The sequence below is a fragment of the Chamaea fasciata genome, unplaced genomic scaffold (assembly GCF_029207755.1).
Source record: "Chamaea fasciata isolate MVZ Bird 193981 ecotype frontalis unplaced genomic scaffold, bChaFas1.0.hap1 SCAF_6, whole genome shotgun sequence".
In the NCBI taxonomy this organism is placed as follows: Eukaryota; Metazoa; Chordata; class Aves; order Passeriformes; family Sylviidae; genus Chamaea; species Chamaea fasciata.
The window spans coordinates 47,717,229-47,995,126 of record NW_027094091.1 but is presented as its reverse complement, the minus strand read 5'-3'; the positions used below and the strand labels follow the sequence as shown (position 1 = coordinate 47,995,126).

Here is a 277,898-nt window from a genome sequence, read left to right as displayed (position 1 = left end):
GTCTGCAGTCAGCCCTGCCTCCTGTGCACTGTGGTGCCTTGAGGAGAGTGTCCCCTGCCCATCCACTCCTTCTCTGTGGCTTCGTTTTCCCATGCTGGAGGAAACCAGAGCAGCACCCAGCTCAGCATCCCTACCCATGCCCAGCACTCAGCTCAACTCTCCCACTGTCCCAATGGAAAACTCCTGCTCCAGTGTTGGCCTGAAGTAACCCATTTGTCTCCTTCCTATTTAATAATAAGACGAAGGACATATTCCCTGATTGAAGGGCACTTGTGATGTTGAAAGTCTTGCCATACATCCCTGGAAGGAGAGCTGAACTCTGCCCATTTTCCATCTGAATTGCATTCATCAGAGCCAGCTCTGTTGCCTCGGAGGTGGGGATGAGAGGTACCACTTCTTTGTTTCTTCTTGGTGTCAGTGAAAAGAAAATTCTCACACAAAAAAAGAACATTTCCCCATGTACAAATAAAGACTTGGCTGAAGTCTCTGGGTAAGGTACCTCCTTGGAATTCTTTCCAGTGGATGTAGAAATTTATTAAACATTTCCATCTGCTGAGGAGTCTGGCCATCAACTGGTCCTTCTAAATTCTTAAGTGGCATTGGTTTTCCAACATTGAAAAATGGGAAATTTTATTTGTGGGAATATTCAAACCAAAAAATATTGCAGACATGGGCACGCGCACACAGGCGGAAAAAAGGGTACAGGCTTGCTCTTGCCAATTAGTATGAGGGGTTTAGGAGTACTCACAAACTCTTCATGAAAATGGCCTTTTAGGCAGGCTGACATCACCCAGATGTTTTTAATTACAATGACTCTGGGACTAATTTCTCTTCTTATCTGTTACTGCCCTCCAGCACTGGTTCCTGTTGATTATATCTGCCTCGGTAACAGAGTACAGCTTTGGCTGGAGATACTCAGCTTCCTGGTGATTGGGTGTTAAGGTTTCACTGCCTTTTCACATAAATTAACAGAAACAAGGGAGAGCAGATCCATAGGATTTTACCTCCTTTGCCCTGACATAGGTTCAGAGTGTGTTCTTATCTCTCCACAAAAGTAGCCCTATGTGTCCTCACAACCCCGCAGGTGGCCAGTTCCCAGAGGGGACCAAGAGCCACAGATTCATGAAGGGCAAGAAGATCATCTTTGAACTCAAGGTCCTCTGCCCTTAGTGGTAGAAATAGTTCATCCCACAAGTGCAAGCCCTTCTACAGATGGAAACCTCACAGGGATGTGTGAGATTCCACAGTCTGAGAACCAAGCATGTCATGCTACTGAAGCCAGTGAAGGCGTCGCCATTGGACTCCACGGGGCGAGAGAAAGTTTATGAACTGAGGCCCCAGCTCCAAACTGGAACAAAGCAGCTGTACCAATACAGCCTGGTAAGAAAGCAAAGGCAATATGAATCACTGGAAGCCCAGTGTCCCAGCAGCAGCCAACAAGCAGTAGTTTTTCTTCTAAACCCTGAGTGATTCTCCAAGTTTCAGAGCACTTTAAAAAGCCCTTTTGAGTGTGGAGAGGGATTTGGGCTTATTAAATTAAGTGCAATTTACTTTTTGTAAATCTCTGGGAGGACTTTACATCAAAGCCTGGTCTTGAGAGATATTTTCAGTCATTAATTTTCATTGGCTTCACTGGGGAGGTGTATATTACATACAGCTTGAACTGTTTCTCTGAGCCACTTTAAGAAAGCTACAGGGAATAAAAGCCTCTTCTGGCCACAAGTGATCCCTCATTTGATGCCCCTATTACATGGGACCTGGGGTAGTCTGTATCTCTGTTTTGGTCCAAGAAGCCCCCTTTTAGGGCAACACTATTAGCTTTTATGAACTTCCCTTTACATATTTAAAGTGACTGTAGTTCCACTAATGGCTATAATTGTTCCAGACACCCATTAATTTTGATTTATTAACTTATTCAATTTCCCGTATTGTAGTCTTGCCCACTCTGTAAGTAATTTACTGTTTTAATATTGTGGGTCAATACTAATCATATCATCTTTAAGTTGTTTAATTAATAACAATTAGCACCTCCCATCAAGAGCTCATTTTCCTGAATGCGCGCTGTTAATGTGATTTTTCAGAATCATTACCTGTACCCACTCCCAGCTGACTATTCAACATGTTTCACCAGTAAAGATGCTTTAAGCGGCTACAGTAGCTTGTCATCTCCCATGATTTTATCAAGAACCTTGTCATATTTACTTTTCTTAAAGCCTTAGCCCTCCAGCTGAGTAATATCATGTGCACCTCATTTTCAATGTAATAAAAAGTATTGATACAGCATGTGAGAGTAGGAAAAGAGCTTGCCAGCATAAACAGCAGCTCAAAAACCAAAGGGTAAATAAGAACTAAAATAGTCTCTCTATGGACATGTGCGAGTATATACTTCTTTCCTTCTTATGATTTTAAGCTGACTTCTGTTTTTCTGAGCCCACCATTATTTTTAATATCAGCCACTGGCATTACTGTGGTGTTTAACAAGGAATGCATGGGTATAACAGTATTCAAGTCCCTCTCATAAAGATCTCTCCAACCCCTCCGTGATGTAGCCACTTAGTCTTTCATGTCAGCAATAAACACAGACATTAATATTCAAATTAGTCAATATCTATTTGCAAACCAAATACTCATCTTCTTTCAGTTTTCCAACAGAAAAAAAATTTAAATCTAGTTTCTGAATTTAAACTGAAATTAACCCCCCAAAAGCTTCACATTAATATGCAGTGACTTGCCCAGTGACATAGCAAAGACAATGAGCTGTTATGCATCAACAGACATGGATTGATCACACTCATTTTAACATAGAAGCTAAGCAGCAATGGAAAAGAACTAGCAGGCAGTGTGTTGGAGATGGGAAAGCAACTCATCTGCACACTGGTTGGCCAATCCTGGCAGCACATCCTCCTGGGTGCTGAAAGCTTACATGGGTTTGAAAGAGGCTTAGATGAGCTCCTATGAAAGAAATCCCTCCAGAGCCATTATGGAGCACCTTTAATGGGGAAGTTTTTGCTGGAAAACCCTCCCCTCATAGCTCTGCTTTCCCCTGGGTACCCACCAGTGCTTTGGCCAGAGGACAAAGCAGAGCCAGAGGGTGCTATACCCCCACCTATTGCTGGGTGTGATTCCCATCAGCGGTCTTTCCCTGCACAGCTTTTAAATCCAGAAGTGAAAGCAAGGGATCAAAAATCCTGCCAGAGGGTGCTACCTGAAGGGCTCAAAAAAGCACTGCTAGCACAAAGCCCCCCAGCACCACTAGGGGAAGCAAAATAAAAGATTAAACATACGCATAGCAAACTTATACAACATGATTATAACCCAAGTGATTGCTTCTCATCCAACTTCCTACTCGATTTCACAATGAGGAAAGTGTCTGCTAGGTGTGACCAGCTTAAGTCACTCACAAACCACACATCGCTTTTGTTGTCACATTAGCATAAACCCAGACTTTCCATGTGGTCAACAGAAATGCACGCAGGACAGCAGCTCTCGCGCTCTCACTGCCTCCTGAATCACCCCAGGAAATGCGGTTAAACCCACACGAAGTACAGCAATGCTAGCAGTGACAGAGCAAACAACATGACATGGAAAAAAAAGATCAATCTGCCTACTATTTTTACACAGATAAAGTGATGCAAAGAGAGGTGAATGAAGAGCTTGAGTACAATGGAGAACCCCAGAACAGACCTGAGCCAGGTCCCTCATCCATCCTTCTTCCTTGTGGTCCCTGGCATGGGATGGTCACCAGTCTTCACCACATCCTCACCTTTCCTCCCCTGAAACTGGCTCTGCTGTGGCAGGTGCCCATTCCAAGTTTGCTCTTTCCCAAAGGAAAGTAAGGCAAGGGAGCAATTAATACAAATACAAAGTTTCAGAAAAATACTAGACATGGGGGTTAACATGTCAAATGCTGACAAAAAGATATTTACCCCAACATAGCTGGAAAAGGTGTTATAATGCAATCCTTGACAGTCACTTTATCTTAATCTTCTATGTTAAAAATTAAAGACTGTATTAATACAATGTCAGACTAACTTAATAGTACTCTTTTATCAAGTTGATATGATGGTAGCTAATTATTAAATGAGTTAATGTATGTCTTGTTATTTAATCTACCATGACTGATAGCAAACTGTGGCAAATACTTATTAGACACTCATTCCCTCTACACCTGGCTGACACTAGCACGACCCACAATTAAACACCCATGCTCCCTCATTGCCAGGCACAATCACACTGCCCAATATGAGCCACTAGATATGCCTTGATCCAAAATGGGAGCCTCATTCTCCATTTTCCTTATACTGACATTTCTTCATCCAGTTCAACATCAGCTTTTTCATTAAGTTGGTGGCAGTAATTCAAATACAGACAAGATGCTTAAGAAACTCTAGGGCTTACCAGGCTCTAGAAACTCAGTTGAAACATCTTTGAAGCTCCATTGCAAGAAGCTGAGCTGGAATCCATTCAGACATGGCTTTTGATCACAGCACTGCCAAGGGGGATGTTTCCTTTGACCACAGGAGGTCTTGCACTGCCAAAGTCAGGAGGCAACTGCCACAAGGCCACAAGGTACTGCTCAGAGACATCAAATTTCTTCCCCATTTCTGGAAGTGTTCAGGTTCATGTGGGACAGGGTGTTGAGCAGCCTGGTTGAGTGGAAGGTGTCTTTGCCCATGGCAGCAGGGTTGGAACTGGGAGGTCTTTATATTCATTTCCAACCCAGACCATTCTATGATTCTATGATTGTTGGGCCACACTCTCCTTGCCTTTCTGCACCGCCATTCAGTCCACCCAGCATCAGCACTCGTCTGGACACAAAAAACCCAAAAGGAAGACACCCACCTACTCTCTTCTTCAGCCAGACCCACTGGCCACTCCTTTTGGGGTTGCTGTTAGGGTCAAACTGAGCCTCGAGGTAGGAGTGGTGAATGCTGTTGCACTGGAGCAAGGCTACTGCTCTTGGGACCAGAAAGCGTGGAGAAGAGGAGGAGGAGCAAGATGCAAAGCTCAACATATGTAGTTTGCTTTGGGTCTTCTCAAACTGCTGCTCTTTCACCACCAAAAGAGCAACTGGCAGTCAAACTGACAAGCAACATAATGTTGCATTCACTCCAGACATCAAAAAATTATCCTTCCTTACCAGAAACTTTTCACAGTCACCTAAAGCCACCAACAGAGTGGGGCAATTGCAGACAGGCAAGTGCTTTCTAAACACCCATGTGAGCCATCCTGACTGCTCCATCACTTTGGCTTTGTTTCAGGGAGCTGAAGGTTGGCTTGGCTTCATCACTCCGTTATGGAGCTGGCTTCAGCTCATGTCTGCTTTTGAACCTCCTGGCCAGGGGAATGCATCTGCAAGCAACCCTGAAGTTCTGACTGCGTGTGAGTGTGCAAAGGGGATTTAGCAAAGCGCCTCTGTGTCTGTTTATACCTCTGGAAAACATCCCAGTGGGGTTTCAGAGGAATCTGAAGGCTAGGAAAATGAATGCCTTGAGTTATTCACACACCACTCTCACTTCTCTGGAGAAGTTTTTATAACTTCTAGCAGGCTTGGGACAAATCTTCACCAGGGCTTTTGGCTTCTGTATTGTAAGGTGGCTTTGCAACATGCCAGGGCATTTTGAAGTTCTTTCTACTGGAAAAAATCAAGAGTGAAGCAATTGGGTATTTTATTTTATTATATTTTATTTTATTATATTTTATTTTATTTTTATTTGTTGATTTACTTGGAGAAAAGGGCAGAAGTCAGAAAGTATAATATTAAAAACCTGTCATAACTTCAGCTCATATACAGTTTCAGGAAAAGGCTTAGTCCTAAAAATGGAAGAAAGTTGTTTGTCTGCTCATAAAGAAGTAAATTGAAAATAGATTAAAATATAGACTGTATATGAACAGCTTCCCATCTGCCTATAAACACCTAAGGGAAATGACCTGAAAATACAGAAATTGTTATACAGATCAAAAAAAGCACTTATCTATAATTACTGGACTTGTCTGTTTGTCTTGGGACTAGCAGCAACAGCTCCCATCGTCAGGGATAAATATGGTGCTGTGATTTGTATTCTCTTCTTCTATCTCCTCCACCAAGATCACTCAGGAAGGACTCAGTTTATTAAAAAAAAAATGTTTCTTTAAGTTCACTAAATAAAGGCAGATTGAAGAGATTTGGCCAGATATATGAGGGGGGGAAAGAGAGCAAGAAGAATAGCCAAAAGCTCTTTAGAGAGGATTTTCTTTCCTTTTAATAACTTTAGAGCTGGACCTGCTAGTATCTCAAAGACTTTGGAAAGTCACCTGGGAAACTCCTCACATTTCTGCTATGTCCTGGCTCTCATACTACTTATTCAATAAATTGTTATTAAAGTTTTAAGTATTCACAGAGGAAACTTCCTGTTGCTTAGACTGAACAGGCTCCTGCCAACTTGACAAGCCAACACTGCACTGATGATACCAAAGCCAAAGGATAATTATCCGGTTTATATGAAGCTGAAGGAAGTGAGTGCCCTGCTGGTTTGTAATCATTCACTGTTGGCCAGTGGCCATAGGGACTTGCCTCCATCACACGCCCTCAAGTTTACAGCTTTCTTCTGGGAAAAGATGTGCCTGTGCAGCTCCCACTCAAAGGTGAAAGTGGTTAATCCTGCTCTACTATGAGTGTTAAGGAGGCACTTCTAAATACAATAGATTAGAATACCAGAAATATGCCTGTTATGTCCTAGGCCTGCCCAAAATTGACATCCAGATGATCTGTGTCACATGTGGCCCTGCACACAGATGGAGATGCCGTGAGCAGTCACACCTCCAGCTGCAAATGCTCATAACCCTATGGCTGCTGAGAGGACAAGTCACTCCTGCCTGAGCCAATGCCCAGCACCACTGTGTCCCCAGTGTCACCAAATGCTGAGGTTCCAGGTGAGAAACGAGATGCCTGTGCCCCAATTCCTGCACTCTGCAGCCACCCCTGCACCTGCCAACACCTCCCTTCCTGCCTGCTTCAGCGCCCAACGAGAGACCAGCCACAGCGCTTGTGCTGTTTGCCATCTCTCTCACATTTACAGTGTTGCAATGAGGTTCTCATGTGCAAGTGGGCAGCACAGAGGACAGAGCGTGGGGCTCAAGTTGTGGGGACAGATGAAGCTGAGAGGGATGAAGTGGGAGTGCCCCAGGGACGTAAACTGTACAGGCTCAGTGATCAGAGCAGCTCCCAGTAACTTCTAAGCCATGAAACTGTCATTTCAGAGAGAATGTAATTGCTAGAGGAATTACTTAGTTAATCATCAGGGGACAGATCCATTATAAAAAAAAGAGAAGCTCTATCCGCAGGGCTCCCAAAAAATCAATTACTGGAAATGATCTGCTGGGGCTCCCTGTAACCACTATTGGTTTAACTGATTATTTCTAATTTAATACAAATCACACACTCCCCCTCATACTTTCATCCACCCACTTCCTGGAAGCCAACCTGATGCCTGTGCCTGGATAAAATATTTGATGAATCCCAAACGAGTGTTTCTGCAGCCATTTAGAGATGAGAATTTAGCTGTTAGATATTGTTGAGGACTTGACTGTGCCTTTAGGTGCAGCACTGAGCTCCTCCTGCAGCCCTCCAGACAAGAGCAGGTCCCAGAAAATGCTGAGCCCGTGATCCATTTCCAAGGATAGCTCCTCCATCTTTCTTTCTTTTTCTCCAACTATGATAGAAAGTTGGTACTAAGGTGCACCAACAGCAAACTGTGGTGCTCTTCCATGGAGAAAAATCCAAACTCTGATCATCTTCCTGCCACTTTCTTAGAGGAAAGGTGTAAGCAGATAAAAACATGCCTAGGCACGTCTTCAGGCAAGGGTTAGAATGAATTTCTGAATCAAACACCCTTTTAGGATAAAATTAGATTTCCCACAGAGCAACTTTTTGCAAACCTTTGGCAAGCTTGCTTTTTCAGACCACCAAAAATCAGAATCCTTGGATGAGGAGGAGGGAGAAAGTGAGAAATTTTGGTTATAAAGGTTTATATTTTAAATCTCTCTCTCCCAGGAGTCCATCTCATGCTCCCTGGACAGATTTTCCATCACAAACTGTCCCACACATCCCACCAATAACCCCAGAGGTGGTGCACGTGCTCAGCACTGCAGCGCTGTACTACCTATGTATGTACTACACAAGAGCCAGTGGAGAGAGGGAGATGAACCCCACAGGCCCCTCTAAGGAACCCCAGTTTCCCAGGCTGCAGCCACCATCTCCTCCTGCCTCCACCAGCTCAGAGCCCAGACTTGGCTCCTAAGAAGGAACATTTCATCATGCATCACAGTCAGGGAGCTGACAGGGGAAAAAAAAAACATATGGGAAGAAAACCTGGACCTTGATAGCTCTGGAGACTTTCTAAGCAAGTATTTCTGTATTTGTAAGGAAACCAGCTTCTGCCTGCAGCAGCTGTAATGGGTATTTGGGCCAAGTTGTGGCAGATGTAAAAACCATCAGTTTGCCTCTGCACTCTCCCATCCTATGGGTCTCAGCCACTCACCCCTCAGCCTTCTCACCTTGCTTTCTCCAGCCTCACTGCAGTCCCTTACAAAACAAAGCGCTGAACACTCTGAGACAAATTATCAAAATTTAGCCTTTTCAGGTTTGGTTTGTTTGTGGGGTTTTTTTGGTGGTATTTTTTTTTGTTTGGTTTTGTTTTGTTTTTAAACAATGGCTGCACTAAGAGGCCAGGTGTATTTATTTGGTGAGAGTGCAGTAGGCTGTATGATGTCAATGTTTTCTCTTCCAAAAGCAAGTGATACTGAAACTAGCCTCTTCTTAACTTCATCTATTTTTTAGTAGCTTTGGGGTTTTCTTAATATGCAGTAGGGAGTCTTTTAGGAAATGTGTTCTCTTCACAGCTTTTTTTTTTTTTTTTTTGTCCTACAGTAACCCTTTTTAAAATGCTGAGTATATGCTTGCTCAGATAAATATGTATCTGAACACACAAGCAATTATCCTATTTTCATATAATTAATTTTTTTCAAGCTTCTATATGCATTTCCTGCTCATTTGACCATGCAATAATTAATTAGCATAATTATCTTAGATTACACCTTCTCCATCTACACACAAATTCAATTAGAAAGGCAGGCTTTTTACAGCCCACTTCAGAGGGAACACCACAAGCAGTGAAAACATATCTGTGGTGAGGACATATTTCACACCTGCCAGAGTATTCTGAGAAACTATTACTATTTTTTAAGAAACACTAAAATCAAAATCAAAGCTAGAAACCCATGTGGTCTCTGCTGTATCCATGCCAGAGACTGGACCTTCCCTTTTCTTCTTCATCGTCCCTCTCTTCCACATTCATGGGGATATTTTATTCCTGGAAGAAAGGGTATTTCCTTCCTCTGGATATATCTGTACTTTGAATGTTCTCTCGCTGCTTGGACCAATCTCATAACTCTTTGATGTCCTCTTGTCCATCTCCAGCTGGTGCTTGCAAACACCCAATTTAAAGCCATCACGCCCCCAACTCTGATTACCTCCAGCAGCTCTTTCTCTCCACTTCAGGAGCCAGCAATTACAACTGAGGACCAATGTCTAACATTGCTGGCAGATGAAAGGGTTTCACCTCTGCACTGCTAAAAGCTGAATATATGTTCTTCCATCCTGGGTGAGCGTTTTGGTTTCCTTCAGGAGGGGCATGTCCACTCAATCCAGGGAGAGGCAGCTGGGGAGACTTCTCTGGTAGTGTAAGACATTTTCAGCCAAACCATTTCACCACCTTTAGACCAAGTCCTGAAGGAGTGAGATTGGAGGATGTTGTGGTAATCGCTGCCCTACTAAATTATTAGGGATGAGGTGGGAGGGAAAATTATCACTCCTGGATAGCTAATGCTATCCGGATGCTACAAAAACCCAACCATAAGTCAACATGAAAGGAAGGAGAGAAGTGCAAGAAACCAGACAACACAGCTTAGCACAGAGGAAGGGAAGTGGTAGCACAGTTTTCTTTAGAAGACCAACCACATAAGACAGTGCCCCTGGGACTGAAGCTTTTCAAGTACCAGCACAAGGAGATTAATCATCTTCCCATTGAAAAAAAAAAAAAGAAGAAAAATATAGAAAAAACCACCTCTAACCTGAGACTGTGCAGATGAGCATCATACTGATGCAGGAGATGAATCATCTGCCTGTGCTGACTCACAGCAGCACCACTTGAAGCAGTTGGTGCCAAAGGCTCTGCTGCTGAGCCCCTGCACCCACACCCCAGAGGAGACCCCCCTAAAGCCCCCAGGAGGGAGGGAGGGAGCCAGGGATGGTGGGGAACATGTGACATGATGTGACATCTCTGTGCCACTGAGTCAGACCCTGTTCACTGATAAAAGCTTTGGGTGCACATGCCATACACATGCATATGTGTGTGCATATAAATCTGCATATATATGCACATATATGCTTGGCTGCCAATGCAGTCATACTTACACCCAGAGATGTACACATAATTTGACAGCTATTCGCACTGAGGGATGTTTGTGACTTCTGAGAAACTGAGCATTCTTCAGTCACATGTCATAAATCTGTCACCTGGAAAAGGAGTTTCCCCTCAGGGCATGTAAGTAGCCTTATCCCAGCCTTACCAGCAAGGCTTTGTCCAGTCACTGTCTTCTGCCCCATCTCTGAGTAGGGGATTAAGTTCCCTGGAAGTGTTTGGTGGTGCTTCTGAGATCTCTTCTTCCTCAGAGGGGAGATGACAATGACATAATGCCTCTTTGCCCCTTCCTTATGAAGTCCCTTTCTGTGGCAGGAGCCATTTCCTCCCCAACAGATGCTGCAAGGGACAAACCTGGCCTCTAGGTACAGTGGCAGGTGTGCAGTCCCCACACCTGCCCACGCAGCTGGAGGCTCAGCTGTGGCAGGGAGAGCACAACCAGCACCCCTCTTTCCCAACAAAGCTAAAAGGAGATGGGAAGGGAGGTGGGAGAGACGTGCAGTAGCCACGTTTCCATTGTTTTGGTTTGGTCCCTTGCAGAGCTGGGTGAGGAAGCAAGAGATTTGTGGGCTGCCTGAAGAGAGCATGCTGAGGCTGTGTTTTGGAGTCATGAGCCTGCTGTTCAACTGGTGGTCCTAACTTCGTTCCTGGAGCACTTCAGAGCATCTGCCAAAGTGTCCTTTGGTTCTCCTTGGCTTCCTACATTTGGCTGAGGATTTTTAGCATGCGTCTCCCAGCAGTGCAGCCACTAGGCAAGCCTGGCATTCCTTTGTCTCCTCAGACTCCCTTGAGATTGTTTTTGGCAGATGAGATTAAACCAAACTGCCCCAACCACCCAGCAGTTCTCCTTCCCACCACGCGCATGGGGACCAGCCCCTAGGCCAAGCCTACCCCCGTGCACAGAACTGAAGGGATGAGGGAGGATGGTTTTTGGTGTTGGTGGAAAGCAGGTCAAAGGATGTACCATCAGCTGGGATGTATCTGCACCTCGTGTCTTCCCAGCCCCCTCCAAAAAAGTGTCTTCCATGGAGGAAATATGCTCACCAAACATCCCTCAAATCCTCGAGCACGGCTTAGGCACACGTGATGGTGCTCCTCAACTGGGGATGTGTGCAGCCCTCTCTCAGGAGGCAGTCAACAGGACAGCTGTGGTTCATTACAGACAAAAATGAGGTGGTCAGGTTTTGTTTGCTTATAGAATGTAGTTGTGTAAAGCAGCACCAAGGAGCTAAACTTTGCTGGGCAAATTATTTTCCTCTCACTGGGTTAATGATTTGTGCACAGACAGATATGCCAGGACATGGTTTCAGTTCATTATCTCATGGAGCCACGACCAAAATTTAGAAAATACTCCCTCAGGACAAAGTCTCCCAAATACAGCAGCTGGGCAGACAGTGTTTGTGTGAAGGTTGCCAACATCTAAAGATCCTTCCCACACAGCAGACCTAAGGATGCAAAAGCTGCCCTCAGGGTTGGCATCCCAGCCAAATCCTACAGGAAACCTCCTGACACCTTCACCGTTATGCAAATGAGAGACTTACACATGAGCATTCAGGAGAGGGAATTCGTGTCCCTGCACATTTCAAATCCTCGGGAAATGCCTTTCCTGTAGTTAAATGGAGTAAATGAATTAGTGTTTAATGCCACCACAGGCTGTGTCAGTAGCTGGCATCCCCGGTGGTGCCTCACGCCTGTGGATGCCGAAATTGCAGGCAGTGCCGCTGGCAGCAGCAGCTTCTCACCTCGGGCAGTCTGCAGAGGGAAATCTTCCACGAGACTGAAAGGCGACTGCAGGGGCCAGTGCTGCCAGGTGTCTCCAGCAAAGAGCCTTTCATTCAGGCAAGGCAGAGGAGATGGGGAGGAGGGTGGGAGGCTCGGGAGGAGCCCTGTTCATCACTCCCGCAGCGCTGGGATGTGGCCCCGAGGGTCAGGATTGCACGGCTGCAGGAGGGTATGATGGGAAGAGGGGGCTCTCCCTGTTCTCACTGGGTTTTGTGTCAGGAGAAGGAGAGCAATAGTTTGAGGAGGAGGAACCTCCCTGTTCATGTTAGAAGAACAACTTCTCTTCCCCTCAGCGTCCCAAGGAAGACTTGAGGTTTTCCTTGTGCCTAGCCCAAACCCCAGCTCCATGAGACCTAGCTCCCCCCATGTCCCTCATGCTGTCTCCTGTGCCACAAAATCCCGCAAAAAGGCTTACGCCTCTCTGGGCTGCAGAATGCTGGCATCTCCTTCTCTGTCTCCTTGGAAAATAAATCTGATAAGGGACAGGGACAGAGATTGAGGTGGAGGTGGGAGCAGCACACTGATGTCTCCCACACATAACAAGGCTCACCCTTCCTCTCAGCTGTCCCTGCTGCGGACTACACCAGCCCGAAAGCAAGCTGTTGGGAGATCAAGCCTTTCCCCAGGCTTCCCTCTGGGAACCATAGCATTTTGTCAGAACAAGAAAAAAAGCCAGAGAAAACCCCAAAATGTCCCAAACCAAGCGCTCTCAGATTTTTCTAAATGAGAATTTAAACATCTGCCAGCCTATCTGCCGATAGCAGAAAGCAGATTGCAAGCATAACAGGATGCAATCGAGACAGACAATTCCATGGAGAGCACCAGAAGGCTTAATATTAGGACTATTGGCATGCACAGCCTTTGCTAATGCTTAACGATTGTTTGTGCTGATTTGGGTTGGCTTTGCAGCGCAGAGAACAACACTTTCTGTGCAAAGCTGAGAGACCATCAAGGCTTTTACTGACTATCTTGGTGGCTGCTTTCTTGTAGATATATCTTTTCCGCACCTTGATGCTAAATAAATACATCAACAAAATTAACAAACAGAAGTCAACTCCCCAGATTGTACTCTCAAAGGATGGACATTTTGTAGGCAATCTTCCGCCCAAGAGCATTACCTCAGGAGAAAAAGCACACCTGCAGGACTCAGAGGGATTTAATGCCACTGAAATACTGCAAAAAGCACCAAAAGAATACAAGCGGTTTTTGCTGCCTAGGGCTACCTCTGTCTTCGGAGAAATCCCTCTCTAAATTGCCCCTGTTGCAACTGGGAGCTGTGCTGCCCTCTTCAATTTGTTGTGTTAAAGCCCAGGCAGGCTGGGTCACACTGTCACTCTCTGAGATTGCTCCCCTTACTTTAAAGTGCCTGTGTATTTAAATTAAAAGCATTTCTCCATGCTTTGAAGGTGAGTTTGGCTGCTCGCTGAGCCGCACCAGTTGGTGCCCATCCTTCCTCAGGATGCTCTGCCCTTAAGGTTCAACCTGTACCAGGCCAGAGGTACTTTGGAAAGAACTCCTAAGCACTCACCTCTGGGGAAGGGGCACCAAACAGAGCAGGCATGCGGGGATGGCCACCACAACTCCCAGCCACACATGTGAGAGTAATCAGCACATGCAGGGCAAGTATGGACAGTTCAGTGCCTATTGCTTAGCACCTAACAGCAGGAAGAGTGTCAGCACCTTTTTGGTGGCTTGGAAATAGAGGTTAGTCATTAAATCTCATTTAGTGCTTCCCATGGGATGAGGCCTGGCATACTACGAGGTTTTTTTACTAAATCCAGTGGCAGAAGGAAAGTCCAACAGTTAAGGGGGATTTTTTTTTTTTTTAAACCTGAATAACCTTGAAAGGCACATGACAATCAACTAATCTATTAGGAGGAACAGCCCCAGGCCCTCAGCAGCCTGCAACATCCCAGCCAGAGCAAATCAAGGTTTGCTTCTCCCTTCATTGGGCAGTAGCACTGACAGCATCCTGCATCCTGCTTTCCCCACAATCAGGCCAGCCAAAATTTGTGATACCTTAAAACATGGCTGGTTTTACAGCAGGAGGAAAAGGAGATGAATGCAGGCCCCCTGGTTTCTCAACTGCCCTATGCAGAGGGAGGATGTACCCTAAAAAGAAGCTTTCCATGGCTGCATTCTGTGGATGCTGCTACAGCCATGGTGACAGGGATGTCAACCAGTCCCCTGCAGAAAGAAAAGACTGTTGCTTTTCTGTGGGACCACCAGGTAGACTGGAAAGGTGACTGGGAAAGAGGATGAGAAGGAGGAAGGATGAGAGAAAGATGAACCCAGGACAAGCCCTTTACCTGGCAGGTTTCATTACACATCACATTTCATACTCAGCTCAGTGCTCTGCTGAGGGGCAGCTCCCTGCCTTCACCACTGCCATACCTAAAGACAGAAAACAAACCAGGAAAGCAAGATGGGGGGCAGGTAATGAGGGCATTGCAAAAAAATGCAAGCTCCTTGCAGCTGCTGGATCAACAGAATATGCATACAAGGTCTCTGCACTCCCATGCTGCTCTTCTCCACGCTTCCCCACCCACAGATATCACCACAGGTGTGCATGAGCCAAAAGGGCTTGAAGGCATCACTAAAACAAACTGTCCCCTCCATGGACAGGTGACCCACGTCAGGTACAGCAATGCCATGAGGAGGCTTTAGATGGGGATATTTACCTCCCCATTGCTGCTGATTTGCATGTAGCAAAACCATGGAGTTAGGAGAAATACATTGAGGAGTTTAAATGGACTGAAATGCCAAAAAACATCACTTCTAGGTGACGTTCAGCTCCCAGACCAGATCTTGCCCACCTTGCCTCAAAAAAGTTCTTAGTGAGACTCAGACTCTGACCTGCTCTGAAGCCTCAATGACAAAATTCATTGCTCAAAAGCTTTGCCAGAGAAGAACAGTCTGTAAGAACCAACACACTGTGGGGGACAGGATAAATGTTATCTGCTGGAAAAACATCACATTCAAAGCACAAGAGGAGCAAATGAGGAATTAAGAGCTTGTTTTTCAACATGCAAAGTGTGGGTCTCACCTAAGTTTGGAGTGAGGGGGTATTATATTCATCAAACTTCTAAGCTGTCTTTCCCGAGAGCATTAATGCATACATATGTTTACATCCCTGTCACTAATCTAGTACAGACACATGTACACATGTACAGGCAGTGTCTGCCTTCACTTGGGATCGGCATCTTTGCCCTCAGTGCAGCTGCCCTGGTGAAATCCTCCAGCAGATGCCCAGAGCTGTTACAAACATCAGCCTCAGCAAACATCAGCTCCGCTGCCTGTTTGTTCTTTCTAATGCAATTAGGACAGATTAACATGGGTGACTAGATGTGAAAGACAACTGCACCTCACCATCTCCATCCCACCCACATTTATTAATTTGAGTCCTGCCCTTTTCATAAAGTTGTTGCTCTCTTGACCTCCCTCAGATGGAGAGGTTTTTCTTGCTCAAAAAATTAAGAAGAGTTCTGGCAAGGAAAGACAGCCAGCTGAAACAGTCAAAGCCACAGGAGCCCCACAGCAACGGCCCACGAAGTTTTTTTGATAACCAGGACACATGTGGGAGCTCCATGAGTTCTCTAGTGGGCTAGCAGCCACCTCTTTTGACTCCTCTGTCAATCCCTGGTTTCAAAAGCCCTGAAAGGACTGTGAAATTAGCACCATTACAATTCTTTTGCATGGGACATCTTGATTGTTCACTTTGGATTGCCAAGTGTCTGCCCTCTGCATAGATCTCCAGCAGCAGGGCAGACATCTTCAAGTTTGTGTCATGCTTTAGTCACAGCAACAGCACAAATGGCTTTAAAGTGTGATCCACTGACTAAACTGGACCACACAATCACACAGCACACCCTTTAGGTAACTAGCTAAAGCACCATGACATGTCTTTTAGACAAACCCTTGATGGAAAGGTTCTGGCACTTCCCCTGCTAAATTATTCCACAATTTAAGAAAAAAATGCCACTTGCTCTTGAAAATGAGAACCTTTCAGGCTGAATTTATCTAGCTTTAGCCCTCATCTACTGTGTTTTGTTTTGTCTTTGTCTGATTCTAGGTTCAGTCCACTCCCTGGCATCCTAGCAAAGAGCAGTGTATGCAAAGTGTGCTCCCTCCTTCACTTGTGACAATGTGTTCTATAACTCCCTAAGTGTGGAAAGCCTAGCATATGGCACATCTCCACTATTTTTCTTACTCTAAGCACACAGATTTTAATTTCTGCATGGTCTCTAACTATTGTTCTTCCCGAGGCTCTTAAAAAGGTCTATCATTTTCTTGTCATGATGGAAGCATGGGTCTGTGAAGAACTGTAGGTGGTTTCTGGTCCATCCTTGGCCTGTGTGGATGTTTCCTGACAGGTCTTACCCTGCTGAGCCTCTGGTGTAATATCTTCTCCAGGCAACTTCTTTAAGTGCAGATCAATCTTTACAGTCAGAAATTACTGTCCTGGCAATAGATGTGCATTGCTGCCAATTAGCCCAGGTTTTTCTTGCTTTATTTCCAGAGGATGTGAAGGGCAGTTGATGCTCAGCATTTTAACAGAATTTAACATGGAGCAGATGACTTACCATGTCCTCACAGCTGCAAAAATCCCAATTCAGCAACTCCAAACCCTTCTGTTCGGGGGAGAGCTTTGCTGTATAAGCTGTCATTCCTGCAGACCACCTCTGAACTCCCTCACCTAATATATTACCAGAAGCACAGCTCTCCAGCTGGCTGCATTTCTCCATCCAAAGCTTCACCAAGCTGTGAATACCAGAGGATACTTCCCTGTGGGGCACACTTTGCCCTTGGACAGCTCCATTGGGCTGCTGGCTCCAGAGCAGCCTGTTCTGCTAATGCCAAGCCTGTGGCCCTCCTGGGGACCTGTGGGCAGGGGGCGGGTGCCCTTCATTGCCAGTGGGTGACTGCTCAGCAGCTGCTTGTGCAGCACCCTCCTAAACATCTCCCTTCCCACCAAGTGGGCTGTTACAGCCCTCCTCTTGACACCCTCCTCTCTTTCCTCTTTATCTGTCTCCAAAGCAATTCAATAAATCTTCCTCTTGCTTCCTCGCGAATGTCAGATGAAGAACAGCCTTTCCTGGTATTTGTCGCAAAATTTAACCCCCGTTTTCCCTGCTCAGTTTTCCTAAATCAGCCGTGCCCTTCCATATCCGTCTTCCAAGCAGTAATCTGTCCCCCAGAGTCTCTGTGGTGCCTGTTAAATCCTGGTTTGCTTCTGAGCTAAGTACCCAAATACTTCCTGTTTATTTTCTGTACTTCTGGCAAGATTTCTGAAGGAATTAAAACCAAATCTGTTTATCTTTGCTAAATCCCTCTGCTGATAAGGGTATTAGTGTTCTTATTTACAAATGGAAGAGCAAGGCAAAGTAGGACTGGAAGTAAAAATCTCACAAAGCGAGTCCCTAATTTGAGATGTCCTGAAAACATCCAGCAGTTGAATTTTCTGAAAATGCAAGAAAAATATCCCCTAAAATCCATGCCCCTTGAGGTGCTTCAGTTTAGAGACCTCCAATCAGTGGTATCCCCACTCCCTTAGTACTGAAGAAAATTGAGGATCCTGCACAGAGGTGGGGAGCTCATCCACAGCTTTTCAGTGGAAAGAAATCAGGCAAGTACATCGAAGGCTATGTGGCAGTCACAGCCCTTGGTCACAGACAACCTTCTTCTATCAGAGCAATTACTTTTTAATATGTCTCCTAACTTTTCAGAGGTGGAATTAACAAGGCAGACACCATCCCAACAGCTATAATTTTTTTTTTTCAAACTTTTTACAAACTTCATAAAATTATTCTTTTCCTTGTCTCTCAGCACCTTATTAAGGGAAGCAGAAGACAGGGAAGATTGTCACCACCAAGAAGCACTATAGCTATTTTTCATTTTGACAGTGGCATAATACATTGGAGGCAGTGGCTGCATGCAAAGGTGCATGTTGCCAGTTTAAGGCTGACCACTGAACATGCTTTGGATTCCAGCCCTTAGCCCTGCCCAAAGTCCCTGCTGATGCCAGTGACCAAAAGCAAATCCCACCTGCATCACCCCGCTGCCAGCCAGAAAGGGGCACATGTTGGTACATTTTGATGACAGAGGAAACCTTGTGATAGTGAAAGCTGCCCCAATGAGCCGGGAAGGCAGCTGCCTTTTCCTGAAAGAAGAGAGAATTTTGGGGGTTTTTAAGTTGCTCAAGGTGACCAGGCCTTCTGCTTATAGCTTCTGCCTTATAGCTGCTGAGCCCTGACAGCCTACTCTTCTCACTTCTCAAATCCTGAGATAAAAATGTACCTTTTAATATAATGCAGTGACTGTGACTCTGTATGTTTGCATCTTTCAGCAGAGCTTCTCAACAACTTTTTGAAGAAGGGCAGAAGGGCAACTGTATATAACATCCCCACATTGACCCCAAGAAAAAGGATTGAATGCACAGCTCCTTCCTCGAGCTGCAAAACCCCAGGCTGCTGCCTGTTCATGTCCAACCAGGAGATTCCTCAGGTGTCTAGCCCCTGTGGAGATATGGTGCTGACTCCCTGACTAAATCAGTAGCAGGCATGTAAGAAAAAAATCAAAGCAAGCTGACAGCTCAGCTAGGACCACAGACAAACTGCTCTGCCAGAGAAGGAAATCAAAAGAGACAAAGAAAGCTACATTTATCTTCTTTATACATTGCTTCTAGATTAGACAATCCACACTAAAGAGATCACCGGCACACACGCATTTACATAACTTTTGAACACTATTTAGCTTTTTTAATGCATGCTGCAAAGCAGTTAGCTTTGCATATAGCTTTCATTTACAGGGTAAAATTGATTTAAGCAGAACTTAACTCAATATAATTGTGCCTGCACTAAGGGTATGAACAAACGTGACACTTCTGCTCAAGGGCTAAGAATTTCTGAGTCACAGGGCAATAGCAACCCCGTTATAACGCTTGGGTTTCTCATCTGGATGCACTGGGAGAACAGCAACCAACAAGTAAAGTCCTACCGAGCTTGTTAAAAAGACTAATGATTAAAAATGAAAAAGCTCTTTGAGTCTTGCAGCCCCTGCCTTTCCCAGCTCCTGCCCAGGCACACAGCTAAGGCTCCTTCCAAAGACTGGCATTTGCTGTATCACATCCCAGGTGTCCGTATATCAGCCTGTTTAACTGCTTCATCAGTCTCTTCTGGTTTTCCTTTGGCACTTTTCCCTTTGCAAGACTTTCTTAGGAGACAGCTTCATTATATGGCAGGAAATCACAGGCTGCACTGCAAAAAGTGGCACATACCCTTGACTTCTCTCAGTTAACAGCAAAACCTCTTCCTTCCCAGTTGAGAGATGAACTGTAGAAAATGACCAAATTCCAGATACATAAAGCTGTATGTTTAAATACATACATCGGAAAATATCCAACTGAAAGGGACCAGTACTGATTACTGAGACTGTCACTTGTGTCACCAGCGGACATCAAGCTCACCTGGAACAGAGACACCTTTCCTCAGTGCTACAGACATGGGAAGCCAGTTTTCAGACACCTAATTTGAAAATGTGGTTTCAGGAGATCAGTGCTCAGTCACTCCTTCATTTTCTACCATGATGTTCTGAGGAATGTGAAGTCAGTTTCCAGGGAGAAAAGACATGGAGCTTCTCCCAGGGCCCAGCAGCTGTAGGAATTTAGCCTTCTATCCATCCTGTTCAATTTGTAGTCCAGCAAAAGTCATGTTCAGGGACAGAGGAGAGAGAGTCCCTTGAAAAAAAGCCACTGCTCAAACTGGGACACTTTTTGGTAAAGCTGAGAAGGCAGACTGATTTCCAGAAACAGAAGCACCAAACTCCTGCAAAAGCCTCCTGCACTCATCCCTGCTTCACACAGGTTCTGCTCACGCTGCTGAGGGATCATATGCAAAGGATCATATGCAAGGGATCCCCCTCCATCCCTGTCACCAGCAGAGACCAGGAGGAGCACACAGGAGACTCCACAACCTCATCCACCTGCCTGCTCCCTTAAGGCTGCTGCAAAGCTGCAGGGTAAGAGCTGTCAGCAAGCGAGGTGATGCCCAGCAGTGCAGCAGACCCCATAGGCAGCACGTAAGGATCCACGCCAGGATGCCACCCACAAGGCTGTGGAAGGATTTGAAGATAAGGGGAAAACCAAACATCAGTAGAGAAGGCAGGGGGGAAAAAAATCAGTAAAGGATTTGGCAGCTGTAGCCTGGCTTTCCTGCCTGGTCCACCTGAGCCCTAAGCTATTCATGCAGCTGCAAAATGCTCACAGCTCAGGGGTTATCAAAGAATTTTAATTCCTCCAACAATCAGCGAATGGATGGATACAGCTACCAAATGTTGCTCTAGCCCAGAAATACAGTGAGATATGCACATTGTCACATACAGAACTTGACACGAGTGCAGTAGTCCTGGTCGCACGTCATTGCTCAGCAATTCTGAGGAGGGTTAAAAGCAGTCTTCCTCCCCAGAGTTGGACTGATTGATGGCATAGCTTCGAGCCACCTGATGGCTGTGTAATGCACTTGACAGAAACACAGCACAGCTCACCACACTTTGCTGTGACAGGCATTTGCCTGTGGGACAACATTCAGCCACAGCAAGCCTGACTGATGGAGTGAGACTGGTTGCCCTCTCCTCTCACAGGGAGGTGTTTTGGGGAAGGGCAACCATGCACTCTGCTCCTGTCCCCCTGTGTATGTTGGTCTGTGGTACTCGGTTGATGCACTTGTTTTCCCAGCTTTGCTGTCTTCCCCAAAGGTCCAGGAGTGAACACAAATGAGCAATGCTGGCAAGACGGGGAGTGGGATGAGCATAGCAAGAAGAATTCATTTTGATCCTGAAATGTCACCAACTCAGTTGCATCTAGGATTTATGCACACTGCTGAGCTCTCTTCATTTGCAGGTCAGCTTCTGGCCCCTTCTTGGAAGGTTATTACCAGAAGTCAACAAAGTAAAGTGCCACTCCTCAGGAGTAACCACAGACCTGGTGTCCTCTGCTCAGCCCAGACCTTCCCCTACATCCTGTGAGTAGAGCTTCTGTTTCTCTTGCATGGAGGATTCAAGATTTTACTCCTACAACCATGAAAAAGCAAGTTTAGGATCCCAAAAGGACAAGCTGTACCGTCAGAAAGGGTCCTCCTGCTTCACCTCTGTTTAAGCCTCCCTTACCCCTTCTCCTCTGCCAGGGGCTTCCGTCCCCCAGGGCATTCATCCCAACCATGATCCTGGGGGCAGGAATTGCCTAGCAGATGTCTAGCGTGCCAAAATTCAGACTTTCCAGCCATAAATGCCTGAGCAATCACAAGACTACAGTCACCTTAGAGCCGTAAACACTGAAGAGCAGCACAAAGACATCTCCACCCACTGGAAAACGCCAAGGGTTTAAAAGTTGAGCCATCTACAGCTCTTAGGAAACACACGTCTTCCACCAACAGAATGACAGCACTGGGCAGACAACACATCACAGCATCCCTGCAGGCATGCCAGCCACTGGGCACCTTGCTCCCAAACAGACAAACAAAACTCCTACATGTTTACTCTGCAACAACTCATTTGTGCAGTCCTGGAAAAGCCTCTTCCTGTCCAGGGTAGGAATACAAAGAAATGACCAATAGTGATCTTTGATTTGGGGAAAAAAGTGAGGTGGGGTTCAGTCATCAATATGAGTCTGGCAGAGCCACCTCCTGCTGCCTGCTGGTGTGGCTGCAGCCCCAGCATCAGTGTGATCCCTCAGCTCTGAGGCTGGACTCTAAAGCTCATGGATGAGCAGATGTCTCAGGACTTGAAAAAGCCCTGCTGAAAGTATAAACCAAAGCAAAATAACAGCTCACTGAACTGGTCCTGCTGCCTTTCCCTTACCTTGCCCCTCTAGGGCTTCTGGTGGATGCTGCTCTGATCCAGACATGGGCCCATGAGAAATCAGTGTCCCTCGTGACAAAGACAAATGTCTTCTGTGTGGAGAAAGGACATGAGAGATTTTCTGCAGGCCCATCATGTTACAGCAGACAGTCCTCTGAGCTCCAGAGGTTTGCTCCAGGAGGTGAAATGGGGTGTCTAGAAAATTTCTTTCACCTCACAAAGCTGTTCACACTTTATTATGGGGGCAAGACAACATGAATAAAAACAACATGAAAAGTTGAAGTCTCAGTAGTAACAATTGAATTATGGTTCTGAACTGGTTATTGCACAGAAATTCAAAGCCAGAGTTCAGTTTGTCCCTGCAAGCTATGTGAAGTGGGTGGCTAATACAAACCCATTTATTCTGCAATGCGGGGTACAGGATGAAATATTATCTGCACTGTACACCTCTCTGGATGTTTCATTTGGGGCTTTGAGGAGGCCAAGTACATTACATTCCTTCAGTAAGTCAGTCAGGTTTGCTCACTGCAGCTTTAGGAGGAACCTGGCTGCAACTCTCATCCTGGCCACCCTGACATCCTTCACAGTGAGCAAGTTTTCCTCTAGCAGAGGGGCAAGGCCCACACTCTTTGAAAACGCTGGATTAATTGTGCGCAATTACACGCTGTCCACACAAATGCCCTAATAGCAGGATGCTTTTTACCTGACATTTTGCCCATGAAAAATGGTGTGGCTCGGATAGCTCTGAAAACAGCTCCAGAACATTGAGCTAAGTGCATCTCAGCACATTTCCAAAGAAGCTGAATATCTGTTTTTTACAGCAGATACTTGCTTTGAGGAATGCATACAACTTAAGTCAGGGAGCAGCATGTTTGAGAGACAAAAGACTTTCTGCCCCCAATTATTTAAGGGTGAAAAAGTGTGTGTGTGGGGGTTTATGTCACTTCTCACTGTGGTCATGTTCAGTCACTTTTCTCCCCTTTTGACAGATAAGGCAAAGCAAAATGGGTCAAAATGCCTCTCTCATTCAATAAATACATTGAAACAAACAGAACTACTCCAAGGGAGCATTTAGGTTCATGTCCCTCCCATCAGGCTGCTAACAGATACCAAGTAAGCACGCATTGTAGAGCACACTACATTTGACAGGGGTATACACAACAGAAAGCCATTGTCTTGGAAGCCAAAAGATCCTGGTTTGTAAAGATGTTGCAGGATTGCACCGGGACACTTAGGAGGTTTGTAGGTCGAGATAGCTGAGCACAAGCTGGCGGTGCAGGGGAGGCTCCGGTAAATGTGCCTTGTGCTCCTGGAGGCAAGACAGTACTGCTGGTTCAGCAGGACTGCTCCTGAGTTTATTGAGCCTGGTGATTACAACAGGCTGTCATTAGGGCAGTAAAGTTTAGAGAGAGAGACAGTGAGAGAGAGCAAAGAATAGGGAAGGGAACCACACCTAAGTAAGGAAGCATTTAAAAAATGCACACGTTTCTCACATTCATATGTGCAGGTAACACATGCATGAGTGGTCCCTTATCTTCAGCACAGGAAGACAGTCAGAAAACAAAAGAATCCCAGCTCAGTTTCAAACTCCTGCTTGTGGATTTTGGGTTTGGTGGTTGTTGGAGAGTTTTTCTTTTTTTTTTTTTTTTTTTTCTGTTTTACCCACTCCATCAGTTACCCAGGTTTGCAGCTGCTTGCTCATGCAAAGGGGAGATAGGTCTTTGCTCCAATGCAGCAGCGTCCTGCCAAAACCAGCCACCTGCCTTTTCCAGCCACAAAGGGAACACGGGCACGGGAGGGATCTGAGCCATGCAAAGGAGGGTCACCTCTCCCAGTGCAATGCAAATTGCTGAAGAAAAGCACAGAGAGAGGCCCTGCCAAACCCTGTCAGCGTCGAGCCCTGGCTGGGCACAACAAGACAGTGCAAAGGATGGAGATGCTGTAAGAGAAGCTTAGGGAAGAGACAGCGCTTTGAACCCACTGAGAGACTGAGCGTGTTTGTTCCTTTTCACGTCATCTGGATGTGCCAAACCAGGAGATAAAGATAAAGCAATCCCAGGATTTCATAAAACAGGCAAACTTAAAGGAGTTTTAAATACTGATTAAAGCCTGCTGGAAATCAAGCAAGTGCTGTGAAAGCACAAAGGAAAAAAAAAAAAAAAGGCAAAATTGAGGCAGACATTGACCATTTTTTTGCATTATTTACTTTTCTGAAAAGAGAGAGACCTGAGTCTGTTTACATAGATTTAGGCTGCATGAAATTCTGCTGGAGTCAGCTCTGCAGAAGTAAACACAAAGGTCTTTGTCAGAAACCCCATGCATTTTCCTACAGGATCGGGCCAGCCAGCCCAGCACCTTTCCAAGGGCTGGGGAGAACGAGCCGTCTTGCAAAGGTATAGAAGTGACACCCTGCCACCATCACAGAGCTATTTCAGCAAGTTTTAAAGGCAAGATCTCTAGTGTACTTTTGAAATGTTTCACAGAAATTAAAGTAAAACCAATACTCAGACAACAACCTGTGACATGAAAACCAAATTACTCAGTGATGACCTGAACTTCCTAGAAATCACTGTGACCTGCATCAAATGCTACGGGATTTGTCATCTTGTTGAAGCCCTTTTTCACCAGCTTGCCTTTGCCAGGCAGGGGACACGTGGAGATTCAACATCTCTTGGGCAACACTGAGGAACGCAGCACTTGTAGACCTTCTCCTGGCACCCCATGGGATGAAGGACACGACGGAGAGGGGGAGAGGGTCTGGTCGGAAAGCTAATGCTCTTCTAAAATCCTCCCGGGCCCCGCACGCGTCCCGGACAGGCCAGAGGACAGCAGCCTGGAGGCTGCTCTCCTTGGCGCAGTGGGAAGTACGGACCCGCTGAAGGGGAGGCCCCGGGGTCCCTCCGGCGCTCGGGACTCCGGGCGGTGTTTCGGCGTAGTGAAAGCCCAGCGCCGGTTACCAGAGAGGCGATTTCGCATACTTTTATTTCTGCTCCTCACAGCTGCCCAGCTGGAAGGGCTCCAGCTCCGCCGGTGAAAGGCGGCGAGCGGCGCACGGAGGGGATGGCAGCGGGGACCCGTCCCCCGCCAGTGGGGGCTGGCAGGTTCGGGGGCACCACCACCCTCCGCTCCTGGGGCAGCGGGGCTGGGACCGCAGCCAGACCTCCTGCGGCTGCAACTGTAGCGGGCACGGCTCCGCGTTTCTCCCACGAGCCCATAGTTGGGGAACGGTGCCGCTAGTCCCGCTCGTCACCCACCGAGCCGCGGGGCTGCGGGCGCGCCCGGGAATGAGTGTCCAGCTCACATCGGGGGAGCAATCCCCGCTGGCAGCCCGGCGTCTGCGGGCACAGGGCTTCATTCTGGGGAAGCCTGAGGAGATTTTGTCGATTTCCCCTCCTCCCTTGGGGGGAGGGGAAATCTTTTTTGGCTTTTTTTTACGCTGTCAGCCGGCCACCGAGCGCTACCAGGCTGCACCCCCAAGCCTCTCACCGCAGCCGGGGGAGAGCAGCCCGAGCACAGCAGACGGGCTCCCGGGGCCGTGGGAACGCGCCGCCGGGGGACGCGAGGGATGCGGACAGCGGTGTCCCAGGGGGGCTGGCGGGGACTGGCGTTGGAGGGCGGTACCCTCCGCCCCACCGTGTCCCTAGGACCCACCGCCGAAAGCAGAAAGGGCGGGGGGGGGCAAGAGGGCGGGGGTGGGAATCCCCAAAAGGCCGAAAGAGCGTCAGCAGCCGGGAAAAAAGCCCCGCGCGGTCGGGAACGGGGACGGCGCCGGTGACGGTGCTGGGGGCGCCCCCGCGCCGCGCGCTGGTGGGGGGGCCGGGGGGAGCCGCGCCGCGCGCGCGGGGCGGTGCGCGGGGCGGGCGCCGACGTCAGGGCGCCGCGCGCATATTGGTGCGGGGGCCCGGCCGCGCTCGCCAAGGAGCAGAAGGAAGCAAGATGGCGGCGCTGTAGGAGCGGGGAGCGCGGCGCCCGGGCTGTGCGTGCTGGATGTCGGCGAGGCTGAGGGACGCGGCAGAGGTCAGAGCGGGATCCCCGCGCCGGCCACCTTCCCCGCCCGGCACCGCCGGGAGGTGTCGCGGGGCAGCGCCGCGCCGCGCCGCCGGGGGTCGGCGAGGAGGGGGCGCCGCCGTGGGTCCCCCAACGTGGCTGATTGACAGGGGCGGCGGGGGCGCCGCCGCCCCCTCTCCACGGAGCCGGACCCGGGCTTCGCCTCGCCGCCCCTCCCCGCGCCTTTGTCTGCGGCCGGGGGACGGCGGCCGGAGGCGCCCCGGCTTTGTGCCGCTCCCCAGCCCCGGGCGGACACAAAGGCGGGCGCAGCCCGGGGAGAGGGGAGAGAGGCGGGGGGCCGGCGGGGCCTGGGGAGGGCGAGGGGTGGCGAGCGGAGCGCGGTGCCGGCGTCTCGGGAGGGAGAAGTGCGTGCGGGTGAGACGGGGGTCGGAGCGAGGCCTCCCTTTTTCCGTGCGACGATCCACACGCGTGTTTTGCCCGCGTTGCTAAACCCCGCCGTCGGGGCACAATGTGGCTACGGGATGAAAAGGAGAATCACTTTCCCGAGCGTGTTCTCCTGAAATAACGCTTTCGGCGAGGTCAGGCTCGTTCCCCGCCAGATGACAGACAAGAGCAGCAACCTCTCCACGCCGGAGTCGGACGCGCGGCAGTGTGCGCTCGCTCGCTCCGCGGCGTTTGTCGGCGTTAAATCACCCCCTTAGACACCAGCACTCCTTCTCGTGCCCAGAGTTAAAAGGGGGCTTTGCGGCTCGCGGTCGGAGTGTTGGAAATTCAGCAGACTCTTTTCTACTAAGTAATTTTCCTTTTCGGAGTGAGGTGAAGGGAAAAGTGATGTGGTCTAGCGTGCTTTCATCGAAACGCTGCAGCCAAAGATCTCATCACAAGACTTGCTTTCCATGATGAGCGGCATGCGAATGTGCAGGCTTTGAGCAGTGATCGGCAGCTCTGAATATATGTTCAGAATAATTTTCTTTTCTTCTTCCTTTCGATGTGAAGTTTAAGAGTTTCGGAGATGAGGAGATAACACTGTCCCTAGTGAAAGGAGGTCAGTGGGTGTTGTTCGTGGGCTAATGCGGCCGTTCTATTCGCGTGTTAATGGCAGGTTGACTTACTGCAGCAGGGGGTGAGTGCAGTCACACATTCACTTGTGTATCTGCATGTGTATTCCACTATGGCACTTTGGAGGTTGTAAAGTGCAAAATAGGACGTGGTTGCCGAAGATACTCAACAGGGAGATGTCAGTGGTCAATAGTAATGTCTGAAGTCGAGTTACAGGGGGATCTGACGGCTGCTGTTAACTCTTTGAAACAATGTACCCATCCTGGATTTTATCCCGCAGAAAACCCTTAGAACCATTTGGAACCAATGAAAAAAAATTTCTGTCGGGGAGTATTTTGTCTCTCTCACGAAAAGTTTAGTATGAGCCCTGCCAGTGAAGTCAGAAAACAGCTGAATCTAGAAGGCAGGGAAAGGAGAGGAGGGGAAAAAGGGAAGCCAAAGATGTGGAAAACAACAGTGTTTTGGTGGTGGGACTAAACTGCTGTTAACGTGAGATTGAAGAACTCAAAACTCATCTTTCAGTGGAAAGAAATGTTACATTTTGGAAAGTGACATTAAAAAACCCTATGTGAATGCATCCAGGGAGCCTCAGAAAGTGTTTTTGTCTCGCCCATTCCAAACAAAATCTTCCAAAGGAGACACTGAGGCACCTGAATCTACCGAATTATCACAGTTGGTAGTAGGGTTTTTAATGAGAAATTTGGCATTGTGGTGATTCATTGTGGTGGCTTTTAGCCAGGAAAACTGGTATTGTTTTGATATAGTACACGTGATCTTAGACTTTGGCATGTCAGCATTGTATAAAGAGCAAGAAACGTGTGCTTGTTGTGGAGTTAATTGAATTATTATGATGAACAGATTTCCAAGGTCTTTTGTCGGTACCAGTGCTGCACTGGGTAGCAGAAATAGGTTGTAAATGTTTTAGGGTTTACATGCAGAATCGGAAGAACCTGTAGTTGCTGCTGGAATGGACATTTCAGCTGCCAAAGTTGGATGGGACTGTTCCTTCTTGCCCAAGCACTTCAGATGTTGTTGGCCTGTGTCTTCCACAATGTTCCTTTAAATAGTAACAACAGCCAGACAGCCCTGAAGAAAAAGAGGGGAAAGAACCCTCATCATATTTTGGAACAAATCTGCTGCTTGAAAAAACATGAAGGTCAGGTTGGATTAATGTTATACTGACCCTGGTCAGGTTTACAGGGAGTGCCTCACTCCTAAGTTACTTGCATTGACAGTAGTGATTTTATCAGAGTGTGCCTAAGCAGTGACTTTAAATCCCTTGTTCCTTTTTGTTCCAAGTGGAAGATGTATTTTGCGTTTCTACAGGGGCCACGTAAGGTCCTTTTTAAAAAGCTGACAATTTGTCAAGGTGGAATTCCAGAAGAGCTGTCAAATTTGGCTTGTCACGGCAAGTGACCTCTCTACCTCTCTCACTGGGCTGCCGCACAGTAGCTCTAGGCATGGTAGCAGCATCTGTAAGCCAGCTTCACAACTGGAGCTTGAAAGTGGTAGAACAAAGTTGCCAAGTTTCAAGTAGAGTCGGTGGTTATCTTGGAAACTGCGCTGGAGAACACAACCACAAATTATTTTGGCAAATAATATAGAGTATTTATTTAGTCCAGCTCTCTGATTGCTGTTAAGGCAGTCAGCCAGCAGCATTAAGTGTTGTGACATCATTTTGAAAGGCAATGTGCTGGTTCTGAAATGGAGTGGGATGTACTATGATTCATTATTAAAAAAAAAAAAAAAAAAAAAAGCTGTAGTCTGAACAGAGATGAAGCATATGACTGCATCATGGCTGAAAGCCAAAAAGAGAATAGTATGAATCAATCACACTTGCAGCATTATTCCCATCCCTTACTTCATAAGGCAGTGAGTACCATCTTACTCATTTAGTGATGTTCTGCAGCAGAAATATGCTTTTGAACACTGAACAAGTAGCTACTAACAAGTTGCCATAGTTCTGGTTGTTACTTTATCATCACTGCTTACATGCTCAATTTGCATACCTTGTCCCAATAATCCTAGATAATAAAACCCTACAAATGGAAAGTACTGTGAGTAATCATCCCCTCTGTCACCCACTGAAAAGAAATCACTTTTGCCTTACCTTAGGGTAGGTAAATTTGCTTAAAAAAATCTATATGTGTTATATATATATATATATATATATATGGAAACGCACCAATTTTGCCAAGGAACTGCTCAGTGGGTGGATGCAGTGATGGTGAGATTAAGGAGTAAAATTCTGACCTTTCAGCATCAGCTGGACTAATCCCAAAGACAGCTGATGACTGACCCAAAAAGGTTGTTTGGATTAAAATACTGGGAATGTGCCTTGCATTACATAGCAGGGAGGAAGAAGGTAAGAGAAAAACAAGGTCTGAGATACAGAAAGATCAGCTAACTAATTTTACCCATGTATCTCACACTGTTCTTGAAATGAAGAAAAAAATGTCCTAACTTATAGGTGGATCAGGAAGAGTTTTCTACTAGTTTTTCACAGTAAAGAATTTTAAATCTGAGGTCACTTTGAATTGCCATGCTTTGAAAAACACTTTAACAAATAAAAGCCGTAAAGATTTAGATTCCTGTCTGTCTTTTCAAGCAGGCTTGTTCACCTCTGTAAAACACCTTCCAGAACCCTGAATCATCACAGTAACCTGAACAAAGTTGAGGCTGTCTTTAAAAAGAGAAGTTTTCTGTGGAGGTGGGGATTCCAAGTTGGAGTGTTGTTGCCTCATAGTATACATATGGCAAAAAATCCCAGGAGGATTATTCTTACAGATAAATAAAGGCTTGTAGTATTTGACCTAATTCCTTGTGTGTGTGTTTTTCCTCTAACTAAAACAAAAATAAAAAATTAAATACAGGAGGTATTTCTGTTGCAGTGTGGAAAGAAATAGCCTTGTTCTATGCTCAAGTTCAGCAAGAAAGGATAATTCAGCATTTTAAGCCTGATCAAGCACAAAGTTTTGTTAAGCCACAACAGACAGTTTCAAAGAAGTGAGCAGGTGAGTGTTTAGATAGCTAAGATAACCAGCTCAAGAACCAAATACCCCTTGGAAGTGTCTTCCCCAGGTCGAGGCCAGTACCATCCGCACTCTGATTAAATACTATGATGCAATTTAGACAACGTGAAATAATCTTTACATGTTCTACCATTCTAGCATTACCTCTAACCTCAAATATATACCACGTTTTCCCAGAATACGAATGTTGGTTTTACCAGGTGTATGCGTGGGGGAGGGGAAGTTTCCAGGTTTCAGCTGAATTTTTGCAGGTAAATAAAGAACATCATCTGCATTCTTTACTCTATATACGCTACCCTGTCCTTAAACTCACATTTCAATAACTGAAGTTTAAACAACTCTTCTGTCTAATCTCCTTGCCAATAATGCATCAGCAGTCCAAGTTTGTGTTCCAGTGTCCTGGCGTGAGCTACTCTAAGTCCCATCGTGTTGGGAAAGGATTTGGCTCCATTGCAGCGAAAGCCCGGCTTACCAAGTGGGCAGGTTTAGGTCACGATGATGACTCTCCATGTGGTTGCGTGCACGTGGTTTGAGTGTTTACAAACAGTGTCCCAGCATCCTCGGCAGCTGCCTTGACGCAGCCAGTGAGGACAGAGTTCTAGGAATGTCCCTAGTCCTCACGGACAGCAGAGGAGGGGGAAAGAAAGAAAAAAATGCAGAGTTTTAAGAACACATATCATAGTTTGGGTTTTGGCTGAGCTTTCTCATCTGTCTTGCATTCTAGACCGCTGGATCCTTTGTCGAACCCAGTTGTTTTTTTCCTCGGCGCTTGAGCGCAGTCTGGGCTGTATTGACGGGTTTGTCTGGAACAGACTGACCCGAAGTATGAGATGGGGGTTAAGGAAATTGTTGCAAAGGTTTCAAATTATTTTTGTGCCACTCCTCCCCTTTTAAAAATGTATAATTAATTCAAGTCCCAAAAGTTTTTATAACAAAACAGCTCTTTACAATATAAGAATCCCACTGTAAATGGTTATATATTTTTTCCTTAATTAAGCACGATTCACTGCCTGTTAGGATACTAGAGCAATTTCCTTTTTAAAGAACAAGAAAGAAATCAGGAATCCTACTAACTTTATGAGTAAAATCAAATAGCTGAAAGCCTTTATTACTTAATGAGACATGTGGACACAAAGAGGCGTTGCTGTTATGAAAGCTTATACCACTGCAAGGCAAATTTTAGATCTCCATTAGATGTAAGAAGCTTGGAAATTTCTGCATTTACCCAACCAAGTGAATAATGCCACAAATCTGTTGCTCAAAACAAAAAGAAAGAAAAAGAAAAGCAAAAAAAGGGGGGGAAAAAAGGAGTGGGGAGAAGTGGTGTTAATTATTGGGGATGCCTTGCAGAGATGAAAATTTTGTGATTCTGTGAAAATGCTGGTCTGACTGTAGCTGGTCAGAAGCACCCAGCTGACAATGTGTTTCAAGCTCACCCCTGTGGACTTAAACCAAACCTATCAGGCCAGTTCTGGTCTTCAGAGACACTTGAAGTCTATGCCCTGCATGTGCACTCAGAACATTGTACAGAGCACATCACTTGTTTTACAAAATGAATCCTAAGATCTGTTTTCTCCTCTTAGGGAGGAAGCAGTTGGTACAAATGCCTCTTCCATGTTCTGAATTTGTCTGGATGAATCATGGTATTCACTGTCATGCAACAGAGTAGGAAGGCTGATCACAGATCTTGTTATACACACGGCTTCTGCTAGCAGTTGTATGTTCGCATTGGTTGCTCCCATTTTATGTTGATGTCTATTACAACACTGTAACTTTGTAATTACACTGCAGCGGTGTCTTCTCATTTGCAGGACAAAATGATTTGTGTCCTATCCAGAATGTGCTTCTGTTTCAGTAAACTCTTTACCACCTTTCATTTTCTTTTCTGGCCTTTTTTTTACCTACCATTCCCATTACTCTTGCACTAGCTGGGTAACAGAAGGTAGCAAGAAAGAGTAAAGCATGTGAGAGAATATGTGACAAAGGCATTCCTGAGTTTGTGCTATTCCTTCTCTTGCCACTTCTAGTGCTGTTAGAGAGATCAAAGGGTAAACATTAACCCTGGGCCTTATTCTGGCGGGAGAGTTTTGCCCTCATCTTCTGTGTCCTTTAGGATCTTTCCAGATTTGTCCCTTCGAATGAAAGACAACTGTTCATGCAACACTCAGCCCCATTTCATGCCCCTGATGCTTTTTTTCATCTTTGTTTAATCTCTTAGTTCTTTCAGTGCTACTTCACTTGTGTTTGAAGTCACATTCTTTGAAGTTATAAAATTTTTATACTTGCCAAAGGACACAAAACTCTTTCAGCTCTTATGTAAGCAAAAAGAAGAAAAGAATGATTGCGTATTTTCTCTTGTGTGCAAGTAGCATTAGTCTCCTGCTCAAGGTAAAATGAGGAAAAGGAATAGTTGCAGTAAAACAGGAGTTTCTACTGTTTTCCCAAAGTTAAAGACCACAGAAGTGAGGTATTTCCATGAAGCTTCAAGTGCATGTACAGCTTAATAAAAGGAATGCCTTTTATCCCTAAAAGATAACATATGAAAGCTGGCAAATACATGGGACTCACCTCTCCCTGAGATATGGAGCTGTGGTGGTATGTGTGCGCACACATTATAGATTTTAACAGACTTTCTTTTCAGAAAGTATGTTTCCTCTGCACTCCTTTGCTTGCTTTTCTATTTCATTTCAAGATTGTTTGCCCAAAAAAAGCTCTGAAGTATTACTTAAATAGCAACACTAAAAATCAAAACCATGAAAGCTGAACAACTGGATAGGGCCAGATTTAACACTTACTTAATTTTGTGTATCTAGTAGATATTTTGTGGGAAGGAAAATGTATGCTAGTGTGTTTCCTATTCCATGATTCCATGCACAGGTAGTTGCAAATGTACACATCACATACCTAGGAGCAAGTGAAAATACAGACTAAATAGGGAAAAACACTCTTGATATTCAGAAAGATGAAAATTGCACGAAGAAGAAGAATACAGCCTTTCAGTTCTCTGTTGTTTCTATGGTGCTTTCCATACTTTACATGGAACATTTGTTTTCTTTAAATATGTTTAGACCTGTACTTTTCTGCTTCCCTGTAATCCTTAATGCAGAGAGGCTTCTGTAGGTGTGAGAAAGCAGTAAGAAAACCAAGAATGGTGCTGATCTGTTTTCTTTCTCACTGTGTGTAGTGTCTGAGAAGTGAGAAACCAGGTAGGAAAAGCAGATTTCTATCTATTTTTCCACTGTGTCTATGTTGTACAGTTGACAATTCATTAAGTATAGGTGGATATTTTTTTTCCCCAGTGTCAGCTGACTTGTGATCCTGCAAACTGCCATTTTCAGAAAGCCCTATTCATTTTTCTTGGGCTTGCCGAGCTATACCAGAGACACTTGGAGCAGTGAAGCATCTAATCAGTCATATACTTTGTAGCACTGAAAAAAGAAAAGTAGTTTTGGGCCTTTTTTTTTGGGGGGGGGGGGGAGGGGGTGGTGGGATGGTACAGGGAAAAGAAATGGATGGAAAGACTACAGGTATAGAAGTTAAAAAACTAAGTTTTACTCAGAAACCCCAATTTTTCAAAGCAGTTGCAAGTTAACGTGAATTTTGCTATAAAATGTAGACTCTAGCTGATGAATAAGAAGTTATGCTTCTGGAAGAGTGGGTCTGACTACTAACAGAATACCTGTTTTTTCTTGAAACAACGAGCTGGTTGGAGATACTTTGTTGGACAAGCTGGAGCATGAGTCTAATTCAGGATGGCAACTCTGATGCTTCTAAAGACTGGATAGAGTGAAATTAATTATTGCACATTAGGAGGCACCTCATATCCCAGCCACGAAACAGAATCCTACTGTGCTTGGGGCTGTACAGACATAAGCCATTTTTGTTCTGTCTTACTATTTAATTCAGTAAAAGAGGCAGAGAAAAAGGGTCTGGCAGCACACAAGAGGCCAGAGTGTTAGTAACTCTTGTTTATAGCAGAGGCAGGCAGCTCCCTTTCAAAAAACTAAATATTTGCAGTAAATAAAGCAAAGCTGCTATTAGTGCCTGCTCTGTGTGTGTGTGTGTGTGTGTGTGTGTCAGAGGAGTTCCTAAGCAGCACTGCTGCAGTCTTTTCCCCAGGGTGCTGATGTTAATGAGCAGGCAAAACATGCAAAGAAGGAGAGAAAGGGTATAAAATTAATAAGCAACAACTGAGAGCCAAAGCACACAGAGATCATGCAATGTGGTACAAACTCTGCTGGAGTCATTCATTTCTGTGCCTTTTTTTTTCTTAACCCTAGAAGATCTACAGGAAAGCTGTGGTGTAGCTGGAAACTGAACCCATATCTCCTAAACCCCAGTGCTTTACCCATGATACCCTCTTCCTGCTCATTCAGAAGTTTACTGATCGTTTTCTCTGCTTACTAAGATAACAGAAGTATCAATTTTAAGAAACAGAAACTAGATGCTTTTCACTTTTTTTTAGAATTTGGTTTTCAGTAGCATTTTCTGTTGACTGACAACATGTTCTGTTTTTGCTGCACTAACTTTCAGACCTCTAAATCAGTAGTGGTTATCCAAAACAACCCAGCAAATTAAAATTAAATAAAGCTCCTCAGGGAAAAGGATGACTTTGTTCAGTGCTTTGTGGCACTGTTTAAACCCTGCACTGCAAGTGAGAAAGGATGCAGGGAAGAAGGTTATCTCCATTTTACTGGCACTGTAGATGTCTCCATGTACCTTCAAACAAATAATTAAAATAACAATAATTAAAAGTAGTAGGTTGTGTCAGTTAATCACAGTGTGTGAAACAGGACATTTCTAAAGTGCTCCAGTTAACTCCCTTTAATACCCTTGATCCTCCTATTCATTCAGGCAATATTTCCCATAGTCTGCAAGCCGTTCATATACATCAGCTCCAATCTACCACACAATTCCCATTTGATCTGTTTTATCAAAGGTTTGTCAGGGACCACGAACCTTCATGTTGACATCACACTTGGTAGCAGAGCTCAAAGGAGGGAAAAATACCAAAATAAAACCAGTTTTAATTTGTTGTCAGAAATCTCTCTGCTGGAGATGGGATGCACAAACATGCATTAACCTGCCATTAACCATAGCAGCAGTCATACCTTTCTATTCAAGAGCTCGCCTTCATCTCCTAGACCTGAATTGGAGATGGTAAGCTTTAGTGTCTCTGGCCTTTAAAAATTCCTTTGCTGTGGGTCATAGTCATAGCTCAGCCTGCCTAGTTACATAGTGCATTTAATCAAGTGCCCACCCTATTTAACTTCAGCACATTCACAGGCTTGTGATAAAATCCATGATGAACTGCATTTGGAAATAAAATCCAATAGGTAATTTAGCTCGTGCAGCATCTCTGGACGCTGGCGGATGCAGCTGACTGTGAAGGACAGATGGATTTTTCCCTGCCATGTTTAAAGATACAATACCACTGCAAACTGCTTTGGAAAAAGATGGAGCAGAGCATTCGGACTTGCCTCCCACAGTTGCTCCTCTCCCCACCGCAGTTTGGAGGTTCAGCCAGCCAAGCCCCACGTGGCTCATGTGCACGTGCCCATGCTGCTTACAAACACGCTCTAGGTGTCCCCAGGCACCACTGGGTGCCACACTGCAGCTTGTGAGAGCTCCCGTTTTTCACCCACGGTCTTGGCTGCTTGTAGCACTCGTGGCTAAAGGCAGGGCTATGATGGGGTGTGGAGTCTGCTAGCTTGTTCAGGTTTGCTCATTTTACATTTAAGCAATATTCAGGCCAGGGGTTCAGAGCGAGATCGTCCACAGTGAGTCAAAAATAGAAACTTCATTGCTCGATAGCGTAGTAGCACTGGAGAGCGCTAGCTAAATGTACACACGAGTGAGGAAGGGACTTTTCTGCTTTCCAGAAACACTGCTAAGGAATTGGGTAACGTTTACAGTAGGGCAGGATTTCAAAAAGCCTGTGGAAATGAATGGACGCTTTTAATTTTTTCATTTCCCACTAACAAACCCGGGACGACTTCTTATCCAGGTTTAAGAGACGGAGCTCAACAAAATACAAGTAATTTGGAGCAGCTAGTATTTAAAACCAGAGTTGCGTTATCACTCAGAGAAGACTGCCTTAGTTCTGCTTTGTTTTAGCAGGCCACTGGGGTACACTAAGAAAGAGGTTTGAACAGCTGTGTGTTGCAGCGTTAAATGGCCTCCCATAGCTGAGGCACAAAAAGACAAAGCCCGTTTCTTTCCAGCTGCTCAGCTAAAATTGTATTCACTTACTTTTGCTACTCTCCTCACCAGTTCAGAGTTCAAGGACTCATATATCTACCGTACCTTGAGTTCAGATAACAAGATATAACTACATGGAGGGAAACAAATAGAAAAGTTCCTGTTCCTCAAAGATGAGCACTTTTTCTGTACTCACTCCCCTGTTTTGTTTCGGGGTGTGCGCAGTTTATTTTTCTCCTTTTGTTTTACTCTCCCTCCCCGCACGCCCTCCTGCTCACCCTCTGCTGCGTGCACACCCTCCTCTTCCAGCCGCCTCTCTGATTTGCCTGGCTGAGAAGTGCAGACTCAGCAGAGACTGGTAACACTTTAACTCTTTGTCCTATTCTCAGCTCTCCCAGGAAAGGTCAAAGCAAATGAGACTTAGAGCTGCGTGTGAAACAGAGCCGCTATAATGGAGAGGAACACTGACCACAGACTGTTCCCCCTGTCACGTTTTGTTTTGTTTTGTTTTTTTTTTTCCTTGAAGCATATAAAGTGTGTGGTCAGCATGAAATGCAACTTTGCATAGGTTTGGGTGGCCGGATCTGCTTGTTTCTCCTTGGGAGGAAATGAAAGGCTTGTGACTTTTGTTTGTACTGGCCATATCATGCAACTTCTACTGATAAACAGAAATCATTTAGGAGCTACTTCCTCAAATGCCTGAAACGTGGTCTTAATTTCATCAGTGCAAAGCCAGCAAAAAGCTATTGCAGACACGAAGTCTCTTATATGTCTTTGAAGTAATTTTGGAAACTTTGGCAATGTGCCCTTATACAGTTCTTTTCCCTGAGAGCCACAGTTTTGCATTGTGTTCTGGGACCATGTGGGCTCCAATTTTAGTGACTTAGGGCAGAAAGGAGTTCCATTTTTCTTAAGAACAATTCGGCACTACCATTTGCTTACACTGACAGACAAACCTGCGGGGCCACCATCAACATTAGCACAGGTCCACGTGTGCCACTTACAGGAAAAAGGTTCCCAGTTGCCCTTCAAACACCCCGCCGCGGTGTCTCACAGAGCTGCAGGGGGTGTGCTCCAACCAGGACGCTGGTGCTGGTTGGCTTAGCGACATCACACTGGCGGCCAAGCTTTACCTCTGGGCTTTGGCACTCCAGGTCATGCTGGTGTCTCGCCACGTGCTTATGCGCACATGGCAGCAGTGTTTACAAACATGACCCCAGAACTCTTACGGGCAGTTATGAAAGAGGCAGCGAATGCCACATCCCGCGCGCCAGGCTGACCCAGATCGCCAGCACTGGGAACGAATAGCGAGGCGCTCGTACCAGCACAGGCTCCAAGAGATGTTCAAAGCAGATGATTTTGCTCCCAAACTGTTTTGAAGTATCATTGCCATCATGAGAGCGTTTTCCACCATAAACTAAAAATAGCTACTATTAACTAGCAGGAGCGGTGGGTAAGTGATTCAGCAACTCAGGGATAGAAGTGACTGTATTCTTCAGCACTCTAAGTCTGTTTCTGCATCGAACTAACTCAGTACATAAAATTTTCACAACGGGAAGAAAATGCAGAGCTGGCTTACTTTGGCTAAAAGAAAAGAACAGAACACTGCATGATCATGTAGTTCCTGACTGACAGTTCCTTTTTTGTTCCTTTATTAACACTCACACTCAGGCACTAATGAAAGCTTTGTAGTTAGGCTGTGACCATCCATTTAGGAAAAAGATGCCTTAGTAATTTCAAATGAAACACTTCCATCTACAAAATATGAATACCACTATATGGCTGATTTGGTTTTTTGATGTGGGCCTTAAGAAAAAAAACACAGCTGAAACACTGTTTCAGCAAACCAAGCACTGAATGCTCAACCGTCAAATGTCCATGTTCTATCTTCACACGCATATTTTTTACAGTACACATCTACTGAAAAAAAGAAAGTATCCCTTCCTCACCCTTGAAGCTCTTGAAATGAGTTTGTATTGTATGCTAAATAACTCCAAAGCTGTTTGCTTTCTAGAAGTAAGCAGTTTCTAGTAAAGTGGAGTACATGATCCAACAATTAGTTTTTGACAGATTCTAGCATTCTTGAAGTTGTCTCAAAAATATGGAGGAAGACAGGTACTATAACTGAATGATTGCCTAAGATAATTAGAGTTTTCTTGGAAAAAGCTGCTAAAGGAGCAAAAAATAACCCATCCTTGTTAAAAATCACTTCCAGTTTTCACTTCTGGAATTGAAGAATTTAATCTCAGCTTTGCAAAAGCCTCCTAAATGATGAAATTCTTTTTCCACTCCCAAATAGAAAGTTTGACTTTTCAGGAGCAGATGAGATGGCAGAAAGATGGTAGTTCTATTTTATATTATAATAATCTCAGTGTTTGTAAATATCATAATGATAAAGCCTGTAGGAAAGACATAGAATGAGCTTCTCCATGCCTCTTCTGCAACACAGTTCAATCCCACTACTAAATAAAATTTTTCTAAGTATAGATGTCATCTTTTCCAACCATACCATGGCAGCTCTACATTAGGACTGTCAAAATTCCTGCAAAGTTTCTTCGCTATGTAAACAAAATGAAACAAGGAAGCATGACATGTTCAGTCTGGCTTGGTCACTAGCTCATTTCATGTGGTCTCTGATAGCTCTTACCTGAGCTGGGGAACTGCTCTGTGCGTCAGCCCTTAACCCATAGCCAGTTTTTTCCAGTCTCCTAACTATTTTTAATCTTGTATTTAGAATGTGGGCAAATGTACTTGGTCAGTTATTGATGTCTTTTCACTGCTGAATGTTCATTACAATGTTCATTACACTGTATATAATGGACCTAGAAATAAGAATGGAAGTACTGAAAATAGGTCACTGCTGTGTTCCTATTTTAAGAGCTCTTTGTAGCATTTCTCCTGCCTAAGGAAAGCAAATCCACCTTACTGTGAAACTGTACAAGTATGGGCAGAGTGGGAGAAAGGAGAATTAGAGCCTTAGTGTAAAATCATCCCTTAATGTATATAACTTTCCTCTTGGGTATATCATTGTGCATTCTCTGGAGTCTTTCTTCAGAAACCCTGAAGCACTTTTTAAATTGTCCTGAATTAGAAAGTACCGATGCTTTCAAAGACTAGATTATTAGTATTTATGATGTCTGTGGGCTTTACCAGCACATTTAACTTAACTGGTGTAATGACTATACAGATACACAAATTCTGTCTGGTGAATCTTTGACTCAGAGAATGTTCTTATTGTTTATAATAACTTTCTTACATTATATGAAGAGCTTCTTTTAGTCACCCAGTGAAGAGAATATAAGGGAAGAAGTGCTGCTTATGATGAAGTTTATTTTATTCAATGCTTTTAGTTGGGGGCAGGAGGTAAGGTAAGAGTGTGAGATTACCATTGTGTGCTACAGGGTAAATACTGCCGTTGTGTCAGTTTAGATGAGTATCTCAGACTCTGTCATGGGTTTCTCCTCTAGGTAAAAAAGCAGTGGAAATCTTGTTTAACAAGTTCAGCAAAAGGCACACCTAAAGTTTAATTATGTCTTCAGATGCATGGGTGCAAGTCTTACTAAAGAGTTTTACTCAACTCTCAGAGAACAGACTTAGGACTTTTGATTTTTCTTATACTTAGATGGATTGATCTACAGTCATGACAGTGCATAGTTTGGGGAAGAAAATCCCTAGGCATAATAAACAACTATTTCCAGCCACAGTTCTCTCTGCCACCTAGGTGTGTGGGAGAGAGCAAGTGATTATTCACCAGTTCATATTTTTCAGTCAGTACTCCCTCACCACTCTGAAAAGCCAATCTACCCAAAAATCAGGGGAAGATGGAGAAGAGATGAAACAGTACTTCTGGTATTTACCTGAGGGTTTTGTATTAATGTCTCTTGGAGCTGGGAATCTTGGACAGGATCTGAGTTGCACATCAATTGTGCTCCAAAAGTTGAAGCACTGAATGAGGCAGTGAGAGGACTTCCTGACCTAGGAGGTAGACAGGCAGGGGTCAAATTGTTCCTCTGTCTCTCTTACTCATTGTTTTCTCAGCAGAAGATGGTTCCTTAACAGGCCAACTGCTTAATGGTTTTGTGCACAGAGAAAAAAATGCACAGAACACCTGCTGGACAGTATATTAAGTTACACTAACAACTGCCCACAGCACTCAAAGGCAAGGTGGGAACATGCAATGGGCCTCTGAAATACATGTTCAGCATCAACCACTGGCAGAAAATATTTCCCATCACCCTACTTAATAACATAACAAGTCCTGTAAATTCAAGAGTCACAAGAACCACGTGAATAAGAGAACAAAAATGGTGAAAGGAACAAGGAGCATTTCAGATTTTTACAGTGCTGGGTGAAAATGCCTGAAGATGTTCTTAGAAAAATGAGAAAATCTACCTTACAGAGTGAGTTTAGAAAAACAATAAATGGCTGAGCCATACCAGGAATGGCTCTTCTTCATATTCACAGGATTAAACCAGTGAGGTGCTGAGGTTTCTTCCCATGTCTTTCAGTCCTACAAGAAACACTACTTTGCTTTGCCCACCAGCCTGACTTTGGCCATGGCCAACCTCCAAAGCTTCAAAATATGACAAAAACCCTATTTCTAGTAGTCAAGTTATATATCAATGAAAGAAAGCAGCTGCATATATTTAACAGCCAAGCTGCAGAAACCCTGATTCATGAATTCTACAGAGATATACCAGAAGCAGCAAAATCAGACCTTCTACTCATGTTTCACTATCCTGGCAACCTTTTTTTTCTTTTTTTTTTTCCTGATTTTTTTATCCTTGCTGTAGGTCTACAAATGTAGAATATGGGCAGAATTGTCTCAAGAATGGCAATTTCCATGAAACTCCACGCAAAAGAATGTCATGCTTCAGTGTAAAGTTTTGATGTGGAAAGTTTGGGTTAGCTGAATTTTGAGAGGAAGAGTAGCCAGTATCTTTCCTTCGTGAACTCCTTTTTAGCCTATTCAAACTTACTTGCACCCTTATCCAGGAAAATTCTCATCAGGATATACTAACTGTACCAGTGCACAGCAGTAAGAAAGATGGACAAGCTGTTCCTAAAAGCTGTATGAAATTGTAATGGAAGAGACCATTTGTTCCATATTCTTCTCTAAAGTCAGCCAAGTCATAAAACTGGCACTTTTGATAAATAGGTGGATAATCTGCTCTAGAAGACCTCTGCTAATAGAGATTCTGTATTCTTCCAAGGCTTCTCATTTTGATGAATATTTTTGCCTTTTGGACAGATAAAGCATTCCAGTTGAAGCCCTGCCAAGACTTAAGAAGAAAAGTAACTGAATGCCTGACAAAGACACAAAAAGAGCCTGTGCAAAAATTGGGGTTTTTTTCTCAAAAAGGTTGACATAACTGCTCAGCTTGATGTTCACTCTTAACTCCAGGAACTCCTGTTCCTCATTCAGTGTTTTTGCCCATGATTGTTCCTGCCTTGAGACATTGCCCTTGGGCTACCAATACAAGAAACTAAGAACTTCAGGAAAAAAGCGAATGTGTGAAACAGAGAAGTTGGTGTCATCAAGAAGGAGGAAATGCGTAGTGAGGAGATCTTAAGTAATTACACATTATTGTGAGGGTCTGATCCATTAGAATGTTCATTTCTTGGCCAGGGACCATGCCTGTGTTGTCTGGGCACACTGCTGCTTTTCTGTGCATAATGCAAAGTGTTCATGCATGGAGATCTGGACAATAAAATGAACAGCTTAACTGTAGGCACTTGCTCAATGTGGCAGTAAAGAGAAGTGGGGAAAACAGATGCAACACAGTACTTAATCTTAGCAGTATGTATGGCTTTGTTAAGCTGTAGTGAATGAAGACAGAAACATGTTTCAGAGAATGCAAAACACTAGAAAATATTTCTCTTGAGCTGTAGTGCCAGAGGTGTATGGTTTGTCCATGGGAAGATCTGAACTCTCCTCCTCTTTCTTGTTCCAGTGGCATTTTCAGATGAAATTTGCAAATTATGAGTGTTCCCATATATTCTGACTCCAAATACAATAGTTTATGGTGGATCAGGGCCTCAAAACAGGCAGCACAGAATGAGGGGGTAGGAAGGAAAGCACACTGGAGTGCTTTAAGTAAAGCACACTGGAGTGTGAGCTAGGTAACATACACTGAAGACAGAGAAGGGCTTTGAGGAGCTACCTTTGGCTTTCTAGCACAATTTGAAGAAAGACAGTATTTCAAGAAGATAGCAGCCAACCTCTTTCAAATTGATGAAAGGAAACAAAGACAGTAGGTGTGCTTAATCTAAAGACCTTGCCATCACAGGCTGTCACTTAAGCAGGTTCCTTTGTAAGTAGCAGACATTTTTGTGAATTAGGACCATGTCTAGGCTCCTGCTCCTTAAGGATACAATCTATAGAGGGTTTAAGTCTCCTGGTTTTGGCTAGAAGCTGGTGGTGGCTGAATGTATTACTGAGTGATTACACATTTCTCTGAGGCATATGCCCTTTAGCAGACCATGATAAAAACGGACAGTTGTTTGTTTCAGTGTGGAACTTCTCAGCTGCTGCTGGCTGTTTCCCTGTGTGCTCCTTCCTCTATAGACTTCACCACAGTATGCCTGAGAGTACTGCTGCAACAACAGGGTCCAGAAAATCTCTTGTCAGGAACATGTACAGACTGACCATCTACCCCAAGAAGCTATTTTCCTCATTTGTTCATTTTTGCAACATCCCAGAAAGTTGTAAATTTTATTCCACCAGTAGTAAGTGTGGCCACTTCCACAGTTCTTTGTAAAGCAGTGGCACAAACTGTTAAATTATCTAAAAAGAGCAAACAAGTATTTGGGCTTTCTAAAAGATTAGGTTGAAGGAACAGGAAAAAGCTGTCTTCTTTAGTTCTTTCCTTTTGTTTCCAGTTTTAATATTTAATGAACATGTGATATTGTTTTAAGCTAGTCCTGATGGTGAAGTTAGTATTTAAAGCAGATGGCTGCAGTGCTTTAATAAGGTGGTTACTATAGAAACACAGCACTGTGAAAGCAAGAGTTTCTGTAATGCATGGTTCCTTCACTGAACATTTTAAAGACTCCTGATCTACATGTAGCAGGCCCAAAGAATACTAACCAAGAAAGGGAAAAGAGAGATAATATGCCTGGAGTATTTACTTCAGCTGGGGTCCACTTAAACCTAGCTGGATAGCTAACATTTTTGTGGCTTGCTAAAAAGCTGCTTGAAGCAACATGAAACATGAGAAGAGAGATAAGCAAAAATATTGACGGAGGAGATGACTGTGGGCAGGAGACAGATCATTTCAGTTATCTTTTTTTAGAAGGCAAGTTGGACTCAAACATTAACACAAACAAGTTTAAAAACGCAAAACACCCCCAAACAGCTAGTTAATACACCCAAATATTTACTTCATCATCCTTGGGCTTTTTGTTTACTTCATCCTTGCATATCTAATGTTGCCTATCAACACAATTGTTGAAGCCTAATGCATGGGGAAGGACACATCATGTGCTTTCAAGGATTTGGACTTTTTATTACTGCCTCTGGTTTTCTTTATATTGCCAAAACTGTTTTAACCTGAGAGTACATAAATTTCTCTTCATGTGCCAAAGCATTTTACAGGCTATGACACAGACTTTAGAAATCCTTTTAAAATGTTAATTATATATACGAATATGATTTGAACTAAATCAGGACATTCAAGTGGGTAAATGACAGTCTTTTTGGAAGGGTTACAGGCTCTGTGTGCAGAACTGAGCAGGAAAGCGGTACTTCATCTAATTGTGTCCTTCCGTCCAGGGAATTTAGAAGTAGTTTTCAGCAGCCTCACAGGGTGAGTACATGGAGATATTTGTTGTAGAACTGTAGAAACCATGAAGCAAAGAAGGTTTCAAAGCAACACTGGATGTAAAGATAGCACTTGAGAGAAGTAAACATCCTGTCATACAATCTGGGCATCCTGCAGAAACTCCTGTCTTGCACTACAGTCAGCAACAGTGCTGACCTGGACTAGGTTCAGAGGGAACTGGAGACAACCAAGGCCTTTTCTTTGTTTTATCCTTTCTTTTGTTTCTTTCTGTTCACCTAAACTCAGCAGGTTGTGCTTGCATGTGTTTTGCTTCCCTCTGTACCTTAAAACACGTAAAGTGGGCAGGTTCAGTAGCAGGGTTTGCCTCTGTTAGGGAGCTGAACATAATAATTTTAAAAGCAAGAAGGCAAAAAAAAAAAACAACCCTGTGAGAAACATTCAACTAATAAGGTTTTCCTCTACACTGAGACTTAAATTCTTTCATCACTTCCTGTTTCTGTATGGTCATATCTGATTCCTTTATGGGCTTTTTCTATGACTTAAAACTTTCAGAGAAGGAAAACCACACGTGATCTAATACACCACCTGCTTTTCTGCCTTGTCACTGTGATCCTCACCACTGTCATCCTCTATGCACCAGTCAAGGTACATCTTACCTACTTTGCTGTGTCATTTAGTTTCTTTCCTTCCAGACTTCCCTATTTTGTACCCCATCTCATTTATGAGGCTTAGCCTGACTCATTGCTTTTTGTATTTCTCTCATGCCTGTGAAGTATTACTGAGAGGAGCACTGCCCACACCTTTGCAAGTTTAGCAAGTCTAGAAGTCAGAGGTACTCCCTGCTCTGCTTTACATACTGTCTGCTTTGGTTTTGATGTATTTACAGTGCAGCAATAGAGCTGCACTAGACAGATACTCTGCAATAGACAGATACTCTGAAACAGGTATGAAGCCCTTATCATGATGCACACTGTTTTAAGTAATTCTTCAGTACAGCATTCACTCCTGGAGGATGAGGGAGCTCACGCTCAGACTATCTCCACATGCACTTACAGGTACATTAAACACACAGGCACAGCACACAAAAACAGACATCTCTTTCTCTGTTTTCATAACAGGAATATTTTTAGGCATGACAGATACTACGAAGGAACTCTGCCCGGCTGCACTCAGGATAGATGGGGCAGGCTATTTTAGGTTATTACATAGCAGTTCTTAAAAAAGAAAGCTTTGTAACTTGCAGGAAAAAGCTGAGGGAAATCTGTCTCTCAGACACCAACAAAAGGAGCCCTAGGGGAATGGGTAGCCCTGTGGTCTGTAAGTAGATTTAGCCCTGGACCCATTCAGTGGCCTCAGGAGAACGTGTGTGATCCATGAGCACCTGTTTCCAGTCCTGGTCTTTGACTGCTTCTCCATGTAGGATTGTAGTCCCTGTACTGAAAAGCTTTTTCCCCTTTTTCTTCCATTAAAAAGAACATGAACATGAGTGCTTTTCCACAATGGTGATTAATTAATCTCACAAATAATGTCACTGACTGCAGTGAGATCACATGTGAGAATTTACATGCATCCATGGAAGAACTCACTCTAGAGCCCTTTGGGAAGAAACATATAACAGTGAGGGGAGTCAAAAGGACATTTTATATCCTTCCAGTGTCTAACAGCAGACCCCCTAGCTCAGCAGATGCCTGAAGACATGCCTGTGGTACATAAATAGCACATAAATATTATTTCTGTATAATCTGTTAATTATTTTTAAGTGTAAATACTGGGTAGAAGTGCAAAGCTTGGAAGGGCAGTGAGTGAGATGGTGTGAAGTTGGGAAAATCATTGCACCCTACACCTTAAAGTTCTGCTTTTATGGTAGAATGTAAGAGAAGAGGCAGAAAGCTCTTTATAGGAAGATAAACATAGAAAAAAAAAAAACCCAAACCTATGCTTAGTATGGGTTGCAATAAGAACATTCTGTCACTTGTCTGTGATGGCAGTGGTTTATCCTTCACACAAGCAGAAGTAGAAAAAAAGTCTGGTGATCACAGCCTCTGGGAGATTATCTCATAGCACTATCTGGGTTAGTCCTAAAGGGCTGGAAACCTTTCATGTTGATGCAGTCATAATTAAATGTGATCCAACTGCATTTGTGGAATTAACTAATCACTGGTATGAGTAAGGGGCTCACAAGTCAGCCAGAAGTTACTGTGGGAAAACCTCTGTGGGTAAAACTGAAATCTGTTGAGAAATGTTGATATTTAAATGGCAAACACAGTAACTCAAGAACACGGGGAATAAGCAACTCTGCTTCTAACATTTCCTGGCATATGACAGCTTTGATAAGGGGATTACTCTAAACAAAATTCTCAGTCTCACGTATGTTCATAGCTTTAATTAGACCAAGCGTAGATGGAAATTCACAGTCTGCTTAACCTATTTAAATCTCTCTGATATGTTCCCTTTGCACACCTGTTTGAAATAAAGTGTGAGTGGAAAGAATAACCTCGTGGTGCTCTTTCAGGCTTTTATTGTACAAGATAGGTGGCTTAGTCTGCCCGAGTTGCCTTAGTTCCTTAATATTTAGAGTAGTTTTTAGTAGACAACTGGGATCTGTGTGTGGGGGAATGCTTGTTTGTGGATGCAGCAGGAAACTGCAAGGAGCAGGCTACAAAGAGGATACTGTAACCTAAGTAGTGTGAAGACTCCACTAGCTGAATCTCATAAATGGCCATGATCATGTGCAACTAATACATAACCCTGTCCCAGTTCTGCCTGTGAATTATAGTTTCTTCAGTGAAACTATACTGTTCACTCTTTCAAAACCAGAAATTTGAATGTAACAAGCTGAGGGAGGGGGTCACTGCTGGTCAGCAGGAACTATCCTCATAGGTTAAAGTGTGAATATCAAGTCTCTATATGTGATTTACATTAGCTTTTAAAATATTCTGTGTTTACTAAAGGAGGTGTTAGGTCTGTTTAATTTTGGAAAAAAAAAAACATATGGAAAGGGGCTGAAGATCATTACTACAAAATAAAAAATCACTATTGTGTGGTAAAATTAAAGTGGCAGCTGACAGATGCCGCATCACAAGGATTACACAGCTGTACCCACCACACCTATCAGCCTGACTGAGGAGACCACAACCCGCAAGCTATGTTCTGAATTACAGGGGCTGTGTATGTGCTGACACTCTTTTTAACCCAAAATTCTAAAAAGACCTTCTCACAAGAAGATGTAACCACATGAGAAGACTCTTGATTTATTAAAAAAAAAAAAAAAAGAGTATGCTCTGTGAAAGTCCCTGCCACACCTCCATTAAAATGGTGCTTTTTTGAACTTCATTCTAAACTCACTGAAATGAGTGAAATAATTTCGGTGATCTTGGGATCATATCTATAAGTTTGATTAAGCAAATGCTGACCAAGTGCCCAGGTGTAAGGCTATGAAGAACTACATCAAAGCTTTCATTAAATTCCCACCTGATTTGTATTTCTAATGAGCCCATCAACCTTTGGGATCAAAGTTTCTAATGATTTATATTTTAGCAGCAAGCTTGTCTGAACACTTGAGTATTCTGGGGTTTTTGCCTGCTGACTTCTCCCCTTCTCCCTCCCCCTTATTTACTCTGTTCTTTTCCTATCAGTATGTGCCACTGTACCGTCCATGGTGCAGTTACATTAGCATTTATCTGATGGAGCTGAAAGCCTAGATCTTTCTCTAACTTTTGTGAGCCAAACTTTAAAAGCTTCTCCTTCTCCTCCCCCTCCCAGATCCCTTCAGGGAAGAAGCAATATGAACAAGAACATGCACAGATCTCTCAAGAATACAAATTATGTTCTGAACAGAAAGTTGGCTCGTGCATGTCAATTACTTGTTATAAAGAATAAAACACTCACCTATAGTTAACCTTTAGAAGGAATGGAAAACACAAAGTTATTGCTTGCTATATGCTTTTTACTTAAGTGGCAACTGGCAGGGTGAACTGTAAAGGGGGAAAAAAGTTGCTCTAGAGGATTCTGGGAGAATAATTTTAAGCCAGCAGAGAGAAAGTCTTGCAGCAAAGGACAAAATTGATTTGTTGCCAGGGTGTGCAACATGGGAAGAAGAGACATGCTCAGCAGTGGTGCTTAATTGTCCTTTTTATACTACTGTACTGTGTGTAGTCAGGAAAAAAAAAAAAAAAAGCCTACTCCTGGATCAAATAATGGAAATGCAGAGGAGTTTGACGTACCTGATCCAATGGACCTTCTTAAGCTCCTTGCTTATGTGTGTTACTAAAACACCTGTGGTTTTGGTCACTAGAAGTTGTGCCATAAATTATTTACCATGCTTGTTTCTAGTGTATCTATTAGTAGGTGCCTTTTCAAAATGCTTTTGCTTTTTCATTTTTGCCCTCTATTGCATGTTCTCAAAGCAGTAGTGTCTTCAGGAGAAGACTGACCTGTAGTGGCACAGTTTTTAGCCCGTCACTCTCATTAGACAGGATCAGCATATGCCATGACTTATTAATGCAAATATATGGAAAACTATAATTAGGAGGGCAGGAGGAATAGAAATTCCTTGGCCAGAGTGAAAGCATCAGAGCTGATGGACAAGACAGTGAAACAACCTACTGAAATCAGATCAGCATTTTTTATGAAGATGCAAAACCACATTTAGTGTACCTAAGATTGACTCTTTTTTTTGTCCTCCAATATTAATAATAAACTGGACCTCACTCACTTCTACCCTTGCCTCAAGTCCATGTTGCTCCACACTGTTAGGGAGAACAGACTCACACCCTTCACACTGAAGTGTTGTGCTATAGACTTCTTCATACATTGCAAGGACCAAAATATCCACTACAGTTTAGTGGATAAAATAAACTTTTTAGGCCACTCTAGAAGCTACAGATGAATACTATTTTTTTTAAATAATAGAAGTATGTTTTGGGGATCTCTCTGGTGCCTGTGTGTGGGTATAAAGTCTGGTTTCATAACAGAAGCTGAAGGCTTGTCTGTTCACAGTTCAGACCCAAGTGTGAAGTTGACGTGTGAGGTAATTTAGTAGTCTAGATCCTGACCTGATGATGTGTACCTCAAAAGCCACGAGGTTCATCTCCACACTCGCTCCAGACACTCACATTCCTGACAGAGAGAGGCTAGTGCATAACTGTAATACTATCCATGGTGACAGTCAGGTGATGGGGTTGTGGCTGGGAGTGCTCAGGTCTTTATATTACTCTTGACTTACGGTCACCTTCTGGAGGTGAAAGCAGAGCACTCGAGCCAGGCATCCAACTAGACCATTGGGATGTAAAGGGGTACAGGAACTACATTAAGTCATTCCTGGTTTGTTTTGGGTGGAAGGTGTTAAACAAGGGCATTTCCTTCTTTGGGAAATGGGTACTTGCAATAGAAAGTTATTTTTAGTCACTCTGTGCTCCAGGATTTGATACACAGAGCCTTGACCTGTCTGCTGATAACACATCACCTCATTTGCAGCTTCACTGTTGACGTGTGCTCCACTATGTCCTTGCTTGAACCTGGCAGGCACCGTGTGATACAGTTGTCATGGCATTGTCTGAAGGATTAAGCTGCAGCAAGGAGGTTGCTACCTTTCAAACCAATGCAGAAACCCCAAATAAATTCTCAGTAGCAACATATCTTAACAGCTTGAGGGACAGGCTGACATCTGTGTTGTACCTGGAATATCTGGAACAGTACCATTTTAGGTGAGTGCAGTAACAGCCTCACTGTTAATGTCACTGCTCAGGCCTGAGCCCACTGTGTTACTCCATTTCTCAGACCTTGAACCAAAACTCAACCACTATGACTCTGCTGAAATCAGGGGAGCTACCCTGACCCACAGCAGTGCAACACCTGCCCTCCTCCTCTACTATTTCTTGCAAAATTATCAGATATTTTTGGGCAAAGCTAACAGGGCATCCTCGGCAAGTGTCAATCTCCTTATAAAGCTTGTCACAAACAGTGACTGGCTACCCTACAGATTCCCTTCCTCCTCTCTGCCAGGTTTCACTGCTACCAGCACAAGGCACATCCATCTGGACAGGCAGACAAGTCACACTCCCTTTGGAGGCAGCCTGGCTGTCTTTCCACGAATTGGCGCAGGGATGGCATGGCGGCGTGCCGATGGACTGGAAGCCTTCCACTGGGAGTATGCGCGTCACCTCTGTGGCACGCTCAACATCCCTTGGCCTGAGGCCCATGGCCTGCAATCCTGAGTCAATGCTCACACTGGGTTTGACACCCAGCTGACAGTGTAGTGACCTTACTCCAGGACACAGATTTGGTTCCATGTGCAGGAAAGATATCGTATAAGCCATTTGATAATTTTGAATGGGGCATTCACAGCACATCGTATGAACTAACTAGTAAATTCATTCTGTATTTTGCCACACCAGAGACCTTTTTCTCATCATGTCCACCACCGTTACCACTTGGTCACACCACGCTAGCTCTTAGAAGGAAAGAAGAAGAACAACTGTGATTCACAGAAAGCTGAAGTTCACAATTTTGTTAGATTTGTTTTAAAAGAAAACAGAAAATCCTACTTCTTACCTCATAAACTCTTTTTCACCTCTCACTTGCTCTGTTCACTTTCTGCAAGTTGATATTTTTCAACTTTATTAATGCTTTATTTCAAAACATGCTTTTGTAAGCTTTTTCTTCCACTATCCAGAACCTCTTTTTTCATATCTAGCTTTCTCCATATCACATTCTCATTCCTCCCTTCTTGCCCTCCTTTAGGATCCTTCCTTTGATCTCACTGCTGTTTTTCCCAAAGAAGGCCAGACATCTGAATAATCTAACAAAGGTCTGCATCTGTATCTGGATATATACAGCACTCTCCTTACTCAGTTCTTGGCAGCTGCATGCTCCCAAAGCACCTACACATTTTCTGCCTGTGTGACTACCCTGCCTCCCTTCACATCCTTCAAACTTCTCTCTTCAGTTCCTGCAACCAAACTTTGCAACTATCTTCAACTGTTTCCAAAACAGTTCCCTTCCCAAATTAAAAATTAGGAAGGAACTTCTAGCACATTCCTGGTTTTCTGTCCCTTTTCGTTCTGAGGCTCTCCAGCCTTTCACGTGTGTGTCACTTTACCATGTGTGAAATGTTCTCTGGGAAAACTTGTTGACTGGCACAAAATTCCTGCCCTGCAGTTGCGTGACTTAACATGCATTAAAACAACACAGAATTTTTCTAAACTGTACCATCTACCCTACCCCCTTCTGAAGCATTGCTTTGGGCTTTACTTCTAATTTGCCTTCCCCAAAACATTACTTATCAAGCCTCTCTCCATAGAAGACAAGAAAGCTGTAAATCCAAAGTACTGTCCTCTAGTCAATCCAATTACAGTAAGTCTGTTGCTTCAAAAAGGCCTGCTCAGTTTTACTTCTTACCTTCTCACCTCTCTCTGTGATCCCAAACAGGGAGTGTCTTCCATGAACCTGTTCCACTTGCCTCCCAAGGAGCTCCTTGCATAACCCCCTCTGGGGATTGCAAGGTCCAGGACTTGACTCTGTGCAGACTTTTTAAAAATTGCCCTTCTCTGTTGTCTCCTCGCTACTTCCAGTTCTTATAGATAGTGTTCCCTGATGTCCTCTGACTTGTGGTTAAAGTTGTGTCTGACAGCTTTCTGCTGTTTGGTTTGAACATATTTCCCTTATCCATGCATACCAGCAACTATTCTGCTCACTACCACAAGCTATTGCAGTCATATATCCCTCCTGTGACTCGAAAATATATATTAAGCTAGTTTCCCAGCAAAGGGAATAACACGGGATGATACTGTGCATATGCACGTCCATCTCCCACAGAGGAAGTCTGATTCAACTGTCTGCTTTCAGCCATATATGACAAATTTAGTACTCCAACTGTTGTGAAGATCAGAAGCTGAGAAAAAGACCCTGTAAATATCCCAGTGAGAGAACAACCAATTTACCTTCACATGTTACATGTTGCACTAGAGAACTGTCATGGGTGAAAGCCCTTAAACATGTTCCAGCCACAGGAAAAGCGTCCTGTGAAGCAGGGGAGTTTCACTGCTGAAACTCTCAGTCACCCAAGAAAAGCAAACCCGGGGTAATCTTAGTCTTCCTGAGGCTTAGTGCTCCTGAAACTACCTGCTTGGGAAAGCATGCCGTGGGTCCCAAACCAGGAACAGTTCTCACTCCGGCCAGAATAATTAGCATTTGCATTTCAGTTCAGGAGTACCAAATACCAGTTCACAGCATGTATTCTTCATGCTCAGAATAGTAACAGTAACGGTACTGAAACCCCTGGAAAAGACCTTACCTCTTAGTTTCACACTTGGTTCTAAAAAGCTCTGTAAGTAACTCAGGATAATTACAGATATGTACCGATTCTGAAGGAATCATCAGCCTGTTGGGGTTACTGATCTTCATGTTATAGCACTTCTGCTTCTTCAGCAATGAGGTTTCTGTATAACCTGCTCACTGCAGAATAATCTACTTCAATGGGATAGTGGTACAGCTTTACAGGATCCTAACAGAAGTGTTTATTCAGGGGAAACTTCAAGACATAATGGGAGGTTTTGAGGAAGTCTCAGACTACAGAGTATTCATACTGAAATAACTACCATAAAAGGCAAGAAAAAATTCTTTTACATAGCACAAAAGTGATTTAGAATAACCTATGCAAGGCTACAGGGAAGAAAGAAAGCATATGGCTGAAAACACTCAGGAGTTTTCTGGCTTGCACACACTGTCATGCTCACTAATATAGTTATTCACATTTCTATATATAGCTGTGTGTATCCCCAGGAATGTCAAGGTGTTCTGGATAGTTTACATAAATAAAAATCCGACATGTAAAGATCACTCTTTTCAGTTCCTGCCCTTTCTTTACTCTGAACAAAAATGTAGTTAACTGTTTCAGAGGAAGACAGGTTTTTGTGTCTGTAACTCAGGATACTTCATCTCTCTATGTTGAGGGTTTGGAGCTAACATAAAGGGAAGGTGGATTTACACGTGGAAACATGAATCGTACTTCCTGTAGCATTTGGCTTTTCCTTGTAACTAAGTTTATTTACCTGCTTTGCAAGGGAGGTCCAGTATCAAGGTAAAATTGCTACTGCACTTTGTTTGTTTGTTTTATTTTCATAACAGCTTCATAAGGCTGATTCTGGCAACTGTCCACATATTGGCAGGATCTTGTGGAGGTCAGGAGCAGTTCCACAAACTACATATAGGGCTGCTAACTGAATGGCACAGGCTGGTGTTATGGAGAGTGGGCTACCAAAACACCAGCAGTCCACAGCAGAGCTCAGGTATCCTGTGGGACCGTTGTGTTCACAAGCATCTGACCTGTGCATTCTGTGGTCACCAAACCTGCATACCAGGCCCTAAGGACCAGCAGCATTCAGTTGTTTAGAGAGTCAGACTGGTGCTTCTGTAATTCCGTAGAGTTTCTATTTATGTTTGTAAATCCCCGTGACAAGTCCATCTGCATGTCTATGTGCTTAAACACCACTGCACGTTCTGGCCCATCTTTCGCTCATTTCTTCAGTCTCGCAGTCAAGTTTTGCTGAGTGCCACACTGCAATCCCTTTGTGGCCTCAGCAGGAATAACCATGGCTTCCCCTCCGTGTCCCTGTGCACTGCAGGCACTCAGCCAGCAGTCTGGCTGTGCGTGGAGAGCTGCTTCCTCAGCAGCTGGCTCACACCCAGCAAGGAGCCTGCCTCCAAAGCACGTGGATGTGCATGCAGCTTTTTCCAGCACAGCAAAGCTGTCCCTCTCCAAGTCTGGATATCAAGGTCCTCAGAAAGAGCCAGCTTGTTTATCCCTTAGGAGTTTGTCCATTCTGCTAACAGGAAAACTCTTATGTGCTTGAAAGTTTCAAAGCAATTATTCCCAAGTTTAGACAACAATAAACACACATGCAGTGGAGCAGCAGTGAAAGCAGTTCTCCGCTTTTCACGTACGCACAGAGCTGATGTTAGTCACGCACAGCAGCCAGATAAAAATCCAGCCTGTTGCTTCATGATCTCTGATCGCTGTGGAAATCATTCTGTTGCCTGCTTTGCAGCAGTCACCTCACCGCTGTGTTCTCCTCCTGCATTTGCTGGTTTTCCCCATTACACAACCCACTTAGCTGTTCTTCCTGAATTAAAGTTACTCCCATTCCTTGCATGTTTCCATGATTACTCTTTGATTATCTATGATGTAATTAAGATCTCTGCCCATTTGGCATGGTGTATGCCTTCTGGAGTAATGCAGCACTCTGCACTCCTATTTGGCGCCTTCCGGTTTCCAAGCAAGGCCGTGGAGGGGACAGATGTTCAGCTGAGCAGGACAACCCAAAGGGTTTCTCACTGAGACCTAACATTCTTGGCTTCATGGAAAATCTGTGTATTCTCCTTGCAAATACACAAAATACTTTTGGAATAACAGAAACAGAATTCTTCAGCTTAAGCATATTTCCTTCTTTTTCACTATAATTAGGAATTGCCTGCAGTGACTCACCTTTCCCCATACACTCTTGACGACTTCCTCCTGGACTGTACCCTCCCAGCAATGCTGGCAGCTGTCGAAGTGTGAGAGAAGGAAGGGACAACCACCCTTGGTATTTTCTTCAGACAAAACTGTTCCTGCAGTGTTCTTTCTTTGGTGTGTTCATTATTGTTGTCCATAAAATAATGAAAGGAAAAACGTGCCTATGCTAGTCTGTCAAGGGAAGGAAGCAGGGCAAGAGGCTTGTTTTTAATTTGTCATTTTGTGGACATTTGTGCAAGGACAGAGTCTGCTGCCAAGCAGCATCTCAATTAATACGTCCCTGTGGGCAGACCTTGCTTGGATTGATCTGTGACTTACAAAGGTGACAGAGAGAAGATGCAGAAAGGATTAATTTGCTTTTTTATTACCTCCCTCTTTTTGTGTTGCTAGGAGAGGAGACTGGTACAGTGGGTGGTGTCCAACTGGAAGCAGCGACCCAGTTCAGTAAACCTGGCTTGGCTCCTGTGGGACTGGAGTGCAGAAGAGCAGGCTGGGACCACGTTAGGCACAGAGCAAGAAGCTTTCTAGTGCCTTGTTAGGGAAGGGAGGTGAAACATGAAGAAGTAAGGCAAGGCTGAGGAAGGATTTGAGAAAGTAAAAGTACACTGAGCAAAGACTCAAACCCACAGAGCAAGTTTTGTCTATGGTTGGTAATTCTTTGCAAAGCATTTATCCAAGTTCTCCAAACTTGGAGAGGATTTTGGGGAGGGCTGGAGAGGAATTGAAGGAAAAGAATATGTTTTCCTTCAGAAAAAGGTATTGAAGAGTATTTTTTCCTACTGAAAACAAGGTGTGCATCCAGGCTTAGAAAACCTGTAATATTTCACCAGAGAGATATTTTAAAGGTTTTGGTGTTCTTGCCACACAGCAGAACAGTGTTCTGCATCACTGAAACTCCCTGAGGAGTGCAGTAGCATTTCTCAGCATGTTAATTGTCACATAGTGCAGCAAGTAGCTTCTGCTCAGGAGAGGGGGGTGGCAGTGAAGAGATTAAAATGATGATTTAATCAGGAGACTCTCAGAAGTCTGCCTAGTGATAATTTTTTTTTTTTTTGAAGACTCAGGCTCTGTGGCATAGTTACAAAGGAGAAGTCTTAATTAAAATTAGCAGGCAGATGAAGCATTTGAATGGGCATCTTTCAATTCTTTTTCCCTTCAGCTCACAGTAAACTCTCTTCTCCTTTTCTGTCTTTTTTCACAACAGCTTAAGTTTGCTTGAACAGTTTTGCTTGTCCATTTTCTTTCCATCACAAAAAGAAATCCTTTAAACTGTACTCTCTCTAGAGTGCCATGCAAATAACTCACATTTCTATGATTCCTTTCAGCCCAGAACAATTTAGAGTCAGTTCTGCTTATCAGCCTGTTAGTCTGTATATTACTCACTATTCCGTTGTAGTTTGTGAAACAGGCACAGAAATTAACTTAGGGTCTGCATCACCATTAGCTTTTGTTGGGTATCCATAAAACAGAAGCTGAACATGATTTATTTGCAAGTTTATCAGATCAGAACAGAAATGTTGTTCAACTCTGGCTCCAGCTGCTTCTGTTTCTGACACCTGTTGACAGTTAGGGATAAAATTTTATGCACTAGGACAGACAAGAAGAAACTCCAACTGTGGAGATCCTAAAGCTAACATGAGCTCTTGAGTATAGATAGATAGATAGATAGATAGATAGATAGATAGATAGATAGATAGATATATGCACATATACATATACATACGTTTTTTATATATTTATATATGTATATATATATATATAAACACCACATAAGAATTCACTGCTAGTGACAGTGAATTTATATAGCAGTAAAGTCATATCATACTACATGAATTCAGATATAGGTGTTATAAATGATGGTAATCAACAATTTAATTTGCACCTCCTGTTTCACTACCCTTTCATCATGCAGGAAAAGCAGGCAAAGCTCCATTGCATGCTTTCACCAGAGAAAGGAAAACCCAAACCAATTTCATATCCTTAAATCAAATTTTCCTGACTGAGCAGATAGGAAAGAAAGCACGTACTCTTGAGTAAGTGACATTTAAAGGACAGACAAATTAAATCTACTTTTGATTATCATTATCATATGGTTAAAAAGAGCAAAAGGCCAGGTAACTGGGCTTTTAAGTTTGTTACATTCCTAGATTTTGGAACAGCTTTCAGCTCAGCAACTTGCTATGTGTGTACTTCGCCAGGCAGAACTAGCCAGCTTGCTGTATTTCTTACTAGGGTTTGGAATTAAAATGTAGATTCAAAGCAGATGGGGATGTTTCTGCAGACGCTGAATAGAAATACACAGAAAATGAGAAAACTCGTCCCTCCCCCTCCCAAACAAAGTCAGCTATCATCTCTTTCTGACAAAGGCCTATTCTTCTGCAGACCCCATAAAATTATTTATCTGGTGAAGATCTGAATTTATGTACTATCGGGGCCCTTTGTGAAGTGCTGGCGAGCCCTTGGGCCAGCAGAGCCTCATTGCTCTCAAGCCTGCTCTTCAAGAGGAGCAGGGCGACCTCTGTTCAGGAACTCCTTCAATGCTTGTTTTACATACAAAGGGAAGGGAAAACAAAACAACGAGAACCAAAAGCAGCGAAACAGAAAATGATTTCCTAGATGGCTGGTACCTCATCGGCGTTCAGTCTAACCTGCTCTGTATTGGAGCAGCACAACAAAGCCATCCTCCTGGATTAGAGGTTAGTAAGCACAGACAGCTGGTCTCCCCCTGGATCTCTCCCCTACACTGACCTTGCACAGGGAATCCCTCCCTCCTTTATCCTCAGATAAACTCCCGTTGTCCCTGAAACTGGAATAACTGTGCCACCTCACAGTCACATTGCCTCTGCATCTGTCATGCATCATTGTGAATCACCTTTGTTTTCAGCAGGGAGTTTCAAGTCATTACCTACCTAAAACAGGATTCAATCAATGTGTTAGTGACTCTGAGAGTTTTCTTTATCGTGGAACAGGAAGATTTCTTATATTTGGATTTTTCTTTTCTTGGCTATTAATTAAGCATTTCATCAGACGATGACTTAAATCAAAAAAGAACAAACCCCAAAAAACCATCCACCCTCTTTTTTTCTCTAGAAAGTAAGCAAATCAATTCAGTTTCAAATCTGAATGCTAATCTCTGCCATTCTACCCTTGGTGGGTGCATTTTACTTCTACAAGCTTTGGATTCCCTCTTCACTGTTGCGGTTTCTTTTTCTTAGTCTTTTCAGTGTAATTAGTCTCAGCTGTGATACTACATATTTTCTTCATCCCCTGAGCAAAATATACCCCCAGACAGTTTCTCTGTTCTTCCCCTCCCTCTTTAAATAGTGATTTACCTTTTAAGAACAACTTCCTCCCTCTGTGATACTGTCCTTATCACTTCCATGCACAGCAAGAACAAGAATTTCTACTTGTTGAGAAAACAGCCATAAGCTCAGAGAGAGAAAAGGTCAGCTGTGACAAGGATTATGCATTTCTGAAACTCCTATCTAAAAAGATTCCTACTTTATGTCTGAACTACAGAACTAGGGCTTACTCTCACAGAACCAAAAATCTTGCTATACCACACGTATCACCTTCTACAAGGTGATGACACTGTTTTCATTATGACAGAAGCTTGTTTTTCTGAATTGCTAGAATGCCATTTAAAGCTAGGAAATAATCCCTTTCCTTCACCCCTAAAGATAGACAAGGAAATTCTTAGCTTGTTTTTACAATTGGAAGAAAGAAAAAGGAATATAGAACTTTTTCTGTGAGAGAAGAAGTGTAAGCACAAGATTCTCCTAGATTTTGTTTCTTCCTCAGCAGCTCTCAAATACAGTTAAAGTTGAAATTAAGACAATAAAAGCAACCAGCTCTGAGGACTGTAGAACTGAGGAAAGAAAGATTTCTGCCTATCCACCACTGATTCAGTTTTCCACTGTAAAGCATTTTTCAATTCTGCTTGTAAGACAGACACTGAACATGGACCAAAGTCAGATGGGGTATGAATTTACATACCTTCCTGGGTATGGGGAATCATTCAAGAATATCCCTCTTATCTAAGACCTTGTGCTGTCATTTTGACTTTCCAGGGCTCTGCCTCAAATGCTCAGATGTTAAATATGCATTCAGGATCAACATCATACAGGGCAGGAAACTAATGCACCTACTTTGTGTATTTTAAAATCACCAAAGATTTTAAGTGAAGTAGCATAGTTTCTCATTTTTCATCTGGGGTGACTTGACTTTAACTAAGCTTTGTGTCACGAGATAACAAGTGAGAGAACTGTGTAAATCTTCCCAGCAGATGATCTATTTGACAGCCTAACGTTGTCAAATGCACTAACTATAACACTGAAAGAGAAAGCTGATGATCTCTGCTCTTTTGAGGTGTCAGGTACTTAATATTATCTGTCTTCTTTATTCAGATACTATAAATCTATTTTTTCCCTTTGAGAAGAGAAGATTAGAATGAGAAGACGAAAAATACAGAAACTAGAGTTTAAAAATAACGGGGATTTTTTGTTATTTTTTAAAAAAGACTTACAGAAGAGCTTTCCTTCAAGCAAAAAACACAAAGAATGCAAATAAACATTGTCAAGCCACGAAACACTCAGCATTACAACAGAAGAGCACTGTGGGAGTTACTGAGACATGACCAATACACAAAATACCACCAGTACTTTTCCTGTAATCGATGGTAGTGCCTTTAAGTTACTACAATCTGTAATGTTTCTGTGTAAAAATCTGATCTCTGGCCTAGTCAACATCAGTTTTTCCATCCATTGCAGTGGAAGCAAGTTTATGGTCCTCTTTTCCATGTACAGTCCATGGAAATGAAAGTATTAATAAAGTAACAAATAATTTTGCAGTTATGTAAGTTGTTGTACCTAAAACTAAATCTAAATTATGATAAGGCCACAAATGAGAACAAAAGTTAATAACAGGTTGTTACAGCTCCTCCTTTTTTCAGTCAGCTTATTGAAAACCCACTAAGTCTCAAGTCAAGCAAGTTAATTTAAAAGTTAAAAGCTGTTTGTTTTACAATGCCTATGAATAGTTCACCCCTGATCTTCTGGTCAGAAAAAAACACCTGATATCCTGTCCTTTGTGCTCAACATTTTGTCATGCCACACTGTACACAGTTCATGGCCTGTGGCCACTGTTTTACAGCGTCTGGCCACCCTGAATCTTTCAAGGAGAGTTACTCAGTTATGCTCAGCATAACCTGCAGTAGTTACTGTTCATGTCTTCACGTGTGAAGTGCAAATCTACTCCTGAAAGATAATGTTGGCAGCACTTGCCTTAATTAACCTGGTTCTGTGTATTATAAATACATATCTGCGGCTTTAACAGAAAGAGGCAACAATGATGCTCAAATTATTTACAAAATGTGTTTCCTGCATTTTGTGCATTGTTATGTATTGGTTACTGCAGTTCCCTGTGAGTCTGTATTTGTGGTTGTGACCTATTTGAGCAAAATAACTGGCAAAGGCTGCTGGCTGTTCCAGCTGGAGACTAAAGGAAGTGGTGTCATGTGCAAGCCCCAGCATCATTCAGTAACTCCCTGTGGAGAGTGAGAGGGCCCTCCAGAGACAGCCTCAAAGAAGTGGCTTCACAAATCCTACAGGTGGGATCTCAGGTCAAATGAGTGTGTGTGCTGGTGCCAGCCTAGATGGGAGGAGAGTACTACAGTGCAAGTCAGCAGAACTGGGAAGGCATTTGGAGCCACTCCGCACTGTGAAGGGTCAAACATTCATATGGGCCAGTTCCTATAAAGACTGATTTGAACCAAAGTTACTGCATTTACTTGGAAACGAGTGCCATAGTTGCAAAGCATGAGCTTAAGCTTTCAAATAAGTCAGTGCAAATTCTGCAGTAGGTTCCTAGTGAGCCAGATCAAGGGGGAAGCCTCTGTAATTAAGACCCAACAAAGGTCACTGCCTGCCAATTCCAGGGTTCACAGGCCAATCCCCACAGGTGTTGCAGGGGCATCCCAACAATGGAGACTTGAAGACTGTTGGTTGGCAGTCCTTGGTAATTTCATCTCTAAAAACTACTGTCAGTGCTTTTAGTCATCAACACTTTTAGCCTCAGTCTCTAGCTGCTGCACTGCCTTCCTCCAGCTTCAGCTTCCTGCAGTTCCGTGGAGCACATTCCCTCATCCCCATCCACTTCCTCTTGTTAACCTTGTAATGGAAAATCTCTCTCAAAATCTCTCTCTCTCTTCCTTGTTGCTATCTGAAGTGTACCAATCTTTCCTCCAACACAAATATAATCTGACACAACAAACAGAGGGAGAGTTATTACTGCTGACCACATATTTAATCTTTTATAGCAATTTCCTTTGGAATCCCGATTGAGCTTTTCAGTATTCAGTAGACACATGCGGCTCCCAATGTGTTTCTTGTAAAGGGGACTGCAAATCCTTGAGCTTTGTATTTGCCTCCTTTAATTTGCAGCAACAGCAGTGCTTACCAGCATCTAGTTATTTCCATGATAGCCCATTTGACCAAGTCAGGATTTAAAACCGAACATCAAAGAAGCATCTTCTATATCATGGAGGTTTGATTCATTTACAAGGCTGTGCACGTTTTTAGAAAGCAGTTCCTCAGCCATTAGCCCACAACACCAGATTTGTTTTAGCATAATCTCAGGATCTTCTCTCTAACTTACTGGCAGCAGCACTACTAGAGTTAAAATGTTTTGGTGTTCTGTTTTAGCTCGAACATCTTTTTGCTGATTTCCGAGTATCTTGTTTTACAATAGCCTCCTTCAGGCAATAGAGTCCAGAGCAAAATTTAATCTTCAGAGAGCATAACAAAAGGAATCAGCCTTAGTTACCAAAAGATCATTAAGTAGTACCAGCTGTTTTCAAGACATTGAATTTTTTCAATGAAGACAGTAAAGCTGAAGCGCAGACTAAGACTTTTGTGCTGCCTGGTTATATTGCAGTATATAAGAAAACATCTAACAGCTCTGAAGTCATCTCTGCCTCCACAGCTCCAGGAACAAAGGCTGGGGCAGGGAGCTCAGGCAGGGGGAGGTTGGGAGCTGCTGGGATCCCCATCAATTTCCTGAATGGGACTGGGGCCCTGCTGGGTGATGCTGACACATGCCCTGTATACACTGCACGCTTGGCTGGCCCCTCTGCTTGAAGAGAGGAGCATGGTTTTGTTGGGGTCTATCAGTGACAGGACTTTGAAAGTGCTGGAGGGAAAAGGTAGGAAATAGAACGGCCTTGGAGCCATCAGCACCCTGAACATAGAGTCCAAACAGCTTCATGACATAATTTCTCTCTGTCATGCTGCACAGCAGTATGGGGACATGGTCTGTCTCTAGCATTCATCTGATTTTGCTTAAGTCCTCCACATGCTTTTTTAAAGGTTAACTGCAGGTACTCCAGTTTCCTCAGAAAGCTTCTGTGAGCTAGATGAGGCTGTTATGAAGTTGTTTGCTGGGGAGTGTAATAAGCAAACAAACTTTGACATTCATCCTTGTCCCCCACCCTTCCCACAGTAAAATTATTAGCTCATTTTCTTATAATCAACCTGGCTGACCCTCAAAGGTTTAACAAAAGATAAACTGCCCCACATGCATTTGACAGTGATATGCATATTAACTTAACTGACTGCATTAGACATTAAGTATCCTGATAGATGTCTCCTCTCTTCTCCCAGCTCCCCCTGCCTTTTTTCTTTTTAAGAAAAAGCAGCTGGTCATTGCCCCGAGAGACTGTATAGAAGTAACACTACCAATCACAGACTGTGCTGTATTTCTTCTGAGTAAAACCAGTTGCATATATCAGAGCTTAATGCCTGCCATCCTTGCTTTGCCCCCAAAACTGTTCTCTCCCTGATGTGTTTTGGGGGAGCAAGGGTGACAAAGGGACCACAGGTTTGTGTTGGCAAGAAAAGCAGCGCTGTGCAACCCACTTGGCATACGAGGACATGCACACACTTAGGGGAACTCAAGCACACAGTGCAGGGCGTTCGCTTCCTACACCTGCCTTCCTGAGCTCAAGACCACCACAGCTATGAGGCTGCTGGCTGAAGGACTAGCCTGGCAAACACTCTGCATAACCTTGCCAGGTAGGAGCAGTTCTGCAGGGCTTGTGGGATTAAGTCCTCATTGCTGGAGGTGTGGATTTAAAGAATGAAAAGTCACCTGACCCTTTTGAGGAGAGCTCACCTGCTTAGGTTCCCTTAGGAAGACTAAAGAGAGGCATTCAAAAGGCTTCCATTAACTTTCATTGTCTGTAGGAAAGATGTTTACTTAAGCTGAAAAATGTCTCAGCTATGATTTATGAGTTTCATTCTAAGTCGTCTCATATCTTAGATTTGTCTGTAGTTCCCAGCTTTCTAAATCCAGTTGAGTGTCTGCTTTACAATGGTGAGCTTTTCATCCACACTGCTTCTTTGTGCACTAAGAGCATGGCTGTGCTGTGGACAGACAATAATCAATTAGTGAAACAGTATCTCGTGACTGAGAATATGAAGTGGGCTTTGCAGAGGCTGACAACAGCTCTTTTAAATCACCCCTTTCTGTATGTCTCTTAAATATCCCAAAATATCAAAGGTCTTTCATTAGAGCTTCAAACTCTCTCAAATCCATGCAGGCCACTAGATACCTCAGAAGACTATGAACTGATGTGAGCCGGCAGCAAGTGGCGAGTTGCCAGAACGAAGAACAACCGACTGTTTTCAAAGCTTTGAAAATATTTGAAAAGAAAGGACAGAGAGAGAAGTGTTGCACTTCCCTTCAGGACTGCTCAAATGCCGCTCTTACAAGTCAGCTGTGGGAGTCTGAAAGTCTTAGTGAGAGTTAAATCACAATCTGCCAGTTCCCCTGGCTCCTTTTAGTTGGCAGCAGTGAATTTTCTGCCTCTTCATGTTGCATCCCGCCACAAAGGGAAAAATTTAAACAGGAGAAACAATGTTCCTTTGAATTACTGGAAATTAAAGGAAATCAGGAATGCCAGCTCGTTCTGGGGACCCAACTGTTTCTCAGCACAGCAATTCCAAGTTTTTATCCAGTCTTTTAATTTGGTTAAAGGGGAAAACTTTCTTGCTAGAGCTGTGTTTTTAAGCAATCATCCCATTCACAAAATCTAGACTTGTTACCAGTTTCCAGTTTCCCTGGAATACCGAAGTGATATTCCACAGAAAGGAAAAAGCCTGTATCCTTGTAATAATCTTTTTTTCTCTAGTGGTTTTCTTAAATGTTTCTTGTCACAAAATACATAGAACTCCCTATATACTACCCATTTATTTTTAAATACTAAGAAGTTTTAAATGGCTGTACATAAACCCCACATCCTTCGTAAGTGAGGATAGAACAAGGTAAGAAGTAACTGAGAAATGGCCTCAGTTGTGTGGAAGCACGAACTGGAACCTATCACTTGATCCTCAGAACAATATTGACAGTCACCTTCTAAAGAAAAACCGAAAAACTCTTGGCAAGGGATATAAAACTAAAATTAGAAAGGGAAGAAAAATACTATAGCCAAGATGGTAACTACAGGAAATACGTTTTTCAAGCCAGGCTTCAGAAGTTAGGCTGTAACTACTCAATAAATGCTGCCATGATGTGAAGTTAGTGTCTCTTGACTGACAATTTGTTTGGATCCTAAGCCCGTTTATCTAAGAAGATCAATGACCAAGTTCTTCCCAAACTTGTATATTGAGTATTCAAAATTAAAACAAAGTCCCACATCTTCATCTCAAACCTAAAGCTGGAGGGGATGGCAACAGTACCCATTCTGAGCTATTTTGGGTGCTTGGAACTGTGGTACAGCAGCACCAGCTCACATTTTGTTTCTCTCCCAGAGTTTTGCCTTTATCAGGATTAGATCTCGACTGTTTTTAGGTCATCAGCTGGCTCTGGTCATCAAAATCCCTTGTCTTTCATCTGTGGTACATCAAGAGAAGTATCTTAACTGTTTTCTCAGATCTGGATTTCAGCCCAATAATCCGTGCCATTGTTCCGTGTAGATTGCAATAACCCACATGAAAACTGCTCCTGAAGACCACACACAAATGCAGAAAAGCTGAATGGCAACCATTAGCTCCAGGGAGCATCTTCTTATAGACCTCTAAAAATGCATTCGATTCTTATCTTCTTTGGTGCCTTAACAACAGTGGAAGTCAGAAGAGTTGCTTGCATGAGTAGCTTGAAGACTTAAGCACACTGAAAGGTTTTAAGGAAACAACCTTTTCTATAAAGCTCTGCTAGAAGTAACAAGCCTGTTCTGTTGATTTCAGTGTGGTTTATACAGTGAGGGAATAAAACTGCTTAGTTACTGAGGGGAAAGTCAAGATAATTAATACATGTTTTTGGAAGATTATACAGATACGTGTTATATGCTTGTATATCAAGCATCTGAATTTGGAGAAAATCTAGCGGAGTGTAGCATATGCATTATGTCTCCAGAGAACAGACTGTGGATTTGCTATTTGACCTCCATGTATTTGGTCAGGGAACAAATGGTATGCATATAGATCCACCCAGGGAGGAGACTGGATGTCATGAACTGGGTTGTTTATTCTGTCTAAGGGGGGAGCAATAATGACAGACTTCAGTTACATGGGGAGAAAGAAGCCATAGCACAGAGGAAAAAAAAAAACCTGCTCTGCATGTCTGTGCATCATCAGATGGGATGAGCTGATCTAAGGTTATGTTTCAAATGGTAGAAGCTTTCTAATAGGTTAGATTCATTACTGCATGTAGCTGTGGGTTATTATGCAATCCTCATCACCAGAGACTTTGGAAAACAGGTTGGATTGGACTGGTACAGGTCTGACTGGCATTACCCTGAAGCCGAGGAACAGGACACCAACAAGCCTATTTTTCCTGTGTTTATGAGCAACTGGTCTGGTTTGTAAGTCACAAAAGGCACAAATTGGGAGAAATAAAACTAAATCACAAGTGGGAATGAAAATACATTTTTTAATCATATCATGCAACAATTAAAACTGTGTAAGTTGTTTCCTCAACTTCTCCAGCTCCACTGTATGGAAGTGAACCCCCAGCAGGACATGCAGGGGCAGGCAGCATCTCTCACAGGGACACAGGGCATCTCATGGCTCACTGCCCCTGGCAGGGATCCCCAGAACCTGCCCCTTGGCTATATCGGCACACACAGTGTACACTGTGTAGTGTGGGAGCTGCCTCTTTGGCTGTCTCTCATTTCTCAAAACACAGCAGCCAAAAGTTGAGTTCACTACAACATCCCAGCCTAGGTGTGGCAGAGCCATGAGGAAAACAGAGGAGGAATGTGTGGAAGGGTATAAAGGCTACTGTAGTTAGGCCAGTGAAGGGGCTGAAAGCTCTGCTTTACCATCTGGACAAGCAGGAGCACCAATCAGAGTACACCTTGGAGCCATCAACTTTCTCTTTACATTCTCCCCACTGTCCTCTCAGTATGACCTCCAGCTTTTAAAAAGAAATTTAAGAAAACTGCATTTTGTAAAAGATTCTGTTTTTAACAGAAGTGTTAGACCAACAGGATTTCCTATTTGAAGTTCAGAGGATAATGGAAACCAGACCAATGTAAACAGGTTTTCTGAGGACACTGCAGCCCACAAGGTTTTATTCTCTTCTATCAGTTCTTCCGGTCATATGTTTATTTTCTAATGTTACTGTCCCAACGCGATGAAACCTTCAAATTTTTGGCTTGCCAGTGGGTTTTTTTTTTCCATCCAGTGGTCTTTCACTCTGCCAAAAGCTGTGATGAAATCATCATGGATAACTGACCTCTGACCGGCGCTAGGAAGTCATCAACCCAAGAAATCCATGATATATCCAGGTCTGAAGCCAAATGGACAAAGATCACAGAAACTGGAAGATGATGACAGTAACCTCTTGGTAACCCTCCTTAAACAGCAGGTTGATAACATCAAGTGTGCCTTGAGGAATGGTTCAGCCACCAACACTTGCTTATCCTGGCGGACTCACAAGAGGCTGCACTGCAGGGCTTGGCCAGAACAGCAAAACAAGTCAGCTGTTGCTCTTGGGGAGCTGATTTTAATCAGCAGTCCATATCACCACTGCCATTTGACATAAGGGGTAGCTGAAGTACTGAGAGGAAAATCATCCCTCAAATCACATCCTTTCTCCAGACATCAAAAACATGTCAAAGCACCAGTTGTGCACCTGATTGACACTGCTTAACACACGTAGCCTTGCATAATGGACTGAGATGAAGAAAAAGAGACTGTTCTGTTTTCCAACCCCAACTTCTTTGCCAGTGTTGAATTCACAGGCACTGGGGAATTACCGAATGATGTCCTGTGCGGGTCACAATTTGAAATAATTTTGCTGGTCCAGACTTCACAGAGAAGTTTCTCATTATGTAAAAGCATCTCACTCAACACACAGTTCTTTGAGCACCCCTGAGATTTAAGGCTATAGCTCCCATTCCTGCAGCCTTCCTATTATAATTATTGGATACAAAGATTCTCAAGAAACCAGCAAAGATGAAAGGGTGCTTTAGTTCAGCTTCCTTGTATTTGTTAAAGATATCTAATAGTCAGGGTGGTGCTCAAGAAATTGAGCAATACTGGTCTTAGAGTACGTTGGCATCCCAGCGCCCAAGGTAGTACCAAACAAGCTAACCAGGGGAGCAGTGCAGCTCTGTGGAACAGCCGGTCCATACAAACCACCTGGATTCCACCATACTCCAAACCTAATCTATGGAAAAAAGCTCGCAACTGGCAAGAACAGACATGGATGCCAACCTTATCTTGAATGATCTGGTTATTGCAACAGGAGGGTCCTTACATTTCTTAAATTCAACCTGGTTCTGCAGTTTGACCTTTCAGGAAACATTTCTAATCTGGTCATACCATGGTGGCATTTAAAGCAACTCTTTAAGGAGCTGTGGTGTTTTACTAGAAGTGCTTCACAGTACAAGTAGGTACAAAGTTTGTATGGAACATAAATCACAAAAAATGAGAACTGGAGAGCTGTGTGATGCGACATTATGATTTCTGTTTATTCACATTTTATAATCCTGAATTAATTTCCTTTGCATAATTGGCCATATTGTAGAGGCATTTAATTTTTACTTCCCTTGGTTTTATGCAGTTGTTAAAATAGTACAATTTTTCACATCTGGGTAGAAATTACGCAGTATCCAGTCTTGTTGATGGTTATATAATGTAGGAGGGGAAATCACTGTTTAGCTTTACTATCATGCCCTCTGTATTAAGGTCAAAAATCAAACTGATTCAAGTGCTTTTGCAATTAGACCACTGTATCACTGAAATGCAGGAACTGGTGTCAGTAAATTGAGGGGGGTTTAGCACTAGTTGATTTTAAAAATGCATTAATTTCGAAGCATCTAGCTTGGATAAGATTTAATGAATTATTAATCCTCATATGTCACAAATCCCATGCTCTTCATTCCTGCATGTCTGCTTATATCTATATTCACTAGTCACCATTTTCCCTGTAAATTAAGGATAAATTAGCTATAAATTAGGTAACAAATTTTATCATCTACATTTTCTTTTGTTTGACACAGATTATCGTAGATCTAAATGCCATAGAAGACAATTATATTCGTGTAATATGACCTTCTTCAGAATACAGTCACAGTGTCATTGAGGAGTTTCTAGATTAACCCCTTAACTGCTCTTTAAAACTACAATAAGAAAGCAGTATCAGTATTTTAGAAAGAAATATAGTTTTAACTAAAAAACTTCAAGGGACAGGCAAGATATGACATCCTTACTCAATTTTTTTTCCAAAGCAGTGCTAATGCCCTAAATAAATGAACTATCCAAATGAAGAGCGAGTTGAATGTAGTGTGAAGGGACTCTATTGTAAGCCACAGAGCCCAGGGTCCTTGTCATTCTGAGGCCTCCTTTACATCTGCTTTGGAGTTTCACTGTGCTTTCCTCAGCCACCACAAATGCAGTGGGTCAGCAGTGAAGCCAGTAAGGAGCAGAGCAAATCCTTAGAGGATGTTGTGGGGTTTTGAGCCTCAGTTCATCTTGGGTATGAATGCAATCTCTCTTGAATCTGTCCTGGTCTTGCCCCACCTCTAAGCTCACATTGTTTCTCTGTGTATAAACTACAGTACACTAAGTGCAAAACATATAGGAAATCCTTAAACTATACCACATGTGTTCAACTTTTTATCCCAGCAATAATAGAAATGTCTCACCAATAAGGAGCTTTGATGTGTTACATCACCTCTAGCCATCTGAGTTCATTGCACATCTTTTCTCCTCTAGGGACACTGGCAGTTGCTTACAGGCGTTTACCCAGGGCACAGCTGCAGCCACTGGTCTTTAGCTAGGCCAGGGAATCACATCCCATAATATCAAATCCTGGTATTAAGCACCATTGTAACTGCTTACACATCTTGTTCCAATGTTAAAGAAGAGAAAGCTTTGTCATAGGGTTAATCAGAAACAATTTTGCATGTATGCAGGTCCAGAAGATTTAAGGTTTTAGAACAGAAATTGAGCTTTCTGACAATGTCATGTATGAGTGTCCTTACCTAAGTAATAACCACTCATGCCTCTCCTTAAATTTTCATTTGTTAGTGAAATAGGAAAAAACCCCAAACCTCTAACTTCAGGAGCTTTTTCACATGTTGGAAGTTCAGTATTTAGACCTCTTTGCCAGATGCAGGAGCTTCAGATGAGAGATGCAACTGCACAACAGCACATTATGATATGTAGCCAGCTAGTGAAGCCAGCTCGGAGCAGGGGAGTGTACGCAGAAAGTACAGTTTACGAAACTGGAGTTTGGCAAGACATGAGCAAATTCACCTCCTGTCGAGAAAGTGCTAGAGGGGTTTCTTGTCTGGGAGCCATTTAGACCTCTGTGTCATCTGGCAGTGGCAGAAGGGTGTCAGCAGGATGGAGGCTGTGGCAACACTCCAGGGACAACCCAGTGAGCCATCAACAAGCTTCTGGGTATCTAACTTCTGCTTCCCTGAGTCTCATACTAATAATCAGTTGAGCACAAGTCAGCTGAGACTTTGATCTGAGGATGTGTATTTCTGCTGGGGAAAAAACCCATCGGACATCCCACCTTTTGGTCCCTTTAGGTCCATGAGTGCTCTACCACAGTTTTTTCCCCACCTACTTTTTCTCCTGGGAATCTTTCCCAGTTTTGCAGAAGATTGTACTCCCCGGCAGTGGGTGTATTTATCCATTCATTCATCTGAGCTGCTTTGCATTCACAAACTCCCCAGATACAGGTGCTATAGAAAATAAGCTATGAACCTCCAGAACTGGCTAAAACTAAAGAAAGATTTTGTGTGAAAGAAAATGACACAACTTCTTTTGCTGCAGAAATGTCTGTTGTGCTTGTAACAACACCTTTCACAGTATACTGGTAAGAGGTGGTAGGAATATGCCAAACTTGTCCATAAAACAAACAACAAAAAAGATCTCAGGCTCTCATTCAGTGGCTTGTTTCCAGTTTGTGCCTTGTGTGCGGCAAGAAATAAATGTACATACATCGATTGCATCTGAAAATGTGAAAGAGTGGTAGTCTGAATTATAACTTGAATGCATATTGATGGGATGAGATGCTGATCCATTTGCACAGTAATGTGCTATATTTAAGTCACGCATCGTGGCACCTTCAAAGAGGCCAGTCATAATTATGATGGATTAGACTGCAGAGTCAGTCCTAGATGCAGTAATTGTTTCACAGATGCTGATGATGTGACTCGAATTTCTAATGAATTATAGCTGAAGAAAAGTATGTGTAGCTTCTAAATGGTCTGGATAAAATACAGCGATGGGAAAGACTACAAAGACTAACTGCTGCACTTGGGGGAAGGTAGATTTACTTTGAGAGGTACAGAGATCACCCCACAATGATTGTAAGGACAACCACAAAGACATTTTAAGGTGCAAGCAAGTAGGAGTACTACTTCATGGTCTTCCAGTTAAAACCAAAAATAAAGATATTGTGGCCATTTATTTTTTGCCAGTTCTACATTACAAATTACATTACTGTACATTTGCTGTTATTTGTAGTTGTGAGGAAGATTTTTACTCAGGTGTGACTTGAGGATAGTGAATAACTTGAGTGTAGACAGAGAGAAAGAAGTATAATGCAAAGTCACCCCATCCTAGATGCATTTCAAAGAATGCAAATCTGGCACTTTTAATGCATGAATTAACTTTGTATTTTGAAGAACCAAATGATTCCCATGTTCTCTGCAATGTCTAGCACCAGTACCTTTTATGCTGAAAGTGGTCAGAATTTGGGGGAACATACCATGAGATCCTTGAGAATACCATTAACAATAATTCATCTCACAAGATAACCTTGTGGGGTTTGAGAACAGCATGAACCTAAGACTCTTTTCTGACCACAGATGTGCTCCTTTGAGGGGTTTGCAAGCTAAGTTTAGAGAAATCAGGGAGCCCTTACTTCTGAAGAAAGTGGTGGTTTATCTGATAGATAGTAAGGGGTTGAGAAGAAAGATAGCCTGGGAATTCTCAGAAGGAATTTGGTTGCAACCCACAGGGTATACCAGAAAAAAAACTGCAGTGCAGACTTTGAGGGCCAGACAAAATTTCTCACAGCTTAGTTGAACAGACCAAAACTTTTTTTTAGAAGCAGCTAGACAGCACGGTGTTAATTACTATGGTGCCCTTTATTTCAATTCATACTTGTGAAATGCAGCAGCCTACACACTTATGTCTGAGATTCACCTGTAGTTTTTAGGAATTAAAGGTGTGAAGGCAAAGAATGGCTTCCAAATTAGTCTGGCATTTTCTTTTTGAGACACTTTGGGAGCATCGTTCTGCTGCCTGGCCTAGAATGACACATCAGAGGAATTCTTTTCACAGAGCTTTCTGCTAAGCATGGAACATCATCTCCCTGGGAAAGCTGCAAAGGCTCATGTCTTGTGGTACTATAAAGTTAGGGTGGGAAATACTTCTAGAAGGGAATAAGCCTACCTACTGCCATGTCAAAAAAGCCCAGGCAAGACTGACAAACATTTTTCCATGTCCCTGTTCTTACCTCTCCCTGCAGAAATTCTCTTTTAAAGTACTCTTACTTGCAGCAAGAACTTCTCTACTTCTGAAATAAAAAAACATAAATTGAGCAAAGGAAGAAAAAACGCGCCAAACTTCTGGAGGTCAAAAGTAAATCTAAAAACAAGTTTGGCATTTGGAGGACATTAATGCACGTTATCATATAGGTACTTGCTGGTCAAAATGTGCATTTGAATTGTCCTGCTACTGAAATCAGAGATGCAAGTAGAGAGAATTCTGCTGGATGCAATGTATTTAATGAATTAATGTTACTTATAAAAGCATTTTAGAATCATATTACTAAACTGAGTAAGGAAATACTGCACTGAAAACTATAAAAATTACATATAAATAACATTTAAAATTACATTTTTATAACATAAAAATATTAATGTAGGATAAATACATAAGCAGAGCAACCATGATGGGAGAATTTTTTCGGTATAATAGTTCTTCCTGTGTAGTGGCAATACCAGCCACATATAATGCTTCTCCTGACACTGCAGTCCAAGCAGAGCTGACCTGGTAATGGACAACCCTTCAGATTCTCCCTTATGCAAACCAAAAATAAAAGCATCAGAACAGATTTGCATGTGTCCAAATTTTCTCTGTGCAACTTCAAATCCGTAAGACCCACTGTCAGTCTGCCTTCTGTCATTTGTGACTGGTTGAGAACCATGAAACAACAAAGAATAAATTACAAGCAGAGTCAAACAAGGGCTTTATCTATGTTAACTGAGTCTGTGAATTCTGGGAAGATGCATGTGAACAGGATTAGCTTGTGATTGTATGGAATTTGCTCACTGCACATTGTCAGTACTTTTATCCAGCTAAAAACTTCACTTTGTAAATAAAGAGTATATGAGAAAATGGGATTTCCCATCCCCACAAAGAAGAAAAAAATCCTAGCTCCACGGCTACAGAGCTCAATTCAAAACCCAAAGCACAGTTTAAGCCATGCTTGATGTCTGTATGAACGTTTGAAAGGATATTGATACCTGAATAAAAGTATTTCCATCAAACCTTTCAAAAATCACTATTTCTGTCAATGTTACCGATCTGTTGGTGAACTGTAAGAGTTCCTGTGGACAGCAGTGAAGTATGTCTTTGTCTTGTGTACTGTGCCACTTGCATGGTCTTTAGGAATGCCAGTTTTAAAAGAGCCTGTCAGACAGCTGAGGACAGAAAAAAAAGCTTTCCCCTCTAATTGGAAACTTGATGGCAATACTCCAAGTCAGACAAAAGAGGTTTGGCACACTTAACCAAATTACAGGATTAGCACCAAGTCTGGGAACCATGGTTTCAACATGACTTTCTGCCTTACCAAGGGCAAAATATGATGACAGAGGAGTCTGTGCAGATCATTCAAAAGCAGAGAATATTTTTTGCACCACTACGAGAGATTTCTTCTGGTAAAACATCTTCTTGTGTGTTAAATGGGGGTAAAGGAAGTCACTCCGTATTTTCACTCTTTTCATCTTGAAGAACAAACCTTTAAGGAAAAGGGAGACCTGGGCGTGCAAGATGTACTAGGATAGTGAAACACTCCTCGGGTGTGCTTGCAGGCTCACGCTATGTGTGGGAGCTGGTCAGGGCATGGGGTGCTTAAGCATTGCTGGAATTGTCAGTAACTGGCTGTCCTTCAATGGAGACTAAAACTGACTTAGATTCTCTCCTGTTTCTTTTCTCTTTCAGATACGTTCAGAGGGTAGCCTTGTGGATGGCCCCGGAGCAGGCCAGATGGAACAGGATAGAACCAACCATGTTGACAGCAATAGATTGAGTCCATTTCTAATACCACAGTCTTCTCACGTTTGCCAGGCAGAGCCTTCTGCAGTGAAGCTACAGAATGGGAGTCCAGCAACAGAGAGGCCTGAAGTGGAAGTAAATGGAGACCACAAGCCGCTATTCAGTAAAAGCAACTTTGGAGTGCCCCACCCGAAGGGAAGTCCAAACAATCGTGTTAGCCCTGACCTTTTACAAGAAAAGAAAGTATACTCCAAATATATGCAAAATGGTGGGATCAAACGCACTTTTAGTGAGCCCTCTCTGTATGGACTTCATGAGAGCAAGAAAGTGAAACAAGACAAAGAGGTAAATGGAGAAAAAGCTGAGCCAGAGGACAATAGTGAAAAACCAAGTGTCTCCAGTTGTTACAGTGAGAAGACATCTGAGAGTTTTACAAGACAAGAAAACGAAGCTTCAGATTTGATACCGTCTACAAGATACAACAGTGTTGGTTCAGAAAACCCTCATGACCTTCTGATTCAGGATGAGCAGGAGTGGGAAAATATTCATTGCCATAACAGGGACATTGTCTTACTACTTAAGAACAAGGCAGTGCCAATGCCTAATGGTGCTACAGTTTCTGCCTCTTCCATGGAAAGCATGCATGGTGAACTCCTGGAGAAAACACTGTCTCAATATTATCCAGAACATGTTTCCATAGCAATGCAGAAGAACACATCTCATATCAATGCCATTACCAGTCAGGCTACTAATGAGTTGTCCTATGAGACAACGCATTCATCCCATACCTCAGGGCAGATCACTTCCCCACAGACCTCAAACTCTGAGCTGCCTCAAGTGCCAGCTGTAGTGGTTACTGAGGTCTACAACACAAAAGACTCCAGTAAACCACCTGTATTGCCAGGTAGCTGTTCACTTCAGAAACCAGATCTACAGCTACAGCAACAGATTCCAGGCTATGATCCTCACCAGTTACCTGTAGGAAACAGTAATATTCATGGAAGCATAGGGCAGGTTCCCAACCAAGACCTCTCTTTAAGTTCCAGCAGTAACCTGCAAGCTCAGAGCACTGCTCTGGAAAGGTACTCTGAGCAAGCAGAAAATAATGGTGCTTTCTTTACACAGAACTCAATGTTTCACAAAGATTCCTCCACCGCTCCTGCTCCAGAAATGAACAGTGCACTGTCTGCCGCGGTGCAAGAAGGACGCCATTCCTATGACAACAGATGTGATGAAACTCTTTCTGGGGAGACAAAAAATGAAGGGCAACAGGAGGGACCAATGTCAGAAAGTCCCAGCCTCAGCCAACAACAACTTCACCCTCAGCAGAGCCTTCTGCAACAGGCACAAACGTCACAACAAGACGTCAGTGAAAGCAACCCACAAGCTGCTGTGGCCGCCTCGATTCCGCAGCGCCCCGAAGAAGTGACGCTGGCGTCAGAATCTCCCCTCCAAAACCTGCACGCACACAGAAGCGAGGGTGAGTTGCAACAACACTATCAGCATTTCCCAGGACAGAGAGAACCTCAGACTCCTCCTGACAAAGAAAAGGACCAAGTGAAAGAGCCTGTACAACAGGCTCAACGTTATTCAAAACCAGCCTGGATAGAACTGGTTTCCACCCAGTTCCACCAAGGAGAGCCTCCCCAGAAGCCCAGCGAAGCATTATTGCGGTCAATTCTTCAGTACCAGGCAAGCACAGCCCAAACAGTCTATACAAAACAGTATGCTGGAAGTCCTGATTCATTAAAAGGGCCTTCAGGACAGGCCCAGAGCCAGAAGATAATGCAACAGGAACAATTTCCTCCACTGTACAAAAGCGAGAGCTCCCAGCTGCAGTCGCATCCCCCAGCTGACCAGCAGCTGCCATTCCAGAAACGCTCACCGCAGCCACAGCTCGCAAAGGTGGATTCCCTTCTCAAGTCCCAAGTGCAGCAACACCCTCCACAGCAGCTCCATTTCCAGCCAAGATCAGAACTACAAGCTGAGCAGCCTTTAGGGGCCCCCTTGAAACAGCAGCACTTGAAGCCCCAGCCGGGGGAAAACGGGCAGTTCTTGCATTCACATATCTTGCAACAGATGCTGCAAAAACAGGCACATCCAGTGCAACTGCCATGCAGTCCACAGCTAACCCCAAACCAGCAGCAGGCTCCACAAATGAAAACTAAAGACCCGCCCCAAGCTGTAGCCCACCCCCAAAGCAATGCTGAGCAGCCTCTAGACAGGAAGTCCTTCAATCAATTTAAAGTAGATGAATGTTTCCAAACTGGGAGTAAGTATGCTAAATCAGCTGCATTCCCACTGCCTAAGCCTCACCTAGGCCTAGAGCAGGAACAGACCTTGAACAACAAAGCTCCCCTTTACACTCAGAAGGCAAATGCCAGTCTCCAGCACCCTTGCCCAAACAACAGGCACCTGATTTCTGAGAAGAAAGGGAATGCTGCAAATATGGAACGCTTTGGAGCCAACAAAACGCAGGACTTGCAGCATGTGCAGTGTTTTTCAAATAACTTGACCGCAAAGCAAGACGTGAATCACTGTTTTCAAGAACAAGAGCAACAGATACAACAAGCCTCAGTTCTACAGTTGCCACCTCTCCAGCCCTCACAGGGCTATGGTGCTAGTCTGAACCAAGACCTCCCAAGCAAACAAGCTCCACAGATCCCTCAGCAGTACTTACCACACAGCCAAACTGCCCCCCACACCCAAGACCAGAGAGGCTGTCATTTGCAGTCCCAGACGCCTAAGGATTTTCAAAAGCATGCTGCTCTGAGGTGGCATCTTTTGCAAAAACAGGAGCAACAAGCATACCAGCAACCTAAAACTGAGATTGGTCCTAGTGCAGCACGCAAGCCTATAAAAACTGAGGCTGGCACAAAGTCTAATGTCTGCATGCGCCCATCAGCTGGACAGCTGGAAAACAAAATGTGGAAAAAAACAATTAAACAAGAGAATCAGCACTTCAGCTGCGAGAACATGCAACAGAAGAGCATCATTGAGACAATGGAGCAGCAGCTAAAACAGATACAGGTCAAATCACTGTTTGATCATAAGACTTTTACTCTCAAATCACCCAAACATGTGAAGGTTGAAACAGCAGGCCCTATTACCATCCTATCACGAAATACCAGTGCTGCAGATTTTAACACTCAAACCCCAATCTTAGATCAGCAAGCAAACTTGTCTGCTGAGAAAACCCCGACCAAAAGAACAGCTGGAACTGTTCTCAATAATTTTTTAGACTCACCTTCCAAGTTATTGGATACTCCTGTAAAAAATTTATTGGACACACCTGCCAAAACCCAGTATGATTTCCCATCTTGCAGCTGTGTTGGTAAGTGCTGAGATGTACTAAAAACATAACAGTTCACAGGAAGGAAATGAGCCTTCAAGTTGGGATCACAGGGTTAGTTGGATGTTTTTGTTGGAAAATTGTTTTGGGGTTTTTAAGAACAGTAATTAGTGAAGACTTATAAAACTGGGATTTTACCCACTTATGCCTACTCTAATTACCAACCCTACATATGGGCCCTTTCTCATTATTTCATAAAGCAATTACCTATTTAATTTTTCAGTCAGAATGCTTATGGCCTCACATCCATTCTCCTTGAGCAGCAGATATGTGTCAACAACATACTGATAAAAAGTAGGTCATAACTTTATAACCTAATTTATATGTCAAGGTTAGATACAGCTTTAAAAAAAAAAACGAAAAACAAAAAAACAACAACAACAATTCTGGTCCAAAAATTCAGAGCCTTATGGCCATTTTTTGCTCTAACAATGAAATTGTTGAAGTTTCTCTCAGTAAAGTCTAAGCAAAAACAGATGTCAGATTAGTCCTCACTTGTTTGCAATAGTTTATCCTCCTCTTCAGGCATTTGTCTCCTGTAAGAGATCTATAGAGATCCAAAGTTGTGTAGAGAAGCTAGACAAGCAGCACCAAAAAAGCAGTGGGGGGGACTCTTGTTGCTTGATGGCAAACTCTGCCTCCAAGAGCTGGAAAAGTAGAGGAGAGTGGCAGGCATGGTCCCCTACCCCAAGCTTTCATACGGTACTGGCACTGCACGTAGCCAAGTGTGACAGGCACTTTTAGACTCTACTGGATAAACTATTCAGGCTGAGACACAAGGTTCAGCATCAAAAATGAGAAGAAGAAAATAAAAATCCTTGTTACAGTTTCACTTACTAGGATTTTGTTATCAACTGTAAAAGGGGAAAGTTGAATCAATGCTCCTCCAAAATGCAAAACGGACCTTTTTCCCTTTTTTGAATGTTGGGGCTATGTCTCAGAGATGATATGTGGGAACAAAAACAGGAAGTAGTGTATTTCTAGAGCTCCCAGGAAGAACTCTGGAAGCCAATTCCTTGCTGTTCCTTGTTTTATAAGAAACAACCTTCAAAATGTAGGTTTTTTTGAAAACACAGTTGTCATTTGTTGTTGGTTTTGTTGGTTTTTTGGGGGTTTTTAAAATATTTTTTTTCCATATAGTTGGCACAAGTTTTTCTGGCAGTTATTTCCTTATCCTCACTTTTTTTTTTTTTTTTTTTTAATACGGAAACCACTAAGCAAACTTAAGAACTTTTCCTCCATTTGCATTTTAATTCTTCAGTCCTAGCAGACACTAGGAAATACAGGAGTATGAAACTCTCTCTGAAGAGCCCAGTGCCACAGCATAATCTATAGGTTTATTGCTCTTTCTTATCAATATTGTCCTTAAGAAGATTAAATTAAGCCATTCCCCACTGACACGTTCATCTTTACACCATGCCTTCATCGTGCTTCCAGAGGCTGTCTCTCAAGAGCAGCACCACCCACCCAGCCCTTGGAGTTAGCATGGCAGAAAGCATCAAGTCAGCATGCAGACATCAGCCAGCACAGCTCCACCAGCCCCTGAACCCTGGCCATTTCTTTCACACAGCTGGAGCCTGCTTCCTGGTATCAAACCAAACATACAGCATGTATTGTGACTGCTGATATGGTCCTACCTACACACAGAAAACTGAGGCCACATTCTTGGCATAGAAGGGTTTTGACTAGGCCTTGTTGCATGATTTTTTTCAGCAAACTTGGGGGTTTTTTTTTTTCATTTCACAATCTTTGCGTGGGTGGCAGGAATTCTCTGTGCAACCTTAGTGGCCAGTTTTTCAAGCTGTAAGTTCCTGCACTGTAACATGTCTGCTGAAAAACAAGTACAGTACAGCTCCCTAACATCAATATTTACCACTGTTATCCCATTTATCCTCCTTTCTATATACTGGGAGAGGAGGAAGTGGGAGAAGGAGAAACAATTGTTTGCTGATAACAGGAAAACGCCAGTTTGAACGTCAGCGTGGAGCCTGAGATGTGGAATAAGTGTTTGTGCTAGGAAAAGGCACACAGTTCCTATCACAGCTATTTGCAGGATTAGCCATTGCTTTGCATGTGTTGTACAAACTGTGAGGCCAAATACCTTAGACATAAGTGCTTGAAAACTGACCCCAGGCCCATACAACAGTCTTCTAATAAGCAAGAGGTAAGCTTTGCAATGTGACATTTTACAAGAAAGAATTAAGCTTCAAAATAATAACATTTATTTTGTTTTAAACAGAGCAAATTATTGAAAAAGATGAAGGTCCCTTCTATACCCATCTAGGAGCCGGTCCTAATGTGGCAGCTATTAGAGAAATCATGGAAGAAAGGTAATTAGTGCAAAGGCACAGAGCAGATTAACATTTATCCTTTTGTGGATGTCAGAATTTTTCCAGCTTTTGCACATAAAGAAATAAACAACTGCAAATCAAGTAATTACTTGTAAGCTTAGCTACTCCAGTGTTGCCAACATTACGCACCCTGCTATTCACCAGAGAGTCACAATATTTGACAGGGCTAATAGTCTGCTGGCTGGCACGGGCTGTGCCCTGGGAGACACATGCCAGCAAACCCAAGCCGGAACAAGTTCTCACCAGCCTGCCAAGCAAGGCTGCTGGCAGTGGCTGCAAAGGCAGGCATGGAGCTGGTGTTCCCTCTGGCTAGGAGAATGCCAGCGGAGAAGGAGGATGAAGAGCAGAATACCAAATTTCAACATTAGTTGCCCCTTACCAAATTACTAAATGTCTAAATCTCTTTTATTCATGTCCAGAGTAGTGCCACAAAATTGCTGGGCGGGATTTCAGCCCAAGAATCAATAAGTAGGGTTGTGAGAAAACATTCCCCTGCCTTGGAGTATTGCACAAATCCAGTCTTATCTTGATTATGGACAATCCCTGTTATCATGTTGCATCCTGTGGTATATTTATTACATCAACACCAACCAAACCAGGAATTTTTAAAGGCACAGAAGAAATACATGATATGTGCTGTTTAAAAATACGTGTAAGCACAAAGCCTACCAGCCTAAGATACAGAAATTAAAAGCTGTCACAAAAGTGACTTCTGCACTGTGAATTCTGCATTACTTGTAGCCAATAATGATCAGATTTTTAGAGGTAGCTGGGAATTCAGTTCCCCCCGAATAAAGAAGCAAACAAAAAACTCTTCAGTTAAGTCAGAGACAGATGGGAATTTGACTTGTTAGTACCTTAAAAATCTGGATCCAGAATAGCAGTGAAGCTCCAGCTAGTTGCAGAACCAAAAGCAAGTGGGCATTATTGCAGTGCTGGGTCTGAGCTAAGGAGCACCATTTCTTAGCAAGGTCTGTTAGCTTGTGCTCATCACTGCACAGCCACGGGGCACTTGTAGCCTATTAAACCCTTAAGATTAAATCCTAAGGTCCTTTCTCTTTCTTAGCACCTCCTTCCTTGTGACTCTCGTGCACACCTTGCCCCAGTAATTTTCAGCTTTAAAAGCAGCTCAAGTGCATGTAAACTATATAAATCACCTTCCTTCTGGGAAGGGAGAGTGAACACTGACTCTCTGAAGAAATTCTTTACCATCTGTTACCTCCAGAGCTCTCATCAACTGGTTCTTTAGTATTTACAAATAATAAATAAAAGAGGAAAGTCATTCATGCTGTAATGTCAGTTATAGAGATGAATTTTTTTCAGTTTTTTTACTTTGGAAAGTAAGTTTTCATTCTTAATATTGACCTTACCTTTTTTCTTTTCCTTTTGAATTTAATTTCATTTCATGTTGGCAGAAGGAAATCATGAGATATCAGAGGTAACATGTAACTAATCAGCCAGGTTCAGCAGAGTATAGCAGCAGCCACTTGAACAATAGCTAGTGTTCAACTATATGGTATGAACTATGAAATTCTCTGACTGAAGAACTCCAGAACTCATTAGTTGATTTTGTATCCCTAAGTAAAAAACCCAAACCCTTCACTATAAAGATACTCTCAAGCATACATGTGCAGTTGGTGACATTAATCACAACTCAAGCACTTTTAACCTGGCTTCCCATGCACATGGATTGACTGTTAAGGTTTCAGCACTGCTAAAGAAGCCAGGATTTGGATTTAGACTTACAATTAATATTTTAACTATACAAGAACTAATTTCTTGCAGATTCCACAGTGGATATAGACATTTTACCTCTTCCTTTTCCCAATTCTTGCTTCATGCTCAGTGAGATTTGCTCTAGTTTTAAAGCAAATCAGCTTTGGCCTGAAAGCAAGCATGACAAACATCAGGCACAAATTCCTTTCTGACAGCTGAAAAAACTTGGGATGAAGTCCATTTCGTTTCCAGTGTGTAATGTGCAACATATTTCTATAGAGGCATCCACACAGTCTTTCTGCAATCCAGATTAGAAAACTGATAGAAAATGTTAAGATTTTAAAATGGGGTTTTTTTATGTGGTTAATTAAAGAAACAAATATATACTAACATCATGAGCAGGAAAAAGTGACCTAACAGTTGCCTGCAGAACATGTGTAGTACAACTTGATTTTGTTTGTATAATTTCCTGTGACACTGAAACTTCACAATGAGATCACATCTAAAAATAAGCATTTTTCATTTCCTTTACAGGACAAATGTTTAAATACAGATACTGGTCCTTAAACATGTCACCAAGATTTTAGTGTAAAAACAAGAGGAAAACGGGTCAAAAGTTCTTAAGGCATCACTAAGTGGCTGCATAACATGAATACACCTTGATTGCTCTGTAGGTGAAGGCAAAGAACAAGGAGAGTGATTTAGTTAGTCCCCACACTTGACTATTAAAAGTGAACACCAGTGAGAGTGGCAGAATTCCAGAAATGGTGATGCAAGTGCCGTTTGCCCAGTGCCCAAGGAGCAGCCGAGTGGCCAGGGTGGCTCCGTCTGTAACACTGCGTTTTCTGCCCCTGACCTCCCCTGAGCCCTGGTGTGCTCCTGGGCTCAGCATCCCAGAGAAATGCCTGGAAATGACTCAACACATCCAGCACTTTTAATTGAGTCAAGATACCCTTCACGTGGCATTTGCCACGTATTTCCACCTGGAAAATGGATCCTCTTTGCTCTGGCAACAGCACTGCTTGCACATGGAGCTATAGCCTGCCTTGAGAGCAAAATCCTCTTGTTTAAATGCTTCAGCAAGAGCTGAGCCTGCCCACCTTGGCTGCAAAAAGACACACAAGTGGTGTTATTTGAGGGCACCTTGTGATCCTAACTGGAGTATAGAAGTTGAGTAGAACTAAATAAGTAATAATTTATGAGTGGATGAGGAAGTTAAAAAAATAGATATGATGCAAATTATTCCTGACTTAACTGATTCACACTAAGACAAACAAGCACAAAAAATTAACAGAGTGACACATGCCAGCTGTTCTGTGACAACTTAATTACGTACAATTCACAGAAACACCTTCAACCCAGAAATTAAAAGAAAAATGTAAAATTCTTCACCAAAATAAAGAGACTTCTTTTTTTTTTTAATGTCCACTTTTCAAAATGTCACCTATAACAAATACACTAAAGAAATGGTTAAAATATTTGGTAATATTAATGCTATTGATATTTTTTACCCATGTATTAAAGACATTTGCCTCTCTTAATATATCAGTCCACCACTGTAATTAAATCATCAAGACAAACCACATTGCACATCTTTCCCTGCAATTCACAGTGTTTATTTTTCTAAGATAAGAATGGCAAATGTGCTCCATCTTTTCAGTGTTCACACAGAACCAAATGAATCTGCTTATTGTACATATTTTTGTTTTGTTTAAGATTTGGACAGAAGGGTAAAGCTATAAGGATTGAGAGGGTTGTCTACACTGGGAAAGAAGGCAAAAGTTCTCAAGGATGTCCAATAGCTAAATGGGTAAGTGATGTAAACAAATTAATCTAGTCTAGTATGATGGTTCATGTAGCTGACAGCAGTGACATGTCTTGTTAACTGACACTAAGAAACTCAGAATAGCTCAACAGCAGCAGAAATATGGGGTGCCTGTAGTCTGCTCCCACCCATCTCTCACTTCATTGACTTGCTGCATGGAGAACAGCAAGAATAAAATTTAATTTAAAGGTATGAAAACCTAAACAGAAGGGCATGTTTGCTTAGATTTAAGTCTCGCACCACCTGACATTTTCATGGCTGTTTAATTTTAGCCTACCAGTCCAGTAAGTGTACCACTGTGATGTCTTTAAAATACCATCCCAGTTGGAGAGAGGTGTTATGACACCCTCTTCGCAAACACTGTCGTACTTTGGAACAAATTACTGAGTGGTTTGGATTGCTGGGGAAAGACAGGATGAGCAAAAACTAATACATTATAGTTTCTATGCATGCCAGACTGCACCCTTTTTAGTAAATGCTTCTCAGTACTTATGCTACTGGAAGGATACTGTTTTATTTGAAAAACATCTACTGATTTTCTTCCAACACTGTAATGTTTGTATGTAATAAGAGCAGGTCACAAAACTGCAAAGCTGGTTATGAGTATAGCTGCTTAAGTTTGGAAGGGAAGGGGAGAGAGCTCCTGTGTCCAGTTATTTAGGCCCTTCCTTATTGCCTGCCTTTCCCTGCTTGCTTCCTACCCTAAGACAGGTGTCCACTACCCAGCTCTGTGTTGGGAGACACCTCACTGCTCACTTCCTCTTGCTCACCAATCAATCTGGGCCACAACCATAACACAGATTCAGGAGAGGATTCCTGCTGCATCAGAGCATGGAGGGTACTTTACAAAGCTGGTTTCTACCATCATGGCTTTGCATGCCATCAGTCAACCTCTCAGAGTCAGCTTCATTCAACACAAAGGGTAGCCCTGCCTTATCACAGTGAGACAGACTGAACTGTCAGAAGCAAAGAGGAGGATACAAGTAGAAGTAATCTCCCCACACGCACAGTACTGCTGAGGTTTGTTATTCTCTTGCTCTTCACATTTAGAGTGGCATCATTTGTGTTGGGGCTCTGGGGTGTGTGTTGCTGTACATGCAGGTAGTCCGCAGAAGCAGTCAGGAGGAGAAGCTGCTCTGCTTGGTGCGCGAGCGGGCAGGACACACGTGTGAGACGGCCGTCATCGTGATTCTCATCCTGGTCTGGGAGGGAATCCCAACCAGCCTGGCTGATAAGCTCTACTCTGAACTCACTGACACCCTGAGGAAGTACGGCACGCTCACGAACAGGCGCTGCGCCCTGAATGAAGAGTAAGTGGAATAAAGGCTGTGCTCACCAAACCTGCAGCCCCATCTTCAGACCCAGCACCTCCACTCCTACTGTTACCCTGAAACATCTACAACCTTCCCAGCTATTTCAGGTTGTTTGAAAACACACAAACTTTGTAGGAAACCCAAAGTAAACACACTTAGAAATAGGGAAAAACATTTTCTCAGAGTTGTGAAGCATCTCAGTACATTTAAAAGAAGGGATCTCAGCAGGGACCAGGATAGCTGATACCTCAACCTTGAAATAAAAGCTGGGTGCACTAAATCATACTTGTGTAAGCTGACACAGACTAGCCTCAATCTAAAGAAAATGCACTGTGTCTTTTTCTCATGCCTTTCTGAGACACAAGAATATTTAGACCAAAATTACCACAGCTATCACTGTATGTTACTTTGGCTTCATGGGTAGAGTCATATTTCAGGAATTATTGCTTAGCCCCTGCCAGAGGGCTCCCACATTCTTGCAGTGCTGTCAGCTCAAGCCCCTGAGGCACTATGAATATCAACACCTAACAGGCACCACACAAACATACCCTCATCTGAGCAAAACTGGGTTTCTCACACACATGTAGGACCCCCAAAGACTCTGCTTTGTAACCATGAAATTATTCACTCTGATAAATTCTTCTGTTATGATGTGTATGTGTCTCTCATGCATTTCTTCCTTATTTACTGGTGGAAGATGATCCACTTCGCTAATTCCCTGGAGCACTGGCAGAACGCTGATGGCCAATGCTGGAGCACCACAGGGGAACCTGCCTGCTGCTAACAGCTGTGTTCTCTTATGTTTTAGACGGACTTGTGCATGCCAAGGGCTGGACCCTGAAACTTGTGGTGCTTCATTTTCCTTTGGTTGCTCCTGGAGCATGTACTACAATGGTTGTAAGTTTGCCAGAAGCAAGATTCCAAGAAAGTTTAAGCTGATGGGGGATGACCCAAAAGAGGTTGGTGTCCATTTCTGAAATGAGCTTAATCTGCAAAGAAATGTTTTCTGTTGCTCTGTAAATAGAGATACAGTGCAAGAGAGCAGAGCCCGAGGCCCCTGAGTGCTGTACATGTAGGGTAATTAAATAACTGCCAGTCAAAACCGATTGATTCCAGTCACTGAGCCAGCTGAATTGACTGTCCAAATTCTGACAGCTGGTAAAAGACCTGAGACTTGAAACCATGTTTGCAGGCTTTCACAATTAGAGGAGAGGCCATGGCCTGAATAATTCTGGCTGTATTAGGCCTGCAATTGAGCATTCCCCAGTGGCACAGTGGAAGGTTTACCAGCTAATGGCACATAATACTGCAACTGGGAACCAGAGCAGACTGGTTCAATGGAGACAAACATGATGAAATTCTGAGATGACAATAGGAAGAAGAGGACAGGAAGACTCATTCTACATAAAGTCCTGCTCCACTGAATGTTTCCAGACCGGACTCTGTGTTACAACAAACTGGCAAATGTTTAAAACAAGCCACAGTAATAAACATTGACCTTAGCCTGGACATGAGATACCCTGAAGCTATGACTGCAGTGACTCCTGGACACCTCCAGCAAGTCATGTGAAACTCCAGTGGCCCAGTCTGCTTTCTGCCAAGGATGTGCAGATTTAGTCCCCTGCATGTGTACTGGCACGTTAGTGCACAGTTTCACTGTATTCTGATGTCTTACACAAATCCAAGCATTACTGTCTCATGATCAGAGAGACAGGTACTTCTGCATCCTACAGCCTGTGCTGAAAAGAGTGCACTGTTCAGAATATGATCGTAACTAACATACAGGTTTTCCTGCCCACTACTCTTCTACAGCACCAAGAACCACAGAATAGCTCTCCTCCAAACATGCTGTGGCACAAAGCCTTCTTTATCACAGCCTGCAGTCCTAAACTACCTACATTTGTAAGATGGATACCTGGCCAGAGCATACCAGGGCACTCTTCCAACTTGCATTCTTGGATTTACTTCCTATGGAAGCCAGATTTAGGCAGGAAAGAGGGTTTTACCCTCCAGTCCTGGTCCCAAAGTTGGGGGCAGCCGAAGCATGCCTTGGAACAATAAAATTAAAAGGAGATTCACAATAGTCACTGTCTAAACACCAGTAATATTGGTTTATGCCTTTACACAGCTGTCAGTGTAAACATGATTGTGTAAAGACCCTAACTTGTTGTATCCCAGATGCACAGTATGGAAATGTCATTGAACCCTGTTTCATCTCTAACAGGAAGAAAAACTAGAATCCCATTTGCAGAATCTGTCAACCCTGATGGCACCTACCTACAAGAAGCTTGCACCCGATGCATATAACAACCAGGTATGATGAAGAAAAAAAGGAATACAAGCAGTCATGGAAGTAACCTGATTTTTAACATACTTCCCAATGCTTCAGCCTTGCACCAAACAATTATATACATTGTGTGCTAACATTTCTTTGATATCAGCATGAAGACAAATAGAAATGAACAATTCCACTTAAAATGCTCTCACAAGTAAAACTAGCAGGATTTGGTCCACTCAACAGAATTAATCTTTTCACCTACATCAACATGAAAAAATTATTTCACTCCTCAGCTCCAAAATACAAATTTCTTGATTTAGCATGACTTACCATCCAAACCAGCAAAGGTGCCATGAATATGGTGTGAGACTAACAACAGTTTGAACTCAAGTCCTGAAGCCACAGTTTCAGTTCTGCTCTCTCAAGCAGCAGGTGAATTTAGTTTTCACCAAAACAGCCTTTGTAAACATGATTTTAAAGTGGAGTTTTATATTTGAATACACTCAGCCCTCTGTATGCACAGAAGTGCCTGCACCAGACTTCTTGCTTGAGGGGCTTGGTGGTCTTGGACACCAGAACGTTCAGAGCTCTGATGAGGTTCCCAGTGTGGCTGTGTCTCATCTACATTTCATTACAAAATGTCTTTCAGATAGTTGCATTGAAATTTGACAGCACACCACCTGCAGACATGTGACTGTTGACCTTCATTTTCATTGCTCAGGTTCACTACTGTTATGAACATTCACAGAACTTACAGTCCCAAACTTTCAGCACCTACTGCAAATGACATCACCCTGCTTTCCTATTGACAGCACTGTACAACTTAGCACAAGACAAATTCTCAGCTTTAACAGAAACAGTAAACTAACACAAAAGGGTCCATTATTATCTGCTGTAAAATTCACTCCTTTACTGTGTATTTAGTAGCAGCTAGACAGGGTAAGCAGACTCAGTGCAGACTTACCAAGTTTCACTTACCTGATCAGGAGATTGGAGACTCATTATGGAGAAAACTGTGCCTATGTGCCCACTAGTTGTGGTTATCTGTCCAAATATCTGAGAGACATTTTGTAAGAGAAAATAGGAAGAGGAAAAAAAAAAAAAGAGGCGGTGAACAATACATTGTTTCTTTGCTTGGGCTGCTTTTCTTTTCCACACAAAAATTCACTGAAGAACTTTTCTCCAAGTAAGCTGTGGTACTGTCCAATATTGGTTGAAAATAAATGCTTTTACAAGTTTCAGTTTTTTACCTTATGTAATAAAGCATGTGTATAGCTTGGCTTATTTCAGCAGTTTCATGTAGACCTTCTATTTGTGGGGAAAGGGTACTCGAGCTACTGTCAGTGGTTTTAAAGAGAGATGATTGAGTTCTAATTTGTATGATATTGTAAAAGGCTCTAAAACCAAAAAACCACTAAAACCACATTTCAAATTCCCAGATTTATTCTAATCCAAATCTAGACTACTTCTGGATTAGAACCAAGGACTGGAAAGGGTCTGTTTCCCAACTGGACCGAACAGAACATTTCAGAGAGTAGCTGCACCCGTATAGTTTGATCAGACAGTTATAGTCTGGCTAACATTTCAAACTGCTCACCTTTAATTCCAAAGAAGTTTACACCATTTTCAAGTTTTGTTCTGCTTTTATTTGCATATTCTAGGGAAGGAAATAATCCAGATTTGAAAAATAAATGTCTGTGAGCAAACTGACATATATTTCTCAGTGATTTTGAATGAAGACTTGGAAAAGCTGCTAATTTGACCTCAACTTAAAAAGGGATCCATTAAGTGTAGATGTTCTGTGCATTCACTTAAAAGGTTCTGGAATTTCAGCAATGCATTTTAAATATGTGGTTTCATTTTTAATTTTCTAAATGAAATATGAAACCATCACTTTTCTAAGGCTTTATCTTCCATTACAAAATCCTTTCTTTTTGTGTAAGGTCTGTTGTTGCATTATGAGTTCTTTGTAAAGTTCCTTAGTAATGACTGCATGGGTACAAAGTACTGTCTTGACTGAATTCTCTCTCTTTTTAGGCAGGGGTTAGATCTGTACTTAAGCTAATTAAATACATGTTTAGCATGCCAAAATATTACAAATCAAAAAGCAAATTATTATTTTTCATTAAGTCATTCTGAAGTCAGTTTTCTAAAGCCATTTTCCCTTAATAGCTTGATATACTTCCAGTCTACACAAACATATCACTCTCAGAGTGCCAGTCACGGAAACCATGCACTGCATTTGTCACAAAAAAAACAACCCCTGGCAGAAAATCAGGAGTAACACAAGGAGAAGTATTATTGACCAATTTCACAATCACACCAGAGACTGACAGTACCAGGGAAAAAAGTAGCAAGGAATGAAGCATGGATACAAACCGGCCATCAAATTGCTGTAGTGTATTTGCTTTCAAGATGTGTTTGTTGTCACCTCCAAGACATGAGGGAGACCTGCCCTTTGTCACAGCAGAGCATTCCTTGTGCACTCGGTGTCCTGGAGCACCCAGTGAAACCTGTCCTGTCTCCGCAGATCGAGTACGAACACAGAGCCCCCGAGTGTCGCCTGGGTTTGAAGGAAGGTCGCCCATTCTCAGGGGTCACTGCCTGCCTCGACTTCTGTGCTCATGCTCACAGAGACTTGCACAATATGCAAAACGGGAGTACCCTGGTAAGTCTGGGATGTGTAACAGTCTCCTCACTCCAGCACTCAGCTCGTGGCACTGATTCACTATCTCCTCTCTATTAAAATTTATATTGCATAATGTCGATTAATTTTTAAAAAAAGGCAGTAACTAAGATAACTTATTACCCCCTACACATTTTTCTTTTAAATGAATGAGACCTACAGTGTATTAAAGAAAGGTTTAACAGAGACTTGGTAAAAGAGGAACTGTGGAGAGAATGGAAAGAAGGTCCTAGCAGAGCTGAAACGCCTGTTTCAGTATTCCTGGCACAAAAGGTTCATATTTATCCTCTTGAAACCCTTCTTTTACTAACAACTTTGGATTATATCTTCTAGTACAATAGAGATAGAAACAAATAACTCCTTTCTGAGATAGTTTTGGAAATTTTTGGTTTTATTCCTGCTTTGGATGAGCAGAAAGTCTGCAAGTCCATGTACCCTTTACTCTCCTCAGTTCTGATTTCTGGCAGGTACAGCAGAAGTTCTGTAGAAGATACTAGAAAAGCAAGCTGGTTTTCAGTGTGTATTGGATTATCTCTGTGACAAAACAGTTAAGCCAAACATAGGAAAGAATACTCTTCAGTTCTGAATAATCATAAAGGCTGTAGTTTGAAGCAGCTGCCTAGATTCACAGTGCAGCTCTTATTACAACCAAAGAGGGTATCTGCCTTTTTAATTCGAACTGAATTTTTCCTGTTTCCAGGGTCTAACTTAATTCACAAGTTACTAACCACCAATACAACGTACATTTCCAGCTGAGCTTTCTTCCCAAAGCTGGGACAATAATTTTACTGTAGAATATGTCCCTATCAGCATCTTTTTCCACAAAGATCCTCCCAATACCTGTTCTAGCTAGAACTAATGCAACAGGCTTGCTGCATGACAACAGTAGCTCCCCTAAATCTTATTATTAACATTACAGTTACACTGTAAGGGGGTGTGAAGTACAACACTTACATTGTATAACTTGAGCGTGTTATATTGCACACTCTAATAGGCAGCTACCTCATGTATTGTAATGAAAGAATCTTCAGGTGAGTAAAAGTCACAGATTCCACTGCTTTAGCTCTCTGGCCACAGTACAATGGATCACAGAATTTATTTCACATGAGGGTAATCCCTAACTATACTGTTCATTTCAGCACAAGTAAAAGAAATAGATATCTATAGATCTTCTGTTTCTTTTAACACTGTCCAACAAAGTAATGGAAGAAATTACATTTGCAGGCTTGTTGTGATATGCAAAAATTGCACAGAAACTTACAGTTTACAAAGAGCTTGCCAGATGCCAGCACTGACAGTATCAGGGCAAGGCACAATGCAGAGGTAGAGTTTCAGAACTCTAATACACTTTTCTAACAGGTTTGCACACTGACTAGAGAAGACAATCGTGAAATTGGCCAAACACCAGAAGATGAGCAGCTCCACGTGCTCCCATTATACAAAGTCTCTGATGTGGATGAGTTTGGAAGCACTGAGGGCCAGGAGGAGAAGAAGAGGAATGGCAGCATCCAGGTCCTTACCTCCTTTAGACGAAAAGTAAGGATGTTAGCAGAGCCTGTTAAGACCTGTCGGCAAAGGAAGCTAGAAGCAAAGAAAGCAGCTGCAGAAAAGCTTTCCTCCTTGGAAAACGGGTCTAGCAAAGCTGAGAGAGAGAAGTCTGCTGCAGCACGCAACAAGCAAGGCACCTCTGAAGCATCAGGTCACGCAAAGCAGCTGGCAGGTAAACACAAGAATCTGAGTGGGGTCAGCAGTGGTAAGCATCCTACAGATCAGGGCCAGTTAAAATCAGCCTCAAGAAAATCATTATTTTCAGCCCAAGAATGTATTGAACTAAAAAGGCAAGAGATTTATTTAAAGTGAATATCAATATTATATAAATACCAGAGTGCCAAAATTGGTACAACTCCAGAGAAGAAAAAATAAAGAAAAGTTGCAATGAGAAACCTTTTCCTGTTGGATAGTAAACACTTGTAGAAATCTAGAAACAAACTCTGCTTGCCATCCATTGTATTGTAAAGTATCTTTAAAAGGACTAGTAGTGCTAGAAGCCATGAAGAGAAGTGTGTGGTGCTGCTGCCAAAGAATGACCTACACATCCCTCAGATGCCTCCCACTGTTACAGAGAACCTTCTTATTTCAGGAGATGCGAGCATAACCTCTTTATCACAATTATACTCTCTGCCTCAAGACCAAAAGCAAAGCAGGTTTTCCGTAGTGGAGTAAGTTTATGTCAGTTCTCAGCAGCAGATTTGAGAGTCCTGAGCAAAGCAGTTATCACTATTATAACTAAAAGGAGTTATATATTATTTTATTGTTGCAGCAGTTTCCCCAGAGAGGAAAAAAGCATGCAGGGCCATGCAGGGCCACCCAGAAGGTCACTGAAATACCTATGAATAGAAGTCAGCTGTCCCATGACCAAGGCAAGGGTTGTGACCATTAAATGATGCCATTGCACTTTAATGAATGGTATTTTTGCTCTTATGTCTTCAGTTAATGTCACTTATTACTGCACTGTTCTGTCTATCAGTGACTGTTGGTTTTAACATACTGCTAGGGACATTGCTTGCAGTCAGTTTTATTCATGTAGATGAGAAGAATTATTTATTCTTGGGGAAATGAAAGTCACTTTGTGCACGGCTGTTTGGGAGCACTTTGATGCTCCATTTCATGGGCTACTTAAAAGATGATTCAACTCTTTGGATTTTGTGCATGTGACTCTGAACAGACTGCACTGTCCTTTTTTCCCCCCATGTCCACTAGCATCTGATCTCATTGGATACAGGCCAAAAAGGAAGAGTAGCCTTAGTATTTATTCAGCTTCTTAAAGGATGGTGTTTGAGATATCAGAAAGGGAGAGTCTGTTAATGAATCTACTTTTCTTAGAAATTTCATAATAAAGTATTTAATTTGTTGGGTGGGTGGTTGGTTGGTTTGGGGCTTTTTTTTTTTTAAGCCTATTTGTTGTGTGGTTGTTTGTTTTTCCTTTTTACATCTACAGATCTTTTACGTCTTTCAGGACCAGCCACACAACAGCAGCAGCAGCAACATCCACAGCGCTCTCTCCCTAACAACCCTCAGTCAAATTCCATTAATTCTTACTCGGGTTCAGGTTCTGCAAATCTCTATGGAAGGTTGCCTAATCCAGCCAATGCTTATCCAAACTCTTCGTACACTTCAGATCCATATGGAGGGTCCAATCCCATGAACCTCTATACAACCTCATCACAGTCTGCGGGGTCTTATTTGAATTCTTCCAGTCCCATGAACCCTTATTCAGGATCTTTATGTCAAAATAACCAATATCCCCCTTACCACTGCAATGGAAACATAGCTATGGACAACTGCCCCTCTTACTTGGGCTCCTACTCTTCCCAGCATCAACACATGGACTTGTATAGTTGCCAGAGCCAAGACCATATGTCTAAACTAAGTCTACCACCCATTCAAACATTATACCAGCATAGGTTTGGGAATAACCAGAGTTTTAGTCCCAAGTACTTGAATTATGGAAACCAAAATATGCAGGTAGACTCCTTCAGTAATTGCACCATTAGACCAAATTTACACCATGTAGGGCCATTTTCCTCTTACTCAACCCATGAGGCCAATGGCCATTTTATGGAGGTTGCCTCAAGGTTAAAATCTAATCTGGGTAATCCAAGTATAGATTATGCCTCCATGAGTAAAACAGGTGAACATCATCACATGCAACCCCCTCCACATTTATCACATGACTACCATTCTGCTCCAAGTATGTTTAGTGGACCTCCTAATTCACTGCATCTCCAAAATAAGGATAATGAAATGATTTCACATGCAGTTAATGGTTTGTCTAACATGCTTCCAGGTCAAAACCATGACAGGACTACTCCTCAGGGTGGTTTAGATAAAACTGATGTGCTGAATCCAGAAAAAGCAGAGGATCCCGATGAAGTCTGGTCAGATAGCGAGCAGAACTTTCTGGATCCAGATATTGGAGGAGTGGCAGTTGCTCCATCTCATGGGTCAATTCTCATAGAGTGTGCAAAACGCGAGCTCCATGCAACGACTCCCTTAAAAAATCCCAACAGGAACCATCCCACCAGAATATCCCTTGTATTTTACCAGCACAAGAGCATGAATGAGCCAAAACATGGTCTGGCTCTGTGGGAGGCAAAAATGGCTGAGAAGGCAAGAGAGAAAGAAGAGGAATGTGAGAAGTACGGCCCAGACTACGTGCCTCAGAAAACCTACGGCAAAAAAGCCAAGCGGGAGCCTGCAGAGCCCCACGAGCCCTCTGAGCCAACGTACCTGCGCTTCATCAAGTCCCTGGCACAAAGGACACTGTCAGTCACCACAGACTCCACCGTAACCACATCTCCATATGCCTTTACACGGGTTACAGGGCCTTACAACCGATATATCTGACTTCACACCTTTGTTGGTTACCTCATTTGAAAAAACACCTTGTCACTAGGGTAATAGGTGCTTTAGGTTTCATGGAAGGCAAGGGTGGAGAGGAAAACAGTGTTTTTATGGAACTCATTGGTGAAAGAAGCCTCAGCACACCAGCAAAAAGAGGTAAATCTCACTAGAGCACTTGTTTTCCACTGATTTTTAAGTGGTCACAGATGGCATGTAGGAAACAAGACCAAAGCATCCTATGCAAAAAAAAAAAAAAAAAAAAAAAAAAAAAATTAAAAAAGCAGAAGAAGAAAATAAAAGGAGCGAAAAAAGGAGAGAACACAACAAAGTGTTTCACAATTTACATTGGTAAACACTGCCTCTATTACTGAAAGAGATAATCTGCAAATGGAATTTTTTTTTCCTTAGAGTTTTGCACATCTGTGGCCACTTTTAATGTCATCAAGTTTGCATAGTCATGGAACAGGAGCAAAAAAACCCCTAAAAAAATACTGTAGTATTACAACTGCAGGAATCTTAAAATAACATCTGGTGCTGAATCTATGATGTACTGAAATACTGGAATTATGGCTTTTTAACATGCAGTTTTTACTGTAATCTTAATAGTATTTTGATTTTATTTAACAAAATAGATAAGTATAAGACAAATAGACAGCAAAACACTGAATTTGTTTGAATATTCTAAAACCATGGTGCTATCTAAAAGAATGGTGTCTTTATTTTATCAGTCAAACAGTTAATGCCTTTATAACAAAATGTCAATGATGTAGTCAAATGTTCTTCAGCAACAGGGAGGACCTTTTCATTCATGTATGTATTGAATTTACCTGGTGTTAAAATAAGCTTACTTTTTAACATATGGGAATTACAAAGACCTCTGGATTTTGCTCATCCAGTCAAGTCCTAGAAAAGGACAATAAAATAGAGAGAGAGATATTTTTTTTAAAATAGTGTTTCAAAAGCACTTTGTCTACCTAAGCTTAGCAACTTGAACAATGCTAAGGTACTAAGACATTAAAAAAAAAGAGTTTACTTTGATTTTAAAATGCAAAGATAATTTTTTTAAACTAAAAAAGCTTTTAAATACTTTTGGTTTAGCCATGCATCAGCTAGTGGGCTACATATCCATTTTTAATACAGTCAGTTATGGTAAAAATGGGGCTTACTGGATATAAGGGAATACTTTAGTACACAAAACACATTTTTTTCTGGTGCTCATCTCACACAGCTATACTGTAAACTGTTTTCTACAATTATTATGACAAGTTCATTGCTCAAATATGTACAGTTTTAAGGAAAGAATTTTATATTAACCACAGGTAATAATTAGCAGCATGCAACAAACTACACCTAGTTAGCTTGGGCTTCTGCTGTTTCTAGAGATCTGTGCGCTCCCACTGTGGAATGGCAGAACTGCTTTTGTGTTGATAATTATGTACATTGTGGTGCAAGTCATTTCTTGGTGCAAGTGGCCTCTTTTCCAGGAAGACTGAGCAGACCGATGCCTACACAAGATGAATGAAACAGGGTTAGTTCTGTACGATTCCGTGGATTAATAGGAAAAAAAAAATAGGCAGCTGGCTTGCTGTGGTGGTTTTAAATCATTAATTTCTATTAAAAAAAAGCAGGAGAGTTGTATAGTAAATTAAATTGTAAACAAGACTTTTTTAACGCAATGCTTTAGTATTTTAGTACTGTAAAAATATTAAATCTATATATATTTGGGTTTTGAGCTGAATTCACATCATGGTGCTACTCAGCCTGCTACAAATATATCATAATGTGAGCTAAAAATACATTAAAAGGTTTGAGTGATGTTCCTACTTGTCATATACCTCAACACTAGTTTGGCAATAGGATATTGAACTGAGTGTGAAAGTTTATATATTGTATACCATCTTTTTCCCCCCAATAGCCTTTGAAAAAAAACAAAAAACAAAAAACTAAACAAAAAAACTCTCAATACTTGACATTTTAGCAAGTATAACTTGAACTTCAACTTGTTGGGGTTTTTTTTCTTTTTTTTTTGGTTCTAAAAATTCAGGGATATTTCAGCTCATGTTCTCCTATGCCAACGTGTCACCTGTGTGTATGTAAAGCTGTTGTAGGTTAAATATATTATTCTTGGGGTTTTTGTTTTTGTTTTGTTTTGGTTTTTTTCAGGGATTTAATGTTTTTCTTTTGAATCCCTTCTCTTATTTTTCTTGTACATGTATTGTGTAACTAAAACTAATTTTGTAAATTTGTTAGCTCTTTATTGTAACAGAAGTGTTTAAGAGATTTAGAATGTTTTGACTGTTTCAGATGATTAAACAAAAAGAAAGTAGAATGCACTGAGCTGATTAAAGGGAAAAATGTAAGGCAGGGGTTTGGCAAGTGACTGTTTGCTAGAGTTGTTCAAGTCACTCTCTAAACAAGGTTTCTTGAATACTGTAATGAATAAAATAAAATATTAAAAGGTACAGTCTGTACAAGGGCTTCCCTAAACATGCAAATCTCCATGTCCCAGCTATATCTTGTGCAATATACTGTAAGATTAAGTTTGGTCAAAAGAAATTCTACCCAACAGAATCACAACCTAACTCAAGTAAATCAAAGGAGGCCTTTGGGTTTAATGGTCAAATATTTATTATGGTAATTCTGTTTTTTCTCAGTCTGTGACTTTATCCACTCATTGAAACAAAAGTTTTGCCTTTTTGAAAAAAAAAAAAAAAGATTATATGTCAGATTAAGTAAATCATTATGTATCTTCATCTTTTGGTGATTTTTTTAAAATCCTATATAATTCATGTAATCCATAGTAGATGTTTGGTTAATATGCCGTGCACTGTCATTTGCCAAACTGCTGGCAACAGGAGCAGGAAACTTAGTTGGTGAATCAGTTTTGTATTGTAAATACCTGAGCTGTAATTTTTGGTGTACAGAACCCTGCCTCAGTTGGAATGAATGACAAAGCAGACAGAGTTGCTTGTATAGGATTATCAGGTTGACTATAGCCATACTTGAAGATGTTTCTGAGAGTTGTCAACTTTACTTGAATGAATTTTTCATCTTGATTGACGCACAGCAGTACAAAGTTCACTTCTAAAGCTAGTGGTTAACTTGTGTAGGAAACTTTAGCAGTTTGACACTAAGGTAATGAACTTCTGTGTGCATTTTCTATGCTTATGTTCTACTTTTTTTTTTACTTTAGTTTCATTCATTTTCATGAGATGTTTGGTATGTCTATAAAAAGAATCTGAGGATGGTTATAAATACTGTAAGTATTGTAATGTAATGCAGGTTATTTGAAAGCTGTTTATTATTATATCATTCCTGATAACGCTGAGATGTGGGTGTTTTTAATAAAATTTATATTTATTTAATGCACTCTAAGTCTGTCTTGCAGAAACTTGTCCTTCCTTGTCATTTTTACCAGCTAACAACAAAGCAGGCATCACACTCAAACGAAGTGCATCACTGGGGACTTCAAAACAGGAAGCCTAGGCATCACATTTATTCCTAGTTCTGCTTTGACTCTTACCTCTAACAGGTTGGGACACAGGCTGCTGAGCCCAGGCTACTGCTCCATAGAAGTTGTGTTTATAGGGAAGGAAGGAGGCATTTTTATGGGCAGGAAGAGACGGTAGAGCTTAATTGCTGGTTTTCCATTGGTGTTTGTGTACACAAATGAATATGGCATATTCACTGTTCCAGTGCCCCCACTGCTGAAGTAACAGCCACAAATGCACACCTAGCAGAGGCAGGACAAGGGGGAGACTAAGCTTTCACTGTTTTGTTTAGGATGTTTAGGTGTACCTACTTTATTTGAAATCACTCCCAAATGATGGGATGCACCAACAAATAGTATTGTGCCGGGGAGGGTTAGACTGGATGTTAGGAAAAATTTCATCACCAAGAGGGTTGTAAGATTGGAAAAGGCTGTCCGGGGAAGTGGTTGAGTAACCATCCCTGGAGCTATTCAAAAGAGTTGTACACGTGGCACCTGGGGACATGGTTTAGTGATGGACTTGGCAGAGTAAGTTTACAGTTGGACTTAATGACATTAACTGTCTTTTCCAACCTAAATTATTCTGTGACCAAGAAAAACCCCAAAACTATAAAAGCCGAAAACCTTAGGTATAATCTAAATCACTCACAAGCTAGGGAAAAGCAGAAGCAGTAAGAAAGTCTGTCTGAATCAATACCAGGACATACATTCATGGAGGCATCAGACAAAAGCTTCATCTCCTGGTCCCTTTGTTTAGCGTCAGGGGGTATCAGGACTGAATTCTTAAATAGCCTGTTCTGTGGAAAAGACAGAAATTGCTCTCTCCACAGTTGCAAAATGTTTCTGTGACAATTGCAAGAATTCTCAAGTTTCCTTTTTTAAGAGCCTGAGGTTGTTGTCAGCACTGGTCATGCCATCCATCAATGCCACACACCTTGTAAAGCCTCCCTGCTATGCCATTCAGATCACTCAGTGTCTTGGGAATGTGGCGATTTAAAATTCAGCAATCTGTAATGTTCTCCCCTAGCTCTCAGTATATTCCCAGATGGGAATGTCTTTAGGCAGGCTAGCACCCTGCAGCAGCCAAGTGTTGCTCTTTTCTGTGCACAGGTGCACTTTGCTGCATCAGCCAGCTGAACAGACGGAGGCACGGGCTTTAACAGAGCTCTTGCAGCCCTTTAGCCTTCCTTGGAAAAGAATCCTGCCATTAACGAACATCCCCACTGGCTGCCTTTCAGCATAATTTCTTAAGTGCACTTCCTGAGATCTCATTCCGGAGGTGCTAACACGGCACAATGTGTTCATAGCCAAGACCACAGAGAAGTCAAACCAGACCTTCCCATGGCACTTGTCCCAGGAAAAAAGGCTCTTCCTGACACTTGGGCAGTCTGCTCCTGTGCCTCGGGGGACCACAACAAGGCACCGCTGACTGTCACCACCCAAACCACTGGCTGTAGCAGCCGTGCAGTGGTAACAACTGGGAATGCCCAGCTGAGCATACAAGTAACTTCTGCCCCACCTTTTGTCTTCACTTCCCCATCTGCTCTGTCATTTCCCACCTTTTGACATCTCACAGAGAGGACAATACAGCTTTTTTAATGGGAACGACTGGAAAGCCTGTGGTGACAAGCCAAACCAAGGTGAACAAACCCCAAGCAAAAATTAAGAGCAACAGGTGATGATGCTCAGAGATATGGAAAAGCATCCAACACAAAAAGGATGAAAGAAAAACCCAACATATTTCTCTTGGAGAAGCAAAGCAACTTACAGAAGACAGGGATTAAGTCGTGGGCAATGGTGGTTTCTCCAAATGCACATTTTCAACACACTTTCAAACGGGAAATATTCAAGAAAAGCTCAAATCTTTTCACTCAAGTAGAGCTCCAAGCAGAGGAACAAGACCATGGGTTCAAACATGAACCCTGTGGTTTACCCTGTCTGCAAAACAAAGCCTATAGAAACGCACATTCTCTTGCCCTTAGGCTGTTCCCAAGAGCAAGGCCCTGCCAGCAGAGCTCTCTGTTACTTCTACACTTGCGTGACGAGTGCCAGGCCAAACCTGCAAAGGCTTGCTGGTAATCCAGCAGCACTGATACTAGAACTGGCACATATCATTTCAGCAGCCCATTAATACTCTGTTATTTAATGGACACTGAAACATTTCTTTTTCCTGAAAAGATGCATCTGTCAGGTTCCTGTTATACCAAATTCTGTTTACCTAATGCAGACACAACTAATAATTTTGAGGCACATTTTGTCTCAGAGGACTGACAGTTCCACCCCCACTAACCCATGAGCCACAATGACTGCTCTCCATGTATTACTCTGTGAGACACTGCTTTCCAACTATGTTTATGCATTGAGTCCATTTACTGTGACCTGCAAATGATTCCCTAAGTTAGTTTAATTAGGGAAAATACTGTGCTAGGAGAGATTCTTGCAGAACTTGGGAGATAAGTCAGCTCTATGTTTTACTTGCCCCACCTCTAACCAGCAAAGGGAGTATCTGTCATCAGCACAGAAAGTGCTGATGATTTAAAGAAACAAAAAATGGTCATTTTTAGAGGGAAGCAAAATCTCGCACTGTGGGCAAGAACGTGAGAAAGAAGGAAGAGGTCTGTTAAAGATCTACTGCTGTCCTTTCTGATGGGAGAACACTGAAGCTGGAAGCTGCTTACTTGACTTGGATGTTGCAACATGGGGCACTTAAGCCCCAGACAAACACCATTGTCACTGCAGCAGAGTAGGAGCCAGGGGCCCCTGTCCATGCAGGGGGACACAAAGGAGGGATCCTCAGATGCTAGGCCATGGAGAAGGGAATGACATACTTCCAACAACACGCTGTAAAAACATCTCCAAAATTTTTCTGTTTAAAAATCTCTTTATTCTTGACTTCAGAAGGTCTCCTTCCTTGCAAGTTTGTGAGAACAAGGCACCATTCTTTCTCCCCCAAAACCATTTTGTCATTAGTTCAGGTGTTTGGAGTACTCACAACCTTGGCACTCGGGTCCTCCATATCTGAACAGATTCTGATCATCATCATTCTAAAAGACTTGAAGTACTTGGGGTACACACAAGCACACTCCATCAACCCCCTCCATCCCACATCACAAAGAAATGCCTCCCACCATTATATGAAGGAGTGAGGGAAGCCTGCTGTTCTACTTCCTTTTAAGATGGGGTTTAATAATCATCTTGAAACCAGTGCCACCCTCTTGTTTCATAGCTCCAGCAGAAGCAGAACATCACTGCTGGAAGCAGCCACAGGAAGGTTTCCAGGGATTTTTCTTTTACAACCCAAACAAGCCAATCTAGGTTAACCCATTTCTCCCACTCAAGATTTGCTTCAACTACCACATTAAATACTTGGTCTTCATAGTATTTTACATAAGGAAAACCATCCCAGGCTAGGTACATTTCCTCCTAATGTCATGGCAACACAGCTGTACACTCCTAAATCACAGCAGAAAAGCCAGCCTGGCAGGAACAGCTTGGGATTGTGGTTCAGCTTCCTTTTAGTTTCCACTAAAACTAAACTTCCTTTTAGTTTCCAGTTGCAGTAGCAACTGGAACCTCATTGCATTTTCAGGCGTAATCATCCTCTTATTTTTCTGCTCCCATTGTGATTATTTGTAAAAATGACAGCACCATTATCTTCTTCTTTGTAAGGCTTCATGCAGACCACTTTGTTAAAGAGATTTAACTGGAGGGGATGGCTAAAGTGCAGTCTGCTCTGAAAAGGGCTGGGTAAAGTGGCATCCTGGGGCTCCCAGTCTGCATTTCAATTATTGTTGTAGGCCAATGTACCCGATTTGGAAATGGGGGGGTGGCATCCCCCCCCCCACCCCCGCATCTATCCCTCCCCTAACAGATGCAACAGATGTCCTCTGACTGGCCCTTCTCCCCACCTGTGTAGTCTTGGCTCTGTTAACATTTGTACAGGCACAAAGCTGGTCAGATGGCAGCAATCCAGTTCTAATTAATGGGAGCAAATGGTTTGTTATAAACAGAGGAAGGGTTGGCATGGGGGAAGGTGACAGATGTCAAGCAAAGGGAAAACATCTATTAGCTGTTCTGTCCTCCACTGCCACCCCAGAGCATTTGTTTTGCATGACAGCCCTTCAGTTGAGGCCATGGTTTAAAACATCCAGACTCCAAATATTGGATCTGTATTCGAACATTTGCAGCATGCACACAGCCTTCCTAAGACAGGATACTGGGAGAGACTGTATAAGGCAGAATTTTAAAACTTCAGGCTTGCTCTCCAGGAATTTATACAGTCTTATAATCAGTAACCCTGGCAAATCTCCCCTCTATCTCTTCTGTGAACACTCTCCATACCAGAAGCAAGCAAGCATTTTGTCAGAGGGCTGCACTTTGCAGGCATTTATTCTCCCAGGTCTTAAGATGAAAATCACAGCTCATTTGCACAAAAGAATTCCAGTACCTCTGGCACAGGATGCAGCCAAGAGCAGCTGTTTCCACCTTCACCCAGCTCCTGCAGGAGCCTTAGGCGAGCTGCACAAACTCCTCAGCTGAGCTGCTCCAGGGAAGACAGGGACCAAGTCCATGGCACAGTGTACATGCATCACACAGGACACTCTGGGCTACTCTTGTCCACAATGCCAGGCAAGAAATTCTAACTAGCACAGAGGAAAGTCACATATAGTAAGACAATGCTGCTGTGAGAGGATGCCAGGTGATAGCAGCCAAACCAAAGCAGTAGAGGGAGAAGGGAGTCTGACAGTTCCTGGGGCACTCAAATTGCCAGGCACAAATCCCAGCCACATAATGTGACAAGGCAAAGGTAAGCCGCTCTCATAGGACTACCAAGACAACATTTAGAACTGCTCTCTTGGTAATTTTCTGAGCAGCAACACACTGGCATTTTTCAGAAGGATTTGCATCGCAGGACTCCTAGCCCCAGCACAGGCAGACCATAGTTTCCAAGTTAAATCAAATTGAAAACCAGATGTACTTTTGACAAGGAAACCAGGTCAAGTGTAGCCACAAGGTTTCAGATCTCCTGCAGCTGTGCCTGTTACATGAAGAAAGCAGTGCTGCCTCCTCCTCCACCACATTCTCTGTAGCTGCACAGCAGCAGCTGCTTCCTTGGGAAAGCCAGGCAAGCAGTTTAGTTACACATTCTCAGACTCCTCCCAGAAAAACACATTTTAAGTGTTTTTTGGGAGATAAGAAAAAGAAAACTACACAAAGCCTGAAGAGAACAAGTTTACATGAATTCAGCAAGTATTTCTATGTGCTCTCTTCATGCATTTGCAGTTAGGCACTAAGGAACTACCCAGATACACAGCTAAGCATACATACCACAGAGTCACAGAGGATTGGTCAGGCTGGAAGGGACCACAGTGGCTCATCTGGTCCAACCTCCCAGCTCCAGCAGGGTCATCCCAGAGCACATTGCGCAGGATTGCATCCAGAGGATTCTTGAATATCTCCAGCGAGGGAGACTCCACAGCCTCTCTGGTCAATCTGTTCCAGTGCTCAGTCACCTGCACAGTAAAAAAGGTTCCTCCATATGTTCAGGTGGAACTTCCTGTGCATTGGTTTCTGCCTCTTCCCTTTGGTCCTATTGCTTGGCATCACTGAGCAGAGCCTGGCTCCATCCCCTTGACACCCTCCCTCCAGATGCTTATAAACACTGATGTCCCCTCTCTGCTGTCTCCTCCCGAGGCTGAACAGACCCAGCTCCCTCAGCGCTTCCTCACAGGAGACGCTCCAGTCCCTTCATTGCCTTTGTGGTCTCTGCTGGACCCACTCCAGGAGCTCCACATCCCTCCTGTGCTGAGGAGCCCAGAGCTGGACAAAGCACTCCAGATGTGCCTCAACAGGGCTGAGCAGAGGGGCAGGATCACATCCTTCAACCTGTGGCAGTGTTCTTCCTAATCCATCCCAGGATACCAATGGCCTTCTTGGCCACAAGGACACACTGCTGGTTTATGGGCAACTTGTTCACCAAGACACCGAGGTCCTCCACAGAGCTGCTTCCAACAGGTCAGCCCCAGCCTGTGCTGGTACCTGAGGTTATTCTTCCCTATGCACATGGTCAGGTACAGCTGACATTTAACTATCTGGGAATATAAGAAGTCACTTTCTTCCTCTTCCTAAGAAAGCACTTTGCTGCCAGTTGATAGTCACAAGTAACATGTGGCTCTTAAGTTACACTGTGAAGATCCTTCTACAGAGAAAGCCATGGATTGACACTCTAGGAAAGCCAGTGCCCTCTTTTAGAAGGGTTATGGGTCAGACTTGTGCTGATAAACAAACCAAAGGTTTGCTGCATATGTGATACCTGCCTGCTTACCTCTAAAGCACAGACCAAGCAGTGAGCAGACACTTTGATCCATGGAAGGTCCTGCTGCTAGCAAGTATTGCCAAACAACTCCTGCAAAAGAGCAAACAAAGTGCTTGCCTGTTCAGTTAACACTGATCAACTACAGTTAAGAAGAGAGATTATACAGTACACAACCTCTTGCCACAGAGGCTGGAAAGATATCTCCTGCCTACCACACACACACAAACATCTTCCCAAATGCAACTGGGTTCCTGTTAGGAAGCATGGTCACTGTTTTTAAATGACTGCCAGAAGAGATTCAAGCCTTCTGTGCAAGGGAAAGAGCATTAGTCCAAGGCTTGCCTCTTCTCGAGGAAGGGGAGGCACTCTCCTCCTGCCACTCAATCCAAATTATAATAATGCCTGTGCTGGGCCAGAGGGAGAGAACTATGCCTACGGGGAAGCATGACTCTGTAGTATGGGAATGAAGAGCTTTGCTGCCTGTTCTCATTTCTGCTTATGGATGTGATGTCAATATTAAACAGCACATTTAAAGACAGTGCTCAGAAATAGCACTTGACCCCTGCCTTCCTCTTCACAGGCAAGCACCTTCCCCTGTAGGCTCCCTCCTTTCCCAGCTACAATTCAAAAGCAGCCAGAACAGAGGTGTGATGCTTGTCAGGAGCTTGGCTCCCCCGAGCAATGAGTCTACTTTGATCACAGCTTAGGGAAAGGAACTCTTCATTTTGGGGTCAGGTGACATTTCCCTATGAGCTGTGCTGTGGGACTCCCATTCTAAGCAGTCCTGAGTGGGTATGAAAGGAAAATCCAGCTGGTCATAGATGTTAGGAAGGTTCCTCACCTCCAAGTGTAAGTAGCAACTGAACAGGGAACAGACAGACTGCAGTCTGTGTTTCAGCATCTAAACTCTGCTTAGAACCTACTTTAGGTATCCAAGCCCCTAAACTCAGTTTTTAGGTCACAGCTCCTTTCCAAAAGGTTCTGCTTCAAACCACATGAGAATTTCACAGCAATAAACACATTATCAATTTAAGTGTTCGGATACTGTGGTAACAGCACCTGATTTTTGTGTGCTTGAACTGGGCGAGCTCAACTGCTTTTTTTCTGTTTATGTTAACTTTCTTTTTTCCTGCTTTAAACTTCCACTCTTATGAGGTAAGCCCTATAAAAACACTTGGTTTTTCCTCATCTTTGCTTTTAAAGTACCTCCTTTGGAGAACTGTTCCATTGTCAAGCAGTTTATTAAAAAAAAAGTAGAAAAAGGATGGGTGAGGGAGAATGAATGAAAGAGATGGCTTTCTATAAAATCTTCCAGCTCATCTAGTCCAGCTTAAAGCAGGTATAGACAAGAATAGCTGCTCAGTGTGCATGTAAAATTGTTTCACTAAATGTGGAAGGGAAAGCATTGATTCAGTCTCATAGACATGAGAAGTCAGGATTGCACAGAGTTGCCATTAGTGCTCTTGCTGCTGTGAAATCTGAAAGGAGTGGAACAGCCACTCGCTCAGAGGCCAACATAAAGGCAATGAAGGAAGCCAAAATTACTCTTCTGAATTTCCTCTCACTACTGCTATAATTGGGCACCCCAAGGTATTTTCTTCTTGTTCACAATGCTGAGCAGTCGAACCCATCACTGCATACATAGTAGACAGCACAAAACTGACAGCTTTTTCGTGGATTTTTCATAATATGGTCAATCAAATATTTCACTGCGACCAATAAAATCCTATGTGCATCATCAAAACATGGGAAAGATGATGAACAGAAAAAAAACAACCCAAAACACTAAAAAACCCCAGAAACAGAGATGCAGATCTACTTACTGCTTTTTCTCCAGTAGAAGTCCATACAAAATTGTTTCATTTCCAATTCTAATCACATCAAGTACTGGCAAGGGGAAGAATCTAAATCCCATTGGCCAGAATCAACTTTCAGCTGGAGATGTGCCACACAATTCAAGAACCATGCTTGTAGCTGCCTCAACAGCCAGAGCCGTGTAACAGGACTGGCTCTCAGCATTACAGGTACACTGAACTCCCATGTCTGGAAATAACAGCATGAAGCACTAAACAAAGCAGCCCCCCGTGCAAACTTTACCAGCTTGCAGTGAACTGCCCCAAATGTCAAGCTGAAAGTGCATCTTGCCACTGGCTGACAGCTCTGCAGGCAGAAAGGCCCTATCCCAGCTCATGAGCACTGGCCTCCAAAGAGCTGATGGGAACTGCAAATGGCCCGGGGGAAAGGTGTTTTCTACTCAAATGCATTCTTTGACCCATTGGGGTAGGATAATCAGAGGTGAAGACATTAAAATTCTCTTCCTCCAGTGTAAATCCATGCGTGCAGAAAGCAAAACCTCCCCATCACTGTGGTTGAAGGGCCCTTAACTTTAGAGCTGGACTTGATGATCACTGTGGGTCCCTTCCAACTCACAACATTTTGCAAAAGAGCGAGGCAAATCTTGAATTCTATAGAAAATATGTGGCCAAATACACTACAAACTCTTGGAACCTTAAAAGGTTTCAAGCTGTGCATGCTGAAAACCTTGGAAAGCCACCTGATTATTGGAATATAAACAGGTACTTCAGCTACTTTTTAACATCTCACATTAACTAGCCAACACTCAGCTGGCCACTTTGAGAAGTATTTGAGTGCAGACTAACTGTGGATCAGACCACAGTAACATCCATTTCCATAATTATTGAAACTTTTTTTTTCTTTCCCCCAATTACTGATGTACAAAGTAAAAAGTAGGGGTTTTTTCTGCAATTTTTGATTTCTCACAAAACAGTCCAGAAACACTGCAAAACCTAAGTTTTGGGATATAAGTAGTAGAGATTCTGGGAACTGGTTATGAAATGCAGAGCTTTCTCAGAGCCTTGCTTTACAAGGCTGAGCTCAGCAAGCAAGGTCTGTTTCAGACAGTGCTGCTCTGACCCTCTTGCCCTTTTAAGATCCAAGAAACTCTCACAACAGCCTAGTTCCCCAAAGGTCCAAAAAGCAATTCATAAAGTTTGAAAGCACTAAGATGACAGTGGATATAGGACTTGTGGGAAAGTTCAAGGCAAGACAATGCAGCCATTCTGCAGAGTGCTACAGAACAACCATGAAGGTGCAAGAACTGACACAGAAGCAAGTGAACTGCCCTCACCCTTGCCCATTAGTCAGCAGTACAACAACTGGGCAGTGTTTGCACAACTCCAGCCAGGCTCACCACAGTTTTTACTCCAAGATGCACACAAGCTACACTGAACCAGAAGCACCATCTGGTAATTGCTACCAATCACAGTAAGACATGGAGTGGGGATTTCTGAGTGGATCACATGTGACAGAGGAAAGGCTGGCCTGAAAGAAAGAAAAAGGAAAATGCTCCATCTCATTCAATATTCTCCTTACAGAAAAAGAAAAAAACAACCGTAACAGAAATAGTGAAAAATAGCACAATTCTGGCATAACACAGAAAGGGGAAGGAGAGGGAGAACAGTCTGAGGAGAGAAACTGTGACTGTCTTTTGCTATGGATGAGATTTCACCATTGCCTGTTACAAAGCTGAAGGAGTCAGGCCGAGACAAAGAGTATCATTTACACTGCAAAGGCAACCTTCTGAGTGTCGGGTTTCTCCATGGGCCTCATAAGCAGGGACCTGAACACAAACCATGACCAGACAGCACTACCTACAGACCAGCCCCAGTCTGGTGTAAAGTGCATCCGTGGGAATGGCAGAGAAATCAATCCTGGCAGCCAGAATTCAGTCTTCAGAGCTGCAGCACAGGACTACCGGGACGTAAGTAAAAACCACAAAACACTCCCAATTCTATGCAGGGCTCTGGGATTTTCTACAGCTTGCAAATTCCTCCAGGGATCTGAAGATTTCCTTCTTTGCATCCATTTTCAGGTGCTGAAGAGATATATTTGCACAACCGTAGCAATGCACCCCCACACCTTAGCAGGTGTTCCCATATTAGGAAAGGATTTGGGTTTCATTCTTTGTTTCACTTATAAGGCAAAGAACCAGGAACTTCGATGATCTTCTCAACATAAGAGGCCTTGTGCCAGGACAAAGGCACCTGTTGGATTCTTGAAATATAACTCAATAACTATAGCTATTTCTATTGGGCAGCATGCCAAAAAACCCACCTTGATCATTACATACTTAAAGGAGAGCACAGAGACTCTCAGTGCATTTTCAGGGTGCGATAGCAGGTTTGGATCCTCCCTGCACCATGCACAGCTTTTACTCTTCTGTTTTGTATAGTTTATTATTTTCATCTTTATTAAAACTTTTTGCTTTTCGAACACCTCCGATCATGCTGTCTGACTATTTTTATAAGCCATTTCTGAGGCTGCAGGCAACCCTCAGAGTGTGACACACCTTTGTGGCACTAACAACATTCTGGCCACATGCAGAAACACATCACACAACAGGTTGGAAACAGATTTCTCCTAACCCTCCTAAGGGAAGGAGGGTCTTTAGTAAACACCATTTCACAGGCTGATACTTCTGCTTGGGACACCCAGACTTTTAGGCATCAGTTACAAGACCTCTTACATTCTAAGAAATCCTGCTTTCCTCATCCCTCAATAGTCTCAGACCTTTAAACCTCACTGCACTGTGATTACAGCTTTGCAGGAGCCTTTCAGAACTGTCACCTCTTCTACCAGGCCCACCTCTCTGACTCAACAGCATCAGCTGGCAAAGAAATTTTAAAAGCAAAGATAACATGCCATTCTGAGATCTATTAGGTGAATTCTACTTGTCATAGTGCTATTTCTGTTCACAGTGGAATATTTTAATAAAATGTACACTTGTGCACTACCTTCCATCAGTCAAAAAAAAGCCCAAACCTGCTTATGCCTTCATGACATTTTCCTGCCATGGATCTTTAATACTGTGGCCATTGATACTAATCCCAGGAAATAAACAAAAGCTTTCAACCATCAACAGGAGGTCACATAGGACCCTACAAGGGAATACCATACCAGCTTTTGCAGACACCAAAATGCTCGTCAGTCAGAGTTTCCAGAAGAATCATACCTATGAGCCCCCTTCATTCCCCTCCTCTCTTTTTGTTTAATCCCCTCTAGCCCCCTTCACAGCAACTCAATAACCTGTTTATCATGCCTACAGAAACCAGTATTATAAAAAGAATACTTGTGACCTGCAAGAAAATTAATAAAAAGCTTATCTCACAGAGTGGCAAGGAATGGGATCTAAACCAAGACGCTATGTAGGACTCAAAATTCACTGAAATGCATTGTGACCCTTTTATATCTTCCATTTTAAGAGAAACAAAAAAAATGAACAATAAAGCCCCTCACTCTGGATACTTTGAAAGGAAAGTCAGTGAACAACACTCTCTTCAAGTACTCTCACATGGGAGCCACACCTGAACTTAAAATTTTTGAATTTAAGACATCTTGAAAATCAGAAAGTTAAAATGGACCTGGGGATGGCTAATTCCCTTGGGCTGGAAGATGGCACGATGACTGCCTAGCTAATAAAAATAAATTATATTCAGGAAGTCTAGGAAAAAAGTAATAGACTCTAATGTAACTAGCAAACAGGAGGTAAGGAAACCCAAGGAACAAATGCCATGCCTCCTCACACATTAGAAGCAAGTCAGTACCGCTCTTCTTCAATGTCTTTCACAAGAAGAAAACACCTACACTTCAGCAGCCAAAACAGACCTCTTGTAAAATGGCCTGACTCATTCTGGATACAGTCAGCAGGCAAGTTTATTTATTTGGTCAACTGGCATTAGGTTGTGTAAACAGTGTGAGATCACCAGGTTCCTTCACCTGCCCCACACCAGTCTTGCTCACGCTGGGCTTGTCCCCATTGGAACGGGGACATAGCATTGCTAAGGAGCACTCCCAAGTCTCCACCCTGCCCAACTGGGAACTGTCTCAGTTTGAATAGTTACACTTCTAACATACTTCTCCCTTATCAGCTGAAGGCAGAGGTTTCACCCTGCAAAGTAAATGCTTGCAAGCTCCACAGGAAAAGAGTCTAAGCTGTGATTCCTTCTGTAAGGCACAGAAAGCATTAACATTGTGAGTAAACAAAGAGAAAGGTCAGTAGCAGCCAGTTAATAAACTAATTCATGCTTCATAACTGAAACTCAGTCCCAAAGTTAGTAAAGATCTAGCTAAAACCTGAAATGTTTCCACATGCAGGAAGCATCTCAGATTTCTCTTTGGTAACTCAGGATTCAATGGCATCATTCCCCTTGACAGGAGGTTTTACCTGTTTCCTTGGGCCCCAAGACACTAACCTAATTTAAATATACGAGCTCTTGTGCTCAATCACGTATTTACTTCCAAAATGCGTTATTACACTAACAAAACAGCCTTACCAATGCTGTATTTAAAAAAAAACAAAACAAAATAAAAACACCCAAACCAAAAAAAAACCTCAACAAAACAACCCAAAACGACCCCCCCCCCCCCCAAAAAAAAAACAACAAACCAGACCCAACAGAAAATCATTAGCTGTAAGAGCATTTAATCACAGCCTGAAAAAGGTTAAATGCAGGAGCAGACATGTCCATACATCACAGAAGCCCTTTTTAACTTCCAGCGACAACACAGACAAGCCTTTCACTTTCTCACGGCCCGTCAGAAGAGCCCTAATCACAGCCTCACACTCATTCCCTCGCCCATCAAACCAGACCAGAACAGATGCCACACCCTCATCACGGCCCATCCTTGGGTTGGCTCAGGGAACGCCTCCAGCCAAGGAGCCTGAGACAATATTACAGACCCTCTCCCCGGCTATTTTATCACATGTGGAGCACAGAAAGAACGTACATAGTTACACCACAGCACATCCCAGAGTGGTTTTATAATTTCCCAACTGGATTACGTTTTTATTTAATGGGTTTTTAAAATTTCTTCTTCTAGCAGTCACATAGTAAAAACAATCAACGAAAAAAAACCCAAAATCCAACTATCCCTTATCAGTTACTAAGTGCTTTATTACACAAAGTATTTTCACATATTTCAGTGATTTCTTTTCTGACAGTGCTGAGGGCTAACAGCAAGGAATTCAGCCACAGTGGAACCTGAGCAGCTCCACAGGTAGCATTGCAGGGTCTAACCAAACACTGGGCCTTAAGTGGAACTTGGGACTGTGTCAACAGAATCACTGAGTTTACTCAAAGTCCAAAGACAATCAGGTTCCTCAGGAGATGCAGGCAAGTGGCAGAGCCCAGCCTCCCGGGGACCTTCAGGTCTTTATGAAGAAGCCTCATCACTGGTCTATGATGCACATCCTCTGATTAAAAGAAGACACCTCTAGTCCTACTTTAAAGGCTGGAGTCATGGCTTTTGGACCGTGACTGATTTGGCACTTAGCTGAGATGTGGTAGATTAGGTCTTAAACCCTCTCTACTTGGGAGGGGATCCAATTCTATAATTCTTAGTTCCCAAGAAAGCATCCTAACACTTAAGCTAACAGTATCCCAGGGCCTGAACTTTCTCCTCTCTTCCAGTGGGTGCCCATGCATTTGTCATTATATGGAGAAGAGCATGGAACACTAGAGCATCCCTCTTCAGATACAGGCACTCAGACTACACATCTCTCAGGTCGCAAGATTAATTCAAAAAGTTGGATGAAGGCTGGTCCCACTGAACAGCCAATTGTTTCCACCTCACTGGAAAACTTCACTGTAAGGCACAAGGCAAGGACTCCAAGCCCTGAGCCCAAGGAAGGAGTTAAATTGCTGCCTCCTCACAATTACCTACTACTGTAATCTCCTTTCCCCTTTTATTGAGCTTTACATTTCAGCCACAGCTGCCATTTCATGATGGGAATGACACTTCCACAGCACCAGAGCAACGATACCCAAGATGGCTATAAAGACCAAGTCCTGCTAAATCCTGTCAGAGCAGTCACACTACAGGGAAGAGTTACACATACTCTGAGGTGCAAACATGGTGAGAAGGATAAGAAGCAACAGAAAAGCCAGTGGTTACTGCTCTCCAACACACTCTGAAAATCCTTCAAATTTTAAGCTTCAAGATTTCTTGCCAGTTATGCTGCTCAGTGCCTTCCACACATGCCAGTAGTAGGTATTAAACTGAACTCACCTTCTCAGCTTGCTTTCCCCTAAAAGCTGCCATGCTGTACCTTGGAAAGAGGTCTCCTCTCCTTTGCTCTTATTTTGTACCCTCACTTAAGAGGCAGCAGGTGTACCCTGGGAAGGGAAAACCCTCCCCTCACTGCTGGAGAGCAGCCCCCAGTCCAGTGCTGGACTAGTCCCAGTCACACCCACTCTGCCCAGCTGCAAACCCTCTCAATCAGCTAACAGAGAGCAGGTGAACACATTACTAAAAATCTCTAGTATTGTGTCAAAACCAGAGCAATTTCAGCTGGGTGCTCTCCTCCTCAGCAATGCCTGTCATTTTCACCAATAAACTGAAATACTGCGCCCATGACCGATTCTGTCTCACAGGTGTGCCAGTTTAAAAAAGTGGAAATGACAAAACCTGCTTCTTGCATTCCTCACAGTTAATTGGATTTAACTGGGTGGGGAGGAAGGGAAGTCTCTCTGTGCTGGTTTGGTTACTTTCTGTGAAATGGTGTAATTCAGCTTCTCCCTGACACTACAGAACCCAGCTATGCCTTGCTTAACAGCAAAATCCTATTCTGGGAGTCCAGACGGTTTCTGTGGCTCCACAGCAGACTGTCTGAGACTGCTGTCTGGGACACAGAAGCATAATTATACTAATTATGAGAGAGAAAAGATAATAGATACAGAAGTTCTTTTCCCTAATCAGCTCTAGGTCAAATCTTTACCTACAGCTAACAAGGAAATAATCTATTAATAAGCCCACATCAGGAACCAGCATAGTCACAGCAGTGCAAACACAGAAAGTCATAATTTGCAACATATGGGTTAGAGCTACATTTTTTTAAAACTGCAGTCTTGGGTTTATTTAACTAAAGACATTATTATCTTTAAACTGCAACTGCCTTGGTGCTTGGTCTTTGCTTAGAAAGAAAGGATCCACCTAAAGCAGTAAATACAATATACTGAAATTTCAGAGCTAGGGCTACCAGAACAAATGCTGAAAGTCCAAATCAGCCTCTGAAAATGCCAATGCATTATATCAGGTATTTGGAAAACACTTTTTCTTACGTCTTCTGCTAAGCATGTTGCTTATTCAAGAGAAAGATGCCATCCATTCTAGAAGGATGCTAATGCATTTATCACAGGACTCTGGGTGTTAGACCATCCCAGGCAGCTCAGAGCATTCTAGAGAAAGTGGACTGGTTTTTTCTTGTATGACTATTTTATTGTGTACTCCATATACAAATAGAAGACTAAGAAATTGATTGACAAAAATATCAGTGCAGACTTTGGATATGCTACAGCTAGATTTTTTTTTGTAACAGCCGGTAGACGTCCCACCAGCAGCTGAAGTGCAACGGGATGCAAAGAACTCATTGTCAGTGCTGTCACCTGTGTTTCTAAGAGCATGGTGATGCACACATTAGAAGCTATCCTGGCTATGCCTCAGAGCTGTTGCTGTGACTGATAAGCTTTTCAGGGTAGCTAGCTGCAAGCAAGCCTGCTTCTTTTGTTTTTTTTCTTCCAGGGAAGAAACAATTGCACAGATGCAAATCACAACTGACAGGTGCTCTGCCGGCAGCCTGCAGTGAAGGTGGGACACGGGGTCCGGGCTTTATGGTAGCTCCTCTAATTCTATTTCAACTGTCATAACTATGTAGTTATTGGGGGAGTTAATGTATATTTAATATGCAGCCTGCTGGGAGGAAGGTTTGGGAAGAAACCAGTGCCAAATGCTACTTTTCCTCTGTACAAGCACATGTACTTCCAAAGTATTGTGGTGTTAATGTCCCCTAAGGAGCAAGCTGTTAATCTATTTGTGGACCTAGGTTTTTGGCACAGCAGGGCTGCACAAAAGGACATAAAACTATTGCATTCTCCAGATTTTGCAGCAGAAGCAACAGTTGTGATTTCAGCAAGTAAGTCCCCCATGCAATGTGCAGGAAAGAGTGCTCTCGGGTTTCTTCTCCACTGGAATGCCCACCCAGGGATGCCAATTCTCGGGTTTGGTTTTCTTTTCCCGAGATTTCAGGTGGTGGCTCGAGTGAGCCTTTTTTGCCCTCTGAAGGCCCCGAGCCAGATGAGAGAAAGAAGTGGAGTCTTCAAGGTCTTATTTTTCTTTTTTGGTTTCTTGCGTTGTTTATTGTTTCTTGTCTTACAATATTCTCTGTGCCCGGCCGAGATGTTCACAGCTGCTCGGACACAGGATGACTCCCCCTACGATGGGAGGTTGCTACCCTTTATACAGACAACTGCGTACATCTTATTTATAACTATGTGCCAATGCCTATTACTTATACTAAAGGGGTCAATTCTACTCTGACCCAATCTCCTTTAACTACTTTGTGCCACCATCACCAGAAGATGGAGGTCAGGGGAGAAGAAGGAAGGAAGGACTCAGGGCAACACGCTAAATCCACCATCTTGTTCCCCATGCACCTACATACTAAGAATCCTAAAACTACAAAATTTTCCACCCTGTGACACACTACACTGCTGTCTGTCACATCTTTGTGACTTGTAATTCTTCTCTCAGTGTTAGAACCTTTTTCCGTGGGCTGAAGTCAAATACTGTGTCTCTCTGGGCTCTGTAGAGCCAGGGTCTACAACCCCCCTGTAGAGATTCCAGACCCCCCCGTACAGATCTCAAACCCTCTTGCTCGGGTCCCAGACCTCTCTGCTGAGGTCTGTGGCCTCCCAGGGCGCCCAAAGGAATGCCCTGGGCTCCAACAGAGTGCAGTCCATACAAACTGCTCTCTGCAACATGAGCTGGTTCAACCAGCACCAGGGAGCACTGAGGAGGGAGAAGCTCCTTAAATCCCTCTCTTCAAGGGGCTCAGGCTGTTCATGCAGGTCAACAGGAGGCAATTCAGCATGTTGAGCTCTGCCCTGCCTACCCCTTTGCTCTCATGAGGAAGGGCAACATCTCTACTACACAGCATGAGCAGAGGAAGCAGCAGTTTCCTTGCCTTTCCTTAGCGGTTACAGCACTCATTCAGGATGTGGGAATAAAACAGAGTTCCGCGTCTACACGCTGGAACTCAGATCCATCTGTTCAGTTTTGCAAGGGCTGAATTTCCGCAGAAACTGGAGAACTGAACACTCTGAACCATTGTGTAAAACGACCTGTCTGGAAGCTGCTTGGATGGAGCACTGCAGGGAGAGCGGTGGGTCTATGGCTCAGGTGACACAGATGAGCCACGGCACTTAGCCATGAAGAAAAAAACAGAGGTGTTTCTGAGAATGGCAATAGCAGGACTGTCCAAGTCCAAGGATTTATGTGTGAAAACCAAGGATCTTATAGTTTCCAAATTCAGATGGCCACAAGCGGGCTGCAATAGGAGCTGTATTAGTTCTTCGTGCAGACCAGTGCTTGTGACTTCCATGCTCCAAATCAGAGGCAGGACAGACAGCATTTCATGTCCATGATAATCAGGCCCACCAGAACAGAGCCCAAGCACAGTGCTTCCCAACAACCCAGACATAAAAAAATCATAGGACTATCTGTTCATTGAGAAGATTAAACAAACAACATCCAAGGCCACACTTGCTTCCCTGTTACTTTTAAAACTTCCCAAAAAGAAACAATGCTAAAACTGTGTATCTGCTAATAACTTGCCTGTAATTTCCCATGTTTTTTGGCCGACCAGCAATCCAGGATTGCAGCCTGAGCAACACTCAAATAATGATGGTTCTTCAACTACTACCATCCTTTTCTAAAAATATTTAATTTCTGAAAATAATGGGGAACAACTATCCAAAGCCAGGCAAGGCAGTATCTCATCTTGTGTTAAGAAAAGTCTGACAACCTCATGTCAAAGACAGAGGTCACAGCTGCTTTGTTTGTGATCACAGTTAAGAGTTCAGAGACAAATAAGGAAAGCACTCACTGGAATTGTTAGGTTCAGCTGGGAGAATGGGAGAACTAGCTTACACTCTAAACAGGATAAACCAGCTCCTACCGGTTTACATAAAACACCCTAAATAACAATGCCAAGACCACGTGTCAAGTCACTGAACCAACAGAGCACAAGATCAAATTGCTGTTGGATAATCAACAGGGCCTCTGGGCCAGACTGTGCCTATCTTTAAAGAACTGGTATTCACCTACTGATTCTTTAAGGTATCTCATGCTCTTACACCCTAATTTTCTTTATAAAATCTTAGAATGCCAAAAAGATGGTAAAGTACAAACATAGTATGGAGAACATCTAATCTCTGTTCAAATGCACTTTTTTGTGGCTATCACAGGACCCTCAACATACACAGGATGGTGCTAAGCACTGCACTCCTCCTGAGTCCCCTCCTCACAACCCTGCATTTCTATTATCTTCTAGACTCTCATCCAGCTGACGTGACCTTGGCTGGTGTGCAGAAATTACTTTATACTGCTACATACTGAATTTAAACATATCTGCAGTGCACTGTGTTTCTGGTCTGTCTGGCTCAGGCAGCTTTGCCTCAGTACGTTCCTATGCTTTTATTTCTGTACTGCAGCAACCATTCACTGTTCCATTCTTAAATATCATTCTAGAAATGACAGAGCAGAAGTCCATTTTTATTTGTACCAGCAATTACTGATCACTGCTTGCTTGTCAGGGGTGCTTTTGGGGTGGTTTGCTTGTTCCTGAGTTTTTGGGGCTTTTTAGGGAAAGGATTCTGTTTTGATTTGAAAACAGGAGAAAGAGAAGGGAAAGTAATTGTTATCTTTAAATATCTGTGTCCATGAAAGCTGTGTGCTCTTTTTCAAGTAATGCAAGTTATTTCCTGCCTTTTTATTTGTGATTGCAATTATTCCTATGTTGATAATGCAGGAGTCAGAAGCCAATCTCCTTGCTTTTAACTATGTTGACCATGCAAAGCAGATTTTAATCTAAACAATAAGCAGATTGAAGCCAGAAATAAATGCTGGTCTTCAAGTAAAGGAAGCCTACAGGATATTCCCAAAGTAATACTTTTCAGGATTGGTTCCACTGATCCACTGATATATGTTAGTTGAAATAAATTGGCAACAGTTCCCTTATTGACAATAACAGAAACCACAGTAATTGCAATCATGATTTCCATTTCCTAACATTTATAGAGACCACCAGTTTTTTGGGCTTTCTGCCTTGTGGTTTTTTCTCCTAAGTGATTACACAGCATAAACGTAGTTAAACAGAGGATCCAAAATGCATCTGCCCACCTTTGTCAGTGCTACATTTCCCTTGACTTGTTTAGTAAAAAACAAATTGCATTCCAGATTTATGGGGTCTGAAAAAAAGCCATTAGTGAGAATTTGATTTGCATAATTAAAGCATAAGCATGGAAAGTAAATGTTATTTATTATGACAAAAAACAACAAAATTGAAGTGGTGTTATTGGGTGTTCACTTGCATTGCAATGGGGAGAAAGGTCAAAAGCATTTAGCATTTTTTAAAAAGTCATAATATCTTCCAAGTCACTCACTTCCACACACCTAATTCATTCCTAACAGTGCACTATAGCTCCCATAATTTATGAATCCCAAGGATGCACTTAAACATCTGCAATTTCATTATTTCATATTTTATACCATTAGCTTAAAATTTTGACGAGTCATTGTGCAGGTAACAAGTCAAGAAGTTGAATATTACTATTGTAGGAGAAGCAATGAACCCGGCTGTTCAGCCTGATCAAGAAAGGATTATTTCCTGTGACAGGTCATAGCAGAGGATTTTCTTGCTGTTGTTTAATACCTGCAACAGCTGAAAAAACAGCTGCTTGGTTTGAATATTTCAAAATTCCCCAATGAGAAAATAACCTTTGTTTTTAACGTCTTTTGTGTTTTGAGACGGCTTGTCTGGTGTGTGTTTTTCAAGAAAAAATGCAGAGCTCACAACCAACTCATTTGATATCTTACAAATTTATAAAATCCTACTCCTCTTTTACTAAAGCATAGCAGTCTTTCACGAAAAACAGCAGGGTAGACATATCATAATAGCCTCATGAAATAAACAAAGCTGTTATATATATATATTCAGCAAAAGGTACTGAAAATTCGGAGCATTTCCAGAAGAGCAGTGAAATATTATGCAGCCAGTAGTGAAGAGCCTCTCTCACTCCTGCCCTTCCACAGAAGTCGCCAGGGCCACCAGTAGGGAAACATCCCTTGAGGATATCCTTTGCCTCCCAGGACTTGCCTTTAGCCAGGGTCTAACCCCTTATTCCAGTTTTCTCTCTCCTTGTAATTACAGAAGTGAAGTCGATGTCTCAACTACTCTGTGGTTTTCAAATTCACACATTTTCTCCAGCAGTTGCTCCATCACAACAAGCCATATGTGCTTCTCACATCCTTTTCTGAAGAGTTCCATGAAGCCAAAGAATTACAGCAACAGAACTAAATTAGCCACTCTCTGTCTGCTTCTACCTCCTCTACCTGATTTCTGCATTTAGTGTTGGACTAAGTTCAGAGCAACTCTCTGATTCAGCAGTTCTGCTAATGCTCACACAAGGAACACCACTACCGGCTTGCTGCACCTAAATGGTAACTCCTTTTGGAAGCAGCATTCACTTGTGGCACTGTAGTTTCAAACAGGCTGACAGCAGCAGTTCACTGGCTTCCCTTCATGGAGGTCAGGACTTCCCAATCTGTGGTTTCCAACACCATGCATGATGTGCAAAGCCAGTTGGAAGAGATACGCATTAAAACCAGACCCGCCCACAGTTGTTTCTGTGGAGGAAACAGGGACAGTAAATACTGCCCATGCCGCTCAATACTTCCTCTTGTGCCTGCCAGCAGCCCCGGACCTGCCAGTACGTCTTTGTGTGAAAAAAGTCAATGCTGAAGGTGGAAGTTAACAATCTTTGAGTGTTTACTCATTTGGGCAAGACTTCTTTTGCTGTCCTCTAGGCCTGGGTTTTCCGAGAACCAGGCTTTGTGCACAAAGGTGTTTATTTCACTGTAGAGTGTTTTCACTACCCAGCATAAAGCACAGCACCAGAGATTCTCCCATGCCACATGACAGTGAGTCCCAGCAGTCCCTCTGCTTTCCCCTTCTCTGACTTGTCCTGAAGTAACCAACAAATTACTTAGTGAGGATGTGAATAATGTGACCGCGCAGCCATGCAGCTGTGCTCAGTCATCTGACTGCCATGCGGCATTAACTTGGAAGCTAATCTGGATGAAGTTGTCATTTGCTTTCCCTCACCTCACCTTCCTTCTTTCCACACCTCATGAAAGTCTCCTACGGGTTCAAATGGCATTTTTCCACTCAGGGTATTGCAGCATTTGCCACAAACTAACTAATTTCAACATCAAGAAAGCAAACTTCATCAGCCAAGTCCTGCATGGGGGTGGGAGAAAGAAGCAGCAACGGCAGTAACTCCCATCTCCATGCACACCTCCACAGGCAGCAGCACACTCCCAGAAAAGCAATCCTCTGAGCTGACACCCTGCACCACTTCCCCTTTCCTGTCGCCGTCCCCGCGCAGGCAGCGAGGGGGAGAAGCTCTGTGGTTACTGCCTTGGCCCCTTCTACCAGGGAAGCAGGAGCGAGGCGGGGAGGGGAGCGGGCTGCCAGGGGAGCAGCGGCTGAGCTACCCCTGCTGCTGGCGGGCAGAAGTGCGGGGCGCGGCCGGCCGTGCCCTCGGGGAAGCGGCTGCCATCCCCACTGCCCACGGCCAAGCTCCGTATGTAGGTGTTGAACCGAGAGTCACCCGAAGGTCAACAAGTGACTCCGTCTGCAATAAAACGTGAAAGCCCTGACGCTGTAAATCTGCCACTAGCTGAAACTACTAAATCACGTATAGAAATCAACGTGTAGTAAGTCTTCAGTTTCACAAAGCACGACCACACTTCAAATTTGAGATCTGGAATGGAACAGACAATTTTCTAAGGACTTCAGGAGGGAAAATTACTCCGGACTTGAGCTGTTTGTTTTTAATAGTTTTAATTTGGACTTAATATCTATGCAGCTCCCTCCCCTAAACATATTTCATTTGCCTGCACTGCTGAACTGTGCTCTCCAACCAACTTCCATGAGTGATCACCTTAATGAAATAAACCGTTATTCTAACTCGACACAAGGAATCAGACCAGGTCACTGGATACAGGGCAGTAAAAAAAAAAAAAGCCATTAACAAAAATTTGAAAAAACATGGTGAATGCATGATCAAAGATTTCTGCAAACATGGAAGTACTCCTTCTGTTCCACCTGGCATTTCCAACTACCATTTTTCTTCCTGGGTCAGGCCTGCATCCTACAGGATCTTAAGACGCTGTAACTAGGAAAATAACACAAGATAGATTGAGAGCTTGACGGCTTTTAAGAAGGGAATGAATCAACTGTTCCCCCTAAGATCATCCTCCTTTCAGAAGTGGCTGGGGCCTAAAATAACCGGGGAAGTTGAGGCTACCACCTCTATAACCCCTCACCACAGTCTGACCATGTTCTCAGAATGAGAAACAAGCTGCTGTGGTCAGTGTGTGTCATGGGGTTTTGCAAATGATACAGGAAAGACGATGGGCTCTGAGATACAAACCCAGGCAAAAGGGCCCTCTTTCATTCACTCACGCTCACAAGTATAGAATCAGAACAGTAATGCACAAGATGGGAAAAAAATCCCTCACAAAAACCTATTTCTTTCAGCTCTACAATCTCTTGTTCTCATATATCCCACCTTCTCTCACCTTCAGCACCCAGACAACCCCAGTTCCAACACTTCCTACAAATCTGTGTTCTCCAAAAAAAGTGCACAAGTCCTCGCTTGCCTGCACACTCACTGACCAGTCTCAGAAGCATCAGCTCATCAAGGAAAAAACTCTCTAGAGCTCTACTGCTGCTTAACCCACATGGCATATCTATTTTTCTTCTGTGTAAATTCCTTCGCTTTTCATTCTCCACTGTGCAGCTCTTCTGCTGCCTTCTTGTCTAAAAAACAGTCAGAATGCCTCTGAAAGCAGACATATTTCATATGAAATACACATGGGATGCCAAAGGTCCATCTTCTGCAGAAATCACTTGTGGCTGGATCATACTCTGATGCTAAGTCCCTGTCAGCCGTCTCCAAGAACATCTGAAATGGGCCTAGCTAGAATTAACAGCTTTGGAAGGGGAAAAGCAAGGGGGGAAAAAAAGAAAGGAAAAAAATGGCCTAGTGTTTGCCAACAAACCAACCATAAAAATTCCGTTGAACTTCTCCTTTCTGCCTTCCTCAGATGGTTCTCTTTTTCAGATGGAAAGGGGAACTGTATAAAGAAAGACTTTTCTGATCCTCTTTCCAAACAAGTTTAATGATCATCCAGGGTTTGAGGCTGTTTTTAGGAGTTGGGTTTTGGTGTTTTTTTGAAGGATGAATGCTTGTTCAGATTCTGCACTTCATGGTCACGTCATCCAACCACTAGCTGTGATCCCACTAAGTAACACCCTGTTCCTTACTGTTTAAAACAGAGATTTTATTCCTGCATTGCAGTTCCACTTCTGACACAATCTATGAACAGATCATTTCCTCTGGCTGCAACAGGGCAGAAGAGATGTCCATCACTAACTGTTCACACCATGTTTTGCTCAGTTACCACTTCCTCAAATCTGCTGACTTGTTTAGTCTGGTTATCCCTCTGATAGACATTTCTATCAAAATGTCCTTGCTTCAGTTATACAATCAAAGCTGTAAAACTTTGAAAGCCTGATCTGAGAAGTGGAAAGCTCATGAGGCATTTGCTACAGTTAGATATTGTACATCAACAGCCTTTTGGGGACAGTCTACTCAACTGCCTCCATCTTACCTATAAAAATCTCTCTTCCAGAACTACTGCTTAATTTAACATAGCTAAATTGTGCATTGTCAAAGGAAAGATGTAACATTTTCTAGTCCCCTAACAAGAAGGAGGCAGAATGGAATAAAATTCTGGATCAAGTCATCTTCCTATACCTCCCTTTCAGGAGCTTCAGGTTCAAGCAGAGTACCTCTTGGTATGCCCCCTCTACACTGCTGCACAGGGGATTAAAGTAGTGATTAGAGCACAACTTCTAACAAGGACAGATCTGCCTCAGCCCATTTGAAAAATGAGAGAGGAAAAAAAGCAAGATATACTTAATTGATTATTGCAGCTTTTTTTTGCTAATAAAGTTGCAACTGAGTTTAACTTGGCTCCATGTCCTTTAACGTAAATAATCTGCTGCTGGCATTAAATATGTTAACATTTGAGCATATGGTGGAAACACCACACTTCTACTGAAACAAACATCATCAGCTTGAATAAAAAGCCAAATACACAGACTCCTACAACAGAACATCTTATTAATGGAAAACTGCTAACAAATATACTTACTAGGATTGTATGAATAGTTCAGCTTGGATGGCTACAGTCTCATCATACAAGTATTTTCAGCCACCCTACCAAAGGAACTGCCTCTACTTTATACTTTCATTAACATACAAGATTGGAAGTAAGATGAAAGAAAGGACTGCAGCAAGTCTGCATTATGTGCAGAAGATTCTTCATGTATTAAAAGATTTTAACTTCCCACCTCTGCCACCGCGTGTGATGTGAGAGTTCTCTGTCAGTCCTGTAGAAGTATTTTACAGTGACACAGGCTAGGTAGGTCAGTAATCTCCAAGCCAGCTCAAAGGGTTTGCAAAAACAATTTAAATTATGCTAGCTTAATGCCTGGAAGGCAGTGACTTTTCACTCACAAACTCTTCAGTCTGGTCACATGTTAGAGAAATACATGAAGGTCGGTGTCATTCCTGAAAGCTCCCGGATTCAGCTGACTAAAGGACACAACAGATAGGGTTTAGTTCTGGAGAAAAGAACTTCCTCAAGGTGAGTCGCACTTTTACCTCCTCTGTGAACGCAAGGCTTCCTTTTCTGGACCTCTTCAACATGTAGCACATAAGTTCAGCAAGATATTAAGATACAACAGCATGCATTTAAGGTCCCAATAGCCTATTTTTACTATTTAGGGTATGCTAAATTTATCCTGCTTACATGCTGTTTTGTGTTACAAGCAGCCAGTCTCCATATAATACCTAACTGTCAAACAATAGCACCATGACATTGCAGTATGGAAGCTGAGGGAACAGGGTCTGTATAGCGCCCACCTCCTTCACATACCAGCCACTGCCCCTGAGTAACCAACTGGTGTCCACTGCTCCTCAAGTTCTGTCCCTGGCACAAAAGGAATGGCATTTAATTCTTCTATACTTTTTTACCTTTTTCTTATGCTTATGAGTGTTAGCTCTTTGAGGTGCTATGTATATTTTGACGTACCTACTACGATGCTCTCTGATCATGATTACAAGTTCTAATAGATGCAGAAAATGGTTATGGCTGCAAAATTAGGTTCCTCCATTATTCACATTCTGGAAAACAGCATCTTTAAAATCAGAAAAAACAGCTTCCTAGATGTTATACAGAATGAGAAATTCATTTTTATGGATGCTCTGTATTATTTGATGGGACAGAATTCTTCAGTGCAACATGGTTTTGAAATGAGTAATGCCTAAAAATAGGCACTTTTAAATAGGAAAATTTATAATTTAAAAATCCAGAAAGCAAAACCCAAAGAGAACTGGGAATGAGTCAGCTACATCTATTCACTATGCAACCAATCATCATAAAGAAACCATTTCTGCTAAACTTATTTTAGTAGACTTATATTTAGAATGGATTAGGCTTTTAAGTTAAAAGAAAAAAACCCTAAAGTTTTAGGAGCTGCCATGCATATGTTCACTAATTGCTACAGCTTGCTTAGTCCCTTCTCGGAAAAGGACATATCCCCATCCCATCCCTCATCCCCGTTTCTCCCTCCTTTTCTGAAAAATTTTCTTTTACATGAGATCACCAGATCACGCATTCAGTGAAAAATATCATGTGCTGTGCAACTTGCATACACCACACTTTCGGGCAGACCATAAAGATATTGATATGATTCAGATTAGCTGTACCATGCATGCAACAAAGAGCCCATACGTCACAGAAATAGCATTATGATTTTTTTCAAGAACTGTGTCACTTCTTCCAAGAAGTGTGAATTGAAGAGAGACATCTAAGACTAATTTGCATTTCAGTTGGAGGTATCTTGAACCATTCCAGCTCAAGATAAAGTGCTAAGTGAATCTGAGAGCAGACTTTACAAAGCAGATTAGTAATTCGGGAAGAACACCTTTACAAGGCTTGTAAATAAGGCTTGTAAATCCAGTGACACTTAGGTCCACAAAAACACATCTCCAATCTCTTCTTGTATTGGGACAGGAGATGCCATTTCCTTTCCCACATATGAGACCCTTTGTTCTCTCCTCCTGTTCTCCCAGTTGCATGACTAGCTACAACTTTCTTTTCATATGCACTTCACAATAGGGCTTACCCTGACTGTTTTCTCTTGCAGGATTTCCCTTCTACGTACACACAGCAATAGAAACTTTCTTTGACACGATCCATAAACTCCTGAACACTTAGAAGCTTTGTGCTGCCAACCTACAGGGTCCAGGAGACATCTGTTAGTAATCAGACTTCTTTGATCTTTAAAGTTTTTAAGCCACTAATGTCCACAACATTACTGTAACATAAACAGATACTATCCCTATTTATAGACACAAAAAGTGAGGGAGAGGTTTGTGTGGTTTGTCAGTCAGAAAGCTCTTGATTCCCAAATCATAACATAGAAGGAATCTAGTTAAAGCAAGGCAGTATGAGGCAAAAAGTGAATTTCAGTGAAGAGCTGTCAGGGGAATTTTGTCCTCACCTGACTGTATCTTCCCTCTCATTCCAACAATCCAAGAAAGCAGGTTCCCACTCAGATGTGATTTTTTACTACACTGTGTATTTTAAGTAGCAGGGTATTTTTACTTGCACTCTTAAACCAGCTTTGTTCCCAGGTCTCCTATGATTTAAAGTTAAAATGCTCAAAACTCCCAGGTGGTCAGGAGTTATACTGTGAATTTGGCATTTCTGCATTCCAAAAAACCCCATGAATAGGCCCATTAGGGGACTTTAGGGCCTGCTTAAAAATTGAGTCTAGTCTCCTGAAGAACTCACAAGGACAAGATGCTTATTTACACCTTGAACTTTCATCACTACTGATGCTCTTTTCACTCTCTCAAGATACTTACACCATCAGACAACGCTTGGGCAGATCAGTCTGACTAGCAAAGCCTGCATCTTCAGTCAAATCCTGCAGAAAGCCTGACAGTATAGCCCACTCCTCACTGTAAACAAAGCTCAACAAATCCTATGTTTTCCGAGACACTGGAAGGAATTCCCCTCTCAATGCTGGGGCAAGTCTCTATTAAAAATCAGATAGCTCATGAAAGAAACTTTTCTACCCATTTTACAGACAGAATAAAGATGACTTGGCCTGCCCAAGCCCACAAGGTATGCCCAAGCCCACTACGGAGAAGCAGAATTTAAAGTTAATTATTTGTATTCCAACATAAAGCTTTTGACTACAGGTAAATGTTTACTCTTCAGCAAATTAAAAATGTGAAATACAAAATGCTTAAGACAATCTCCAAATCTGTAGTTTGTATAACAGCAGCAGGTAGATTACACAGTAGACCAACCAGTTGCGTAACATTCCAATATCTGTATCCTCATACACATACCAATAATTGAGCACAAGACTAATAATAGCTACAAAGTGCAATCATTTCAGTGACTACACTTACTCTCTTCATCCCAAAAGAGGAGTCTACAGGACCATCCAGTGATCTATTAGAACTGGACACTGCACAGAAAACCAGATTTTCAGGTCTGGAAAAAAACCCCTTAGTTTCCAGGCAAGTATTACTACATACACAGAAGCAAATGACTAGGTGTGCAACTCAACACACAAATTTGCACATGTGCTGTAACACCTGAGTAATGCAAGTATTTTTCTTCCAAAGATCATGAACAAGAAAGTTAGTATTAAACTTGGTGACATCTGTAAAGAATCTACAAACTTTATGAGGATGTTCTAAGGGAAAAAGCTAAAGGGCAGCTTATGTACTCTGGCACATAAGAAATACTCTTCGTGCATAGAACAGTGAAACTATTTTTGGCTTCTGCATTTCCCCTTACAAAAAGAAACCCTTTTTTGACCCTTTCAAGTACAGCAAGTCATCAACAAAAATCTTACATTCTGACTTAGCATACTGAATCACTGACAAGACTGACTCGGTTGTGACTTAGCAGATCTAGAATGAAAATTTAAAAAAAAAACAGGCAGCACTACTTGAATTCTGCCTACAGCACCAGAACATTTTAAAACTTCTACTACAAGAAGTAGTGAAGAATTAATTAGCCAAAGCTGACACATAATTGCAAAGCAATAATCTACTGCAGTGAGCTTGGCTTCTTTTGTTCTACTTTCTAGACCCCATCTGTAGCTTCAGGAAAAGAGTGCAGCAGTAAGAATGAGCCGTGAGAAATCAAAGACTCTGTCTGGGTGCATCAGTCAGTCAACACTGCTGAGCACCCAGGTCATAGCTGCATAACCCAAGACTCCCAGGAAGTCAATGCAACAGTATATACAGTTGCTGCTTTCCATTATCTTTCCCCACTCAGGTGGCCAAAGATTAAAGTACTATTTCTGAGCACTTAGGGGATGGAATTACAACTTTTGTATGGTAGGTAAACATTCTTCTTCCTTGGCAAGTGCATCCTATTGACTTCTCCAGTCGCATGAAGTCAACATTGTTACATATTGCCCTTATTTTTAGGTGTGTTTTTAAGCATTTCAGGCACTCCTATTCAGAGTTGTAGCCATTATTTTTATTTGCCTGTACCTCTTAGATTCTTTCTGTTCTCCGCCAGCAAGCTTTTTTCCTGTTTGTTCTATAAATCCCAGAAGTCTTGTCCATTGGGAGTGGAACCCAGGTTGTCAAACCTGATAGGAAATCACCTTACACTTTACAGCAAGGGCAGAAAAAAAAAAAAACCCCTTTGCACCCTACTGATGTAACACTGGGTCTGCCTTTGCACTGGAAAAACTGAACTACAAGTTGTTAAAAAGGTTCAGTCCTAGTAAAAACAAAGGGAAGCACGAAATACTTCAATCAGTTTAATATTACTTTATGCTGTAGCTCACAAGTGTTAAACACAGAAAAGTTATGGCAAGGCATAACATCTCCTTGCATAACATCCATGAACAGTTCTCCCAAACATACCTCAGAATGACTTCCTATTCTTCCGGAGGTTTTCAGAGTATATCCATTATTACTAACAGCATGAAAATAACATCCTGACAGGGACAATATCATTCTATTTTCACAGTCCTTTTATTCTCACACTTAAGAGAATAATGAACATTATTTCCACACAAGTAAAATTCAAATTCCACTTTGGACTGGGGGGATTGATGTGTGAACTTCGTGCCAATGAAAGGTACTATTTTGAGCAGCAGCTAATGATTCACGTAAGTGAAAAGAACCCTCACTGTCACAACTGCAAGGGGAGAAGAAAAGTAACCTTGCCTTTCACTGCAAAGAGGAAATCAAGATGAAAATGTATATTGAAAAAAGCATGTACATGTGAGTATTATATATTCAACACAGAAAAAAATACAGTTAAGATGGATTTATTTCCTGGAGAAAAAGGTGTTTCTCTCCATGTCCTCATTTCCAGGAGATATTAGTATCAGATATAAAAAAGTTCCTTTCATAAAACTATTGAGAAATGGACACTACGACACTTACCTTCCTGGTTAAATGAAACCAATTTTAAATAGAACAACATACACAAATAAATACAAACAGAAGACCTAGCCTACAAAAAAAAAGCAAAACAAAAAAAATGCTTATTTCAGACTTTTTTTCTTGGGATCTGAAAAATATATTCTAGTTTCTCTGTCCCATCTCACTACAGCTCCTTCATTATGGTTAATTTCTGAAATCCATGTCAGCGGCATTCAGTGCATTCTTGCAGCAAGGCAACATGTAACAGCCCATCTTTATATCCTGCCTGGAAAAAATCTACAGAGAATAAACATGAACGCTTTCCTTTCCTTCAAACTACTTTCACCATGACAGTCATCTGTTTATATTTTCAATATGAAAGAAATACTTAAACTTTTCAAACTTATGGTAGTGTTAGGCATCTCTGATCACTTCAGTTTTCCCAAGTACTATTTATTATTTCTCTTCACAAAGCCTTATCTGATTTACAATTTTTTTTTTTGCTTCTGAGATTCATAACCACATTCCATAAACATACTTAGAAAATTAAAGAATACTGCTAAAACTTACTTGAAGTAAAAATGAAGTAACTTATGGCCTACCCTTGACAGTTCAGCATGGGTACATTTGTAATCAGTATTTGGTTTTCACATGGGTAGAACTTTTGACTCTATGTCTAAAAAAATAGGTAAGAAAAAGGACAGCAGTGACTATGTAGGCGGAAAAGAATTTGATTTTACACAGTGCCCTTCATTGTTCAGCTGTCCTTAAGCACTTGACAAAACAGCAAGGCTCCCAGGTGTACTATCATATGAGCAAATACAGCAGCTGTTCTGCAAGCTACAAGAGCTCACCTCTAACCAGAGGAATCTCACCCTGAGAGGCTGCATGTGAACATAAGGCACTCGAGAAACATTTACTCTGTTTAAGAAAACCTGGGGGGTATAATGCTGCATGTACTTAGAATTCTGAAGTATAAAATAAAAGCATGGAAAATCATTGCTCTAAGTGTATGTTGGATGCAACATGTCTCTTGACTACAAAAAAATAAAAGTAGCCCCTAATCTGAGGTTTATGGTGCATTTCTCCTATCACACCTAAACCCTGGGTATAAAACAATGCAAAACTCTATGCAGATGGGAGAACTTCATCTCCTCCTAAGTGCTGACGCCCGGACTGAGATCTCCAAAGTGACTGGTGCTGGTACACTAAACAATACACTAGAGGAGTCTAAAGAAGGGAAATTGTATCCTAATACCAGAGACATTCCCAAAGTGACATACCTTTCTTACTAAAAACTTACTCTTTGCAAGGAAAAGTTAATCCCCTCTGGCAAGCCACAGCGTAACTTCTGCAGTTCTTTGTCTTCCATTTCCACCCTATGCCAGCAGCACTAACCTTCTGTTTCCGTCATCGGACAAAGCAGACAATGCTCACCTTTGGTCTCAGTAACAAGCTGGATAAAGCTGTCTGTCTATATTATCATTTCCTCTCTTTCTACTTAATAGCTGCCTTTTTTGTCTTTAATGAACACTGTGGTACAGATAGGCCAGACATAATCCTGCAGTAGGAAAAAAAGGCAGATATTTGCACCACGAAAGCACAAAGCTCAGTTCTGTACATTCTATTAATCTTGGCTCATTGAACAAGTAATTATCAAAAGCATACATAGTTCTAAAAATGGAAGGTTTCCATAAGGAAAATCCTTCCTGTGTGATAAAACACACAAGTTATCAAAACAGGATGTAGAACAGAGAGCACACGTGCATCCTTACTTCAATTGTTATGGCATTAGTCCTTGCTAGTTGAATTAATCTTGGAAGGAATGCTGTAATTTTTTTAAAGCAAGCAGGCCCTGTTCCTATCTCTGAGGCCGGCAGAGACAACTGGGCACAAGAGTGAATGCAACTTAGGAAACAGTCACCCGTCAAAGAATATGGTGAACTCCTAAACCTCTTACATAATGATTACTGTTGACTTCAAACAGATTACAGTAGGGTGGCCAGAAAAGCCCTGAGACAGAAATTAACACCCAATGCTGCCAATGGCTCAATTATTCCAAAATATGGAGAACAGCATTGAAGACAACTTTTCTCTCATCTCATTTAGTACGCTTTATGAGTGGATAAGAGCAGTTCCGCAGTTCTGAGATTCAGAAACAAACAAGCAAGCAAGCCCCTCCTCTTCCCTCTGCTCCACCCTACACAGACATAGAAAGAAAACATTCATTTTATAATGGCAGTGTTTATTTACATTAGAGAAGGTTTACACTAGTTGAAAAGTTGTTTCAACATGAATCCAACAATCAGTGCTTTTGCTGGTCTTCAAAGAAAGAGATGATTATTAAGATTTAATGATGCAACTTCAGAAGACCTTGATGATCACTTGGGAAAAAAGTACCAGGAATCAACTAAAACAAACAAACAAAAAAAAATACAAGAGTGACATTAGTTCTATACAACTAATCATACTCAAACACTTCAAAAAACAACATTCTGCCCTTTCAGCTACCTTCCCTCCCATAATAATACTGCTGTGTTAGCTCTAATCCCCACCCTGTGAAAAGCATGGCCTCAAAATATCTGTTCATTTTAACAGCTTGGCTGTACCAATCCTGCAACAAGTTACAGCACTGTTGTGACCATCCCTGGAAAACATCACAAATCAGGCAGATTATCTTCAGTTGCCTGCCAGAGGTCTGAGATCTAATACTGTGGTAAATAAATGCTACTTATTGGCATGCCATATAAAGGTAAATGGAATGCTACTTGCTTTCCCATGACATGGGCTACCCAGATGTTGCTTCTCAAACAAGTTGGCACTTGGCTCATGACTAAGTTTAACTTAGTATTTCTGTAACTCCCTCCATCTCAAAAAGCAGATATGTCTTCTCTATAGTTCCTGCCAGTAGAAAAATCTTTTTTCAAGTAGTTAAAACTGGAAATGTAGGATGCATTCTTATTTCTTAAAGAAAAACACATGTTCTGTTAACAGGAAAAACAGTCATAACAGTGAAAGGATAAAATTTTGTCATTAGAACTTACACTTGAAAAGTAGGCATGGTTATGCCAAGTTTAGGAAAAGGAGCTGTTTATTTCATGAGTTAGCAACTGTGAGGAATGACAAAAACTAAGGCAAAGCAACTTATCTCTTTTAAAAAGGATAAATGTCATGAATTTGCCTTGCATGACCAGTAAGGGAAAAATTTCCTCTTATCTTTTTATGTTAACTACACTTTCACTCAGAAGTAATCTTCTCCCACAAAGCATCCATGAATTTCTGTTCATGTTCTATTTAACAGGAGACAGGCAATACCGTATGACAGGATATAACTATTATAATTTTCATATACACAAAACTGCCTTTTTGCAACAAAACAGTTTTCATGTCAATTTTTAAACCCAGCAATTAAGAGAAGTCATATGACATCTGAGAATAAAGGTACCTTCCGGGGGAACAGAATCTCCATTCATTAACGCTGGTGCCTAAAAGAGAGAAAAAAAAAAGATAGAAAAAAAACCCCAAACCAACATCACAGTATTTACTTAAGGTTTCATAGATAGCACCCAAACACAAAGGTATTTTAATGGTCAAGTCAAGAGATATTAATAAAACCAGAATTTTCTGCTGCCCCCACAGAACAATATTCTATCTAAGATTACTTACCCCCACTGTACAAATATCTTTGTTGCTTATAAATAACAAAATAAGAACATGAACAATGAGTGACAGATTAACACTTTACCTAATGCAAAGGGGATTTTTGATGACTGTATCATCTTTGAGAATAACAGGATTTGTTGTTTACATCTAAAGAGTAAAAGTGCCTTTCTAGTTACTTTATGTTTCACTGTCAGGTATGCATGTGAATACATACATATACACACACATATAATTTACATTAAATACATGCAAACAATTTAAAATGAATGTGTGATGACACTCTTTTACAATCCATTTTGACAGAATAATTCAGTTCTGTGGAAAGTGACTATTTGTTTTAAAATTCAGGTCTGACATTCCAAAACTGGATATGCTACTATCCAATCACACGAGTGCACAGCCTGTCTTGTCCTGTAATTTAAAGCACAAAATTACGACACTTTAAACACATCTGGAATCTCCCTGCCTCATGATGAGGATCTAAATATTCCACTGCCCTTCCTTGGCACAGCAGCACTCAGGCTGAGCTGAACTGGTGTGACACAGCCTTCTTGCATCTGAGCAGGCACAGGGCTCTAAACACTGAAGAGCAGAACAAAGCCCATGAGGAGAGACAGAAGCTGGATTCTTCTTCCACTTTACCTGCCTGGGGGTGGGGTTATGTGACTGGTCTGAAAGGAGGTACCAGTACGACAAACAAACCAGGTCATATCACCAGAATATCCTCTCTCTTTCCAACAAAACCCAAGCTTTATCTCATAAGACAGGGAGAACCAGAGGTCAACATTTATAAGCAGGTGCCTGCCACTTCTGGGATAACTGCTCAAAATGCTTGAGATAAGGACTCAGTACTTTCCCAGCATGACCAGATCAAAATCTCATCCCACTGAACCAGGAATCTCTTCCCTATACAACATTTTCACCTGGAACACCATTTAAAAACCAAGTAAGTAAATTAATTAATAAAGACAAACCCCAGAGTAACAACTTCACCAACCTTTTTGTTCAACTGGCCACTGTACAGAAAATTCTACCTTTACTAAATCCCAAATGAAAATGTCCTCACAGAAAGTGGGTAGGGAGAAAGGCAGTCAACAATCTTTCCTGCCTAGATCTGAATTATTCAAAACACATCAATAAATATACAGATTCAAATTTCATTGGAGATTTTTTAAAATTATGAGGAAAATTCAAATATTTTCCCTGTAAAACACTGTTTTGCATTTTATCAAAAGAAAGATCATTTAGCAAAGCTTTCCTAGTTCACTTTCCAGTATTATAAGGAAAAAATTACGTGCTAAGTCTGAGAAATACTGATCTACTAACTATATATAGATTGTCTTGGAGATTTTCCAACTTGCAAAGTCCTCAGCAGCTTCTTCACAGCGCAATTCTTAGGATTAATATTAAACAAAAGCTTGGCGGTCCTGGTCAGTTTTACAGATGGCAACACTTAAAAGCCTGAAATAAACAGTGTATCTTAGCACTAACACATTCATCTACAAAGCTCTATTCCTCCTGGGTTTAGTGTGCAACATACACCCCCGACACTGGAGCTCAGACAGATGAAACAACTTTCAGAGGCTAGAGAACACTAGAAATTTTCACCATGTAGGGTTAAAATTCATCTAGATTTCTAGTTGCAGGCATCTGGTGTAATTTTAGCTGGTTCAAATGTTCAATATATGCTCTTATATGCACAGATTATCTTCTATCTCTTTGGAATTGACTGGTCACAGCAATTCACCTGCTATGGAAACATTCTTAGTTTGTCCCCAGTACAAATGACAGTAAACATGCCAACCATCTAGAAACTCACTCAATGGAGTGGAAATTCCCCAACCCAGACAAGCCATTCTAGTTCCTCATCTGTAAACTAACAAAAGGTCAAATAATTCTGAAAACAACGGGACTACACCCAATTAAAATCTATAGGAAATTTTGTTAAGTGCACACTTCGTAAGCATTTGGCAAGGACTTGAATGTTTTTCATTTGGTTGTTACAGTTCTCTTGCTCACCATGAAAACTGTTCCATAGCTATAGTGAGTGCTGCCTTTTGGCGTCTTCTTTGTTGTTTTTTTTTTTTAATTTTGTTCCAGGGTTTTTTTGAGAACTCAGTATATCTGATTTAAGGCAATAATCAGTCATTCAAAAATGCCGCAACTGAAATCTATTGCTGGAAAAAGAAATGTAGGGAACCAGCTCCCACTGCAGAAATAGCTCAGAAATTTTGCAGTAGCTGAAATATGTCTCTCAGTGTACTTGCATACAAGATCTCTGCTTCAACTTTCAAAATTTTGTTTTTATCCAGGAACTAATAGATGGATATAAATTAGAAGAAAAAGTATCTGCTTTTAGTCTAAACTAAAAAAAAAACCCAACCAAACAAAACCAAACAAAACCATCTGCAAACACAGGCAGCTGTCATTTGAAATCACCACAGCCATTAAAATTCTGCAGCCAACACTCACGTGCTTTCACTTCAGTGTGAAAGAGATGAATGTCTGACAACCAAAGCATGCAGTGTAGTGTACTAGACAAAAAGATACCTGCTTAAAATGTGCATGTCAACCTCCTTGCTTATATTTAGAGTTCAACTGTCCATGATTCCTATTTCAAGGCCATTTTACTTTTTTTAGTTTTTTCTGATTGGCAACTGCATGCAGCATGAACAGTATTTATAATAGAGTATTACGTATTTTCCCTGTCTGGAAAGCACCAAAAGGCAGCACCCTGCAAAGACATAATTAAAATACTTAGACTGAACTGAAACAGAAAGATGGAAAGGAGTATGTGGAAACGTACTTCACAAAAACACTATCACTTAAAAGAATGTGAAGCACAAAAAGAAGACAGGAAGTGATACCATTTGGTAAGAAGGGAAGCTTTCAAATAAAAAATGTATTTAAGTTTGATACAAAGTATCTATTTTATGAACGGATAGTACTAACTTCCGCCCCTCCCCAAAAACCAAGGGAAAAAAAAAGAAACAAAATAAGGCACACTTGTGATTTAATAATTATTAACCCTGCATGCCTCAAAGTAAAAAAGCAGAGAATACAAAAGGAAATATTCCTTTGCATATTTGTCACCATTCAAATACATTTGGACTTGAAGTTTTAGTTGCATTTAAAGACTTATGAAGTTATTGTAAAATTGAAAGTACAGAGGTAAATACTTGCTTATAGCTGCGACTGACATGTCTAAAAACATATCTGAATTCCAAAATGAGTTTTTCTTTCATTTAAAATTTACAGTCTCATAATCAACATTCACAAATGCAACATAGAGATACTTCTAAAGAAGTGCTGAAAGCAAGGTATCTGAATAGGAAAAAGTTTGGTTTGGCACATCTTTATGACTTAAACCAACATTTCTTTGCAATTGAGAGTCTCATTGTGACAAAACAGCATCCAGGACAACACATTCTTGTTAGAAATGCTGTTGGAATGTAAACTGTACAGACAGTGGATGGAGTGCCCTTTGACATCTCTACTTGCATAATTAATGACTGTTGAGGCAAAACACTGGGTGCTCTGGCAGCCATGCACACACACAAAATACCTCATGTGGTCATGAGCACAGGCTCAACCACAGCCTATGTTAGAAAAGAAAAAGTAATACTTGGGGCCCCATTTCTCCATGTAAATTCTGGTAACCTTGCTTAATTTCTGGCATCCAAACTAGCATATTTTAAAATGGAAAAAATTCTCCTCCACTAACAATTGCACATGAAAGCATCAAACCTGCAGGACATTTTTCCTGCCTGAACAGGAAACTTGCATGTTTTAATTTTATGTTAATTTTCAGAATATGACACGTATTCTTTAAGAAACATTCAAACAAGCATCTCCCCTCTTAAAGCATTGCATTTAATTATGCAAGTAGACAAACAAAGGATCTGTTTAGTGATTAGGGACTACAGTCAGCTAGTCAATGAGTTCTAACACTGGGTGGTAACTCATGGCAACAGGGGAGACAGAGAAGACAGCAGGCTAGATACAAATAGCAGTCCATCTTGCTATTCAGGATCAGAAGAAACAGCATTGCAGAAGCAGAAAAAACAAAACAAAAAAACTCCAACAGAAAAGTAATGAACCTTTGAGAAAGCACAATTGGACCACTGCAATGAAAGGTTTATATCACAACACTTACATTTCCCCCATAACCCTTCTCCTCCTCCTTTTACTTAAATTTTTGTTTAAGGAAGGACTATTTCAATTTAGCTGCTTTATTTCAGTTTTGGAGCTCTGAACAATCTTTTACAATTAATCACTGAAAGAAAAAAAAAGGGTGGAAAAAAAAGTAAATATCCTTACTGACTGCACAATCGACCGGGCATCTTCCTCACTGCAACAAAATGGGCTGCCACTCACCAGAAGATTTGTGCTGAAAAATAAAATTAAAAACAAGCTTTATCCATCAGTGGAAAAGAGCTACGCACAATTAAGTACTTATGAAAAAAACCCACTGTCACATACAGAGCTCAGAAATGTGTATCTGCAAGAAATAAGGAAGCCAAAACCACAAAATAATGCTGGAAGGAACAGGTGTGTGGAGCGGTGCTCTTTGTTTGAGTTTGAGGAGATGTCTAGGCTTTGTATCTTGTATTAATGCAAGCAGTGCTCACACTCACTGCTTCTGGCTGCTGGCTTGGGTACAGTGCAGAGGACCACAGTCAAGAAGCTAAATCCCCCCAAGAAGTCAGTAGAATTAAATTGACACTTCCTGAGGTAGCTGAGGAACACCGAGATGGCTGGCAGAGACAATGTTAGTGTACTCCATGTCTTGTGCCTTGCAGGATGGCCAGACTCTGTGGCAGATGATAGAAATAACTGCAGGTTACTTCAGCAACCTACCTGCAATATCTAACTATCGGCGATTGATGGAGAGACGGGAAGACTGATTCGTGATCAGAATTCGATTTTACTCAGGTTTTCCAAGAACTTATATACCATTTCAGTAAGGTTAATAATTTCTACTACAAAAATGAGGTTAAAAGATCATACAAGCAACTTATGCATTTTACAACATCTTTATCGTAGGGGGTTGATTGTATCTCTTCCCTTAAGCAGATTTAATCCTATCTTCCCATAAGCTCAAAGTTCTGTTTGTTCTTGCCATGGCATCCTAGTCACCAGACTAGCTATGCTAATTAAGCCTGTCTTACTCTCTGTCTTGTGTATTCCCACATCTAACAAGAAGGAAAAACAGGCCACATAAAGCAGCAGATATCCGTAGTATTTCCAGACAAACTCTGGGACCACATCCTTGGCAGAAATGTTCCCCTATGAATCTGTATCCTTTCACACTGAAAATGATTTTGATCAGGAGTTTTAAAGGTCCTACAGAATAAACTGCATGAACTTTAATTCCCCAATACAACAGAATGAACAGTGACAAAAGGACCAAGATTCTCCCAAAACAATTCTCAACAAACACTCTGGGGCCATATCTCAAAAGCTGAAGTAATGAATGTCACATCTATGTATTCAATATATTTCTGGAACCACTTACCAGTAAATCATCATCTTTATACAACGTGCAATTAGTCAATCATGCTTTATTATCGATTAATTACCAAACCCATGAATATTCCTGTCATCTCAAATTAAAAAAAAATCTAAGCAGTTCATGGTCAGCTGCAACTTGTTGAATAGCAACAGTATAGCACAATACAAACAGCAAGGGATGTGACTGAATACTTACCACTTTACAGTACCTCCATCAACTTTTTTATGAAGCAAAGCTTTCCAGTGCTCATGGGTAGATTTAATAATTTCAACAGCAAAATCCTAGTTTACAACAAGGAAAGTTTTGTAAATTAAAATGTTATTAAACAGAAAAAAAAGCCACAGAACTAGTTTATTAAAACATACTATTTCACGTGTTATTTTAACACACTGCTTTTGAGGCCTCATTGAATTTCTGGAGAATATAACACCCTTTTTATGTAAAGAAACAAACTTCATTATTTGTCAAATATACTGGCAACACATTCAGGACTTTCCTTCAGTCTGCAGCCACAAAACACGAACACTACATGAAAGAAATGAAATCAGCACTAGATGCTAAGGAGATCCCTACTGCTGTAGAAAATTGTACCAGGCTCTAAATGGGATCAAGTGTGTGAGCTATGACTCCACCCTTACAGATGCAGGTCAGAGTTTGGGTTTCCCCTCTAGAGGCATAATTTGCATTTACTTCATTAATGCCCAATCATATACTCAAGCATTTGCAAGAACATAACACGTCAGCTGCTTAACAGTTTCTGCTTGTAACAAAAATAATATTGGGGGTGGGGCTAGGATGAAAAAGCTTCCAAAAATTAAAGTAAAATAAGCCCTCGGTGTCCAGATGATGACTGCTAGACTTGCAAAAAGCTGTCAGCTGAACATTCACATTTGTTAACAAGGAGTGACTTGGGAAAGTGCCACTGGAACATTGTGAACTTCACCAGAGCTGCTGGAGCACAGCCACAGCTGCCTCGCCACATCCTGGGTCTCTAGAAATGCTTGAGAATTATTTAAGTGCTTCAAACCAGCTATCTCAGGGCATTTAGTGCCTCCAGGCTGAACTCCAATGGCCTGACAGGGATACACTGTTCCACTGTCACTCTGCAGCAGAGGAAAACCTCTAAGAGCAGTTCCTGGGAGAACAGGGGAGAGAGATCAGGACGTCAAGCCTTACAACTCCAGAACTGATGGATTTAGAACAGAGGGGAGTCAGGGCATTTCTTTAACTAAATAAAACATGTAAAGTTGCCTGTGCTGGTTAGAAGGCATTATGTAACTCTGATAGCACCCTGCAAGGCTGAACTGGCTGACACATGGACATCATTCATGAGAAAACTGTGATTCTTTGCCAAGAATAATTTACACAGAGCATTCAATACACAAGCTGCAAAGCAATTTTACTCAAAACACATCCAATGTCTCTGGAAAAATCCAGATATTTCCTTCAATAAGGTTTGTTCCTTGGTCCAATCTCCTTTTGAACAGCAGCCATTTTTACTGTAAGTAGTTTAAAAAGCTACTCCTTTTATTCTTAAAAAAAAAAGAAAAAAAAAAAGAAAAAAAAAGAAAATAATTTCTTCAAGCCAAACACTTCAAATGTTTTTGGAGATTTACCAGAAAAAAGTATGCCTTGAGCAAACACCAAGTATGAAAAAATCTGTAACCTATTGTCTTAAACTACGTACCCCTAAAAAAAGTCAGAAAAATTTGCCAACAGGACTGAAAAAACACCTGAAAAGACAATCGGTTCATTACTCTGACACGGAGAATGAAAATGCTTTGAAAAACACCTAAAAACCACACAGATGCATGTGTAAATCTCATCAGGATTAGGACTAAACTTTTTTTCAGACTTTCTTTAATGACCTATGCATTTTCCCTGAACAAAATGGAAGGCAGCAAACATTATTTAATCCTAGCCTAATAAATTGTATGTGAAAGTCCCTCCCATCAAAATCTTTTTTGTTAAGCCTCCTCCTTTACAGTTCCAAAAATTCTATGATGTATTACAGAGTCCACATGAGAGAATGATGCATTTTTAATTTTACATTAATTTCACCTTGTTTTTAAATTCTCCATTAAAAGCAAAGTGATTTTCTGGTTTACCATCAGGTACTTTATATAATTGGAACCAGTCAACTGTAGCCTCAAGATAACCCGGTTTGTGCTTCCTGACATCATCAATATCTGTAAGTTAAAAAGATTAAAAAAAAAAAAAAAAAAAAAGATCGATCATTTTCACTCACAGGTTTCAGAACATTAATTTTTTAAATTTTCCTAAAGAATCTTCAGCAATTTGATTTCACTGAATACTTCCAAAGTCATTGGTAAACTTCACTTTATTACATTAGCTGCCCATAGTTGCTACCTTATGATTTCACAACCACACTAAGCAGGCAAACCAGTTGTCTCCTGCCCTTCATTAATTAAGACCCAAAGGTACAATGAATAAAAGGACCATATTTATGACAGGAGAAGAAAATTTCATATTTATCTCAGTAGGTAGCTCTTGCAATACTTAGATTATTAACTGAGGCAAATTTTTCCTCCATCAACTGCAGGGGCTATGAGCATTTTTTGATAATGAAAGAACAGTTATAAAAACAATTTCAACACATGGATCTTTAAACCAGGACCTCTAAACCAAAAACAGGCTTGACTTGTCAACATTATATTAAAAGGCACTCTTTTGCTCACATTAGTTCCAAATTCAACCCCTTCAAGACATGACAGAGATGTGCCAGCAGCCCTAAATATAACCTTGTGATATCGGCATATTCACAGTGATAAACAATTCTACCTCTACAATCCTGACGGACAATGATATAACAGGACACAAGAGGAACATAGTCCATTTGTGGGACACCCTCATGAGGCAGAGATGAACACTGCCATGGCGTGTACAGAGAGATGAAACACCACAGTAATTCTGCTTCAACACTACACTGCCATATATCAACCATGCAGTTCTTGATCTTACAGCCCTCACCTGCTGTGCACATCAAACTGTAACAGGCTGGCCTTTGAGACTGCCACCACTTCTGTCACTTGCAATGGTGTGGTCCTATCAATCCCTTAACAAATTAAATCCCTGGCAATATGTTTGCATGGAAAAGCTTTCAACACTTTTCTAATTATTTTGATGTAATAAAGAATTTTGTCCATCCTAGAAGCCAAAAATACTCTGTAACTGGTGTAATCTTCTATTTCCTTTCCACAGTCACTTCTGATGGAAATGGAAGCTGACTTTTTACTGCTGTAGTCTACTAACTACTTCATAACCTCACTCTGCTCAGGCCACCTTCCATGGTGTTACTCTCCTCTAGTGTTTTGCAAGTCACTTACTCATGTCTCCCCTCCTTATTCCTTCTTGCTCTCTCTCAATACTGCCTTGTTACATCATCATCTTCTCCCATAGATATGCCTCACTTGATGACATCTGGTTGGCAGTGATTTCTGCTAAGATACGCTTCTGTCTATCCAGTCCTATAAAATCAGAGTTGCTTAGTCCATGGAATTTATACCTAGTCAAGTGCTTTCTGTCTTTAAGTGCCTAAATGTCTTTTAAAATTTCATTGTGAACGTGAACAAAGACATTAAAGTATTTCTGGAGAGAACAGTAAGAGAAGAGAAAAGGTCTTGTGCTACAGACCATTCAATTCTCAGTAGACCACCAAGAGAGATGACATGTAGACTGAACTGGGCAGCCAGACCTATGTGCAAAGACATTCTCAGTGTTAATAGGCATGTCACAGATGCCACTCCCAAATTCCACTGCATTACCACTACCCAAAGAACAAAACACAAAACCTTGAAGAACCCCATGTAAATTTTTGCTTTGCACACATTTAACAGGGCTACGTGTTTATGGGCTCAGAGTAAAACACATTTTGAACTTGGCTGCTGGCCATCTGTCTGTAGGAGATCAGGGAATTTCACTGGCAGAATCCCAGAAAAAAACAAGAGCACATAAGGCTGTGCTAGAGGCAGGTCTTCTAGCTGAAATACGTGTTTAAGAGCACAAGAAGCTTTTCACTAGGGTGGGTGGGTGGGACCAACCAAGAAGGAATGATTTAGAAAAGGATGGGATCTTGGTTGGAGGCAGAATGCTTCATTTGAGCACTAATAAAGCTGCAGCTCCAATTCAAATCAGTTTCAGGACTCCAATGTATCATCCTGTTCTCTGTTAAGCAAGAGAACATCCCTCCTCCAACTTGAGCCGTTGTCATCTCCTCCTCTTGTGACGTTTGAATTCACAGTATCTAACACTTGTTGAAGAGACAGTATCTCAAGTCTGTAAAGCATACCAGGCTGCTACAGCAATTTCCTTGGCTCCCAGCAGTGGACAAACTCCAGACCTCCATGTCCAGACACTGCTTAAATTCAACCATACTTTTCTCACACTGCTGCTCCTTTTTTCTGGTTCCTGTTCCAGCAAATGTCTCTACAACTCCGCTTCTCCACTCCCCCTACTTGGTTATTTGCCTCTTACTTCCATAAAAACTTGTAGGAGCATCCCAACAAAAACTGTTCATCAAAAGTGCTTTACAGGCTACTAACCAGCACTTGGTACTTGTCTCCATCTGTTGTCCCTTATTTATAGGTTTTATTTATATTTATTTGAAGGACTCAAATATTAGGATAGGCTTTGAGATAGACTTTCATTGTCTCCTTTTGTTAGAGATTCTATCCTAGTGGACAGAATTATCTCCATGAATTTTGCACTCTCTCTACTGGAAAATACCTTGCCTAAGGAAAATGACCAAACACAATCATACTACAGCATTATATGGATGCTGTATATTCTGGTTTTGAGGACTTAAGAAGGGGGACATTGGTTGCTTTTATTTCCTGGGTTCCTTCCAAGTTATTCTCCTTCATCCCTATAGTTCACTTCACTATTCTTTACTGTAAAAGAGAGCTACTGAACATCAAATGAAATTTGAAAGCTTGATCTATAAAAAAAAAAGACTCCAGAACATCTGTATTATAATGGAAGTTGGTGGCAAGCAGAAGAAAAAAGTGCAACAATGCAACAAAACAAACCCCAGAAAAGAATCAAAGCTATTGCTGTGGAGTCAGCATGTAATACAAAACACAAGGAAAACAGCAGCTCTTGCATCACTCACTCAACAGCCACCTCTTCAGTTCATTAAAAGTCACCACAGAAAAACTTGAAAGACAGTTTGTCTTCCACTGAAATCTAAACAGCCTCTTTGGGATATTGGGGGGAAAGGAGAAAAACCACACTCAAAAACCAGAAAAGCAAGCAGAGAAAGGTAAAAAAAATCACAATAAGCAGTACAATAATTTACTACACTAATATCTACAGAAGATAGCTTCAAATTATTATGATTTAAAAAAAAGCAAACAACTTAGATGTCTTTTCTGCAGTTTTTGACCTTGACTGCTTATCTTCCCTTAGAGCTATGTACTCACAACTGATCTTGAAGGGGGCAGGTTTGGGAGCAGCAAGCATGTACATGGCCCAAAGCAGTTTCTTCTCTGCCAGGAAGCCCTGCTGAAAGTGGCAGAGCAGGTCAGGCTCCCACAGATACGTTACCAGCATGTCCCCACGGGGCTCTAACTGGGAATTTTGCTATACTGCCTGCTTACAGCCATAGGTCTAATTTTATTGGGAACCAAAGTTAAGCGTCAAAGGTTTAAAAGAGACAGTGGATCACATTAAGGGTTGCAGTTCAGTGTCCATAAAGAAAATCCCTAGAGACTGGCACCAAGAACTGCTGCTAGCTCTCTGTCAAGGCAGTTGGCTAACGTGAATGCAGATCCCAATTCTAGCTGGCTTTACAGAAGAGAGCAACAAAAGTATTTGTACAAAACTACCATTTTTAGTACAACAGATGCTGCTTCTTGCAAGCAAAGCTAAAACAACATGTTTGCAGCAAGCTTTCTAAACAAGGTCTGTGGGAAGAGAGGACATATGTTTTTAATAACATCTTATAAACATTTACAGGAAGCAGCAGCTAAATTCCATATAAAGGCATTTGGTGTATTTTGTGCAGGGGGTAGGAAGGGAGCCTTGGTACAGCTAATTAATTTCTTTTTACTGAGTGCTTACACAAATCCACAACAAAAATCTTCTGGGCCTCTGCTGCTTCTCTGTGAATAACTACACTCACATGCAAAGGTCTATAACAATATTTGGTACAAAACACACAATATGCCTTAATTTTGCCATTTAGATTTTGATCACTAAACCCTATCAGGAGATACATATTGTAAAAGCAGTGTGGCAACCCAGCATAGTTAACTACACCAGTGCCAGCAAATGGCAGCACAATAAAGCCAGCAGACATCACCAACTGCTGTTGAATAGATCCTGGCATTCTTCCAGTGACCAATGGCTGCAAAAATGGCTGCTAAGATTCCAGGCCAGTAAATCACCTCCAAAATGCCATCCAGCATACATGATTAGTCCAAATTGCTGAAGGAGGGCAAGATGACCTTCTGAAAGTCAGACTTCATAAGCTGCTTCAAACACAGTTCCTGCATTCACTGCCAATGATTTTTAAAAGCTCTTGTCCAGTGTGAAGATGCCACAGACATTTAGACCAAATCACAGCACTAAAGTATCACTCATCCTTTCTGACCCCAAACTAGTAAAGCACATCAGATATACAAATAAACTCTAATATATTAAATTCAATCCAAACTATGAGATAACCAGACAAGCAACCTTTCCACTTCCAAGAATTTAGTTCTCCTCCTGCCTATTTTACAAAAAAAAGGCAAGAAACAAAAAGCAACAACAACAAAATAAAGCAAGCAATCAGGCCAACACTAAACACCAAGATTTAGTGTTTCAGTCTGCAAGGAGCTTTTGGGTCCTTTCTCCGAGTTGCTTGGTCTGAAGTTGCTCCACTGGTCCACTACTGGCCATCTGCCTAGCAACTGCCTGAGCAGAAACACAATGGCCACAAAGACAGATCTTATTGAAATAAATGAATCTGAACATGCTAGTTGAAGTGTAAAAGAAACTGTCTCACACAGATGTCTGCATCTGACATACAGCTTGTATTTGGTGAGAGACTGTCCCCATGCTCACCAGAATTAAGTGCTATTATTTCAGATTACCTTACGAAGTCAGTCCAAAAAGACACTGCTATTCCTATTTATGACACAGTCCCCACTTAAACAGGTGCTAACCATGGCCTATCATTCCTGGGTATTGTCACTGTAAACAAGAGTTTCTCACTGCTCTGTGTGAAAGAGAGAGTTCTAGGCAGGGTTTCCAATTTAAACTAGTATTTATCATCAATAAATGCCTGCACGACACAGTCCAGTGGAGTGCTATGAATAAACAATGAGAAGCACTTAGAAGTTGTGACTTCTGAGTTCTGTGAAGTCTCAGAAAAATCAATTGCACTTATGAGAACGATCACAGTCCTGGAAGGAGAATATCCCAGGTACCTGGGGTGTGCTTAAAGAGGCAAGAGGAGTTAACACATGGTGTGGGCTCAGGATGGGGTTTGCAAGTAATCACTACTCTGGTGTCTTGGAATTATCTTTTCCAAATGTTCACTGGGGGCTCTGCACATACTGAGCTGAAAGCAAATGTGATGATTCTCAGTGCAGTTGGAAACGTTTAACAAATGATACAGAAGTGACTGGACAGGATTAGAAGGCAACACTTAGCCTCATCTTCCCCAGGAGGCCACCTCCGTAACACAGCAGCACATCAATTACAGAGGGAGAGACTGGTTTTATCCATAGCTGCCATCCCTTTATGCTGAAATAATTAACAACTTTGGGAAGGGGGGAAAACAAGTATAAAAGGACATATTGTACTGCCTGCTCTGACAGATTTGTTTGTTTTCAGACTGAAGAATGATTGCTGTTAAACACTGCAAGCCAGTCATGTTCTCTGAAAGCAGATGGGGGCTTTTTTTCCTCCTCCTTTTCTTTCTTTCGTAAATCTTGGGCAGCAATTCCAATCCCAAAGGGAAATCATATTAAACTGGATAAATATTTCTACATTTCTCTGCATCTCAGGACAGTTCTCTTCTTGAAGTTTTGCATATATTCCCTGATAAGAAAGGATGCACACAGGAATCAACTACAGGCAATGGCTGGCCCATTCCTCCCACTTCTTTTTTTAAGACTAAAGCTCTTACTCCTCCCCTCCCAAATAAACTAAAGTTGTTATAGAGCCGATATAAATCAGACATTATCTAGGGGGGAAAAAACCGAAAACAACCAAAAAACTAGACAGAGCTTTCAAATACAGACACTTAACCCCAATTAATAAATAATATTGGAATAAACTGCCACAGTTTTGCCCCTGGTTTAGCAAACTCCTGAATTCTCTCACCCATTTTTCTGACCACATTCTCTCAGAAATTGCTAGGGAGAAAAGGTTAAGTCTTTAAGCAGAACATCATCTAGAAATGCAGTGCTATTCGATTTTCTTTTAACTACTGACACTTATATTGCATTTTACTGCACATTACAGAGTGGTTTAAATTCATACTGACATTAACAGCAAACTATTACTTACTCTTTCCTTAAGCTGAACTTCTTAATCTCTAACTGTCAAAGTAGTTTAAGAGTCATAAACACTATGCAGTAATTCATCTGCCCAATGATTTTAATCACCATCAACCCAAGAGTTTCCTTTTCCTCATCTCCTCTTCTCCCCTTCTTTCCCCACAAGTCAAGTATTCTCCATGTGAAAGTAACCTGCAAGAAAACTGAGAATGAAGGGCTAGTCCAGTGACATTCAGAAACCATGAAAAAACCTCAATGGCTGAGAAACACACTTCCTTAAAAAGCTACTGGATTGCTCTATTCCTACAGAAAGGCCACTCTGCACCTTGGTACTCCCTTACCAACAAAGAGCAGGCTCTCATTGTACATACCTGATGGTATTTGTGGTTTTTGGTCTCCTAGCAATCACTTTTAGACGAACTTTCTCACTAAATTCTTATGATTTCCAGTAATATTCCATTTGAGGAAGCAAATCTCCATTTATCCAGAGAAAAACTGCACTTTACTTGTGTCGTAAAAACTTAACTTCCTGCAGTTTTAACACATCTGCAATCAGCATTACACCTCGTGTGCTATTCACACAGACACACTTCAAGTATTCAAGTTTCATTTGGATAGCAGAAGGATGATCACAGGGAGGACAAGTCTGAGCAGAATATTTCCCCCTTCACAGCTAGTCATCAACAAGGCTGATTAGGGTGAGCTGCATCAGCAGTTTACTTTGCAAATTTTCAAGCTAAAAGGTGGAACCTAATTATTTGTACTAAGCTACAAACTCTGGAAGCAATCCTCTTAAAAGTGTCAAGACATTGGAAATGCACAGCCTTTTCAGAATGCAACACAACACCTGCAAATATAAAAGGAACAAACAGTTTCAAAAAGGAAAACAGTGTGCTACACAATGTAAGTGGGTAAATATGCACTATTACACAGGAAATAAGACTGTAATTATTGGAGATCACTTTCTAAGGCAGTTGTGTTTCAGAAGTCATCAGACTTTCTGCATGATATGTCCTCTTGAAAATCCAAGCAAACCATTTTAGAAGTTTAGTGTGAAAGCGCATATGCCCCCCTTGAAGGAAGCACCTGAACTAAACAACAGCAAAAAACCAGAAGTCTTGCCTTTCCACTATCTGCCTCTTCTTATCCTGCGTGGCCTAAACTCAGGTCCCATTCTGCTGTGAAAGTTTCTGACATAACTGCATTAAGAAAGACAAAGATACTTGCCATGGATTTTCTGAGCTTCTGGGTCATCTGCACTGATGGCAATTATCTTCCAATCTGTCTCTCCTTCATCAACAAGAGCTAAAACACCCAAGACCTTCACCTGAACAATCTCACCAGAAGAACGAATCTGAAACATAACATAAGGCCACAAAGATTTGGAAAACAACATACAGAATTTCTTTTACCTTAAAAAAAAAAAAAAGTTTTACATTTTTGACCAGCAGGCAGTAGCAGAATTGCAAGATAGATCTGCAAACCCAGTATACATCTCTTCAGTATTTCTAGCCTTTCTCCCACCATTACTATTCTCCAATCCTCAATTCTCCAGTCAGCATTTATTTAAGTAGACAAGCAGTTAAAATTTTTTTTCCTTCCCTTTTACCCTAGTTCTCCCACACTTTCTTGGCCTTCCCCCCAACCTGCAAGTCGGAAGTGTCTCATACTCTTTTTTTTAACTTCTTCCTGTTCCTTGACTCTCTACTTTCTGAACTCAGGGTCCTAATTTCTGTCTTGCTATTCCTTCCTCTGGACTCCAACATACACACAAACACATAGCACTCCCCCAGAAATACCAACACAACAGTTTTGCATTTTCTTTGGAACCTTCTCCCTACCAGCTTACATTTCCTCTTTAACACTCTCTGGATCCCTTAAAATTAATCTTTAGTTTCTTAACCCAAATAAAGCCACTTTCCTTTCACTGAGGTCACCAATGAAATTTCCCCTTGCCTCAATATCCTAAGAGATCCCTCTTTCAAACTCATCCATTTCATAACCCCATTTCTGATACACAGCATTGCTCCATTTTCTGCTGCCTCCAGATATGCAGAATTTTCTTTCACAGAGCTAAACCTTTCTTTATACCTACTAATGGTGTTTGCTGCACCTCTTTTTCATCCATTCACTCCATGACTCAAAATCCTGCAACACTGCAGCAGGTTCCTGTCTTCTCTAGAAAAGAGGATCTACTTCTGTTTGCACCCATGAGTAAACTCAAACCTACCTCTTTTGAGGGTCTGATTTTGTAATTTTAATGTGCATGATGCTGTCGTATTTCCTCATCTTTCAGCAACCTACTCCTAGCTCTAATACTGCTAACAGGGAAAAAAGAAATCTTTTCCTTCCCCAAAAATCTTAACCCTCATCTCCTTCACCCAAAACTTACTGTCCAGCCATACAACTTCAGGATGTTGTTCTCTTCTTTTCCCTTTTAACCAGTACAAAGACTTTACCAAATCCTACTTTCCACCCTCCTTTCTAAAAATCCACCATTTCCTTACCTATTCTCTCCTTAGATCCTCTACTGATACTTTTGTCAGTCCATAGCATTATTAACATATCTTTTCTTGTTTTCCATCTGACCTTCTCTTTCAAAAGTTGCTACCAAATTATTAAGTTAACCTTGATAAATTAAGTTAATCGGATAAATACAAACCTTTGAGCCTATTTCACAAACGTCAATGGGATCATTATCCCCACAACATCCTGTAATGTTATCCGTACGGTTTGGATCTTCCCAGGTCTGCCAGGGGAAAGAGAACTATCAGTTACCAGCTGAACCGCAATTACAACTCATCTTACCACTAAATTACACAAAGATTAGCAAAAGCAACAACAAAAACATCAGCTTTCTGAGAATAGGTTTGCTCAATGGGAGAAGAAAAAACAAACAGCCAGTGGACTGACACTAAGTAACTCACACTCAGGACAAGTGTCACAAGGACTACTGAGGACATACTTTTCCTGCATCAGTGACTCAACAGATACACTTTACCCAACTGCAGTGATTAAGGCATGAGAGGACACTAAATATGGATTCTTCTAGTTACTAGTGACAGTGGGATCAAGCTAGGACATCTTACAATTACATTTTTGTTATACTTGTTAAATACCCTGGTATTAACATAAGTTGTTTTCTGAAACATCTAAGCTTTGAGCTAACCATACTCTATGCATAGATTTGTCAGCACCCAAAAGGTTTTTTAAAGATTTTAGATTTAGGTATGAAGTATTTCTGAGTACTTTGAGACATGTACATTCCAAAGGACAGCTAAGAATTTAAGACCAAAGAGGAAAGTTTAAACCCCTGCTCTGAGCACTGCACAGGCAAGGAACCCTAGCCAAGTTAGTATAACTTAATTACTACACAAGTACTTGTTTTCACTTTTACTTGTGAGTAATGACTGACTCATTCTACAGTTGAGAAGCTTTTCTGTTAAGAATTTTGAGTCCAATTAAGTACTGTTGAAAAGATTATAGAAAACTTTCTTTTCCAAGGAGCTATACTCCTGCTGTCCATGATCATAATTCCACCTCAAACTTGTTCTTGAGAACTTGACTGATACTGGAAGGCAAAATGGTGAAAAAAACATGCTTAGGTGTTTAGGTAGCAGAATCATTACCTAAAAACTGCTGAAGTGGAAACAAAAGAGAATTTAAACTTATTATTTTTCCAGTACTCCTCACAGAATCAGCTAGGTTGGAAAAGACCTTAGAGATCAGCAAGTCCAACCTATGACCTAACACCATCTCATCAACTAAACCATGGCAATGAGTGCCACATCCAGTCTTTTTTTAGCGGACACTGTCTACAGGGACAGTGACTCCACCACCTCCCTGGGCAGCCCATTCCAACGCCCAATTAATCTTTCTGCAAAAATCTTTTTCTAATGTCTAGCCTAAACTTCTCCTGGCACAACTTAAGACTGTGTCCTTTCACCCTTCAAAAGTGCTTCTTATTTAGGGCTGTACCAGTACTTCTCTTCTGCCCAGTCACACCTCTCCACCTCTAGGCTAGAAGGAAGGAATAGTATTGTTCTCTGGGCAGCACAGCAACTTCAGCTATGATAGCAAACAGTCTGATAAATAAAAAAAAAAAAGATGGCTATTATGTTCAGCCCTCCCCAGCTCACCAGGTAAAAAGCAGGCCAAACATTTCTCCTGAGGAAAGTAATTTAAATCTAAAATAATGCAATTCATGCAGGAAAATAGTCACATTTTTAAATAATTCTGGCTTTACACTAAGGAACATATGAAATTCAAAACATTAAATGGAACTGCTGGTTTCCAACTATATCCATCTACTTGGAAACTTGGTCAACTGACACTGCTGACTGGACAAGAACTTCACTGCTGTATTTGAGCATCTGCCCAGTATCTCCTCTTCAGGGATCAAACATGTAAGCAGATTTTTGAGACTCAACTTTTATTGCTTATACAGTTAAGTTCAAAGAACATAAACTACTCTTTTCAAGCTCCATCACGTTCCTCAGTACTAACTGAAGTCTAATGTGTTATTCACAGAAATAAAAAAATTTAAAAACTTTTCATTATGCTCAAAATATCAGCTATTAGGTGGGCTTTTTCAAGGTTCAAATTTTGAATGTGTCATGATCAGTGCAGGGTCACAGTTCAGAGGAAAGTTAAGGAATGCAGTTGAGGTTTAATCTAAAAAAGAACAGCCCTTTTTGTTAAAGATATTAAGAAATCCCAATTAAAATTTAAGCTGCAGTACATGAAAATCCTAAATGGGTTTTAAATAAATGCCTTGTTTAAGCAGAAAAGGTCAACTTGACAAAGTATTCTTGAATGGCAGATCATGACAGTTTAATTCTGTCACTATAGTACAGAGACACAGACTAAAGATTTGAGATTTCTTGATCATTTAACTCCTTCCTGAAAACACAGCTCATATTTACTCCCACACCCAAATTCTGGTCAAAATTTATGGACACAATAAAGTTCAACATTAAAAAATCCTAATTTAGAAATGTATCAAAGAGAATCACCCCTGTTGCAGCTGATTTGCATTCAGGCAGTATCCAAGATTTACAAGGCAATTTACACTGAAGACAGAAAACTTTCACCATTATAACAAAAATGTTACCTGTGGGAGGGCACCATAATTCCATATATAACCCTTGTGAGGAAAGATATTTGCCACATATCGAAGCTCGCCTTTCTTTGTATCATGTTTAATAGGATTCAACGGCTCCTCAGTGGCAATCTGAGCAGATCGTGAAAAAGGGCAGGGGGGGTGGGGAGAGGGAGAGAGACAAGGAGAATGTTAAAGTGGAAAGCAATTCATTCCATACCCAACCAGTGAGAAAGATCCATCTGGCAGCACATGCTTGTGGTTTGAGGATTATTAAAAGTACGATAGCCTCACTCTGAATCTCAAGGGTCATATTCAAAAAGCAGCTTATTAAGGTATTAAATAATGCTGTAAAGTATGCAAGAAAAAAATGAATCTAGAAGAGAAAGTAATAAATTTCTAAGGAGACTGTCATGGGCAAACATAAAAAGGAAAGGAACTTAAGTCAGAAGCTCTTGCACTTTACACTACAAGTTCAACAGACATGCAAACGGTGGCACAACATCTTCCAACAACAGGGGCTTTGACAGCCACAGAGGAAATATTTCATGTTCCTGCCCTCTGGTCCTTGCTCGCCAACTGCAAACACCCCTTCTTTCCATCACCTTTCAGCATACAAATGCTTTTTCACAAGCACAAGTTCCTCACAGTCACTAAATGCCAACTTAATGCAGATTTGGAAGAAGTTAAGCTACCATTTGAAGAAGGCATTCTTATTCCTAAAGAAGCACTGACAGAGAAGCTGAACTACAGCTGAACAGTAACATCCTCCCCCAAAGCCCATACACAAACCACACACATATATCCACTGCCTGAGTTACCCACCACAGCTAATTCACACTGTAACCACTCCTTAACACTCCATACCACAGTCCAACCCATGTTAGCTTGGCTCTTGCTTACACACAGTCATCTGAGTTGCAAAACATTTGTTACAGGCTCAAGTGATTACACTCAAGTGGTGCATAGCTTCCCTGCATAAGTACACAGCCCTCAGTCCATGTTCATTTTATATCCCTGTCCTTTACCTGCAGCACCATCACCAAAGCCATTCCCAAAGAAATTCCACCTTTTTGAACCACACCAACCTATCAATAGTATGTACTCATTCCAAAAGTAAACCCTCCCCAAGAGCCAAGATGAAGGTCCATGCATTTCTGGCTTCACATTGGATTATACCTGTTTCTGGTCATAACTCAAGAGTAAAGAGCTCAAACATGTCACCTGGGACACTGACAGAAGTGAAGCCCAGCAATGCTTTTTGCTCATGGAAACTGGGACAAAGAGGAGTAACTGAGAGCAGCAAGGGAAGAACAGAAATATAATGAGGTGATGAGCAGAAGATCAGTTGCAAGAAATGTAATAGTGGTTTATACCCATCTTAATGGAAGGCTTAATGTCCTGCAGTCTCCATTGCATGTGAGGAAAGATCAGCAGACAAGATCCAGTAATAGCAGATATTAGCAGCTTACCATGGTCTGGACTGCAGTGCTGCCAGGATGACTGATGCAGCAAATTTCAAGGATATTAAAAGTTAAATATTAGGGAACTACATCTAGTCTCCTCCATCAAACCCAAAAAGTCTAAAATAAGAGACTTCTAAACCTAACAGGATGACCTTTTCTACCCTGGCCATAATGTGCTGAAGGAAGTAGAGGGAGTGCAACCTGAGCTTGAGGCAGAGTTCAAGTAGCACTGTCAAAGGGGTCCTCTGCAAAAGAGAACTCAGCCACTACAATAAAACATGAGCTTAAAATAAAGAGTAAATATCTGAGGTAACCCTGCTTGAAGAATAACACCTGTGATGGCAAACAGTTCTATCATCAGTGAAAGGAGAAAAAATTCTCAAATAACAGGTTAAGGAGGTTCTTTAGTACTATTTTTAGTAATTAAAAGAGTTAACAGCTCAACCACAAACTTCCTTAAAAGCATCTGGGAAGCATCCCTAAAATTAATACAAAGGTTCAGGAAGACAGGACATATCCTGGTGAGATCTGTTGTTTCACAAACACTACAGATGATTTTACTACTTGTAAAACATCTCCCTGCAGGAGTTCATACTTTTAATCAGTGAAGTCCCCAAATATTTTTGTTGGTCATAAGGAAAAACTCTTTTAGTTGCGCTCCATTTGTCGGGATTTGGCCTAGCACACTAAACAGTGGAAATGATGAATTAAATCATCAGAGTGGAATGCTCCACAAGCAAGCAAGAGCTAGTCTAAATGCTGGGAAAATATCCTAAAGGTCAGTACTCCAGGACTCTGCTGCAGATATGTTGCACTCTGCAGTTAGAGGGTTGTCAAGAAGCAGGTGCCACCTGCTTTTCCTGTTTCCACCAAGAAAACAATTAGAAGCTCAATACTTTTTATAATTGCAAGGAAAGCGTATGCACCACTTCGATTTTTTAACAGAGAACATCTTAATGTGCAAAGAGCAATCCAAACTGTGATTAAACTCTGTCTACTGGAAGCCACTGCACTGTCATAACTTCCACAAATACCTGCATAATCAAGGTATTTTTCTTAATTACCTCCATTTTTGCATTAGTCCAACGAGGCGCTTCTACAATCATATTAAACAGGACCTAAAACAAAAAAGCAGTGACAGGACTGAAAACAAATTCCACTTGGCAATTAGTATTTTACAGTAACACAAATTCTCTCCTGTGCATTCAGCAGCAACATACATAATTTCCGTGTTACAGGTGCTTTTAATAGTACAATTCCTTTAGTTTAACCTCCATGGTTCATCCTCACCTCTTTAAGAATATGGAGAACAACAAGGAATGGAAACACACCTGATGTTTTTTGTTCCCACATCAGTATTACCCTTCACAAAATGTTCAGAATGTCCATGGAGTGGTTTGCCAGGAGGAAGTGGTTCATCTACTAGTCAAAGATGATTGAATATTTCTATAGGACAGAGTTAGCTTCCCTTAAAGAGTGGGAAAGGAAAATGTTTTGACTTTTTTCCCCCAAGGATTTATCCCTTCAGGCCCTCCTCTTTTGCCTTACTACTTTTTCAAAACTCATGCAAAGGACACTTCTGATTCTCAGTCACATCCATTTCAAGTGAGCCAATACCAATCTGAAAGTGATGGCAGAGGAAGGAAATGGACACAGACACCTCACATTTGCCTTAGCCTTCTTCCTAACAGAAACAAAGTGAAAGTCTTTTTAAGAAGGAAGTGTGGGAGGAAAAAACCCAATAAACATGTAAACTTTTCATATTTTTAGAAGAAAAATAGGCAGTCTACACCTTCTTACTGAGCAGGTTAAAGCAACATTTTCCAAAGAGAAAAATTCTTTGTAACTGCCAGAAGATTTCTTCTTATGAAGCTGAGTTAAGCATTACCAAGGAATAGAGTATTATTGAACTGAGTGACTAGAACAAACCATCAAGCAAGGTCTACAACCTGTTTTAGACTACTACAATAACCCCAAAACATCACATTGCCTGGGACATCTCCTCACAGCCAAGGAAAACTCACATTGATATTAGCAATTGCAACAGGTGAGGAAAGACAAAGTAAGTTTTTGCAGAAATTTGTAAGAAAAAAATACAAAGTTGAACCAAGTGAAGTCTTGCACTGACTGTTTAACTACACCACTATTAAGGCTCCAGTGAACCTCAAATACTTTTATTTTTGCACCTTGTTCCCTGCAGCTGCCACGAACAATTAGCTTTACCAGGGTCAATGTCACAGTCCGACTAAAGTAATTCCAATAGTTCTATGATCATCTCCACCCAAACAAGTGTGGAATGTGGAAAGCAAGAAAGCAAAGGAAAATCCCACCTGTCACTCAACATTTCTACTATGAGATCACAAGCTATGCACAACACTGACAGCCAATTCCCAATAAATTTAAACTATATTTGCCATCCGTAAGTACTGTGCCCATACTGCAATCAGTGGCATGTCAGATGGAATCACTTCTCCCAATCAGGTCATGATCAAATAAAAAAAGATTAAAAAAAAAAAAACCAAAAAAAAAAAAAACCACAGAAAAAGGTTTCAAATAAGTCTCAGTTTCATAAAATACGCCTTATGTATATAAGGGAACAGTGGAAACAAAAGTAAAGAGGGTTCAAAATGTCAACACCGAGCAGGCAGACAGAACAAAGCAACATACACGCATGAGCAGGTAAGAGAAGGGTTGGAAGAGAGCCAAATAAAGCCTGCACATCTATCTGGGAAGCACTTGGAAAAAAGAATTGCACAGTATGAAAGCCAGTGCTGACAAGAAACTCTTAGGGAACTGCCAAGCAGGTCAAGGAATTGTTCTGACTGGTAGCTACAGGCAGACACAAACTACTTACAAACTACTACAATTATACAGGATGTCTTCCCCACCACTCCAATCCTGTATCTTTGTTGTTTAGATGCTGCCATATGCTTTATTGACCATGTAAAATGCAAAGGCTTCAGCAGCCCCTATGCTCGGTTTTGAGCTTTTAATTAGTCAACAGTTACTCCAGGTCTTCACCAAATCAAATGTCGGGGCGGGACTACACAGGACTGAAATGAATGCTGCTCTCATAAACATAATAAAAACACTTGGATTCAACTCAGCTTGAAGACCAGGCCCTCATAATTTGTGGTATCAGTCAAACGTGAATTGTCAAGAGTCTTAAATGTGACAGCCTGACAGATTAATTTGTAGGCAAAAAAAAAAAAATCCCCAAAAGTACCCTCTCTAATGCTAAGCTGCCACAAGCATTTACAAAAGATTAATGACTTCATTCAGTGTTTACATTTAAAAACAAGAAGTTTTATTTATAGGGCAATCAAATTTTCACAGTGGGGAGACTAGATTCACTCATATGGAAAGGAGAGCACATACTAGATACTTTGGCAGATTGAAAGAGAACTAGACTACCAGGTTTTTTTGGAATTTTTTCCTTCTCTTTCCTATCTTGTTTTCCTCCTCGACTAAATATCACATAGGAATGTTTCCATCACTTTTTTTTTCCTAGACCAAGCACCTATTCTTTCTAACCACTTGAAAATTGTCCCCCATCCCTTGCTGAAAGCTGTCCCAGCATCAGCTGAAAACAGAAATATAAGTGTCAGACACCACCTGTCTTCACAGATCACCATCTGCATGTGTCATTCAGTGGTTAGTTTAGGCTGGTGAATGCATCTGGTAATTGATATTTTTATTTTAGATCAGTAAAATAAAAAATTCCACCTCACCAGCCCCCTAAGTAAGCATTTCTACCCCCTCAAGCAATGGCAAGACTGTTTCAACAGCCGATTTGACACACCTTCAAATCACAGAAAAAAGATCTGTCATTAAACAAAAACTATTGTTTGTGAAGTTTACCATTTAACTGCCTTAGTACAACAGCAGTCAACTGGCCTGCCTGTGAGATCACTGCAGCGCAGATTTAACCCAGCTCTGCAAGTGCCTCACGTAGAGGGGACTCCACTCCGTGAGTGCTGACTGTGCAACAGGCCAGAAAGGAGTTCCTTCCAGCAGCCTCATGTCAACTCTGCTGGCCGGCAATTTCCTCAGGTCAGTATTCTTGGAGCATGCAAGAAAGGAGGAGGAAACAGTGTCCTGGATTCAGAAAAGGGACAGAATCCATGTGCTAGGGAAAGGGAGCTCAAGAGCCCAGAGGGACACTCAACCCAGGGTATTGCATAGCTTGTTTGACTTTGGGACAATGTGAACACGAGACAGATATTTGTACTTAAACTCTATTATACCTTGCAGAGGTGATGGGGGCAGGGGAGGTGTCGAGTTTACTTGCTCAACACAGGGAAGTCAAAAGCACATTTTCTAATTCCTACAACTGCATAAGAAAATCAGCAGAAAATTACATCAGTAGGAACCACCAGTATGTTTAAATGATACCATTTATCTCCTAAAAACTACACTCTAAGTAGATTACATGGGAACTCACGTAGGTTGCAACTGTTTGCTTTACAGGGGTGTTATCTTTAACACTTCTTGGCAGCTTCCTGCATTCCATTTCAGCTGAACATCATTTTTAATGTAACACGATATAGTTTTTGCCGAGACAAGCAAAAATGTCTCTCTTTCACACAGAAAACAGGAACGGTTTTTGATTTTTGAAATTTAAAAAACACAGAAAGATAAAAAATATACAAAAATACTTCAGCATATTTGTACAGCAAGTATTGAGAAAAGCAAGGAAAATAAAGACTGTTGTACCCACGTAAACTGTTAGTCATCATTCTCTTCTCTAAGACTGATGGCCAAAACAACCAGCTAGTTCTGGCTGTACACATTCTTAAAGAAAATAACTCATTTTGATCTGGGGTTGCTCTTAGAAACCTGAGTATCAGAAGGAAAAAAAAAAAATCATGACCCTTCTGATGCCTGCCTTTCTGGACTGCCCTATATCCCTCTCAAAACCAATTCTTCCTTACCTAACTTTCCCTTTTTTGTTCAAACACTTTCTTTCCCAGTCATTCCAAGTTCCTTATTTCATACACTTGAGGGAAGCCTTTTGAACAGGTATGATTTTGCTATTTTGCTCAAGGGTTGCAACCCTTAATGCTCAGCTTTGAAGGTTCGGATAATTTGAAGCAGAAGTGGAGTAACCTCTATAGATTGCAATTTGCCATCACCATGCATGACAAGAGATATGCTAAAGCTTACTTCGGTAGTTACTTTGAGTTGCTTTGGTAGTTTTTATAGTAGAATGCTTAAAAAAAAAAATCTAAAAGCACTAGAGGCGGCATTTGGGGGCTGCTGGCTCTTTGCCATAGAGAAGTTCTGAGTCCAGAAGAAAGAGAGAAGAAAAAGCAGCTACCATTTCCTTTTTTTTCCCTGTCTGTTCATTTGCAATCTGGCAGGGACTGTCATCAGCCATCAGTTGAACATGGCAGCATGCACCTGAGGACTAACAAGAATGAAAATCATAAGCTGCAGTCCAGCAGTAGTGTGAACAAAGTGTAATGTTTAAAAAGAAGAAAGAAAAGGAAAAAAAAAAAGAAAAACAAAGAAAAAAAAAACAGGAAAAGCTAAATATGGACTGTCATGAAATATATCCTGAAATAAACAGAGTGGGACTTCCCTATAAAATGAGTAGCCATGTTATAAGCATTCCCAACATAACACTTGCTATAAGGTATTTGCCAATTAAAACAACAAACCAGATGCCAGCAACATCTGGACATCAAAGAGAAAGTGGAACTTCTCCAATATAAATTAACATGCCACGCAGCAAAAGAGGAATGCAATGTCCAGCATAAATGCAGACTGCCTTGCAGCCCCTTCACAGTGTACTTCCCTCCTGTTACACTGGAAAGGGTACCATGAACACTATGTAGGTACAGGTAGGTTTTATACACAGGAATCTCACTGGTGTCAGGCATGTTCTCTGATAAACCAGTTATGGGACGCATTCACCTGCAACACTATGCAGTGTACAACCCTGACATGGATAAATATGAAACACTGGCTTTCTCAAGTTCAAGGAACCATTTATTTGAAGTTGGATCAAATCATTGATGCAACTTTCTCAGCAAACCAACAATACTCTGGGTAGATTTCAACCGGACTGATGAGTGAAGATTACTTCTACTCTCAGCACTTGTTCATCTGTAAGAACACAATGCAAGGCTGCATCTAATGGACACATCCATAGCAAAAGTCTGGGCAAGTTCAAGCATCAGGGGGAAAGATTCACTGACAACCTAAAATCTGGAACACAAATCCCTGACCACATAATGGGCACACTGTAGCCCAGGTTAAATATACTGAAAAACTGTCTAACATCACCAAGGACAGTTACAGAGACTGTAGTTAAGGCAGAATACAAATTCAGTACAAAATTCTGCATGGAAAATGATGTCAGTTTCTCCTTTCTTATGAAGCATACCAACTTTACAAAATATCATCTCTAACACCAGTTTTGAACAGTGCTGGAAGCACAAGGTCCTCCATCAGATCACCTTTGCAGACTGCATGACCGCTCTGATGACCCCTTAAACCTCACCTGACTAGTTGAATTATCAGAAGTTTTTGGCTCGTGGAAGCATTTCAGCTGAAGTCCGCAAGGGCATCCCAGCACTGTGCAATCCACAGGATGCAACAAAACAAAAGCTGCCTTGTTTTTCTGTTTTTTTTTTTCAAATGCTTTTGTGAATGTCTGCAAGTTAAAGGACTATAATCTCTACATGCTCAGACAGACTCCTCACCCGGGCCAACATATGAAACCCTGTATTTCAAGAACACCTGGGTCCTCTGAATGACACCACAAGTGAATACTTTTCCAAAGATATACAATGACAAGTAGATAAGAAACTCTGCTACAGCAGGGAACAACATTTGTCTTGAAAAGAAAATTATGACCTCTTCAAACTTTCTTCCTGCCAGACAAGGAAGACCATATTCAACAGTCAGGGTCTGACAGTGTTGACTGTAACCTAGTGGAAACATCTGCTTTTCCAGACAGTGATGTGAAACTTTTGAAACCTGTCACAGAGATTTACTTGGACAGGAGTGGATTCCAAGTTCTTGCAATGGTTAAGGCAATGCAGGGGTACAGACTGCAAGCTGCTAATAATTTCAAGACTGGAGCTTAATAATACTTCTTCCAGCATACTTTCTACTGCAAAGTAACTTCTTTCTTGTCCTCAAACAGCCAAAAACCATCTGCAAAAGCAAAAAGGTAAGTTGTCAGCCGTGTCTGCAAAGCTAAATTTAACTGAGATTTGGGAAGGTCTAAAATGTTACAAGAAATGAACTAGTGAAAACAGTTAATATAGAAACACGACAGTATTTCCCTTAGAAACAACAAACTGAGACAGCAAAACAGCTGACATAGACTTGTAGGATGTGCGTTCTCTATCCTACAAACACTGACAGCTGAAACTCTTCTCCTTTGGGACCTTCTTTTCTGGCATCAGAAACACCAAGGATAATTTAAAGTAGATTAGACTGACTAAAAAGACTCTTGGAAAATTATCTTCATTTTCCATAGCTAGACTGCATCTGATAAACACCAGCTCAGCACAATTTAACAAACTTAATTTAACTCTTAAGAGGGCTTGACCTAATCCAGAGTAACAAATAACTGCCACCCTAAAAACCTAAGTTTCAAAGATGCATTTCCAGGGCAAGAACTATCACTTTTGAATTCTGGTCAAATTCAATGCAAGGACCAACTGAGTAACAGGTATCAATAGCAGCCTTTGCATTCCTAGACAAGAATAAGGAGTCCAGGGCTTCAAAAGCTTTCTGAAATCAGTACATGACATTAAATTCCTCATTTTCCTTTTATTCCCTGATTAAGTTATGCTTTCCCTGCATACAAGCACACAAGGATGTATCTCTCATCAGGCAAGGTGAGGAGAGCTGCTGAAGAGACCAGTGTAAAAACAAACTGCTTTCCTGAACACAAAGATCCTCCTGTTTAGTCTCTCCTCCCCAGATCCCAAGGATCATGATGAAAAAGGTGTTCTCACGTTTCACCATCTAAGTAAAGATCAAGCAAGTTGGGGAAGCTTACAGCCTGCACATCTGTTTGCCTAACTCTATCAAAAGCCTGCTAGGACTGAAATGTACATTTGCTTTTGTTCATTTTCTGTAGTTCTATTAAACCACAGTCCAGAGCTGTCTCACAGCAGGAACTATGTGAAGCAGCTCTGGAGGCTACACCGGCCAAGGAAGCAAGAGCTGCTCAGCCCCACTGGCATTCTGCCTGCCTTTCCACAGGCTACTAGAAACATGGTTTTCAACAAGCTACCATGTTTCTCACAGCACAGACAAATGCAGTTTTGAACAGTTTCAGATGCTGCATGAAATGTCTTTGCACCAGTCAGTATTTATAAGCAGCTAAGACACAGAATACTTGACTTGCCAGCAGGCGCGGTAAATAAGAATTGATGTTGCAAGACAATAGTTTTTGATAAAAGTCTACTGGCATATACTCTTTCTCCTGAATAATTCCTCTTTCAGGCATGATTCTACATCTACTAAACAGTATTTAAATGGGCATCAAGCCACAGAAAATCTAAAACGCATTACTTAGGCATTGTAGCTTGAATAAATCACAGAGCAAAGGGAGAGGAAACACATAGTGCAGGATTGTGTGGGAACTGCTGTACAGCACAAGAACCACTGCACCACACACTGGCTGCAAAACTATGAGAATCCAGATAGTTAGGACAATTCTTTCACATCCGATGGGTAGCTACAGTTTTGCAATATGACTGGCCAAACAGATAGGAGAAGATAAGGACTGGGACACACATCCGCCCACCCACATACCATGGTCTTAAAGCATAGTTTGGCTCATTTTTTTTCTATCACATTCTTTTACTAAGTTTTAGATGAGCCTATGCCAGGCAAAGCACAGCAAAAAAAATGTTATATTTTGGAAAAGACACTTGCATAAACAAATCTTGTTTCACAGAAAAAGCCTGAGCAGATCTTCCATGCTTTCTAGGCTTTATTAGCTTTAACTTCTGTGCTGGATAATGCTGAACCATTAGCAGATACGGTTTTTCTCCTTTGGGTTTCCCAGCTGAGTATAGAAAACAACATAACCTCAGTTCTAAAAAGCAGATACTCAATATAATTTCTGCCCTAACATAGTTAGGATTTCTGAAGTTCTGTGTATAAACCAAAGATTATCCACAGTCAGAGAATGATGAATATTTCATTAAGGGAGGTTTTATTGCAAATGTTTCTCAACGCAATAGCAAAAAAGATAACACATATACACTGCAAAAGTCATAACAAACCTTTGAAAGACTGGCGTAAGTGTTTGCCTTTGAGAACATCTTGATGAATAAAGGAATTCTGACATTTCTGGTCCATTCAAAGAGGAGAATATTAAATCCCTTTAAGTTTTCTCCTAAAAGACTTGCATTTGAAGATATGTCAACTATATTCAGTGAGAGCAAATTCACTTTGCAGAAAAGCGTTGTTGGGAAGGAAAGAGAGGAAATGGTTGCAAAAAAAAAAAAAAAAAAACAAACAAGAAAAAACCTTACCTCAGATCCAGTAGTCTTTGACCTCTTTGCAGGAATTCCTTTATCCTATAGGGAAAGAGTAAAGTAAAGAAGAGTATAAAGAACACTAGAGAGCAACACTGTATTCACATAAATACAGGCAACAGTACTTTGCAATGCAATTGAAACATCCCTTTGTGCGCACAAAGCCTAAATTATAACTTCTTAAAGTACTCAGTTCTGTGTCATTGTGAAATTCTAACCTTCAAGACATTAACAAAGTAAGATAAAAAAATGTACAAGGACACATCCACTTTCTCCCGGCTATTAAGAAATTTAAGTAGCAATGTAGGTCTGTACTCAACTGATTAGAAACAGTCATTCTTCTGTACAGTTGAAGACAAAAACCAATCCAAAATAAACAAAACCAAAATGAGGCTGGATTCATCCATCATAAAGACCATAAATCTTACATGAGGGGATGGAATGACTCTAACATACAACTCCTTAAGTCATCCTCCTGCAAACAAGGCAAATTAACAGAGACCTTAATCATGACTTCCCTTCTTGCTCACCCTTCAGGGCCTATATTGGGTGAAATGTTACTTCCCCACTCACCAAAATGAAAGTCTCTCCACACTCATCAGACATGGCTGTACTCTAATTTAACTTACTGATAAATCCACAGGCTATAACTCACTTATTCCAAATTTTAACTCTAGATGCAGAGAGAGCAAGCCTCCAGGAAACATGTGATGAAAATGCCTGTTGTTTGTCCAGCAATAGCACAGACTGAACATGGCATCTTCGTAATGACACTGTGAATGACCTGCCTCTCCCACTGACTGGCATTTGAGTCTGCTGATCAAAAAAGTTTCATTCAGATTTTTAATCTCTCAGATTTAATAACTCAAGAGATTGGTTCATCAGTTCAGAGGCCTCCATCTGAACATGTTCAAACTACTGACCTTTTGCACCACTCATATCAACCATAGAGACTCAGCAACAAAACAAAACGACAAAAACTCCCTCAGCCTGTTTGTGTCACAAGCACCCTGTGATAAGCAAACCTCAGCCTAGACCAAAGACTGGCAGTTCTCCCATCAGTGACAGACTAAACAGCCGTTTCATTATTGCTGTAATGAAACCCCAGGGAGGGTGGCTAACAAGACGTGACAGTGCTCAGCTGCACCTCTCGCACTGCGAATCTCCAAAGGTGTCATTACCACTTCTCTCCTGGGCATTGCTGCTGGCTTCCAATTCTAATGCTACTTTTGGGAATTTAAAGACATACACCATAAGTTATGCAAGTGTGTGCTGTACATCCACGACAAAGAAATGTACACTTTTAATGGCAGGCATAGAAAACTGCTAATTTAGAAAGAACAACAGTAGAAAATTAATTCAAGCACACATGAGCACAAACCTTAAACACAGAGAATTATCACAAGATACAGTAAGGGTTCCTCCTGCCCTCAAACACTTAGAGACTTAAAGAGACGCCTAGACTTGTATACGCAGCAATCATTATGTTTCATTGCAAGTTACTGAAATCAGCAGAGAATATTCGGTGTAGTCGTGTCTGCATTGCATAAGGCATCAGTCTAGGTTAGAGTGGCCCTTTCTGGCACTATACATTTCTCTATTGATTACCAAAAAATAGCTTTTAAAACCTGCACTTTTATCTAGAGCTTTTAAAACCTGCACTTTTATCTAGAGAACATCAACAAAACTATTAGCATTTTGAAATTAACATGTTTTAAGGCATAAAATCATACCTCTTTAGATGCAGCAAACAGGGGAATGTCATGGAATGGGGAAATATATTTACCATCTGCATTCTCTGAAAGACAAAACGAAGTAGCATTACAAATCTAAAGATATGGCATAAGATACTGGTGTTGCTAAACATCAAACAGTACAGAAATGTATACATGCTATGATTGTGCATCAGTTAAATTTTTTCTGAAGTTTAATACCAAGTACGTACCTACATGGAGGACAAGGAATTTGATTGTTTTGACAATGATTCATTAGAATCAAAGTTATTGCTTTAGCATTCAACTCTCTTCTACCTGGCAATACAACCTATACAAGAATGAGAAGATTCTTCATTTTTTTCTACTCCTTGGCCATATACAACCACTAGCAAATGAAAAAAAAAAGCCCACCAAACCTCATTTCCATCAGCGGTAAGTGAATTTATCCGGATTTCTAGCAACGTTGCCCCTGTGAGTGCACTATATTTCTAATAAACCGACTTTCATGACCACAAAACCCCAACGTGATAGGCCAAAGTCTGATCAAGAGTAAGTGAGGATGGGATAATTGCACCAGGCCCTCGACATGAAACACACCTTGAAATCAGCAGAGATTAATGCTAACATAACAGGGGCCCAATCTGCACCTCAGCCTTGCTCCTACTCTAGAAAGAAACTAATTTCACTGGAGCGTATGCTTAATTTTTTCAAGTCCAAGTATAACATCAAAATAGTGTAAACACTAATTCTAATCCCAAGGAATTTCTCCTCTGCTATTCTCCCTAGTCACAGTAAAGGAAAAAGCAGACAAGACACCTAACTCAGTTTTGGACTTTTGGCCACCTCAGCAAAGAAGAGTAAATGGAGTTGATTCGCAACTCCTGGAAACCTCCCAGATGCTCCTCCCAAGTAAAACAAAGTTTAGTGATAGGCTGTTTATTCCCACCAAATAAAGTGACTTTCTCTAGACGACCTCCTGCGCTGGCAGCCCCATGAATGAGCACAAGGGAGCTCTGGCAGTGCTGCCAAGCGGGCACACGCCACCTCCGCTTCTCCCACACCAGCAGACGTCAGAGTTGACTGTAGGTCAATGGACCAGAACTGTACAAACCCTCTGCAACAGGACTGGCACACAAACAAGACAACACTGTTACGAAAATGCGTAATACTGAACACAGCACACCCTCAGCTCTCGCTGGGTTTTAGGACGCCTCCTGGAGCACTGCCCGTGCCCTGGCACTGCCACTTGCTGGCCCCCGCTCGGGGCTGGAGCCCCACGTTTTGGATGCCAACCTCCCGCCTCGGTGACGTGTCCGGTGGGAGGGAGGGCTGCCCTGGTCACAAGGGACAGGCTGGGCTGTCACACCACAGAGCTTCTCACGGCTGTGCCTGAGCTGCCACAGCCCCCCCTGGCCAGGCTGCCGCTACTCGGCACCACGGCGTCGCTCCACCCCCGGCGTCCTCCGGGGCTGAGCCAGGGCACGGCTGGGCCGGCGCTGAGCAGGCCCAGCATCCCCTCCAAAGGCCGGGGTGTCTGCAGGATCCGCCCTCACTCTCTACAAAAACACTGCTGTCCCCCTGCAGCGGTGGGAAGGCTCGGGGGCGACACCTCAGCCAGCCCGAGGAGCCTCCGCGGGAGCGGAGAGCCGCCGCCGCCGGCACCTCTCCCCCCCCCGTGCGCCCCGGGGGACGGGGAAGGAAGGGGTTTATAGAGCCCGGGGACTGCTACTTACTAAAGTAGAGGCGGTAATCGGGCGAGTTGGGCCGGCCCCGCTGTTCCGTGCTGTAGCGGGACATAGCGCCCAGCAGCCCCCACCCCCGCGCCGCCAGCAGCAGCCGCGACAGCCCCGGCGGCGCCCGCATGATGGCGGCGGCCGCGCGCCGCCTTCCCTCCCCTTCCTGCGGCCGCCGCGCCGGCCCTGCCCCGCCTGCTGCGGCCCGGCCGGGCCCCGGGCAGCGCCGCGGGGGAACAGAGAGGCTCTGGGGCTGCCCAGCGTCAAGGGAGGGCTCCGCCGGGTTGAAATTAATCGTAATGAAAGCCAACCCCTCCATGAGGTGGCAGGTGACCCCAGCGGTAGCCCAGGCGTATCCAGGCTGAGGTGCTCGCAGGTCACCGGCACTGCCAGAAAGGGAGATGCCAAGAGGATGGAGCCAGGCTCTTCCCGGTGATGCCGAGCACTAGGACTTGAGGGAGTGGGTAGAAACTGACACACAGGAAATTCCACCTGAACATGAAGAAGAACTTCTTTACTGTACTGGTGGCTGAGCGCTGGAACACATTGCCCAGAGAGGGTGTGGAGTATCTGTAAAAGGAGATCCTCAAGAACCATCTGGACACAATCCTGTGCCATGTGCTCTAGGCTGACCCTGCTTGAGCAGGGTGGTTGGACGAGATGAGCTGCTGCGTACCCTTCCAACCTGACCGATTCTGTGATTCTGTGATGCAAAATTAGGGGTGGTGGTACCAAGGGTTGCTATCCTTATCTGACGCCCATGGCAGAATAAAGATCCCACCATGCTGCTCCCTAGGTAGGGAAATGTTAGTTTCTTGGCACACATTTTTATGTCACCCAAGCCACTCTCTGCTCCACTTACAGCTGGGCCATTTGCATGTGTTCCCTATCAGGGATAAATTTGTATATTGAACCCTGCTAATACTTCAGTTAGACTCTGTATTCATCCTGTGTTGCTTTTAAAGCTTAATAGCTCTACGTATGATCTGATTCCTTTGAATTCCCTTTTCATTGATCCTTGAGGATGATTTCAAATGAATTTCCTCTGTCGACAAGGATGGTAGTTCTTGGAGTAGTGCTTCTTCTTTGTGGATCTTTCAGAAATTCCTGAAAAGGGGCAAATACCGCTATTTGCATTTCTCTGATGGAGAAATTGAGGCAGAATAACTTTTGTTGCATCATCACTCTTAAATCCCAAGCCAATGATCTTGTGTATTCATCTTGGACAGTGGTCAATATTAGCTTTAAATGTTATCTCTGATTTGAATTACCCTGAAGGATTTCTGCTGGATAACTCCATGTTTCCCTTATTACTTTATATATGATTTTGAATGTTATTGGGAATTACTTATTTCCAGCAGAAAGGCTAAGTCAGTATCTTCCTTCAGATTTAAACAGGATATAACTGCTACTCATTATTTGTTCCCTCTACTACTTTGGTAGATAAAGTTTCAGAGAGATCAACAGTCAGGATTGTCTGCTCAGTGTGTGCAGCAAGGACACAGAATTATTTCACACTAGAGCAGGAGATTTTCATTATGGCCTCACTATGTTCCCCCATGTACTCCTCTGAAATGTGTCATTTGGTGCCCTGGATCTTTGAAGGAGCTATATTCTAGTATGTGGATTTCCCATTACAAGAGGGATCTGGGGAAAAAAAGAAGCTATGGTCTTCTCGGATTTGGGCCACTGCTTGCTGTATTTGTCACAATGGATCTCTCTCTTCAGGAGAACAGAGAGGCAATTTTGCAGGGTCATTGCCCACTTCTGCAGAAGCTACAAAATAATACTTCATATTTCACCAGAGGAATTGGCATCTGAGTTCACCAAAAGCAAGGTTTTCAGGGGTAATTCCCTGAAATTCCCCTGAAATTAGGGGTGAAATTCTTCATAGAATCATAGGCCTGGTGGGGGAGGGTCCTTAAAGATCATGTAGTTCCCTCCTGTCATGGACAGGGACACCTTTTACCAGACCACGTTGCTCAGAGCTCCATCCAACCTGGCAATGAACACTTCCAGAGATGAAGCATCCACAACCTCTCTGGGCAACCTGTTCCAGTGTCTCACCACCTTCACAGTAAAGAATTTCTCTGTTATATCTAATCCTAGACATACTCTCTTTCAGTCAGAAGCCATTGCCCCTTGTCCCATCACTACATACTCTTGTAAGAAGTCCCTCTCCATCTTCTAGGCTCCCCTCTGATATCAGCAGGTCTCTGTAGTTCTAATTTTTTTAAGTTTGTCTAGAGGGCAAACAACCTGTTTTTCATGTGGAGCAATTAAAAAAGGAAAAACCTATATAACTTTTTTTCTATTACAATAAAATATATTATGTGCTTTCTTCGAGTTGGTCTGCTGCTGAAATGGGCAAGGTTAAAAGGAAACACGTGCCACAGGCCTAGCATTCCACCTCCGCTTAGTTCTGAGGAATCTGGATTTCATTTATGGAAGGTCAGAGCCTTTGAAAATCACTTACTGAGACTACACTTAGAATTTTTGCACTTGCAAAGCTGACAGATGGGTGTAAGGTAATTCTAGTAGGAGTCCAATTCATATTTATTTCCCTCTACAAGTTGGAAAGGGAAATACACTGCAGTGGCCAGGAGTCCCAGTGAGATGCACAGTCTGAGCTCAGAGTTCTCCATTGCCTTGTGTTGTGAACGTGGTCTTACCTAAAACTCTCTCATCTGTAATGGGAAATCAGCTGTGAAGCACTTAGAATTTATGAAATATAAACGAGTTTCTGTGCAGGCGCTGTTTTGATGCATAAATAAACGCCATCATGTTACCTAGCAAGGGTAGATGATACAACAGAAAATCACACTGAAACCCTGCTAATGCTACCAGAGCAGAGCACATGATGTTTTAGTACTCTACGGTATCCAAAATTATCTTAGTACTGCAGAAATATTAATGCATTAAATAGGTTTGATTGTATTTTTAAGTATTGTGCATTATATTACACAGAATACGGCTGAAGTATGCCCAGTACTCCTCAAGTCATTTGGGTAAGACCAGCTCCCTAGTTAGAATAAATTCACCTACCGTCCTTGAATCTTTGAAGCAAATGAATGTTATGGTTCCAGCATTTATCTTGAGCAAATTCTCCAGAATTACCAAGTCTTTTACTGCCAAGGGAGTTCTTCACATTCATTCCCAAGTATTTTGCATCTAGCTCCTTGGATATCATTCCAATTGGACCAGCAAAAGGCATTTATAGGACTGATCCCATTCATTGACCTTGTAACAGCTCCCACTGAAAAACAGTGAAAATATTGCTATTTATTTCAATGGAATTAGAGCCAGGTCCTTAAGACTTAAGTAGAACTTACATGGTGCTTAGGTTTTATGCTTGCCCTCTGCACAGGGGTGAATCTCATTCCAGCAAAATGCCACTGGAGTATAGCAAAAACTCAGCAGCAATATAACCATCTAAGCCTGAAGGACATCCTTATTTTAAAAGTTTGTACTCTGCAGTGTACATTTACATTGATTTTAGATAAATTTTTATATACATAGATAAACACTTAAAAATTAATGTTTTGCCCATTAAAATGCTATGCAAATTAAAGGCAGAAAATATTATCTATATTATTATTTAAGGAAACCCATCCTCCTGAATGAAAATAATTTTCATCTTTTCACCTAATAAAGCTTTGAAGAATTTCATTAGTACATGTGCTATTTCAGTGCGTTTGCTCTTGACTGGTGATCACACCATTATCATTAAATTCTGCTGTAATAGAAGTTCTGTCTCCATGGCTTATAAAACCGTTAATCTGAAGGAATCAATTCCTGCCAGCGTTCTGTTTTGCTTCTACCTGTGTGCAAAATACACAGCCAGGCTTCCTCCCTGCCCAGCCACCTTGGTGGAACAGGTCACATCCTGGGCCTGCTGGTCAGTGCTCACTCATTCAGCCAACACCATCTCCCTCACCTGCCAATGGATCAGCTGGAAGCAGTGCTCCCTAGGGCAGATCAAGCCAGACAAGGCTAGCTGAGGCAGTTTAGGGACTTTGGGCGAAGTTATTCAGGCTGTTTTTTAGCCAAAGCAAGTTAATGAACAGCTCCTGCAGATTTTTGCACTGACAGTCCTCAGCAGGAGAAGGATGACAAATCATTGCACTCAGTGACTTCTTTCATTGGCACAGCTGGATTTGGCAGAGGATGTCTAAGAGAGGATGTCTACAAGCAGCCAACTCACATATAGATTTGTATATTGCTCACTGATGGATGCCTGATGGCAACAAAAGACTACATCATCTAACTGAAAGGAATCATGGTGCATTTCAGTAACTAGAATTAGGTTTATCAGGTTACATTACTTTCCATCTTAATGTGAATAAGAACAGAGGCTCCTATCCCAAAGACACTAAGTACCTTGGGTCAGACTTGAACCCTTGTTTTGTAGCAGTGAACTCACTCCAGTAACCCAATTGCTTTAAAGGGACTGATCCTCTGTATTTATGCAAAATTTGGATTTAGTCCTAATACTCATTTACTGTTAGGAAGATTTCAAGTTTACACCCTTTTTTTCCCTGAATAAATTGTTTGTCTGAGCTGTTTTATCTAAGCTGTTTTTTTTCTTTTTGAACAATTATTTCTATTAGGTTCCCCCATAAGGTATGTTAGGATTTGCTTTCCAGACTTAACTTCTCCGGACCTCTGCCGAGAAAGTGATTTGCCTGTCAAGAGGCCAGGACACCATGACTGAATCTAGTTTTGTCAGGTATGTCCATTTTGTCCCTCCTAGGCATCTGTACTGAGTTAATTTTAAACTCTATGAACCAAGGATTTTCAGCCTAATCCAACTCCCATTAAACTTGTGAGTATAAACTAAAGCTTAATTTTTTTAAGACTCTTATCTTTGTTACTCCAAGGTAGCTCCCCCATCACAAAACAAAAATCACCAAATGGTATTCTCTCTGGTTCATTCTTTCATTCCTTCTTTCACTAATGTGCACAAACAGCAACACAGAGAAAAAGAAAAAAAAGGCTCCAGTTCAGCTATTAAAAAAAAATCTGGAAATATGGCATTTTAGTGTGAAGCTGCAAATCTGTAATGACTCAAAATAGAGACCTAGAAGGAGAATCTTTCCAGTTGCTCATGATAGTCCATTTTTAGATTTCATTCCTCTCTTGATTTGTGAATTGCCAGACATAAGGTTCTCAAAGAATTCAACAGAAAATATTTCATCTTGTTAATTTCTATGCCCTCTTACTTTACATTGAAACACACCAATAATGAAGAATCATCTTCCTGTTCTTTTACCTATGCCTCGCTCTCTTGCTTGTCTTTCCTCATTAGCTTTGATATCACAGTGCCATCTACTTGATCAACAGAGTCAGGTTATTTTCCTTAGAAAATTACACAGCTGTAACACTGAAGAAATCAAAGGGCTGCTCGGTTTCCTGGCAAGTTCTCTCTCCTTCTCACCTCCCAGCCCTTTCAAAGCAGCACTGCCCTTAGATGTCCCCCTTTGGAGCTGGCCCAGCTCCAAGCCTATCAGACCTACTACACAAAGCCCCGGCTGGATAGTGACAGATCCACAGCACTGCGAGGACAATTCAAGCCCTGCCGACCCTTTTCTCAGCATCCCTTCTCCTCTCTGGCAGGTGTTTCAATTTGAGAGATGGGTCCCCCTCTGTAGGCAGAAAACACGTCAGCCTTTTGTGTGGGTAAACTGGAGCAGAGGCTTTGTTTGGAGTAAGAAAGCATCACAGCAGTCAGAGGAGATGGATTGCATAGCTTGAAAGGTTGAGCCATCCCTTCTTAGAAGTAGCCACAGCCTAGCCTGAGCCCCAGCAGGCATGTGCTTTATGAATTTTTCCTAGAAATATTTAGACAAGAAACACTGTAGACAGGGCTTAAAGAAATTATTGCTGTGCACTTACTTCTAAAGACCTATTTCTCTACAGGAATCACCAGGCTGGCAAGATCAACAGTTGGAGTGAAGATGAGACTGCCACACTAAATAACTTTTCACCTACAAGACAGGCTTTTTTCTCTTTTTGTACTATTGAAAAGTGTTTGAAGTTTTTTTCCTATGTATATTTCAAAGTAATTTTGATTCATTCATTGTGAAAAATCAGCATGTAGAATCCTGTTTTACCTGTCCCTAAGCCTTATCTTTTTATTGCTTTTTTCCTCACCTGTCACACTGTTCTTATCTTACCAGTACTGTTGCAAACAGGTAGAGTGTACGTACCAGCAACTTTCCTGTGCTCAAAGTCCTCAATGGGCCTTACACAGGATTGTTCTTATCAAAGCCTCCATGTTTTGTCCCTCAGAAGACATCTTTGCTATGACTCCTGCATATAGGCCGAGTGACAAGGTACAGGCTTGCTTTAATATGCACTAAGGATTCTCTGTATGGAGATGGGGAGCTGCAGAGACATCTGCACTCTTTGCTGTCAGGCTCCACCTGTGGGGAAGGTAGGACAGCTTTCTGCAGCAGTACTATGGTACCTTTCTGCTTCTCCACTGCCTGTCAAATGTGATCTCTTTACCTATGTCAAACTGGCAAAGTCACTCTGCAGCTGTGGACTGAGGCTTTCCTTGGTGTCTGTGCTGGCCATTGCAGTGAGCAAACTTGGAAATGCCTATCCCCTGCCATTGCTACAGGACTCCAGCAGTGATCTGTGCATCCACTCAAAGGGACCAGGCATGGTGGTCAACCCACACTGGTATTTTCTGTAGAACTTCTGGGATCCTAAGTCATAAAGAAATCTTCTGTAACAGCTGTGAGGTATGAAAAGGAAACAAATAACTGTTTGCTTACTTAATGGCCATCAGTCTTTATGGCGCTTCTGGTTCATTTATACCTCAGGACTGAGATAAAGGTTGGTATTGACCATACAACAATCAGCTCTTGTATGTGGCCAATACAGTTGCTGGGGAACACAATGCCAATATTTTCTATGTTGACACTAGCATCTGTTCTGTTTCTTAAGGAGGGTGGCTTCCGTGCAAATAACTCCTGTGAGTGTTCGCATGAACTGGATTCCAGTTTGCTCTGTAAATGTGTCATAAAAGAGATTTCCACGTTCATTGTAAAAAGTGCATTTTGTCCACGTAGATACCAAATATTCTTCTTGTCTTATGGATTAGTGCCTTTAGTACTGCTTTCCCATCAGTTGCTAGTGGGGCCAGAAGAGAGCAGGAATAATTAGAGATTGAGAGAGGGTTCCTCCTACTTTTGTGAGTGACAGCTTCACACACACCTCTGACCCAGCATTTTGTTATAGTCGGTAAAGATGAGTGGACAGTTATAAGAGTTTATAGGGGTCTTGCTCAAATGCACATCTTATTGTTTTTATGTAATGCCCCCGCTGATTGCACAGGCATAGCCCACTGGTGTAAATCCATGATGGGATTTAATGTGATGATGGATAAACCTGGTTGTGTCTCAAATCTCCCTCCCTCCAAATGAGATAGGGAAGCCACCAGTCCTGAACATGTCCCACTCATTTGGGGTATCACAGAAGATATAGTATTTTCAACCTCTCCTATGTTGGGGGAACAGAGGACATATTTTAAGGTTGCAGTAAGTTCTCATCTACATTACGAACTGTGGTGTAGGCCAGCTTTGGGCTCCAGGCTGCCTCCAAAATAATCCTGCAGGCTAAAGCCAGGTAAACCACTCGAAGTACAACAGCAGCGGCAACTACAGCAGGCTTTCCCCATAACAATTTTGTTGCTGAATGAACACATACCTTTTCACCCCCTTGTGACTGAGTTGAAGAGGAAGAGGAAGACAAGTTTTGCATATGGGTAGACTGCTGTCGTAATAAACACCTGAGCAAACTAACTTTACTGTATCCTATCTTGGCTATAACTCTGCACATGTGTCAAAATTTACAATGCCAAGAATTCTGTTAAGTTTGTTCTTCTACCTTCACCCAGCCAAAATACATTCCCCAGTTCTCCTCCAAATCATTTTAATTTAAATAAATGTAATGAAATCTCATATAAAATGATGGCACCTCTGTTTTCTGAGAAGCATGACACTAAAATCCTGGTGGGGAGAGATACCTTCTCTGGGTAATTCTGGCTTAAGCAACCATCAGCCCTACCCACAGCTGTTCATGTGTGCCCTGTGTCATCCCCTGCTTCATGCTGCCACAACTGCTTCCGTAGCTGGTTGAGGAACAAATCAGGAGCACAGATCCAGATGGAAAATAGCCCAGGGAAAAGGGGTGAGGGAAGGAGTTTTCTGCCAGATCAGTTCCTCCATCTCATCTCAAATGCATGTGTTTACACCCTGCAGCAATAACGGGAACAAATTCATCTGGGGAAAGGGGGCAGTCAGGGTGGTGACTGTTTAAACCAGTTTTACCACTCTCGATGAATACCAAGCTATTGCTTCAAAAAAGAAGCTCCTCCCAAAGTCCCCAGTGTAAGGAAATGGTTTGATTGATTTCCCTCAACTCCCATTTTAGTCTGGGTACTACTTGTTGCTGGAGCTTTGATGCTTGTCACAAGTGTGTCACCAGTTTGTCCCTGCCTACGCCTCTCCCTGCTGTCACCACTGCTCTGCCTTTCAAGGAACTTTTGTGGTCTGACTTGCAGAATAAAGAGTTTCTTGGGAAATATCAAAGAGGAGGCAGTACGTAACACATGAATTGCCTATGTAATATGTGACTTTTCTGTGTGAGCACAAAGTCTTCCCAGTATTCCCCTCACTTTATTCCCCTGCCAGATTGTGTTTGGGCTGGACACTTTGTGCAGCACTGGCATGGTGCTGCAATTTGACGTAGTTTAATTGCTTAACAGTTTCATAACCTCTTTTCACTACTGGGTAGAAATGAAGGACTTTGATGAGGAGATTGCATTACAGAATCAGTTTTGTAAAGAAAAACAAAACTTGGAAACGAGGTTACACTACTATGTCTCATCCCAGCTTGTTTTTTACCAGAGAGTCCTTCAGGGACACAGCGTGGCAGTGCTAAAGCCAAACGCTCTGCCAGCGTCTGTCAGAGGGACATTAGTTGAGTCCCCTGGCAGATGCTGTGGCAATGATTGTGCGTGAGACTGACACCGATTAGGCTGCACCACGGGGCTCCCACCCGGCATTTCCTACAGCAGCGAGGCCCATAGGGTTGGGTATCACAGCAGTGGCAGTGATTGCTACTGATGGCTGTTGGGGCTCTTCCCGGGGAAAGTCCGGTCCAAGCTTAGATGCCAGCAACTCCTGCTGTTTTGACATGAGCTCGATTAGACCGGCACTACAGAGGATCACTAGACAGTACATGTGTGCCAGAGGCCATTGCTAGCAGACAGGATAATAAGATCTCTTCCAGGGGCTAATCCAGAGGTATTACGAGCAGGTGTTTCGGTATCCACTCCCCTGGCTATCACAGCATGGTGGCTGGCTGTGATATTCTTCACCGGTCCTTGGCAGGCTTTCGCCTTGGCTTTGGCCTCTGTGTGTAGCGTAAAGTGGGACAGAGCCTGGTTTGAGACAAGGATCAGCTCCACGCTGCTTCCTACCTCCTGAAGGGGCTTTCATGTCCTTCTCGGCCCTTTTCCTCATTGTCCTGGGGGATTGGTCGCCTTTCAAACCTGTAGATCCGGAGTTTCCAGCCCAAATGTACACCTCTCAACGGGGTCAGGAGACTGACAGATGCAACTTGATATGGAAGGAGCTGGGGTCCTGACCAGGCTGCCGGAGCGAGGGCTCGGGTGGGAGGCTGCCCTCCCCTTCCCATGTGTCTTGCCCTCTGCTTCCCGCTGCCCGGCAGTGCAGAGACGGAAGGGCTCTGGTGGAGGCATGGCGGTGCCAGGGCACACTCGGGCATCTCCCTGCCAGACAGCCGGGAGGAGGCAGTTCCCGCTCCTGTGTGCCGGCACCCCCGGCCCTGCGGCGGGCTGAGGAGCGTGCCCTGCAGCAGCAGGGAGAGGGCCCGGGAATGGCTGCGGTTTGGGGCTGGCTCTGAGAGCGGCCCCGCCAGGCGCGCTTACACATAGGGCAGGTGAATGCAAACGCTGCCCGGGGCGGCAGCTTCCCGGGGGTGGGGCTGCTTCGGCACAGGTGGCTGGGCTGAGCCGGGGTTCTGCGAAGCCTGGCGAGCCCTGCTGCAAACCGAAGCCCAAAGCAGGCAGTCTTCACCTGGGCAGGGAGGTCACCTCCCTGAATATCAAGCTACCTCCCCCCCCCCGCCACCACCACCAAGCAAGGCTGTCCGTGGCGAGCATGGACTGTCCGTGGCAGGAAGGTACCGGGGGAAGGAAGAGGAATTTGACCCTGCTAAGGAACAAGCTGTACATGGGGCAGAGGAGGAGGACGGAGCCCGTGGTGGAGAGCACCACCTCCGCCGGGGACCACGGCAACTTGAGGAGGAGTCAGTCCGACAGGACAGAGTACAGCCAGAAATTGCAAGGTACTGGGGAAGCTTGTTTGGTGCTCTGCTGCCAGGGATGCTCTGAGCTGGGGTGGTGTCTCCATGCCCTCCACGCTGCAGCCGCCAGATAAAGAAGGGAGATGGCAGGCTCTCCCCCTCCACACCCACAGCCGAAATGAACAATGGCTCCTCTCACCCTTGCCCCCCACCTTCAGACTGTGAAATGTTTCCCCTAATTTTCCTAAATACTGTTTTGTAGACGGGATACAAAATATAATTGAAGGTTTTGGTGAGTTCCTGGAAAACTCGTATGCAACCAAAATCTTTCTCATTCACCAGAATGCATTTGCAGCACAAACAGTAATGTGAAAATAGGATGGCTCCATCCTATCTGTCTTTGGCTGTCGTATTAAGTGGGGTATGTGCCAAGTCATTAGAAGCATCAAGGACTTTTTTTTTTCCTCAATTAAAAATATTGTGGTCTGTAAACTGTTGCGTAGATTGTACAAGCCTGAACTAAAGTATGTCCAAATACATGCTTGGTTGGATATACTGATGCAAATCATACCATTTTGTGATTATGGAGAGAGTTGCTTTTCAAATAACCAAATTGCATATGGACCGCAAATTGTAGTAAACTATGTCAGTACTGGGCTTGTCAATCAAAAATGAAATGTGATGCCACAAACTGAGGAAAAGCATGAAGAATGTGAATGGCAGTTTCTGGGAGTGCTCTGGAATACCAACCCATGTATTTCTGTGGGTTTCCAGGGTCTTGAACAACAGGGTTTGAGTATTATTATACTCTAAGTGTGTATTACTAATAGTGCCATAACTGCTTAGTGACAGTCATTCTTGCAACCATAATCCTTTATGAGGAAATAAAATAGAAAAATACTTTGGATTGCTGTATTGTGGTTTTGATGCACTTAATTAGGAAGTAGCATTGCTTCAGAGAGACAATAAAAGCAGAAAATAAAATAATAAGCCTGAAAATAGTAGGTTTTCTATGGGGGCTGCATGTGATGAGAACAGAGATGTTCATCAATTGTGGTATTCCCTCCTCATGATAGCTAATCAATGAGAAGGTGAAAAATACTCAGTTAAGTCAGGCCCACGATTCAGGAATCTGGCAGTGGTGTTTCAGGGCACAAGCATGGATCCCTGTGGCAAGCTCCTGGCACATGTCCCATCCAAACAGCAGATTTTAACTCGTGAATGGGGTTGGCCAGGTGAGGTCAAGGTTATCAGAGAAGTGTCCAGCAAAAAGGTGTGAAATCTTTCTGTCTTGTGTCTGCCATATTCAAACCATGAATTGCCTCCTGTTTAAAATCTGAAGCAGAGGTGGTGGGGAAGCCCAGGAAGTCATGGCAGTGTGAGGTTATGTTTATGGCAGCAGTCCAAGGAGACAGTAAATCCAGCTTTCCAGCTCCTGCCACCTGCTGAGACTGCCAGGGCCAGGTATTGCAAAGCACGGTCTTGTATCAGCTCACTCTGTTTGCTTGCATTTGTTTGAGAAAAACAGTGATGGGTTAACAAGGTACCTGCAGGCTTTGCAATGGATTAGAAGTTGCCTGTCCTCAGAGTGAAAATACAAAGGTAGAAATTCCTATAAAGTATATTTGCAGTCGCCATAGAAATGCAGTTGTGTGCCAAGGCCTGACCTGGATCGAATTTTTCTGAGGTAGATGTGCCTGAATCTGATAAAGATCACGGATCCCGGATCTAATGTCGGCTACCTGCCAACACTGACGATGTGCTGTGGTTGTACACCTTTATGTTCTGCATTTTTCTCGTAGCACTTGGATGCAAAGCAGCTTTCTGCAAGGAGGGAAGTGGTTTTGCTCAAATGGAAGCTTTTGAGCTTTCCATTTTTGTTAGGAAAACCCAGCAGCTCTGCTGGTGACAGCTGGTTTGTGTGACCCCTGGTCTGGACTTTCTGATCACCCTAGAGTGGTAAATGCTTTGTGAAAAGATACAAATGGTAATTTGCACTTGCTTCCAATAGGAATTGTGGGAAAATCTCTGTGTTTAGTTGCCTTTCTTTTACAGTCTCCTGTTAATATGTTCTCTAACACATAATCTGCAGACCTGTGGCAGGTATTAGCACAGACAAGGATGTGTAAGAGAGATGCAACAGCAGCAAGCCCTGCAGAAGGAAATCCGTGAGTGGGGCAGGTTTCCACAGCTAAACGTCAGGGGCTGCAGGACCGCCATCTGTGCTGGTGGCAGGCAGCCTAGGACCAAGGTGTCTTTACACGCTCCGGCGCCTACATCAGCATTGCAGTGCATTTGTGCAAGGTGAGGCATGGGCGAGGCACCTCTCAAGGGCCCTTCCAGCCCCCTGCAAACTCTGAAGGTTTCCCTGAGTAGGAACCGGGCTGTTGCCCTACACTGCCATTTCCAGCAGCTCTGAAGTATATGCTCAAAATGCAGCTCAGTGTGGTGGAAATAGAGGCCCCCAAATAAAAGCCTATGAAGAAAACAAAACAAAAAGCCCAAGAGAGCAAGCAGTCAGGCATGAAAACTCCTAGGAATTAAATTTCTGCGCTTGGATTTCTTTCAAGTTTTGTTTTATACAGTAAACCAATGTTTTCTATGAAGAGTGAGAAAGGCTCTTTCTCAGTCTAGATCTCCAGGGTAATCGAAGTGGTTTGTTCTGTCAGTCTACAAACAGCGGTGCACAGTAGCACTGCCAAAGGTGAAAACTTCTGCAAGCGTTTTTCACTTTAAAATTAAGGATTCTTAAGACAGAAGAAGCATTTTAATGGTTAACGACTACAGTAGATGCATCTATTCAATAGCTTATCTGGTGTGAATGGCCGTGCAACACTTCCTGACTCTACTCTTTTTAAAAAGGAAATAAGATGCAAAGTAACTATTATATTCTCAAGGAGCTTGGCAAACATTCGTGCCTGTACCTCAGCTCATCCTGTGAGATAACCGAATGCCTGCCAGCCCCGTTTCAGATAGGGGAAAATGAGGTGATTGCCATCAGATGCCAGGTTCATGATAAAACCATGCAGTCATTTAGAACTCAGATTGTACTTGCATACTTGGAAGAGTCCAGGAATACCTTGATCAGCCCATATGTATTTCTTCCATCAAGTGGACATCACTTTTCTGAAGAGGGAGGAGTGGGGTTGAGGAAGATATATTCACTAGCATCTGTGGTAGAGATGCAGAAATAATATCAAAGATCATTATAAGTGCTAAGGAAGAGCTCCTGTGACATTTCTATGTATTGCTCTGCTCTACATTCACTAGAAAATTGTGCAAGTACGTTCTTTCAAGAGGAATGAAGAAGTTGCAAAACAAAAAGTGATATTTAGCATCTCTATTTTCAAATGTATTATCTACAGCTGTTTAGCTGGTAGGAGTTATCTTTTCTACAGTGAAAATCCATCAGTAGCAGCTTTAAAAGTAACTATATTAATATTTATGTATTGTATGAATGTTGGGATCAGTCTTTGAACTAACCCAAAGCTTCCAGTCTGTGAGTACCTGTGTATTTCAAAGCAAAAAGGGGTTTGCTTGATGCAGTTCTTGGCACATAAATGTTTGCAAGATCAGGGCAGATTAACATACAGTATGTCATGGGGATAGACATATCCCCATGCTATTAACTAAAAAGGGCACACCATGAAAAGGCATTAAAAGCATAGTTCAGTGCCTGTTAGGTTTTGGGCAGGTTGCTGTTTTTTGTTAATAATTGTATGCCAAACTTGCTTGCTGTGAAAAATGAGCTACAGAAAGTGGTGGGCTTCCTGAAGGAGTCAGAGATCACATTTGCAGTGCTCAGCGAGACAATTCATGCCTCAAAAAAGCACCTTGTCTCACAGATTATTCCGTATTAACTCCCTTACAGCTTTGGCTGTGAATAGGTCAACTGCCCCGGTAAATGATTTGCACACACTTCAATTTAAAATGCATCAGGGACATACCTGTATTAGACAGTGATTCAAATCACACACCTACCACAATACCGTGCCTCAGAGCTCATGTCTGAACCCTGAATGCTGTGTGTTTTCTCTGTCTAATGCAGTTATGAGAAATAAGTACTACCAGTAATGGTGCAGAAACCAGCAAAATTATACAAATTCTTGGAAAGCTACTATCCCTTGGTATACGAAAGCCCAGTCAGAGGCAACTCATCCCACTTTGCTCCATCTCAAGCAGGGCACCTTTCTCCGTCCCATCATACTCCCTGCTTGCATAGCTCACCACTCCTTCCTGCATGGGCTGCCCATGCTCTCAGCTTCTTGCACCTCCCACCAGGTGTAAAGATCCACTGCGCCACTCCCCAGTTCCTTATTTGCTTTGTGCTGGACTGACTAACTTTCTATGGACTACAATGCAGATAATATCTTATTTCACTGCAGAATGTATTGATCGGTGGAGCGGTTGGTTTGCCTACGTACAGTAAGGAGTAAAATTTCAGATTATTTCCTGAAGTGCAGGAGATAGCTCTATGAAAATTCTCCCCCCTGTGCCCTGTGATGAGAAGTCACGATCTAACAAATACTTCTATTTTCTCCCATGCAAATTTAGGCTCGGGGGATCTAGTTCTGCTAACCTGTGCTGCAATAAAGCTGGAGTTATTCCTTGAACCTACTGCAGTGTCTGTCAGGCTGGGAAGCGAGCTCATCTTTTCAGAGCAGAATCCATTTTGTGCCGCAGTGTTTGCACAGCACTTAGCACAACCAAGCCCTGCTGTGGGGCTGAGGACTTTTAGGAGCTCCCATAGCAGAACTGGCAACTGCAGCTGACTGCAGCTATCACAAGGAGGGTTACGGATCCTCCTCTGAGCATATTAGCAAACATTTTATTAGTTAGGATACTTTGCATTGTGCCACACAGCCCACAGTTCATACAGCTAATCCATGCCAAACCTTCAGGTGCTTGTGTCCCGGACGAAGCGGTTCAGGTACAGCCCTTCTTCAGTTCCTGCTTTATTAATATATTAGCTCAGTGCCACGGGAGTGGTGCATTTATACCGGTATGTGACACCCTGGAAAGGTTTATTTGTAAGTATTGGTGCTAACAATAAGGGCATTCTTCTGTCACCTGATGATAAGCTTTCTTCCCTTCCACCGCGGTCACATGGGAGCTCTCTGTAGTCCTGTCAGCACATACATAATTAGAGCGGTCTGCTGTCAAGGAGTTGAAGAAAGAACCTGCGTGTTGAATGTAAATATTCTCTGTACCTTATGGAACAGAAAAATGATCAAAGATCGAATGACCTAATTGCACGGAAGTCTCTGATACAGATTTTATAAGCAAACCTGTTGCCCAGGAATACGGGTGCAAGGTCATTCTGGTCCTGCAGTGTTTTCCTTCTGGGTTCAGAAAAGGGGCTTTTTGCATGTGTTGCTCACAGCCTGTGCACGGCAAACCCGCTCCTGAACAATGCTGCTATGTTCCTCTCAGCAAAAAAAAAAAGGTTTTCCTCAAGCCCCTCCCAATACTTTTCTGTTTCAATGGCCAACTTGGTCTTCAGTGGTCTAATTCGCACCATGTTTGCACCATATTGTTGCACTGTAAGGACACCCCATGTGGTCCCTCACAAGGGGAGTGGCATCTGGAGTAAAACACTTACGTGTTATCTAATGTGATGCACTTTGTCTGCACATAGAGTCACACTCCATCCTTCCCCACCGCTTGTCCGGTTGCAGGCTTCCTCACTTCCACGCATCTCAGTTTCAGTGCCCTGCAGCTTTCCCAGCACTTGCAGTGGATGCAGGGGTGTAGAGAACAGAGCCAGAGCGACAGCGTGAGGAGGGAGAGGAAAGCTTCCACGGCAGCAGTCTGGGCTTGGCTGCCTGCATTTCATTCCCAAATCCAGCTGATAAAAGCCGGTGTACATTCCCGTGTGTAATAGCTAGGTTATCTGAGGGTACAGGCTATCTGAGGAGTTGCATCCACAGAGGAATAATTTATCCAGGGTGATACAAGACTCATGTTTCACATGTGAAAACACAGTAATTCTGTAATTTGTTTGTTATACCTTGATAACTTATGCCTTCACCAGTCCCTTGTGCCAGGCAAAATCCTCGTATCTGCACAGTGCTGTGAGTGCAGAACTCGTGTTCCTTTGGCATCTTTCAAAGGCTGCCGAGGTAACAAAAAGGTCTGTAACTCACTCCATGCACCAGCATCACCGTACTTGTTCCTGTATTCTGTGCTAGTACCTTTGGTTCCACATGGGAAGCACTGGATGGGGAGAAATCTGGGTCCCCACACCAAGAGCAAATGTAACATCCAGAGCATCTTACCTGGGAGAAAGGATGGAGTGAACAGACCTCTTGGAGCTGCTCACTCTCTAGGCATGAACCAGGGAGATTTATGCACAGAGCTCTTGCAGGCCTGCTATGGGTGCTCCTCCCGTTGCTTGCTGTTGGGTCCCTGTAGTGAACAAGTAAAATGTGAGGAATGTTTCTCCATTACCTCTTCAAAGATTAAGGTTTGAAAATTAAAGTATGAAGTTACCTTTAACAAAAACTTTAGAAATTGCTTTATTTTAGAAAATGAGGCATCCTGTTGAAAGCTATTAATAGTGCATCTAGTTGATACATTAAGGGAGCAGCAGATTTTTGATACACCAGAGGAGTGAGCAGCAAACTTTTGATACATTAAGCGAACAAGCAGCAAACTTTTTGATACACCAGGGAGCCAGCCGATGAGCTTTAGGAAGCAGATGTGACGATTACCACTCTCAAAACCCTCTAAAAGCAAATGCCTAAGATGTCGGGGGGGGGGGGGGGGCTGTGCTGCGAAAACCTACAGAGTGCTGGAATCTTTGCTGTCTGTGCTGTCCTTTGCTGTCCTGGCTGCTCCAGTGAGGCTGCCCATGCTGCCCGTCCCGCTCTGGTCCTGCTGCTGTGGCTCTGCTCCCTCGCTGGGTCACTGGGCTGCTCTCGGAGAGCCTTCCCCGGAGAAAGATCCATTGCACCCGCACGGATCTTCCCCATCGCACTCGATAAGCCAGCGCTGGACCCATGGTGCTGGTACCCCTTTCCTGTGCTTCTTGTAATTATTCTGGCATTTTCCTACTTTTCTGATTTTCTCTCTTTCTTTCCTCTTTTATGAAAAATAAAGTTGCATTATCGGTTTGGATCCCAACATTTAACCTCGTTTGTGTTTTAATCTCTCTTTCAGGTATGTTTAGAACCTGGTTCCTTTCTGCAGCTGTGGATTGAGGCAAACGTGCCTCTCCTCCCTTTAAGCGGATTGGAACAGACCCCAGTACCTCCCCTGGGCCTAGAAGAGAGCTGCTGCATTTGCACATTGCAAGCTCTGTTCCTCCATGCTCTCACCACGTTGTGGGATGTCTCCATCTGGGGGACATCTTTAGACTTCACGCTTGCAAAACACTTTTTCTAAGACATGTGGCTTTTTCCTTGTCATCACATAATGAACCTCTTGTTTCATGCAGCTAGAGCCATGTACTTCAGCACGCAGCTGAAAAACCCAAGTCACCTCCAAAGGAATGTCCTCCAGAAAGGCAACTCCTGCAGATAACTGACATCACAAAAGTATTAATTACAAACATTGCCTTTTATTTTTTATTCTTATGTCTTGTAAAAGTACCAGTTAGTTTTTTGTAAACTAGGCTTAAGGCAATGGTTGGAATAACTATTCAACAGACTATTTTTTCATTTTTCTATACCTGGTATCTCTGAGGACGAATGAGTCAAATTCTTTCTGCAGCAGTTAATCCTCAGGGATGTCTTTTCCTGCTAATCCTCTCTTCAACTGTTCCAGGGCTGGTACACATTACCAGGTAGAAATGAGTCTGATTGTATTCCAGATATGCACTCACTGTTTGTGCATTCATTAAATCTGCACTTACTCCACAAGGATTTCAGTAAACTACTAACGTTCTCAAACTGGTCAAAAGCAATCAGCTGAACATGAAATCATACGTTTTGGCTGTAATCATCACTTCAAGATCTTGCTGTAGCATTCTATAGAGACAGATATCCCTGAAATGAAAAAGTGAATGTATTGAGTGAAAATGGAAAATTATATTGCATTTAACAAAAGGAAACATTTATTAAAAAGCATGTTTTCCATAAGGAAACAGCATCTAACTGGTATTTCTCATGGTTATTTCTTCCTGTTGAGAATAGTTTTTCTTTTCTGGCATTATTATCTATCATGCAATAATGATAATAGATGAGCCCTGACATAATTCAAGAATCAAATTTGATCAGGGCTTTCTAATGACACAAACTGAAAGAACAGCCTCTTGAGGGATTGTGACTTCCAGCCTGAAGTGAAATACAGTGGCTTTATTTTGCTCATATAATGGCCTCCCCTGCCACCAGTATAAAAGATTAGAAAGTTCTTTTGTACAGCATCTTGTGTTTACGTTAAAATTCCGTCTGATATCGTATCATCTGCTTCTGAGACAAAACTACACGTCTGAGATCTTCCTCTCTGTGCTTTCTCAGAAGTTGCCCTGAACTCTTTGCACAGTTACATGCATGCAAACATTTTCACACCCAGTCTCAAGAAAAATCCTGATTTTGGTGCAAAACTAGAATAGAAATGGATTGTTCATATGGTTCCTTGTGAATTTATAAATGTGTTTACATACTGTAAGTTTTTAGAAGAAAACATACGTGCTGGTTTAGCATATCAGCAGCAGGCAAGGTGGTCCCATACTGCAACCCTAGCAGGAAATTTCTCCAAGGGAGCTGTGAAGTGATACTGGTACCAGTTTTGATCTCCTCCTCACTAAAGGGCAGAGTCTGTCATATCCAGCACATAACACCTTTGGTGGATGAACTCTGCAGCAGTGCAAGCTCTTGTGCCGTTCATGCACTCACACCAGCGCAAACTCACCAGGGCAAGGTTAAGCCTAAAATTCTTTTGATAGCCAAGGCCTTGCAGAAGGGAGACATCCTCTTCATATTTCTGTTTTAATGTCCCTGTACAAACTTGAGGACAAAATGTTCGTGCCTGTGTTATACACAAACTTCAAGGCTAAAAACTCCAAGCTGAAAAGTGTATCTAAATACAAAAAAGTTTGATAAAACAGCTCCTCTACTCCTCTGCCTTCCATCCCCCCACCCAGGTCTGTTTGGGTTCTTTGTCCTCACTGTTTAAAACTAGTGGTGTAGAGACGGAGCTGCAGTCCCAAAGGCAGCTATTTAAAACTATCTGTGGTCACATCAGTCTCACTTGAAACCTGGTGGGAGAATCATTAATAACAAACCTGTCCTTTCTGAATATCAGTGGTCAGCATAATTATAGAAGGGGTGGGCAAAGATGAAATAGTGGATTTATTGTGTTTTACACCTCTTGTCAGAAGATGGCTCAAAGCCCTTTGTTGAAAATGCTGCTTGGCCCCCACAAGTCCAGTTATGGGTTATCCTCTACAGCCTTGGCTGGTATATGGACGAGCTGTGCTGTTCGATGCTCACTGGAGTGCTCCTGACCTTACTCTTAACAATCAATTCAAATGACTGTCATATAATCAGTGACCAAAGCACCTGATACTGCTTGTTACTTCAGTACAATCCCTACAAGAAGCTGACATGAAGGTGTAGCAGTCTGATCGTCGGCAGAGATTCCCATCCTTTGCTGAGCAATAAAAGCCAGTGCTGTCAAAGCTCAGTCTGAGTGATGCAGACTTGAGCACGCTAATGATAAGTCCATCTTTGTTGGTACCCTGCACCATCTTGTGGCTAGCAGAAAAACACCAGAATAGCCTCTGAAATCTTTGACTTTTTTTTGGTTTGGCTTGGTTTTGGGTTCTGCGTGTGTGTTTCTTAATGAAAAATATAAATTGTCAGTGTACACAGATAAAATCAGTGCCCTTTTTACAGCTGACATGGATCTCTGCAGGCTGGCTTACAGACCAGCAAATGGGAAGACCATCATTAGAGATAAGTAGGTTGTGTGCAGGTCCTGTAATGTACATAAATTACCCATCTGTAGAAGAGTCACTTGCATTTTCATGTATTTGAAACAAATCCGATATCCTAGGTGTTAAGTACTGAAAAACAGAGAAGAATGTCCTAATCCAAATGATCTCTGTTGTCCCGAGAAAGGGTTGTTATTGATCGCTAAAGGTTTTTCCATATTCTCATTGAATTCCTTTTTCTCTTTCAAAAAATTATTTTTAAACAGAGCTGAAGGATTCGTTATCATTGTTAGTAACATTGTCTTCACTTGAAAGTTTGTCATCCAGTACTTGCAGTCCTCAATTTCCCATGAGTAGACTCAACGTTACATTGTACAGAACAAAGGTTATTATTGTGAAGGTTATTTATGGTAAACAGCCTTTTTCTTTCACAGGAGCACATTTTTTCCATCCTCCAAATTATAATAGATGTCAGACCACGACTGTGTTCTCAAAGGAGTAGAAGGGCATCAGCCATCCTTGAATTTCAGTGTGACAAGAATCAGACTCTCCCATGATCCATAGAAAATTTCTGCCTGACACATAACATCTAAGCCAGGGGAGCCAATGATGGGTTATCCCCTTAATGCCAAATGGATGAGTTGCTTTGGCATACCCATGTCCACTTTTAAAAGAAGGAGATGGGATGACACTCAGCCTGATTTGGGTTTGCCATTTCTTGCGCTTCTTTTTCTGCTCGCCATGGCCATTTGTCCACCACTCACAGGCATGCAGGGCAAGCTGGGCAAGTATGTGGAATTATGACACTCCTCACAAATCTCTCCCTCTTTTAAATAGAAAAAATGGCTCCACAGGTGGTGTCCTCAACCCCTGCCACCCCGCTGCAGGAGGATGAAGAAGAAGTCAGCAGGCGCATGATGGCCAGGAGAGTGAAGATCATCGCAGAACTCATGCAGACAGAGAAGGACTATATCAGTGACCTGGATCTCTGCATCAAGGAAGTGATTCAGCCCCTGAGAAACAAGCAGGTGAGTGCCGGGGGCGGAGGAGGAGGTGGTGATGCCAAGGTCTCAACTCAGCCACGTTCTGCTTGCAGGCAATCTCCGTGCAAGCACAAGTGGCAAGCACAAGAGTGACGTGGTGCTGGGAGCAGGTCTGGAGCCAGCGCTCCGGAACTTGATGTGTCAGGGCTCTGGGCAGGAGAGTGGAAGGTCAGATATACTCCTGACCACTTGTCTGCACTTGGGTAAAGCCTGCATCGAGGTACTTGTCCAGAGGTCATCTAGGATATTACATCCCTGCCTATGGGCTGCTGTAGCAGCTTCCAGCTCTCCCTTCTGCTCTGTAGTTATAATTGTTGACGTGCCATGACAGATGTTTAGTGGTACTTCCAAAACAAAGTTTTTTTCCCTAACAGACTGGAATGGCATGAACCTCTGCATCAAGGTTAAATTCAATTGTTAAGATAACTTTATCCATCCTTTCAGACAGCTGTGGTGGATAAATACCATGCTTGACAGGCTAGTGAGGACTTGGGAAATTTGTATTCCACACAAAAGAGGTACATTTAAGAAAGAAGGCTCATAAACTACCTTTCATGGGAAAGATCTTATTAGGCCAATGATACCTATTTTCTTTTTCAGCTGGGACTTCAGAGGACCTTTTCCTCAACAGTATTTCAATTTGTAGAAAAATGGTGCTGGGAATAGAGGAGATTGTCCTGAGAAAGATTTGTGGTTGCGAGTCCTGAAACATAGCATTCACAGAGGCTGCACAAATGACATCTGCTGCAAAAATAGAATAAAAATAATTTTAATCAGACCTTAACCCATATATTCTTTATGTGGGGTTTTGTATTTAACTGGTGACAAAATACAGGTGCAGAGGCCAAAGTGTCTTTAGGTGACATTGGCAGTGCTCGTCAACCTCTGCTGTTAAAACTCCTCTGGGACCTTTTTGCTTTCCTAAAACTGTCAGAATTTGTTCCAACCCATTTTCAGAAGAGCTGGCATCTGCTGACAAAACTTTAAGGAGTTCTTGACTTCTTCCTCCCTCACTCGTTCATCCACTTAGAAGTAGACTCCACTTGACTTCCTCCCTAGCCTGGCCAGCACCGAGCAGGAGTATTCCCTGGTTGAACTTCACTGGGATTTTTTGACAAATGTGCTATATTCCATCACTCTTTTTCACCCAACTGAAAACATTCTTTTTGATTCTGTCCTTTGTCACTGTGTTGATGGTGGAAGTGTCCATGCACAACGTATTTCCAAATACTATGTAGACATGCCGGGGAGGAGGTCAGAAGTCCTGTGATAGATGTATACAGGAAAAGTAATTTAGAGATTATAACTGTCTTAATTTAATAACCTTTGCATTTTTGAAAGGCTTTTAGGAATGTTATATGTTTCTAATGCTAGCTGTCCAATAAACTACCATATTGAAAGTTTGTAATGTGTTTAGAAAATTGGTCTAGCAATGAACCTGTTTCATATTTCCAAGTGGATAAAACATATTTTAGCCCCTATAATGCTTATAAAGAAATTAACTGCATCAGTACTGAAAGCATATTTCTGATTTTGTTACAATAGCATGCAATTTGATCCTCCTGGCATCTGGTAAGCTGCTATGTAAATCCGCAATTCCCTTCCAAATGGAGAGGTAGGTTTTAGAGAGTATTGATATGGGTAATGAAATTGGTCTTGTCTTTGTTCTCAGTATGAGCTCATTACCAATGGTTATCTCCAATGGTCCCCGAATAGTAACAATCTCCCTGCTGTGCAATGAAAAGTATGTGTCCTGGAAATCTTTCACTTCCTCTGAAATGAATAGGGACACAGAACAGAACCAAATTCACAGAGAACAGAACCAAATTTTCTGTTGGTAGACATTGATACAATTCACTGCAGTCCATGTAGTGTGCCCAGGCTCTGTAAGAAGTTCTTTAGGCTGTATTAATATCTGGAATTGTAAATGTGTTTGTTTTAATGGAAGTTATATGATCTTGACTTTGGATTTATAGGACAACTAACTTAAAATGGCACCAACTATCTAGACATCTTTGTACCTGGTAGCTGACACCACAGTGCCAAGCTCTCCGTTTATGTAGTGGCCCTCTGATAGTGAGTGGTAATCAGGGAATCAAACCCACTGTCAACCATTGTTCTCCCCACTGGGAAAGTAAACAAACATTTCAAAGCCATCCAAGGATCTTTTCTTTATTCAGATGATAATATTTATTTCCTTCCTAGGTAAACAGTTTCAGATTAGGGTTAGTTCAAAATAAGGTTAAAAACACTTGATAGCATAGACTTTGTCAACTGCATCAAGCATATTACACTAATGTGATAATGGTGTACGTGTCCTTGAAGTCACAAGGAGGATGTTTATATGAGGTTTTGCAGAAGTAGTGCTTCCTGGAGTGTTAACACTCAGGGCATAGCAAGAGAAGCTGTGTAATACACAACGTTCTTCTTTATCCTTTGTCAGTAGCTGCTTAATATTTGTATTCTGTTAGATTGCTCGCTTTGACGTGGATGGCTTGTTTAGTAACATTGAATTGGTCCATCAACTATCAGCCAAACTGCTGTCATTGCTGGAAGAAGCCACAACAGATGTGGAACCACCCATGCAAATAATCGGTATGTTTACTGTCCTCTTGAGTTCTACAAAGCTCTATGTGAAAGAATAAACATAACACTCTCCTGTCCTCTACTCTCATCAGACTTAAGTAGTACCCCTCTAAGAGGCTGGCATGCTAGAAGCTGTCCAAAATGACACAGGAAAAATGACATGTGAAACCTGTCCTGTGGCTGTACTGTACTTGTATGATTATGATGCTTTTTTTCCCATCCATCTGGATGCTGAGGGGGAGGAAGGAAGGAAAAAACGGGTTTAGAATGAGTAAAGCCTGTTGCACTGAGTTATACAACTTACGGCTAAGATCTGTTTCATCTAGTTTGGTGTTACATATCTAAATCCACTTATGCTGACTCTAACTTTTACTTTGCATACTCGGAGTTGTGCCATTTAGGAAAAGCATTAAAGATGTTTGGAATAACAAGCATGTCAACTCCAACCCATCCCAAACACTCTAAACATGTGTCTACAGGTGATACAGTTCATTTAAGAGGTGGTTAAATGTGCTTGGTATGGACATAGACAGTAGAGAAAGATGTAATGCATCTGAAGTTTGTGGGATTCTTTGTGGGAATGTCTGTAGGGATCACAGGTATTTTCAGCAAACAGGTTGGCCCCAGATATGTCACAACAATCACAAGTTCTGCAGGTCAGGTCATGGACATTAAGGCTCTGATTCATGTGATATTCTGGCACAGCCGGAGAGATTTGAGAAGTTACCAGCACACATCAGCTTTCCCATGACTGCTTTGTCAGTGCAGAGGCACCTTAGGGTGAGCCACCTTAAGGGATCAGGTGAGAATTCTAAATGTGCTTCCGTGCAAAGTCAGACAGTTTAGTTTAAAAAAATTAAACAGTTCAGTTTAAAAAACTTCCAGCTGTGATTCAGAGCTCAAGAGCGGTTCTTTCTTTCCTAACCTGACCACATACCACAGGTAACACCTTATAAAAAAGTCCCCCTCTTATCTCAAATAATTGGGTAAAAAAGTATTGGTTGTCACTTTACTAAGAAACAGGATATTAAAGCATAAGAAGCTTGGGAAAAGTATTAATCCTAGCACATCTCAATCTGGTTTGCCAAGGCAACAGCTTAACGTAGTTTGATACGTCTGTGTTGTTTGGCGGTATTTCAGTAAAAGTGCATCATGATGAGTCATACTCTTAATAAGCAATGTTCTATTCTAGCAGGAAGTGCCTTTCTCACAGCCAAGAGAATCATTCTATTAGTTCCCTGCCACATTCAGAAGTAAAGACAAACTATTTCATCCATCTATTAAGGTGTATATCTCCAGAATCAGACAAAGAACCATGAAAATGCATGGGATCATTGATCACCGTGTTGGCTAACTTATGACAGGAAAAAGGTTGTCAAGTGAGGTGTGAGACATTCTTCCAAAGGCTGAGACAAAAATAGGGAGAATAATTGCATCACTATAAGCAGTAAGTTAGTAGGCTTATTGTCCTCTGAAAGTACATCAAAGTAAAAATTGTGTTTTCAGGAGCTTCAGTGTAAAAGTTGTTGAAGCCAGTCTATAGAAAAAGCACACTCTTCATATTGTTATGTTGAATGTATTTAAAAGTCTTGCACTGAAGTATCTTACTTTGGAAGGCAACCCAGTCATGGTGAGGTTCAAAAGTGCTGCTAATTCACTGTTTTTAAATCAAAACAATGTGGTTGCTCATATTCATCTTATTTTAATCTATGTTCTCCACACTTTATGCTGTGTCCACATTGACAAGTGGTAATGTCCAATAGGAGCAGACTTGCAGAGTGAGAGTTTTTGCTAAGGAGATGGTATCCACACTACACATTTTAGGAGGTCTTACTTCAGCTTGGCTGTAGCCTGTGCTTATGGATTGAGATGTCCCTTATGGTTGGACTGCATAAGATGTGCCCTTGGAGTGTGTCTTCTGGTAATTATCATCCTCAGAAGGATCCAGTTTTGTGTCACTGTGACTGCTCCACCACACAGCCAAGGCATGGGAGATGAGGACTAATGACTGATTGGTTTCAAAATCTGTCTCCTAATCTGAACTAAAACAGGTTAAATACCTTTTTTTTTTTTTTTCTCCCCTCTGTTCTGGATACATATTCTTCATATTCCTCTGTATATGGAGGAATATGAAGACTTAAGTTTTGGTAGACTCCTTAGACTACTTACTCCCTCTCCTACTGCTGTCCACACTGGAAGCACCACTGAGAGCAACAGGGAGAAACTGTTTTGCTACTCAAGCCTTCCTCCAAGGAATTTCTCTTTGAGACTGATGACCACCATACTCCAGAAGAGGCATCAGGGAGATTTGCATCTGTCTCAGAGTATTTTTGAAGCTGTGACAAAATACAGTGTGGTTTTGGTCCATAAGGCAAGCTCCCCCAGTGATATGCCCAAAACTCATCTGATTTGGTCCGTACAGCTCAGAACCAGTAAGGGCTTTAGGTTTTAGAAATCCATCTGATGTTAAAAGGCCCTGTTCATGAAATCAGTGCATAATTTTTCTTATCACTGAGCATCAATGGAAGTATCTGTCACTGTGGCACAATACCTCAGTGAACAGAACTTACCCAACTCTTTCCTCCTGGAGAAGCTAATTTTCAGCCTGTAGTATACACTGAAATGAGCTGTAAGGGTACATTGCATTTTTCCTACTGAAAACGTGACCTCACTTGAGGGCTTAGCATAATAGAGATCATGCTAAGCACTTTGAGCTCTTGTTAGTTAGTTAGTGAAAATTATGAGAGCTCATGATCATGAATGTTAGAGAAAATTGTGACAGCTCACGATCTCTAGAATTGGGCACCAAGCATGCAGGATCAAGGTTAAGGCTTGTTAAGGCTTCCCCTTACGTTATTGGCTAATAAAGACCTGTATAGAGTTCATGGGAAAGCCAGGATGTAATGTGTGTTGTTAGCCATCAGCATTAGCAGTAAGCACAAGGCAGAGAAGAGAGCTAAAGAGCATTTAACTCTAGGATGCTGGTGCTTTTCTGACTGCTCCCTTACACTAACTAAAATGTACTGTGGTGGTCTTAGCTCCTCATTGTTTTTTGCCTTATTCTCACCCTGAAACCAACATGCATTAGACAGCCCAGTTAACCTTCTCTGCTAGGGGAGAAAACCCAGGGCTGTGTTACTGTGGTAACTGAATCATTTTTCCCTTTAAGATGGAGCAGTTCAATGCAATGTATTATGGAACAGCACACTCTGGTCAGGATGAAACATGCAGAATGCCTGACAGCTCAGCGCTTGCTCTGTGAATGGAGAGCTCCCAATTAATGCAGTGTTCAGCTTTTAACTTTAACAATCATTGCTATAACTCAACAGGAATGTTTATAAACATCTATTTGGACTGGTTGCCACATAATTTTCAGTAAATGCCCGACAGGAGTTTTCAGCATTGCTGTTGTTTATTATATGCATTTCCAAAGATGCTGATCAGAGAGCTTCTGCATAAGGGTGTAGGAACTGAACTAGTATCTCAGCAGAAGAGATGAAGCATGCCTTCCCTGCTCAGATTCCTTACATACACAGAAACAGACACAAGAGTTTTAGGCTGAGAGAATTAGGCTCCAGAAATAAATGGGAAATAAGTGTAGGACTGCTTTAGTGCCTCTAAATTTCCAGCTGTTCTTTATGGGAAAATGGTCGTGTGGAGAACTGGAAATGTAAGTGTTCTCCCTCTTCAGTTGTATATAAACCCCGATATTACACAAAAATGGCTGTAATCCATGGTGGTTTTATTTAATTAGGGGAGGGGTGGAGGTTTTTCTTCTGTCATGTGGAGAAAATTCTCTATTCTCAGTCATAACAATTGCCATTTCAGCGTATTGCAAAACAGATAAAATTGAAATGTCTAATGGAAGATAGAGTCATTATTCCTGTTATTACCCATTTAAGTTCATATTCATGAAAAAAAGTCAAAAGGAAAACTAACAAGCTTACATTCATTCCTCCTGCCAGCCCATGACACAAAAATGGTCTCCCTTTATTAGTTAAGATCTCCTGTGTGTTTTCCAATGAAGGGGCATTAATCTGGGGCAGTGAATTAGGAGGTGGTGTTTGAAGGGGTGTGAGGTATAGAGATTTCTTGCTTTTCCCCTGAGGGAATTTTTGTGCATTAACACTGATATAATGATGCCTGGCTATGACAAAGATGAGCAGCTGAGAAATACATGTAATAAATAATGCACATAAACACGCAAGATCATTTCTAAGGGAAGTAAAGTGGAAGCCAGCCTTTTTAGCTCACGGCTAATGTGGTGGAATAATAAAACTCCTTCTGAGATGCTGTTGTCTGACTTGACACGCTTTGTTTTTCTCCTTAACAGGGGAAGTGTTCTTGCAGATTAAAGGCCCACTAGAAGACACATATAAAATCTATTGCTATCACCATGATGATGCGCACACCATGCTGGAATACTATGAAAAGGATGAAGAACTGAAGCAGCATTTAAGAGACTGTGTACAGTCCTTAAAGTAAGATCTTTTCAAATGATGATTTCCGTCCATAGTCAGTTGCCTGGCAGGGAACATTTTAAATGGATGTAGATGAAAGGTCCCCTGTAAATCTGGAGTTTTATACGGCTTGCTGGGAGCTCTGGCTTATGCTGCTTTCATGAAAAGATGACAAGCCAGGGGCCATGATTAGATTTCTTTCTCTCTAAGACGGCCAAAAATAGCACAAGAAAGGTTGCTCTTTCCTTAGTTTCAGTGCCCCATACTGGCAAAAAAAAAAAAAAAAAAAAAAAAAAAAAAAAAAAAAAGCAAAAAAAAAAAAGCTGCATCATATCAGGGGCTATTGGGAACACCTTTTCCAGCTCCCAGGAAACTTGCTGCCCCCTGTCTTCAAGTTTCTTGTCCCCTGTCTTCAGCAAGTCTGCTTCTTGAATTGGAATAGCCTGTCATAGAGCTACTCAAGTGCACTGGCAGTTCTGGGTTGCTGCTACAAGGACTCAGGACCTGGAGTTGCTGTGTAGTTCCCAACTCCTCATGATGGGGGCATTTGAGAGGAAACGGTGGTGGAGCAAGCTGCTAGTTCCCACCAAAGGGAGGTGCTTTGTGCCATGGGTTCCAATGCCAGCCCCTTGGGAAAATGTGTAGAGAATTGGGGGTGTTACCAAATAACATCCATCTGTCTTCCAACACAGCTTCCTCCTGCAGCTAGTGGCAGGGACTAGCTCATCCGCTCCATGGAGAGCGCTTCTCTTCCCACCCATATATCCCCTTTGCCCCTCAATTTCCCAAAAACATCACACAAAGCTGTCAGGAGGGAACATGCCACAGATACAGACCTGAGGTCTGGCTCCAGCTCCAGGAAAGCCCATGCTGCACACCTGTAGGAAAGATGTAAAGTTGTCACAAATAAAGGAGTGTACATCAACAACAGATATTTCAACTACACCCTAATTTGTGCTTGGTCTGCAGAGATCTGTTAATATTTAGGAGACGGGAAGTATATCCAAGTGAAATCTGGAAAGAGTGGTGAAGGAAAATATTAATAACATTAAGAGAGAAATGTTTGCTTTGAAGACAGGTTATGTTGAAAATTAAGCTTATCCTGTGCAACATGTCTGGCTATTAAATATATAACAAAGTGTATGTGCAGGTTTCTCAAGTTTTAGCTACCCTGGAAGTTGAAAGAAATAAATTTTCATATAAACTCAGGCCTTCAGGCTAATGGATGGCCAGGTATTTCCCCTGAGTGTTTTAGTGCTGATGTCTACAATAATCTTTCCTGACTAATCAAGAGAAGCCACTACTGTCGTTCATTTATCCATGCTGCTGAGGCAAGGGGACATGGAAGGAAATAAAGATAAAAGATTACATCTATGTACATCCTAGGGTGGATGTTGCCACTTGAATTCCAGAGCCAGCATGAAGTGCTCCTGTTCCAAAATCACAGCTGGGCTTTGTGAAGAGAAAGGATTTTTTGTGCTAAACGACTGTAGCCTTTGCTAGCAGGAAGTGACAAGGACTTCCTTACAATGAAGCCTTGTTTTGTCTTATTCTTTCCTGATTAGCCTTTAAACAGGAACCAATGATAAAGGCACTGGTGTGTATATACTAGGCTGTGATTTTTCCCAGTACCTAAAGATTGCAGTCAATTCAACTATTAAGACCTGAAAGTGCATGCTGGGATTCAGAACTGTGGCCATCTAAAACTGTTGCTACCCATTGGAGAATATTTGCCCTAGGAAGAAAACCATGCTTATAATAAATTATAGGCTGTTTTCCATTATGAGACATAACAAATGTGGGGGCTGGTGCTGACTATCTTTGAAAAATGTTTACTTGTTAAATATTTTTCTTTTCCCTTGGAAAAAATATTTAAAAAAAAATCTTAAATGAGCTGACATTAGTAGGGGCTTCTGTGGCTCCACTGAGTAGTATCTGACATGTGAAAAACAAGTTCTATATCAGGAGCAGTTTGAGAGTGGCACTCTGCACATCTGTATAGACAAATCAGATTTAATTAGCTATGTTGAGATTCCTATTCCTTTTTACCCAAAGAGGAAAAAATCCATCCCAAAATGTAGGTGTCTGCATTGGAGACATTTGCAAATCCAATTTCTGTAGAGTCCTATGTTTCAGCAGCGATTATGCAAACTGGGGATGTTGTTTGCTAGCCTAGCCAAAGAAATGCAGCTGGTAAAAATGAAAGGATGCTGGCAACTACCTGCTCAGCTTTCAGCCTGAAGTAGCTCGGTCAACTATTACAGGGGCAGAGGGACGTCCTAAGCACACAAAACGCTGACAGTGCAGAAGCAATGAAAGCAGCAGCTTCCAGATGCTCAGCTAGGCACTGGTGAGCCAGGAGGTAAGAGTGCAGGCAGTCAAAAAACTGTGGCTGAGGATGTGATGTCAGGAAAGCCTGATGCAGAGATGGGGACTTTTGGTTCTCTTGCATTTGAGTGTATTCATACCATAAGAAAACATTCTATGCTCACAAACTACAATTTAAGTCTCTGATACTTTCAGTATATGTATCAACACTATCCTACTCCAGAGAGGTTTCAGTTGATGTGTAGTCTACAAGAAACTTCACAACTTCATTGACTCTACGCCCTAAAAGGCTGAAATGTATTCTTTTTCTTTTAAAAATACATTTCTGTTTAAAGAGAGTAGACAGAAATGTATGTAAAGTGTAAGAATGACATTTAGTTTTACTTCTTGTATTAATGGCTTGATGTTACTCACAACTATTAGCAGAGTGATGCAAACCTCCTTCTCTAACAGTGTGAGGACAAGGCTGGGTCTCACAGCCAAAGCCAGGTTTCTGACAATCCTTTCTCATTTGGGGCTGTCCATTCAAAAACTTACAGGGTCAGATTCACCAGTACCCTCTGGCTGTTTTGTGCAGTTCTGCTGACACATAGCAGCCAGAAACCTAAGTTAACTGGCCAGTCATGGCTACTCTGTGTCACTGAGGTGTATCTGAGAATCTCCTGATCAGTATAAATCCTTTTAGGAGGAATCTAATGCCTGTTCTGTTCTTCTCTCTTTTGCAGAAAGAGATATGAAGAAGAGTAAGTACTATGCCTTTTTTACATGTAAAATAATCTTTAAATATCTTTAATTTATCTTTGATATGTTTAAAGCTGTATAGGTGGAAATTTTAAGAACACAAGCCTTTTGTGTCAGTATAACCTGGAGTGTTTTCCAGGACATATGCAGAATGCTCTGAGGTTTGCAAGAGTGTTTGTCAACAGCATAATGTCAGTCTTTGAAATCCATTTTTCCTGCTACAATTCAGACAGGCCTTCAGGCAAACCTATTTGTAAGCTGACAACCCCTTCAGTAGCCCTATAAGAGAAGCCCACCTTAGGATCTTCCCCTGCCAGTGGCTGGGAGAATATCAGAAAAGAACAAGCTCATTGCAACTTAGCCAGAAAACTCGCCAGCCACTGATGAGTTGTGGCTAAGGGACTTCTGTGCCAAATGTGACATCTTTGAAAAGCTGTAAAGGAGAATTTATCACAGCTGCAGTTTCTGGACATCCAGCAGGTTGGGTTCATTGAAATGCAGCACTGCCTGTAGTTACCTGCAGTGAGAGGTCAGAGGAGGGGTTGTCTGAGCTGAAGAGAAAGATTACAACCCCAGACAAAATGTTAGGAGAAAGGAGGAGCAAGTGTGGTCTATACTGGCATGACAGGGACAGACCTGTAAAGTCAGAGAATTTGTTAATCAGTCAATCAATTGCATGTTATAACTATGATCTGCATAAAATACGCTTTAAAAACCTACATGTTGAAACTCTACTTTTGGGGATTTCAAGCTATTGTCTGTGATAGGAAATAGTTTTTCTGTATTTTGTTTTGATAAGGGATATTCCTGTATACTCCTGTCCCACAAGGGGTAGGACTCCAAGAGATAAAAAAAATCCAGGGGGTTACAATATGATCGTGTGAGATAGCAACACATACAGAAATCACACAAGATTGGCTCTTCTGCCTTGTGTAATCCTAATAGATATGAATGTCTGGTTTTCTCCTTCAAACAGTTTCCAGTGGAGTGTAGGAGACAACTCACTTTCTGAGTTTAAAAGGACTCTTACAAAGCTGTGCAGAGTGCAATGAGCAGGTTTAGCTGTGGGACTCTCCCTGAACTTGGCTACCTCACTAGCACGGCACTCAGGAAGTCCCATCACCTGCAAATCAGAGGTTGCAGAGTTGCAACAGCTCTTGGGCAGGACTGCACCCAAAAATCTGATCACTGTTGAACTGGAAAATACAGCATAACTCCCCCCAAACGGTCTGTGATGTTGCTGCTCCCAGACTGCTTTTCATTCAAGCATGATCAAGAAAACAATTACATAAATACCAGACAGTGCTGCCCTTTGCTAGCAGCTCAATAGGTTAAATTCTGCTTGGCTTAACAACTGTGCAGCCTCAGTGAATTCCTTGGGTTTGCTTGAGAGACTTATGGCACAGTGAATTATTTGCCCTGCATGTCCTGTACTAAAATAAAGCCATGCATAGTAGACCATGAAGCCCAAGATTCTGAGTCCTGCTGCAGTCTGGTTCCTGCATACCATTTCAGAACTGGCAGCTGCATAGCACCCCAGCCTCAGCCCGCCTGTACCATACTGGCTGTCTGTTTACCACTGGACAAAGCTGCTTTGTAGTGAGAGTGAATGAAACTAAATCCTGCCTCACCTGCCTTTGTGTAGCTCACCACCACGGGCTTTTTGAACAAGTGGGAATGTGTCTATATCAGTGACTTTGTTTTGTTGGGAGGCAGGAGGGAGGCTGTGCTGTGAAGCTCATTGCAGTTTGCCAGCTGCATTTACTGCAGCACTATGGTTAATAATTTGCTGTGAGATTAGTACAATGACATGTGACTTAGAATACTTGCTAAATTCAAAATAACATGGGAGGAAAGCTGAAGCAGCATCACAAATGAATTATCAACTTAATTTTCTGCACAATAGATGTCACAAGGCGTTACTCTCCTGCCTGAGTTGTGGCAAGGCCGGGTCCTGCCCAGCGGCCGGTGGGTCCTAACAGGGTCATTGCAAATGGGACTCATCCAGGGAGAGTGGCTATCTCAGCTAATCTTGCTGGGGAGAATTAGATGAGTCGAACTTTGTGCCATTTAGTGCCCCAGGGAGTCATTATCTTATAACAAACCTGCTATCTCTCACACCATATTGCAAGACTGTGTCATGCAGATACCGAACAGAGGGCTGTTTATCACTTGGGCAGCTGTCCAAAATTCTACTACGTAAAGAGAAGACACTTGAAAATTTTTCCATTCACGAGGCAGCTTTTATAGATTTGCATTCGTAGGGCTTTTCAGAGAAAACAATAACAATTTAAGATTTTTTTTTTCATTATTGCTGCCGGAAGCTGAAAGAAGGAAAAAACAGCTCTCTATTTAATGTAAGATACCGGGGAAATGAGGGGGATTGAAATGATGAGAAGGTTTCGGGACACGAAGAAGCCTTAAAAGGCATCTACTGTTAATTTTTTTTCATGCAGAACTTTTTTTACAGATAATGCCTGTTTGAAAGAAATGTTTTAAATATGCAGATGTCTCTTCTCAAAGGCATTCAAATTGTTAGTTAATTAGTCAGCAAGTAAGGATTGGCTCTTGTACTTTTTACACATATAAAAGTAGGAATGAAGGGGTTTTTTTTCTTTTACGCTTTCTGTTGCACAAAACAATAGATGTCAGCCTGCAAAACCATGTGGCTGTTCCCTATTTTTTGTACTTTCCTTCTACATTGTGTTATTTCATCTTTCCATATGCAGAAATCCTTCTTTGTCTACCCTTAACTCTTGCATAGTTAATGTCAGAAAACCTTTTCTGCTCAAAAAGAGCCTTTTTGGGCACACAAATGGAAAGCTTGCTCTGCTTTATTGCCTTCCACACTGTTAGCAGCGGCTCATGTTTAGTTTCAATGGGGAGGTGCCAGGTAGCTGGTGCTGGAGCTGTGCCTGGTTTACTGAGGAGTGTGTCGTCATGAGGGGAGGCTGTGGATGTGTCTGTCCTGCTGCTGGAACGTCTGCAAGTGGCTGGCACTGGTCTTGGCCACCAGGTGTTACCACCCATTCTGGGGAGACCCCATGTTTCTACCAGCCAGAGGGAATGTAATGAAGGCACATGTGGTTCAGTCCTTTCCTGTTTCCTTCGAGGCTGCTGTGACAGCCCACAAACTGCACAGCCCCTCCCATTCCAGCCTGGAGGGTGTAAGCAAAGGCTTTTCTCTGGAGCAGGGCTGGAGCTGAGTTCAGCTGGCTGGGGCCCAAGAGTTCAGGGGGGCCTTCGTGGCCTGAGACACTTGAATGCCTGGGGATGCTGCTCTTCTGCCCCTGCCCAGCCAGTGGGGATTGAGCCCAGAGCCACAGAGCATCTCTATGCCCATGCTGGAAGCTGACACTGTCCTATTCTCATCCTCCTGCCACTCTGGCCAGTTGCCTGCTTTGCCTTTATGTAATGGAGTCTTCCAGCAGGTTGGCTCAAGCCTGTGTGAATATCCTGTGTGTTCAACATTTCCCCAGGCCAGATTTGGTACCCTTTGGAAGCTGAGGCATCATCAGAAGTAACTGACTGGCAGCCAGCAGATAAAAACCACAGGTGAAAGGCAGTAAAGCTTAAGGGTCAGTGTGCCAAGTCAGGCGTGTGTTGTAAGAAGGGGTGCACTGTGATCAGGCATCCAGTTACTCACAGCATTGAAATTCTGCAATTTTAAGCCTGAGGGCCCAGAGCAGGATGTAACAGCCCTGCTCACATGCATTTCTCAAACTTCCTGTTATTTGGTCTTCCACCTACATCTTCCCTTCCTGGGTGTTGTGTGAGTTATACCACATGCACCTTTAAACTGAGTGGGACAGTTTCAGAGCTAATGTCTAAGCTAAATTCTGAAAACAGAAAATTCAGAGACCCGGGGTGTATTTCTCATTGAGGGGGTGAGGAGGGTTTCCTTTACAACACCTCTGTTCCCTCACAGATGTATGTTATTTTTTGACTTGAGTGGTAGTTGCAATTCAAGGAATTTTTAATTTTGTGACAATTATTTTGGTGTAAATTACAGAGGAAAGCCAAAGCTAATGGACCTGGGATCCCTGTTGATCAAACCAGTGCAACGGCTGATGAAATATCCCTTGTTACTCCATGAGCTCTTGAACTCAACTCCTGCTTCTCACCCCGACCACGAGGCACTACAAGATGCCCTTTTTGCTATGAAAAACATTAATGTGAACATCAACGAACTTAAAAGGAGGAAAGATTTAGGTAAGAAAAGAGCACAGTAAGTGCTTTCATTGTAGGTTTGGGCTGGCCATTACAAGACATGTCTCAGCTCCAGCTATTTCACTATATCAGTTTTGGCTGTTGCCACACAAGTTGCTTCATACATTGAGTTTCAAGAGGGTAACAATGCCGTAATGTCCCTTTTCCTCAGCCAACTGTCTTACCTGACTGGTTAACTCCAGTATGAAACAGGGAAAGAATTCATGTTATAGTGTCTGTAATGCAGTTGCAAACACTGATAATAATTAAGATGCAGTAGTAGCAGTATTTTTTTTAGACTTGCCAGGTTGAGGCCCTAACTTCACTCTTGCCAAGGTTAGAGTTGATAATGGGGTTTTCATCCTCTCGAGCATTTTCACACAAGATTACAGCAAATTACATCAAAGTGTCTGCTCTCAAATGGTTTCAAATTTGTGTGCCTGTCCCTGTGAAAAGTCCTGTAAATACAGACTATTGATGTAATGAAATTCTCTGTCTGCAGTGCTGAAGTATAGGAAGAATGACGATGATGGAACCCTTAAAGAAAAGTTTTCCCGACTGAATATTCACTCCATTAGCAAGAAATCCAAGAGGGTCACCAGCCATCTGAAAATACTGACGAGAGGAGAACCTCAGGTACTTACTCATCCAACTGCAGATTTGCATTGACAGCTTCAGTTCTGCTTTTGCAAGGGGTCTTTTTCAAAACGTGTTGGAAATGGAGTTTGTGGGGCTGCTTTTTTTCCTGCCTAATTTATAAAGTCATTTTCTGACTGTCATAGAAGACAGGAAAGATCTTTGTGATTGAAATAGAAAATAACGTAATGTGTTCTCCACCTTTTCCTTTTTTACACAAGAGTTTCTCAAACTTCTGGTCTTCAGCAGAGAGGAAGTGAGCGGTGGTTTTGTGAACCTCAGCCTGAAGTCAGCATTTTGCAGACACCCTGGCAGTAATTATTGTCGGGGCTGAGAACGCATTCAGTCCATCTTGCTCATGTTGTAGCATTAAGGTTTGGAATCCATCAAGGAAGATGAGCAATACCTCTAATTAGGAACAGCCACAGGGTTTGCCTCTACATGTGCAAAGACCTGGAACCATCAAAACTACAAAGAACTCTGTGATGAGTCTGATGGGTGTTGGGCTGCCAAAAATAAAATGCTCCTTCATAATTTCAAAGTTGTAATTCAAAGCCTAGCAGGATAAACATTTTCAGGAAAGCCTAAATCGAAATCTCAAAGAAAATCAATTAAAAATAACCTTGAAAGTGATATCCAATGCACCTCACTGCATGAGATGGCTGATTATACAAGGTCACTTGCCTTTCTGGATGTGACTTTACAAGATATATGCAATTTTTCCTTGTTTGTTTTTTATCAGTGTTTCCCCTCTTTCTCTGATCCAAACCACCGACATATCTTTTTTTTCTATTCATTTATTTATACAGCGGAAATTTTTGTATTCAGAATGTGACAGACACCAGCGAGGCTATAAAATCCGAGAAAAAGGGAATTAAATTTGATTAAGAGGATATGTGATTTTTCTTTTCCTTTTTTTTTTCTTTAGAAACTTCTGGTTTATGTTTTTTTGGGTTTGTTTCTAATTAAGCTCAAAACATTTGAGGATCCTTTTAGTATCAGAATGCATCTGTTAGAGATTCAGCCATCTCTCCTCAGCTTAATTAGACCCAGAAAGTTCCCCACTCACGTCTTGAAACACGCTGAGGCCCTCACGGCAAAACCACTAAGACGTGACTCGAGATTTCTGAAGCCCCTGCAGGAAAAGACGGGGGGCAGAAATCACCGCGTTTTCAGGGTGTTCCCAGCCGGCGTAAAGAAGTTTCCCGAGGCCATTCCCGGCGTTTCCAGAGGGAAGGCAGGCACGGCTCTGGATTAACAGCTCCATCTACAGCCGGCCTGCGGGAGAGCGCCCCGACGATATCCCGCCTTTCCTCCGTCCTTCCCTCGACACAGGGAAGCGAAGCGTCTTGTCGGCACGCTAAAGCAACTCCCTGCTTCCACAGGGATTAAAAATCAAACTCTGTGCCGCGTTGCCCAGTGGTTTTTGGCTTTTCTTCAATTAGAGCTGGAGCTTGGGAGAATTAGGGGTTGATCTGTTTTCAAAGGGAGGAGTTCAGGGATTTTTCTAGCAGCGCTCTGGATGTTTCTTTCGTTAGCCAGGCTCTTTTGGGGTGCGAAAATGACATTGCAAATGTCTATTTCAGGTGAAAGATCCAACTTTTAATAAAGAAGAAAAGTTGTTTCAAAGTCTAGAGAAGACTGTGAAATTGTGTGTGAAGAACATTTCGCTCTGTTTGCAACATCTCCAGGTGGGTACGGGCCTTTTTGCAGTCTGTGGTCACAAACCCTGTCCATAACCGGTTTGACACACATTTCTGCCACTGGCTGGGCAACACCAAATTATTTATAAGCAGGACTGGCTACATCAGAGTATTAAATAAATAAGCTGTGCTGCCACTGCATTACAGATCCCATGACAAAGAAGTTTTGAAGCCCACACTTTAGCATTTTTTCCCTGACAGAAGCAGGTTCTGTTGGAGACCCACAGGTGCAGAGAAGAAGGTGCTGTCTGGTGGCAGTGTCAGGACTTTCTATGTGCTGCAGTGGAGGACCAACTGCTTCTCATTAAAGATTGAAGAACTGAGCTGCAGCCACATGAATTAAAACATCCAAAAAAACATATTCTGGATGGAAGGACTCCTTCCCTTTTCCCATGTTTAGGTTGTGCTGAGGGCTAGCATTAGATGCACAGGGTGCTCGAGTTCTCTAAAATGTCTTTGCTTCATTCCTTCTCTCCAGAGATGAAGGGTGGCTTGTGATTTATCAGCATGCCCCTCCCATGGACTACTTGACAGCTTTGTAGATGGCATGAGGCCTGGAAAAGTGTAAGTGTGCCCTAACCAGGCAGGGACATTGTTTGAGAGATAGGCAAGATCAGTAACCAGCTGGCCAGGGCTTATCAAAAACACACCTTGTTTTGTTTCTGCAAACAGGGAAAGGCCAGGGAGCTCAGCCAACGAGGGCTGTTGCCTGGAATGGTGCTGACAGCTCCTTATCCAAACAGATCAACACTTCATTAAGGTTTAAATTCTGAGTAACTGAAAGACACCACTGTAGTCCTATTTAGTCCCCCAAAAGAGACTTTTGAGGGTGTAGGGTAAACTGTCTTCTTGCTGAGGAGTAGCTGGAGTAGTATCCGGTGGGATATTCATTAGTTTAGGGCATAGTTCTTTCAGTTGAACATTAACAACTGGATTCTTAAGTAGTTTACATTGAAAATAGACAAAGCACAGGAAAATATTATCACAGTAAACAACCTCACAATGACTGCAAACTGCACAGCAGCTGCACAGGTGTCAGACACGAAAAACATTTCTGATTCCATCAGTATTACTGCAGTAGTTGCATGAGTGAATGCAGCATATTAAAACAGATTGTAATAGTTTCATCTTCCTACCATCTTCTCATTTAGGATTCTATACATCTGGCTGCCCAGAATATAACTGGGCTTCAGGAAATTCTGCAAGATGAAGATGACAAAGTTAATGACTCTTCAGAAGAACGGACCAACACTGCAAATCTGTGTGAAGACTTTGTAAGTTTATGCAATGTCCACTGTTACACAGCTATCTGTATTTCTGAGAAAACAGCTGTATGTGAGGAAGACTAGGACAGAAAAGAAAAAAAAAAACAAAACCAACAGCTTAGGAATCTATTTGGAAAGATTAGCGGGGGTTTTTGTTGAATTTCTCCAAGAACTAAGATAATACACAATATAAATGCATTGTGTTTTTCTTAGAAGAACTAAAGAAAACATGTCAAGCTAAATTCCTGGGTTTATACTAAAATATTTGTGTTAAATTTGTATCACTTGAACAATTCTGTATTTGTTTCACCTGAACTTCAGAAAAGAGCAGCAGATTGTTGTTGCCTTGCTACTTTTGTTACCAGCACTTGCAGTTTAGATGACTTTTGTGATTGATACCGTGCTTATGTACTGTTAGCTCCTGGAATCACAGATCTGTAAAACTCTCAGATTTATTAACTGGAAAAAGGTCTCTCGGATCATCAAGTCCAGATATTAACATAGTGCTGTCAAATCCTTCATATAGGGAAACCATGAAAAATCCAAACATAGCCCATAGTAATTAATAAAGCAATTTGAAAAATAGGAATAGTTTTTCAGCTAGTCTTCTGCTTTCAGAATTAAAATGAACTCTAAGGTCTGGCTCTAATAAGATACTTAAATGTCCCTTCAAAATGGGACAGGCTGCTTCTTCAAACAGCTGCTCAAGCTGGAAAAATTCAGAGGTGGAGGTTTTCTTACACTTTCCTAGATTAGTGCTGACTCGAATATAGCCATTCAGTCCTTTCCAAAACACTGAAAGCAGAGTCTGCCAAAAAACAGAAGGCTCTTTGACAGACTACAACCTCCAGGATAATGACAGGGATATAAGATTATGTATTTCCTTTAGTTTGAAATTCCCACATGTGAGAAGTACCTCAAAAATTAATCTCAGTAATCCAAACAATATTTTCAATGTCTTTACGATGAATTATTGCATAAAGTGCAAAATAACACCTCTCTGTCACTGCAGCGGTGAGTGTGTTCATTATGGAAGCTGCCCCATATTCAGAAACATAAAAGTAGAATTCCACAACAGATGAAACAGAAAACTTTTTAGGAACAAGATTTTAACAGCTATTGTTTCATGACCTAGCTGCTCTGAAAGTCTGTGTAATTAAAAAAACCAACCAACCAACCAAACACACACAAAAAACCCCCAAAAAAACAAAAACCAAAAAACAACCAACAACTTAATTTAATTTATTTTATTTAGTTTAACCATGGAGATTTTTATTAACAATTGCTAATTTGTACTTAATATCTGTTTATTTCCATGACTTGGATGTACAATATTACAAGGATTCCCTATCCTAGGCATATAGGTTTTTTAAAACACCCTTGGCTTGACATTGCACAATGAGTAGATCTTCTCACTGAACAACCCATAGTGTTCCTCACATGTTTTCCTGAAATGTTATTATCAAGGGAAATCTCAGCAATGGGCTCAGGTTAATAGTTTGGTTTTTTCTCCCTTTGTGCATTTGTCAATAATGTATACCTTCCTCTCTCATTAGATTTTTTGGAAAATTTTCAGGCAGAAATTCCCAATAGCCTCTTTTTCAGAAATCAAGTCCAGCAGTTTGGAAGAATTGTTTTCTTAATGCATCAAAAATTGGTTCACTAAACACAGCCCAGTTTTTCAGGTGGAAATAAAATAGGAGCAATTTAGCCAGTGTACATCATCTTGGCCTTGGAGAGCAACTCTGAGGCTAAAATGGATCTCTCCTCAACTCTGGTATGTTTTCGAGAATGCAGAGGCAGCTGCTTTTTTATTCTCACATCCAACCCAATAACTTAATTCACACAGAATGTCCAAGAGTTTTAATATGATGATGAGTTTCACTCACTACAAGCCTGTGCTGTATTTGAACAAATGACTTACAAAAATAAATTTTATTTCATGCAATATTAATCCCTTGAGACAATTAGAGACTAATGGAGAAGTCTGAGGAAGACTGCTTTTTTACCAGGTGTCTAATTTTGTTGATTACTAGATATAAAACCAACAAGCATAACCTAATTTAATCAAATCAAGTGATTGTTTGTGTTTGCTTAAACAGGAATTGAGTTACAGCTGTTTCTAGGAGAGGGAAAAAAAAAAAAAAAGCAGCTTTGAGAGGATTCAAGACTGCCACTTAATAAGACCTCATTGGCTTTAGACTGTATAATATTGGTGTGGGCTTTCCAGCTAAGGAAATCCCAGTTTTATTTGACCACTTGACCAAGCCTTGCTGTTTTCCCCCAGTGGCAGCTCCCTAAGGGCAGAGGCTGCATACTCCAAGGGACCACTGCCATTAGCAGACACTGTAAGCTGAAAAACTGATACCTCTCCCATCATGAAGGAGATTCTAAGTTGTGCTGGACCCTGCTTGAAACTGCCTCTGGCAGCAATGCTTTGTGAAGAGTGATTAACAGATTGCTTGGTGGGCTGCCATCAGGCTCAACCCCTTATGGCATCTGAAGGACTGTATGAATAAGGTAATGAGTAGGTCTGGTTTATACTTTCCAGATGGCCCAGCTGGACAAGCTTGTCTTGACTCCTCTCTCATCACTGCAAGCCCTGTTTCCAGGCCCTCAGAAGCTCATCCAGAAGCGCTATGACAAGTGGTTGGACTACAACAGCTGCCTGCAGAGGTCAGCTGGAGAAGAGCTGGACCTGGCAAAAAAAGAATATGAGGCTCTAAATGCACAGCTAGTGGAAGAACTTCAAGTATTCAACAGCGCAGCCAAAAAGATTGTGTTGAACTGTCTACGTTGCTTTATCACCCTCCTCAGGAATATTATGTTTGCTGCACTTCAATCAAACTCTGCTGTTGTGGTGCCTATTCCAGTAAGTACGTTAGAAACAGGTGTAGCTGTGCCTCAATTTGTCTTTTTTTCATTCTGTATGCTTTGGCTAAAATTATGTAGGACACATATCTACAAAGCTGCACTGATGTACTGATTTTGTGATTTTGTTTGTTCTGCTGAGCACAGTCAGATTTAGTTGTTTTTCCCTTTGCAACCTCAGTAAAGATTAAGTTCATAGAATCAAAATGGTTTGGTTGGAAGGGACCTTAAAGACCATCTAGAACCAATTCCCCTGCCATTAACAGGGATACCTTCCACTAGACCAGGTTGCGTAAAGCCCCATCCAACCCGACCTTTAGTTTCCAGGGATGAGGAGCGCACAGCTTCCTTTCAGAAGCCGTTTCAGTGCCTCACCAGGGTTTGAGGAAACTAATGTAAACCTGCCCTCGTTCAGTTTAAAGCCACTCCCCCTTGTCCGGTCACTACATGCCCTTGTAAAACGTCCCTCTCCAGCCTTCCTGTAGGCCCCCTTTACATACTGAAGGCCACAGTAAGGTCACTCAGGAGTGTGTTTTGAGAAACTTAGGTTCTGAACTTTTGACAGACCCGGGCTTTTAATCGAGCACGATCCTAATGGAACTGTTCCCGCTGTTGCAGTGATAGTAATGGCAAGAATATTACAAGAAGGCAAAAAGAAGGCAGCTGCTAGCATTTCTTACCATGTACCCTGACTAGCCCAGAAAACACAGGAAATTATAAGAAAGTACATGAACACCTCCTTTGCTGCTAGACCTGCAGATTCACAGATGACTGCAAAAAAGAAACAAGTTAGGAGTCTGATGAAATATTTTTTATGAAAATCAAGTTGCTTTAAAATCCAAATGTGATGCAGAAACTCCAGCAGATATGTCTTGGCAGTAATGAATAGCCTTGCCTAGAGGACTTGAACCCCCTGAGAAATATGGTTGCAACAATGCCTTCCACACATATAAATCCACTTACCTGAACAGAAGCAAGGCTGCTTGGGAAACACACTTTAGTAGGGCAATTCTGGAGTATTCCTTTCCATCAAGGCTGGAACAGAGCACATTACAGTAAGGGGCAGCTGAAAAATTAAGCAAACAAGGTCAGGATCAAAACATAGAGCTATGGCGTTTAATGGGAAAATGAAGGCTTTTTCCGCATGAAGAAATTTTATCCCTGTAATTTGATGTTTTCATATCTTGAAAGCTGTCGTATTGGGCATTGTTTTCTGTGAGGGTCTGGCTACAAAATGACCTTATTTTTCTTTTTTTCCTGTTTACATCAGCAAATGCATTTGGTATTAGGCATAGATGAAAAGCACTTATCCAGTGCCACAGAGAGAGACTCAGTTACCCAACAATTTTTAACCTGTTGGCAGCTCTCAGTTGCACAAACACACAGCTGTGGGGTAAACTGCTCCAAGCCTTGCAGCACATTGGCCACTCTGATAGCTGCTGAGATGCCCATTTGCATCTGAAAGCAGGTGGCTCAGTAGCATAAATGCAAGGCTCTTAACTTTTATCACCATTTAGAATATTTTTAATGATTTCATCTCAGTTGGTATGTCTTTTAAATGTAATAGCATCTATTAGAAACTTCCTTTAAGCAGACCTTTCTTCTCTTTACATCTCATACGTAGAGAGTGCACTGCTTATGGGCTCTGCAGAAAATAGGCATAACTTGTCAGATTTCCTGATTCCTAGCATTCAGCCAATTAAATTAAATCTACTCTCTCCAATCTCCCTACCATTTTGTACATGAGATCTAACCCACATTTGTGTTTGCAGCTGTCCTCCTCAAGCATCTGTGAAGTGCAGAATCAATTGATAGAGGAGGTTCACAAGCTGAATTTTGTAAAAGAAAACAGCAGTGTAACCTTTATTGAGAGAAAATTGAGCTTGGAAAGAAAGAAACCTGTTCCTTCACCGGTGAGTACCATACATCCAAATTGTGTATGAAGCATCCTCTTTCAACCACTTTTGAAACAAATCCATCCTTATGCTACCTAGAGGTTTGGGCTTTGTCTTGTCACTGTGACTCTGAATCAGGTTGTTGGAGTGAAGTTTTCATTGACCAGAAACTTCTGAAGTTTTTTTTCATGTTAGTATTTTGAAAATCCACTTGAAATTACCTCTGATTGCCCTTAGACCTTTAAGCACATGGTAAAGCTAAGATACGTGTAAACTTTGGTAACTTCTTTTGTTAAATACTCTTATTTACACTAAGTGCATCTTAGTCTTCTAATTCAGAAGATTTTTTCCTTGAGCTCAGCTGTGGTTATGTGTACTGGTGTTTACACATATATGCACAAATATACATACCCACGGCAGAAGATTCAGAAAATCCACCAGGAAATCTGTGTTCCCAATCTCATCAGATATTTCTGGAGGTTTTAGGAGTTTAGTTTACAGTAAAATAAGGACTTGGGTGCAGGTTTACAGGAGAAGCAGAGGCAGTTGTAGAATTCCTTTCAGCATCAGTGAAGGCACAGGTGCTCTTGCTTCTGTGGTATGTTAAGGTCCCATTGAAGTGCAGCACCCCCCTCCCTGCAAATGAATACGCTTCCAGCAGTTAATGGCATCTTGCCCTCATTTAGAGAGGTAATTTCACACAAAAAGCAGCCAGTTTGGGTACCACTGATTTTTTTTGCCTAATGCCTTATCACACAAGTTGTTATGTGGTCTTAGCACACCTCAGCCCATCTTTGGATTATGCTTTTTTTGTGATATTACATAGGAATACAAAGGTCATGGCTGTGGAAAAGCAATTAAGCAGGAGACAGTTCACATACAGAACACCACCTCTGTGACAGGAGAGAACAGACTAAGAGGTCTTTAATTAGTGAAATTCCTACATTTCTTTAAAATCTGCCCTTTATTGCTCACCTGTTAATATAGCAGTGGGACAGGTTCTTCCTGCATTTGCAGAGGAGGTTTGGTCCCTGTCTAAGTAACTCCTTGGTATTTGTGTAAAAACTCTGGGTCAGTTGCCACATGCAGCATACACAGATTTTTTTCTGGAAATGGCCCCAGCCCTCCTGAGGATGATTATTTGTTTGTTTTCAGCTGGAGTCCCCACGCCAGACAGAGGACCACAGGTCCAAGCTGCTCTCCATGTACAGCACCGAGTTGCTGTACCAGGCTAAACGCAAGTGCAACGCCGCGCAGGAATTGGATATTGACTTGCATGAAGGAGAGCTGGTGGCTGTTGTGGAGCAAAAGGACCCCTTTGGAAGCACAAGCAGATGGCTTGTTGACACAGGAAGTATGTTCTCTGCACAAATATCCCAATAACAGCTTCCCATTGGGATACTGATTTCCTTTCATTCTGGCCCCATCTGTTTGCCTCTGTCATACTGACAGCTGCATAAACCAGTTGGTTTTGAAATTATTTTAGCAGTGTTTTGCTGTTTATTTATTTTCTGCCTTTTTATTCTGGTTTCAAGTCCTCACAGGGTACGTGTATTCCTCCTTCCTGAGGCCTTACAATCCAGCCAAAGTACAGAAGGATGTAGCAGAAAATGGCTTTGGTGATGATGATTTTGATGATATCAGTCTCTTTGTCTCTTCACGGCCCCCTACTGACAGCAGCACAAGTCCAGGGTACAAGAAGAATGATAGCAGCTCACCTTTTCACTTCTGTGAAAATCCTGCAATTAATGGCTCAGGGACTGGTGCTCTTCAAGGTGTGGATGATCAGCATGTAAGTATGGTACACACTGTGCCCGTCTTCTTGTTGTTCCTATTTAAAATCTAAAATTATACTGTTAGTAATTTAAATGGTTTCCTTTCACGCCAGAAAAGAGTTGCACCAATCTGTCAGTGTGACATAGGAACTCGTTATTCTCTACTCTTAAATAGCTGTGCGGTAGGAAAAGAAAATCAGTTCAACTGTGAATTGCAGTCCTGTGTCATAGAAAACACACTTGCATTATCCCACCCCATGTATGCCTCAAGGTTCTCATATGGAGCCAGAACTTGCAAAATAGCTCAGTTGGGGGGATTTTTCAGCTTACTGTTGACAAGAAAGCTGTGACAAGAATGCTGATCAGCAAGGCACAGAAGTGACCCATGTGCCACATTTGAGTACAGCAGCTTTAGGAATGGTGATTCTCCACGAGGAAACCTTGCAGAAAATTTCATCATCCAATCCATGGCCTCTTGGTGTGAGCTGAAAACCTTACCAGTGCTGTAAGGTGATGAGGTCTTGGAGCTTGGTTTGTTCACCATGCAGAGCTCCCCAGATGCTTCAGTTTTACTTTTTATTTTGTCCCTGTCTATAAATTGCAGGCCATGTTGGTTTGTACGTTATTACATGTTTTCTGTATACAGAACACCTACTGATACACAGCTACACTGTAATATGTGGCTACACTTTTCAATTCTGATTTTTGTTTATGTGGCTTTCCTTTCTCAGATCTTCTATGCTGTTTATGCATTTCAAGCTAGAAGTGATCAAGAACTCAGCCTTCAGGAGTACCAGAGGGTGAGGATACTTCGCTTTTCCGACCTGAGTGGCAATAAGGAATGGTGGCTAGCTGAAGCAAAAGGTCAGAAGGGATACGTACCATCTAATTATCTAGGGAAGATGACATATGCTTAGGAGGGGAAGGGCCTGTTGAGCCAGACTCTCTGAAGCAGACAGAATAATCATCTGTTAGGTTTGCTGCAAGCTAAGCAAGCTCACAAGTGATTGACAGAAGCCATGGTATCCAGCACACAGATGATACTGAGAAACTCCATTCTCCAAAAGCCATCACCTTGTCAAGACCTGAGGGAGGAAACATTTAACAGGAAGAATGATTCTGATTAACATGCTGAAGAGCTTGCTTTTCTATTACCCCATAATTTTCTCTTTTGTCAAAGCTTCGTACATCAAGACTCAACCTACAAGTACAAATCACAGATGAAATTACATTTTTCTTCCATGATAGTTAGCAAATAATATTCAAGATGAAGAGAATTAGCCTTGAAAAAGGACAAATTCAGTCATCAGGGATACTGTAGGCTGAGTTGTTCCTGAACTATTATCTCAGTGAACACAGACACATCTTAAAACTTGAGCTTTTCTGATTGTCTGTTTTTATCCTCAGCTGCTTTTGTGAAGAACTTTTTTTTTCTCAGTGGAGATTATTGGATTGGGAAAAGAAAAAGGGCTTAATTTTTAAGGAAACATTTCAACTAAAAACATACCAGGTGTGGTAGTACCAGTGACTAGTCCTACAGAAGAAGTTATGTTTAGATAAATATGGAAATGCAGGAAGGAAAAGAGGGGACATTAGAAACAGGTACTGTGACATAAAGAAGTTATAATTTTCAAATAATTACAGAACTGCTTCATATGGTAGAAACAGTATGTTTCTAAAAATATGGAAGTGCCCCAGGTTTGAAATCCACATATGACTTCACACTAACTGCTTTAGTGCAAGATCTGTGTAGTGAAATGAAACCTGGGTTAATAGTCTTGGGAAATTTACTGGTAAAAAAAAAAAAAAAAAATCAAGTGGTGCCTCTCAATGAATATTTAGTGTCTCTCTGATACCTTAAGTCAGATGCAGAGATCATAATATCTAGTGAATAAGTGTCTTTAGGTCCACAGACTGCAGTGTCCTAGGTCAGGCTGGTGCCCTGCACTCAAGATAGACTGAATGGTGACAGCAAACAGAAAACACCTCCTTGTGATTCTTATTGATACCCAAGTGCTTGTCACAAGGTATTTCACCACATCAATGCCAAGGTCCTTTAGCGATTAGCGAAGACTTGGTGCAAAGCACTGCAAAAAGGAAACAAAAAAGTGATTATGCCTGCTGTAAATAGTGTAAGTGAAGGTAAACTCCTGTCAGGTATTTTCTGTATTGCATAATTGCTTGTACTGATGACTAAAATGACAACACTGTTAAAATCAAGGGCGGGGGGCAGGTAGTGTTGTTGATCGAAGGTATGCAAAAATTGTTCTAAAGCTTTTGTCTGAATTTCTACTTCCCATAGTTTGAAGAGTGGGATTTGAAGATGAAATGATTCAAAATGCTTAGTGAAATGTAATAGAAAATAACCTGTCAGCAAAGAAAGGATGAGGAAAGTTAGGGCAGTTGCTACACACAATAGTTTCTGCTATGCTAATGAACCTGGTTTTGTTTTCTTTAATGTCCTCAATTTTCAGATTATTTTCATAAAAGGGTAGAAAAAGTTGTCAGTCTTGCTCAGAGACTGAATGCAGGGGATCACAGAGATTAAACCAGATATTTATACTGGATTAAATCATATGATAGAGAAACCTTTAGAGTTCTCAAGAGATAGATATCCAGAATCTGGTGTGGGAATTTCTGTGAACTACTGCTATCCAGTAAGCATTATTTTGCCTTCTTGTACATCACCTCAGGCACTTAAATCTTGCTGTCCCCATAGCAAGCAAAAAATGGTTCTCAACCATTTTATGAATGGACTTAGCTGCTTTTATGGAAAACTTCACTTTTAGTTAAATGAAGAAAATAAAGTGCAGAGGGAGTATCATCTTGGAAGAATGGACTGAAAGACTCACCCTTTTACTGCTTTGGCTTTTATATTTTGAGATTATGGGGAAGATACACACAAGAAGGTTTTCAGGCCTGTCTTACAATTTAGAATATTTTATGATCTATACTTTGCAATAGTTGAAACAGTTTTAGAAATGACTGAATTGTACTTAATAGGCTTAATGCAGTCATGTAAGCACAATGATGAACTTTTGTATTTCAGACAGCGAAAATTAATCAAGGGAAAGAGTCAGGGAAAAAATGATTTCTGAAGTCTAAGTGCTGAGAACTCAGCTTGAGTCACAGGGAGAGCTCTGATTTTGAGTGTTAGGTACATTCCCCATGAAGAATCAGACTCTGTGAAGGTGTCTCAAAGTGTACTCAAATGCTGCTCTCCAAAATATTCACCAGGTATCCTGATCCTGAGGTAACAAGGAATGAAGGATGAATATACTGGAGTGTACCTAAATTACACTGAATTTCTGGGGGACTTCAGAAGGTCCTCGATAGGCCAAATGAAATCCAAGTGTAGGATTAGGACCCATGGTAATTTTTATATTGTGGGATAATTATATGACTTTATTATAGCTTCATAACTTGGGATCCAGTAAAAGTACATAATTAGGAACCCAGGTGGATTGGCTTAGTCCATTTCAGAAATTCAATTTGTTAGCCATTATCATTTGATACTATGAATATATGGCAAACTTTTATTTTTGTTTAAAACAAATGAATGCAAACAGCAATTGCAGAAAATTAAGAGACGCTCCTTGAATCTAAAGCCTTCCAAATTAAGCAGATTTACAACAATTCATATTAGACTTGCTCAGTCACATTTTTGTTAAGACAATGCTTTCCATCCTAGAAACTGAGCTCTGTCAGGGCTCCAGAAATTCATAAGAATATGCCATGATTTTGTCACTGGATTTTTTAATGTGGGGAAGGTTACAGTATTCTAAGAGCTTTCTTATTCTCATTAATGACAAAACTAATTTATTTTGATTGAAGCAGGGACAGGCTGTGGTTTAATGGATTGATCTTGCATTTGTTCAAATGTGTGTTTTACTTGAGCTGTTGTGACAATAAACATGTACAAGTACTTCCAAGATTGGGTCCACTCAAACTGAAGTGCTTCTCCGTTCAGGGAATATTTTTATGTGTTGCCATTGATAACCTGGAACCCAGAAAATGTCCAAGCCAGTACACAGCAGAGTCCTAGGCTCTGACCTCTGGCACCTCTGTGCTTCACCATCTTCCCTTTGGCTGGATGGTGCTTGTGATCTTTGAGCAGAGGTTCCGCTTTTCAATGCAAACACAGATTGACGAATTATTCCTTCTGACTTTTCATCTTTGGAAGCTTCACTGAGTAATTACCTCCTTCAAACACTAAAGTATACTTTTGCTGTCATTTTAAGATAGCTTTTAAAAATGAAGATAGATGAAGTGGATCTGCCATCTGCACTAGGAAACACAGCCATGATAATCCTTGTTCCCACAGATCTGTTACTGATAATTCCTATTACAATACAATGTTTGTTGAGAAATAGTAAAAAAAAAAAAATTTAAATTATTGTAATAATAAAAATCTATTTTTGTAAAGATGTTTCTTCTTATTTATTTTTTAAACATGATGTTTTCCAGAGGCAAAGATCTTTATATGCAATCCAAGATCAGCCTGCAAAGTTAGGAGAGAAAATAGTTGCCTCAGATAAAATGTTGCACTTCTACGATGCATCCTAGCTTATTTATCAAGACATTAGTGCTTGAAAAATTCTATCAAAAATACTAAGCAAGTTTAAAAATACACCTCAAGGTTCCAGATGTCAGCATAGCTCTGTTCTGCTCCTGAGATTGTGACCACTGTGAGCTGTAGTAGATAAAAGTTTGTAAATCCCAGAGCCTTGTGTTAGACCTTTATTTTTAGATGCAGGTATCACCAGCATTCCCTAGTCCAGCCAGAGGGACACTCATGGAACTGGAGTAACCTATCATTTCACGTTGCTGAGGTATCAGAAGTTGTGCATCTATTAAAAAAAAATCATAGTTAAGTGGAAGTAAAATACTGCCACACCAATTTCTGAAACATTTAAGAAAAGTCAGGTAGCTATTTTTATAGTAAATCACAGAGCAATTTGGTTTGGGGATAGAAAAATCACAGGACTATTTTTGTTATTTTTACTAAATCAGAGACATGCTTCTCATGCTTCAGACAGGCATTCCTTCTTCCTGCCCTACACTGCATCCCTCAACCTGACACATGACTTCAGTCAAACAAGCCTGTAGAACAGACTTCTTTCCTGAAAATACAGTTGTTAATTCCATCCTAACTATAACATCAAAGCAGAAAGCAACTGTTCCCTTCAATCTTCTCCATTTTTCAGCAGTGCCTATCTAACGTATTCAAGCTAAACACTTCATTTAAAAGACCTGGTCTGTGCTATAAATCCTTTCTGATATAATACTTCAAAGAATCACAATCCTAACTGACATTTTTATACCAACAGAAGAAGACTCTGTATTTCATCTAGGAAGCTGGGAAAGTTAGAGTGGAAGAAAGTCTTTTGCTGATGCAAACTGCACCTGTATTGCAGATTTTGCTAATGCAGTGCTATCGATGATTGCAGCCAGACTTGGCCTAATTAGGGGGAAAATACAGGCACACACAAAAAGCACAGCATCACTTGTTTCATTCTGAATGGAGGGACCCTGCAGTCAGTCCATGCCAGAGTTACAGATGCAAAGACATCAGGGCACACTTGAATCAGGACTCAGGAGTATTCTAAATGGACTAGCTAGCTATCACAATTTAAAAACAAGGATCATTCTTTTTCTGCCAGTGTACACCCCACTGGTGGTACCTAAAGTAATCGGCGCAGTTGAGATGTAAGCTCCTGCACTCTCACAAGCAAAGCTTTATGTATGTTCAGAGGCAAGTCAGAGGCACCTTGAACACTCCTCTGGGATCAGGTTTTACCACTGGAATGAACACTTCACATAAGAGCACTCGGCCATTTAAAGAATCTGTCTTCCCACTACTTCTTAGTGTAGGCAACAGTCTTCTGATTAACACTTAGGAAGAAATGATGCCTTCTGTTTGCTAATGGAAACTGTGCCAGTGTCTTTTCCTACTATGCTACCATTAAAAACTGTCTGTGCAGGAAAGGAAGAAGGATGGGCTGATCAAAAAGCAGTAAAAGTTCTGGATTCCTCCTCCTCATGCTGTTATTTCTGCACAGCTCTGGAAGCTGCAGGCACTACAGAGATAAAACTTTTCTTTTTTTTTCCCTTCACAGGAAATAATAGCTGAAAAAATATGCAAATTTTCCAGGCAGCTGAGGCAATCTTGAGTAAATGAAACTATTCCTTTGGCTGTTTAAGGAACTTTAGTCTAAATCTTAATTGTGGAGAAAGGAAATGAAGTATGGGAAATAGCTGCCACGTATCAAACTTTACACACACTTAAAATACAGGATGGCAAAGAAAAACAGTAGCTGTCACCTACCTGTGCCAGTCTGTGTGGTGGGTTGACCATGGACAGATGTCAGGTGCCCACCCCAGCTGTTCTGTAACTCCCTTCCTCAGCTGGATGGGGGGGGGGGGGGGGGGAGAGGGGATAGAAAATAAGACAGAAGGGTCACAGGTCAAGATAAGGGGAGTGAGAGATCACTCACCAGTCACCATCATGGACAAGACTCGGCTTTGGGAAGATTAATTTGACCTATAACCCATTAAGTCAGAGTATAATGAGGAGAAAATAAAACTGGCCATGCAAACCCAATACAGTCCAAGACGTTTTCATGTTTAGAGATGCTTCCCCTCATCACAGAAGGAATGGAGGGAAATTGCCACGTGCTGGTCACAGAGAGCAAGACTCATGGTCATTTTCCAGTGCCCACCTTGAGCTAATTCTCAGCTGAACACAACCTGGAGCAGCTGGGATGAAGACAGGGAGCACAAACTGTGAAGAACAGCTCAGGGTTAAGAGTGGTGAGCTGGAGTACCTGATACTTCTCAAATACAGGATGGTTCTCTACATTTTAAGAAAACTTGAAGACAGTTTTGACTCTCTTCTGTTCTTTTCAGTTGAAGTTTCTCACTGTATAAAACCAAAATAGGCCAATTGAGCAAACTGCCAAACCAAAAATCTCAATTTAAATACACTGTTGTTGAACAGTTAAATTCTGAAATTAAAAAAAAAAAAAGGGTTTTTTTCCCCTAACAAGCTTTGTAATTTGAGGTAATAAACTCTCCAAATATAGACAGCTTTGAACATCTGAAGCATTTCAAGTACTGGAATATGGGGTGAAAGAAAATTGGCAATGACTTCCCAGATTAATAATCCTTTTATTATTAACATTTAAGAATGATGGTTTCAGAAAGTTCAATTTATTAAGTATCGACACAAATGTGGGGGTTTTAATATTAAAAAATACCCAAGTTTTGCAATTTCAAGTTTCAGTGCTTTCAGCTACAAAACCAGGAGCTTGGAATAATGAATTCCTCTAACATACTCAATTCACAGATTTGCAAAGGCAGAAGGAATACCAGAATTATTAAAGTGTGACCTTCTGTATAATGTAGGGTTTGGGCTTCCCTGATTTAACCTTTTTCAGTCCAGTACCTGGGGGATTTTCTTTAAGAAAAACACTGACGCCGCTGAATGCAACCGACAACATCAGCAAGCAGCCAGACTACTTCTTGAGCTTCTTTTGAGCGGCCTTCTTCTTGACCATTTGTAGCCTTTTCATGGCGTTGAGCTGGGATTCCTGCGAGGTGGGGCCCTTGAGGGACGCCGGCTGGTTGCCGGTGTCAGGCGCGGCTTTGCCGGCGCCGCCCGCGCCGCTGCCCGCCGAGCCGCCGCTGCCGTTGCCGCCGCCGGCCTGGCCGCTGGTGCTGGGGGCGGCGCTGCTGGGGCTGGGCAGCCCGGCCTTGCTCACGTTGTCGCTGCTCACCGAGCGGCTCAGCGTCGTCTTCCCCAGGGTCAGCGGCGGGGGAGGCTTCAGCTGAACGGGGTTTGTGCTGTTGTTGGCAGAAGCTATTTTGGCCCCCAGTCCTGTTTTTGAAGTCGCCAGGCCTGACAAACCCACGGGTTTCTGGTTATTTGAAGAAGCTGCAGGTTTCCCGCTGGCACTCTGTGCTGTCGATCCCAGTTTGGCAGTTGATGGGTTGGCAGAGGAGGTTTTGGCTGCGAAAGCAGCCCATCCTGTAAGGCCACTTGTTGCTGAAGAGGAAACGCTTGTACTGGCAGAGTTCCCCGAAACTGCTGCTGAGGTCTAAAATAAATAAGCATTCTTATTATAGGAACATCTATTTGTGTAACACATCACAGCAGGAACACACTGAGCCTCTGTTTCAGTTCTTTTCCCAGGAACAGCCAGTAGACAATATTTCATCACTGGTCACCACAGTTGAGAAGTACCAACAAGAACAGGAAAGGATGCCAGGTGCAGCCAACTTTTAATCTCCCAGGCACACAGAACAAGTAATACCTTTTCTCCCCTTTCTTCTGTACACTTAACACACTGCCACACAGCACTGTGATCCCTCCATAAACAATAAAAGCCCAAATTTGTGAACTATATAAAAGGTGCCGGCTTGCCTTCTCTTTTATTTGTTTAGTGTTGTTCCCAGGTGTCACTTTTTAACAAGCTGACAGATGCTCAGACAAAAATCAGACACTGAGCAATTAAGGACTGCATTTATTACAGTCTTACTGTCAACGTAGCAGTATCTAAACTGTTTCCTTTCTTCTTGGTTCTTTGCAGCTTGTACCACAGATAGAACAAGGTACTATCCTAAAGTCTCTTCTCATTCAGGTACTGCAAACTTTCTGCAAACATGGGTTCCCTTTGGCTGCAAAGCAGTGTGCTATCCACACTGAGTTCCCACACCTTAAACCCTATAATCCCCAGGCTACAGGTGATATGATATGTTGATTTAAGTAAGAGTTACACCAAACAGCAGAGTCAAAACAAAATCTAAACCTCTCAAGTAATAATCCTTTTATAGTATACCCAGACAGCTTCTAAACAGTAAAGCTGATGGAAGAAATCAGGCCCCAGGTCTTATAACCTGTTCAGGCACATAGATAACTCTGCTGTGGTGAAAAAGTCATTCACAAATAAAAGTGCTAGAGCAATACCCATCCTTGTATCCGTGGTTGTTTGCATGCAGGCAGAGCAATGGCAAACGTAACTCTGAGCACATGAATAATTCCTTTGATTTTGAGTTAAAGCTGTGTTTTCCCAAGAAAGGGTCATATTTTATTAGACTACTCTGTTATTTATTACACTGCTTCTGGCTTAACACCTTTGACCAATTTGACCTTTTGACAATATTTTAACTTGGAAAAACAGAAACATGAGGCAACACAGAATCACAGAAGAGGATCACTGAAGTGAATCACTGAAGAGAATCGCAGAATGGTTTGGGCAGGAAGGGACCTTAAAGATCATCTTGTTCCAACCCTCCTAGCATGGGCAGGAATGCCACCTCCTAGATCAGATTATATTTAAGAAGCTCCTAAATTAAATCTCATGGAGTCAGCAACACTTCCCCTACAATGAAATCACAGAGCCATCTAGGCTAGAAAAGACCTTCAAGATCGTTAAATACAAGGCCACTGTTGGCATGAGAAAAAGCCTTTGAAGTGTCAAAATACATGTAAGTTACTTGACTAGAGAGCAAATAATGCATTTTATGATTCATAGAATCATAAAATGGTTCAGGTTATGTAAAGGACTTTAAAGATCATCTAGTTCCAACCCCCTGCCATAGGCAGGGTCGCCTCCCACTAGACCAGGTTATTCAAAGCCCCATCGATCCTGGCTGTGAACACATCCAGGGATGGGGCATCCACACGTGAAGTGACGTTTTTTCCCCATTCTTTCAGTGTTCATGCAAACCCACTATGCTGTGGTACTACTCAGCCCACATGGTGTAGGAGACTATTTTCAAGTATGTTTCATTTGTGAAAAGATTGGTCTAGTTGAAAAAACCCCTATTATCTGTGCAGTGAAACAAACTCTTCCTCTGGTAAATTTAAATTACATTACCTTGACTTCTGTTCTCTTGAATGCCAGAAAAGCTGGTGGCGTCTCAGGTTTTAACTTGATTTCTGGTTTCTTGACCAAGGGATCCTTCAAAGCTGGTGCAACTGAAACCACTGCAGGAGCTGGTTTTTGAGGTGGTTTTTGTGTCTTCTGAGCCTGTATAAGTGGTAGGAAAAAAAAACCCCTGAATTAGTTACAGGCCACATAACATGGACTATTTTGACTTAACAAAAAGCACGAGCATTTTAAGATTGCAATCTAGCCTTTACAATTTCAGGTTTAATGGTCTCTGACAAATGAGGCAATAGGGGTTGCGGAGGTGTGCGGGGTATGGTACTGGGGGCAGGGTCCAGCCAAAAAGCATCCTGAATAGAACTTGCTATTTCAGCGTGGAAAGAGTGGCAGTGTTGACGCCTGGCGAGCAGGAAAGCACTGGGCCTTTTCAGGAAAAAGGCAAAGACAGGTGAACTTGCAGAAGACAAGGACATAGTCCAGCAGTACTGGGATGTAGCCTGCAAGAGCCTGCTAAGAAGTGGCAGGCAAAATGGCAGAATTAATGCCAAAACAAAAAAAGGAAAGGTCATATTGAAGACAATGGCTAAATTGGCTATCTTGTGCAGGAACTGACCTCGAGCAAACACTCCTCTGAGTTCAAAGGCCTGATGATCATCAGAATGATCATGTATTTCAGTCTATGTTGGTACATCCTAGGCCAGGATCTTACTTTGCCTTCTTTCCTTTTTCCTTAGTGGAGCCATTTCAACAGATAACACTTGCTAAGTTATCGCAGAACAGTTTTAAAACACATTTTCTACTGTATTTTTCTGTATTCTGGGTGTGATCTTAAAAACATCAGAACTAAAGTCACCAATGTTGCATGCATCCAAAGGTGCTGTCTTATGTTTCTTTCTCATAATGAGATGAGTGGGATTCTGGTAGGATACTGTTCAGTCATGCAGATAAATCAAAATAAAGGCTTTTTTTTTTTTTTTAATCTTCTTTGGAATGTGCTACCCTCAGCTTATTTTTGACCCTGAGAATATTCAACAGGTCAGATTGACATTTGCAGTCTTGTCCGACAGGAAAAGAACCATTCATATCCAAAGCTGAAAAGAAAACTTAAACTGCAGGGCTATTACAAAAAGATGAGTATCACCTGAAATAATAATAAAAAAAAGGTTTTAACTTCTGCTTGCCAAGCAGAGAACAATCCTATTTCACTCTTCTTCACTCACCCTCTGATTTTTAAAAACCTTCGTTTAAGAAGTGCATTACAGAATACTCTCTGAGATGCTACATTAAAAACCACAGCTGCAGCAAGGGAAGCACTGCTGAGAAAAATGGTTCTCCAACATGCTTCCTAAGACTTGTCTAACCCAGGAAATATTCTCACACAGTAGAAATAGCCTGCTGTATTCAAATAGTGCTCACACGAGACAAAAAACTGACTCCTACCATTCTCTTCATCTGCCTGGTACAGCGGGCACAATACCAGACAAGTCGAGGATCATTCACTTCCTTGTCTGTCACCTGAGGTTTATGGCAATCCTGGTGGTAGAGATTATGGCACTCCTGACACTCCACTAGCTGATTCACAAAAGTAACTGTCATTTGCCTGCAGAGCAAATAGTTAAGAACAGATTATGGGAGAAAGCACTTAGAGGATTATCCAATTGTTGAAAATTTTGCAAGGCTTAAGATAAAAAATAAAAATATTTTTCCTTTCACATATATTTTCTACCTGTGGCAAATCAAATGTATTCCTTTTCTTCCTGTATCAGTTCTTCCTAACTAATATTTTAGAAATTTGGTATTCTTAAAAGATAATTTCTTTGAAAAAATTTGAAGAATTCCATTCTATTATCCATGTATATATGGCAGTCTTGATTTCTCTGTTTGATTTTTAGATTATAAACGTAATTCTTGCCCGCGTTGGCTCACCTGGGCATTTTATGGATACACCACAGTACGCCAATTATGACTTCCTCATTATAATAGCATATGAGGGCCTGGTCTCCATTTGGGTAATTTTGCTGTCAGGTGCAGAGCAATACAGTTCAAGAACAAATAATTTCTCAATGACAAGCATGTAGGAGTGCTTTCTGCTGCAGGATTTAAAAGCATCATCACCCAAGCTCTACGCTGCTTTGAAGATGTTTTATTAGCCATCCCTTTGGTCCCTACCACATAAACAGACACGTGGAATTCGAGATAATACCAGAATCATGGAGAGATGGAATAGAAAGGATTAATTGTGCAGTCCTGCCTTGAAGCAAACATGCAAGCTGGTGATGAGGGCTTCATTTTGCGTGGGCCTTGCTGAAAGTAATCACGCTGTATAAATGACACATTAGTGATATATATGTGGCTGGGAGTCTGCCTGTGAATTACCCAAATACCATTTTCCTAATGATTCCTTCTTTCAGATGACAAATCAAGCTATTTAATTGCTAAGCTGCTTTTGCTCATATCCCCGAGGAGCAGGTACCCAGGTAACCATGGAAACTCTATTTGTAGATACATGGGGAAAGGTAATCCTTTATTTCTTTATATAACAGAAAAACAAAGTCTGAAAGAATTGTCCATATAAGTACTGGAACATTTTCTAAGAAAGATTTCTCTTTCAAACAGGCTACTTAAAAACAGAAGGGGAAACTTTTCTCCAATTCTAGGGTCCATTATTTTACATTCGGGATATTTAAAAGACATTTTGTTTGGGTTTTATTCCTAAATAAACTGGATCAGAACAGTCTCAAGGAGGGAGACTCACCCTATTTTAAAATTACAAAAACCAATCCCCGACTCATTAGAAACCCATGAACTCTTCAAGCTCAGAAACAAGTTAAAACACTTACTTTTACATTATAAGATAACTACGAAACAAACCTAATGATTTTTTACCTTCCAAAACCAACCAACCAAACAAGTATTCATAGAAAATTAGGTTGTTATTTCCAAACCAGTCTTTTAAAATATTTTTTGGGAGAAAAACTTTGGTATCATCTACAGTCTGCACGTAGTATTTCCTCTTTGTACAACTGAGGAGCCAGTGAGGAGCCTCCATAACTGGTGAGTTGTCCTGTTTTTCCAAGGCCTACAGGTACTGGAGAGGATGAAGTCATTTTAATACTCCCTCCCTTCTTATGCCTAACTTAGTAAAGAAGAACAACTAAGCTGATATAAAAGAACAAGAAGAAAAACACCACAGGCATCAACATTAACTACTCCAAATCACTATGAAAATACATTTGACACTTGGCAAGTCTTGAAGAAACATTTCATTTCTCTGCTTTAGTTTTTACATCTGTAAAAAGGAATAGTTAATATTCAAAAGCACTTTTTGCATTTGTGAACCCACAGCTGGGTTCCTGCTAGCTTGTCTCCTTAAGCAATATTAATATAAACTCTTTTGCTATGAACTCCACCTACTCTGCAATTTGACATGTTTTCAGTCACAACTGTTTGAATAATTGAGTTATTAGAAAATGTAATTTTAAAAATGTACATTTAAACATTACATTTAAAATGTAAATTTAAAAAGGGATGTTATTATTTTGGTTCAAGATATTGCACCAAAAGGTGCACCTTTTGAAAGCAAGCAATAAATAGAAGAATACTGTCTGACCAATGTGCTGGATTCAGAACTTTAAAGCACAAGTCCTCAGAAAAACATCCAGTCCAGTGTGAGCTGGATACAGACAACCATGTGACATCAGTTTCAGCAGGTTCCATGTAAAATGACAACAATCCAGAGTGTTAGGATGACAGTTGCCACTCTCTAATGAATTGTTCCTTCCCTGGCAGTGCTTCTCTCTCTGTCTGGCATCAGATATTTTAGTTATCCAGGGGAGATGCATCTTTTGCAAGAACACTGGAGGCGGTGACCATGAACCGGAAGAAGGAAAGCCTTCAGCGGCCAGGTTAAACATAGATTGTGGAACAGCTAATCAATCTGCTTTTCAAAGTCTTGGCTACAGTGGGCACAGGAGTTGCATTTTCTTTCTTCAGTTTCTTTACTTTGCAGGCATTTCTCATTACGCCTGTAAGTGTTTTTCTTTGCCAGGGGAGACACAGAATTGATCATCCACAGCAGGTCAAGACTGTCTAAACAAAACTTCATTATCCCCTCCTACCAAATAAGCTAATACCTTACTATTTTTAGTAGCATTTTGACATATCACTGAATGGGGCTTTGCCTCTTTTAGGAGAGATTAAAAATGGAATTTGCAGGAACAAAAGTAGGGTTCAGATATTTATATATGTCTTCCTTTTCCAATGTCTGTAATAAGAAACTAAATATTTGAGCTAACACATGGGAATAACATGAGATCCCATTAGTCCCTAACTGGTCACCAGTATAATCAGCTGTAACTTCAGAAAATTGTCCTCCGTGCACTGACAACACTTCCCCATCTCCACAACAGGAATGACCATGGAAATGATGAAAAAATAAAATTATAAGGCACTGTTTCCCAAGTGACTCAAGCTGAGCTAAAATACATACTGCTGCCAAAAGGCCTGTCCCCCTTCTCTGTCCTGGCTCTACATTCCTGTATCCACACATGTGCCAGCATAAGCATTTACTCTTACTGAGCTGACTGAAACCCAAACCTACTGAAAAACCCATGTGGAGAGCTGATCCAGAGGCTCATTCAAGCAGATCACAAATTGTACTGGCAATACACCCCCCTAAACAGTCCAGGTAAGGAGGTCAATTGGGAGAGCCAAACTGTTCCTTTTGGCAGCAGTGGGAGCCTAACAAGGATATAAATTATCTGTGAAACAAAATCCTGATGCGAGTGATTTGATCCTAGGGTAGTTATTCAGAAGTATTTTATACATCTCCTAGCACTAAATGTACTGCTAGTACCATGTTAATAAAGTCCAGTTTTAGAGCCCTTACTGGAACATTAAAACAACCTGTCTTCACTGCAAGATGTATTTGCTGGTAAAACATGGCTATGTGTAAACTAATGTCAAATGATTAGGAAAAGAAAACCAACACATACAGATCTCATATTAATACTACCTAAAAATGCTTTCAGATGAGAACTGATTTTTTAAGAAATGCTTATCAGTAGGCATGAACATTTTGTTTTCCAATAATTGAAAACTGTATTTGTCATGCTAGGTTTTGCATCATATCTAGTTTTATTTTTCACTTGTCCTTTCCTGCAGAAGAAAAGCTGGTTCACTCTCTAAAGGTTATATTTTCAAGAAACCATTCTTATTCATGAAGAAGCCTTAAATGTATTATTAATTTTGGATATTAAGTGATTTCTGGAATAAAAACTAGGAGAAGCATTAACTCAATGGTACACAATTAAAAAAAAAAAAGGAACTAGCCTAGCTGGAATGAAGCAATGTTGACTTACCTACAAACAACACAGGCTAATCCCATTTCCATGGCGAAGTCGTCAGCACTGGTTTCCTCAAAGCTAGATAAATCAGGCATGGATAAATCCTTGCTTGTCTGAACTGTAATAGGAGAGGAACGAGCCTCTTGCTTCTCTACTCTGGGCTTCTTTGGTGCATCAGCTCCTTCAGCAGGATCCCCTTTGGTCTATTAAACACAGAAACACAGAATGTGAAAATGCAACAAGCTAACAGATTATTGAAATGAGTTAAAATAGAACAGTTAGATGTGCAGTATAAGAAGATGTACTTTACGCAGCATACACACAATGTATTTTCTTTAGTTACATATTTTCTTCAAAATATTTTTGAACTAGAAGCTCAACTCCCCTTTTTGTACTTCACCTCAAAATCCTTGAAAAAGCTTTGGGAATATCACATTTCAACTTGCTACATGTGAGTAATCTCTTAGGAGATAATCTCTTAGGATTTAAAACACAAAATGGTTTGGAAGGCATCCCTTAAGTCTAATCTCCCCACAATGAGCAGGGAAAACAATCACAGAATAATTACAAGATGACATTTATTAGATTGCCTAAATGGCAACATGACTGGCAAATGCACCTCACAGGCTAGACACCATAAAATGAGTTGAAAAGGGGAGCTTTTGTCCAGAACATCTTTAAGTTTATTAACCAAGTTATGTCACTACAGAACAAAAACAACTTACTTTATCTGCAGATCTCTTTTCTGTTTCTTTTTTCACCTTTTCTGATGCAGTGGGCTTGCCATTGTTGTTGCCAGAAGGCAAACTGGATGAAGCTTTAGGCTCTTGCTTAATGGGTTTGGTGACAGATACTTTTGGTTGCTCTACTTCCTGGAAACAGAAAGAAAAATTAAAGGCAAATTCTGCAACTGAGTTCCTATCTAATCTGCAATTAGTGAGATAACAGGACAGGCAAACAATATGCTATACAACACTGATCATCTACGTATACACTTTTCAAAGTAACATTTCTTAAAATATTTTCGTATCAACAAATTAGTGTTTAAATTACAGAGAATTAATAAAATCTTCCCTTACCACTCACCTTTTTGAGGAAAAGGCGCTCCTTTTCTAAAGACTGATTCTCTTTGGAACATTAATTAAATAGGAGACATTTCTGCTTTTAAAATTCAAAGAGGTAATGAACACGAATTTTCAGATAGTTCTGAGCACAAAATTCAATATAAGATAAAAACATAAGCTGACAACTGATGCAACCAGACATCAATACTTCATTCCTTCATGGAAATATTGACCTCCTCTTCATCTCAGTCCATATTCATGTATCAGATTAATACATTTAGATCTCAACAGAAATCAATGCTTTTCATTAATGACACATTAGTGTCAGCAAATGGATAATAACCAGGAGAGCCTGTAAATGAGTGACCAGTCACACTGATGGGCACCAGCAAGGTACCCCCTCCCAGCTGGTAAGATGGGAGCAATTCTCTGCTGTGTACTGGACCGGCCATAAGGCCTCAGCTTCAGGCCTCCAAAGTTTGTTAACTTGGCGCAGGTAATCCTGTGCTCCCTACTTTCTTTTTGGATTTCACAGTCAACCACTAATTAACTCTGCAGCCTGTGAATGCAAGGAAAGGAATTCTTGTACTTTTTTTCATTTCTGGCCTTTGCAGTCCCGCTGATACTGGAGATATACTGAAAAGAGGAGAATGAAAGATTTCTTCCTCTGCCCTGAGCCTCAGTTTCAGCTGAGGGCAGGCGACTGCCAGCCAAGTTGTTATTAGAATTGGCTTCCCAAACCTCTTTGCACGGTTATTCTGCTCCCTGCTTCCTCTTTAAACCACACATCACTACTTTGAGCTCTGACATAAAGGGCACCTGAGAGTTTTGAGACCTGTGTTAGGTTTCAGGGAGTTAACAAGATGAACAGAAAGGAGTTTGACCACACAGTAAAGCACGATGTATGCTGAGCAGTACTAGTGCCTTTTAGTTATTTCGAACCACGTAGAAATGAAATATTGCAAATGTATCAGCATACAGACCATCATTAGAACACAGCAGGCTGACTTGCAGGCATCCTAGGGGAGACCAAGACCTCATTATCCATATGGCAATACACAGCAGCACAAGGATGTCCTGGCTTGGCTATTTCCATATGCTCATCTCAGCATCAAATACTCTCTCTAGCAGGTGTTCAGTGATTTTCAGTAGATGAAAAGTAATGTTTGTCCATTGGACAGCAATGGTTTCAGCCTGCAAATCATTTCTGCTTTGAACCATTGGGCGTTCATCAACGGAATTTCAAGGAAAGAGATACAGCTTTACTGGTAAATAGCTTATTTAGCTTCTTATTTATCTGTGGCAAAGCTAATCTATACTTTAAAGGCCTTTTAGCTCTGAAATGTAACTGCAGAAATATGTTAGTTTGGTGCACCTTACACAGCATGTCTGATATAATGCTGAATATCTCTTCTAAGTCTTCGTGCATCAACAAGGTGAAGAGATTTTTTTTCCCATTAACTTCCATTAATTGAATGGATTATGTTGTATGGAAAGGGGAATGAATACGAACACTCCATAATTACTTTTCCTTTCTCCTTAACTTCTGATTCTCTTTTACCTTTTCAGCTGTAAAAGAGGAACCAGGAATAGCAGGAGCTTTATTAAGGCACACAAAAAGGAGCCATGCTCCCCAACACCAGTACCTTTTGAGAGGGACGATAGCTCGAGTCAGTTCCTCTGGCCAACGACTCGTCAAGAAGTGCTTTCAGCTTTTCAGCAGAGTCCTTACTCTTTGAGTGCAAAAAGCCCAGGGCTTTCAGAAAAATCGGATCCAGCTCCAAGTTCACTGTAGCAGCCATAGTTGTGTCTTCAACAGGAGTTAAAAGAAAAGAAAAACAATGACAACTTTCTTCACATGGAGCATAATTCAAAAAGCATGCGGCAAACAGAAGATTTCTTTTCTTTTGAAAATGAAATTATATTAAATCCCAGCAAGGATTATATGTGAATTAATTATCATTAGAAGATGAATGTGAACTTCAGTGCTGCAGAACTGCAGCTGGACATCTGACATGTCAAAATCATTCTTTGGCATATATGATATTCAGAAATGAAATTCATCATACTTACATAAATGAAAAAATATTTCATATTCCTGGTATTTCATACAAAAAAAATATTGAAAAGTATGCAAAATAAATATTAACTTCAAGAAAAGCAATACCCTCCTTCTCCTTAACAGTTTTTGCATATACAGTGATTTTTAACTCACTGATCATTTAAAGAGCAACTAGGAAAAATTTTATTTGTAGAAAAATTAACTTTTGAAACTTCTGAAAAGAACAGCTTATTGTAACATATAAGATATAAATAACTCATGCATTATTTTATATATATATAAACCAGCTGAAAAATACATTTTTAAATTCAGCTGAAACAGTGAAAAAATTCATAGCTCAGATTGTGACTTATCCACATACTCATGTGACAGTCTAAGTGTAATGTCAGATAATGACTATCCAGAGCTGCGAGATGCCACAGTGTCCATGGTAATGGAATAAACTGAGGAAAAGGTGAGAATGATTTTAAAAAACTGTTTGCCTCATAGCAATACATTTTTGCACTCTGGAGCACTCTGTTAATTTCCTTAAAAAACTCTAAGGAACAGAATTACACCAGAAATTGCTCCTACAAAGATAGATATCTAACTTAAATCAGTAAATGACAATAATTTAAGAAATAACAGAGGAAGTTCCCTGATCTTTTCTAAAAATGTATGAGAAGTGTTATCGTTAATAATCCCTTTAAATCTCATTTAAAATACAACAGGATGTTTGTGGGTTTGGGATTTTACCTACAATAATCTAGAAGACATTCTTGAAAAGCCTTTCATCAATTCTTTCATCAAAAGTACTATCTGGACAGCTTTTTCAGCTGAAGCTTCCAAGGTTTTGTCTGATGAATTCCTTTTGATATTCATGGCAGTGAACTTTTACGTCTCTGGCCAAAACACCAGCACTGGCAGGCTGCTCCCTCAACACTTGCCTGCAAGTCTCCAGGAACCTTTATCTCATGCTGAGCTTCCACGAGACACCAGAGAAACGCTTGACTGAGATCATCAAGGAGTTCAACGTACAGAACTTCATAGGGATTTTATCAATGGACCCAGCAGAGAGTTAAGAAACCTCTTCAAGAGCCTCTTCTCTCTTCCTTAATCTTTGCTACTTGACAAATCATTTTCTGCTGGCCACAGAGCTTCTGCCAGGAAGTGCTACACACCAGCTACTCGGCTGTATCACTGATCAAGCACAGAGTGCAGCTCAAGCCCCGTCCTGGCAATTCGGTCTCTGATGATTACAGAAAGTGAATTCATGGAGCACAGAAAACATGTACCCTCTTTTCTTTATGCACCTACCTCTAATAAACGTTCAGGCTGCTCTTGAGATCTGTGGGCAGATTACGTCCCCCATTTCTTTGTTCCGTGAATGCGCCTCCCAAGTGTCAGTACCACATGCTCTTTAACCATACTCTGCTAAACCCTCTGTTCAACGGAAATGGCAGAATCGAAACACTCATTTCAGAAATTTGGTAGAATTCCCGTTAAAAAGAATCCTTTAAGCTCTTCTCTGAGGGAGAGAGGAATTCTACTAGGAATATATACTTGAGAAACAGGCAGCCTCAGCAGTCATTCACAGCCACTCTCTAATATTTAGAGAATAAATGTAATCATAATTCAATTTTCATCTCTCTGAAGGTAACACTTCCCAGATTTGTTTCTAGCTCTAGCTTTATAAAGACATATATTGAAAGGAACTGTTAAACCCTGAATTTCAAAAGGGTTCTCCATATTTATTCTTTTATTTGCTATGTAATTGCAGCAATTCTTTCTCTGTTCTTGAGGACAATTATAATGTCCCAGGCTTCTACAGTTATGATTTACATATGACAAGAAATTTCTCATTAGAATACAGGAAGCTGGGCTTAGTAAACAGTTCAAGTTCGCTCACTTTAGGCCTGTATCTTCAAATTTAAAAAAAACCTATTAGTGAGTTAGAGAAGGGAAGTATATTCAATGGGAAGATAAACACACCAATAATTGTCTTAAAAATAGCATTATCTGAAAGTAGCTAATTGATAATTATGCTCTCCTTATGGGACCATAAAAACACTGCTGTCAAACAGGCTACTAACAACGTCCGTCCTGGTCCAAAAGGCAGATTATTGCTTTTGGTAGTGGCCCTTTCCAGATATTTGCAGCTCAAATACATTTGATACATTTTTAAGTATCAAACAGTGGTTTGACACTTATAAACCTAAGATCCAATTTCATTCATTCATGTTTTCATGCACAGACTGCTGCTCTGGCAGTCAGGTCAGCATACAGCAATGTGGTAGCCTTGAGACAAGGACAGCAGAGTGTTTCAGTGATGATGCCATAGGCTATTCTGCAAGACAGACCTCCTTGACTTTCTTCTTGAAGTGGAATCTTTGCACAGGAAATAATTCAAATGCTGTTTAGAAAAGAGTGAGTATGACACTGTCTTTTATGTATTAGATTGATAATGCAGCTTTGAGATCAGAGGACTGTGCTAAAACCCTTGAATCCTGAGCAGAACAGGTTTTGCACCAAGCAAGCACACCCTCTTGCAACCCAACATTCACCCATCAGCCGAACCCTAAAAGCACCTTTCTCAACTTAGGTCTCTGTTACCTCCCAAGGTGGACTATTCTAAGTGGCTTAAATCCATGGGGAAACATAGATGTTAAATCAGTGAGTTGTTATTCTTAAAACATCCAAGAAGTGTTGGATTCTTTCATTTCTTGAGTATACTATTGTCTTCTGTCAAATACTATCAACCTTAACTGTGCACTCTACAGAATACGTGGTCTTCCAATTTAAGACTTATTAGATTTAGAGGGTGCAGGAGCCGTCTGCTTTTTTTTCATTCATTTGCCATCTACTATTTTGCATGCCTACCCATGTATTATCTTGTTCATCATGACTTGCAGTCAAATGGATCTACCTCCCTTATATTTTCAGATATGGTCATATTTTCAACCATCTGTTTCTGAGCTCCTGTTCCTATTATTGTGTAGGTAGCAGGTGTACTACTGAAGATGTTTTTCCAAGAAAGTACACATCTCCTATTTATATTGCAATGCTATTATAGACTTCTGCTATTATGCCATCCTTTCAAAGATTCATCAGTATTTTTATTTTTTACTGCCACTGATGATTAAAAGGCCTTTCACTCACATATTCTTTTCAGCTACCTGTAGCAGTTACCTTAAAACACAGTCACATGAATGAACATCTTTTAATTCCTTCCAACACACTCACTGTACTGTTTTTCACTTACCACCATAAAATCAATTCACTTTTCCCTGTCCCTTTAGATCCTTTTGTTCCTCACAATTCATCCTCTTCGTGACTATATCTATTAACAGTGAGAGTGGCAGGTTTTGCTTATTTACCAATAATACCTCTTCCAGGTCACTTTCCGATCTGATGAAAGTCTTAAGAAAGTAGATCAAGGAAAATCTTTAAAGCAGACAAAATGAACTTCTATTTTCAGGTTTTGCTACAGTATCTTAATCAGCACTTGATTTATGACAGCATAATTTCTCAGTTACTTTCCACAAGGGACATTTCAAAACTCACACAGTTCAGTAGTCTGGATAACTGTATCAATGAGAACAATTGTATTAATCAGTTCTAATTTCCTTGTCATCTTCTTCAAAGAATCTTTTAAGACATGTATAAGATCTCCTGCTATGGAGTTACTAGCACTGGCATCCTTAATTTTACATTCTATTCTATGACATCTTTTATAATGTACTTTTAAATTAGTATTCCAGTCAATATCACTGTAACCAGTTTATCTAACACTTTATAAATTACACTAATGCCCTATATTTGCTGTTTTCTCCACAGAAACAGTGAATTATTTAAGAATCACAGAATCATTCCCTGTGGAAGGGACCCCACATGGTCACCCTGAGAAACCTCCTGTTCAATGCAAAGTCAACACTGAATTCAGTCCAGCTTGCTCAGGACTTTTCCAACTGGATCCTGAAAATCTCCAAAGACAGGAATGCAAAAATCCTTCCAGATGACCTGTCCCAATGCCTCTCTGTCCTCATTTCCTTGCTTTGAATTGGAGATTTTAACTTGTGCTGTCTCTCATTCCCCCACTGTGCATCTGAGTGTGAAGTCTCTATCTTTCCAATAATATCCTCAGGTAAATTAAAGCTTCCATTATATCCCCCTAAGCGCACAGCAGATGGTATCCAACACTCCCTCCATCTTCAGATCTAGCTATTTAGTCACAGAAGACAAGCCAACTGATCAGACATGATTTATCCTTGGTAAATCTGGCTCTTCCCAGCTTCTACCTGTTCCTGCCTATGCCACAAATGGCTTCCTCCACAATCCTTCCACAGGAGGAAGAAATGAGGCTGACCAGTCTGTACTTCTCTTGCTTGTCCTTCTTGCCCTTTATGAAGATGAGCATAAGATTTGCCTTTCTCCAGTGTTTGGGATCTCCCCCAGTCTCATGGCCTTTAAAAGATGACAGAAAGCAGCCTTGTGAAGACCCTGTCAGCTGTTGGCAGTCTTGAACGCAAGGGTCCATGGACTTATCAGGGAAACAATCCTGCTTCAGTCCTCTTCCACAGCTTGTAGTTCCTCCTCTTCTTAAGCTCTGCCTTGTGGCAAAAGAGACCTTACAGGTCAAGTCTGTGGCAAAGAAGACATCAACTCTTTAACCCTTCTCTGTGTCTGCTGTAATTAACACACTTGTTCCATGCAGCAGTGGTGACATACTTTCCTTGAACATCCTTTTCCTGATAAATGGCACGATCCTTGTGAGTGCCTTTCAACTCAGGATTTTTTGGGATAATTGTACCTGCAAAACTGAGATTTGCTAAGCCCTGCTACCACTGAGCTTCAATATTCTGCAGAAAATGGACCTGAAGATGTTGCAATATGTCACTGCTCATTGGCTTAAGTCACTGGTAAATTGAGTACACCACCACTATTGTTTTCACCTTTGCCTTATTCAACGTCGACACTGAAACTTATCAGTTGTACAAATTCCTGGACATCCTCCTGGCAATTCCCCAGAGAGGGAAGCAAACTTTAGTTAAAAAAGGATTCCTGAAACAGTTACGCCGAAGCCACGACGTGACCCTCTGCAACCTACTTGTTCCAAATTTCTCCCTGGGATTTCTTTTTACGAACGAAGGAAAGGCCTCTCATCTGAAAGCAACACTTTAGAATGCTCAAAGAACAAAATGCCACCTTCCTACAAGCATTATTGCCCCGCATTGCGGACTTGCTCAGGGCCGTCCCTTGGCACCGGCGTGTCCCGCCGGGACAGCGCGGCCGCCGCCCGCTCCGGGCTCTCCCGGCGCCGCTCCGGGACACCCAGAGCTCACCCGGGTCCGAGGGTAACAGCGGCCAAGTGTGCCTGAGGGCTCCCCTCTTACTCCCTCCTGCCAAACACCCTATTTCTCGCACCCAAACCTACCCTTGCTGTCTTCTCCCAACCCCTTTTTTTCTCGTCCCAAACGCCTCTTCCCGCTCCCGTATCCCCCTCTTCCCCCCCCTCCCCGCAAATTCTTTTTTCTCTTCCCCAGACCCCCCTGCCCTCTCCCAATCTCCCTCTTCCTCCCCGTCTCCCAAATCCCCTTTGCCTCCTCTTAAATCCCTCTTCCTCCCCTCCTCCCAAACCCCTCTTCCCCTCCCAACCCCCAAATTCTCTCTTCCTGTTGCCAAACCCCCTCTTCCCTCTCTCAACTCCCCTCATCCTTCATCCTCCCTATCGCTCTCTGCCTGCTCCCAATCGCCCTCTTCCTTCCCTCTTCCCACCCCAAATTTCCTCTTCCCGATCCTCTCTTCCTCCTCCCAAGCCCCCTCTTCCAGGCCCCGCAGAACCGCCCGCTGGTGTCTCACCGGAGACGAGAACGAGGAGGAGGAGGAGGAGGAGGAGGAGGAGGAGGAGGAGGAGGAGGAGAAGGAGGAGGAGGAGGAGGAAGGCGCCCAGGCAGGTCCGCCGCCAGCGCAGTCCCCCCGCGCAGCGCGGGCCGCGGCCGCAGTTCCGGGCGGTGTGCGCGGGCCGGGGCGGTGCAGGAAGGGGAGGGACCGGGGCGGAAGCGGCCGGGCCGGGGTAAGGAAAAGGAGCGGGAGAAAGGGCAGGATGAAGGGAAGGTGGCGGTGCCGATGTTCTGGGGTTGGTTTGGCAGCGCTGCTTGGGCGCCGAGAGCAGCTGGGAGCGGAGGCTTTAGGGAGCGGGTCTGCGAGGGAGTTCTGGTTCGGTGGTGTCGCGCTCCGCAGTAGCCGAGCTCAGGCGTGTGCTGCCGTCCTGAGCCCCGGCTCTGTCTCCCGTGGCCCTGCTCTGTCCCCCATTCGCCGCCCGCATCTGGCTCTCCAGAGCCGTCCACAACTTTCACTTCATTCGTAGACCCGCCCGAAGCTCGGGTCCGAAGCTCTTCTGTGCTTCCCTCGGGGTCCCTAAGGGTGCAGGGGTGGCCCTGAACGCATCCAGTAAATGGATCGTCTTGGATAGAAATATAACTCCAGGCTCCAAGTTGTGTGCCTTAAAGCACAAGTAATAACTTATACACAAATAACTTGGCACTTTGCACTAAGTTAAATATTTGCCAGCTTTGTAAATGTCATATTGAACATTTCTGAAATGTTAATGCACCTGCTTAACAGAAGTTCCGTTTTACCGTAATAATCAACAAGTTATTGGAATGGAACAAATGAATGGAATCTTTTTCGGGGACTAAAGGGAAGAGGATATTTATGTACTTGCTTATTTGTCTTTAATTTTAATGGGAAACACTTGTTTTTAAAGCAGCGATTTTCTACATTATGTTGTTAACAGGGTAGCTGAGTGAAACTAACTATTGTTTAGTGCATGTTGAAAGGGAAGAGAAAATGGTAAATAACAGCACAGCTAGTGAAAGTTACACTTACATAATATGTACAATTTTTAAGTAGGTGTCTTTTATACCAAAGGTAGGCAACATTATTTTGCTTTGTCTTCTAAGTTCTGGGGCAAATCCTGTATTGAACATTGCTTTTCATTTTCTCTCTTTCAAACAGTGGCTACTGTAAATACGACCATTAGAATAAAAATCCATCTCTTCCCACAGATTTTATGGTCTAATTAGAGAAAAAAAGTGCTGGGAAAAAATACTGTGAGCAAATAGTGCAGTGTCTTATTAGGTTTGGTTAGTTCTGTATTGCACATTTCATTTTATTGTGTATGTCTGCGTCTGCTTTTGTCTCAGGAAGCTGCCAAGGGAATAATAAACGCATTTAATGGATGGGTAGTAGTTACGTGAAAATACTTAAGTGAGAATGGGCAGCCAGGTAGGCTCTAGAGTCTTTGAATTGAAAATCTGTGCATAAATCCACAAGGAATATAGACTCTGCAGAGCCAAAACAGTGCGGAAAAGCACCTGTATTGGAAAAAAAAAAAGGAAGTGAATTTATAATGTCAGTGCTTAGAGACAAAATGTTAGGTGGAATTCTTGAAAGTAAAATATGAGGGGAGGTGGGGTGTGGCAGTGTAAGGGTCTACAGCTCAGTTGAAGGGATGATTGAAGAAGGCTTTTCTTCTCACAGAAATCAGTGAGGAAACAGAGGTAAAGTCACTTACAGACAGAACTCCTGGACAGGTTATTTTAGTTTCTCTTCTGTGAGAGATTTGAGAATAGAATTAGCCTGACTGTAGTTTTCATTGTCGCAGACTGACCTTAAAAAACCCCAAAATCCCACAACCAACTGAACAACAAAGCCCTTAAGGAAAAATATCCAAATTTTTGGCTTATCCTAGGACAGATTTCCAGTGTGACACTGAACAAAAAATTATTAGTGCGTTTGCTTTTTCACATGTGTAACAGGAACACTGGAAGCTTCCACCTTGCAAGGCTCTTTGATAGGGAAGTCTGTGAGATGTTCAGTTACTGGTGTGGTGGAGGGACATAGAAATTTTTGCAGTAACTAACAATTCAAATAAATCCAGGCAATGCTTTGATATTCTCATGACCTGTGTAACAAGTTGCAGTCATTATGGAAGCCCATTTTGTTAAAATTACTTGTACAAAATTTTTAAAAATAAATTGTAAGAACGGGTGATTAATAGATGGAAACTATACAATAATATACTTTGGAAACAGAAACCTTGTCAGAGTTTACCAAAATATTTAGTAGTTTTGCATAGCATGGAAGTAACTGAGTCCAGGAGCATCAACCAGAAGAAAAAATTGAGTGATGAGGTGAATGTGTATATCTGAGTTGTTTGCATGCCCAGCTGAAGATGGACTTGTGAGCTCTTTTGAGTTCCCATGGAAAACAAAAATAATAACCCAAATGCATATAAGAGTATTTTTTAAACTGAAAGAGGCACTGTAGTTGAGAATAGGAGCTTAAATCCTAGAAGCTATGGATGTGACTATGGCAGCAGTAACTCCTCTTGATTTAGCTCTCTGGCAGTGCCTTCACTGTATGATTTGTACCACAGAGCTGTACTTAGGATATAGAGTCTGTCTCAACTTCCATGCTGTCAAGATTTACCCGAATAAAATGCCTTGTGGTAAAGTAGGTATTGCATTTGTACTGTCCTGTTCTTTGAGTGGCAGTGTATTAATTAAAGAAAGGTGACAGTACTCATAGTAGAGCCACTGCGCTTGTCATTTATGGGTTTAAAAATGTTTCACTGTAACAGACATTAGTATGTTCTCAATGTCCGTTGGGCTTGATTTTATTCTTCCTCCTTTTAGGCAATAGATTTGGCCCTGTGGTAGGTAACATAAAGTAGTAAGTGTGATGTATATGTCTACATGGAAAAAATGTGTTGAATAAACAAGATGTATCACATGAAAACTTATTGTTTTAAATACTTGCATCATGTTCATGTAATTGTGCAAAGACATTATTAATCTGGACAGTTACGTGAAAGACTGATGCTGTTCCAGTGTCACTCGTGCTTTATATGTATGTGTATATAAAACCCTATTCTGACCTTTCTTAGCAACATTTCGATTTCTTTTCCTCACTGCGCTCGAGCTGTGGTCTGTGACACTCGTTGTAAGAGGGCCATCTAGTGTCTAAGGCTTTTCAATGCCACCTGTCATCTGTAAGGTGGTGGGCAATTCTGCTGAGTGATGGAGCAGAAAAATTACTGCATCAGTGCCTTATGGTAAACTCCTATGGAATATTGTAGTAGGAAAAATGTAGCTTTCAATCCACTAGAAGGAAAATCAATTTGAGTTTTTAATATACTGAGAAGATATTAATTTCAGCTCTGCTGCTGTTGAATTTGACTGCTTTAAAGTAGTTGTGTGTTTGAGGTGTTCATGTAGTATCACGAGATGAATGTTTATTTGCTTATGAGTCCTTCAGTTATTATCCCACCCAACTCTAGATTAATTTTTAATACAGAAATGAATATTATTTCTCATTGCCTAAACACCTGCTATAAATGCCTTTTGGCAGTTAGGGAAGACAGATGTTTGTATTAGGGAACTGGCTGTTGTAGATATGTGCTCAGGAACTTGGGGTTTTTTTAATAATGCATGGCTAATATTGTGGGAGATTTTAATGTTAACAAAAAAGCCTTGCTCTAAAATGTTTACGCACTTAAAAATTGAAAATGAAACATTTTCTTTAGGTTTTGTTTGGTGTCTGAAATATGCTAAAATGTAAAAAAAAAAATAAATTGCAGAGATTGTTTTCCTATCCATGATCTTGTATGTGAAGAGACAGTGTAGATGTGACATCATTCTTTTCTCTCAAAGAAGGGCCTGGCAACTATTCAGGCAGGATGTCTTTGGTAGTGTCTTACGTTAAAATCAGTTGTAACAGATAGTGGAAGAACCAGTGATTTTGTTTTTTTTTTTTTTTTCTGTATTCTTTTATGAATGTTGTACTCTGATTTCTGTTTCAGGAACTTCATCTCAGGAAGAAGATGAAAGATAATGTTGCTGAAGAGCATTTATATTTGGCCTTTTCTCATCAGTACAGAGATAGTATCTTTCCTCTTCATACATCTATCTCACTGTTTCTGCTATCCTACTGTGACTGTAAATTATTTAAAGTTTTTTTAGTGCCGACTGGCGAAGATGTGGGTGATCAATGTGTGACAAAAAACCTCGCTGGTGATCTTGAGGTCCATTTAATCTCCAGGTGTCAGCTTCCAGTGGTTGTGCAGAGCTGCAGCTTACCTGCTGTTTTTGTGAAAGATGACAAATTCTGCCGAGCTGGGCTTTCTGTGGTCTTAAGACATATAATACAGAAAACATTCGAGGCAGATCCATCTAAAAAGGATATTTTGGAACTCTTGGGCTTTAAGAAGACCTGCTTAAAAGCCTGTGCTGAAGTGAGTGTGTCTCTCTCTTAGATACATCGATTGCTTTTTAATAAGCATTAAATGCACTGAAGTAGATTCTTAATATTGCTGTCAAGTAAGTTCTTCTAGTAAAAAACTTAATTTGCTAAGAAAATGCAATTTCCTTTATGGAGAAGTACTTGTATTTTGGCACAAAGATGAAAAATAATTATTTTTGAAGATACTCCTTTTTAGCAGCACAAGAAGAACCTTAATGTTAAAAAGTAGGTCAGATCTCTTTGTTTCATGTCTAGCAGTATGAATGAATTGTAAAATTTGAAGTAAACTAAGAAATACCTAATTCCTTGCTAATTTTGATTTCAAGAGCACTATATATTGTTAGCCTTCACTGTCAAGGGGGCGTTTGTTCAGCTTATCCTCACCAGGTTGTCCAGTGTCTTTTCAGCAGATTGGCTACCTAGCCAGGTGGTCAGCCTGTACCATTCCAGGGGATAAGTCCCTCCTAGGTGTGGTATATTCTGAGTTTCACATCAGTTCTCTCTACATTCTCTAGTCTGTGCAGGCTCATGTGAATAGCAGCTCTACCTTGGAGTTGGTTGGGAATTTGTTGTCTGCTCTTTTCAATTCCCTGTCATCCTTGATGGGAGTGTATTCCATCTCCCCCCTCCAGGTAAAGATGATGAAATGGGGTTAGGCCTCAGCCTAGACCCTTAAAGATTTCCACTCCTAACTGGCCTTCAGGTAGAGTGTGAACTATTAACCAACACTACCCTTTGAGTTGGGATGTCAGCCCATTTATCACAGAGCAGTTTACTCGCCTGGCAGCTCATCCCTCTAGACTTGCCTTCCTCCTGCCTCTCAGGAGGCTGAGCTCCACCCTGGCATGATTGCTATTTCCATGGTTGCCATTGATTACTGTGCCTTCAACTCAGTTCACAGCTTTGTTTCTTATGAATTACACAGCCACCCTAATTTTATGTCAATAATAAGGGAATAAAAGCGTGCCGTACTGGATAACCGTTCTGTTATATATAAGATTTAGCTTCCTAACTCTGCTGTTGTAAAAGCAATACAGAAATATCTGATTCTAAGACTAACAAAGAATGTGTTTAAAGCTGGAATTCCTTTGCTTGAAGTGATGGAGTAACCAAAGTAACCAAAAGTTACCCTGGGTTTTGTTTCTCTTTCCGTAGAGACGTTCATTATGTAAATTTATTTTGGCAGGTTAGCCAGTGGACCAGGCTCTGTGAGATCAGCATACCTCTGGCTGTTGAAAGATTTTTGACGGCCTCTCCTGAGCACTGCCAGGCTATTCCCCCTGACATTTTACTGTTTGAAAGGAAGCTTGGAGAGCCTGTCCGAGTACATAATGATGACAAAATTCGAAGGCAGAAACTTCAACAACAGAAGGCAGGTGCCAAGGCTGCAGTGCCTGTGCTTGGTGAAGAAGCAGCAGAGGAATTAAAACCAGGGGAAGTCCATGAAAATCCACCCTCAAGTTTGGAACTGAGTGTAGCTTTCTCTAAACTACTTGCCCAGGAAGCACCAGATGCAATCAACAGGGAGGCCCCTCACATCAGGAGAACAAAAACCTCTGACCTTCCACTCTTGGACCACGTTTTTGCAGAAGGGCTTTATTTTACTGTGGCAGATCTAGTCCTTCTGCCATGCATCCATCAGTTCTTGGTAAGCTGGCAAATTCTACAAATACTAACTAGTGTACATGTATGTTTTTTAAGAACCTAAAGATTGTAAAATATATTATTTTGAGACTTACTGTGGTGTTTACAATGTGACCTTAACCCAAAATCAAATATTTGTCTTGTTTTTGTACAAACACCAAAAACAGGGATTGGTGAGGTCACTAAAGTGACTAATACTTCTAGATACAGAGCATATCAATGGTTACTAAACACTGTTAACTATTAAAATATTCTACTGAAATATTTTGGCACCAATTTGCCCAGAAAATAATAAATTAAAAATACTAGTACGGGTGACTTGAGCTCAACTTAAAAACTAGTTCTACAGTGGGAAAATCTTCTGTGGCAAGACTGTGTGAGAGTCTTGCTCAGTACAATCAGTACTTAGTTTTATGAGGATATATGCACAGGAGAGATTTAAGGAAATGACAACTGTGTCTTTATTTCCCATCATAGTAAAATGATACTATGAGTTTGCCTCCTTCCAGTATTCCTGCAGTTATTCTATGATATTTATGGCTAAGCTGGTGTCTGTTCCAGGAACATTTGCATTTTGCAAGTTGGTTTGCCAAATTTTCCTGATGGTGTTTGAAAACAAATGGAATTCTTGGAGAAGATGCTGTTAGTCAGATTGAGGATAACAATCTCAAAAATCAAGATAATGATTATATCAAATATTAGTAGTGTGACAAAATGTCTACTTTATAACTTCTTTAGCCACTATCATCATCCTCAGTGGATTTCTATATGATGAAAGCAATATGCTGCCTTTGAATTGAAATGATGAGTTATTTTACAGAAATGCTTCTTAATTCACACCTTCTTTGTTTGTTTTGCAAATCACATAATTGGAGGTGAACAGCAACTTCTGTATGGATGATACTAAACAAAAGTGTTAAGACAAAATGCTTTCTTACTATTTAAAAAACTTCAAAGTATTTCAGCCTTTGTTTTTCCAAGACCATTTTAAATAAGAGCATAACTTTTAAGAGTAATATTTGATTTACTGGCACTAGGCAGGAGAAGATTTTTGCATCAGATGCTTAATTGTTTTCAGCAATGGAGTTGGAATCATTCTGTGGATGTACTGTGAGCAGCAGAAAATTTTGTATTTATTGACTTCTTATATGTTATCTTTGAGCCCTGGTGTTCTGCAGCTCATGAACTAGGTATGTTACAGTACACTTGTGTTAGCTCACACCAAGGATTGCCCTGAAAACCTGGCTTTCATTTTCATTATTACCTAATTTACAAGAGCTCTGGGATAATGTTTGTTTATTTCTGTTCTCTGGTGAATGATCATTTTCTAAGCAATTATACCTTGATGCCTACAGTTGTCATCAAAATTGAAAAACTTGCATCTGAAAGCTTCTTGCAGGCAGTGAGTTGAAACTGCTCTTGTTGATGGAAGTCCCAGAGTTTAATTCTGTATTAAAGTGTTATTTGTCACTTGTGTAGCTGGACTTCCTGGATTGTGTTTAGAAAAATCACTGTAGTGGCCATTCCACTTTGAATTAAGGGTGTGAATAATAATGAAGTCTTAAGTGAGTGTGTGTCTGGAAAATATCATCCTATAAATGTGAGGAGACCTGACTAGCTGATTGGAGATATAATTACCAAAAGTAAGATAATGAAGCTGAAGGGTTGTTTTTCATTACCTCATTTCGTTGCTGTTATGGTTCTGAGGTTACCTTTGTTATGCTTTCTGTGAGTTGTAACTCTTGGAAATTAATAGAAGTATAACAAAAGCTCAGTTCCTCATCTGGGAGAAACCACTATTCACTTTTTAAAATGCAATTTAGAACGCTTGATAACAAGTGTAACAGTGCCTCTTAGAATTGCTTTCAAAAAGACTTCTTCCTTACCTGAATTAATGTGGTTTTGCCCGTGTTACTATTAGGATATTAAATTAGATACTAAAGTTACACAGTTCATCCTTCTTTTGCTCCTTTAGCTGTACCCTAAGTATATTATAAACACAGCATGCAGGAGAGCTCTGGGCAGTTATGTGCCATTTCAAGTGTTCTTTACCAATTTCTATTTCCGCACTGCAGACAGATCTGGGGAAGAATTTTGGTTTCGCGTGGCCTTTTCTGCCTGTTCCTGTAATCATTATTTTTAATTTTCTGTTTAAAGCAGGCACAGCATCACAGAATACTTGAAGTTGGAATAATTGAGGTTGGAAGTCACATCTGGAGCTCATCTTGTCTAACCACCCTGCTCAGAGCAGGGGCAGCCAGAGCTGGTTGCCCAGGATTGTGTCCAGTCAGATTTTGAGTGTCTCTAAGGAGACTTCTCAACCTCTACTGTAAAAGGATGATCTCCTTTGTTCTAGAACATTTGGGAATCTAAGCAAAAGTTATTTAATTTCATCAAATGCATACTTTTTAGAAGTAGCTGGACTTCATCTTAAGAAGTGATTTGGGTATTTATTTTTTTAATATGTGCAACATATTCTTACTTAATAAATGTTTTTATTTCATTTTTTTTACACTTTAAATACTAGTTTCTATTGGAGGCCACGTTAACTCATAATCACATACACTTAATTCAGAAAAGAAATATACTAGTTACTGATATTATAAAAAGATGAACTTAAGATTCTAAAAAGTAATACATGATTAAAAAAAAAATTCAGTACTAATTTAAAAAAAACCCCACAGATTTAGTGCAAAGACTTGAGTAAAGACATGGGGTAATGTATGTCTGTTACCACAGAGTCAAAAGGTATTTCAGGCTTGTAGTTCCCAGCAAAACAGCAGTTGGTGGATGAGTTTTTAAGGGGTACTTGTGGGAAAGACGATTCAGGTACTGTAATGTCATGCTTAGAGTTCAGTATTCATTGCAAATTACTGCATTGGGGTTTTTAGTCTAATGCCCAACCAAAACAAATCATTCCTATGTTAGGAAATAGCACATATTTAAGGGTAGTATTTATATGGAGTTTTCCTGTTACTGACTGAAATTATGATTAAAATTGGTTGTGTAAACCTTTTCATCCTATTAAGCAAATGGGAATTGCAGATAAAGTCTAAATGGCCAACTTGCAATTCCACCTGGAGCTCTGAACCAGCTGATTTTTGTATTGCCATCATGCTGTGAGTGCATCTGCTCAGCATGGAACTGAGCTCACTCCTGTAGTTCCTGCCTTTTGGTGGCTTGTAGCAAGAAATTTACAGTAGCCACTTCTAACCTTCTCATTTTATTATTCTAGGTTTCCAGCAAGAGACAAGGCAAAAGTCTGGTAGACTTGCCACTGATATCCAGTTGGTATCGAAGAGTTCAGGAAGTACCTGGAGTAAAGAAAGCTGCTGGCAAATGCAACATGGAGCTTCTCCAGCTTCCAGAGTTGATGTTGGCTCCTGAGGAACGGCTGCAGGACTCTATTCCAGTTCCTGATGAGTTGGAGGAGGATAATGGAGACAGTCATTTTATAGGTGGTCCAAGGCCAACCATGACTAAGTTAATGGTAATAAAAGCTTTGTACTGAGTTGTTTTTATAACCATATTTGCTTGATTTGGAGTAGGTAGAAATTATTAGAATTGTGCAAGCTAATTTTGACGGCCTTGAACAGTTTAAAACCCTTTCTTTTTCTTAAATCTGATACACATTGGCTTAGAAGTGATTCTGACTTCTTCTGATATTTGATTGATTCAGGAATTGGGCAAAGATAGGACTGCTGGAGCCCTATCAATAATTCTGAATAAGCAAAGTAACTTTTTGTTTGAACTGCAATATTGTGTTTCTTTTTTAAAGATATTTATATAAAGAATGACAAAAAAACCTGTTGCTTTTATGTTTGGCTTCATTATCCAACCTTTTCAATTGTTTGGTTGGTTGGTTGGTTGGTTTTGGGGTTTTTTTTGGTTGGTTGGTTGGTTGGTTGGTTGGTTGGTTTTGGGGATTTTTTTGTTTGTTTGGGGTTTTTTTAATTTTTTTTTTTTTTTTCTGTTTGATTAAAGCTTTGAACATCTGGGAACCCCAAGGAGTTTTGTTAAAGAAAACTGTCCATCGTATTCCATAATTCAATATTTTTGCATGGAAGGTGACAGCATTTCCTAAAATAATAGCAGGGCTTTTTTGTGAGAATGAGAGAAATACATAATTTGAATGTTGTATAGTGTAGAGTCATCCACCTGTTCTGTTTCGCTTAGACTGACAGTGTTGCAGTTGGATCTGATGCCATTAAATTTAGTGAGAATTTTGATACCATCTTGTAAAGGGTCTTAATTTATTTTTTTCTCCTTTCATGCAGGAAAATGGAATTGAAGCAAAGTTTTCTCCTCATCCATGCCCCAACTGGACCCTAGACTGGACCAGTCTTCCATCTGCAGTCAGTCCTGGGGAAGGTGGGGGTTTGTATTGTCTGTGTGTGTGTTTAACAAGGTCTTCTTCTGGTGAAGCTACTTAACTGTTTCATAAGAAAATATGCCAGTATTCAGTATGTTTCATAACTAAGGTAAGCAGTTTCAAATCTGTATTAAAATTCAGTCTGTTTTGTGACATATGGTGATGTAGCTTCCCTTGGGTTATCAACAGCTGATGAGCAAACTGGGAACAAAAGATTGGCCTTGATTTCAGCCAGCAGTTGACACAACCCAAAATCCTAACCAACCTCTGTGCTTGGTTGTGTTGAGTTTTCCATAGAAGTAAAGGCATCCATAGATACCTTCCACAGGAATAAAGTTTCTGTGGTTGTTAGTATGTACAGACAGTAAAAAGAGTGTGGCAGGTCAGAATATAAAAGTGTAGGTGGTCACAATGTGAGACAGAAGGAAAATGAGATACATCATATGATTATTTCCCTGTACTGATGTATGTTATCATAGGAAATGTTTTCATTTTTTCCCTAGTAAGGCAAAGGCTGAAAATTTTAGGAAAAGGGGATTGTTGAAATAGGACTGTTGAATGGCAATACTGTACTACTGCTGATCGTATGTGAGGTTTGGGAAAGGGGAGATTATATATTATTTGTGACCAATAAAGAAATGCAAAGTCTTCTCAGGGTTTTATTGGGCAGCATTAGAAAGGGGGTTTTATTCCTTTTTGGAACTTCAGCCAATCTTGGAGTCTTTGCCTGTGTTCCTGATCCTGTGTGTGAATGGATTCATGGTCTTCAGGTTCATTTCCTACTTGCTGCAAAGGCTTTGTGGATATTAAGATCAGTTTGGCTGGATATGATTAGATGTGCTTCCTTTAGGCTCATCCAAAGCACATTACAGGGAGGGGGAAAGTGTGTGAATGTGGAGTTGGGCAGTGGTAACCCCTGTTGCTGCTTTGTTACTCTGAGGATATATGGAGATAGAAGCCTTTGGTACTGTCACATTTTTTCATCAAACATTGTGTTCACTGTGAAACAAACAAAAAAAGAGATTTTTTTTAGAACAGGAATTATTTTTTTTTCTTTAAAACAGCTTTTTATTTATTGACTTTTTTTAATAGAACTGAAATTCAAGAATGAGAGGTAACTGCCCTACAGTCTTACAAACCCTTACTACTTTTCTCATGAGTTGAAATACTTGTTAAGCAGGAAGTTAAAGAACTTGAAAGAAGAGCTTTATTTGTGGTATTTCATCTGAAATGAGCCATCATTTCAGTTGCAGTATGCATGAGATGGTATTTACTTACAGAGGAGAACAATGTTTACATTTGTAATTTAGAAACATCTTTGAAACTTAAATACCTTTGAATAACACAGGCTAGAACAATAACATAGAGCATAGTGTTCCAGTTCTGTGGAATTAATTGATACTTTGATTAAATAGTCTTGGTGGCTACCAAACAACAGTCCTGTAGGATCAGTGTTAGCTTCAGCTTCCAGAAGTGTTATTAAGTAAAGGATACTTTAATGTAGTATGGCCTCTCAATAGAGAAAGAAGAAAATCTAGAAAATGTTCTAACCCTCCTCATAAACAAAATTAGTTTTAATGAAAGGGACAACACTTAATGATGTAATTATCTTCTAACTAGTATAAAAGTTTGTGATTTTGTGTCCACCTTAAAGTTGTTTGTAATTGCTCATATAACTGAATAATATTATAATTGTGGAGTAAATGGTGCATTTGATGCAGAGTTATTTGATTTGAAATTGTCAAAATTGATTCAATAAATCCAGGTTGTTTCTGGGATTTTTTTGTGAGGCTAAGTCACTCTTATTTTGATCTGCTTTTTATACTGGTGTGACCTTTTGAATATTTTGACTTGAAAGATGCTTTCCAAGTTGAGAATAAATTATGCTTAAAAATCAAAGATACTTTAGAGAATCTGACATTTTATGAAAACTTCTGCTAATCAAGAGATGCAAATTGTGTATTTTACTTTAAAAGTTAAAAGCAATTGTGTTTTTAAAATTAAATCCAGACAGTCATTTATTCTGTAAAACAAGAAGAGTTAAAAGAAACACTTTAAAGTTCTCTATTTCCCTTTCAAGCCTGTCAGAACTTTTTGAAAGACTTTGAAGATTTTTTTTTAATAGTGTTTTAGCCTATTTCAGTGTCTCAAGGCATCCTGAAGCAGGAACTCATCCTTCTTCTTCAGCTGATTTTTCCATATCAGAGAGCTCTTTGCCTGCAAGCCACATGGGTGTAACAGTCCAAGGGAAACTCAACTGAAGCTGCTTCTCATTAACTTCTCCTTAAAGTTACAGTTTTGCTGCACTCATTTAAATAAGTTTAAGCCACATTTATATGTTCATTATATTTTGCAGTTCAAGATCTGGGAAACCTGTAATGGCAATACAGGCAGGTTGCCTCATATTCTTGATTCATACTTGAGGAGTAAATAATTTTCAGTAACAAAGAGAAAGCAAAAGTGCTCATTTTTGTAATATAGGCAATATTGGTGTATCTTCTTTTACTGGTTTGCCTTAAAAAGAGTTTTCTTGCAAAACTTCATATTTCATATGTGACTTCTTAGGATCTTTCGACTGATCAGGGATATAACATCGCATAGTTGGCCTGAGGACAATTTACATGGAAGTTTGAATGCATTTACTAATTTTTAGACAAAAAAATTCCTCAGGTTTAACTGGAAATAATAACTTAGGCGTGTCACCAAACCAGGTAACTCATGGATAACAATGTACACTGTTCCTACTGTTACTGTGCTCTTCCTCCCTATTTCTTTTGTGATTGTCACAGATTACCAAGCAAAACAAGGGAAGGGAATTAAATATTTTATATTTTTATAATGCCTACTTGGAGACAGGAGGCTAAGCTATTATATGTTAAATTCAATGAGTATGTAGTAATGATTTTTAGGCACAATGATTTACTAAAATGAACACTCTTTGAAAACATAGCTGGTTTCCATGCCTCATGAAATCAATGCATATGCATTATAAGGAATACAAGTTCAGTATCCTTATGTTGTTTGAAGTCTGTTGCATTTTCTTAAGTGGTGTTTTGATCTAAATGACATGCCCATAGCCTCTGAAATATTCAAAATCTGCAAAGAAAAAACAACAGTTGCTAGTGTATCTTATTAAAAATCATACTAGAAAGAATGATACCAAGTTGTAAGAGCTGCATTTTGATTCAGTGAGGACACATTCTCCTTGGTGTTTGGCGTGCTCTGTAAAATCCTGTTGTGTGATGAGTGTGATTGATGGACTTTCATATGGCTGATAGTCATACTGGGAAGTGTCACCTTTGTTTCAGTGCCTTGCTGTGTGGAGTAAGTGTAAGCCCTCAGAGAATTTCTGAAGTCTTAATGCTTCATATTGAATATTCCCTACAACAAAAGTTCAGGCTTTGGTGAGCTCTAATTCCTAGAGGTGTGATTGTTATAGTTCACAAGTCCTTGTTAATTGGCAGTTTATTTGGCTTTGGAGAGATTTGTTTTGTAGAGTACTGCACATAAAGTTCAGTGTATGCTTTTTTTAGTCCTGTTGTGGTTTGTATTTGTTTACTGAACATACTAAAGAAATAAAATTAAATACCACAGTTTGCCAGTTGAAATGTTTTACAGATTTATGGCTTGACCTCTGAAGACAATTCATAATGATTTGTTTTTGTAAATTCACAGTTGTCTTGTTTCTGATGGTTGAAATATGGTCTTGATTAATCCACAGTGAACTTTGACAAAATGTCTGCACTTGGCAGTCAGTGGCCTAAACTGACTTTACCTGAGTAGAATTTTTGTGTGATCTGTCCTAGACAGAAAAAGTAATTTTATTTGTTAAGACTGTGAGATTATTTTTCTCTTTGTCTCTGAAGTTCTTAGACCCATGGAAGGGCATAAATCCCAAAAACATTAACTCATGGCTGCCTAGCAGGTATTTTTTAACAAGATTGTTAAATTAATTTTTCATATCTTAATCAGAAATCTTTAATAAATATTAAGTAGCCTACTAAGTAACTCTGCCCTTTGTTTCTTTAAACCATTTGTTCTTTCTTTTACTCCAGATATAATTTTAGTAGAGTTTACTAGTTTCCTAGTCCCTTTTATATGTCTGTGTTCCTTATTCATGGGATAGCAGAGGACCAAACTTAAATTATTCATCTCTTAAACCAGAGGATTAGAGGTTATGCATATACTAAGTACTCTGTAGCATGGAGGTGCAGGTCATTTTTTGTGGAAGATTACTATTGAGGAGTGAAGGAATGCTGATCCATTCTGGCAGTTACAGTTTGGAACAATGTCCAGCAAATATCTAGAAGATTTGTATGATTCAAAAAGACATTTTCTTTTGAACATGGCCCAAAATCATCATCAGAGGTATTTTTGGGGAATATAAATATATAAATTAATATCCTTTAATGATCAATAAGGTGTACGTAGGAGTGATGCTATGCTACAGAGTGGAGAAGGAAGGCAGTGATGACATATTTATCATATTTGTATTAATTGGAAATATTGAGGAGGAGTTAAGACTTTTCTGTCTCCAAATAGTCTAGTTACGCTATTGGATAAAATACTAAATTGTTGTTGACATTACTCCTCATAATCTTTTTCCATAACATACTAATAATATCTTAGTATTTCCAGTTACTGTAAAATTTAAATTGCTTTTCTGTGGCACTAATCTTGACTTTAAAAGGAATATTTGATCTGCTTCAGTAGTCTGGTATTTCTTGCTGTAAAATGTCTTCACTGCTTATTTGAAGAATGTTCTGTGTGTTTTGTCATTAGACTTAAATCCCAGTTACATCAGTGACAGGGTGTTCAGCTTGTGTCCTTTAGCTCTTTTGTGTCACCCCTTTGCCATATCCCAGACTATGGGGATTCATAATTCACTTACCTGTGTAACAAAATCAACACAAGGATTTAAACTTATGGGGGTTTTACCTGTCTTTGCAGTATTTTTGTAGGTCACTTACATTGCTGTTCTCTACACATTTTAACTGAAGGACAGCTGAGTTTTAACATGACTGTTCTGTGTTTCCTCTACAAGGCCTAAGGGATCCTTTCAGGCAGAGGCATCAGAAGACCTTTGCTACCCCTGCAACAGCACTTTGGCTTTTTTACTTTTCTTCAAAGTGTAATGTTTAGCTGTGCAATCTGTCTTTTAGGAGCAGAATCAGTTTGTCTTGGCTCTGTGTTTGACTACCGGAGCTTAAAATCTTCATGGACCACAGGAGGGCAGCACAATCTCTTTGGATATGGAGCTGTGCCTGGATGGATGGAGCTGTGCCCCGGACTAAGGAGTCCTAGAGGAAGATGCTTTTTATGTGGCAGTTTTCAGCTCAGTAATCTATAGTCCCAAAGTCTGGGATCACCTGTTGTAAAAAGTGATTTAAAATACTCCCCCCCCCGCCCCCACTTTGAATTAGAGTTGATAATTTGAAAGTTGACATATTCACTGTGTTGGAGTACAACTGAAAGCAGTAATTGCTGAGGCTGTACAAACACACGGCAGAGTAACTCCTTCTGCCTTGAATGTTTTCAAGTCTAAGAAAAGGTAACAGCTGAGCAGGGAGTGAAGGAGAGGAGAAGTTGATAAGCTCAACTTCTGCTGGAGTTTTATATTCTTTGGGGAAAAGGAGTGATTCTGAGAAGATATTTGTAAGGAAATGAGGAGCTTAATGGAAATTTCTGGAAATTTTTTTCTGGCTTACAAGTAACAACATGCGGAGATCTATGCAAGAAATTTATTTTTTTTAATTGGTCAATAAATACTGCAATAGTTCAAGGGCCAATGTTTTGGAATTAAAAAAACATGGTAGCATTGTAGGCTATTAGATTAGATTATTTGTAGATAATTTGTGAATAGGTAAGTCAAGCTGTGTTCTTAATTGGCAGTTTTGATTTTACCTGATTATTAAAACTATTAATCTCTCCTACTTCGTATTTAATATCCTTAAGTAGTTATTTCTAAGGCTACTGGTAGTTTCCAGAGTTGGTTGCCCAGATTTTATGTGCATTCATAAATTATCATACTAAATAAAATGGAGGTTTACTTTATGGTTATTGAACTAAAGAGTTTACTTCAGAAACGTAGGCAAACATGTTTTGAACAACTTATTTTTCAACGTCAGGATTTTATACATCGCAAGTATAAAGCTTCCTCATTGTAATGTCAGAATCATTACCAAGGTATTGTCAAGGTTTGTGCAGCATTAGTGAATTTCTGGCAGCTCTTCATTGACATTTTATAAGGAGTTGGTGAATCACAGGATATTTCAGCCCAGCAGTACAATAGGCTCGTGCACATAAAATGTACCTTGAACGTAATGTTTGTGCTCAAAGGTGAGCACTGTGAGAGGGGCTGCATAAACTTTCTTCTTCCCTCTCCCAATCTTGCTGTGTTGCAGAGTTGAGGTACAGAATTTGTTTCCAAACCATAAATCAGCTGTGACAAAGTGTGAGTTAAGGAGGACTTTTTCTGTCTCTTGGAGTTGCTTATGGCTTCCATCTGCACTTTCATTGGTTTTGGATATTGATGTTAAGAACCAAGAATGCCTTTCTTGATTTGGATACAGTTTTACATTGTATAAGGTCACAAGTTTGATTTTGGCTTTTCCTGAAGGCAAGTTTGTATGCACAGTTGTTCATTGAAAGTTCTAATCAGCAATTTCAAGGAAGTCAGTACTGCTGGGTTTAAGAAAAAAACCCCCAAGCCTAATAGTGTTAAAAAAAGAGAGGTAAAATTAATTTGGATGAGTCATAATCTGTTCGGAGTAGTTTAATGCTTTCAAAACTTTTAATTACACAAAGGAGAGGCCAGGCTACTGTATGCTTAGTTTTTTATTGAAGGTGGTATTAATTATTTTGTACTCTAAATGCCTCTTCTCCAGATGGTTTGGAAATGTTTCTGAAAAGTTATTTTTTGGCTCATGTCTCGTTTCAAATTTCTGGCATCTTACCATAGCAATATCAAAAGGAGTTCACATCCTTTAGAAACTTTTAAAGTATTGAAGAGCAAAGGCAAGTAGGAAGTTCATCTGTTTGTAGAATCATTTTGTAAGTGTAGAAGAATTGGAGGATAATCTCAAAATGAGTGAAACCTAATCTGAAGCAATAAAATTTGTCCCCTCCTAGTGCAGAATATTGATCCAAGCATCCAGAGATAATGGAGAGAGATCTGGTGCTTGTATTTCAGTTTGTGCTTTAAAAGTTTTGCAAGTCTGTCATGGCGTTGTTGGTCTTTGTGTTGGTGTTTAAATGGCTCATGTGAGTAGTGTGAGTAGACCAGCTGAGATATCATTCCTGTAGTCATTCCATCAGCACACTTTCCCTGGAATTTTCTGCTGTATCCGATTGGTGAAGGCCTCTTAAATCTGCTTGAATGCTCTTGAATATCCCACTTGCAGATCTGCCATGTGTTATTGTGCTTTTAGTGACAAGAAGTAAGAAAAGAACATCCACCCACCTCAAAGTCTAATATACTTCTTATCCCTGTGAGCTGTTCTGAGTGCTTCCATGAAGCTCAACTGGACAAAGTTTTTACCTTGGCTCGTGGTTGCATTGCATGTTTTCTGCAGAATTTTGTTAGGAGTCAGACTATGCTGGACAAAAGTAAAAACGGACTCTTAAACTCTGCTGGTTTATACAAACACTCCTTGCTGTCCTGAACTTTGTACTCAATACCTTTAAGGCTGCACTGAACATCAGCTCAGGTTGTAAATGGTTCTAGGCTGGATATGTAACGTTCAAGGCTGCATATGGAAACTGGTTTTCTTTCCCTGTCCTTCATAGCTTGAGACAGTGGGAAATGTCGGTGCATGTCATGGACTGCCACGAGCTAGCATTTCATGCTGCATCCTGGATGGGGTCATGAGTTTTGGTACAAGTTCGGGGGATATAATTAACCAGTGTCTTTAGCAAACAACACAGTGCTTTTATTTGCACAGCATTTGCTAGTTTTGTGCAAGAAATAAGTCAAATTATAGATACAATATCTTGAATCATGCCTCATATTTTTACTGTGTCTTACAGTAGTAATGCATATATGTTGCTTGAAATTTTATGTATCTATCTATATAAATTTTATGTTTCTGTATTGTCAACAGAAGATACATGTATACATGTTGCCTGATCTCAAAATGCGTGTTTTAATACTGTAACTAGGGATTTGGTGCTTGTAGCTCATCTTCCGTCTCATACAGGGAAAAGAATGCAGTTTAATCTTTGTTTAGATATAGTAACTTGAAAAGATGAACTAGGTTATCAGACTTTCTGCACTAGGTAAATTTTGTGGACTTTAATAACAAATTCAGCATTAATGTGGATAAACTTCTAGTATTTTTAATATTTTAATTTGATGAGTTGGGCTTTTTAAACTTGTGTTTTTTAGACCTTTTCAACAGTAACAGGCAGAATTACTGGTTTTACTTTTAACAAGTATCATATGACTGCTACAAATCTAAGTTTGAGCTTCCTTATCATAGTAGTCATCTATTGGTCTGCAGAGTTCGAAGGCCAGGGACTTTCCTGTTGTTTGTATTCCTGTAGCACCTCAGCTTCACAACAATGAAGCAATGGTCTCCTTGTCAGATCTCTTTGCAATAGAAGTCTGATCTGAGTTAGACACTGGTATGCTGCTGTAACTGTGACAAATTAGTACGCAGTTTGGAACTTGTGCCTGGATACTGCTGTGCTAGTCCTGAAAGGACACGTCAAACCTGGCTTGGCTTATCAACAGTGCAATAGAGACCACGGTGGCTAAATAAAAGCTGTTTCAGAACAAGTTAAATGTTTCTTGAAAAAAAGTTGGGGCAAGGGAGGTGAAATTAGAAGTGTTATTTGAGTTCCCAGAGTGATGTTGAATCAATGCTTTGCCATAGGAGGAACTTTCATTTTTTTGCTTCAGTAGTAGTAGCACACAAGTATATTATAAAATTGTATTGGTGCTTCATTTTTCTTGTAATGGAAATACAAAACTGTAAGCAAGTACTGTGCAAAGTTTTGTAACGAGGAAGTTTTTATGAGTTTTTTTGTACATAACTTTTAGAATCAAGGGTTAAAAAAAGATGTTTACTCTTGAATAGCTTCTGAATTTATTCTTGTACCTAATTTGGTTCTTTACCCATGAAGTATAGCTTTGCTATGTGTGCTAATGCTGAATATTGAGGAATATGATTATGAAAGCCAACATAAATGGATATATAACCATCTTTCAAAATTGTTAGTGTCCCTGTGTTCTATAATGTATTTTTTGAGCACAGTCTATTACTGTACAGTTTTTGTGAAGTGTTGCCATTATTTCTTCAGTATGCTCTCATCATTTTTGAAAGACTGGAAATGATTTCTTCATTAAAATAGTCTATGTCTCTAAAAACAAAACAACCCCCCCCCCCCCAAAAAAAAACCCCAACCTGAACTGAGACAGAACACTTCTTAATCCTCTATTTTATGCTACTCAAAAGCAAATGGATTACTTTCCATCTTATCTGCAGCACGTATTTGACATTCCTCTGCTTGTGCTTGTTACTGGATGCTTTGACCCATTTGTGATCTCTTGATGTATACTGGCATTACAAACTTTCTGTAATTTATTTGGATGATGTTAGGTAAAACATAATAAGTCACACCATTCAGTCAAGCTTTCTTGACATTTTCGATCTTAATTGTTTTGTAAACAAAGGTTAGTTCTTTCTGTGTTCTTGACCCCCAGTTCCCCAATTTTATTTAATTATTTTTTTTTGTGCTTAATACATGCGTTTTGTGCCTCTGTATGTTTTTAACTGTGGCATGAAGATCATAGTCACAGCTGATTCTCACTTGCAGGGAGCAAGTAGAACATATGGCAGAGATTATCAATGTTGAACTCTGTATTTGAGCCACAAGGTCAGAAATTTTATATAAATACAAGGTTGGTAGGTTGTTGCAATGACTAATAGTTGGGCTGAAAATCACAGGAGTAACTTCTGCAAGACATGGTAGTTTCTTGTAGATTGCACTTTGCCTGGGTTTGTGTCACATTCAAAACATGTGGGTTTAGGTGGACACACTTGTCCATGATTGTGCTGTCAGAAAGATGAGCAGATTTTATGGTATATTTTGTCTAGAAAGTCCTGCAAGGATAAATTAATCTTGAATAATTAGGTAGTATTTCATATGTAGTTCAAGACTCTTTATGAATGTAGAGCTTTTCTTGAATAAATTGTTGATAATTTTAATAAATATGTAAATAGTTGCTTAAAAACCATCTGTTTCTTAAGCTAGCTGAACAGATATAAGGAAACTTCCTTTTGACATTGTTTTTATTTAGTAAATTTAATTTTTGCAGTGGCTTGTAGAGCTTACTCTTCCTCACTGCAACCATATGTGTCCTTTGTTTCAGAGTAGAAATAGTCCTGCTGAGGTCATGCAAAAACTAAGCAACAGGAGCTTCAGTAGAATCATAACTTTTTAATTTTATGTTGTTCATTAAGGTGATTCGGATTTGCTACTGTGCACTATACACAATGCCGAAGAAATAAGCATTAAGACCAGTTATTTCTTTCAGTTTTGTATCACAAGTATGGTGCATAGGTGAGTGCTCCCTACTGCAAGAATTTATATTTCATTTATTTTGTTGTGCCTCAGAGAGGGACAGACCATAGTGCTCAACTAATTTTTCTGAAGTATTTTCAGTACTAATTAATTAATTAAAAGAAAAACCCCTAGCACTGTAATATTTTAGTTATGAACTCAAAACAGCTTTATGGAGAAATCAAATCTGATAGAATGTGGTCTGTTGTCCATTTGCAAGACATCCAGTGGCTGCTGCATGAATAAAATTAGAAGCATACTTTGTTACTATATTTTTGTATACAGCTGCAGTACGAGGGAAGAAATAGGCTTTACAGACTTTGATTTATCAAAGGATCTTGAATTCCTTTGTACTTAAGGGGGAAATTGAATAGAAAACCATTGATTCTCTTCCATCCTCAAATTTCAGTCCCTGTAGACTATCTTGCATTTTTCTGCCAATATTTGCATTATGCAGGTACACAGTGGAGGTTGTGATTACTATTTTGCAGCTCAGGTTTTCATGGCTTTTTGAATTAAAAATACCTCTTAAAATAACTGAAAACTCAGTTAAGGATACTTCTGTAGTTTCATATAGTCTTTTTTCTCCCATTGTAATAAACACTTTTCCATGTAATTGCAATATAATTTTTAGTATAGGTATGCTTGTTCTGGCTTTGAGTTCTCATCTTGGTGTACTCCAGAAGTGGTTTGATCTAAGTAAAACAATCCCATCAAATTGCCTCAAAATAATCCCTCCCACTCTTAAAGCAGAAACACCCATTTTAAGGATTTTATTTGTAGAACGCTATTGATTTGACTGATGACCCTTCTCACTGTGGGTTAGGCTTTGTGCTGTGCTGTATTACTGTCAGAATAGTTTTGTGCCTTTGGCTTGAGGAAAATTTGCACACAACATCCATACGCCATTAGCTAACTCTTCTCCAAATGCTTCCTTTGCTGTCTGGGTAATAAGGGCTCGAGCATCTGCAGAACATCTGTCTCAGAGCTCCCAACAGGAGTGTGGATGTGCCCTGCTCTCAAAACTGGGGTCCCTGAAAAGGTGAAGGATCCCTGTGTTTCTCAGTTGCTTTCACCTACTTAGGGGAGCTTTGATTTCCTTGAGACCAGTGTTACTGGGATCTTTCCTTCTTCATTTCCCACACAGTTCTAAGTCCAGAGAAAGAATGCTGGCTGTCAGTGTGTACATTATACTGCAAGTGGGATGCAGTAGGAATTTTGTAGATTCATCTCTGTGGAGTTTGTGAATAGGAAGGCTTAGGACAGTAGGGTAACAGGACGTGCAAACTATTACCCCCACTCTGAAGAAGGCAACTATTGCTGTCTGAGCTTCGTATGTATTTGCTTAAGCCCGATTTGTGTGTGTACACGTGGCAGGCCAAATTTGTTCAAATATGCCAAATAATCCCTGCAGTGTAGAGGTTTTATTTTCCTCCTTATGTAGTGATTTTAGAATGCCCTCCTTTATAAATGATGCAAAGCATTCCTATAGTCATTTATCAGAAATGTGTGCTTATATATATATTAATGTTTTATGTTTAATTAAGGTTTTATGTTTAAGAACTGCTAGCTGAGACACTGCCTAGCAGATGCGCTACTGTGGCATGTCCTTGACAGGTATTGCTATAAAGTCTCCAAACTATTCATTTGTTTCAATGCTAGACATCCTCTCTTACAATTTATTAGGTGATGGCGGGGTCTGTAGCTGCAGATACTTGATGACCTATTAGATCAATTTCTGCATCAGCACTAAAAGATGATGACAGAATAAATATGTCTGTATGACCTCCAGTACCACAACTCTTTATCCACATTTGGTGATGGTGAAGGAAAAAGAGTTCTGAGATGGTGTTTACACTAGAAAGGCAGTATAGCCTCCAGAGGTCTCATCCAAAAAAACATTGCTGTGATGACTTTTTTTGCTAGGTTTTTTTGTTTGTTTTCCAGCTTTTGACTCCTTTGACATTATACTGGCACAAAAAGTTTATGTCAAGGCCCATTTGCTACACAACACACTACAAATCATTGTCTGTTGTTTGAATATCTTAGGTTTATAAGTCAGTGTTTAGTCATGTATTTTTTCATTGAGGCAGATGTTTCAGGAACATGCCTTCTGGCAGTTAGAGGGAGATATATTTTCTTTTTAAGTTTCTAAAGGCAGATATTTCTTTAGTCTAAGTCTTTGTTTATTTGACAGAGCTGATTAATTTTTGTTGGAAAAGAGTTCATAATTTTTCATTTCTGTTGGCTTCAATTTACAGAAATTCAGCAAGCTGTTTGAATTGACTTTGGTTCATGCTGCACAGCTTTTCTGTCTCTCTCCATCCCCTCGAAACTGCTTGTCTAATTTTGTTCACATATTATGAAGTAACAAAATGAGGACATGAAAAGGAAGAGGATACCCTTGTACATTTTCTCCTCTAAACTAATTAGTACAGAGTTTTTGTGTGGGAGATAAGTTTATGGATGACCTTTTTGTTTAGTTAGGTGGACTTTAAGTATGCTGGTAGTTTGTAGAATAAACAGAAGTGATGTGTAAAGCAGAAAGTGCTGCTCTTTGTCTGCAGCCAGCTGCTCCAAGACACTCTCTGTGGAAGGGCCAAATGAAGTCATGACTTTGTGTCTTAAGGCTCCTACTTGTAGAGCTTGGGGAACTGGAGTGCAGTGCTGGGCTGGTGCCCACAGTTTCTTTTACTTTTTTTCCAAATTTGAATCCAGGTCTTTGTTTCAAAGGTGATTGAAGGGATTTATGGATTTTCTTGATTATTTGCTTTCAAAAACTATGTAAAAATAATACAAAATGCCACCTGGCACAAAGCTGCTTAAGACACAAGAAAAAGGAACCTTTTATTATTAGAACTACAGGTCAACAAGTGCCAATTTTATGTATTTGTTGTCTTGGAAACTCACTTTTGTCTCTGCTTTGGATTTCAGGAAAATGAGCTAACCTGTGACAATATTTTCACTTGGGTACTTTTATTCCTTATAATAACAGAACACCCTCTTCTGCTCTTTTGTCAAGCATGTGTGTAGGTAGTGGAGAACTGTGTGCACAACTAGCTTTTCATCAGTGTTTCTGTGGTTATCTTACACTGGATTAGCCAGAATTAAAAAAAAAAAAAAAGTTCAATCATTAGGCAGCTTTTGAATTGATGTAATTAACTTGTCTCTTTAACTGGTATTTTATACATGCCCTGAAAACCTTCTAGGAATGTATTTGTGACATGTTGTGTAGCATAAGCTGACAGTTCTGTGTTATTTGAGAGGCATTTACCCTTTTTTAAGTGTTGTTCTTCAGAAATGCATTAAAACACGTTGAAATTTTCTTTAGTTTTCATCTTCTAAACTTGTTGTAAAATGTTACATGTTGCATGCTTTTGACTTGTCATGAAGAATTTCTATTGATGGCAGGATTGTTTAACTTCACAATCTTTCTGACTTAAAGTGTGCAGTAAAGTAGCATTCGTTGGTAATGGGTGATTATTGCTATGTAATATGATCCAGGTGACCACACCTTTATTTTTATATATTTAAAGGAGTGTATATTTATTCTGTTTATTTCATTGTTTTGTCTTCCACTACATCATAATTTGTGGTGATTATAGTCAGTCACTGCTTCCCTAACTTGGCAGGATTTGCATGGGTGGTTTGCATTACTGACAACGATGAAAAGGAGCACTTTGAAGAGAAGCATTTTGCAAAATGCCCTGATTCTGTTAGTGTGGGTAAATATTTGTTGCAGCTTTAAAGGTGGTGGGGGTACCATTGGACTGGCTGTCTTCGGGAATACAGTTGTTACAAAGCCTGGGGTTTTTGCTCTAATAGTAAGTGCCAGTCTTGATTAGGGAGTTGTCTGGTTCTTTCTACATAGTTACAGAACCTCTCCAAGCTGAGAATGCTGAGATACGTGTTGCTTTCAGCCCAAACTGGTTACTAGGAGCACCATAGACATACTAAAGGACAATTTAGTAACTGTACTTGGCCGTGGCATGCTACCTGCAAAGTTGCACAGCAGGCATTCTGTAACAGGCGCTTAATTATGGGACTTTGTCTGACTCTGAAGGCACAATGAGTAAGCCACATGAGGCACTGCCATCTCAGCATATTGTGCCTTACTCATTGTGCCTTCAGAGTCTGAGAAAGCACTGGAGGGAGAAGACTGTGGAAAGAGAAGTGCTGATTGAAATGTTTTGTTTGTGGTGGTTTTGTTTGTTTGCTTTTCTAAAATCTGTCATATGAGCTACTAATGGCAAAAGTTTATTTATTCCAGAGTGCAACTCTGGAGGTTATACAAACTTTAATGTTGATCATCACCATTTACAGTGGTAAACTGGCACAAGCAGATACTTATGTTCAACATCAGAGATTAAAAGAACACTATTCCGAAGCTGGTGACTCACTTAAATTGTATAGAAAATATCCTACTTAGCTATGTATTCAAAGGAAATAGTTGTGTTTGCTATCTAAACTGCAGTTCATTAAGATTCCCCTCTGCCCCAACTTTGCTTCAAAAATTATGAGAAGAAAAAGAAATGAAAAAAGTTGAGTGGTCAAGCAGTTATTATTACTGAATTAAAACCTTATGATGGAGTTCTGTAATTCCTATATTTCCTCTGGACTCTTGAATGTTTTTTCAGCCCTTTTAGCTAACATAAACCACATGAATACCAAAGACACTCATTTCATACAGCAAATTTGATTGAATTTCCTTAAGTTTTCATAAACTCCAGATTTATACAGGATCAAGCTATAAGTGCTGTGATAATTGCAGTGTGTAAATCAGACAGAATTCAGAGAATGGAGAAATGTATAACCTTGGCCTTTCCATGTGCAGCTTGGATGCCTTTGTTTGGAAGTTATATACAGCCATTGTGAAATTATGCTATTTGCATATTGAATTGTCAGTCATCAGACATTTGCAGTGTGGGATTTAATTTTAGTAATGACTGAAATTCAGGATGAAATTTCAAGGATGAAATTCCTTTTCATCAGGATGTTCTGGACAAATTCCTCCAGCCATTCATCTTTGTAAAGTAAACAGGCATAATGTGTAAAGTCAAGCTGAAAGTCCTGTTAGTCCTGCAGCCAGTTGTCCAATTGCTTGACACATAAGAGCCAAATGAAGTATGTCTGTCTTCCAAGAAGCTTTTTTTTGTTTCTGATTTATTATTTCGGGTGCTCTCACTCTTTATTGATAAGCAAATCAAAGACAGGAATCATCCGAATTATTAATATAGCTAGTAAGTAATTTTTTTCTTAATTAGAGGCAGTGATGGGAATTAATGAGTTGGTGTATATATAATATATCAGAAGGGTTCTTTTGAGCTTCCCTTTAATTCTTTGCAATTCAGTGCTTACCTTTTCCTTAACAATCAGTTATAAACAATTCAGCATAAGGAGCTCAGAAAGGGAAATCTCTGTTCCTGCTGCCTCTTAACTGCTGAGAGCTGGTCCCCTGCAGGTAAGCTGCTGCTGGCCAGCTGTGAGTGTAAATGGCAGGGGCTTCTGGCCCTTGCTCTGACCTCAGCAGTAGCCTCTCGTTCCTGCTGGGGAAGGAGCTCTCCTGTTTTTACAAGGACAAGCACTCTTAGTCTCCGGTGAGAACTGACTTCGATTCCCCTTTCTCAGCAAGCCAGTAGCTGTTAATCAGTATATTAGGCTTGTGAAAAGTAAACAAAACATTTGATTCTGGTTTCCTTGTCAGGCAGTGACATCTTCATTTGAAGATATTTTGCAGAAAGTGAGCAACCCCTGCCTCCCAAGCCCGGATGTTGCTGACATTTGGTATAATATTGTGTGTAGGTAGAACAGCACTCCTTTTGGGGTTAGAGACCTTTTCCCACATTTAATACAGCAGAGGCTGCTTTTTCCTTTCCTTTATTCTTCCCCAAATGTTTTATCATCTTTCAGTTTTTAAGTTTTGTTTCTCTGTGCTTTCTTCCTCACTTCTTAAACACTTCATCATAAGTGAGAGGTGCTTTAGGGCACTTAAGGAGCATAAGATACAGGCAAAATATCTGACTTGATGGAATCTTGACCCTAAAGGAGTAAAGGTAAGGCAGAAATGTGAAGAAAGAGTAGAAGAGAGGCAGTGTATGAATACGTGTGCAAAGAAGTGAAGGAAAAGTGAATCCAATCTTTTTTTTCTGCCCATAATTCTGTCATGACGTTTTGAAATAAAATAATTCCCTAATCTTTGGGATTCTAGAAAAATAGCTTAAAAGTATGAATCTCAAAGGCTTCAGAATGAGAAGGGTAAACAGATATTGTCAGTTAGCTTAAATGTGTAGGAGCTGAGAACTTTGGAACTAATCTAATGTTTTGGGAAAGGTGCTGACACATGATTTTTGTTAAGACTGCTGTTGGCAATATTATAATGTGAAAAACTTGGAAGAGCATGGCTAGCAATATCCATACTAGTGTGGATAGCACTCATTAATTTAGGTATGTATAGAGGCTTCATAATATAGTACAAAATAGTTTAAAAATAGTATAAATAGATTAATCTGCTAACATTATGTTAGATGTTTGTTTTCTAGTTTGCTTTAGGCTGAATATATAGAAGAAAAGTTTTGAAGATAAACAGTTGGGAAAAAACTAAACAACAAATCTTTTAAAAGTAGAACATAGTTACGTTCAGGGGGACCTCAACATTAATTTTAATTTCTTTTTACTGTCTCTATGTCTTCGTGGCTTTAAAAGGTGTCTTACTCTTTTCTGAACTACTTTAGTGCAAAAAAAAAAAAAAAAAAAAAAAAAAAAAAAAAAAAAAAAAAAAAAGCAAGCAGACCAAGTTCCTGCTTAGGCTGTCAAGGGTAAGTTTTCATAGCTGTCTGACCTTTTTAGACTACACCAAGATAGTGTATATGAGATGTAGGGGGCTTTTGTGCCTGAAGTGATAAAACTATTTTGCACAGCTTGCCTCAATAAAGAGCAGATTGGTTAGTAACATCAGGAGGGACTCCTATCTAAAAAAACCTAACAAAATGTCCTCATCGGATGCAGTTCTCTTTCCTGTCCTTTAGATTATTGCCTAATATATTTTAAATCATGCATTTTAGCATTCTCTTCTACTCCCTTGACTGTAGCTATAACATCATCACATTTCATCATAAAAAACTTAATGTAATAAAAAATAATGTGGCCTCTGGGATTTTCCTTTCTGGCCTTACCTGTTGAATCAAAGTGCATGCTGTCCATTCTCCAGAAGGGTAGTTTATAGGCTTCATTTGTAATGTTTAGGAGGTTTTGTTTGTTTGTTTTCCCCCAGCCCAGTGAATGCTAAGGCTGTTTTTACAATATGTGCACATGTATAACTTTAGGAATGCTGCTCATTCTCTGAGGCTCCTCAGGAACATTCCAGTGTTCAAAGTCTGGTCTTTGCGGAATGGAGACTGATGCCTTCTGAACTGCCAAGTGCAGAGTAGCCATGTGTTCTCAGCTGTAAGGAGGCTCCAGGCAAAAAGTGTTGGCCTTTATCAAGCCATTTGTTAGTCCCAAGCTTCTCAGAGGTTAGTGAAAAAAACAAAATACAACTTTCCTGAAAGTCTAATAATTGTTGGGATGAACTAAATTAATTCAGCGCTCTGTTAGGAAATGGTGTATAGACATCCCGACTGTGCCAAGACAACTGAATAGCAATTCTGTTCATTTGAGATTGCTGCTTTTAGAAATATGTGAAGCTGCAGAGTTGGCATGTGTGCCTGTTACATCTTTAAAAAGTAAACATTTATGTGCCCTTTTACCAGCTAGTAATGGCATGTGTGGTGTTTCCAAACCTCATAGTTCAGAATATGTTTTGATAAACATTCAGTCAGGGTGGAAAAAAGCTTACAAAAACAACAACAACAAAAAAGCCTAACCACCTACACATGAACTGTGTGGATAAGTGTGACTGCTGATTGCTTTTATTCATAAAAATACACTCTGGCCTTCAGGATGTTTGTTTCTGGTTCAAACAGGCATATTATAAAACAAGCTATTCCATAAAGAGTTAGTATTAGAAAGAAAGGAAAATTAAGTTTTCTGCATTGCAGCCTCATCTATAAAACAGTGTTTTCACTGAATCTCCCTAGCTTATATTTTAATTCTCCAAGAGTGAATAGAGAGAGAGAACATAGAACTACTTTAATGGTCAAATTTAACAGGTTTTTTTAAACTGCTGTGTTAGATGCCAGCCTTTGAATTCTGCATTCAGGTCAGAGTTCAAAGACTGACCCTTAGGCTTAACACACATAGTAAAGAAGTATATTCTTCGTCACTAAGAGGCAGACTTCCAGTGGCAGATACTTTTTAGTCCAGTATCACTCAAACGGCCAGACTGAGTTATTTCACAACTATAAGGGAGTTGAACATAAGGAAAACAATTTATACTGAGCCTGACAAGTGGAGAGCCAAGGTCAGTGTCATTCTATGATCTAGATTGCATTGTAGAATTGGTTAGAGACATTTTGTGGTGTTAATAGTTTTGTAGCTACTCTGGAGTGAAAATCTGCTTTATTCCCAAGGCTGAAGCCATAAGAATGTTACTCTTTGCTTTTAAATGGACAGATTTATATCAATGAAGAGGTATTCAAGTCCCAATACAGGATGTGGTCCAACTTCTCTCTCAGCAGCCATGCTTGCTGGGTCCCCTACTTTGAGTTATGCCCAAGTGAACAAGCCAGAGACACACTATTTGCTGTATTGAATTCAAGTAGCGCTCAAAAAATAGTATAATCTTTTTGCCCAGTCAAAGTTGCTTCCCTCCACTATTATAGAAGACAAAGGGGCATTGAGACACATTTGCCTCCTGCATGCCTCTGCCTTCTGATGTAGTGTGTATTTCAGACTGTGATTGCACTGGGTCTTCACCAGGACATACTTGGAGATGATGCTGACACAGTCTGGCCCATCTCCTGATACATCCCCTCTCTGCTCTGCTGTGGTCATGCAACAAGCAGGAAACATGTTGCTGAAAGCTAACAGGTTGCTGCTTGGGAGAGAGGGGAGGGGAGAAAGGGCAGTGCAATGAAAGGGAATAATTGGAAGGTGGTCCGAGGCTGGAGAAGGGGAGGGCAGGTCTTCAACTTTCAGTTCTGGCCCACACAGATTTACTAAAAGCAGCTGAAGTTGAAGAGCATTGTTCAAGTAACCAAAGTGACCAATGGACCTCAGCAAAGTTATTGGCTTAGCTAATTGTATTTATTGCAAGATTCGGCAGAGTTTGTCAGAAGAAGGTGGTATTATTTTTGACTGTTGAGAGTATTTCTTTGTAAATAAATGTCATCTGAGGTGAATTTCTTACATCTTTTTGAATTCTGCTTTTTCTAGTAGTTGCATGAGAACCACTGTGCTGCTGTATTAATGTGACTAATACTCTGTGTAAGCACAAAATACCAGCCCATAACACAAAAGTACAACAACCCTCACAGCAAAGAAGCAAATAACAGCCCATACCTGCCAACAGGTATCAAAAATAGTTTAGCAGAAGATATGTTGTGGGTGTTAGGAAATAATTAGAATATCCTGAATTATCATAAGGAACTACCATTTAAAAAAGCGCATTGGTTTCATAAAAAAATCCAAAAAACTTATTCAGCTTAGTATAAAACAATAAAACTGTATCTGTTGTTTTGTAGTCATTGAGCCTTTTTTGCTGTACTTGAGTATAGCAATGAATACACTTCCTCTGAATTTCCATGAAAAATGGACTCACCTTATCATTTGAATTAGTTAGCCAAGGCTTATATAAAGTAAAAAGATACTTGTGCTAAAACAATAGAAGTATGCAATCCTACTGTGTGTTGTATGCATGTGTTGGTAGCTGTGTGTTCAGATGTACTGTGATAGGACTGGAATGGGCTTAAATTCTTAGAGATAATATATGGGGTTTGGGTTTTTTAAGGGTACTTTAGTGACTTTTCAAGTTTAAATTGAGAAATATGAAAGGATTATTTGAGGACTAAAGGATTATATGAACTTGAATGCTGACCAAGGTAGTACAGAAATAAAGGGGGCTTTGCTTTCTGAAAAGTTAATATTTATTTGTGCCAAAGTGCAAGACCTCTGAATGCCACAGAGACTTGAAAGTTCTGCTTGACATGGGCTGAATTAACACTAATGTTGGATTTGTGAAGCCAAATGAAATACTTTTGTTGTGATTGTTAATTGAAAATTAATTTTTTGGGACTGTATGGCAGTCTGTTGGGTGGGTTCTCATGAAGGGAGCAAATCATTTTATGGAGGGCTTTCAGTGTTTTGTATAAGAATGTCAAGTTCTTCAAGGTTTTGCCTTGTAGGGCTAAATTTCAAACTACTGTTTTTCTTATTTTTCTTGAAAACAGCAATTTACATTGTTTACTATCACAGAACTTGTGAAATGCAAAGTGAACTGTAGTATTTTTAGATGCAGAAGTTTTAGTTGAATTTATTGCCTGTTTGCTGTAATGAAGGACTAATTAGCCATGCTAAGTAACATTCTCTGCAGGGCACATCACAGCTTGCTGTATTTCTGTAATTCTGGCTACCAAGCTCAAAATAGAGAGGTAGAGCAGGCAAAAGACCTATTGATTCAAGCTTGATTTTATCCATCTTTCAAGGGAGTATTTACTACTTATTGCCTGCACAGTAAAGGAGTATGAACCTTGTTGGTTGGTGACCATGAAGGGTTAATTGCTAGAGTTTTTGAAGCCTGTAGGCTAATTCTTAAAAAATTCTTTTTCTTATTAATTTAATCCTTACAAGGTCGACTAACTGAGTACTAAGTAGTGGATTTGTTTTTGCTGATGAAACCTGTTACTATTTTACTTTTTGATTTTTAGGGATCCTAGAATCTATTTGCTAATTTTGCACAGTATGAAAGTTTGATGGTGTTTTCAGCAGTTGTACTTCATACTAAAGAGTTGTTTCAGTACTTTTTTCTTATTGTGAAGATGACCTGTCAATATCTATGTCAAACTCTGCTTTCTGAGCAAGCAAAGGGAGTCTTTAATAGGTCTGCCAGCACTCAGCCCCACTGAGACAAAACAGGGCCTTGAAACTATATAAGTGCTGACTCAACAAATTCATTCTATCTGAAGCAACTCTGTGTTGGACTTTACCAAGCACATTTGAAAGAAATTAATAGTTTTTCCAGTTCTGGTTCTTACAGATGTGATGGAAAGCCAATATTTGCTATGCAGAAATAGTCACTTTGAGAAGTACCTCCTTGCACATGCAGTTATTCAAATAAATAGGGCTGGTTAGTACGAAAAGTAAAAATTAACTGCAGAAAGAGTACAAGTTTTAAAACAAAAATGCTTAAGGATAGTGTATATAGATACGATAAATGAGGATTTATTTTGGCAACCTGATTGTGAATGTGTTTGAACTCTGTCTCTGGACATGAATCACAGGACTGGAGGAGAATTAGGCCAGAGCTTACACAAGTTTGATTACTTTACACTGAGTTTGTTCTTAAGGATACATTAACAGCAGCAACTAGAAAGTTAATTTTGGAGAAGGTTCTACTAAATATTGAATATGTTAAATATGAATTTAGCTTGAAGTGGATTAGGATGCCCAAGTGTTCCAGTCACTTTTGATCTCAGCTATAAATTGCATTTGCAGTGCTTTACAGTTACCCATATAAAATTGTCAGTGTTGAGAACTGCTGATCACTTCTTAGGCATTTTCTCTGTCCTCCCCAGGAAAGATGTCTAGAGACCGGGCTCTCAGGAAGCAGCAGCAGCTGAATAATTTGGTAGCAGCAGTGACAAAGCTCTCGAAACCTGGAGATTTGATTGTGGATTTTTGCAGTGGAGGGGTAATGTATATTTATGTGGTGCAATTACTTTCATCTTTGCAGTTCTAGGTGGTTGCTGCCACAAAGCAAAGCAGAAGTGCAAATGCTGAAATTTTAGCTGCTTTCAAAGGTTCTCTCATGGATACGGGGATACTCATCATGTAATGAGTGAACAACAGGGGACACTGAAAAATGACTCAGTTTTTGTTGTTTGTTTTTGTTTTCACAGGGCCATGTTGGAATTGTTCTTGCTTATATGATGCCATCCTGTCAGGTAAATTGTCAATAAAAAGATTTCTGGTAATCATCTTAAAAAGATGTGTATGTGGAGAGGATGCGTAGGAGTCACAGTTGTCTCATCAGAGGACTTAGCTTTGAAACATGCAAATTCTTTAGCATAATCCCCAAATGTGTGTGGCACTTTCCAGAGAAGACAAAGGTTGTAGGAAAATATAAAATATTTCCAAGCTGATTAACATTGGCAAGAATTAAATGCCTTCAATTGTTCCTGGGTTTCCAGGAACATTTTGTAGATCTCAGACTCTGCCACAAGTGATTCAGAGGTTTTCTCAACAAACTACAAAGTTTTCTGCTTGGTAATGCTGTACTTCGATTTCTCTTTCTCCTATGTGTGAATTCTAGGTGGTACTCATTGAAAATAAGGAGTTGTCTCTGATCCGTGCTAAAGACAGAAGTGATGAACTAGGTTTAAAAAACATTTGGTTCATTCAAGCAAATTTGGACTATTTTAATGGGACTTTTAACATTGGGGTAAGTGACTATAACTTTTCCACTTCAAAACTTCAGTGTCTGATTAATTATTCTTAAAGCAACTGATATACATGAGAGAATAAAATTCTGTCTGTCCTTACAGACCATGAAAGTAAATGAGATTAGTGTCCTGTCTAGAATTTTGCAGCCCTAGTGAAGAATAAGGCATAAATAGTATTTTGTAGCTCTGTAAATATTCCTGTCATCTAGGGGTTTTTTGTGCTGTTAATAGAATATGAACCTCTGTGGCTAGGTGCAAGCTTTCCGTGTGAGATTGACTGTTCTTTAAATCATCTGTCTAAAAGCCTGTTTTGACTGTAACTGAGGATGGGTAATGTTGAAGGTTTATGGTACATGAACAGTGCTGTTTAACTGTTTGGTTGGTTTATTTAAGAAAGGAGAAGAAATTTAGTGCAGGAGAAAGAGGAGAGAATAAATGGTTTTAGCCCAGTCCTTCCAAGTGTAAATTTCCAATTCTCTACCTTTATTTTCGCTGCTACATTGTCACATAAATCTCAGTATGTGAACTAGAGAGCTATTTCAAAATATCAGGATCTCATGAATAATACACTGAATTGTGTGTGTGTGAAATATTTAATAATGTTAATAAAATGTTTTATTAAATGAGTCTCCAATTTTGTGGTCATTGGAATTCCTGTCTTAATTTCTGGGGTCCTGTTTTAAAGGTTAATACAATGTTAACCCGGTGTAGTTTTTATTTGATAAAAAAAGTATTATATTCTCTCTTCAAGTTTTGTGACAAGGGTGATATCGAAGTATATGTCTGTCTTGGTTTAGATAGACAGGTATCTGCCAGGGAGGGTTGGAGTCTCCCTTAAAATGTAAGCCCCTCCCCCCCTTTTCCAAATTATCATAAATTTGCAATTAAAAGGGAGGGAGGGGCTTACATTTTAAGGGAGACTCCTGACAATGTCAGAAGGGTTCACTTGGAAATTCTTCTTTTCCAGGCCTTCATTTCCAAATATCTGCATTATTCTTCACATTTTATTTTGTTTCAGATAGTGAGTTCAATATATAGGATATCCTGAGAAAGCTTTATCTTTAATTTTATTTGGGATTTTTTCTTAACTAAATGGGTTCTCAGAAAGCCAAAGAGGAAATCAGTTGGTGTAACAGGTCATACAGGCTCAGCAAAGCTACTGGTTTATCTGATGCTGTTTTAAGGTCTCTTTTTCTGCAACCAAAGCAGAGCGCTTTGTTTTCTACTTGGATGGATGCGGAAGTAACTATAATTACATCCCATGATAATCTGATAGCTTTGATATTAAGAACTTATTTCTGATGTTAAGCTAGTTTTGTTGTTGTTGTTGTTGTTAAATTCATATGAGCAGAAAATTTCATTATGAAATTATTTTCATGTTAATTTTTTAATGTTCTACCTGAGACAAGAATATTTGTTTCCATCTGTATGCAATTACAGTTCAGTTGATGATTAATGGTCTCCTCAGCTGAGCTTACAGTAAGCAGACTGGAAACAAAAAAGACTTTCTTTTAATCTGCATCTGAGTGCAAAATTTTATCTTCCAGTTGCACTACCTTGAAAAACAGCTTTGAACCCTGAAATCTGAGCTGTGCAGTCTTAATCCTCTTCTCTAAGTGTACAGTGAACAAAAAGCAAAGCAACCAATGTAGTTTTATAAATCCACACTGCTACATAAAATCAAAAATGTACCTCAAAAACATCTTTAGTTTAAGTCTGCACAGGGCCTACTCTTTGAGGTACTGAGCACAAGGGAGGAGGCAGAGAAGGTAATGCCCCACTTCAGTGCTGCATTTGGCATCCCAGGTATAGATAGGAGAGAGCTGCCTGTTCCCTTGCAATATATTGAGTACTGCAGTAACTTGCTTTTCTGTAGGAGGGCAGGAAGAATTTGGGTGCAACCTTTGTGTTGCCCCAAACATGTCAATGCTCACAGGTAGTTGTGGTCAAATGTTACTTTAGTTGGAGAGTCCCTCACCAAGAAAAAGAAATAAAAGAATAAGAAGAGGGGAAAAAAAAAATTAAAGGAGAGCAAGTTGTTTTTAATGCCTCCTCCAGCTCCAGTGTTTGTTTCCTATAGGTTTTACTAAGTACTTGAAAATCTAATTATCTAAATTTATGCATATTTTTTTCCTTTAAATGTGACCTTCAGGTTTATCTGTTTCTTCTCGTACTGCTTAGTTGAAATACAGTTTTGACATAGTTCTTTGTATTTCTAAATTCTTTTTGCTTGACAAAAACTTTGGACAAATCACCACTTAGTTTTTCTGTTACTATGTATTCCACAACTGCTATTTTTCTGGAGATTTGTTTTTAGTTTATATGATATCACAATTAAGTGCACATGCCTTTTGAGTGCTTTTCGTGAGTGACTCTTCTTCAGCGTTGATTCATTGTTAATGATATAAACCCTAAATTTTCCTCATCATAGGTATGAGGGAGAGGAATGAAAAACAGGAGAATTAAGGACCAGGCCTTTGGTGGAACAGCTTTAGTTGCAAAAAACTTCCTCATGCATTTAATTAACTCAGTCAACCAGAAAAATGCTGGATTGTATTTAGAATGTTCCAATGATGAATTTTCTTGTTTCCTTGGTTGTTTTTCCTGCTGTAGGTGGCCCTGCACGCCTGCGGGGTGGCCACAGACATGGTGATTGAGCACTGCCTCAGGGCACGGGCAGCCTTTGTCATCTCCCCCTGCTGCTACGGCTTCATTCAAAATACAGTCAAGTTCAAATATCCACGAAGGTAAGATAAAGCTTGCAAGATAAGCCCTAAAGTATCAGTTTAAGTGAGGGAATAAAATCCTAAAAGAGTAGAGAATTAATCATTTGAGGGTCATTGTGAGTGACTAGGCTAAGATGATTCACACTTACAATGAAAGTGTTTCCTCCTGTTTGTCAACTCATCCTCACAGGCAGATTGGTAATTCCTGGATTATTTTTCTCTGGATTTATCTGTTGGTGGTTCAGAAGACTTTATACCATCAACACAGTAGATAGAGTATCTAATATGCAGACCTTCTGTGTTAAAATCACAAAGTTAATAGAAAACTCAGGAAAATTACTCTAAGAAGGGAAATTGACATTTTGATGTTGGAGGAAGATGTAAGCAGTCAGTGTAAAGAAATGGGTCTGCTTTATACCACAGTTCACTGCTTATGGAACTCCTTTTGATTTATTCCCAAGCAGATAAGCTCTCCTGTGTTTCAGCTCATATTTTCAATACTTTTTCAATGGATTGTGTACATATTTTGTCTCCAAATCTGCCTTGTGGGAGATAATAATATATCTTATGCTTAAGAATTTTAATGCCTTGATATAAATAAAATGTAAAAGATAAACATGAAGTGGCAGAAGATAAGAGGTTAAACAGCCTTCTGAGCCAGAACTAGGTGGGAGAAAAGAGTTGTGTTTTGGTTGCCTTTTTTTGTTTGTTTGTTTTGTTTGTTTGTTTGTTTGTTTGTTTGTTTGTAAAACTGAGCTTTGCATTTTGGAAGTCCAAGGTGAATTAAATTTAATTATACTAGGAATGACATCAATGACTTAAGTATATATTTGTTAAAATAAGAAACTGAAACATGCAGTCTTAAAAGGAATCAATGAATCTAAAATGATATCATGCATTTATATGATATATTTTTCATACTTTTCTATAATATCAAACTGCTCTGGCACAGAAGTGCATAGAAAGTAATTATTTATAACTTGTCAGTTTGATAACCTTTGCATTTAACTTTCTTAGCCAATTTGATACTCCAATCTCTTTGTGTGTGTCCCTTTTGTTTTCTCTTGTGACACAATAAAACAAATAAGTCTTCTGATGAAGAGCCAATAAAATTCCAAGCCTTCTAAAATTAGCAGGCATATAGTTTTTCTCAGTAGATTTGTTTTAAAATTGTCTGGTTAATGTTTAACTTTTGACCAGCTACATTTTTAGACCACAAAGGCTGGAAATGATCACTTAGAAAACTTTTGATGCTGTAGATGCTGCAAGAATGTGTTTGCTAAGATTTTGAATCTAAACTCATAATTCTATGAAAAAAACTATCAACCTAATCTTGAGCTACAATTTAGGGTTTGCTTTTTCTTTTTTTCCTTATGTTATATGATCATAAAACATGATAGCCTGGCCATATCCCCATAGTGGCTGTGATCTGTACTCAATTCCATTGTAAAGACCCTTTAGCTTTGTGATGCAAACAAAATATAAAATATATGTCTGTTATTAAATATATGTAAAGTGTTTGTGTGACAGTGAGAAAATCACAGTGTGTATTTGTTAGCCTTTATAACGATTTAAAGAGCAAATTTTTATTAATACTAGGAAAAAACCCACCACTAAATACACTTTCCTAGTGAACTGGAACTGTAATGGGTTTTGGTATTTTTAATGCCTTTCTGTATAATACAGATATTGCTGTTTTCTTTAAAATGTGTTCAAGTATGTAATGATTGCTTGTATTTTCCACCTTTGCTCTTTTTAGATGTTAATTGAATTTATTGATCTATTTTTTTTTCAGTCATCAGTTCAAAGAAGTTTTGTCCTACAAGGTATGTGACAGGACAGAGGGAAGATGTTTATGTGCAGTTTCTTGCATTTCACTGTGTCTTCTTATCAAATGAAATATATGTGGTTATTTTCTAATTGCGTCAAGGGGCATGTGTTAAATGAAATGTTCGTTATTAGTGCATGTGTCGTGTTTTCTCTCCATCATCCATTTTAAAGGCTTTTTTTTCTTCAGTAAAATTAAATAGTTTCTCCACGAAAAACACCATTTTTTTGTCATAATGTATAAGTGAGCCATTCCTAAGGTACTTCAACGCGTATCAGTTAAAAATTACAGGATAACAATTTTTTAAAGTGTTAAATAGAACTGTTGTAATAAACATTAGATTCCTCCCTCTAATTTGTGTCAAGTAAGTAGCAAGAGCTTGAACAGATCAGCAAGAATTTAATACAGTATTTAGATTTTATACAGTTTTAAAAATGTTATTCGAAATTATTTTTAAAATGTTAAAGTGTTTTGACTGAGGAGCTGGGGTCTGTGGAGATAATCTGAGAGAAATGTGGGAGAAATTATCACTGAAGCATTCAGATCTGACAGAGTGGAGGGTAACAGGAGAGTGGAAAACTACAAGAGCAGAGAAGTGGACCGCATAAAACTGGTACTGATCTGTTAAGTGTTGTCTTGTGAGTTTAAACTAGTTAGTGATGAGTGACCCAAAAAGGTTAGAGGCACTTAATGTGGCATAGAAAGAACATGTTTCCTTTTGAGAGAAGCAAGGTTATGCAGAAATACTAAATTTACAGCCCAAATCCTAGACAGGAGTCTTGGCTTTTACAATATAGAAGTGATTTTTGGAGGTGTAGAACAATTCTTTGTAATAGAAATATGGAAATGAAGGAGGATATTTCTAATATTCAAACACTTTAGGGACAGCAGGCAGTGGAAAGATAATGTATGTGCAGGAAAACAGATATTATCCTTTTTAATGCCAAATTAGAGGGGGTTTTAAAAATTCAGAAAATCTCCAGCCATCTTACAAGGTAAGTTCAGTTATCAGGTAATAAATGCCCAATGACTGAGATGTCAAAAGCCACATGATGAATTTGAAGCTGCTATTATTTTTTTTCCAAGATTAATGTTCCTTTCAACATCTCTAAGACATAATCACAAAAAATTCAGGTTGAAGTTCAGAAAAAAAAAAATTATTTACTATCACTATTAAACCTGGTGACAGTACAGGGAGAGATGGTGTCAATTATAAAGTCAAGGATGCCTAGATTAGGATAGTGTGTATAATCTCATTGCAACTCAGTGATTTTTTTTTTATCTGTTAATCCATGGAGATTTAAATCACAAGGTTTGTCAATATTGTAGAAGCTCTGGAATTTTATTATTTGTGTTGCAGAAGGGCAGAGGAGTCAAAGGTAAGGCTAAAAAATATTGCTGCTCTTAGTAATGTAAGAGTCTATACGATTGGTCTAGGATGGTTGGTGCCTCAAATAATCCTAGTTATAAATAACTTCTGTTATGCAGCTAGCTGTATGTGTTTTTATATTTCATATTAATAAATTCTTGCAGGTTATTGGCTAGCAGCCAGAGTTGCCATGTGTTAGCCAGACGTTGTCTGTGTCACTCACTCCAGTTCCCATTTCAAATTAATTTCTCTTATCTTGCATTTTAGTGAGATCTAAAAAGACATCCAGAAATCTGACATTTCCAAAACTTTTTTGATGAGAACATGATGCTGTAATTCATTAGTTTATAGTTGCAAGGAATAAGGTTATGATAGCTGTAGATTTCCACTGTGATACATTTTGGGACTCTGTTAAGACACAAGGAGAATTGGAAAGTGGAACCGTATAAATTTGCAAAAACAGCTTTGGAAATTTAATAGGAATTGAACTTGTGGGTGTTCTAGTGTTTATCCACACTTAGGGAAGTTTCTAATCATTATTTTAGAAATGGTTTTCTTATTTCAGCCAACAGGGAATATGACCATTTAATCACTGTGTCAGGGGGAGACAATATAGTCATATCAGCCTCTAGTTTATCTTTTTGGATCATTCTCTAAGAAGCCAAGAATTGGTGTCAGTCCAGATTTTCAGGTTAAGTGACAAGACTTACCTTGGCTCTGGTCTGATCCAAAGAGCTGGGAACTTGCTGTTGCAAGAGCCAAGTTGCATCGGTTGCCTGAAGGCTGGTGAGGAGTTGTGTGCTAGCATGGATCTTCTCCCTCTTGTCTAAATCCCTCTTTTTCTCCCCAAGCTGCCTGTCACTGCTGCTTCTCTTCTAACAGTGCCACGCTGTCCATGGCACCCCTTCTTCTCCGTTCTTCAGTAGTCATGTCTGGGTTCAACATTTTCAACTCCTGTACTACAAGAACAGCCACATTGGAACTGAACTGACTGGGTGTAACATATTTAAGGCCTAAATGTGTTATGACATGTTCTTATTTTGCTTCCATATTTTTTATGAAGCTGTGAGCTGGAAGTCTTCATGTCAATGAGCTGTACTAGGCAGCAAAGCCTTGCATCAACATATTATAGATCTAGTTAAATGAGTAATATTTGTGTATCGATCAGGGATAATATTTTATTTATAATACATGGGATTTTTTTTTTTTTTGTGGTCAGGTGTCTATTTATGGATTGGATAAAGTGTACCGGGGGAATTACCATCTTGATTTAATATGAAGGTTTTTTGTGAAGTGAAGACTTGGATGTTTATGGCCCCCTAAAAAAAGCTGGACTTTGTATCCTTGCTTCAAAATACTGAAAGAACCTGAAGTATCCCTCAGTGAGGTTGCTTTCTCCACCTGTTACAAGAACCAAGTCTTTAAAATAATAGTTTTATATCAGGCAAGAATAAAAAAAAAATCTTTTTGGTGAAAGACACGTCCTTGTTTCAGAACTATAGCTCTAGTAGCTTTGCTTAGGAGAGCACTATGTGGTGTTGCCCATTTCTGTTTTCTTCCCATAACATTGTGGGAGACTTGGGAATGTTGTGTGACTCTAAGATGGTTCTGATTTACGCTGCCCTGTACTGAGTATTGCTGCTGTCCCACAAAGTACAGCTGTCATCAGAGCAGTTATTCCACTGCCACACCAGCAAGGCTCTTGCTCTCACCACCTGGCTAACCTGCCTTCCTTGGCTTGGCTGGTCTTTGAGGAGCCACGGTGCTGTCACAATGGGGCCGTGGGCACTGAAGGCAAGTGAGGATGGGGTTCTGCTTTTGTTCCAAGCTGGGAGCCAAGTGCACCTTCCCCTGTACCATCCCCCTGGCTGACTGGGCAGGGAGAAATTCTTCTGTAGAAGTCTCTGCAGAAAATTTTAATGGAACAGGAGTAGTTTGAAAGGAAATTGTTCTCCTTTTGATGGAGGAAACTTTCCTATTCACAGCCAGGTATTTTTTGCTTTCAGGATCTGAATGCATTTGGCAGGGCAGAGGAAGTTTGACCCACCAGCCTATCTTGGGATTCAAAATCACTACTTGGGAGAAATGTTCAAATCAACTGTTAAAGAATTTTGTCTTGGCTGCTTTTTGATGCAGGGAGGCTGCCCTGTTATGACTGTGCTAAGAAATGGCTGTGTTGCTCCTCAGTTATTGAAGGCAAAATTAGTCTGCAGGATGTCTTTGAAGAATGCTGTCTAGTATACCTTGCATCCCATTCAACGGCTGCAAAGAATTAGAAAGTTTAGCAAAAACAAATACTCATGAGGAGAAATGGGGCAGTGATTATAAAAACTTGACTTATAGACATATTTGCAGTATAAAAATTGGGATTTCCACACAAGTGGATTTTTTTAGAAATATTGTCTTCAGCGTGGTAGCATTTCTGATACTTCTAAGCATTTAAATTTTTCTTGATTAATTTTTTTTTTTTGTCTTTCTTATAGGAGCACATGGTCCTTTGCAGATTTGCAGATCAGACAGCTGTTCAGCTTCCACCTGAACGCAGGCTAATTGGTATGAATTTCTGCAGCTGTTCTGTAAACTATCCCAGTAATGGTTTTACCTTGATACATAAAGAAAGAAGTAGGACATTTATGAATGGGGCATTAAGTAGGTGTCTTCAGATAACAGTTGAAAAATTTAAGTTTCATCACATTTCACCTCTTGCTGTTCTCTTCTTGCTATAGAAATGTTTTTCTTCTTCCAAAATCGTCAATATTAAATTAAAGCATTTTACTGTCTGGTATTATTGTTCTGATGGAAGCTGTAAACTAGCTTCCAGGTCAGAAAAGACAGAAGGGGCTAGGAACTCTAAGGGCATAAATCTGCTTTTTTGGCTTAGAAGAAACATTTACAAAGTATGTTAAAGTAGTAGGAATTTAGTGTGTTTGTTTATAAGTAGTTACAGTAATATGTCTCAAATCTACTACTTTTTGGTATTTTAGTCTGTTGTTTATGTTCAGTAACCAAAGATTTTCAGATATTTGGTGAAAGTACAGGAGGAAAATGGTTACAGTTATAAAGGGAGTAGAAGTTTGGCAATTCAGAGTGCTAAGGGGTAAACCAGGCATTTTTCTTCTTCCCATTTACATTAAAGCATGATTTTTTCTATAAATTTAGAGAATACTTTTAAATTGTGCCTTTCTCCATATATAAAGAGTTAATAATCTCCTCAAGGTCTTTGCTAAATGAAGGTTACAAGTCACAGATGTGATTTGGAACATAAACCAGATTAAGATGTTTTCTAAAGTAGATTTGGAACTTATTTTTTAGATGGCTTACTGATGTGTTTTACTAACACTGAATATTTACGTGCACATTTCTGATAATGTTTCCATATTTTGAGTTTCTGTGATCTCCCTTGCTCTCATTTTAGGAAAGCAGTGTATGGGACTTGTGGATCTGGATCGAGCATGGGCTGCAGAAGAACATAACTACTCTGTCCAAGTTATATCTATGGAGCCAGAGAGTTGTTCTCCAAAGAACAATATGTTTGTGGGCATCCCTACTTAGAGTGTGAAACTTGCATTCAGTTTGAAGCTGAACATAAATCTTCAGTGCATAATGACATCCAGCAGATAGAGGCCGCACTGGGAACCAGACATCTCGCATCTTGAACGCATTGCCTTTGGAAAGGGAAGCAGCCCCCAAAGTCCTGAAAAGCAAACTGCATGCAAAGCATCACAGATCAACTTGTAATGTGTCATTAAGCAACTTCTGGTTCTCATACTGAGAAGTTTCTGGATCTAATGACTGTGCATGGAATTAAATCCATCTGTAAAAGTTTAGAAAAAACTGGCTTTGTTGAAGGAAAGGTGATTTCCTTTTCAGTAAAGCTGTGCCTTGGCTGCTTGGAAATTGCATTCATGGTCAAAACAGCATTTGTGTTCATAAGTGGAGCAGTTATCAGCCAGCAGTGCTGATCGCCAGAGGAACAGAGAAGATCAAATTTATTGTGTTACTGAAGATGCCGTGCAACAGCTGGTGGCCTGACTTTGCTAAAGAATTCCATACTACTGTAGGAAGATTATTTTTAATAAAAGTTCATCAGAATACTTTGGGCCTCAATCTGCTTATTAAAAATGTATTCTAACCTGGCAATCATTTTTTATTAAGACTTCGGAATTACATTTAAAATTATGCCAGGATTCTGTAACCAGGCATTTGACGTTGGGTTTAAAGAAACCAAACTCCTCATTATCCATTGACCAGAAAGTGGGAGCTGGACATGATATTAGTGAATGGATACTTCACTGTTGCATTGGTAATAGAAGTGTGTTGATTCCCAGTCGTAAGAAACTTGCTGTCAGAAGAAATATTTAAGAAAAATTCATGTGTCAACATACATCATCTTCATTGATTTA

General features: G+C 41.1%; 5 protein-coding genes and 1 long non-coding RNA gene across 11 annotated transcripts; 3 read left to right on the top strand and 3 right to left on the bottom strand.

The window, feature by feature from the left end:
* The first annotated feature begins 26,001 nt into the window (after positions 1–26,001).
* On the top strand, positions 26,002–96,731 carry TET2 (tet methylcytosine dioxygenase 2). 2 transcript variants are annotated; one of them, XM_066186289.1, is made up of 10 exons: positions 26,002–26,111; positions 73,384–76,771; positions 79,029–79,119; positions 82,573–82,666; positions 83,783–83,991; positions 84,803–84,953; positions 86,219–86,308; positions 88,803–88,940; positions 90,318–90,678; positions 91,975–96,731. In XM_066186289.1, the coding sequence occupies exons 1-10, from the start codon at positions 26,082–26,084 to the stop codon at positions 93,363–93,365; spliced, it is 5,943 nt and encodes a 1,980-aa protein (XP_066042386.1). In that variant the 5' UTR covers positions 26,002–26,081; the 3' UTR covers positions 93,366–96,731. The 2 variants fall into 2 exon arrangements, with proteins under 2 accessions (XP_066042386.1, XP_066042385.1); XM_066186288.1 differs by having other exon boundaries at positions 91,957–96,731.
* LOC136291321 (uncharacterized) lies at positions 94,792–111,435 on the bottom strand. The gene is made up of 4 exons (XR_010721489.1): positions 111,257–111,435; positions 103,178–103,258; positions 102,181–102,365; positions 94,792–94,867 (listed from the first exon to the last, which is right to left on the bottom strand). It is a non-coding gene; the product is annotated as an uncharacterized lncRNA (long non-coding RNA).
* A 17,608-nt stretch (positions 111,436–129,043) lies between these two features.
* PPA2 (inorganic pyrophosphatase 2) lies at positions 129,044–164,233 on the bottom strand. The gene is made up of 12 exons (XM_066186287.1): positions 164,077–164,233; positions 162,362–162,426; positions 160,626–160,670; positions 152,178–152,231; positions 149,660–149,779; positions 147,209–147,295; positions 145,774–145,900; positions 138,098–138,225; positions 136,232–136,317; positions 134,842–134,911; positions 130,304–130,343; positions 129,044–129,268 (listed from the first exon to the last, which is right to left on the bottom strand). The coding sequence occupies exons 1-12, from the start codon at positions 164,204–164,206 to the stop codon at positions 129,240–129,242; spliced, it is 981 nt and encodes a 326-aa protein (XP_066042384.1). The 5' UTR covers positions 164,207–164,233; the 3' UTR covers positions 129,044–129,239.
* Positions 164,234–174,269: 10,036 nt separating this feature from the next.
* ARHGEF38 (Rho guanine nucleotide exchange factor 38) lies at positions 174,270–214,630 on the top strand. The gene is made up of 14 exons (XM_066186286.1): positions 174,270–174,459; positions 185,132–185,322; positions 187,809–187,932; positions 192,257–192,404; positions 195,437–195,454; positions 199,465–199,664; positions 200,164–200,297; positions 201,884–201,988; positions 203,152–203,274; positions 205,817–206,137; positions 207,909–208,049; positions 209,187–209,385; positions 209,567–209,823; positions 210,538–214,630. The coding sequence occupies exons 1-14, from the start codon at positions 174,273–174,275 to the stop codon at positions 210,721–210,723; spliced, it is 2,334 nt and encodes a 777-aa protein (XP_066042383.1). The 5' UTR covers positions 174,270–174,272; the 3' UTR covers positions 210,724–214,630.
* A 2,326-nt stretch (positions 214,631–216,956) lies between these two features.
* Positions 216,957–234,068, bottom strand: INTS12 (integrator complex subunit 12). 5 transcript variants are annotated; one of them, XM_066186283.1, is made up of 8 exons: positions 234,009–234,068; positions 229,467–229,592; positions 227,755–227,918; positions 225,770–225,916; positions 225,060–225,247; positions 221,140–221,299; positions 219,688–219,840; positions 216,957–217,905 (listed from the first exon to the last, which is right to left on the bottom strand). In XM_066186283.1, exons 3-8 carry the CDS (start codon positions 227,908–227,910, stop codon positions 217,324–217,326), a joined length of 1,386 nt encoding a protein of 461 aa, XP_066042380.1. In that variant the 5' UTR covers positions 227,911–227,918; positions 229,467–229,592; positions 234,009–234,068; the 3' UTR covers positions 216,957–217,323. The 5 variants fall into 5 exon arrangements, with proteins under 5 accessions (XP_066042380.1, XP_066042377.1, XP_066042378.1 ...); XM_066186280.1 differs by lacking the exon at positions 234,009–234,068 and adding an exon at positions 231,412–233,631; XM_066186281.1 differs by lacking the exon at positions 234,009–234,068 and adding an exon at positions 232,448–233,631.
* A 3,500-nt stretch (positions 234,069–237,568) lies between these two features.
* Positions 237,569–277,589, top strand: GSTCD (glutathione S-transferase C-terminal domain containing). The gene is made up of 11 exons (XM_066186279.1): positions 237,569–238,446; positions 239,641–240,102; positions 243,334–243,588; positions 244,376–244,469; positions 266,706–266,821; positions 267,030–267,074; positions 267,443–267,571; positions 270,186–270,319; positions 272,094–272,124; positions 275,979–276,048; positions 276,911–277,589. Exons 1-11 carry the CDS (start codon positions 238,036–238,038, stop codon positions 277,045–277,047), a joined length of 1,884 nt encoding a protein of 627 aa, XP_066042376.1. The 5' UTR covers positions 237,569–238,035; the 3' UTR covers positions 277,048–277,589.
* The last annotated feature ends 309 nt before the right edge of the window (positions 277,590–277,898 follow it).

Bases quoted from the DNA above. Each gene is read 5' to 3' on its own strand.
- PPA2 (XM_066186287.1), bottom strand. From the start codon at position 164,206: ATGCGGGCGCCGCCGGGGCTGTCGCGGCTGCTGCTGGCGGCGCGGGGG. The intron at 152,232-160,625 runs GTAAGGTTTTTT...TTTTTGTTTTAG, and splicing joins CAAAGACTACTGGATCTGAG to GTCCTGTTTAATATGATTGT. The intron at 145,901-147,208 runs GTTTGTATTTAT...GTTATGTTTCAG, and splicing joins TTTGTGAAATAGGCTCAAAG to ATTCGTTCTTCTGGTGAGAT.
- GSTCD (XM_066186279.1), top strand. From the start codon at position 238,036: ATGAAAGATAATGTTGCTGAAGAGCATTTATATTTGGCCTTTTCTCAT. The intron at 238,447-239,640 runs GTGAGTGTGTCT...TTATTTTGGCAG, and splicing joins GCTTAAAAGCCTGTGCTGAA to GTTAGCCAGTGGACCAGGCT. The intron at 267,075-267,442 runs GTAAATTGTCAA...TGTGAATTCTAG, and splicing joins ATATGATGCCATCCTGTCAG to GTGGTACTCATTGAAAATAA.
- INTS12 (XM_066186283.1), bottom strand. From the start codon at position 227,910: ATGGCTGCTACAGTGAACTTGGAGCTGGATCCGATTTTTCTGAAAGCC. The intron at 225,248-225,769 runs GTAAGTTGTTTT...TGTGTTTAATAG, and splicing joins AAAAGAGATCTGCAGATAAA to ACCAAAGGGGATCCTGCTGA. The intron at 219,841-221,139 runs GTAGGAGTCAGT...CCACTTATACAG, and splicing joins CCAGGCAGATGAAGAGAATG to GCTCAGAAGACACAAAAACC.
- ARHGEF38 (XM_066186286.1), top strand. From the start codon at position 174,273: ATGGACTGTCCGTGGCAGGAAGGTACCGGGGGAAGGAAGAGGAATTTG. The intron at 185,323-187,808 runs GTGAGTGCCGGG...GTATTCTGTTAG, and splicing joins AGCCCCTGAGAAACAAGCAG to ATTGCTCGCTTTGACGTGGA. The intron at 200,298-201,883 runs GTACTTACTCAT...TGTCTATTTCAG, and splicing joins TGACGAGAGGAGAACCTCAG to GTGAAAGATCCAACTTTTAA.
- TET2 (XM_066186288.1), top strand. From the start codon at position 26,082: ATGTCGGCGAGGCTGAGGGACGCGGCAGAG. The intron at 76,772-79,028 runs GTAAGTGCTGAG...TGTTTTAAACAG, and splicing joins CCCATCTTGCAGCTGTGTTG to AGCAAATTATTGAAAAAGAT. The intron at 79,120-82,572 runs GTAATTAGTGCA...GTTTTGTTTAAG, and splicing joins AGAGAAATCATGGAAGAAAG to ATTTGGACAGAAGGGTAAAG.